This window comes from Lissotriton helveticus, chromosome 11 (genome assembly GCF_964261635.1).
Source record: "Lissotriton helveticus chromosome 11, aLisHel1.1, whole genome shotgun sequence".
Lineage (NCBI taxonomy): Eukaryota > Metazoa > Chordata > Amphibia > Caudata > Salamandridae > Lissotriton > Lissotriton helveticus.
In genome coordinates, this window is record NC_136072.1 from 785277737 (window position 1) to 785566094 (window position 288358).

The following is a 288358-nucleotide window of genomic DNA, read 5'->3' on the forward strand; positions in this document are numbered from 1 at the left end:
TCGGCTGACGCCAGAACTGTTATAAAAGATTTGCAAGTCTTCATCGGCACATACGCAATTGGCATGCTACATTCTAATTAATTTAATTTAATTGCGGGTTTATATAGCGCTAGGAATCGACTCCCGGAGGAGTATCTCCACGCTTCGACCGCTGGGGAACCCGTCCTGGGTCACCCTGAGAGATGGTCCCTGATGGGTATCTCTAAGGTGCGACCAAGCATCCCCGGCGGTCTGGGGGGGCCGTTGTGAAGATGAGGCAAGCTGATGCCCAGAGTTGCCGAGTGTGGTTTCTGACTAGAGTAGGCACCGAGGCGAGAATTATCGAGTCCGCTGACCCTGGTCCACGACCCTGCCGCGTCGGGAATCGAACCCTGGTCCCGGGCCGTTCTCTGCTTACGGGTCTGCCGCCTCTAACCAGTGAGCCACACTTCTGACCAGGGACCTGCTTTTAGCTCCGAGCTTATAAGGAGGCCATGACCAGCATGGGCATTGCATTGCGGTACTCTTGTCCATTTCATCCTGAGGGAAACGGAATCGTAGAAAGAAAAAACCGTGAAATAAAGCAATCTATAACAGCAAAGGTATTAGGTTCGGGAGCTGGGTGGGTCAAACATCTAATAAGTGTCCAACGTAGTCTAAATAACCTGCCAGGAGATTCTCTGAGGGGATTCAGTCCGTACTAACTATTGTTCGGGACTAGAATGATGATCCAAGATCTTGACAGTCAGACTTCAGTGGTTAAAGACAAAAGCTTTGATATCAAAGATCGTTTGGCTATTTTGCAGGACTTAAACGAAACAAGAAAAGACCTGAGCAACATAAAGCTGAAACAGCAGCCAAAGACCACTGAAGAGAAACCACCTGTCCCAGCAAGGCCTGTCTGGATTCCAAAAGTCGGGGATCTAGTCAGAGAGAAGATCGCGGTAAAGAAGGAATTTGGGCCTTCTTATAGAAAAGCAGTTCCTGTCTTGTCTGTCAACGGGACAAGATCAGTAGTACTACCGCCCCTTGCTGGTAAAAAGGAGAACCGAGTTGTATCCATCGACCTGGTAAAACCACAATCATGTGGCCGATAACAAACAGTAGGCCAAGTGGACTCCCAAGAAGTAGTAGAACACCAATGTTTGCTACAAATCCAGAGGTTCAAACTAAGAGGCTAATCACATTCGAAATGCCCACAGAACATCAACAAGGAATATGCAACAAAGCAATGGAACTTGAACCTCTAAAAACCCAAATAAAAACATTTAGTCGAGACACACCAACCTACAATGAAGTAACATATGAGTATGCTGATAAAACAAAGGAAACTTCTAGAACAAAAAGTAATCCAGAAGCAATTGGAACAATTGACAGAACAGCATCCGGCTACTTCATCAACTTCAATGACTCATCTGAAGATCTGAGTGAATCTAAGAAACAGCCATCAACAAAAACTTTTAAAGACAAAGCTAAGGAACCTTTTCAACAGCTGAAAGAAACCTATCTGATTTCTCCATGGATTGAATTTTGGGTGGCCTTAGGTGCATTTATCCTCATACTTTGGCTCATCATGGTACTATGCTTGGGACATTTCATTGAGGGAAAATATGCAACAATGGACACAGCAAGCCAGAAAATCAACTTGGTCCTTAAACCACACACATCTTCACACGTTGAGAAAAGAGAACTTTCTTCAGTGAACTTCACAGCCAATCCTATACCAGGCGGTGTAGCATGGGACAAAACTGATTATGAAATCTATGGTCCGGTTGAAATCCTGAAGTATCTACACCAATTCAAGATCTCATTAAGTGACTTTGTAAAACCAAGCACATTTGCTGATGATTGGGACTTTGAAAGTATTAATGATATGATGTCTGATCTTGTGATGTCTGCTAAATTTACAGAACATGATTATTTGCAGGGTTCGTCTAATTATGATCAAATGTTCTGCTACAACCACTATGGTAACCATTATCTACACAAATCTGCACAACCTAGAAATGTTTTAAATTTTAACCAATGGGAACATTGTGCTACTCCTCCAAAAGGTAGTTCGAAAACATTTTATGATAAATATTCATACTTTTCAGGGTTTAACACAAGTAATGCAGAAACATTTTATTTCAAATTGTCAAATAAGACAGGTATGAAGACCATGCTTACAAACACAAAATTGATATATTCAGATAAATTTTTTGAGCAAATGAATACATTTGGTTTTGATTTCTGGAACAATAATATTGAAGCAAAAACTGTTTGGGGTACAAGAGATTGGCAAGTACAAGGTATAGAATCATTGTTTAGAGCCTGTATGATCCCAGAACAAATTATATTTTTGAATGACACTATTCAACAAACTACCTGTCTTGGCTTAGCCAAAATCAAAGATTTAAACAAACCGTCTATTCCGAAGCCAACAGTGAACAGTAACAGCTCTATAGATGTTGAGATAGACGTAAACCATATACTAAACCAAAACAGAACACATCCTGAATGGAAACAATGGTTGATCTGGCCCACAGATACAAATAACTGTCAAGGCAGATTCCTGAACAAAATACAGGGGTTCACATTGACCAGGCCAGACCCTAGATATTCCCAAAGACAACATCCAGGGATAGTAACCACCTACAGCGTGGGCAAGCTCTGCCTTCAATGGCTACAAACGTCCACACTGGCAGAAATTAAGCAACACCTAACTTTACTTACAGAAGGTGCTGACTTGCGTGATTTCATTATGGGACCACGCAAACAGCGTCAAAAACGTTTCATAGCGGCCTCTATATATGCAGCTTAGAACGAAGCCTGGAAAGAAACTCAAATTGAGACAGCAGAGAAAATACGGGAAATTGACCGTATTAATTTGGAAAAATCACTTTCTGTGGTGGACAATGGGTTAATGACTCTGTCCTCCAGAATATATTCTCTAGACAGCATTGTGTCGTCAGCAATCGATATAATATCGCAAGACTTACTGATGTTACAACACGGTCAGTCCCAATTGCGTTCTATTGTACAGCTTGGCTGGACGTTACAAAATCTGCGTTCAGGCTATGTGCCTTGGCGTTTAATCAACACAACGTCATTATTTCATATCTTTAACCTTACTGATAAACAAGTCAGTATGGCACAGAAGGGTGCTGACTATACAATTCTGAGCATTGAAAAACTTGAGAGATTACCATTGACAATGTCAGAACGACCTGTCATTGAATGGATAATACATGGAATAATAAATATTCCGATAGCTACTTTCCAGTTTCAATACTGCCAAAAATATATACAGGCAGGCCAGTATGAAAGGTTGGGTAAAGGATACATTAAGTCAACATGGAACTTGCCCTATACACACGAATGTGTCAGTAATAAAGGCCAGAAAGTGTTTCTTAGTGGCGATAATTGTGCAAGATCACTAAGCGGTACACTTCTGTGTCAGGGTATTAGCTTGCATGGAGCCTGTGAAGGGACTTCAAATAACCTTTCATGTTACCAGCTAGGCACACCTGCAACACAAATAGAACCATTCTTTAGGAGACTCTCGAACGGGAGTTACATTCTAATAGTAGATCGCAGATTTTGTAGTTTGCTGCCCGGAAAACCTTATCTCATAACCGTGACTAGGAAGGTAATGTGCTGTGAACGGGTATTGTTCCCGAACGATTCCCCAGACAGGGAGGCAAGGTTATGGCCCGATTTGAAAATTGCTTCTATTCGAATTGATACTTTAAGCAGAATGAAGACAGTGCTCCTACAGACGCCGACCAGGCTAACGTCATCAAAAGAAACGTATGATCTCCAAGTTGCAAGGACAACGGCAGAGATTCATTTATTGTTATCAACAAATTCCCCCATACATTTCGCAGAAATACTGAACGAAATCTTAAATATTTCTGATACCAGTGGTGTCTCAAGTGTATTTAAGACAGTGTTTTCTGGAATTTTGACACCATTCAAAGCCATCCTGGGTATTTTTCCAGACTTTGTCCATTCCATCTTTGGCGGACTTCCTCTCCTTTTGGGACTGGTGGCAGGCATCCTATTTTTGATCTTGTTATTTCGCTATGGCAAACCAAGTCACAGACAAAACACCTGCGACAAGGGAAGAAACGATCCTAGCCATTGGCTACCGGGACCGCATAACTAGAGTCCTTGGACTAGCACGGCTACGGGACTTGAACATGATTTGGTTTCTTTCATTTAAACCAATGTGGCAACGTTGTGTTATGCCTGTATTAAGGTGCTTGCTATGCGGCGAAGAATGCGTGTTGGACACCTGTTTGACACTACAATCGGATGTGCCATTGGACGCAGAAACCTTGTTGGGTCCGGTAACGGCTCATGCATTGTGCTGCCCCCAGCGGCTACCTATCCTGATGACGGCATTCGTGGAGACTTCACCACTACGATTGAGGGGTAGTGAAGTACGAGATGAAAGCAGCATCGATCAGGTACGGCCTTCAGTCAGCTATGCTGATCAAAACATCAATGAAGGCAATCATGCTCATGAATGCATGGTAACAACTTTTTCAGACTTAGTGGAACTTTCGCAAGAAGCTGTTGACAGTTTTTTCAACAGTCTAAATGATATGATGTTTTCACCAGAGCAGAAGGAATGACTTTGAGCAAACTAGCACATGGAGTTCCCTGCAGACTTGAATTTGGCCTTCAACTTTAAAAATAGAGCAATGAAATGGAACAATTTTTTCCTCTCACCTCCCTCAAATTCCAAAATATTTACAATTTTTTGGGACACTTATCTTCTGCTTAAAGTAGACATTATTCTTAGAGAACTGAATTTCTATTTTAGGTAGTCAAGAGACATTAGCTACCCTCTAGCATTTTTGTACAAAACTTTATGATTGTGATGGAATGGTCTCGCACTTTTCTTCTGTATAAAAGAGCCATTTCATGTGTAATTTTCGCAATTTATTCATGCTGGGTTGAAATATGCGTTATATATTTAGCATTATTATACTGCTTATGCATACAGTACATGTGATTGTGTTTCGTATATTTCATAATTCCAAATTTTCAGAATGCATATGAATGTATTTTGGGGTGGTACGGTATACACATACGCTACTAGTTTCACTATGCCTAGATTTGTAAATATGGACATAGTCTACGTGGAGTGGGTGTGATGTATTTCTATAGGTACTGTATCGATCCCCCTATTCCTGACCCTGGTTTGGTTAATAATTAACTAGCAGCCATCCAACGGTGCAAAAACCGTTATCTGATTAAGCCACACCACGGCACAGAAGCGCGTTATCTGATTAGGTCATAACGCATGCCATCTATTTAGACAAGCGATATTCCTCCAGCCCCTGATAAGGAATACGGAGTTCTCAAAACAAATCAAACCTACAGCGACCTGGGAAATTCCCGTAGCCATTGTTTTGATTTCACCGAGAACTTCAGTAAAAGAATGTGCGAACGAACCCGTTCGTATGACATCCTTATTGATGTATATATGTCCATCCTTACGTCAATCTCGGCACCTTTAAGGTATAAATATTACCGACATTGCCTTAAGCAAAACACACGCGGTGGTGGCGAGATTGGAGCAGCGAGACTTGCCGAGGAGCCCAGCAGAGAGCGAAGCCCACAGGCGCTGCCCCGCCTTCCTGACACGCTGAGAACGAGACGCTGCCTTTCTCCTGCCGAGAAATCCAGCTCCGGCGCTTCCACGCAGCCCTCGCAGGCAGCTGGAATATCAAGACCTGGGATAAGAGATACCAGCCCTCCACCATTCTAGATCTCAGGTACAGAACTGAATAACCCCTTGCAGAGAATTCTTGAGTCAGACCCTTGGCAAAACAAACTTAACTTAAACTGCTACTTATCTACTCCCGCCCACGTATTAGGCTTAGGTCAGGTACATTGGGGTAGGCGTGGTTAGAAGCACCAGTTGAGTACGATTAGTCAAATGTATATATGTATGTATCTATTTTATCCATTTTAAAGTATCATATGGGTCAGAAACCATATCAATGCTTTTTCAGTATTATTTTATAATTCTGTCTTTACTGTATGCACTTTACTTAACTATAAGTATTGCAATAATAGCGATTCATTATTCTTGTATGAGAAAAGAGACTGATCAATAAATACAATCTTTTATTGAACACGCCCGTCTCTTCCTTTTCTCTACAATCTGGTGAAACTAAGAATGCACTGAACTGACTGAGTAAAATAAGTTGTCTTTTGTTTTCACACGACTCTAGAGATACACTCTTGATTAGGGGAGAGCAAAGTTGTCATGTTCTATGGTTGTCAGAAACTAAATCCCTTCTTGTCTATCCAGGGAGGTTAAAATCCTCCTTGCCTATTCGAGAAAGTTTCTAGTGAACTCTGAGCTAGCTGGCAAACACAAAACTTTAAGTCTAATATCGTCGGTAGAAGACCTAGTTAACCTCCGTCCTAGATCTATACTATTGAAGATATTATTCCAATGCGCAGAGCCTATTGGGATGATAGGAACTACACTACAATATTATGGTTCCATCACGATTTTGGTGATGTTGTACCGTATTTAGCGAGTACGACTAATGTGGAGTGAATTCGTCATGTTAACTAGCGAGTTCATTACGTATTCAGAGACTTTGTTTCGAATATGGGTTCCATTTTGTCTTTACCTCCATTTTGTGTTGCCCTCACGTAGGCCTGTGGAAGTAACCAAACGAACAAAGTTGCATGGGCTTCATTGTTCATACACCTATTAACTAAGCCTTTTCTTGACTCTAAGGTGCATTGTAAGGAATTGACCTCTTTATCTGAAACTGACCCTTTGCTAGGCCAATTTCCTTAGTTGATCCTTGTCTGAGATTGCGAGTCAACGTTCAGGACACCGTTAATTTTTAGCTTTTCTACACATGCTTTATCTTGCTCGTTATTTATCATCGTTTCCTTTTTATGTTCCTTCGTTATATGCATTGTGCTTTCAATTATGGGTTTGTCCGGCTTTTGGTAATTGAATTTGGGACGATCCTAATAATTAACTTGTGGGGTTGGTACAATGTAAAGTGAGCCTTTTGGAATGTGATAATGTATAGAAATGTGTTTCTATTGGTCAGAATTTGCTGCAGTGGGTGTCCATTTGTAATGTGAATATTGTGTATAAATACTGAAGTCTTGCTCTACAAGAATTGAACAGTTTCTTGAGTTGTACACCGTGTTGTATCGCTGGGATTACTGTTACTAGCTGCAGCTAATAAATTTGATCTCTGACGCCACCTAGAAGATTTCCGTGTCTCTGTATACCAAGGCAAGGGAACCCAGAGGACTTCGGGCGTGTCCCTGACGCCGCTGGGTACTTGAAATCCCAGTTCTTCACCGCAACTGACTGGTCTGCTGCTCCTAAGATTTCAGCAACACAGGAGGTGGGTTTCAGAGGGTCTCAGAGGTTGATCTGCCCTCTCACAGAGTTTAAGGCCAGTATCCCTTGTGGGGACTGCATAACCAGAACCCCTGTGCACCGCGTCCAGTTGCATATGCTTGTTGGAAATTCCAGAGCTTGTGCATTGGACTCCTTGGAGTCTGGACCCTAAGCAGTATTTGCACCAAAGAACTCCAGCCTCCTCACACAGAGTGCTCCGTGGGCTGGTACTTGCAATCTTTCTCGAGGTCCCCTCGCAACTTCTGGTCATTCGACCTGTGTGTCCTCTTGAGGGTCATCTTGATTTTTTGTGGGCTTTCCTGGTTTCTCCAGACGTGCCCTGACTCCCATTGCTTGGTGATTCCCCTGGACCTTGCTGGTCCACACTGTAACCTGTTTGACCTTCCTGCGTGGGTTGCTTTTGCCAAGGCTTGTTGGTGCTCCAGCCAGACATGGACCCGTCAGCGCTCAACATCCTTCGTCGGACAGCTCGCATCTGGCTCCTGGTTGTCCTCGACGTCTCCTGGTCTCCGTGGCTGCAGAGTCAAGCATCCCTTCTTCGCACCTGAAGCACCAGATATCGGTGGACCCCGAGCCCCTGGTCACTCTGAAGTGGCCCAGACTCTGTCCCTCTGCTCTCAGGTCCCTTCCTTCCAGAATCCAGGTTTGGATTCCAGTGGACCCTTTCCACCTTCACGGCAGCAGTACTTCTTTGCCGCTCTCCATTGAGAACGACAGCATTTTCAGATGCCACTTCAGACCTATGCACCCGGCTCCTCTGGGAGAGGTAACTAGGGTACCTCAGTATAAATGGGTGGGGTGGCTTTTCAAACTCTTAAATTCAAATGGGTTCACTCAAAGTCCTCCTTGAAGATTCCTTAAACTTTAAAAGTGTAACCGCGACTTCCCCATAGAATTGGACGTAGCCCGCAGTCGTGTTCCTACACTGCACCCAGCCTCCGTGGGGTCCCTGCCTACTCACCTTGGGTGGTTCCTTGGGGTCCCAGCGATTCTAAATGCTCCAGACCTTGTCTTGATCTCAGTCATGACTGTTATACCACTATTTTAATATATGGTTTGGTCTCCCCCCGGAGCCCACTGGGTATTGTGCTACTTACAACTGTTCCATTTATCTTGTATTGTGTGCTTTGTGTTCTATCCTTGTGCAGAGGATAGTAGAGAGTATTATATCAATAAATACATATTTTTATATACCTACTGTGTGGTTCCCCTTCATTTAGTCATTCAGGAGGTGATATTCTTGTAAAACAAGCTGCTTTACATTCCTTCAAGATTAAGCCTGAAGGCTGCTCTCCACAACTACCACTAGGACAGCTTTCTGAAGGTTATCTTTGATCTCATACATCATAAGGGTAATTTGGACTGGTACAAGGTGCCCACTTTAATTAGTGGACAGAATATACCAGGCCAACTTCTCACAGTATTGTACTAAACAACAACAAACAACAGTATGGCATTAAGAAGCAGCAAATAATACAAAACAAGGAATTGTTAACATGTCATCCTGTTTGGCTTTCATTTTGTGTAATGAGTTAACCTGTTTGGTTTACAGAAATGCATTTCTCGTGTGTTTTGATATGTGCTGCAACCTGGTACAGAAGTCTTTATGGATCATCATATCTTGCCCTTAGCCCCGCCCACTTGCCACACCTCTAGCTCATATTAATGAGTACCTGCACTTATTGTTTCCCATTTAAAGCACTGGTAGTGGGACAAAACAAATACAATCTGTTCAATGCCTGGCAACTTGCCTCAGCTGGCACTGGTACATCTCATTCATATCATTGCAGCTGCTGGCACGTTGAGGGCATGCCACTGCAGTCATCTACTCCGTGAGAAATACCTCTTGTGTGCACTGCAGCACGCAGGTCCGCAGGAGGAGCTCTCTGTGTCATCGGAGCGCCATAGATGAAGCACCCGCCTACTGGTTTATTGTTTCCTGCCTGAATTTGTGGCCTGTTTCTTTTCAGTGCTATTGCAATGTGGCTGAAATGTTACAGAATGCTAGCTAAGTCTTGTTTCAAGCAAAGAAAACCCATTCATTTCTAAGTTCTTGTTAATAGTGCGGCACAAAAATGTAAATAAAAGTATAAACCCAATTTACAGCCTAGTGCGCAGGCTTTTATTTTTGATTCATTCGCTGCTTTGTTTTAACGAGGATCAGGCCCTACAACCTTTTCTAAAATGCACTTTTCATCTTTGGAAAGTAGCCATGTCACTTTCGGTTATGATGCCTAAATATAAGATCAGGAACTAGTGATCGTAAAAACTCTGCAATGAGTCCAGTGGCGTCTGGCATGTCCCAAGGGTGATGGGGCAAGGTGTAGGGTATAGGGTGACCAGGCGTCCCCGTTTTGCCAGGACGGTCCCAGTTTTTAACCAGCTGTCCCAGCAAATTTCAAGAAATGTAGCTCTTGTCCCTGTTTTTAAAGAGGGATGACTGAAAACGGTGGGAGGTGTTTTTTATGTTTTACAAAGCATAGTTAGCAGTTGTTTCAAGAAAGCAATTTAATTAACAGGCAATCTACTGGGTTTAAAAATTGCATTTTATGCATGTTCTTACTGCCTGTTCTGTAATTCTCTGCTGAGGAGCTCTCTCATCCCTTGAAGTAAAATTGCAGTCCTTGTATTTTTGTGAAATGTCCCAGTTTTTGGCTTTACAATTCTGGTCACCCTAGGCAGGTGGGACAGTTAAAAAAAAAATTCCATTAAATTAAAACAACTTACCTGAGATCGCGACGTCCTCCTCAATGTTCTTCTCTCCTCGAGGCAGGCAGGCTCCAAACAGCCATACCAATCCTTGTGCTACTCTCACCAGCATGAAAGCAGTGTCAGGATTGGTGGGAGTGGCCTCTATCAGCTCTCAAAAGAGCACTTGAGGCTGTTGCTTTCTTTGGGAAACAGCCTTTACAACAAGATTTTTACCTCGTTGTGCCTTTACCACGCATTTTTCAGCATGCATATTTTTACTGTGAATATGCATTTACAACACATGCCAATACCACACATTTAAGATAAGTTGGGAGGGTCTCTCCCCACAAATACATTGTTTTTAAATCTAAAAATAATGTGTGTTATTGGCATGCGTTTCAAATGCATATCCGCTGTAAAAACATGCGCGCTAAAAAATGTGTGTCAAAGGCATGTGAAGTAATTGCCTGCGTTGCTGTACAACCCTTTCTTTAACCCAGCTGCCTTAGGACAGCTGGGTTAGAGAGGTTTAAAGTGTGGATGTGTGACTGTCCATCGCAAGACAGCCGGGCAAATAGACATGCTCAAAGTACATTGGTGTAACCACCCCTCTGTCTTGCCACTCCCCTAGGAGGGTCCCCCGAATCTGACCAACCCTCTCCCGTGGGTACAAAATGGCTTACCTGGGTGTAAGACTTTAGATTGTATGTGGACAAGATTCTACAAGAAGAAACCACTGACCTTCGACCGTCTGGACACTCTGGACCTTGACTGGGCTCAACGTCATACCCCTTTCTGTCCATAGCTTAGTTTGTGCCTTTGCTACATACAGGCTCTGTTCAGGATCTGTTGTGCACTTAAGACAACTGAAAAATCTCCCTTGGAGTGAAGGAGTCACTCTCCCCTGCATTCGCAGGCACCTAACCGCAACTGACTGGTCTGCTGCTCCTGAGGACTCTGAAGATTTCAGCAACACAGGAGGTGGGTTTCAGAGGGTCTCAGAGGTTGATCTGCCCTGTCACAGAGTTTGAGGCCAGTATCCCTTGTGGGGACTGCATAACCAGAACCCCTGTGCACCGCGTCCAGTTGCGTATGCTTGTTGGCAATTCCAGAGCTTGTGCATTGGACTCCGTGGAGTCAGGACCCTAAGCAGTATTTGCACCAAAGAACTCCAGCCTCCTCACACAGAGTGCTCCGTTGGGCTGGTACTTGCAATCTTTCTCGAGGTCCCCTCGCGACTCCTGGTCATTCGGCCTGTGTGTCCTCTTGAGGGTCATCTTGATTTTTTTGTGGGCTTTCCTGGTTTCTCCAGACGTGCCCTGACTCCCATTGCTTGGTGAGTCCCCTGGACCTTGCTGGTCCACACTGTAACCTGTTTGACTTTCCTGCGTGGGTTGCTTTTGCCAAGGCTTGTTGGTGCTCCAGCCAGACACCGACCCCTCAGCGCTCAACATCCTTCGTCGGACAGCTTGCATCTGGCTCCTGGTTGTCCTCGACGTCTCCTGGTCCCCGTGGCTGCACAGTCAAGCATCCCTTCTTCGCACCTGAAGCACCAGATATCGGTGGACCCCGAGCCCCTGGTCACTCTGAAGTGGCCCAGACTCTATCCCCTCTGCTCTCAGGTCCCTTCCTTCCAGAATACAGGCTTGGATTCCAGTGGACCCTTTCCACCTTCACGGCAGCAGTACTTCTTTGCCGCTCTCCATTGAGAACGACAGCATTTTCAGACGCCACTTCAGACCTATGCACCCGGCTCCTCTGGGATAGGTAACTAGGGTACCTCAGTATAAATGGGTGGGGTGGCTCTTCAAACTCTTAAATTCAAAGGGGTTCACTCAAAGTCCTCCTCGAAGAGTCCTTAAACTTTAAAAGTGTAACCGCGACTTCCCCATAGAATTGGACGTAGCCCGCAGTCGTGTTCCGACACTGCACCCAGCCTCCGTGGGGTCCCTGCCTACTCACCTTGGGTGGTTCCTTGGGGTCCCAGCGATTCTAAATGCTCCAGACCTTGTCTTGATCTCAGTCATGACTGTTATACCACTATTTTAATATATGGTTTGGTCTCCCCCCGGAGCCCACTGGGTATTGTGCTACTTACAACTGTTCTATTTATCTTGTATTGTGTGCTTTGTGTTCTATCCAAGGTTTGGTTTTGGCCCCAAATTTATTTCTTTGATTTCTTTATTGTACTCTAAACCACGAGCGGCAGTTTGCGTCAATGGTCTTGTCTCTTCCTTTTTTGATTTAGGGAGGGGAGTGCGTCAGGGTTGCCCTTTGTCCCCTTTTCTTTTTAATTTGGCTTTAGAACCTTTTTTATTCAAACTCCGTCAAAACCCTAACATTCTCGGCTTTCATGCTTTAGATTCCCAAGTTAAGCTGGCCGCCTATGCGGACGATATTTTACTTTTTATTTCCAACCCCACTGAATCTATTCCTGCCTTCCTTGCCGAAGTCAGAGATTGTTCCCAGATATCTGGTTATAAGCTCAACAATGACAAATGTGAGATTCTGCCCTTGACGAAGTTCACGTTTAAACCTGATTTTCATACTTCCAACTTTACATGGAGTTCCTCACACATTAAATACCTTGGCCTTCATATCACTCCTTCTATTTCGGACACAGTCTCCCTCTGTTTAAATCAATGCATTCAAAAACTAGTGGACTTAACATCTAGATGGCACCCTCTTTACTTATCGTGGTGGGGACGTCTTGATACAATTAAAATGATGTTATCTCCTATAATCCTCTACACTATCTCTACTATTCCTGTCTCCATCCCCTCTAAATTCTTCAGCAAAATCAACTCAATTTTGACATCTTTCCTCGGAAGCAACAAGAAACCTAGAATGTCCCTTGCTAGGCTTATTCGTCCCAAGTCAAAAGGCGGAGTTAATTTCCCAGATTTCCCAGTCTATCATAAGGCGTTTCTGTTGCGACAGGCTTCCCTCTGGTTGCAAGACCTGACTTCCCCTTGCCCCTTATGGGCTAAACTTGAACGTCTCTTTCTTTCCCCTTTCTCCCTTACTGAATATCTCTCTTTCTCACGCAAGCCTTCCTCTATTCCTACTCCTATTCACAAATTCACCGTTAAACTGCTCCTATCCTCTTCTCCTCACCCCCCTATGACAATTGCTGAGTTTCTTGCCTCCACCATTTGGCACAATGCTTCCCTCCTGATACGCGATAAGCCCTTTTACTGGAAGTCGTGGCGGCAGAGAGGACTAATTTGGGTTTCTCAACTATTTTCACATTCTTCTATCATACCCTTCTCTACCCTTCGCACCACCTATAGTCTGCCTGCTTCTTTCACCCAGAGATATATTCTTCTCAAAGAAGCTGTAATGGCAACTTACACTCGTCTCTTGCACGCACCTTCCCCCACTTCTTCTCCGGCCCCTGCCGCATTACTTCACTCCTTTCTCCGCACTACTCCTAGAGCTTCCTCCATTTACAAGCACCTTCATACTAAAGACTCTATCAGACCTAAATCTAGGGTGGAGGAATGCTGGGAACAGGATTTCGACACATCTTGGCCCATCCCTTTATGGGATAAGATCTGGAATAAGATCCGCAAGTCCTCTAGAGCAGCGACCCTGACACAAACCCTGTTCTTCATTTACAATAGACTTTTTATTACGCCATTCGATCTCCACAAACGCTTCCCAACTACTCCACACATTTGCTGGTCCTGTTCTTCCCCGCAAGCGACTTTGTTTCACATGTTATTCCTATGTAAATCTGTTCATGACTTTTGGTTGCAGGTTTGGGCCCAAACTAATGTAATGTTTCAAACTTGCATTCCTTTCTCCTACACTGATGTTTTATTAGGAAGTCTTTCCCCCTGTTGGGAGAATGCTGAACTTAACACTCAGATTATTGACTTATTGTTAGCTGTTGCGTTTCAGCAAACTACAGTCAACTGGAAGAATTTTTCTAACATTTCTTTTAAAGCATGGTGGTATAACATTTGCCACAATCATAGATTGGATACTGCTTTTGTTTTTCCTGCTCACATGGCAGCAAAACGCACAGACTTATGGCTTCCTGTCACGCTTTATCTTGATATGTGTGCTAAACGTTCGTTTCACCCTCAGCCTTCACAGCAAGAAGTTCTCAAGCCTCCTTGATTGCCCTCCACATTCTGTTTCTTTTACAACATCAATTGTATGTACTTTTGTTTTTTTTGTACACTTTTATTTTTACAATTGTGGTTTTCATTCTACTTCAGTTTTGATGCTCAAGATTAGCTTTTATTACGATATATAATTGTATTATGCTTATTGCTTACTGATGTACTTATGCTTTCTATTTTTTCATTGTACTCTGTATTGACACCTTGTTCTTCCCCCCCTCCCTGAAATAAAATTCTTTTTGAACTTAAAAAGGGTAATTTGGACTGGTACAAGGTGCCCACTTTAATTAGTGGACAGCATATACCAGGCCAACTTCTCACAGTATTGTGCTAAACAACAACAAATAACAGTATGGCATTAAGAAGCAGCAAATAATACAAAACAAGGAATCGTTAACATATTATCCTGTTTGGCTTTCATTTTGTGTAATGAGTTAACCTGTTTGGTTTACAGAAATGCGTTTCTCGTGTGTTTTGATATGTGCTGCAACCTGGTACGGAAGTCATTATGGATCATCACATCTTGCCCTTAGCCCCACCCACTTGCCACACCTCTAGCTCATATTAATGAGTACCTGCACTTATTGTTTCCCATTTAAATCACTGGTAGTGGGACAAAACAAATACAATCTGTTCAATGCCTGGCAACTTGCCTCGGCTGGCACTGGTACATCTCATTCATATCATTGCAGCTGCTGGCACGTTGAGGGCATGCCACTGCAGTCATCTACTCCGTGAGAAATACCTCTTGTGCAGGGCTGGACTGGGAATCAAAACCGGCCCTGGCAGAGTGCTCGGGCGGCCCCCCCACCCCCGGGGAGCCGCTGAGCTCTTTGCCAAGGCCGGTTTTCGGCCGATTTTGTTACAGGGGCCGATTTTGCAGCTATGCTGCAAAAACGGCCCTGTAACAAAATCGGCCCCCAGGGGCCCAAAACCGGCCCCACCCATGCGGCGCACCGGGGGATTGCCCGGTGCCCGCTACGGCCAGTCCGGCCCTGCTCTTGTGTGCAGCACGCAGGTCCGCAGGAGGAGCTCTCTGTGTCATCTGAGCGCCATAGATGAAGCACCCGCTTACTGGTTTATTGTTTCCTGCCTGAACTTGTGGCCTTTTTCTTTTCAGTGCTATTGCAATGTGGCTGAAATGTAACAGAATGCTAGCTAAGTCTTGTTTCAAACAAAGAAAACCCATTCATTTCAAAGTTCTTGTTAATAGTGCGGCACAAAAATGTAAATAAAAGTATAAACCCAATTTACAGCCTAGTGCGCAGGCTTTTATTTTTGATTCATTCGCTGCTTTGTTTTAACGAGGATCAGGCCCTACAACCTTTTCTAAAATGCACTTTTCATCTTTGGAAAGTAGCCATGTCACTTTCGGTTATGATGCCTAAATATAAGATCAGGAACTAGTGATCGTAAAAACTCTGCCATGAGTCCAGTGGCGTCTGGCATGTCCCAAGGGTGATGGGGCAAGGTGTAGGGTATAGGGTGACCAGGCGTCCCCGTTTTGCCAGGACGGTCCCAGTTTTTAACCAGCTGTCCCAGCAAATTTCAAGAAATGTAGCTCTTGTCCCTGTTTTTAAAGAGGGATGACTGAAAACGGTGGGAGGTGTTTTTTATGTTTTACAAAGCATAGTTAGCAGTTGTTTCAAGAAAGCAATTTAATTAACAGGCAATCTACTGGGTTTAAAAATTGCATTTTATGTATGTTCTTACTGCCTGTTCTGTAATTCTCTGCTGAGGAGCGGTCTCATCCCTTGAAGTAAAATTGCAGTCCTTGTATTTTTGTGAAATGTCCCAGTTTTTGGCTTTACAATTCTGGTCACCCTAGGCAGGTGGGACAGTTAAAAAAAAATTCCATTAAATTAAAACAACTTACCTGAGATCGCGACGTCCTCCTCAATGTTCTTCTCTCCTCGAGGCAGGCAGGCTCCAAACAGCCATACCAATCCTTGTGCTACTCTCACCAGCATGAAAGCAGTGTCAGGATTGGTGGGAGGGGCCTCTATCAGCTCTCAAAAGAGCACTTGAGGCTGTTGCTTTCTTTGGGAAACAGCCTTTACAACAAGATGTTTACCTCGTTGTGCCTTTACCACGCATTTTTCAGCATGCATATTTTTACTGTGAATATGCATTTACAACACATGCCAATACCACACATTTAAGATAAGTTGGGAGGGTCTCTCCCCACAAATACATTGTTTTTAAATCTAAAAATAATGTGTGTTATTGGCATGCGTTTCAAATGCATATCCGCTGTAAAAACATGCGCGCTAAAAAATGTGTGTCAAAGGCATGTGAAGTAATTGCCTGCGTTGCTGTACAACCCTTTCTTTAACCCAGCTGCCTTAGGACAGCTGGGTTAGAGAGGTTTAAAGTGTGGATGTGTGACTGTCCATCGCAAGACAGCCGGGCAAATAGACATGCTCACTTTAAACTGAAAGTCCCCTGCTCTCACTGCTGCCACCAGTCAGCAGTAGCCCGCCCCCATCCTGATGCTCCATTTGGGACAGGGTGCAAAAAAATAAATGGTAATAAACTCCATTACCATTTTAGTTTTTCCTCTCTGCGGGTAGTGAGGCAACGGTCCTCCGCTCAAATGAGGGAGCTCCCCCTGCAAGGGCCACAGTGGGCAAATTAGAGGTCGCAAGTGTGACCCCTAATTGACGTCCATGGGTGGCGAGCAGAGGTGAAGGGGATGAATGAAGTTTAGAGATAAAGAGAGAGAGGCAATTATATTTATTTTTGCTTTTTTATATAGTGCAAACATTACCCAAAGGAGCCAGAGAGTTTTACAGTAGAGATGTTACAGCGATAGTTACAGAGGGTTAAAGAATTCCCAAATGTTACCAAATATCGTTACATAAGCTCTAGAATTGCAAAATTGTAAATCATTATAGAAAAAAAAGGAAACAAGCTAATCAGAAGGTATATACAGCAATGTAACATTTGTAGCCGCCTCATGAAGTCTATATAGTGTTGTTCTTTGTCAGAGGTGAATGACCATCTTCTCAATGGAGATGATTAGCAGCTAAAGTATTGTCGGATTTCAGTTCCATTAGAGAAAGTGAGTGGACATGCTCTAAACGGAGGAAAATTAGCTGCAATGTCTTCACTAAAGAATCCTAAGGAGGGGGGTTTTCAGAGTTACGGGAGGAAAAAAATAAAGAGCAGAGGGGAAAAGAAATGAGAAGGAAAACGGAGGAAATAGAGAAGTAATTAAAGACAGACAGAAGGAGTAAGGAAAGAAAAATAGATGGTGATAGAAAGAGTCTAAGCGGAAGAAGAAAGACGTGTGATCTAGAGTGGGGCTGAGGGAAGTGGGGAAACCAGGAATGCTGAGGAGTAAGGGGTGAGAAAAAAAGCAGACAGACACGTGATCAGGAGTAATTCAGCAGGCGCGATAAAACAGAGGTCAGTCAACGTCACGTAGTCCAGTTCTTTAGATGTAAACAGAGCTGGCCTTTGCTCAGAGACCGCTCTGGCCCATCACCAAATTTAGTTCACCCTCCCACTGGTCCTTTTTGATTTGTCTGTGCAGTGAAAATTTGGGAGTAGTAGGAGAGGAGCAAGGTTAGGGAGCTGTGAAAATACAAATAAACAAAGAGCACGCAAGGGTCCATCAATCTTCTTAATAAGTGTTTAGAAACCATTCTCTTTGGTCCCAAGTCGTAGGGAGACTACTGCAGGGAGCCCCGGCGCCCCTCTGGAGCTTGCGCCATGGGCCAAAGCCCAACTCCCGCAAGCTAAAGGTTAGGGGGCCTATATGTAAATATTTACCTTCAAGTGCTAAGGATGCTCACCCTCTCAAATTAAATTAGTGCAGTTAGTCAGTACGTAACCATTTACATTACTGTGATGCAGCACAAGGAAGAGAAGGGGGGGGGGAGGAAAAAAGTGCGCGAATGAGGGAGATAGAAGGGCGAGTGAGTAAGTGGTTGGGCGCGGCTCCAGGTGCCGTATCTAATCGGTGCTCCTGCCTGTCACGCAGACAGCCACCCTCGGGCTCGCTCTCCGCCATGCTTGACATCCATACATACTGAGCATGGAGCCTCCACGGCGAGGCCGGGCTCTCCTCATCGTCATGAGCGAGTTCTACACGAGGCCGGCGGCCCGTGGGGACCCGCTGCCCTCGAGTCCAGGGGCCCGGGGGGACCCGCTGCCCCCGAGGAGGGGCGCCAAGAAGGACGCGGACCAGCTCTTTAAGGTGCTCTCCAGACTCAACTATCAGGTGCGGCTGCACTACGACCTCGCGGCTGAGGAGATCTACGCTCTCTACGAGCAAGGTACTGTGGAGGGGGAGGGAGGGGCTTCACTGTTCGAGGCACTAGGGGGGAGGGGGGGGCTTCACTGCTCGAGGCTATCCAGGCACCAGGTACTGCCGAAGGGGAGGGGCTTCACTGCTGGTGGCACTATCGTGGGGTGGGGGGGCTTCACTGCTCGATGCTATCCAGGCACCAGGTACTGCCGAAGGGGAGGGGCTTCACTGTTTGAGGCTATCCCGGCACTACCGAGGGGGAGGAGCTTCACTGTTAGAGGCTATCCAGGCACTACCGAAGGGGGTGGGGGGGTTCACTTTTAAGGCTATCCAGTAGGGTGACCAACTGGCATGGGTGCAAATTCAGGACAGTGAGTGTAAAAATTCAGGACAAAGGGTCAAACTTCAGGACAAAAATTCAGGACAAAAGGTCAAAATTCAGGACAAAAGGTACGTTTTACAGACGCGTCAGAGGAGGACACGCAATAGTATACAAGTAAGTAAATAGACAACCACTTAAGTAAAAGTCAAAATAAGTTTATATTTGGTTGAGAAAATCGTGCACTTCATGTTTTTTCAGTATGGTTGCTGCTTGCAACTTTAGACGATTCAAAACTCGCATCTCGCTTCAGCAGGTACATTATTCACCAGATGATGGTGAACCACAGCTGAATACAAGTGGGGCCGCTTTTATTGTTGATTGAAAACTATTGGATATACAAGGAACTTTGCAGTGCCAGCCCCAAGTAACAAAACCGCTCACCCCCTTTCCAGCCTCCCAGGGAAACGCCTGATGCCCGGTTGGCCAGTCCGGTTTTGCTAGCACTCTCCAATGGTGCCCCTCATCTTCACATAGACCGTCTCGCATGTGTATTGAATTTCTTTTATAGTGCTACTCATCCCAAGTATGTAGGGCAGAGTGTCGGAGTGCGTTACATCACACACACATTATGTAGAGACAATGACTCATATAAACGTGAAAGTCAATGTATATGAAATGTTACTTAAGATAATGGGTGCTACAAGGTGTAATCATTCTTTAATATATCATTCAGTCTTTCACCATTCATTCTGTCCTTCCGCCTATGTGCCCATCTTTATCCAAACATAATCAGCCATTTGCAAACCTATCCACCATGTATCCTTCCATCCATTATTTCACTCATCCATCCCTCCATCCACCCTTTCACTCATCCATCCATTATTTATCCACCCACCCTTTCACCCCATCCATCCGTACCGTCATCCATCCATTCTTCTACCCATCCATCTATTCACTCATCTATCCAGCCATTTACCCGTTGACCCATCCAGCCATCCTTTCACCTACTCATCCATCCACCCAGTCACTTATTCTTCCACCCATTCACCCTTTTAGTCATTCATCCTCCCTTTCTCTCTCCACCCCCCTTTGACTTATACATCCACCCTTCTGCCCACCCACCCATCTACTCATCCATTCATGAATTCATCCATTGGCCCAATTACTCATCCATCCGTTCTCTCATCCATCCCCCATTTCACTTCACTCATCTATCCATCCTTTTGTCCATCTACACCCTTTCACTCACTCATCAATCCTTACATCTATACTTTCACTTATTCATCCATCCATCCACCCACCCTTTCACTTATCAATTCATCAATCCTTTCACTCATCCATCCACCCATTCACTCGCCCATCATCTACCCTTTCACTCATCTATCCATCCATCCTTTCACACACCTGTCCACCCTTTTACCCATCCATCTACCCTTTCACCCATACATCCATATATTTACCCTTTCTCTCATCCATACTTCCACCCATCTATCCATCCTTTCTTTCATTATCTATCCATTCACCCTTTTATTCATCCATTCATCCTTTCTCTAATCCATCCAGCCATTCACACATTCCTTCACGTATTTACTCACCCACTTTTTCACATTATGAGCTGAGCCTTTGTCTGCAGAGTTGCAGTAAGAAGAGGCCCATCAAGAACTTCACATTGCTGTAGTTCCTAAAGAAAGGGGTGGGGGAGGGTTCACTATGCCCCTGCACATAGGCAATCTGAAAACTAGAAGTCATGAGTCATGCATGATGTACAGGGCCAGGATGAGAGGTGACTGTGACATGGTGTTGTTTACAGGGCTTTAAGTGGCGTAAAAAGACTGGGGGGTCTCTTTAAAGGGGGTGATCGATGTAATTAAGGGCCAGGTTTAAAACACCTAGGCTAAAAATCTGTGCTTAGCCTAGTGTTCTGTGCAACTGGTATTGTGTTGTTTCTATCTTTGCATCCAGATATATAATACAGCAAGTATCATTACGCCAGCAACAAGCCAGGACTACTGGCTTTGACAATGGTTATTTGCTTAAAATAAAGAAGCAGTAACCCTGGCTTTGTTGAATATAATATTAAAAATATTTCAGTTCTAAAATGATGAGACAGTGAAAGAACATAACCTGTTCTTTTTTTTTTTTAGTTTAAGGTTTATTGAAAACGAAAAAGCATATCACAGACAGGGCCGGACTGGGAACCAAAACCGGCCCTGGCAAAGTGCTCGGCCGGCCCCCCCGCCCCCGGGCGGGAGGGGGGCGACCGCTTTGCCAGGGCCGCTTATCAGCCGATTTTGTTACAGGGCCGATTTTGCAGCTATGCTGCAAAAACGGCTCTGCAACAAAAACGGCCCCCAGGGCCCAAAACCGGCCCCCACCCTTGCGGCCGACCGGGGGATTGCCCGGTGCCCACAACGGCCAGTCCGGGCCTGATCACAGATAAGAAAATAAATCATATAAGAGAAGTTACAATGAAAAAATAAGCTAATTCATTATACAACATAATATAATCTATGTGTAAAGAAGGAAGAAGAAGGGAAAAGAAGGAGAAAGAGGGAGGGGGAGAAAGGGGGAAATAACATGTATGATAAAGTCAGTGAAAGCAACACCTGAAACTGTTCTGTAAACTACAACAAGAAAACTGCCAAATAACAAGAAAACTATAAAATTTAAACTTTACAATAAAAAATAGCTAATACGGAAGGAAGGGAGCTAAAATGAAAAACATGCATCTGAAATAAAGGATAAAGGCGACAACATTGACATTCATGGGGGTTTCCTAACTTCATCTGGTTGGTTAATTTTGAGAGAGTCAAGTCAAGTCAAGTCAAAAAATTTGTATAGCGCACTACATACCCAGAGGGTTTCAAGGCGCTTAGGAAGGGGAGGAGGATTATTTGTCAAATATCCACGTTTTAAGCTGCTTTCTGAACGCTAGGTGGTTCTGGGTGAGGGTGAGAGAGGAGGCTAAGGCCAAATCTGAAAGATAAGAGGACAGAGGAAGCATAAAAGATCTCTCTAAGGGCCAGATGTAGGTGGCCAATTACCGGTCGGTAACGGCCGAATTCGGCCGTTACCGACCGGTAATTGGATTTTGAGATGTAGGAGCATGCTTTACAGAATCGGTATTTTACCGAATCTGTATTTACAGATTCGGTAAAATTACCGAATCGGTAAATACAGACTCGGTAAAAATACCGAGTCTGTAAAAGCATATGTAGGTAGCTCATGTCAGAGTGCCACAGGGCTTTAAGATTCGGTATTTTACCACCCAATCCAATTGGGTGGTAAAATACCGAATCCAGGTGTGCATGCACATGTGTGCATGCTCACCTGTGCCATGTGACACACAGACATGCCCTTAGGGCATGTCTGTGTGCCACATGGCGCACATGCCTATTTTTGGGGTGCCAGAGGGTGTCAAAGTGACACCCCCTGCACCCTTGCTAAAATCGGTATTTACCGATTCTGTAATTACAGAATCGGTATTGCCCATTGATTCCTATGGGCTGCAAGGCCCATAGGAATCAATGGGCAATACCGAATCGGTATTTACAGAATCGGTAAATACCGAATCTTAACGATTCGGTATTTACCGAATCTGAAATACCTACATCTCCCCCCCCTCTATTTTACCACCTCTTAAATACCGATTCGGTATGAATCGGTATTTAAGAGGTGGTAAATTAAAATTACCTACATCTGGCCCTTAATGCGTAAAGAGAGAGGGGTAACATTGCAAGTGTCCAATCTATGGTGAAAACAAATAGCATTCCACCAGGCCTTGAAAGTAACATTAGCTGCCTGTTTCCCATTAGAAGTAATTAAATGAAGGGCTATCGCTAATAACAAGTCAATTAATGAGGGAGTATGTGTGGGGTGTGGCCAAGAGGATGACAATGATCCCAAAAAGATATGAGAGTTAGAAAAGGGGATGTGTGTATTAAAATTTTTATTAATTTGGGACCAAACCAAGAGCCAAAATCGAGATAGAGAGGGACGATCAAAGAGTATATGTTTTAAATCTGCTGAGGAGCTGTTACAGGACCAACAGGTAGGGGATATGTCTGGGGAAAAAGTGGCTAATTTTATTGGGGTAAAAAGAAGGCTTTTATAAACAAAATACAAGGTCTGGGTCGTATTAGCTGCTCTTGATGTCTTATGAATTTTTAACCATAAAGATTCCAAAAAGGAATAGACCAACATTCCCCAAGGTCCTTTTCCCACGCCAATTCAGATTTCCCTTTAGGTCTATCAGATACAAAAAATAGAGTCTTATATAGAGAAGAGGCCTATGTATGGGTAGATAATAAAGGAAAAAGATTAGAAGATGTAGGAGGGACGTATTGAGATTTACAAGAAGGGGGTAAAGAAAATTGTAATTGGAGGTCTGAAAAAGAGAGGGGGAGGGAATTAAACAACAATTGTGAACTTCAAAGCAGACCTTTAGTCTCCATTGTTTCCAATAGAAGGAACGACCTTTGATACGTAGTAGATGATTATGCCAGATAGAATGCACGATGAAAGGATCCGAAGTCAGGGAATTTGAGGCCTCCAATGGATTTATCAGCTTTAAGAGCAGTAAGAGCTATTCAAGGAGATTTATTCTTCCAGAGGAACTTAGCCAAAATAGAATCCATTTTTTTAAAATAGAAGACAGGAATGTGAACTGGAACCATTGAAAGAAGATAAAGGACTAGCGGAGAGAGCATCATTTTAATTGATTCTAAACGACCCTACCAGGAAAGAAAAAGTGGATGCCACCGATCAATAGATGTAGTGAGAGATTTAGAAAGAGTAGCATCATTTTCTTTCAAAGTTTCTGGAATCGTGGGAGTAAACCATAAACCCAAATATTTGATTTTAGAAGTCTTCCAAGAGAATCCGGAAGTAATAAAGTCTTGTTTTAGACTAAGAAAATTTAAAGGGAGAACCTCACATTTATCTGAATTAAGGCGATATCTGGATAGTTGGGAGAAAGTATCAACGAGAGAGAGAATAGCTGGCATAGAGATAGAAGGATTGGAACAATATAAAAGGATGTCATCAGCATAGACAGATATTTTAACCTGGGAAGAATCAAGTTTAAAGCCGGAAATTCTGTCATCAAGCCTAAGTTTCGTTAAAAAAGGTTCTAAGACAATAATAAATAGTAGAGGAGATAAAGGACAACCCTGACGAACTCCTCTAGAAAGAGAGAAATAATCGGAGGAAATACAATTAACAAAAATAGAGGCTTTGGGGTTAGAATACAATAAAGAGATAAGAGAGATTAATTTAGCAGGAAAACCAATCCATTTAAGTGCTTGGAACATAAAATCCTATCCAATTCTATCAAATGCCTTTTCAGCATCTAACGCTATAGCAGCAAGTAGGTAATCAAGAGAGGAAGCCTTACTTAGAATATTAAAGAAAACCCTAGAGTTATCAGATGATAGACAACCTTTGACAAAGCCAGATTGTTCTGGGCCAATAATGTTTGGGAGAATGGGATCTAAACGGAGAGCAAGGAGTTTTGCGAATATCTTATAATCTAGATTAACTAAGGAGATCCGACGGTAATTCTTACAAAGTACGGGGTCTTTATTTTCCTTGGGAATTAAGCAGATCTTGAAAAGAGCCTGAAGAAGAACTTTTTTTATAAAATGCCGGTAAAGCAATAAAAGATGAGGGAGTAGCAAAGTGGCAAAATGAGTGTAAAATTCAATGGGGAAGCCATCGGGGCCAGGCGCCTTGCCTCTTTTTAGTTTAGAAACAGCCTGAGTAATTTCGGATAGAGTGATATCTGATTCTAATGAAGCGAAGTCTGTGTCATCCGTGGGGGGGGGGAGGATGTAATGAGTGAAAGAAAGAAGAAAGAGCAGCAGAAGACCGGCAGCTTTCCCGCATATATACATTTTTATAAAAGGAAACAAATTCATTTAAAATATCACTATCTTTAAATAAAGAAGTACCCGCACTGTTATGTATGGATTCAATTTTAGTATGTTCATGACAAATTTTAAAATAGCTTGCAAGCAGTTTGCCCATCTTATTCTGTTCTCCATAATATCTGGCACTACTTTTTAAGAGATAGGAAAATGCAGTTTCCGTAGATGATTTATTAAAAGAGATTTTTGCATCAATGAGACGTTTCAAGGAGGATTCGGAATTAGACCGATAGTAGGAGTATTCAAGGTTTTTAATGTCAGTTAACAACCTAGTGTTTTTGGCTTCAAAAAACTTCTTTTTCTAGGATGATAAATCCTCTAGCTGCTGCCTTAAAGGAGTCCCAAATCATAACTGGGGAAGATTCTGGAGTAGAATTAATAGAGAAGAATTCAGATGCAAAGGAAGTGAATTGGCTTGTGAAATTAGGATCCAAGAGCAATGAGTTATTAAAACGCCATTTACCCTTATGGGGAGTGAAAGGTAAAAGATCAAAATCTACAAAAACCGGGGCATGATCTGATATCAGTATGGACCCAATTTCAGCATGTGTAACAAGTTGGGATAAGGGTTTACTAAAGAAAAGGTAGTCTATTCTGGATTGTGAATTGTGAGGATGGGAATGAAAAGTGTACTCCTGCAAATCTGGGTTACAGAGCCTCCAAATATCAGTTAAAGCCTTACGGCGAATAGCAGAGGTGAACTGAGAATGCATTTTAGTGTTTGTAAATCGTACAGAGGAATTTCTATCTAGAATAGGGTCAAATACCTGGTTACAATCACCTCGAAAGATAATGTAATCATCAGCAAACAAGAGGAGTTTGTCAGAAACCTGATTCCAGAACAAATTATCCACATTAACAGGTGCATAAACGTTAAACAACACCAATGGAATTTGATCAATAAGTAATTTAACAATAATCCAGCTACCTTCAAGATCATTTTCTTGATGGACTATTGTAGTTTGATGTTTTTATGGCTCAAAATAGATAGGCAATTTTTCTTTCCAAAGGCAGGGGAGGAGAAAACATGACCCACCCAACCCCTTTTCAATTTGGCCGCTTCAATATCTGAGAGATGGGTTTCTTGGATAAAGGCAATATCTACATTTAATCTATCTAAATGGGTTAAAACTCGTTGTCGCTTAATAGGATTATGAACTCCCTTAACATTCCAAGTTAAGACTCTAAATGAGAATCATAAAAAATGAACTTGCACAGGCAGTATTAAAATTATCAATAATATAACATCTATGAAATAGAGCATAAGAACTAAACACAAGAATGTAAACTGTATAACATACTAGGCTTATATAATGAATCAGAACATGAAAACTTCTCAGAAAAATAAAAGAAGAGAAACTGCCAATCAAGTTCTTGATTACCAAAATGCTAACAGTATAATAGTGCAGAACCATATCATCAAAAGAAGAAAAGGTAAAAAAAGAAGAGAAAGAGATGATGATTCTGAAAGAAATAGAGAAACAAGAAACGATGAAACAATGAGAAAAGAAAAAGAAAAGTGCAGGGAGGAGAAAGATAGAGAAAGAGAAAAGGGAAAGGAAAGAGTGAGAAAAAGAGCCACTGAGAAAGAAGAAAGTAGAGAACAAAAATGGAAAGTAATAAAAACAATTGATGATGAAGAGAAACATGAAAGAGACATACCACACTAAAACAGTGAGACTGGGGGTGGTGGAGCCACATGAGGAGTACAGCACACCGGATCAGGGAGAAAACCACGGGAACGCGCACAGGTAGAAGGACTTCGAGTGGCCATAAAGAGCAAACAATGTAGGGGGTCACAGAGCCGCATCTGGAAGAAGTCAAAAGAAAGGATGTTAACAGAAGTAATATGATATCATGAGTACGAAACAATGCACAAAAGAGAATATAGAAAACAAGGCAAAGATACAAGGTACAAAATACAAAAGGAAGAGGTATACATAAAGGACGTCAAGACGTGTCATCGTTCCAGCATGCGCAGAGCACATACAAAGTATTCATGGTTGAGGGATTTCCATTGAGACAGTTGAACAGGAGTCCAGAAATCGCTAAAGCATAACCGGGTCTTTGTAATTTGTCGTCTTGTTATTATAAGTCACTTTGATGATACATGGATGGAATAATCCGTAACGAGCATTCAAAGATCGAAGAGCAGGCCTCATTTCCAGAAATTTCTTGCGTCGATCTGCAGTGCTTTTGGCATAATCTTGAGCAAAGAAGAGGGTGGAATCCTCCTAAATAACTTTTCCTTTTTGCTTGGCAGCCTGGAGAACTTTGAGTAAGTCAGTATATTCCAAGAAATATAAAATAACACCTCTGGGTTTAACTGTAGAAAACGAAGATGTAGAAATGCGAGAGGGTGGACCTAGGCGATGAGCACGTTGGATGTTTAAAGGTGGAGAACTCGGTAGACCAAGGAGTGGTGGCAAAAATGTCTGAAAAAAGGAGATGGAATTTGACCCTTCAAGTCCCTCTGCCAGGCCATAAATGCATAGGTTATTGCGTCTGTTTTGATTTTCTAAATTTTCTACCTGTTGTCGGAGGCTTTGTATTTCTCTATGAATGCCAGGAATTTGATCCGTGAGAGATTGGACTGAGCAGACAGTCTTTTCAAGGTGATCGACTTTTTGCTCAGTATGCGACCAATTGGCTTCAAGGCTCTGAAGGCGAGCGTTTGTGTCAACAATGTATGGCTTGAGTGAACGAATTTCCTCCATGAAAGGCTGAAGAGAACGGATTTTGTTCAGTTGGAGCTCCATATAGATAGAAGAGGATGAGTTAGTTGAGGAAGGAGGATTTGTTTTAACTCGCTTCCCAGTGTTAGAGATAGACGCAGATGGTAATTTAGAGGAATTCTTTGTATTTGAGCGAGAGGAATGAGGAGAGGATTTTTTCATTGAGGGAAGAGTCAGTGGTTGCGTCATCCATATTCTCCTGTAATACACTAAAGGGATTAATATCCTCTAAAGTATTACTGGTGGCGCTCACTTGTTGAGAGGAGTTTCTGTTGTGTCGTGACATCGCCATCAAATAAATAAAGATGAAAGCCAACCAAGTTCAGGAGACAGAATAAATAATCTGCGCATGCAAAATGAGGACGCCATGAACCGTGTGGAGAAGGAGTCAGTGCTGGAGTTAAACCAACAAAAGTAGCATAGAAGAGTGCAGCAGAACTACGTCGGTAATATCATATTTCCCAAAGCAACCAAACAGGTGAAGGAATATCTGCGTCAGCACAGCGTCAAAAGATGCCTTCAAAATAAGCTTTTCACCTCTGCAATGGTAAAGTACAGGCTATAAATCATCTGCATCATAAATACATGCTTGCATCAGAAACAGAAAAATGTAATGCTGAGGAAAAAGCATTTCAGTTAATGGACAATAAAAATAAAAAATAGGCGATAAATAATGATGAAATCATGTGTCCATACTTTGTTGAAGGCCATATATTCATATGAAAATCCTCATGAATATATGAAGGGCAGTATCGTGAGGAGATAAGAGGCAGCGTTCACAAGCCCGATAAAATCGGCAGAAACCGCAAAATGGCGGTCGCGGTTCCAGTCCGAGTGAGTTATGGCGTAGGAACAAAGAAAAGCCTACCGCCGCTCGTTTCCATCATCGGAAGTGACACCAAAGAGGTCCACGGGTGTTCCTATAATAAATTCTGCGGGTCTGGAGAGCCCGTAGTCGTTGGGAGCACTCGGAAGCATCCCGTCGCGACTACGTCTCCGCGGAGCCTCTCGGATTAGTGGCCATTCCTCTCGGCACCGAGACCACGCCCCCCATAACCTGTTCTTTTTAACTTGTTTCACAGGCTTCTTTGTGTAAACTGTTCTCTAACGCTGCAGCATTGCCGTTCTACCTTTTATCTAACAGAATGCCCTGCTATACGCTGAGGCAGGAGGAGGCAGCCACATGCTGTCACACCCCAGATTGCCCCATTGACATTCTGTATGTGGCAATCAGCCGCATACGGAATGACAATGGGTGGTTGGGGCTGCTCTTGTGCTCCAGGAGGAGTTCGAGGTGGCCCCATCAAGGGGGGGGGGTGAGGCGGTGCTGCTCCCTCTGATGGCCAAAATTAAGGACAAAAGGCGTCCGTAAAAGGGATCCTCACGGACGTGAGGTCCAAATTACGGACTGTCCGTGAAATTTACGTCTGGCTGGTCACCATACTATCCAGGTCCTACCGAGGGGGAGGTGCTGTACTGCCGAGGGGAAGGGGCTTCACTGTTTGAGGCTATCCAGGCCCTAGGTACTGCCGAGGGGCTTCATTGCTTCATTGTTCGAGGCTATCCAGGCACCAGGTACTGCGGAGGAGGAGGGGGTTCACTGTGTTTGAGGCTACCTAGGTACAATCGAGGGGATGGGGCTTACCTGCTGAAGCTATAGGCACCATGATAGTGCTGCATGCTTGTAGCTGCGGTCTTAGAACAAGCTCCAGATGGGCTGAATGACAACCAATACAGAGGACAAGGTGGGTATTTGAAGGCAAAACTTTTACTTTTGTTCCAACCAACATTTGATATTTAGCTTCAACCCTGCATTGATATGCGTTCATTAGATAGTGGGACCATCAAGAACAGTCCTCTAATGTCCTATTTACGAGTATCTCGGTATTTCCCGTGGTAATACCACATTCCGTGTTGAGCACCGGGTGAGGTATTCTCTCCACTTTCACGAGTGGCTGTTTAATTTTATTTTTTTATTAAGAAAAATACTTTATTGCATTAATCATTTGACTACAATAAATAGAAATTAAGCAGGCATAAAAATAGAATAAAACAATCATCTATTTATAATGCATAGTATCTTAAAAAGAAGATATACGTAGGTCGTGATACCGTAGGTCGTGATACCTGTCTTTGCATCTATATACAGTCACAGCCACTTTCTTGAGTGGCTGTTTTTCACCTCAAAATGGTGCATAAAGCGGTAATACAACACGCCATCTCAGGACTATCACAACGCACCGCTATACTGACCAACATTCACAGCTATTTCACTAACGAGATATTAAGAGATTTTACAGAAGCACCCCAGTCCTGATTTGTATAATGCACTCCCGTTGAAGTACTGAGACATCCACATAGCGCTCTGCTGCACACGGCTGCTTAGTGCATCATGAACTCATCTCCAAGATACTAGCTATCCAAGCAGTTCTTACAGAGTAACCCTGTCTTGCCCCGAAGCATTCATTTTGTACGTCAATAATGAGACATCAACAGAGTTTTCAGAGTGCACCCTGATGTCATGTGCCTCACCATCCACAAAGCGCTTCAATGAATCTCCTTCACAAAGCACCTCTATCCTAATATATGGTATGCTGTTATTCCTCTCCTGTCCTATGCACGGACCTCTCACGATGCACCCCTTGACAGATTTACACTAAACTCTGTATAATAAACTAGTAAAACAGGTTTGCCAGTTAATACACCTACAGAAAATACCTTTGTGCACCTGCAAGGTTTTGCTTTCTAGTACCAGTAGTAAATCTATATTGGCCTATGTGCCTGCTGATAAAATTAATTTCTTAAATGCTTGTAGCCAATTCAGTCTCAGTAAAATAGCTCAGAGTTAATTCGCCTGCTGCAAAGTCTGCTTTATCCTGCAGATTATAGATTAGAATCCCGAAGGATAGGGTTTGAGAGTTTAATGTGCCTGTTGAATTGATCAATATGGAACCTGACACTCTCCAGTTCCAATAGGAAATTCATTGGCTTAGCTTGGTGCACGGAAATGAATGTAATCAACCGCCCATCGCTCATTTCTTTAAATTAAACGACGACCAACTGCCTGTCATCTTTTTAAATTTGACACAAAGCATAACACGTGTACATAGCAGATAATAGCAGAACACTTTACTGCGTTACTTGAACAAGGATGAGTTTTAACACTTTCTAGAAAAATACATTTTGTTTTGGACAAAATGTCCTCTTTTTCAATTTTCTCAATTCGAAATTGGGTGTTGGAATCGGGCATTTGCAAATATTCAATGTGCACACGTCCTAGCTACAGAATAGCAACAAGCATTGACATATAGCCTATAGCTCTCACCCTTGGGACCTACTGGCTTCGCCACTGCATCATTTTGTCGGTAAAATAATCCTTCATATTGGCCCCCTGATTTCTGGCCTTCACAGCGTAGCTTAGCCCCCCGTACAATTGACCATTTTGCGCAGCCAGTTTCTCCATTTTGATTATGATCTCTCTTTGTCGGCTCAGAGTAATACGCCTGCCACTCTATACTTTAGACTGTCTTCTTCAGCCAAGTGCACTATTACAGTTCTTTGTACTTCGGATTGCTCTCTTGAATGCTACTCCACTTTGAACACTTTCAACATGCTGCAGTAAACACACATTTTTATTCTGCCATCCCATTCCTAGATTTCTGCCCATTTATACTCCTTGTATTGCCTAGAAGAATTATTTTGAAATCTATGTGGTTTGTGCATCAAACTTTTCAATCTGCAGGTCATCGTGTTGGAGCTAGATAGGTGAATTCCCAGGAATTCAAAGTTGAGTACTCTCTCCAGCTCCACCCCCTCTAGGGTGAACACCCCTCTTATTCCCCTATGTGGATGGATCAACATGAACTTGGTTTTATTTCTATTAATAACCAAGCCGTGATTGGAACAGACTGATTTGAACCTAGGAAGGGATGTCTCTATACCTTTCGGGCTTTATGATTCTAACAGGGTGTCATCTGTGAACAATAAGGCTGGTGTGTTGGTACTCCTAAATTACAGGGGAATCATTGTTGCAGTCCATAAGGTAGTCAACACAACTGTTAATGAACAGAAGGAACAGCGTTGGGACAAGGAGGCAACCTTGTATCACTTCCTTATTTACCCCCAAAGCGGTCTGTAGTTTCCCCATTTGTACCCCAGCGGAGTTGAGCGAAATTATTGCAATGAAGTCGAAATAGGATGTCTAGGAGAGGCCCATGGAGCACAAGGCCCCTAGTGTACACCAAAGTTTTTCTGTGGGGACTATATCAAATGTCGCTTTTAGTTTGACAAAAGCGACTTGGAGACTACCCTTGTTGACGTCTACCTCTTTCCACCTAATCAGATGGAACCTAAAGACCTGATCAACTGCACTAGTATTAGGACAAAATCGTGCCTGAAACTGAGACACGATCACGTTGTCATTGATCCATGTTAGTAAGCGGTCTAAAATCAACGTACAAAATATTTTTTGACTAGAGTCAATGAAGCTTATTGGCCGATAGTTCGCTGTGTCAGATTTAACACCTTTATTAAAAATAGGAATAATCTCTGTTCCTTTATTGGAGGCAGGGATTTCAGCACTCACCATAATGGCATTAACAATACGATTAAAGTGAGGAGCCCATAGGGCAAATTCTGAGATAAACGGATCCACCAGGATTCTGTCTAACCCATGGGCCTTACCACCCTTCTGAGAGCAGATGGCTAGTTTGGATTCTGCAATAGTGAAGAAAACACCAGCATCAGATGGATCAGGGTTTTGAGTGAGCAACCTAGATGTTACAAATGGCACAGTTCCCATCTTGGCTGGATCTGAATGGTGAGAAAGGAATGGAGACATGGAAGAGATTTGAAAAGGTGAACCAGTCATGCAGAAGGATACTAAATTCTGGCCTCATTCTGGTCATCTTAGTGCTATGGGACATAATATGCCAGAAAACTGCCTGGTTGCCAGAGCGCACGGTTGTCAAGTCTGTCAGATGTGAAACGCCACTGACCTGCTTAGTCGTCCAGCGGGGATGATGGAAAGCTGCAAGTTCTATTCCCCTAAATGCTGCCACACAAGCGGAGTTGAGAGGTCAACGCCTTGCGTTGGAGCACCCCGGGGAAAAGGGGAATGGTAGAAAACAACAAAGACTGCGAAGTGTGGAGCTGCACGGATCTGGAAGCCTTCTGGGACAACTTTAATCACCAGGGTGCCTTGAAGAACATTGGTTACAATGGAATAGCTGTGTGCAAGAGATGAGACAAGAGATGAGAAACACATACACACACACACACCCTAACTTGTAACTCACCCCCTCTATTCCTCTATACTCACTTTCCTTTGTAAGTGTTGCACCACAATTCAGCCAACCGGCTTACCACAGAGCCCGAGAGGAAGACGTGCCTCCCACAACAGGTGTTGCAGCGCTTGACTGAAATTACCCACAAAGGTCCAGTAACCACCACTGTCCCCCAGGATAGTTCACTGCAACAGTACAGATACACAGGGCAAAGCAAAAGTCTTAAGAAGTGAAAAACAAGCATTTGCAATGCAATCGGTCTTGCCTTGGGGACATTATTAGTGTTTAGCCAGAGCTATTGGCTCTGTTAATGTGTTTAAGTTATGTTGTAAAAAAAAATACATATTTTAAAAGCTTCTCCGGTCGCCATGCCAACAGTCTTGTTTGAGTAAGAGAATGAAAACAAGCATTTGCAATGCAATAGGACTCGCATTTACGCGAGACCTATTGCATTGGAATCGTGAGTACGGGCGGGCAAGAAGGCACGAATGGGAGTGGGGTTGCGGGGGGGCGAGAAGTCACAGACTGCAGGAGGGGCCGGGGGGAGACAGGGAAGAAAATAGTGTTCGGAGTAAAGGGGCCAGTAGCCATTGAAGGATGCAAATGAGGACATGGCTGTCATGAGGAGGGACTAACAAGCCTAAAACCAATCGGAAGGCAGCATTTTGGACCTAAGCCAATGAAAAAGATGGGCAGCGAGTGGGCAGAGCTTCCACACTATACTGAATACTGCATGCCACACAAAGCGAGCAGCACCTGCGCCGCAACGCTAGGCTCGACCTAATCAGGAGCACTGCACGCAAGAGTAAACAGCTCCCCGTTCCTTCATATGAGCTCACTGATGCTGGTCGATAAGAGGGGATGACCCTCGATACAAGAACGCGTTGTTCCCATACTGCTCCTGTCACCCTTGCAGGCTGGGTACGAGGAGCTGGCCAAGAAGCTGGAGCTGGGTAAATATAACAGACCCACAAGGACCGAAAGATGGGGTGCTCAATGCCAGAACTGGGAAGGTGGAAACGCACCTCAGATAGCTGGTGCAGGTGTGATGCGCAAAAGAAGGCAGAACGGAACACACGTTCTGGGGGTGCGTGCGAAGGGCAAGACGTTTGAAGGAAGATTCTCCAACAATCCTATTGTTAAGCACTGGGTCGGAGGTAAGGAGGGGCTTAAAGCCTGCCCTCCATTAGCAGCTACTCACAGGAGCCTCTTCCTGTAGCAGCCCCTGAGACTGCTGGGAGATGTAGTTCAACATGCACACACATCTTCCAGTCATTCTGCAATAGTGTAAGGGAGGAAGAACTAGGATTATATGTTCCCCTTACATGCATGACCTTCCCGTCTGACACCACCACGTACCCTAACTAGTGGTGTCCCAAGCTATTTTCACGTTCTTTTGGAAAGATTTATAAAGTGCTCTAGCTGACTTGATATTTTGGGGAAAACCACCTTTAAGAACATTAATTAGATGGCTCTTCATTAACCTGCAATCCCCGTTGAACCAAGTAGGATCTGCGGTTAGAGGTGAGCTCCTGTTGGTAGAAGGTTTAGTAAAACAAAATCAGAATTTCATTTCCTTGAGCCATTTAATGTGAACATCCAAAATGTTTTGAGGTGAAAGCTTGTCCTCAGCTAGGGTGAGCAAGATGGGAACCATGGAGAGTTGAGCATACACCCCCTCATTGCTCACCACACTCTCCCACCTGACCTTTCTCCGCTTGTTACTAATAGTCAGGTCTCCGCTGGTTCTTATCTAGATTGGCTGGGCTGCACACATGGTGAGGAATTGGGGAAAATGATCACACTCAAACGGGGCAGAATTTCCATGTCAATAAGATATTCCCAGGACCGGAGATCAAGAATGATACAATCAATGTGACTCCGGTATGAGTTCCTCCTAACAGTGGGGCGCCTTTTTGCATCTGACTTAGTTCTGCCATTTGTGGCTCCTAGATGGCAGCACATGCAGAGGTCTAACAGCTGGAAGGCTACCTTTGAGAGGGTCTTTAGGCACGGACCTGTGGGCATGGTATGCCCCAATATTGATCTTCCTCTCAATCTTCGTTCTAAATTCCCTTTCATTCTTCAGATTCCATGCTTTTAAGAATTCCTCAGATTCCCTGCTCACACATGGGTGGTCGTACCTTTTCTGCTCTGGTAGCCAAATACCGAAACTCTCTGCCCCATAATCTCTGTGCACTGGATCCATTTCAAAAGCCTTAAAAACCTGTTTTTTCAAATGTTCGTCCTAATTTTAAACCTATTCATCAACGTCTCTTGCCCCCATGTTCTCACTTTTCAATGGCAATGCCACAAACAACCCCTTTTTGGGATCTATATATTTGTATATATTAACAAATGTCATTTTGGCTTTATAAAGTTACATTTTAGTTTTATGTTGAGGTGCCAATAAATATTTGAAAGCCAGTTTGGGCCGACAAACACATCACAACCAGCATCACGATCATTGGGGACCTTTATTCTAAACCTGTCAAAGTAGTAAGAGTCACTACTCAAAGTTTTCATCAAAATGTATCAACTTGGCTGGGTGAACATAAGGAGCCTTACTATGAGATGCACTGGAAAAACGAGGGGATATACCAGGGCCTGGGTTAACAATTCTAACTGCTTTCTCTCTCTCACTCACCAGGCATCACAGTTGGAGATAACATGCAGAACACAGGATTTTTGTGCCCTCTTCCCCACATCTTCCATGACCCCAGACCAGTTTCCATGCACATTTGTTTTTACCAGGTGCGCTCCCAGTAAAACCGGTATTCAGGTGTGCAGGATATCCCAGAGAAATACCAATTTTGCCAGACTTGTAGGGGTCATTAGTAAGGGAGGTGGGATTTTTTTTTAAACAAAAAGCACAAATAAAATGAGGTTTGGAGATTTGAAAGAAGGTTGCCTTGTTCCTTCCTACCATAATCTCTCTCACACACTCAAATGGACTATTGGGAAATTGCTGTAAAAGGGCTCGGTGAAACCCACACATCTAATCCCTCACCGAGGGTCCTCCTCTGATTGGTTACTGGCTGCAAAATAAGTCTTTGGTCTGGAGGAAGACAAGGCTTCAAGAAGGGGGACTTCTGCATTGAGACGAAGATAGTAAAGAGAAGGAGATGGTAGAGTGTGCAAGATGAAAGACAAAAAAAGAAGGGAAGTGGTAGTAAGAGTGTTGAAGAAAGAAGGGTAGAGTAAGAGACAGGTAAAGATAGGAAGATTGAGGAACACAGTGAAATAGGATGCTGGATTCAATGAATGAATAGGAGAAGGAGTGATGTTAATGTTAAAAAAGAATGGAGAGCAATAGACAGAGGTTGAGAGGGAGAGTGGGAAAGCAAGAGACAGAATAAGAATTCAGATCCATTTTCATCACAATCATCACAGCGATGACCATCTGAGTGGAAAGGATAGGCTGGTCTACGTTTGTCCATCAGCCTCCAGGTCAAGTTTAATATACTTGTAAGGATGTGTGAAATGCAGGTATGGGCGTGAAATTGGAGAAGCTTGCACAATGGAAAGTGTGAGGAACTTGTGAGTGTGTAGTCCTGAGAGGCAGTGCGATGACCCTCCCCATGTGGGCTGCCTGATGAGCCTGTACTGTTGCTCGGGTCATTGCGGACTGTACTGTTTTGTGCACTTTCCTACTTCTTGTCGAGGTCCCAAAGTGTTTATCAGACTATCATGTAAGTAGTATACTACCGTGTACGTGCACTTCATGCATGTGTTGTAAGCAAAGGATAGTGAGGATCACAAACAACTTATAGACACTGGTCACAGATTGTTGCCTGAGCTTCAGTTTGGCTTGGCTGTCTGTGCTGAGAAAGAGTTTCCACCCGGGTGTGTTTTTGGTAAGGTTGGATTATCTGTAATGGAGCCATCCTATCCTTGAACTGCGGTCTCTCCTTCGGTTGTATAACCTGAGTTTGGATTGTAAGAAGGTTGGCTCCATCTCACAGACAGAATAAGGAGATACCAGTTGTGGGAGATGAGTAGATCTGGTGTTGGTGGCATTGTGAGGAGCTGGAGCTGGTGGGTCTTATGAGGAGTGGATTTAGGTGGACAGTGAATGGAGCTCACACTGGTGGGTCAGACCACAAGCTAGCACTGGTGGGTAGTGCAAGAAGTTAGCATTGGTTGGATGCGTGAATGGATGCCACTGTTGGTCAATGTAAGTAGCTGGCATTGTATCTCGTACTTTCATCACACTGTGGATTAGAAAATACATTAAATGTCCCATTTTTTTTAAAAGTTCAAAATGATGGTATTGAAATTTGATCAGACAAAAGAAATAAACAAGCACATTACAAAAAGAATAAATATTACATGCGTAAAAGAATAATTGCTGAGCATGAAATGTAGTAAGCCAAAAATGAATAGGAAGGGAAGGGGGAGAAAAAGGGAGGGAGGGGCGGGGGAGTGAACCATATCATGTAAACAGAAAATCAAATAATATAGAGTCACAATTAAATTGAATACAAAAAAGATGGTAAATAAGGATAAATGAAGCACTAAGATACCTAAGAAAATACTTAATCATATCATTTCATAACATACAAATCAATAGGAGACCAAAAAGATTGAAATGATTGTGGATTGTGAGTAACTCCTTTAAGAGACAGCTGAGCACCTCTTCTTGTAAAGGTAATCCACGACCACCAAGCATGAACTGAAAGAGAGGAAGCGTCTTTCCAACAAAATGTAATAGACTTTAAAGCAGCTGTAATTAAAAAATTATATAACTTTGCCTCTGATTCACCAAGAGGGTGAGAAAGGGCAACCGATTTGCATATTAACATAGCATAAGAGATATCATCATGTAAAGGTAAAATTTTCAATATAACATTCCAAACATCCAACCAAAATTTCATAATAACTGGGCAATCAAATAAGATATGACGAAGTGACCCAGAACTTGAATTGCAGTGCCAACAAACATCAGATGGTAACAATTTCGCATGACTCAGTCGTAATGGGGTCTATAAAGCGTTAAATAAAATATAAGCATTAGTCTGATAAAGGGACACCGGAAGCCAACCAGAGATACTGTGGAGCCATATTGAGGACCATGAGTCATCTGATAGGGAAATGGAAAGCTCATTATTCCAAAAAGATGAGATTGCACCAACATTGGAGCCTTGGGAGATGGTAAATTTTTTATAAAAAACAGAGACAGCTTTGGAGGATGACGTAACAGCCGTAAGGTAAATTAATAGGTCATTAGTGGTGGAGGAGGGAATACCATTGGGAAAAGAGTCCAAAATTGAATTACATAAAGATTGATATTTTAAGAAATCAGAAGGCGGGATATCAAACTTTAACTGTAGTTGTTCAAAAGGAATAAAGGCATTTCCACAAAATACATCTTTAAGATATAAAATTCCTTTTGAAATCCATGAGGACCAGAAGTTAATGTTTCTGTTTAGTTTAAGTAAAGCACTATGCCATAAAGACAGGTGGACTGTAGAGAGTAAAGGTAAATCAAAATTAGAGTCCAAATCATTAATTATTAATCTAGAGGATTTAATTATGGATGACAGATGAAAAACCTTGGATGCAGAAGACATTGACATCAAGGAGAGCAATGAAAAGGGACGTATAATTGAGGATTCTATATCAAACCAAATTGGAGGTTCGACCATATGTGAATTTGTAAACCATAAGGAGCTTTGTTTTAGGATAAAAGCTTTATGGTAAAGGAAAAAGTCTGGAAGGGCAAAACCCGCCTGGGACTTAGGAAGTTTTAATTTCTTGTAAGCAATACGAGGAACTTTGTTGGACCAAAGCAATTTAGCTAACAGTTTATCAACATCTTTATAGAATTTGAGAGGAAATTGAGTGGGAATCATAGCCAAGGAGTAAAAGATTTTTGGTGCAATATTCATTTTTACAGCTTCCATTCTCCCCCACCAGGTGAGATGAAGGGGAGACCACTTGGATGTTTTGCTTTTAACATAATCAAGTATAAAATCACTATTTAGTTTTAATGTAGCAGGCAACGAGGAGGCAAATAGGATACGCAAGTACTTAAGCTTAATGTGTGGGGCTTGTAAAGCGCACAGCTGCCCGTAAGCGTCCCGGCGCTGAAGACCGCTGGGGAACCCGTCCTGGCTTTCCCTGTGAGATGGTCCCTTCTGGGTATCTCCAAGGTGAAACCAGGCATCCCTGGTAATGTTTTGCCAAAGAATATCTGTGTTTGGTAGCATGTCCGAGGTACAAAAAGCATTTAAAGGAAAAAATTCAGTCTTATTTACATTTAATTTGTAACCTGAAACTATAGAATACTTTGCAATAATATCTAATAGGGAGGGAACAGAGGAATGAGGATTACTAATAAACAATAAAACATCATCTGCAGAAGCTAAAGTTTTAACAGTGACATCATGTATCGCAATACCCTGAATATTGTCACAGCAGCGGATATAATTAAGAAAAGGCTCAATTCCTAATAAAAATAATAATGGGGAAACGGGGCAACCCTGCCTGGTACCTCTAAAGAGAGGAAATTGAGTAGAAATTTGACCATTAATAAACAAACGAGCAGTAGGGGCAAAATATAAAGCAGAAATCATACGAATTAAATGGGCACCAAAATTAAAAGATAATAACGTTTTAAATAAAAATTGCCAATGAATTTTATCAAATGCTTTTTCTGCATCCAATGCCATCACTCCTGCAGGGGAAGTAAGATAAGAGCTCTGTTCAATAACGTGTAAAAGTGTTCTAGTATTATTAGCAGAGTGTCTATTTTTCATAAAACCAGATTGATCTGGATGAATGATGGAATGAAGGACAGGAGCTAATCTAGTGGCAAGGATTTTAGCATAAAGCTTACAGTCCTGGTTTATTAGGGAGATGGGACGATAATTAGAAACCAGCGTAGGATCCTTATCAGGCTTGGGCAGAACAATGATTAGAGCATCTGTAAAAGAGCCCGAAATAGTACCAGAGGAACCAAAATGGGAAAAAGCGCACTTAAATAAGGCAAAAGGTGAGACTGAAACTCTTTATAAAATTCAGCTGGAATCCCATCCGGACCTGGGGATTTATTCTTAGGAAGTGATTTAATAGCAAGTAAAATTTCATCACAAGTAATTGGAGAATCTAAACCTATTCTATCTGCGGGAGAGATGTGAGGCAAATTACACTTATTTAAAAAGGCTTATTTGTCTAGGCTTAGTGTTGCAAAGATTTCTATGTGAGGGAATTCTGTGAGCCTTATCCACTTCAAATTTTTCAGGAAATTTGATATTTAGGAGGCCAGGTAGCAATGACTCTAGATATAAGCGACAATCAGATCCCTCAACCTCTTCAGGCAGATTGAAAATACGGAGATTGTATTGTCTATTACGGTTTTCCAATTCCAGCAATTGAGTATGCATTGGAGCTATTTGATTCACCAACTTATTCTTATTGTCCTGAATTTTGATAGTGTTATCAGACACTTTCATGGACACTGAAGCCATATCTTTGCGAACATTTTTCACTTCAGTCGCAATAGTATCTGTATTTATGCGCAGCGCCTGAATTTCCTCCAAAATTAAAGCAAGTGAAGGTTCAGAAGATTGAACAACCTTAGACGTTGAAGGAGGAGGTGATATCTGCTTTTTCCTTTTATTAGCAGCCACATTTTTATTATCCATTTTGAGGTGAAAAAATAACCTTTTGCGTCATAAAAATGCAAAATATGAAGCAACACCTCAAAATTTAATAAATATGAGGGAAAAAGGACGTAAAATTCCCCAAAAGCTCTTGAAAAGGACTGGTGCAGCAGCTATACTGGGTCGTGGGAGTGGCCAGGCCCAAGCTAGGCCCTCTCTTCGTGAACACTCCGCCCCCTTTGCAGAGCAAGCCGGCAGAAGCTGAGGCAGAGGCAGGGGGGAAGAACCAAGAAGCCAGCAGAAGCACTTCCCCACAGAGAATTCGATTAAAAATGAAGCATAAGGTGGGAAATGAGCAGGAAATGCAAGCGCCGCAAAAATTAGGAGATTCCTGACATAAAATTCGTCGTTAACCGGCTAATTGTGCCGGGACACTTACGGAGCTCCGGAGGTAGCAGCCATCTTGGTAGACGCGCTCGCGCGACTCCCCTAAATGTCCCATTTTAATCTCAACTATTTCCCAACATGGTGCAACTCAACTGTACCGCTATAAACTCATCCCACTCTTGCTGAGCTCAACAGTCCTCATGAAGACTCTGTTGAGTAAATATTAGGGTTTGAAACAGACATCGCCAATGACAGCTGTACGTTCGGTCACTTCTTTAATTACAAGGACTGCTTCCTGTTGAATGTGTAAGCCCTGTTAATTGTGTTGTATCATAATGTTTCGTGTTTTTCAGCGCAGCTCATCTATGTGTTTCATGTGAAAATTGTCTTTGTGCGTTGTATCGAGATTCAATGTCAATGACACTGTTAGAACTATACCCACCCATCAAGCTCTTAATGTGAACACCACTTGTGAACAGTGTGTGGCTTCCTTTCTGTGTGTGTGTGTGTGTGTGTGTGTGTTTGTGGTATGCTTTGTGCTTTTCAGTATCACATCATCTGGACTGCAGTTCAGCTACAGAAGTAGATTTGACCTATAGTTCACTGTGGGTGCCAGTATCTGTCATGTCTAATTATACCTATTTCCAAAACAGTGTGTGTATTGTCTGTGCTCTCACTTTAATAACATGCTGCTCTGATTTGCGGCCACTGTGTGGATTCCTCGCTTTTAAGGAGATATGGTTCTGCACTGCTGTCAGTGTCTGGATCCCTCAGTTTTAATGACATGCTGCTCTGGCCAGCTGCCAGTGTCTGGATCGCTCAGTTTTAATGACATGCTGCTCTGGCCTGCTGCCAGTGTCTGGATCCCTCCGTTTTAATGGCATTCTGTTCTGGCCTGCTGCCATACGCTGCGTCATTCAGTTTTAATGACATATGTCGCTGACCCACTGCCAGTGTCTGGAGCCCTCAGTTTTAATGACATGCTGCTCTGGCCAGCTGCCAGTGTCTGGATCCCTCAGTTTTAATGGCATGTGGCTCTGACCTGCTGCCAGTGTCTGGATCCCTCCGTTTTAATGGCATGTGGCTCTGACCTGCTGCCAGTGTCTGGATCCCTCAGTTTTAAAGACATTCGGTTCTGGCCTGCTGCCATACGCTGCGTCATTCAGTTTTAATGACATATGTCGCTGACCCACTGCCAGTGTCTGGAGCCCTCAGTTTTAATGACATGCTGCTCTGGCCAGCTGCCAGTGTCTGGATCCCTCAGTTTTAATGACATGCTGCTCTGGCCAGCTGCCAGTGTCTGGATCCCTCAATTTTAATGACATGCTGCTCTGGCCAGCTGCCAGTGTCTGGATCCCTTGGTTTTAATGACATTCGGTTCTGGCCTGCTGCCAGACGCTGCGTCCTTCAGTTTTAATGACATATGTCGCTGACCCACTGCCAGTGTCTGGAGCCCTCAGTTTTAATGACATGCTGCTCTGGCCAGCTTCCAGTGTCTGGATCCCTCAGTTTTAATGACATGCTGCTCTGGCTAGCTGCCAGTGTCTGGATCCCTCAGTTTTAATGGCATGTGGCTCTGACCTGCAGTCACTTTCCGGTTCCCTTGGTTTTAATGGGATGTGGTTCTACCCTGCTGCCGGTGTCTGGGTCCCTCAGTTTTAATGGCATTCGGTTCTGGCCAGCTGCCAGTGGCTGCGTCCTTGAGTTTTAATGACATATGTGACTGACCCACTGTCAGTGTCTGGATCCCTCAGTTTTAATGACATGCTGCTCTGGCCAGCTGCCAGTGTCTGGATCCCTCAATTTTAATGACATGCTGCTCTGGCCAGCTGCCAGTGTCTGGATCCCTTGGTTTTAATGACATTCGGTTCTGGCCTGCTGCCAGACGCTGCATCCTTCAGTTTTAATGACATATGTCTCTGACCCACTGCCAGTGTCTGGAGCCCTCAGTTTTAATGACATGCTGCTCTGGCCAGCTGCCAGTGTCTGGATCCCTCCGTTTTAATGGCATGTGGCTCTGACCTGCTGCCAATGTCTGGATCCCTCAGTTTTAAAGACATTCGGTTCTGGCCTGCTGCCATACGCTGCGTCATTCAGTTTTAATGACATATGTCGCTGACCCACTGCCAGTGTCTGGAGCCCTCAGTTTTAATGACATGCTGCTCTGGCCAGCTGCCAGTGTCTGGATCCCTCAGTTTTAATGACATGCTGCTCTGGCCAGCTTCCAGTGTCTGGATCCCTCAATTTTAATGACATGCTGCTCTGGCCAGCTGCCAGTGTCTGGATCCCTTGGTTTTAATGACATTCGGTTCTGGCCTGCTGCCAGACGCTGCGTCCTTCAGTTTTAATGACATATGTCGCTGACCCACTGCCAGTGTCTGGAGCCCTCAGTTTTAATGACATGCTGCTCTGGCCAGCTGCCAGTGTCTGGATCCCTCAGTTTTAATGACATGCTGCTCTGGCCAGCTGCCAGTGTCTGGATCCCTCAATTTTAATGACATGCTGCTCTGGCCAGCTGCCAGTGTCTGGATCCCTCCGTTTTAATGGCATGTGGCTCTGACCTGCTGCCAGTGTCTGGATCCCTCAGTTTTAAAGACATTCGGTTCTGGCCTGCTGCCATACGCTGCGTCATTCAGTTTTAATGACATATGTCGCTGACCCACTGCCAGTGTCTGGAGCCCTCAGTTTTAATGACATGCTGCTCTGGCCAGCTGCCAGTGTCTGGATCCCTCAATTTTAATGACATGCTGCTCTGACCTGCTGCCAGTGTCTGGATCCCTTGGCTTTAATGACATTCGGTTCTGGCCTGCTGCCAGACGCTGCGTCCTTCAGTTTTAATGACATATTTCGCTGACCCTCTGCCAGTGTCTGGAGCCCTCAGTTTTAATGACATGCTGTTCTGGCCAGCTGCCAGTGTCTGGATCCCTCAGTTTTAATGGCATGTGGCTCTGACCTGCAGTCACTTTCTGGATCCCTTGGTTTTAATAGGACGTGGTTCTACCCTGCTGCCGGTGTCTGGGTCCCTCAGTTTTAATGGCATTCGGTTCTGGCCAGCTGCCAGTGGCTGCGTACTTGAGTTTTAATGACATATGTGACTGACCCACTGTCAGTGTCTGGAGACCTCAGTTTAAATAAATACAGTGGGGTTATAACCCACTGATTTTGTCTGGCACCTTCGGTTTTGAAGACCATGGGGCTCTGCCAGCTACCACTGTCTGGGGCACTTGAGATGGGCTAAAGAGTGGGGAGCACTATAGGGCTTGGGTCCCTCTCGAACACCCAGGAAGCAGGGGTGTACGTTACTCTTCTGCCTTGAAGAGAATCAGAGGATATCCTGACAGGCCTGAGTCAATGGAAGGGTGGTGGAATCGTGGCATACTCTAACATGAGACTGAGTCTGCACCAACGTGACGAGTTAGAAGGAATGACTTGTTTCTCATTCTCATGCTTTCCTTGTGGGGCGTTCCATTCGTCTTATGGAACCCCACTAAGAATCGGCCCTGTAGTTACACCAATTAATCAAATGTTGAAGTATGCCTTGTTTTCAATTGTACTATGCAGGGCCGTAGCCACGGGGGGCCTAGCAGGACTAGGCCAGCCTTTATTTTCAGCTGCCCCCCCCCCCCAAAAAAATTTCACGCTCCCAATCCAATTCTTTATTAAAGAAAAAAAAATTCCCTAAACGCAGAAATACACTATATTGCATCGTCTCGCTGCCTGCGCGGGAATTGAACATGGTGTTACAGCCCTCTCTCTGACCTGGTACTAGAAAGTAGAAGTCGACACTCGAATGTCTTTTCCCAGGGTGCATTGCTCAGTGCAGTGGCAGACAGTAGTTGCACAGCTTGGGCTTGCAGATTGTTTCACACACTGTTGTCTGCCTTGTTGAGATGGGTTGCCTGCATGGTCTACCTGCACTCTCACCTTGGTCAAACTTCAGAGTTCCTGCCAGACTTTCAGGGACTTTGCTAATAAGTGTTGATTGCTGTGGCATTTTCGCCCAGGCTGAGGAGACTCCCTACCACCAACACCGATCACTCCTGGGTACATGTGTCCCTGTCAGGACCTGGCTTTAGAGCCCAGCAGGTTTTAACAGTGATGTGATGGCAATGTGGGTTAGAAATAAATAGAGTAAGATAAAAAAAAAAGCATTTACAATCAAATAGGTCTCGCAGTGACATGTTTAAAGCTATTAGCATTGTAATTGACATTGTTTTTTATATTGTTTTTCTTTTCTAAAAAGTATACAGTATATATTATTAACTATGCACCATTAGACTGGAGATGAATTCGTGAGGAAAAAAAAGTTTAAGCAACTGGAAATCTCAACTATATCACACTGAGAAAACAGACTGGATTACATGCATTTGTGATTGTTTCACTTATTTGGGAGGGGTCTGTGTTTTATTGACAAATTACGTTAAAGTGACACTGCGTATAAATCGCTAAATTATTAGGTGTGTTTGCTTAGAATCTTTTAATTAAAACAGCTGGTGTTTCCTCTGCTTAAATTAGTATAGTCGTAGATTGTGAGAAGAAATATCTGGAAAACAGATATTAGCTTTTGTGAATTATGTGGTATTTTATGTGAATTCTATTTTTCCTGCATCGCAAAGAAAGCTTGGTCAAAACATAACATGTCCCTTTAAAGGCAATGGACAGCTTATACATTTGAGAGGTTCATAGTAGGACACAGGTTATTAATTGTCTATGTATGCGATGCCCACATGTGCAGAGGGAATTTGCACATTCAGGAAATGTTTGACTATCAACAATGGTAATGCAAGGGCAAAATGAATACTTGACAGATGATAGTAGTGTCTTTATATAATCATGTCATGAGATAAGAATGATCCTTGATAAAGGAGGCGCCGCGGTGCTCATACTACTCGACCTGTCCGCGGCTTTCGACACGGTCGATCACTCAATTCTGATTGACCGTGTCGGAAAAGCCGGTATCTCATCAAATGCTCTCTCACTCCTGGCTTCCTTCCTGACAAACCGAGAGCAATCAGTCTCCATGGGCACCTTTTCCTCTGACCCCTTCTCATTACCTTGTGGAGTCCCCCAAGGATCCTCGCTAAGCCCAACACTTTTTAACATTTATGTGACGGACTTAGCGAGGATCATTAAAGCTCATCGCCTAGCAGTTACTTCGTACGCAGACGATACACAGCTTGTCTTGGCTATTAACAACAATGGAATGGAGGTTGTCAATAACTTCCAAAAAGGAATGGTTGCCATATGTAATTGGATGAATTCAAACTGTCTGAAACTTAACTCGGATAAAACCGAGGTGATGGTGTTCGGGAAACTCATGCCTGCATGGTCTTCTATTTGGTGGCCGCAAGATCTTGGCCCCCCGCCCAACCCTGTCACCAAGGTTAGAAATCTTGGTGTTATTTTTTATAACAAAATTTCAATGATCAAAAAAATCCAACCTTATCTTCCCTGAAATACCATAAATACTTTGATTTCTACCTTACTAATGTCCAGAGTCGACTACTGTAATGCACTTATGCTTAATGCCCAAGAACAAGTAGTCAACAAACTTCAGCTGGGACAAAACGCAGCTGCACGACTCGTTACAGGTATACCAAAATTTAAACCCATTTCCAGTGCCATCCGTAAACTTCACTGGTTACCAGTCAGACAACGTATCAAATTCAAAGCCCTCTGCATTGCTTTCAAAAGCATTCATGAAAAAGCACCGTCCTTTCTTAAAAATGTCCTTTGTCCCTATCGACCACTACGTAATCTTAGATCTGCTGATGCAAATCTTCTGAAAGTAATTAAAACCAATAAAGCAACTTGGGGAGATAGATCCTTCGCAGTAGCTGCTGCTAGACTTTGGAACATCTTGCCAGGACATTTAAAAAACGCTCCAACATTATTATCATTCAGGAAGCAGTTGAAGACGTGGTTGTTTAATTACTAGATTCTTCTACTCTCGGCCCAACCTTTCAATTTCTGTCTATCAAAGCGCCAAGACACCCTTGGGTAAACGTGCGCTCAACAAATTGAATAAAATAAATAAATAAATGTCCAGCCCCCAGCTCGACCCCCTTGCCCCGCCCTCTAAGTTAATTTGAGTGGTACCTGCACTTATTTTTCTCATATAAGCGCTGCACGCAGGGCTTTAAGTGGGACGAGTCTTGCGGTGCTGACAAAAAACCAGGTGCTGAGACAGGTCGCTATTGGGCTCTCCATTTTTGCCCGCACCGTCCGACGAAAAAAAATAATGTTTAACCCATCAGCATGGAACTACATTAAAATGCTTGTTAATGGAATGTAATATGTGAATGAAAACATATGTGGATAAAATCAAGAAACTGAAAGAATAAAAAAAGATGAATTACACAAAATAATTACCTCACGTAATATTTCTTGCTGAATGGAGTTCAGCCCTAATCTCTGTGCCAAGGGTGAGAGACCTATGGGTCAATAGGTCTGCTACACTTTGAATCATTTGACGACACCCCAGGAGGGGAGTGACACCCGTGAGCACGAGTAATATAAACAATTGAACGCAAGGCGGTGCACATCCCGATACTTGAACCCATCAGCACTGCCACCCTTCACTGCATGTGATGCAACTTCAAAGAGACTCGTTGTAGTTCTGTCACCGTCTCACCATTTCAGAACTGAAGCATTTTCAATGCGCTATGCTACAAAGTCATGGCTGTTGCTTATTTATGTTATGCAACTAACAACCATTGACAATACCAATAGTACCTGAGTGTTGTAAGTGTAATGTTACTTGCTGTATTATATATCTAGATGTAATGACAGAAGTAGCAAAATACCAGTCGGGCGGTACACTATGCTAAGTATAGATTTTCAGTGCTTTTAAGCCACGCCCTTAATTACATATCTCATGTCCCTATGAGAGGTCCTACAGTTTTTTCATCCCACTTAAAGCCCCGACTGCTTGTAACCTCTAATTGCATCTACATTATTAAAGCTCGACTAATGCTTATTTTTCCAGACGTATTCTGTACCGTTGTACCGAAAAATAAGTCAGTTTACAAAAGACATTGCCATTAAAGATGTTATTTTACGAGTAAGGATAATATGTTAGAGCTATCAAAGATGTCACGTGACCTCGTGCTATTCGAAAGAAGAATACAGAATCCCTTTTGCATTCTGGTACTGGTAGTTTTACTTTTCAGGCTTTATAAAACCATTCCCTAATATTGTTATTTGCATTTCTGTACGTTTACAGCCTTCCAACACGCTTGGCAGGCAACAAAAAAAATAATTACACAGTTTTCAAATAATAATGTGGCGCATTTTAAATTAACATAGCGCTATAAAGTTGCCCCTGGGCTGAACATTGGCGCTACGGAAAACTATGCTACGATGTTGCAGAGTCTGGCCTGTCTCATGTCCGAAACGTCTCCAATAACTTAAAACAGAAAAAGTGTCCTGGAAGGGGGCGTGTGGAGGGGGCGGGGGGAATAGTGGGACAGTTACCATATGAAGCACTTTGAACATCGCCTGCACAGTCCGGAGGGAGCCCCGGTCTATGGTCCGGTGTCCTGGGACACCCTCACGGTGCTGGCGCTGGTCCGGACAACGTGCACACTCATGGCTGGTCCTGGGGTGTCCGGTGCTGCAGCAGCCTGCCCTGTCACTACAGCTACCTTCTCTCTCACTACAACTGCTGCCGACCCCTTCGGCACCTTCACCCACACCCTCACTTGAGCATTCACTCAAGCCCTGTGCACCCTCTCTCGACACATAGGCCAGCCCCTTGTGTTCCCGACCCTCTCAACCAGTCCTCTCTTCCTCTGCCTCTCTGCTGGTACCCCACAGCCTACTTCCGCTTTTATTGCTCTCCGTCTCGGCCCTCCACTTTCTTAGCACTCGGCTGGTAGCATCACTCCACCCATTTGCCTAAGCCATGTATCCCCCTTTTCTCAGTGCCGTGCAGCACCCATACTCTTTGACGTGCCTCTGGCGGAATGCACCCATCGGGGTACCTGGGACTTAGATTCTTGCCAATTGGCCGTTCCTCACGGCGGAAGAATTACGGGCTACACACTTCTTTACCCCCCACTGAGCAGTTGCTCATCAGGCAGTACAACAACCTACCCTGGAGACAAACCTCAATCAGTGCTTATATGATGCAGTTCTTGTGCACTTAGTCAGTCCCGGACTCCAGGCCTCAGACCCACGTTACTCTGTTTCCCATAGCACAGATGTTCCTTAGGCCGTGCACGGCTGCAGTTGCCCGCGTCTACCACTACTTATTTACTGTATCTGCACCAGTTCAATGATACTCAACAGGCTGGATCACCGCAGCCCCACGGTGCACAGGACACAGATCAGGGCACAGTTCAGTGCATTCATGCAGGAGCGCAACAAATGATGACCCGGTAACCGGGCACAGCTGCGCTTACATCGTGGGAATTCTCGGGCAACCACACGCTACCACAAACGGATTAAGATCCCCCGGGCAGCTCAGTAGTATAGCGGCATCACTCTTCATGCGTGCGCCGATGCCTCCGCAATGCCGCTGCTCCGGCTCCCACCCGAGGCGCCTTCACTTTTGCTCCACTTTCCCATTCACTGCGGGGGCATGCTGGTTGTGTGCAGGGCCGGAGGGCTCCACGCTCCGAAGTACGTCACTGCAGATTGCGGTAGATAAGTGGCACCGTGGCGAGTCGTGAGCAGTGCATTAAGCAGCACTTAGCTCCAGCAACAGGTGCAAAGTTGGTAGCTGACTTTAAAAGGCTGACGCAGGCAAGAAGTAGAAGTGCGCAAACAGAAACTGCAGCCGAAGGAGTATTTGCTACATTAGAACTGGACGGAAAACAAAGACACCGTGGAGCAGGGGAAAGTGAAAGAGCGCCATGCGCGGGTTGTAGCACGCCATGAGCGTGCACACCAGCGTGGCCTACAGCTCGTGCCCATTAGCGGTGCGTACAACTCGGTGAAGCAGGCACAGGCACTGCTGCAGTTCAGCAGGAGAGAGCGGTTGTCGCAGTCCAAGATGACCAGTGGGCCTTTTCAGGAGTACATGCCGGCCCAGCCGAGGGCCCAGAGGAGCCACAGCACATGCATCTTGGACATCATTCTACCGGTAACAGCGCTGCAGGGCCGGTAGGAGACAAGCCATAGAGAAGGCGGAGGGAGGGAAAGCACGCCATGCTTGTTGTTGAGGGAGACGAGTACGCGTGTAGGGGCGGGGGTGTGTGTGTTTTTGTTATTTTTTGCCGCGTGTGTGTTTTGGTGCAGTTACTGCATGCAGCTGGCTTGGTGGACTGAAGGGGGACAGGAGATGTGCACACCGCCTGGCTGAACGTGCGTGTTCACGCACGCGTTCACATTTCCAGTCCGGCCTGCAGCCTGCGCGTGCCCATCTCTTGTCTCCATTGAGAGCCTAGTCAGCGACAATAGGTCTCGCTGGCGACAGCGCTTCGCGCTGCGTCGCCAGGTGCGAGACCTTAAAAAAGGACAGAAGAGGAAGCGTGGGCTGAGAGTAAAAATGAGTGAGAGAGGAAAGAACAATGAGCAGAGTGAATGAAACGGAGAGACCTTATGAACTGAGAGGGTGGCCATGCTATGGTGAGAGAGAAGGGAACTACCTAAGACAGGGCGAACTTTAAAGCCTTTGAAGCACCTCCTTGTTTCTCAACAAGTGGAGTTAGGAACAGGCAGTCTGAAAGACACTGCCTAGTTTGGATGTAGTGAAGTAGAAGTACAACATACTTTTACAGTAGTGCAAAGCACACCCCGATGGTAAGCTTGATAGAGGAGTGAAAGTACAGCGTGCTCCTGCCTTGTCACAGTTTAGTCCGAGATATGAAATTGCAGCTGGTGGACATATTAGCGAGGCTGAGGCAAAAGTGTCATTGCAGTGTACAGGTGCTGTATTTATCGGTTTGAACAGAACAATTGACTGCAGCACACTGGAGCTAGGGGCCATGACATGGCATGCTCTTGCAGTGCGCATTACTTCAGCTGGAGGCAGCTGATGGGGCCGGGTTCCCTGATTTCAATATACTCTTGAACTGCCAGTCAAGGGACCGTTTGTACCTGCTTAGAAATGTAGAGGGGAGAAATAACTTATCACATCAGGTTCAAAAGCACAATAGTTCATGACTCCGAAGAATCACAGTCTCCAGGTTCTAGGTTAGTTGGTTTTTTACACAGCCAAAAATAACTGGACATACAAGCACCTCAAGATGAAGTTGCAGAAATACATCGGAACTAATACAACGTCAAACCTACGGGCAAAATTCAATCTCTGGAGCATGAAAAGAATGACTAATTCCAAAATCAGAACGCAGGCAATGAGTGCCTCCACATCAAGAATAGTCTTCATTGGAGGTTTATAAGTAAACGCATTAGTCTGCCCCTACACTACCACTAACGTGATATCCCTATTTAGCATGCCCCAGGCAAGTTAGGAAAAGGTGTCAGCGCGTGAAGACTCCCTAAGAAGTGCACTCGCATTGAAAGGGTCGGAAAGCTTAAAGCTACGGAGCTCACTCTAAGATGCTTCTTCTCTCTCCATCGATCTTCTCTCCTCTCCTAACTCAACCCCTGAGTACTTGTCCTAATTCCAACACCTAAATCATAAGTCATGCCCATTACATATCATATGATCGCTTCTTCCAGCTGGACACCTCCTCATAGGTGATTTTCCATCTAGTTTCGATACTCCCAGCCTCTGGCTCGATGGTCTTGATTCCCAGGCCTTCTCCAGTGAGAAAGAACACTGTCTCACATTATCAGCACTCCTTGAACAAATGTATCCTCTCCTCCCTGAGCCTAACTCCTAAAACAAAAGCATTATTCTAACTAACAAAGATGAATTTCTCCACCTGCAACAGAAACGTGAGAAAGAACAAATCTAACATGCACATGGAATTCAACTATTAAATCTAATGCGATAGCTTCCAGGGAAAATGCATTTCAGGCCTACAGAAATTGGGCAACATAAAAGAATAGCACACAGGCCTTATGAAATGACATATAAATGAACACTTTACTGATAATTTCTAAATCAACACGTTACATACGCACATCAAATACATGAATGATTGTAAGCCTCATACACAAATTCTGCAAGTTAATATTTTCAACTAAACACATATGTATTGGAACGTTAATTTCTTCACATTTATAAGGAAAATCTCCCTAACACGTCAACTTTCATATTATTACCATACACACTTTGCTGTCCCATGTCAATACAAAATGCAGGTGCAAACTACTGGTGATTATGATGCACCCCTACAAATGAAAGAGCACAATCGTGCTCTATCACACCAATTTCTTGATATGCAGGAGCAAAGGCATGGCATGCTCCTGCAGTATAAAAACAGTTTGATGCAGTTCATAGTTCTGCAGTACACAGGTTACAAATCAGGCCTTGATGACTGGGCACGCTTCTGCGGTGCCTTCACATTTATATTGATTGTGGTTATGCAGTGCCATCACCTAAAGTACCCACATTGAAATACATTGTAAACTCTTGCTCCATCATGACCAGTCATACATTTTCACGAGATTTCCAGACAGATTTTGGTCTGCAGAAACACAGGTCCCATTGCCTAGTCACAGTTTCTTCAGCAGCACAAGTACCACAGCACCAAGGCAAATCTCCTTTTGTGTTCTGACAATCCACACTCCAATGGTCTCTTTCACAAACAGCATTACTCCTACAAGTTTGCAGGTATCAATGATGCAGCAGGTGTGGTGCCAATGGGGCCCTGAGATGTGAGTGTTCATCTGAACCCCAGTTTGACATTTTTCCTATTCTACAATGATTAAGGAGGTGCTATTTCCATGCTTGCCTTAGAGCACATGTTACACTTGCTACACTGCTGAGCCACTGCACATAGCCTGATGCCAGAAAAGAGTATGCAGGCTCTTGGACATCATTCAGTGATGCACATCTCAATAGACTACAACTGTCACATACATCCTTTAGGTTAGCATGTATCACTCCTTTCACACAAACACCAGAAGTCCAGATCCATTTAAAGTCATGGACCCCTTGCAAAGTGAGCACATCCTTACTAGTCAGATGTCGTGCAAGTCTGCATAGAAAAAGATGATTATTTAAAAAAAGTTTAGTTCAGGGCATGATCAGTCTTAATCTAGTCCATCATGTCTTTCTTATGTCACATAACCACTTCTATCTCATCTCTTTCTCTTTCTCTCACTCTCTACTTAATGCTACATCTTCATTTTGCTGTCTCAGCTGTCACTATCCCACCTGTTTGCCCAATTTTTTTCAAATGACACCTCTCTACCCTACTTTTCTATATATCTTTCACAAACTATCCTCTCTCTCACATCTCTAAATCTCTACCCCATCACAACCTCCGATTTCTCTATACCTCATCCCTCTACCCGAACTTCATCTCTCTATTTCCATCTCACCTCTCTTCAGCTCTACTCTGTCCATGCTGCCTCTCCAAAGCTCATCTCTCGCCTCGGTTCCATGTTTAAATATCGATAACAAAAATATAGTTTACAAAAATATAGATGTAAAAATATCGATTACAAAAATATCGACTCCCTATACTTAAACAGGTAAGTACAATAATATCGACTCAAAAATATAGATGTAAAAAATATAGATGTAAAAAATATCGACTTTAAAAAATATTATAACTTAAATTAAATAATTAAATATTATTAATATTATTAACAAAATAAATTACATTACATTTATATTTTAACTATTTATAACAAATAAACTTAATTTAATCAATATAAACTTAATAAATGTGTACATATACATATATTTTCTTAAATACATTTTATTATTATCTTTATTTAATTTATAAACTTTAATAATTATATAAAAATAAAATAAACACATATATAAAACATTTTGAATAAAATAAAATGTTCTATATTTAATTAACACATAAAAGTATTTAAAAATAATAATACATACATTTAATAACAAAATAAAAACATTAGTAGTTAAAACATTTGATAGCGAAGGAGTAAAAATTACTATTCCCACTCCAGTGAGTGCAACAGTAGGGAAAGCGCTGGATAGCGTAGGGGTAAAAATTACTATTCCCACTCCAGAGGGTGCAACATTAGGGAAAGCGTTGGATAGCCTAGGGGTAAAAATTACTATTCCGACTCCAAAGGGTGCAACAGTAGGGAAAGCGTTGTATAGCGTAGGGGTAAAAATTACTATTCCCACTCCAAAGGGTGCAACAGTAGGGAAAGCGCTGGATAGCATAGGGGTAAAAATTACTATTCCCACACCAGAGGGTGCAACAGTAGGGAAAGCGTTGGATAGCGTAGGGGTACAAATTACTATTCCCACTCCAGAGGGTGCAACAGTAGGGAAAGCGTTGGATAGCGTAGGGGTAAAAATTACTATTCCCACTCCAAAGGGTGCAACAGTAGGGAAAGCGTTGTATAGCGTAGGGGTAAAAATTAATATTCCCACTCCAGAGGGTGCAACAGTAGGGAAAGCGTTGGATAGCGTAGGGGTAAAAATTACTATTCCCACTCCAGAGGGTGCAACAGTAGGGAAAGCGTTGGATAGCGTAGGGGTAAAAATGACTATTCCCACTCCAGAGGCTGCAACAGTAAGGAAAGCATTGGATAGCGTAGGGGTAAAAATTACTATTCCCACTGCAGTGAGTGCAACATTAGGGAAAGCGTTGGATAGCGTAGGGGTAAAAATTACTATTCCCACTCCAAAGGGTGCAACAGTAGGGAAAGCGCTGGATAGCGTAGGGGTAAAAATTACTATTCCCACTCCAGAGGGTGCAACAGTAGGGAAAGCATTGGATAGCGTAGGGGTAAAAATTACTATTCCCACTCCAAAGGGTGCAACTGTAGGGAAAGCGATGGATGGCGTAGGGGTAAAAATTACTATTCCCACACCAGAGGGGGCAACAGTAGGGAAAGCGTTGGATAGCGTAGGGGTAAAAACTACTATTCCCAATCCAGAGGGTGCAACAGTAGGGAAAGCGTTGGATAGCGTAGGGGTAAAAATTACTATTCCCACTCCAGAGAGTGCAACAGTAGGGAATGCGTTGGATAGCGTAGGGGTGAAAATGACTATTCCCACTCCACAGGGTCCAACAGTAGGGAAAGCGCTGGAACCCAAAACAATAAATAAAAATATATGACATTTTTTATTACATTTAATTTCCAATATAAACATAATTAATATATACATTTAAATATATTATTATTAAGAAATATAATTTAAAAAAAAATTAATTACACAATATTTAACACTATAATATCCACCACACACACCTAAAATTAATTACGCAATTACATTTAATATTTACTAATTAATTAATGAAAATTAAAGTATTTTTTTAATTAATTAATTAATTATTTAATTGACAGCTTTCACACCATATACACTTATAAGCACCACAACACAAACCTAAAATTAATTACACATGTACAATTAATAATTAATAATTAATTAATGGTAATTAATTTATAAAGTATTTAATAATTAATCAATAACAATTTAGTTACTTCACACCATTTACACATATAAACTCCACTACACACACCTAAAATTAATTAAACAATTAACATAATTAATTAACATAATTAATTAATTAACATAATTAATTAATAATTGACTAATTGAAATTAATTAACAAATAATTATTAAACAATTATTAATAAATTAACACATTAATTAATCAATTAATGGTATATATTTAAATTACTTCCCACCCTATTCCCCTATAAACCCACAACCCGCTACGGAACTAATAACACAAAATTCAACATAAAATACATTAATAACTAATAAAATTCTACAACATATAATAAAATGACAAACAATTCTCATTAAAAACACTAAAATACATAACATTATTAAAAAAATCGATATTTTTGTAAACTATATTTTTGTAAACGATATTTATTACAACTATATTATTGTTATCGATATTACTTATCTGTCAGTCGATATTCTGGTCAAACTATATTTTTGTTGTCGATATTTCTTCAAATCGATATTTTTGCGGGGATATTTATGCCACACGATATTTCTCCGTCGATATTCCTGCTCTGCACCCTCTCCTCACCTCACCTCAGGCAATAATGGCATCAATGAATCAAGAAAATATAAAGCGGAACATCCGGTTCAGCAAATTAGTTGCCATAGCTGCAAAAATGCTGGGGGAAGAAAAGGCAGCAGTTCTTTCGCCGGTTGGCCCAGCTATCTCTCTGCAACAAAACTCTAGTGGCCGCCGGCCCCCTTCAGCAAGGCCTATATGGACACAGTGTTCAGCATTTTAAAACCAGCTGTCATACTTACTTGTACCCCTTTTTAGACTTTCTTAAAACCACTCAGTGACTGTCATGTTACCTAACGAGCTTGGTCTGTAAAAGACAAATGTATGTACGGACAATTTTTAAATTGTATCCATTTTTATTGCTAGACTACTGCAAAGGCAAGCCCGTCTGCGCCCAGATCGCGCCGAGCGCCATGACACCGGTATCATGTAGGGCAGATGAAACTACGGAATTTAATTACTCCAGGTCAGTACTGTTAAGCCTGAACAAAAAGGCAAAAGGAGTAAAGTGTATCTGTATGGCTTTTAAAGCTACTTCCCAGTTGTTGGAGTGTCCCGGCTGTAAAACATCTCTACCAGAAATTGATTTTTTACAGATAAATGAATTAAGATTGAGTCTAGTTAAAGCTCCTAAAATTAAAAGGGAAGTCGTTAAGTGTGTTTTGTTGAATGCCAGATCCTTGGTTAAACACAGCTTTGAGTGTGCCAGATTTATTAAAGATAACGGTATTCAATTGACATTTATCACCGAGTCCTGGACGGATGAAGCCTCAGGTCCGGACTTGATACAGGCCACCCCATTAGGATTCTCATGTCATACTTTGAATAGGCAGGGGGAAAAAGGGGGTGGCCTGGCAGTAATTTATCCCAGCACTATGAAGACTACCTTTTATGCAGTACATAATGCGGAATGTGAGGCACTATTTTTTAACTTTAGACTCTCACATCACCACTCATTTAAAGGCATTCTTGTCTATAGACCGCCTAACATTAGACGACTCTTTGTTGAGGCTATGGGCAACTTACTTGAAGATGGTATTTGCCTAGAAACATTTACTATCATGGGCAATTTCAACTATCATTTAGAAGCCATTTCCAATCCAGATACAGTTGCCCTCATTGGCATAATGGGTAGTGTGAATCTTGGGCAACGAGTAATGGATCCCACACATATAGCTGGACACACCTTGGATGGTATTTTTTCCAATCATCCAGATCTCCGGTATACAGGCGTAATGCCACTGGTATGGATAGATCATGCAGCAGTCCAGTTTGAAGTAACCCTTTCAAGCCAAAAGACGGTCATAATACCGGACAAAAAACAAATTAATATCCGATCTTGGAATAAACTGGACGGTGAGGAATTGCGGGGACTTCTTAGGGTAACATCAAAACAAACACATTTAGGAGTGGAGGAGGAGACAAGTACTTATACCAATTGGTTGGATAGTGCCTGCAAGTAACTAGCTCCTACTATTAGCATTAGACCTAGAAGGCTAGCTCCGTCTGCCCCCTGGTTTTCAGAGGATCTGAAAAATCAAAAATCCAGGTGTAAACATTTAAAGCGAACCTGGAGAAAGGAATATAAGGAGGCAGATAAGAAGGTTTATCGAATTGAGCTAAATAACTACAAGAAAATGCTGTTCAGCACTAAGCAAACATTTTATGTTAATAAAATTGACTTGGCTAAGAACTCAGCTAAAGATCTTTTTAAAACTGTTGCGGATCTGGCATCTCCGCGTCCAAGTTCTATCCAGCCGAACCAGGACCTTTGTGATAACATCGCCAAATTCTTTTTGGATAAAGTAGAGGCTATCTTTACTTCTCTTAAGGATTCTGTTGAAAGGGAGGTTAAGACCTCCCCTGTAGAACCATTGAGAACTTTGGATAACTTCGAGGCTCTATCTTTGGATAGAACTCAGTCTCTCCTCGAAGCAGCTAAATCAGGGTCCCCATATGACCCCTGTCCAGTGGCTGTTGCCAAACTGGCAATGGAACCCATTACCTGGGCGCTTACATCAATCTTTATTAAAATGATTGAAACTGGCATCTTTCCTAAACTTTGGAAAGTGGCATTTATTCTACCCCTTTTAAAAAAGCCAATGTTGGATCCTAAGGACCCTAACAACTTTCGCCCAATTTCCAGACTTCCTCTGCCAGCAAAACTAATAGAGAGGGAGCTAAATACTCAACTTGGTATTTTTCTTGATCAGACCCAAGCATTGGACGGATCACAATTTGGCTTTAGGAGTGGTCATAGTACCGAATCAGCACTCATAAAGACAACTGATGAGATTAGGAAAGCAGTGGATCAGGGTGGGAACGCCGCCTTGATCCCACTGGACCTATCTGCGGCCTTTGACACGGTCCATCATGATCTGTTGATGGACCGTTTAAGGTCATGTGGACTACGCAATAAGGCGTGGGAGCTTTTACAATCTTTTCTAAATGACAGAGTACAAGTGGTCTCCATGGGTGAATTTCAATCAAAGCCGTTTGTGTTGCCCTGTGGTGTTCCACAGGGATCATCGTTGAGCCCAACATTATTTAATGTGTATGTATCCTCATTGGCGCCGATTATTAACAACTTGGGCTTTGACCTCACGTCTTATGCAGATGACACACAGATTGTAGTGTCCCTCCTGCCAGGACAGGAAGCAGGCATGAACGGGCACTTTCAGAATTGTATGGAAGTTGTCGGGGACTGGATGGCAAAAAATTGCCTGAGGCTGAATTCTAATAAGACTGAGGTTATTCTTCTTGGGAATAACACTAATTTCTGGAGTCCAACTTGGTGGCTGTCAGACGCCTCACATCTCAAGTGTCAGCTATCACGCACAGAGGGTCGAGGTATAGAAGATCAAAACCAAGAAGAGCTTCCTGGTCTGCTTTAACGCGATTTCGGCTCTCCACGATGGCTGCCGAGGTCGTGTGCTGTTCAGCAGTCTAGTCTTTCCATCCGGTGGCCACAGCAGCTCAGGAGAGGCACGCGCTGATTACCAGCTGCGCACTTCACCGAGGAATTCAGCCGGAGCAGTTGCGTGGACCCGAATGTGAAGATACCTGAGGAGAGAAATAGAGTGTAAGTCCCTACTCTTACTAGCATATTTAAGAGTAGAAAATCCCTACCCCTTTCGAAGTTCATCTTGGTAGTTCAGCCGCAGTCGGAAGAAATCCGCATTTGAGGCAGTCGACGTTGAAAAGGAAGACGAGCGCTGTCATCGTTGATACGAGCACCTGAGGAAGAAGAATTCAAAGAAAACTAAGATAAGTGATATAAAAGCTTAAGGACATTGCGAAATATTGACAAAGAGACAATGAACATTTGATGACAATTACGATAAAGAGCTAAACTTACCTGAAGACAATTAGTCATAGAGCCAGACCTAAAGAAAAGAAGAGTGACATTTAATTAGTTCAAGAGTGCAGCGAAAAGATACACAAGTTAAGGACAATATCCTGAGAAGAATATATAAAAATTAGAAGAAGATAACATACCAGTCATAACATGAAATAGTAAGTACATAACTAGTAGACACCAAAGAGTTCAGGGTAAAAGGATGAGCACAGATACTAACTAATGTGTAATTAATTATACAGGTGCAAGCTAACTAAGGAGAGAGAGGCATAGGATAGTTTCCAAGGCCATAAGCAAGCTACGCAGAAGAGAGGCTAATTCTTGGAAGTCTAATGGTAGGTTATTAATAAGAATTAAAAGTAATTAGAAGAGTAGAGAAGGACAAGACAGGAATTAATCATTTTTTTTCCCTTCAGGTTCCAACTCCTAATAAAGGTCTGCAGGTCGGACAGGACGAAAGGAGCCTACCAGGAAATCTCTTCTCATCTCTCTCTGTTTATTATTTTATCCAACATCCCCCTTCCCCCCAGGATAATAATTTAGAGACTCGTGCTATTTGAGCTCTGGGTTGTTGTTCAGGGTGGATTAGGGAATAAGTATCTCTGTTCCTGTGCAGCCAAGCATAACAGAGTTTTCTCAGAACCTGACAGAGTGAAGTGCCCAAGTTGCACTTAGCACCCGAACAGAGATGCATAGGGGATAGATATGCAAAGTTTAGGTGCGATCCTAGATACGATTCAAAAAGAGTTAGGCGCAGTCAGAGAGGAAAATCAAAACCTTAGATCAGAAATAATAAGTTTGAGAAAAGAAACAGCAGAACTGGCACAAAGATTTAGGCAACCTTTTAGTTCAAGGCAAGATGTACCGGGGTACTTATCTGAGAGTTCAAATAGGATGACCACTCAAGTGATACATTCCTTGTCTCCCGTTATTCCTCTAGCCGCCCCAGAAAGATTTAGCGGGGATCCACAAAAGGCGCAAATATTTATTACACAGTGTTCACTGCATTTTCTGTGCCGCCCTTCGATTTTCCCAGACGCACAATCAAGAGTCGCCTTCGTATTGTCATATTTGAGCGGTGACGCAGCATCATGGTTTTTGCCCTTAATCACCAAGAAGGACCCAATTCTACGGAACTATGAAGAATTTAAACAGGAGTTTCTTCGAATCTTCGACAGAAGAAGAATATCACAAGCTGTAGACAACGAGTTACTCGATTTTAAAACAAGGGAATCGGGACTTAGTGCCCTATCTGGCTCAGTTTAACAAACTTGTTGTGGAGAAAGATTGGCCGGAGAGCAAGAGAGCGGCAGTATTCTATCGGGGTTTGAAGGACGAGCTAAAAGATGTGCTGGCGGCAATACCAAACAGACCGACAGAGATTTCGGCGCTAGTGGACCTGGTGCTAGAAATAGACTTTCGACAAGGAGAAAGAAAGGGTGAGAAAAGAAAGGACTTTAGGCCAGTGGTTCCCAGGTTTGATAGAGTTAGTTCAGAGAATAATCAAAGTCATGATGGAGAACTAGGGGCGGAACCTATGCAGATAGGAACTATACGTGGTCCCTTGTCGAAAGAAGAGAAAGAGAAAAGAAGAACGAATAATCTCTGCATGTATTGTGGAGCTGGTGGCCATTTTGTTAGATACTGTCCGAAGAAACCCAAAACAACCTTCAAGCCGAAGGAAAACTAGTGGCACCACCCGTTGGAGAAGTTGAACAGGTGGATGCGTTACAAAAGAAAACTCCGGAGGAACATAGAGTGGCTAATATCTTGCAGTCTGCGGCACCTCATTTAATTCTGTCAATGGAAATAAGATTTAGAAACATAGCTTTGACAAAGGTTTCTGTGATGATTGATTCGGGGGCCACAGGAAAGTTTTGCGTCTTGAAGTACGCGAATAAAGTAGGAATACAAGCGATCAAAAAATCCAAGAGTGAACCAGTCAGAGCTGTCGATGGAACCAACTTAACTTCTGGTCCCATTGTGAGTCATACAGAAGTGGTTCATCTTATTTCTAATGATGGGCATCAAGAAAAGATCCAATTCAATTTGATTGACGCTCCTCAGTTCGAATTGATATTGGGTCTTCCTTGGCTCACTGAACATAACCCGACGATTAATTGGAGCACAAGAACGATAAGAATGAATTCAAATTACTGTCTGGAAAATTGCCTTGGAAGTCACAAAGGAGTTCAAGAATTAAACCCAGCCTATTCTTTATGCCAAACTGGAGAGTCCATCTGTGTCATCAATGTTCAAGAAATACCGGAAGAATATAAGGATTTTGAAGAAGTGTTTAATGAGGTGGAAGCAGAACAACTCCCTCCCCATCGAGTTTATGACTGCAAGATCGAGATAGAACCTGGTTCAAATCTATCCTGCAGTAGGGTGTACGCTCTAACGGAAAAGGAACACCAACACCTGAAGGAGTATCTGGACAAGTACTTGGCCAATGGAATTATTCGACCCTCGCAATCCCCTGTGTCGTTGTTTTTCGTGCCGAAGAAGGAAGGGGATTTGAGGACGTGCATCGACTACCGTGCCAACAATAAGATCACTAAGAAGAACCGGTATCCATTGCCCCTTATTTCGTCCTTGCTAGATCAGGTTAAAGGAGCTCAGATATTCACCAAAATCGATCTGAGAGGAGCCTATCATCTGGTTAGAATGCGAGAGAGCGACGAATGGAAGACAGCCTTTCGGACGAGGTTTGGATTATTCGAATACCACGTCATGCCCTATGGGCTGTTTAAAGCCCCGGCAGCCTTTCAACATTTTATAAACCACATCCTGAAGGAGTACATCCATCAATGTGGTATAGTATACATTGACGATATTCTTATTTATTCCTCAGATACAGAAAAACATCAAGACCAAGTCAAAGGAATTCTGCAGAAATTAAAAGACAATCAACTGTTTGTGAAATTAGAAAAATGTGCATTCAGCATGACCCAAGTAGAGTTCCTGGGTTTCGTTATATCTCCAAACGGAATTCTTATGGACAAAAGGAAGATTGAAGCAGTAATCAACTGGAAGTCCCCAATGAGTGTCAAGGAGGTACAGAGCTTCATTGGGTTTGCGAACGTCTATCGACGCTTCATCAGTGAATTCTCAAGAAAGATTTTACCGCTCACCAAACTACTGAAGAAAGGGATTCAATTTGAATGGTCGACAGAAGCTGAAGAAGCCTTTGATGCTTTGAAGCGGGATTTCACATCAGCCCCAACTCTGCAACATCCGGATCCCACTGAACCTTTCTATGTGGAGACTGATGCCTCGGATCAAGCGGTTGGGGGAGTCCTGTCCCAGCGGAATAAGGTAACCGGGCAACTACATCCAGTTGCCTATCGATCAAGAAAATTGACTCCTGCTGAAATAAACGATACCATCACTGAGAAGGAACTATTGGCAATTAAGGATGCCTTTAAGGAATGGCGCCACTATCTCATGGGGGCACAGCATCAAGTGACGATGTTCACGGACCATCGTAATCTGAAATTTTTGAAGACCGCTAGAACTCTTACAACAAGGCAGTTGAGATGGTCATTGTATTTTGCGGATTACGACTTTGTGATCACCTACAGACCTGGCGCTCAAAACGGAAAGGCAGACGCTTTATCCAGGATAGATACAGAGAATCAAAAGACCCCCTTAAAGATCAATCAATCATTCCAAATGACAAGATAATTGGAGCCATTACTTCAGTCCATCTTCAAAAAATTATCCCGGAAGTGATGGATTCAGAAGCCATACAGAATTGGGTGAAGGAAGGAGATGGTAGAAGAATCATTCGTAAACTGCCGTACTTTCAGGATGCCTTATATCTACCCACCAAAGAGTTGCAGCAGCAAGTTATGCAAGAGTGTCATGATGCTAAATTAGCAGGACACAAGGGAGAAGTGAAGACAAAGTAGTTAATCAAAAGACATTATTGGTGGCCGGAAATGTCTAAGGATATTGAGGAGTATGTTAAGACATGTGAGATTTGTGCTCTGGGAAAGTCTGAACGGCAGGCCCGAAGGGACTACTTCAACCCCTGCCCACTCCACCTTACCCCTGGCATACAGTCACATTAGATCTTATTACAGATTTACCACTTAGTCAAGGTTACAACACTATATTAGTAGTAGTTGATTCATTCACCAAGATGACTCATTTCACCGCTTTAAAGGAGGTTCCAAGTGCCAAACAGTTAGCAACCCACTTCAGTACTCAAATTGTAAAGATACATGGAATTCCTAAAATCATAATCTCAGATAGGGGGGCCCAATTCATTTCCCATTTCTGGAAATGTTTTATGGAGGGCATGGGAACTGAAGTGAGATATTCCACGAGCTACCACCCAGAGACTGATGGCCAAACCGAGAGGGTGAACCAAGAACTAGAACAATACTTGAGACTGTTTCTTTTGAAGCAAGAAGGGAAATGGCCAGATTATCTGTGGGCAGCAGAGTTTGCCCATAATAATGCAAAGAATGTGTCCACCGGTTACTCACCATTCTATATGAATTATGGCAGACACCCAAATTCCACCATCAGACAAACTGAAATATCAGTCCCAGCAGTTGCAGAGATCGTGTCTCATTTAGAACAGGTTCACCAAAGTGCAAAAGAAAACCTGAACTCGGCTAAGGAAAAGTATAAGATTTATGCAGATAGGAAAAGACGAGAAGGTCCTCCGATTGAGATAGGGGATCGGGTTTGGCTTAACCCTAAGAATATGAGGTTAAAAGGAAACCGGAAATTCCAGCCGAGATTCATAGGCCCCTATCCAGTGGAAGAAAGAATAAATCAAGTAACTTATCAAATCACACTGCCATCCAAACTAAAGATCCATCCAGTTTTCCATGTTTCCTTATTGAAAAAAGCTCCAGCTAATCTGCGGAAGACACTGCCTCCTAAACCCGTGCAGATGGAAACTGGACTGGAGTTTGTGGTAAAAGAAATTTTGGATTCTAAATGGTCCGAAGATCAATTGTATTACTTGGTAGATTGGAAGGGATATGGGCCAGAGGAACGATCCTGGGAAAGAGATGAAGATGTCCATGCCCCCACGTTAATAAAATTGTTTCATCAACGATTCCCTACCAAGCCAAGACGGAAGGAACCTGCCTTGTTGGGGGGTACTGTCAGACCCCTCACATCTCAAGTGTCAGCTATCACGCACAGAGGGTCGAGGTATAGAAGATCAAAACCAAGAAGAGCTTCCTGGTCTGCTTTAACGCGATTTCGGCTCTCCAAGATGGCTGCCGAGGTCGTGTGCTGTTCAGCAGTCTAGTGTTTCCATCCGGTGGCCACAGCAGCTCAGGAGAGGCATGCGCCTATTACAAGCTGCGCACTTCACCGAGGAATTCAGCCGGAGCAGTTGCGTGGACCCAAATGTGAAGATACCTGAGGAGAGAAATAGAGTTTAAGTCCCTACTCTTACTAGCATATTTAAGAGTAGAAAATCCCTACCCCTTTCGAAGTTCATCTTGGCGGTTCAGCCGCGGTCGGAAGAAATCCGCATTTGAGGCAGTCGACGTTGAAAAGGAAGACGAGCGCTGTCATCGTTGATATGAGCACCTGAGGAAGAAGAATTCAAAGAAAACTAAGATAAGTGATGTAAAAGCTTAAGGACATTGCGAAATATTGACAAAGAGACAATGAACATTTGATGACAATTACGATAAAGAGCTAAACTTACCTGAAGACAAATAGTCATAGAGCCAGACCTAAAGAAAAGAAGAGTGACATTTAATTAGTTCAAGAGGGCAGCGAAAAGATACACAAGTTAAGGACAATAGCCTGAGAAGAATATCTAAAAATTAGAAGAAGATAAAATTCCAGTCATAAAACTAAATAGTAAGTACATAACTAGTAGACACCAAAGAGTTCAGGGTAAAAGGATGAGCACAGATACTAACTAATGTGTAATTAATTATACAGGTGCTAGCTAACTAAGGAGAGAGAGGCATAGGATAGTTTCCAAGGCCATAAGCAAGCTACGCAGAAGAGAGACTAATTCTTGGAAGTCTAATGGTAGGTTATTAATAAGAATTAAAAGTAATTAGAAGAGTAGAGAAGGACTAGACCGGAATTAATAAAAAAAATTCCCTTCAGGTTCCAACTCCTAATAAAGGGCTGCAGGTCGGACAGGACGAAAGGAGCCTACCAGGAAATCTCTTCTCATCTCTCTCTGTTTATTATTTTATCCAACATCCCCCTTCCCCCCAGGATAATAATTTAGAGACTCGTGCTATTTGAGCTCTGGGTTGTTGTTCAGGGTGGATTAGGGAATAAGCATCTCTGTTCCTGTGCAGCCAAGCATAACAGAGTTTTCTCAGAACCTGACAGTGGCCGCCAAAATTGGGGACCCTTCCCATACCAGTGGAAAAAGTAAGGAATTTTGGCGTCCTATTAGATGACAAACTAAATATGAGTGCTCAAGTTAACGCCGTATCATCCTCTATGGCATTTGTTTTAAAAACATTAAAAAAAATATTTCCATACTTACCATCTGGAAGTAGGAAACCAGTGGTTACTGCACTTGCAATGTCAAAGATTGACTATTGTAATGGATTGTACCTGAATATGCAGGAAAGATGTATAAATAAATTGCAAAGATTGCAAAATGCTGCCGCCCGACTTCTTACGGGGGTGCCTAAATTTACGTCAGTCATAAATGAAATAAAAAAACTACACTGGCTCCCTGTAAAGAAGCGCGTTCTGTTCAAAGCCCTATGTATAGTGCATAAGACACTGCAATGTAAAGGTCCTGATTTCTTTCAAAAACTTTTTTTGTGGTACTTACCCAGTAGAAAACTACGTTCATCGGGTGCCAAATTGGTTGTTGTCCCATCCACAAAAAAAGTCTCCTGGGGTGGACGGAGATTTATTTATGGAGCAGCCAAGGCCTGGAATAATCTCCCTCTATATCTTAGAGGGACCACTGATCTGTTGGCATTCAGAAAGGCCTTGAAAACATGGCTGTTCTCCAACTAATTTGCTGACTCAGGCTTTTGTTGTAAGGAGTAATAACGAGCGCCAGGACATCTTAGGGTAACCGTTTGCGCTTTATAAATGATTTAACATAACATAACCTACACTGAGAGTCCTAACATTTACAGCCAAGCACTGAAATGACAACTTGATTTTTTCACTTTGCCTGAAGGAGTGGCTCTCATACAATATGTCTATAGCATCTTGTTGTCAGGCGATACGCCTGAACAGTGTGAAAAATGTACTTTGTCTTTACTTTCCTTTCTTGCTTCACACCACCACAAAGTGTCACGGAAGAAATTGCAATATTGTAGACCGAAGGTTACCTACCTAGGTCACTTTTTGTCTAAGGAGGGACGTGCACTTACACCAGATTGCATTCAAGCAATTTTAGACACACCTGTGCCTTCTACTCAGAAAGATGTCCGTGCATTCATTGGTCTTACTTCTTTTTGTAGGCAATGGCTATTAGGTTTTTCACACATTGTTAAACCCTTGTTGGCACTTTTGACTAAAGACACTCCAATGACCCTTCCATGGACAACTGAAGGCCAGAATGCTTTTCGTCAGTTACGACAAGCTCTTTGTTCTGCACCAGTGTTAGGCACTCCAGATTACACGAAGGCTTTTACACTCTATGTACACGAGAAAGATGGATGTGCAGAGTCTGTTTTAGTACAAAAATACGGTGACAAGCAGCGTCCCTGTGCATACTTTTCAGCGGTTCTTGGTCCTGTTGCTCGTGCATTGCCTAGGTGCTTCTGTTCAGTTGCAGCAACAGCTGTGTCCATACGTCAGAGTGAATGGATAGTTTTGTCACATAAATTGTTGGTGCTAGTACCCCATGAGGTTGATGCCCTTTTGAATCAGACTAAGACACAACATTTGACTAGTGCTTGTTTGAAAGGATATGAATTGACACTGTTGGCCCCTCACATTACCCTGAAGAGGTGTGCGACTCTAAACCCAGCTGCTTTGTTGCCATATCCAGCGACTCAGCCTCAGTCACAGGAGTGTCACAATTGTATATTCCTTACGGAGGAACAGACAAAGGGTCGCGTCGATTTGCAAGATACCCCCTTTCAGATGTAGATGGGGAACTGTGGGTTGATGGGTCTTGTTTGAAGTTAACATCAAATAGTGATTCCAACACATATTGGAAGCATCCCCTGGCGCTCCACTCTGAAGTAATTTAAATTCATTTGTAGAAATGAAAGTTCATAAAAGATTTTGAATGAAAGAAGTCTTATTTTATGTTCATAAGTTCAAGTTAGAAGCAATTGTTCATTCATTTACATAGTTCATTGGGTTCAATCAAAACAACACGTTTTCAAGTCCGATGCATTTCGGGCTAACTCGCCCTTCATCTGGGACAACAGCTAGAAGCAAGACAGAAAATTCTATTCAAATGTCTGTAAATCATATGGCATACTTAATAATATACATGCATTTCATGTTATGTGTCAAATAAAAAGTTTGTGACAAGAAACGTTGTGCTTTCCCCTAGTGTGCGTGCATGCAAAACTCAGTGAAAGTCGTCTTCACTCACGTGCTGTTCTTTTCTAGTCAGCTCGCGTGATCGTTGGTTAAAACACTGGAAGGGAGTCATTGATTTAGTTTAGTGTCCAAGTTATGACGGACTACTAACAGGAAAAACTAACCATGGCTTGTTGTAAACTTACTTCGTAGACGATGAGCGTCTCTTGTAATTTCAATCGTCCAAAGATGAGTCCACGTCTGGCGCGAAGCAGCCTGGAAACGGCGGCTACTCACGACAGATGTAAGATGCATACGAGGTCTTTGCTTTATGTGTGAAACAACGTGATTGGTTAGAGTTCCGATCATGTGATCGGGAGTCGGCCAATCACCGATGGATATTGCGGTTCATTGAGGAGGATTAATTGTATCAATAAAGTTACACAATTCACGAACATTTCGATAGTGAGAGAAAAAAAAAGGTAAATTACAATACCATTATAGCAATTACATTATGAGAATTGTGAAAGTTGAAAGGGGTAACATAAAAATACAAAGCTCATGAAAACAGCGAGATTCATTGTATAGATCGGCCACCAGTAAGTTCCAACTGGAAACAGGGTCATGAAAGCTTCTAGAGTTCAGATCAGTTTATAAATAGCATGAGAATTCAGTTCGGTCATTAAGACCATTCGGTTTGCTGGAGTTCAGTAGATAAATCCAATGATTCTCTTTTTGTAGTAAGAAACGGTTATTGTCTCTGCCTTCTAGTTTTTCAATTGTTTCTAGTACCACGTACTGCAATTGAGAAATATTATGATGAGCTTCAACAAAATGTGTAGCTACTGATGATTTTGCATTCCTAGTTCTGATGTTTGACTTGTGCTCATTTAGTCTAGTTTTTATTTTGCGTTCAGTCTTTCCGACGTATACCTTGCCACACGGGCATTTTAGCATGTAGATCAGGTTAGAGGTATCGCAGGTCGCATTGACTTTTAATTTGATTTTATGACCCTTCATTGGATGATCTATTTGATTGCCTCTTATTATGTTATTGCAGTTACCGCATTGCAAACAGGGACGAGTTCCGCGGTATTTCTTTAAATCCTCAGTGGTGTTTTTAAGCAGTTCCCCAAAGTTTTTATTTCTCGTGAAAGCAAAAATGGGTGGATCATCGAAGGCCTGTTTGAAGTCTGGTTCTGCCTTTAAAATGTTCCAATGACTCCTGATTATTTTCTTAAAGCTAAAACTCGCAGTAGAGTATTTAGACACAACTGTCATTCTGTCTTGCTGTGGTTTGTGTCTGGTTGTTAGTAAATCTGTTCTTTGCAAGTTATGTACTTTGTTTTCTGCATCTTTAATTAGAGTCTCTGGATAGCCTCTCTCACGAAATCTTTCTCCCATTTCTCTGATGTTTGTTTGAACTTTTGCTGGATTTGATGTGATTCGTTTGACCCGCATCATTTGTGATAGTGGTAAATGCCTTTTCAAAGGTTCCTGGTGAAAACTTTGATAATGAAGGGTATTCTTCCTATCGGTGTTTTTGCGATACATTTTGGTTTAAATTTTACCATGTAGTAAGTTCACACGTACGTCTAGGAAAGTGATGGACTTTGTCGAGATTTCCCAAGTAAATTGGATCCTGTCATCTTTCGTGTTTAATTCCATTAATGCCTGTTCTAGTGAATCACTCGAATTTCTCCATAAGATGAAGATGTCGTCAATGTAGCGTACAAACATCTTGAGATTGTCTGTCCAACGTCGATCTGTCAAAATATGTTGTGTTTCATAAGATTTCATAAATAGATTAGCATACACCGGTGCTGCGCAATTGCCCATGCTAGTTCCAATGAGTTGCTGGTACCAGGTGTTGTCATACTTAAAGTAGCAATGGTACAGAGAGAAAAGTTTGTAATTGTTGGTCATAATCGGTTGTGAGTATGGCTTCTTCCATGGCTTCAATGCCCAACCCATGCGGGATCGACGTGTATAGTGATTTTACGTCGGCTGTGCAGAGTATCAATTGTTCTTGTTCATTAAATTCCAGGGAATTCAACTTTGATAAAAAATCTGTGGTGTCGCGAATATATGTTACCGTACTTTGTACTGTGGGTTGCAGCAGTCGGTCAATGAACTGGCCAATTGGTTCGTGCAAACTGTTCTTTGTTGAAACGATTGGATGTAGTGGTGGATCAAACACATTTTTGTGTACTTTTGGCATCATGTAAAATGAAGGACTTTTCGGTATGTTGTAATCAAAAATGTACTAGTTCTGTCATTGATTGTGCCCTCATGTTTAGCTTTGTTAATAAGTTCAGTAAGTTTTGCAAGATATTCATTAGTTGGATTATACTGAAGAGGCGCATAGGTGTCGTTGTCACTGATGTGTTCTTGAATTTTTCGTTTGTACATGGTGGCGTTCATGATGACAAGACCACTCCGCCTTTGTCGGCTTTGATGCAAACGATATTCATTATCAAAGTTTTCAACAGGAACCTTTGAAAAGGCATTTACCGCTATCACAAATGATGCGGGTCAAACGAATCACATCAAATCCAGCAAAAGCTCAAACAAACATCAGAGAAATGGGATAAAAATTTCGTGAGAGAAGCTATCCAGAGACACTAATTAAAGATGCAGAAAACAAAGTACATAACTTGCAAAGAACAGATTTACTAACAACCAGACACAAACCACAGCAAGACAGAATGACAGTTGTGTCTAAATACTCTACTGCGAGTTTTAGCTTTAAGAAAATAATCAGGAGTCATCTGAACATTTTAAAGGCAGAACCAGACTTCAAACAGGCCTTCGATGATCCACCCATTTTTGCTTTCATGAGAAATAAAAACTTTGGGGAACTGCTTAAAAATACCACTGAGGATTTAAAGAAATACCGCGGAACTCGTCCCTGTTTGCAATGCGGTAACTGCAATAACATAATAAGAGGCAATCAAATAGATCATCCAATGAAGGGTCATAAAATCAAATTAAAAGTCAATGCGACCTGCGATACCTCTAACCTGATCTACATGCTAAAATGCCCGTGTGGCAAGGTATACGTCGGAAAGACTGAACGCAAAATAAAAACTAGACTAAATGAGCACAAGTCAAACATCAGAACTAGGAATGCAAAATCATCAGTAGCTACACATTTTGTTGAAGCTCATCATAATATTTCTCAATTGCAGTACGTGGTACTAGAAACAATTGAAAAACTAGAAGGCAGAGACAATAACCGTTTCTTACTACAAAGAGAGAATCATTGGATTTATCTACTGAACTCCAGCAAACCGAATGGTCTTAATGACCGAACTGAATTCTCATGCTATTTATAAACTGATCTGAACTCTAGAAGCTTTCATGACCCTGTTTCCAGTTGGAACTTAATGGTGGCCGATCTATACAATGAATCTCGCTGTTTTCATGAGCTTTGTATTTTTATGTTACCCCTTTCAACTTTCACAATTCTCATAATGTAATTGCTATAATGGTATTGTAATTTACCTTTTTTTTTCTCTCACTATCGAAATGTTCGTGAATTGTGTAACTTTATTGATACAATTAATCCTCCTCAATGAACCGCAATATCCATCGGTGATTGGCCGACTCCCGATCACATGATCGGAACTCTAACCAATCACGTTGTTTCACACATAAAGCAAAGACCTCGTATGCATCTTACATCTGTCGTGAGTAGCCGCCGTTTACAGGCTGCTTCGCGCCAGACGTGGACTCATCTTTGGGCGATTGAAATTACAAGAGACGCTCAGCGTCTACGAAGTAAGTTTACAACAAGCCATGGTTAGTTTTTCCTGTTAGTAGTCTGTCATAACTTGGACACTAAACTAAATCAATGACTCCCTTCCAGTGTTTTAACCAACGATCACGCGAGCTGACTAGAAAAGAACAGCACGTGAGTGAAGACGACTTTCACTGAGTTTTGCATGCACGCACACTAGGGGAAAGCACAACGTTTCTTGTCACAAACTTTTTATTTGACACATAACATGAAATGCATGTATATTATTAAGTATGCCATATGATTTACAGACATTTGAATAGAATTTTCTGTCTTGCTTCTAGCTGTTGTCCCAGATGAAGGGCGAGTTAGCCTGAAATGCATCGGACTTAAAAACGTGTTGTTTTGATTGAACCCAATGAACTATGTAAATGAATGAACAATGGCTTCTAACTTGAACTTATGAACATAAAATAAGACTTCTTTCATACAAAATCTTTTATGAACTTTCATTTCTACGAATGAATTTAAATTACTTCAGAGTGGAGCGCCAGGGGATGCTTCCAATATGTGTTGGAATCACTATTTGATGTTAATTTGACGTCCATGACAGGAGACGCCTCCAGGTCAGCAAACCTCATAAATTGATGAAATTTGGAAACTTGTATATAAAATTTTCTAGCAAAACAGAGCTGTGCAACTATCCATTATTTTTGTTCTTGTTTGAAGTTACCAGATGACACGACTTCAGCTGCATATACATATACGATACTTCAGACAGTAGTGGAGACAGCTCGTATACCACAGAAGTCAGCTCAAGCAGCTGAGCTAATAGCTCTGACATTAGCGTGTGAACTTAGCACTGGTTTGTGTGTGAACATCTATGCAGATAGCCGCTATGCTTTTAGAGTGGCCCATGATTTTGGCCTACTTTGGAAGGAAAGAGGCTTTCTTACATCCCACGGGATACAGATAACGCACGGAGAACTAGTGCATAATCTTTTGACTGCACTGACATATCCGAAGAAAATAGCAATTGTTAAGTGTAGTGCACACAAGAACGTAATTGCTAAGACAGGACAAGGTAATGCTTTTGCAGATCGCGTAGCTTGTGAGACTGCGATGCAACGAAGTACTACATCTATGTACGCAGTGAAGTCATAAGCTGAACCTTGGCATGATGCTAGACAAGAAGTGCTAGACATACAGAGATCTGCCTCCGTGGAAGAACTTGAGCAATGGTCTAAGGAGGGAATGTTGGATGATTAGGGCTGTTGGTGCAATAAAGAGATGGATAAGTGGAAACTGCCTATAGCCTATTTACAGCCCATGGTTCAGATGGCACATGGGCCGGCACATGTTGGAGCTTTAGCGATAACGAAATTGCATACGCAAGTTTGGGAGCATCCAGAAATTGTGGGTACAGCTAAAAGGATAGTACAATCTTGTTTGATTTGTTGGCAGTACAATCCTGGAAAAGGGACACAAACTCCTACAGGAGGGTTTGCTACACCAACTGCACCTTTTGAAGTTTCGCAAATGGATTACACCCAACTTGAAGGTTGCAATAACTTGAAGTATGTTCTAGTGGTGGTATGTGCCTTTAGCAAATGGATAGAGGCATACCGCACTAAAGATAATACGGCTCTCACCACAGCAAAGGTGCTCTTAAAGGAATTCCTCCCTAGATATGGTTTTTGTAAACTTTTGTGGAGTGACAACGGAGCTCGATTTATTGGGCAAGTTGTTGAGCATGTCCTGAAAGGATTAGGGATCAAACAGAATTTCCATCAGTCTTCCACCCACAATCAGTAGGATTAGTGGAAAGATATAGCGCTACTTTGAAATTGAAATTAGCTAAAATACTGGCTTCCACATCCTTGAAATGGCTTGATGCATTACCTTTGGCATTGTTGTCCATAAGATCGGTGTCACATTCACGATCTGGGCTTACATCATATGAAGTGGTATTTGGGAGACCGATGAACATTTAGGGAGTTCCTAAGCCACGCCCCATACATAATGTACCATGTGTTCTGATGAATGACTATTTAGCACAATTGTATGTAGAAACAACAGGAGAGGAAGGGTTCAGGGACACTCCTATACCCCAGTCAAAATATCAGTTAAACAACAAAGGAGTGACTCAAACTTAACAGGATGAGACGTAGAAAAAGCACGTGGGTGTGTAAAAGGAAAGAAAAAGAATCACAGTGATTTTTTATAAAACCCTCACTCACCCAACTATTGGGTGACATGCTTCATCATCGGGTTGTTCACCGGGTATGCCAAGTGCACGCCCGGTGTGCTGCTACACCTGCGACTGCAGTGGAGCTGGTGACTAGAATAAAAGCAGTGCAAAAAGTGATAGTGAGTTTAAAGTGTCAGAATAAAAAGGTGCGTGTTTCAACCTATACTCAGTTTTAATAGAGGTTGAAGCATGCACGATGTTAAAAGGTTTGGCGGACAGGCTTGACAATGAATTTGAGTCAAACGGTCCTGTTTTTTAGTTCATATGGTCGACATGTTTCTGCTCGTAGCGGCCTCTTTAGCCGAGCTTTCTTCAGGACCAAACTATAACACTGGGCGGTATACGCACACTAAGGCGTACCCTAACCTCAGTGTACTGGAAAAAGAAAAGACTCACGGTTGTAATCTGTGGAATAAAGACAGAGAAACAGGGCCAAACATATAATCATGGACATGAAAAAATGCATGGGTTCCTTTATCCACCACAGATTATTTTGTCACACACCACCAAATTATGTGCTCTTCAAGAGTTTCATTCTCTTTTTTTATGAAATTATTTCAAATAGGGTTAATTTGTATATTTTGGTCGGGTTACAGAAGGGATTTCCCTCTTCACTCTCACAAACAAACCACTTTAAAGGGCGTCAAAAAGACGCGTCTACAACTGTGTTTATATAACTATTTCAACACAGTGTAATTTAATGAAATATCACGATCACCACACTCGGTTTTTCAAGGAATTGTACAATTCTAAGAACAAACATCAAATTAAAACCACACTACTCGCACAAAGGACCTGGGGGAATATCGCGGAGGAAGGAAAACAAAAAGCTGTTTGTAATTACGTGAAAGTGCAATTGACTTCACTTCATAGGTCGGTGGGGCGGGTTTTCTTCACACCGGAAAAATCTGGTGAAGAGAAAAGAACGGCGGTGTCACAAGCCGTCTAGGTCTAAAGAGTGGGTGAGAATTAACTACGACAGTATCTGTTCGTTGCTCACCTGCATTCCGGAGACTCCCCGTATTTCAACCTTTTCAAGGCTCTACCACCGCCTGAATAGTAGGGGAAGCGAAGTTCTGACCGGAGGATATCGTGGTGCCTGGCACACGTGACAATTCCACCGAATCGGCAGCAACGTCCTAGATGACGTCAGGCGTGCTGGTTTGTTTACCAAGGAAATTAAAGGGGAAGTAGTCAACTGTTCCCGATCATGAAAACTTTATCAGTCATTAATGACTGGACAGACTTTCGTATTAACAGTTGGTTACTATGCTAGTTGGTTACTATGATAGTTGGTTAATGTACTCGACTACATAGTCTACAGTATCAGAACAGAAACTAACACTGCATTCTGAATTGCAACGAAAAACGGGGCACTCGCTAATTTTTGAAGCTCATTTATTTTACAGAAAAAAGGATGCTGCTTTGTATATATGATAACCTAGTTACCTCAGGCAATCTCAAATGAAAGGGGTTAACAATGCCTTACACTACCCCAAGGGATATTATCATTAAGACCCTGTAGGTGTGTCGAGAGGCGATACACCCATCGTTGCTCCTTCTCAAACAGGGATTCCTGTGTCATTGTGGCAGTCATTACCTGTTCCACTACAGTCCATCTGATGTCATTAGGGCTATGATTCTTTTCTTTGTAGTGTGTTGTAAGTTTTGTCATATCTTTAAGACACCTGACATTACTACGATGTTCAGTGATCCTGAGTTTTATACGTCTTGTAGTCATTCCTACATAACGTAGTCCACAGGGGCAAGTTATGAGGTAGACTACGTTTTGGGAATTACAATTAGTGTGTTGTCTTAAATGCCATGTTTTGTTTGGTTCTAGGGCCAAGGTTTTTGTGGCAGATGTCAGGTGACATACACTGCACCCGCCACAAGGGTAGTGGCCTAGAACTGGTGGGAGCCCCCACGCATTGAGTACTGTATTTGCAGGTTGCAACATTTGTTTAGTCGGCCGTGTGTGGACTAAAGAGTCCCTCAGACTTCTTGCTCTCCGGTAGGAGAAGAGGGGTTTATCCCACTTGTGGTTGTTGCTCGTAAGGATCGACCAGTGTCTGTTTATGCATCTACTAACAGTGTTGGAAAGGCAGTTATAAGTCGTGACGCATGTCAGAGGGATTTCATTGTTTTCAGGCTTCGAATAGTCCTCAAGTAGGGCCTCACGTTGCTGATTTTTAGCCCGTTTACAGCTTTTCGTCAGGATTTTTTGAGGATAACCACGTGCCCGGAGTTTCTCTGATAGTTGTCCCGCCTGGTTACTGAAATCTTCAGTCTCACTACAATTGCGCCTTAGGCGTAAAAATTGCCCATATGGGAGATTTTCCCTAAGGGGTCGGGGGTGGAAACTGTTGAAATGTAGGAGATTGTTTTTGGATGTGGGTTTTTGATAATTTTCGGTTTTGAGATAATTACCTACTCTGGTGATAGTCACATCTAAGAAGACCATGGTGTTGGGATGGTAATTATTTGTGAATTTAAGGTGGGTATTGCACGTGTTGATCCAACAAAGGAACTCCAAGAGAGTGGCTTCAGTGCCATTCCAAATCACCAACACGTCGTCGATATAACGACGCCAGAAGGTGATGTGACTCAGAAATGGATTAGAAGCATGGAGGATATGTCTGTTCTCAAAATTATGAACATACAGCCCGGCCACGCTTGGGGCACAGGTACTGCCCATCGAGGTCCCCGTTATTTGGAGGAACAGATCATTTTGATACTGGAAGAAATTTCTTTTCAGAACAAGAACTGCACAATCCACCACAAAAGAGGGTGGAGTTTTATAACTCCATTCTGAGTCATTCAACGCATCTGTAAGGACCGTCAGTGTGTCATCCTGTGGGATGCAGGTGTAAAGACTCTCTATGTCTAAAGAGACTAAGAAAATGGGACCCTCTGGTAAGATGATTTCCTTGAGCATGGCTAAGAGACTTTTCGTGTCTTTTAGATAAGTAGCCGTTTGTTGTATTATTGGTTTTAGAAAGAAATCACAGTATTGGGATAAAGGCTCCAGCAGCGAGCCAATCCCAGACACAATGGGTCTTCCAGGAGGAGGGACCCTATTTTTGTGTGTCTTGGGTAGGATGTAGAAATATGGCGTTTTGCCATCGGATTTTGTCAGAAAATTCGCCTCATTTTGCGAGATCCAATCCCTGTGTTCTGCTTCCGACACTAGTTCGATAATTTCATCCCTCAGAGCATATGTAGGGTCTGTATCTAAAGGTAGATAGTTAGTTCTGTTGTCCAAAAGCCGTTTGCATTCTGTATCATAGGCCACTGCGTCAAGTATTACTATACCTCCCCCCTTGTCCGCAGGTTTGATTACAATATTGGTATTAGATTGTAAAGATTGTATGGCCTGGTGCTCAGTAGCTTTCATATTTTTAAAGGGTGCTGGTTCTTGTAACTGGTCAACCTCGTTAAATACTGCCTGCTCGAAGGCAATTATTTCTGGTGGAGTCATGTGGGAAGGAGGAACAAAATTCGATTTAACTCGTGTCATCCTGTACACGTTGTGAGTCTCCATCGTTATGTTTTTCCCAAAAGTTTTTTAGACGTAATTTGCGGAAGAACTCAGACAATTCACAGTGTAGTTTAAAGCGATCTAATCTCACTGTTGGGACAAATCCTAACCCTTTTTCCAATACAGCTATTTCATCCGGTTTCAGGAGTACTGTCGATAGATTGGTAATCAAGCTCTCAGGTTGCTTGGACCCGCCCGTGGTTCTGTTGTCTTGCTGCGGGTGTTGTCCCCCACTGTCTCGTTCTGGACCCAGTGGACCTGGTTGGCCCCTCTTCTCCTGCCCCTGTTCCCGCGACCTTGCCCTAAAAAAGGCTGTTGGTGCATATTTTGTGGGTATTGAGGGAAACCCATATTTGGTGGGTTCCAGCCCATCATTGGTGGAAAAGGTGGTTGGAAAGGCATGGGGTACGCTCCATGCTGTGGGAAAGGGTACCAAGGTTGTTGTATATGGGCCCTTCTGGCTCTACCTCGGCCCCTTTGTCTAGTGTTTTGACTTCCGTTGCTAGACCCACTACTATTGGAGTCGTTATCTCCAGATGTATCAGGGTCTTCATTCTTACGGCTAGGTGGTACATATTCCGCACCTTTTTATTCTGACACTTTAAACTCACTATCACTTTTTGCACTGCTTTTATTCTAGTCACCAGCTCCACTGCAGTCGCAGGTGTAGCAGCACACCGGGCGTGCACTTGGCATACCCGGTGAACAACCCGATGATGAAGCATGTCACCCAATAGTTGGGTGAGTGAGGGTTTTATAAAAAATCACTGTGATTCTTTTTCTTTCCTTTTACACACCCACATGCTTTTTCTACGTCTCATCCTGTTAAGTTTGAGTCACTATTAAGCACAATTGACTGATAGTTTGATCTCTATTCATCACCAGGTTCGAGAAGCTCTTTCTGACAGATCTAAAGGTGAGGCCCATGAACTCTGGCCCGGCGACCACGTAATGGACAAGGTATTCGAGAGGTCAAACAGCTTGGAGCCCAGGTGGAGAGGACCGGAGCAGGTGCTCCTAGCGACAAGGACAGCGGTTCGAGTGACGAACAGAAAAAACTGTGTCCATAGCACTCACTGCAAGTGAGAGTCGCCTACCTTGGTGGAACCTGCTGTGCTGACTGACCATCAAGAGGTTCTGGAAACGGAGAAAGGCCACGCTATTTCACCTGACGAATCTGAGGGAGTCTTCCCGGACCACATGATCCCTGGAGTATCCCAATACCAACTGAGACCGAGGAAAGAGTCTGCATAGTTGATAAAGACTGGTTGGTTGAGCAACCGTTCTGGGTTGGTAAAACGGCGCTGATGTGGCAAGGGGGGTGGGATCAGTCCTACATAGTGACACCCGTCTTGACCCCCGGTTAAGAAATCAACGGCTGCCCAGGACTTTAGAGCTCCAACGATTGTTTTCAACGACAAAGTGATCATGTCTGCAGGGAGATCAACTCTTGCTAAGATCTGTAATAAAAAGATAATTTGTGCTGTAGGGTTTGTTGTTGCTATGGTGGCTATAGCAGTGATAATGTGGTTTTATGAGAAAGTGGCTCCTGCTCGGCAACTGCTGATCGCCACTACTCCAGTACCAGTGGAGCATCATTACTTTACGCTTCCCTACCATAAGCAGAAACATCGACAATCCTACCTGAACAACACATTTATTCAGATGTTGCATCACACTCACAATGCTACAAACACTACTGACTGTTGGGTGTGTGGGATGATACCTGCTCACCAGAAGAAAGAAGGAACACCTTTTATTCCTCTTCCTTTCTCGCATAATGGGTCTTGCCAATCCTGGTTTGCGCTTTTGTTTGCTTCTGCAAAAGCAAACATTTAGAGGATGACAGTAGAAAGGACAGTAGAAAGGATTAATTATCATCTCAATAAAGTGTGTTATCCGGATGAAGATGGTTATCCGCGAGCTGAAGGGACTAAATGGGAATATGAGAACTATTAAGAACAATGGACCATTTGTAATTTCTGTTACCAGAGCTAAAGCAGACTTATGTATAGGAAGTGTTGGGAGAATTCCAGTGGGGAGAAGTGAGTTTACTGTGGTTTTGACTATTGAAGGTGCCAATAACAGTAGTTTCATATCCTCACATAATACCTACTTTGCGGTAATAAGGGATATTACCAACTACCTGTTGGATGGTCTGGAATATGCTATGTGTCCTTTTTGTTGCCCCCCATATTTCTGGCACCTGCATCGTATCACAGAGACTTTAAGTTGTACAATGATATCTCTAAGAACAGATATAAGAGGACAACAAGTACTGATAAAGTGGACCAGACTGTCACCACTTAGCAACAATACGTTGATTTCAATTTGGGCTTGTTTTTCTGTGTGTGCTGCATTAAACAGCAGAAAGATAAGACGATTGGCTCGTGTTGTGGAAGCTGTTACCAATCAGACAGCTATGGCACTTGGGAACCTTGCAGAAGAGCTGCAAGTTGCGAGGATTGTAGCACTCCAAAATCGTATGGTTCTTGATGTGGTTCTGGCTGATCGAGGTGGTGCATGTTGCATCATCAACAGTAGCTGCTGTGTCTACATTCCGAACAACTCCCCTTCAGTGTTTGATGCAATCTCAAAACTGCATAAGATTTCTGCTGAAATTCACTCAGAAACTGGCACCCGGACTTTTGCCAGTTGGGTTTGGACATTCTTTGTCATTTGGGGCTGGAAGCTACTGACCATCCTATGTATAATACTAGTGATACTATTTACATGCTGTGTATGTATACAATGTGGTCCAATGCTTTGCTCTGTCTGCATTTCTGCCTGTACACCTGCCAAGCTAAATGTAGCAGAAATAAAAGTCCAACGTTTGCTGAATAAAGAGGTCACTCAAATGATGAATATTAATATACAAGATATGAATATAGATGATCCCAAATGAATGAATGTCTTCAGCTAATGCTAAAAGGGTTGTCTGTTGTAATTTGGCAATGATCGGGGTTAGCATTTAGCTGGAGCCATCTTGTATTCGGCAGCCATCTTGTCTGTCGCGTGCTCACCATGTGCTCTGTCCTTCCTTTCTGTCGTTTGGTCTTGTACTCTGATTAGAGACAGACTATATTTAAGCTCTGCTACTCTGCACATGCTCAGAGGAGATTATAACTGTTCACACATGTTCTAAGTTGTAACTGGCAGGGTATTTTTACTGTAATTAGTATACTGCTAAGCTCCACCTTATTGTTGACTGTGCATTTCCGTATGACCTTTTATGTATGTAAACCTTCTGTTCTGTACTGGTACAGCCTTCTTTTGAGCCCCTGTGTGGGTATAAAAGGAGCATATTCCTTCTGTTCAGTGTGCTACTTCATACATTACCGAACGGTGTTGTGTGAATGTAGTTTCACCTCTTGAGGTTAATAAAGAGCTCTGTTTTGTATTGCAGTTTCCGTGTCAACTTCTTTCCTATTGGTCTGAGGACTTTGTGCAGAGAAGGGTGAACCCCTAGCACTAGTAGGCCTAGCTGAGGCTCAAAACGACACAGAGGCGGAAAGGTACTCAGGGGTACCCTCTTCAGGAGAACAAAGGGTGCTGAGGCCTAATTTCCCCAGGAAGTCTTCGCGGTGGACCCTGAGGTGCGACGGCGCCCGTCTGTCCTACGGGCGGTTGGAAACCTGTACAACGGGGGGCGCTTGAACGCTCCGCACCTCGTGGGGGGGCATGAGTAATGTGGTGGACTGACTGTTCACCGGAGGTAGGAGGGGCTATCCCCTCACCATAACCACTAAGCACCGATTGGCTAAGGCCACGATGCAAGTTGGCCCATCAGGTGGTAGGCCGAGAGGAGCGGCTTGCCTTTGGATCGCCTGTAAGATAACCCACCATGTTGGCATAGTTGGTATGCTAATAAACCTGCAGCAATTTTCTCCATGAAAAAGGTGTCCTGTCTGTTTATTTATTTGGTATGATGCTGCATGAGGGGTGGTGAGTGTTGGCCATATTGGCACTATGCAAGTGAACCCACTTCAGTGCTTTTGTGTCTTGCACTGTTTTGCATTACGTTTTTTCTGCTCTTCGCCAGAATCCAATTAACTTAATCCAGCCTGTGACTGTTTGCAGAGCTATCAATTTCCTCAGTTCAGTTCATCAGTATCTCACATAGTCTATGTTTTTGCTTTACATTCTGGGAACTGGAGTCCTTAACACCTTGCCTGCGGCAGGAATTCCAGTCCGGTGCTGGATATTCCAATCGTGGGCGCGGTCGTGCCGGAACCCAGCCATCATGCGAACAGGCTCATGACGGCTGGGTTCCGTCACGAGGAAAATTTACATTGCGATAAACAGAACTGCACATCTCAGAATGCTAACAAAACACTTTGACTGGGTGAGGTACTCACACAGAGCCCTGGGAAGCTTGTGAGCTGTGTGCTTATGTGAGAAACTAAGTGCATGCCCTCCGCTCCGCTGCTGACCCAGTTAGTGCCAGAGGCAGGACAAAGGGGGGGGTGATTTGGACTCTCGCACAAGAATGTAGCACCCAATTCTAACACGGCTCTCCTGTTTAAGCTAACTGTACCCTCCTTCCTAGGACTTGTAGTTGAACATCTACCTTTAGAAGTACAGGGCTATAAATGCCAGGATGGAGCTCTCTTTTAGCTAACAGTACTGGATGAAGGAGACAAATGTGAAGTTGACACCTTTGTGACACACCAGGTTCCAATCCCTCATTACTTTAACAGTTCAGGGAATTCTGGGAATTGTAGTCTTACTGTTCTTCAAATGACTCAACCCAATTGAAATCACCTGGTAGTGTCTGCTAACAATGACCTGTAAAAGGAGTAAGGACTGCGTACATGGTGTCCTGCTAGCAGAGTCGTCTGACGGCTGTATACACCTGTGTACACTTGGTACCTGTGCCCATCCACCCAAGCTCTATACTTAAAGCACACACAAACTGAGTCTTTTCACCCACCAGCATACACATGCCTCCCACCTGAAGCAGTAAGAGTAGAGAAGAGTGAGAAGGCTCCTGCTGCTAGGCATAGCATCACGTCTGCCTCTTATCCCTATTGACACCCTACACACCAACCATGTGCTCAAGGGGTCCGCCCTAGGCACATTCCAGCATGTGTATCCTGCCCTAGGTGGGAGACCATAGACTGGCAAAAACCAGAGTCTGGTTACAATCCACTTAAGCAGCGATTACCTCAGTAAAACTGAGACTTTCGGAAACATATCCCACCCTGTCACAGATTTTAGTACAACACCTCCCATGTCAATTAGTAATGCACCCACAGGCAGTGGGACGTCCCTTGCACATATAATGACCCCAGGGCTTTAGGTGGAATGAAAAAACTGGGGGGGTTTCTCATAGGGCAATGGCGTGGCTTAAACCACTTAAGCTAAAAATCTGTGCTTAGCATAGTGTGCTGCTCAACTGGTATTTTGCTGCTTCTGCCCATTCATCCACATATATAACACAACAAGGAACATTACACCTACAATAAGCCAGGATTATTGTCCTTGCCAATGGTTGTAAGTTGCAAAAGATAAATAAGCAACAACTATCACTTCCTTGAATTTAATATTGAAAATGCTACTCGCTCTTGTGGGCAAGGTTGTGGCATAAGGCTACAGCAGCGGACCTTCGAGCCTGACATCCCGTGCTTCAAAAAATGAATATACCTGTGTTTAATGTAACCAGTGCTGATGTAAAGCGCTCCAAGTTTCAGTGGCGTAGCTAGACCATTGGTCACATGGTGCGGCTTTTGACATGTAAGAGTGGGGGGCGGTACTGGCTCAGGGGCGCCGTCGCTCCTTCAGGGTGCCACGCGAGGACCTCCCTGTGGATATTTGGCCTTTGCACCCTTGTTGTGCTCCTGCAGAGGGTACCCCTCTGTACCTTACAGCTTCTGGATCACCCTGTAACTCCACCTGCAACACAAAATAACAAGGTAGAACACTTCTCCCACCCCTCCCTTGCACTTATCTGGGTAAGCGGTAGGGAGAGAAACAGCATTGAGGACAGCGGCAAAGAGCCCGCCAGGTGGGTGGGGAGAGTCCCTTATACGTCATCCCCGCCCACCCCATACTGGAAGTGACGCTGCGCACGGACCCTTCAAGGGGGGGCCCAACACACTAGCCTGTTTCGTGTGCCCTCATGTGGCACTAAGGCGGCCACCCTCTTAGGAGGGTCCCCTTCATGGACAACGGGTAGCCCACAAGGGGTGCTGGGGCAATTCCCGTGCGGCTCCTGCCCCGCAACTGCCACTGGTACGAGCGAGGAGGTGGGGAGAGACCATCGCCCCCAAAATTCTTGTGGTCTGGGGCGATCCACCCCCCCCTCCCCCCCTTGCTACCCCCGTTGCTACACCACTGCCAAGTTTGCACAATAAGAAACTGAAAAAAGAGTCTCTTTGAAGTTATATCAAAGTAGTGACGGATTGTACTATTGCAGAGTTAAGGTTTGGTGGTTTTGTTCATCCTAAGGGTAAATATGGAAAGCCCAATAGGGACCCGCCTCTGCACCTGTTTTTAAAAACTGCTGCTGCTGAGCACCGGCCGACCCCTGCCCACTTAAAGCCCTGATTGACCCCCACAATGTGCAAGGACACTTTTACTCTCAGATCAGTACTCCTCCTGTCCTGCAAGTGACAACAACTCAGGACACTTCGAAACTCCAGTCGAATCTGTACTTGTACATTTACAATGCAATAGGTCTTGCATTACTGAACATTTGAGCTGTTGGTGTTGCATTATTATTAGCAATGCCAATAGCTCAAACTTTCAGTAATGTGCAACCTGTTGCATTGTAAATGCTTGTTTCTACTTGTATTCTTTTGTGTTGCCTGAGTTGTTGTGTGTTTAATTGTGATTGTGTACGTGGGCAAACGCAAGAGTGAGTCTTGATGAAAGGATGCTTGATTGCAGAGATGAGTGACAGAATGCATGTTTGTACGGTGACTTGTTAAGTGGCTAAACATATCACTGGCTGAAGCAAAACCTATTGGCTTTGCTAGTGCGTGGTAAAATATAAAGCTAATTTGTGGAGAAATACTAGAATATAAAAGAAAAAAATAATCAATCTTTAACTTCTTAACCATATTGCAGACATTTTTCCAAAGATTTTCTACCCTTAAGCATCCCTCACATGCTATGACTTCTGGGGGCCTGCCCCCCCCCCCCCCAAATATATCACCCTGGCTATGGGCCTGGTACTATGTAATGCAATGGCTCTCCTTTGTCAGACATATTTGCTATCAGACTGGAAGCACGCAGGCAGCAGGCCCCCCAGCCAGCTCAGGTTCCAATACTAGTTCAATGACCTAACTTCCGTGGGCAGCCCAGCAGCATTCTTGTGCATCCAGTGATGGCCAAAGGGTGATAAAGTCTCAAGGAGAGCAAGGCCATCCAGCTGGAAAGCAATTCGAAAAGCAGCTGCTGCCTGATTTCGTTAGTGCTCAAGCATCAGTAAACTAATCTTTAATGAGCAGGTGCCATATAAGGTAAACTCTCGGCTCATCTCACCTGAAGGAGCTGCGCAGGTGAGATAAGCTTGTGCTTGCACACAACAGCAGAGAAGAGCACACAGGAAAGCCCGAGGGGGGAAGCCAGGTCTTCCCTGGACCAGAAACAAGCATCCTGGGACCGGTTTCTGGCTAATCAGCCATCATCAGCCAGGCTAGCTTGAATCCAGTGGCAAAGTGAGCAAGGGACCCACGTCTGGGGATACCCTGCTAACTTAGGGTGAACAAAGCAAAACCAAAGGGGATGATGGACGGAGTGTTGAACATTGCAAGCACTCACCCCTAGTCAACTGATCTGGGTTTAATCCATCATCATTCTTTAGCTCACTCCGCCACCCCAGTTCAGACATGGCCATATGCAAATCAGTCTGACCCTGTACCTCATGGGAACAGTCCTGCTGAACTGCCAAGCCATGTCTTCCATATATACTATAGCGCCTGAATAGAGACTCACCAGTTTTTTTGCTGTGCTTGATGAAGCGATTCTTTAGCACCTGCAGAAATGTTGCAAGTCGCCGTTTCGACTGCGATATTGTGACTCATTTAATACTAACTGTACAGAGTTCCTACTGTGAATCTCAAATGCAGAAAATGGAGGCCTGCAACCGACAGCAGCCCTCGACGGTGCAGACCTCTTCTCGTGTTTCCAATGCCACTTAACCTGGCACCTCGCAAAAGGACACCAGCTGGCATGTAGTGCCCGAATTCAGAGCTCCTCGATGCCGGCAGCCTCCTTTCACAAAGGGGAATCTATTCCTCACTGCTTCCACTTTGCAGATGGTTATTGTTATTTAGTATAATTTTTATTGCAGTGCTTTTCGACACTCTTGGGAGGTTTTCATCCCAGAAAGAAATTTGGTTTGTGGGGATGTGCAGCTAGTCAAGTAGTGACTGAGAATGGGATTGTCTCTGTGACTCCCCCTATACACTGTGATTTGCAAAGGCAAATAATGTTTTCCTTGCCAGGCGCAATGACAGTTGCACCACCAGTGCAGTTTGGTGCATTGCAGTTTTGTTTCTTTCCACAGCAGAAGATTTGGCGTGGTCGACCCCTTCAGGCATTGAATGCAGCAAACTTCCATGCAGGGATCTAAGTGGGATGAAAAAACCTAAGGGGTCTTCCAAAGGGGCGTGGCCAATGTAATTTAGGGTTTGTCTTAAAACACGTAAACTAAAAATCTGTGCTTAGCATAGTGTACTGCCCGACTTGTATTTTGCTGTTTCCTTCATTGCATCCAGATATGATACAAGTAGCATCATACCTACAAGTCGTGACTATTGGCTTGTCAATGGTTGTTAGTTGCGTAAGATAAATAAGCAGCAACTATGGCTTGTAAATAATATTGAAAAAGCCCCCCCCCCACCACCTTGAGGTCAGTGCCCTCCTCCAGGGCCGCGCCCAGTGTGGCCGCACCAGTTGCACCACCCTAAAGCCAGCCCTGCTGGTATGAGTGACCCTATATAACTAATTAAATGCATCTCGAACAGAGTGGTTATAGAGCCTTGAGGGGCACTGTTAAAAGGTGGTGGTGAGGAAATTCGTGGTGGAGGTGGTTGTCATGGTTGAACGGGAGCTAGAGTGCATGCCGCCTTAAAGAAGGAGGTGGAGTCGGAGTCTCTGCCTGTAAAAATCGCGATGCGTCACTCACACAGACGATTCGCGTTTTAATTGTTGCCTCGTGTCGTCATTTCGGGCTTTGTCCTTCTCTTCTGGGTCCTGAATTACAGCGTACTAGCGTTTAGGGTGACCAACCGTCCGTAAATTTCACGGACAGTCCGTAATTTCGACCGTCTGTCCGTTGTCCGTGAAGGATTCTTTAACGGACGCCATTTGTCCGTCATTTTAACAGGGCACCGGTCGCCCCACCCTAAAGCCGGCACAGCTTGCACCCACCTCCCTTCTTCACTCCGATGCTGCACCAAAGCTCCTCAGATACTCAGCAGCATTGGAGAGGCACAGCGGGATGGCAACCCCCACACCTCGGGCCCTAGATGACCTGTTAAGAGGTGCTTCGAAGGTGACTGAGAGGGAGGGGCTGCAGGTTCAGGAGCAGCGACATCTATTCACATGCAAACAGCCCTGAATGCATCATGTCTCTGCTATTTAGAGAGGGGCTCACACATTCCATTTCTACCCAGTGCCCCAAACATCCTAGAACCTGCCCTGATTACACCGAGGCAGCACGTGGTTCTGAGCGTAATTACTGTCACTAAATTGTAAGCAAACCTCGGTTCTTCAAACATGCAGTCTATAATGTAATACAATAAAGAAATGTCACAATCGCACCCACACTGATTAACAAAGTATGAAGGACAACCAGTTCAATCAGTTCTCTTAGAGTATCTCCTGTAAGTACTGTACATCCCAGTGGGGGATGGCATTTTGGACAGAGAGCCTAGCCTGTCTTCTCGTTGTCTTGTGCAGGAGGGGGCGAGGAGCCCAAGATGATACTAGAATACTGCATGCCCACCCCTGTGCCCACCCTGGTGGATCCTGTTCCCTCTCCTGTGGTGGCTCCTGCCCTCCCCTCAGTGATGGCTCCAGTCCACCCCCCGCCTGTGATGGCTCCTGTCCCCCCATGTTGTGGCTCCAGTCCACCCCCGCCTGTGATGGCTCTTGTCCCTCCCTGTGGTGGATCTTGTCTCCGCCCTGGGTGGCTTCTGTCCCAGTCCTGGAACGGCCCCTGCAGCGAGGGTGAAGTTCTTGATGGGCCTCTTCTCAAAAGGGCTGAGCTCAAAATTAATATGGAAAGGTGGGCGAGTAAGTAAGTGAAGGGATGGGTGAATGGGTGGATGAATTAGTGAAAGGGTGAATGGATGAATGAAAGATTGAATACATTGATAATGAGAGAGGATGGATGGATTGATGAGTGAGGGGATGGATGGAGAGAAAATGTAAATAGCTGGATGTATGGGTGGAAGGGTAGCTGGATGATGGATGAGGGAAAGATGGATGGGGGAAGGATGATGGATGAGGAGAAGGATGGATGGATGAGGGGAAGGATAAATGGATGGGATGGATGGATGGGTGAGGGGAAGGATGGATGATGGATGAAAGGAAGGATGGATGAGGGGATGGATGGATGAGGGGAAGGATGGATGGATGAGGGGATGGATGGATGAGGGGAAGGAAGGATGGATGGATGAGGGGAAGGATGGATGGATGAGGGGATGGATGGATGGATGAGGGGATGGATGAGGTGATGGATGGATGGATGAGGGGATGGATGAGGGGATGGATGGAGGGGAAGGATGGATGGGTGGGTGAAAGGATGGATGGATGGATGATGAGGGGAAGGATGGATGATGAGGGGAAGGATGGATGATGAGGGGAAGGATGTATGGATGGATGATGAGGGGAAGTATGGATGGATGGATGATGAGGGGGTGGGTGAAAGGATGGATGATGAGGGGAAGGGTGGATGGATGGATGATGAGGGGTGGGTGAAAGGATGGATGGATGATGAGGGATTGGATGGATGATGAGGGGGTGGGTGAAAGGATGGATGGATGATGAGGGGAAGGATGGATGGATGATGAGGGGAAGGATGGATGGATGATGAGTGGGTGGGTAGAAGGATGGATGGATGATGAGGGAAAAGGATGGATGGATGATGAGGAGAAGGATGGATGGATGGATGATGGGTGGGTGAAAGGATGGATGGATGGAGAGTGGGTGGGTGAAAGGATGGATGGATGGATGATGAGTGGGTGGGTGAAAGGATGGATGGATGATGAGTGGGTGGGTGAAAGGATGGATGGATGGATGAGTGGGTGGGTGGATGGATGGTGGGTGAAAGGATGGATCAGTGGATTGGATGGTGGGTGGGTGAAAGGATGGATGAGTGGGTGGGTGGATGGTGGGTGGGTGGATGGTTGGGTGGATGATGGGTGGGTAGGTGGATGAGTGAAATGATGGATGGATTGATGGATTGATAAGTGCAAGGGTGAATGACTGGACATATGAGTGAAAGGGTAGATGTAAGGATGGATGAGTGAGTGAAAGGGAGGGTAGATGGACAAAAGGATGAATAGATGTGTGAAGGAGTGAAATGATAGATGGATGAATGATAGGGTCAATGGATGGATTCATGAGTGGATGAGTAGATGGATGGATGGGTGGGTGGATGGATGGATGGAAGGAAGGATGGCTAAGTCAAAGGCTCAATGGAGAGAGAAAGGGAGGATGGATGGATGACTAAAAGAGTGGATGGGTAGAAGGATTAGTAAGTGAAAGGATGGCTGGATTGGTGAAAGGGTAAATGGCTGAATGGATGAGTGAATGGATGGATGGGATGAAGAGTGGATGGATAAGTGTACAGATGGATAGGGTGAAAGGGTGGATGGATGTATGGATAATGGAGGATGAGTGAAAGGATGGATGAGGGGATGGATGAAGGGATGGATGAGTGAAATGATAGATGGAAGGATACATGATGGATAGGTTTGCAAATGGTTGAATATGTTTGGAAATGGCTGGGCTTACTTATATACTATTGCGCGACCTCTGATGTGTCTGTAAAACGTACCTATTGTCCTGAAGTTTTGTCCTGAAATTTGACGTCCTGTCCTGAATTTGTGTCCTGAATTTTGCCCCTTTGTCCTGAACTTTTACACTCACCGTCCTGAATTTGCACCAATGCCAGTTGGTCACCCTACTAGCGTTTCGCCTGGTTCCTGTTTTCCCCGTCGGAGTGGTGGTGTGCTGATCTTCTGTTTCTCGATCACTGAAATCACTGAAGACGGCTCAGGACTTCCCTAACGTTCCTCCCTTCGCTTGTTACCTTCGTGATGAGTTTCTCAATTTGGCGGTAACGGCTAGCGCTTGTCAGGTGGTCCGCTCTCCATAAGGCTCCCTTGGCTTGCTGTACTGGGGATCTTTTCAGCGGCGTTCTGGCATCTGCATTCCCCTTATTGTTATTTCGTGCTCAGTACCCTCTGACCTTATTTGGCATATTAGATGTGGTGTTCATTATGCAACAAACAACCAGTTACCTCGGCTTCTGTAGTTAAGGAGCTCATGGCTGGACTTTGAAGGAGCTCTCGGTCTTGGGAGTTGGCAGTTGTTTTTAACTTTCTCTTTGAGCTCTATACTATTTAGTTTGCTTAATTGTTAGATGGCTACTCATTACAATTGCGTTGGTCATTAAGAAAGGTTGTGCTGTTAACAACCCAAATATATTTATTTTCGTTCTTAAGCCATCATGCATTACATGTTCCTCATACATTCCAGGGGGTAAGAATTGAAATTACTATACTTCATATTATCCTACTGTGTCTTAGTGTTTAGGCGCTTACATTATCTTTATTTGTATTTAGGAACATTGCACCAGTTGCCCTATTCTTTTAATTTTATTGTGGACACAAGCGGAAGAGGGGAGACTTCCAGGTAGAAATATTAACAGATTGTTAGTTTTGTATGTTGACCCTAGCCTATTCAAACTGCTAATGTGACCTTCTGTTTGCAGGTATTCTTCCGGATCCTAGCGAAACTTTTTGTGGTGTTAGACGTGTGCCGAACCTGCCCTGTCTCTCCTTCCCTTGTCTCCCCTCTTCCCCCTATTCACTGGCATTGCTTGGACCTCGTTGGGCGGGCAAGTGGTAGAGGGAAGTTGGGATCTATTCATCTGGCTCCTGCTTCCTGCCCCTGCGGAGAACTCAGGTGATCCCAACAGTGGTCACCTCCTCCACCATGGATGGTGCGGGTGGCAGCAAACATTGTCGCACCAGGAGCCACCACCGCTAAAGCTGGCCCTGATTCCATCTAGTAGTCAGCACTACATCTGCCAGATCACCTACCGTCCTGAATGTATTCAGTACAGCCAGTGCTTGCTTTTTTGTAAATAAATAAATAAAATAAAAACTGCACAGTTTTTTATGAGCTCACAGTAGGTGCTGCTGAATGCCAGAGTTGCTGGATTCCAAGGCTGCCTCATCGTGATTCCTTTCCATGCCCATTTCTTCCACCACACTATATTTCCCATTTTTTGTCTCACTCTTGATGGTTCTTTTTCATCTCTGTATTTTCCCTCTGCCATTGTTTTCTATTTTTGACTTCCTCCTTTCTCCCTTTTATGCCTTTCTCACACGGTCACTGCTTCTAAACAGGGTAGTGAACTTGAAACGGTATTGTCCGTAGTGAATCATTGTTTTATGGTTTCAATAAGGCCACCACAAGCGAAGTTTACTGATTGTCAATTTTGGAATGGGAACTGTGCTTAGGGTATCTTTGATTTTACTGATCCAAGGTGTCACACATTGCTTCTAAAGGTGGCTGCTATATTTGAACGTTAAAAAACAATATAATATATACAATACCATTGCAACATGGCTGTCCACTACCATGTCTAATTTTATTCTTTATTGTGGAACATGTGCCCGCATGTCAACATCATCTTTTCTTTTTTCTTTTATTTTTTTTGCATATATCTGTTGGATTTATGTGTGTGTTTTATTGTGATGGAATGCCAGTGGGTGAATGCAAGAATGAGTCAACGGATGACTGGGTGGATGTATGACTGCAGGGAAAATCGACACAGTGCATCTATAATGACTTTGAGTGCCTATATTCACCTCTGACAGAAGAGACGAGTCACTTTCGTTTTTATAGCCCAGACGTATTAGCAAGGGAAATGCTTGTTTCAATGTGAAGATGTTAATTACATTCTACCTGTTAGAAATGTTAAAATAGCTACTGCAATTCTTTTCAACTACTTGGTTCTGGTTAAATTAAACTTTGAAATAAAATTCATTAAAACAGAATTAAATAAAAGGCGTTTTATCTGAATGTTTGGTATAATGCTGTATATTTCACCACAATTGTTTTTGTATTTCAACTTCCTATAGAGCTGTGATGCATTCTGGGAAGAATATATATTTTAGTTTAGAATGTTTAGAACTATATCCAAATGTGCATAGACTTTATTGTAGTGACTTTATTTATCAGCAGCTACCCTGTGTAAAAATTAGGCAACTGTGCAGGGTCGGATTGGTAAGGCGGGCACTCGGGCAATGGCTGAGGGGCTGTTATATGAGTTCCAGCTGTGGTATTTTTTTGGGCAGCTTGGGGCCCGATTTGGGCTTTTTCTGGTGTGTTCAGATGCTGCCATCGGCCAAGTGGGTGCCTGAGTGGCCTTTCTCGAGGCAGATGAGCGTCCATTACCTTCCTTTTATCAATGGGCAGAGGTTTATCTTGCTGGGCCGGCCAATTTATGTATGCATATTCAGGGGGAGGGGGGGGGTGGCAGCGGTTGCCTGAGCAGAAGTAGCCTCACTTGTTTTCAGGTGTGTTTTTTTATGTAAGTAAACTTAAGAAAACATGGCTCTGTCAGAGACTCCCACCCCCCACCCCCTTCTTTTTTTTTTATAAAACTTCGCCAAAGCAGTGTTTTGTGAACAGGCAATATGCAAATATGGGCCACTTTTTTTTTTAACATGCCCTGGCCGGTTTTTAATGCCAATCCAACCCTGCTACTGTGGTCGGCACTCAGTACAGAATATTGCGTGTAATCCACATATTACAGGATCAAATGCCAGAAGATAGGATGGTGGGTAAAGTATCTACTGCAGAAAACAGCGGGACGTATCCTAATCATAACTTCCATAACTCAGTGGACAGGTGTTCTGTCTATAGCGGGTTCTGTGCATCCTGCAGGGCAGTGGGTCGAATTCTGGCATGATCCATTTTTTTTCCATCCTACTAATATTCATAAAGTAAGACACATTTAATGGAGTAACAACATAACCTCATGTCAGCACTTTGGTGTGTAATCAATTAATATCACATAATGTATCCTTATCATCTTTTCAGAAAGTAGTGAGAAGCAGGGTGAATTCTTCCTGAGCGTTCTTTCCAGCCATGGTGAGGAAGGTGCTATTTATGACCTCTACGGTACACCAGTCAAGTTGGACAACATCTTTAAACTATTATCACCAGAGAGGTGCCCGGCACTGGCAGCTGTCCCAAAAATCTTCTTTGTACAGGTGAGCATTACTGGTCATTGAAAAGAATAAATAACTGAGGAAAGGGATTTGAGGTGGAGATTATAGGCATCCTCCAAAAAAGTTTACTGTCATTGTTTACGAAGCAGTTCAAATGTAATTTTGTTAGGAGTGTCATGATTTTTGTACCTCACAATGTCCAGAAAAATAAATATCCCTAACTTTTTTATGATGTTGACCAATATTAAAGGAAATACACACTGAACATCGAATGGTCTTCTACTGCTTAATTACTAGCTGTTATTATCAGTGCTTCTAGTTTATTTGACCTTCGAAGAATGAAAGATTGTAACTCACAGCGTTTTGTAAACACTCTTTGAACTAGCTCGCCTAATAGTTTTGATTGTGCTTAAGAGTCCTATCTTAAATGCAAGTGATACATTTGCATCAGGACATGCTAGACTGGTGTTCAGTTCTAATAATGTAAATTTTGTAGACGCATCGTCTGTGAAAAGACTAGGGGCCAGATGTAGGTAGGATTCATTTACCGATTCTTAATTACCGAATTTTACCGATTCGGTAATTAAGAATCGGTAAATATGAAGGGGGGACATGTAGAACCATCCAGATGTTTTTTTACCGAATCGGTAAAAATCTGTATTTACCGATTCGGTAAATATCGACCGGTAATGCCCATTCATTCCTATGGGCTTTGAAGCCCATAGGAATGAATGGGCATTACCGATTCGGTATTTACCGAATCGGTAAATACCGATTTCCACAAGGGTGCAGGGGGTGTCACTTTGACACCCACTAGCACCCCCAAAACAGGTTCGGGTGCCATGTGGCAGGCATACCTGCCCTAAGGGCAGGTCTGCCTGTCATATGGCACAGGTGTGCATGCACACATGTGCATGCCCACCGGAATCGGTATTTTACCATCAAATTGATTTGGTGGTAAAATACCGATTCGGTAAGGCTTGTGGGACTCTGAAGAGTCCCACCTACATTTCAAATTTACCGAATCAGTAAAAATACCGATTCGGTATTTTACAGAATCGGTAAATTTACCGATCAGTAAATGTACCAACTGTAAAATGACTGTCCCTACATACCATTTCTCTGATACCGATCGGTAACGGCCGAAAATACCGATTTTCGGCCGTTACCGACCGACCTACATCTGGCCCTAGGAGAGTCTATTCCGAATTAGAAACGCATATATTTGTGTCTAAAAATGTACAAGTAGAAATTTTAGCAAGTTAAACGTCTGTTTTCATTTGAGAACTTGTCACATTTCTAGAAACATTCCATTTTTTTTTAATTGACAAAAAATGCAAAGTTGATTTTAAGTAAGCATGGGCGGATTTTGCGGATTCGCAATCCGCGAATTTGCGGATTTGCGTATTCGCGGATTGCGAAAATACGTGAAATCCGCGAATTCTCGCGGATTAGCGGATTTTTTGGGGGTGTGTGTGTTCGCACGGGTTTCTGCAAGTTCGCGAGGGTTTTGTACTATTTCGCAAATTGCGAACTTACTTGTCGGGTCGCCAGTTTAGCGAACTTGTTGTTTCTACGTGCCCAGCCTGTTTGCTAAGCTTTCTTCATCACTGCCACCCTCTGTCACCACTGGCACTCTCTTTGGTCACCCATGCCACCCTCTGGCTCACCCATGTCACCCTCTGTGTCATCACATCACCCTCTAGTTCACCAGTGTACATTATTGGGGCAAAGCAAAGCACTGCCATCCTCTGTCAACACTGGCACTCTGGTTCACCCATGCCACCCTATGGCTGGCACACCCATGCCACCCTCAGTGTCATCACAACACCCTCTGATTGACCACTGAGTGAACAAACACCTGCTAAGTGCTTTAAGTTTTGCAAACAACAACACCTGCCCTGCCCCAACTGACATTAATGAAGGCTGGCACCTGCTTGTCTGCTCCCTTTCCTTTTTGTTGCAAATGCAATGTAAATAATTTTTTTTAACAGGATGCAATGGCATACTTGTAACTATTCTGTGACTGTCAGAGCAGGGTCACACAATAGTTGCAAGTAGGCAACTGGATTCTGGAGGGCCCCTTCAGGAAGCACTACAGGTAAATGGTTACAAATGATGAGCTCGAACTTTTGCACCTGCTCGTTCGTTTTGCTTTTGCAAAACTCGTTTTTCGGTAATTTCGCCCTATTCGCGGGGCGCGTCGTAGTGCGAACTGGCCCGTGGAGGCCGCGAACTCGTGCGAGTTACCTCAAGGTTGAGTATGGGCGCCGCCATTTTGTTTGCGTGACGTATTTCCGTTTCCGCCCGCTAAGTGTAATCTCGCCCGACTCGCGCCTTGCGAATACAAGTTCGCACGAGTTCGCGAGAGAAATCGCGTGCGAACTTACTTACGCGCACGTGATCGGGCCGCCATCTTGTTTTTCATTCATTCCTATGTGTCTGGGTATGGTGTTTCTATCCTCTCTATATCTCTGCCATCCTTTGCTTGTTTTAATATTTTTTTGATCTATTTAACTTATTTTCTATCCCTGTATTTTTCTAGATCTATATTTTTGTGTTTTAGGCTATTTTTGTTTACTTTTGAACTACTTTTTTAAACTTTTACTTTCCTTCTTCCCTACTCTTATTCTTTTTCATTTTGTCTCTTCTTTACTGCTCACACCTGCCCAGAACATGGTCAAGACAGCTGTGAAGCTGCCCAAGACGGGCACCGCAGCCCGTGCCCGGCTCCCGTGTGGTCGATTGAGGGCGGAAATGGTGGTGCCCCGGGAGATTTTCAGCCCTGAGGAGGTGGGCGCACTTGTTTTTTACGTGCAGCGCCGTCTCCCCAGGACCATCGCGGCAGGCGGCAGGATTGCTGCTGGTTACACCAACAGCCAGGAGCGACGGAAGCGGTGGGGGCAGGTGTGCCGGGCCCTTTTTAAGATCACGGGGGTCCAGCGCACCTACAATCAGGTCACCCACCGCTGGACCGACATCCTTGACCGAGAGCGTGACCTGCTAGACGTGCTGGGAGTGGAGGTCCCCGGTCTTGGTGAGTAGTAGTAGCAATTTTTTCATTAATATTTCAAAATCTTCTGTGCATTTCAGGTGCACTGTTCTCCTTCTCTGTGCCGGTGCCACTGCTTATTTGTTATCTATTTTGTGTTCATTTAATTGGGCTGAGTATGAGTGTATTTTACAGAACTGCGTAATGCTAGACACAAAGGGGCAGATTTACAAGCCCCTTGTTCCACGTTTACACTGCCTTACCTGACGCACAGCGACGTAAACGTGGCGCATCCCTGCGAGTCATGTACAACGTGATGCATCTAAGGAGATGCGCCACGTGAATGCCTGGGCCTGCGCCTCAATGGGTGCGTTCCCACGCAGGGGGGGAGTGGGGGGTGGGTGGTGCCGGTCAGGCAGATGTGTGCCTCGCAAAAGTGCCTGCGTGAAATCTACAAGATTTAACGCAGGCACTTCCGCGACGCTGCTATGTCAATTCTTTATGCCTGCTTGCTTGAAGCAGGCGTAAGGACTGATGCGGTATGTAGAGTATTGGGCAGCCCTGAGCACTGCTATAGTTGCATTGCGCCCGCGACGCGACTCTAGAGATGCGCCCCTATTTCGTCACGAGATGCGTCACGCATCTGCCTACCCTTGCGCCAGGGTTTGCCGCATTGTAATAGCGGCGCATCTGCCGTGACGCAAGGTTAGTTTTGCGTTACGTATTTGTTCTGGTGCACATCTGGAGGTGTCCAGCTCAGAACTCGTAAGTATGCCCGTAAGTGTCAGATTAGCAATTACCTGCGCATCCCTGCAAAGTGTGTGGCACGGCAGCACCACCCATGGTGCGCCGTATTTACAATGCGGCACACCATGGTCCCAAAACGTCACCGAAGCGTTACGCATCGGTGCCGTAAAGGCGGCTCTTTGATGGAGTTGCGTTGCAACGATGGCGCAGCTCCAGCAATGCTGCGTCAAGCCGTAAGTCTGCTTCATGCAGGCGCAGGGTTTCAGTGACGCATCATTGTCCTAAATGACTGATTGAAATTTTATATATTCCCCATAGCCACTTTTAGCATGCGTTCCTGCGCAGGAACGCCCTCCCTTGCGATGGAATGCTCCCTAATGGCGCAGGGTTTTAGAATGGGATGCATCTCCCATATGCGTCACGTTGTTAATATACGCCACACCATGGCGCCTCTCTTGTGGCGCTGCGTCACAAAATTGACGCAAGAATGGAGCAAAAGAGCTGCAAGGGGCTTGTAAATCTGCCCCTAGAGTAGAGGCTCAGGTGCAGTCCTTCCTTTGTAGCCCTCTTTTTGGATGAAATAGTAGGTTCTTGTTCTTTCTAAATGTTTGATTTGGTTGACAAGGACATCGGCAAGCAGCAATCATCAATGTTTTCTGTTATTTCTTTCATGTTGTACGTCAGGTCCGCCCAGGGGCAAGCGGACCGAAAAATCTGATGCAGCAGTGGCTCCAAAGGAGGAGGATGCAGGCCAGGGCGGCGAGTGCTCCTTTGCTGGCCCCAGTAAGTTTTCATTTAAATATAGAGGACCTATTGTTGTCCAAGCATTCCTAATTTAATTGTTTCGAAATAGTGTTTAGATAGGAGCAAAATCAATAATCCTACTGTTGCAGGGACAATTCTCCACAAACCGAACTATGGACACCAAAGACCAGAGTAATAATATTTCAGAGTGGCGTGTTTGGCACACTGTATAAATAAACCTGGTAGTGTCAGCAGCACAGATTCCTCCTTCCAAAAATTGCAAAACTTTCCGCTCAGTCACTCTAGTCTGGACTCTCTGGAGGAAAAACTACAGAGTCAATTCAAGTTTAAAAGCTTTATTAAAAGTTTAAGTAAACACATATATTAAAATAAAGTTAGTTGGAAATGGAAAAGTGCTTGGTGCTGAGTTGATGAGTACTGGATTGGTACACATTTCTTGTGGTCGAGCCGAGCTTTCACCTGGTTTCAAGTTGATGTTCCTCTTGTCCTTAGAAGTCCAGTTTCTGTCTGTTCAGAGAAAAATAATGTGTGTTAAAATTAAGCAAGCATTCAACAATTGTGACAAAAAAATTAAGCAAGACAACAGCTTTCCCTGGAAGGAGGGACATTTACTTTAGACTAGAGTAGACAGTCAATTACTTTTTCAGTTGTTTTCACATTTTTTCATTCATAGACCAAATACTAGTGGAGTGGTGTAATCTAACATTCTTAAATCTACTTTGTAGGTGGAACATCTGGTGGCGGGGCCAGCTCGGATGTGGTCATCATTGACTCGGAGTCCGAGGGTCAATCTGGGGAGGAGGCGGCGCTAGAAGAGTCGGACCAAGAAGAAGTACAGACTGTGAGGAAGGAGACAGTGGCGGTGGCGAGTACAGGTAAGCTGGATCATGGTACTATCTGACTCTTAGATAGGATATGATGTGTATCCAGTGGTGGCCCAGTGACAAATTACAATATGGTAATTACAGCAGGCTGGGACCGAAAGACAGATAGAGGCAGAGACAGAGAGAGAGGAAGACAGACGGAGAGAGAGAGATGGAGGGAGCCAGAGGGAGGGTGAGGGAGGGAGACAGAGAGAGAGAGACAGCGAGGTAGAGGGAGACACAGGGAGACAGAAAGAGGGAGACAGAGAGAGAGAGAGAGAGAGAGAGAGAGAGAGAGAGAGGGAGGGAAACAGACATATCGCCTGGGCCTGGTGCAGATGATACGGTTGCTGGTGTGGTTAACGGCTCAGAGGAAAAATCACTCACTTCTGCCAGATCTCTTTCATATGAAAGAGCACCAAACCAAGGATACAAGTGAGTTGTGGGAAGGGAAATGGTGATTCAAGCGCCCCTCCCTGCGGACGCCCATGATACTGGCCTGAATAGTTTTGTACTGCCCTGGCTAGTTGCTAGTTGTACTGTGACACAACTTCCTGCTGAATCATTTTGTGTTAATCATATTCCTAAAGAGCATTGCTTACAGATTATGTCTTTCTTTCTTCATATAGTTGGCAATACTAAAACCTCCAAACCAACGAGGAGTATGCTGGCTGTACTGGCCCGGCAACGGAGGCTGGAAGCAACTGTTGCCGAATATCGGCGACTGGTGGAACTCGAGGGGGATGACACGCACTCCAGTGCATCAAACTTAACATCGTCTACATCCTCCTCTGTTACCCCACGTTCTGCCGGTAAGCACAGTGCTCCAGCGAACCGGAGCCGTGCCGGAAGACGCCACCGCCGAGCAGCAAAAGTTGCACCTCGCAGCACTGTTAAAGGTCGATTGCGCCGTGCACTCCGCAGAGTGTCAGACCTAGAGGCGGAGGTCCAGAAATGGCACAAATTTCAAAATGTGGTGGAGGGCCTCCGCCTAGATCAAGCCATCCTCCAAGAAAAATATGATGCCCTGGCCCTAAAGCATGATGCCCTGGAGGCCAAACTTACCAGCTTGCATCCCTAGAGTGTCACTTGCCCCTTTTTTTGAGACTTTTGGGGGGTGGGAATTGGGAGTTGGGTTTTTTGGGGACTTTTGAGGACTATTTATTTGTTGGGGTTAGGGAGGGTCTTGCGGGAGATTATTTTGTTAGGGATATAAATATACTTTTTCAAACTTTATCTGAGCATACCTGTTTTTTTACTACTTTTGAGCTGGGTGGGTGGTGGTTTTGCAGTAATTTCATTTAACTGAACACTGTCATCGTGTTGGTTGACGTGCAATAGGCCAAATGTTTTCCTAAGTAAATGCCTGTCACAGAGTTTGTTAATTCAAGAGCCCTAGGACTTTGCTGCTAGTACCACTGTCACTCTCTCGCCTCTCCGAATACTCCATTATACTACCTCCCATCCAAAAGCTTATCTTACCTGTAATTTGTGTTTGAGGGCTGGCTCCACCTGGAATTCACAGAGTCCTAACGCGTTCTGCAGCAGGGCCACAACTGGAGTTTCCCGGCGTGGATTTTCTGCAAATCAAAAGCAATCAACATTAGAAATGTGGTAGCGGTGCTGACACAACCCTAAAACCTAGAAGCCCCAGAGACAGCACCCCTGAGACAGGCAAGCGAGCAATATAACGCCTACACGTTCACGTGCAATAGGCCAAATGTTTTCCTAAGTAAATGCCTGTCACAGAGTTTGTTAATTCAAGAGCCCTAGGACTTTGCTGCTAGTACCACTGTCACTCTCTCGCCTCTCCGAATACTCCATTATACTACCTCCCATCCAAAAACTTATCTTACCTGTAATTTGTGTTTGAGGGCTGGCTCCACCTGGAATTCACAGAGTCCTAACGCGTTCTGCAGCAGGGCCACAACTGGAGTTTCCCGGCGTGGATTTTCTGCAAATCAAAAGCAATCAACATTAGAAATGTGGTAGCGGTGCTGACACAACCCTAAAACCTAGAAGCCCCAGAGACAGCACCCCTGAGACAGGCAAGCGAGCAATATAACGCCTACACGTTCACGTGCAATAGGCCAAATGTTTTCCTAAGTAAATGCCTGTCACAGAGTTTGTTAATTCAAGAGCCCTAGGACTTTGCTGCTAGTACCACTGTCACTCTCTCGCCTCTCCGAATACTCCATTATACTACCTCCCATCCAAAAGCTTATCTTACCTGTAATTTGTGTTTGAGGGCTGGCTCCTTCATTTCTTCATTTCTTCATTGTGCAGAATCCAGGAATCAGCATTATGGGTAATGGATAGGGTGAGTCTGGAGGAGGAGGACTCAGGATAGACGACCAGGACTGAGTTCTTGTCAACTAACTGTTGTGAACCTGAGGAATGCTGCGGCATCAAAATCAAGACAGTTCTGCTGATGGGCTTGTTGTTTGATTGGGTGATTACAGTTTTGTTGGGAATGTGATGAAGCACTTGCTAAAGAAAGACAGACACACAGGAATAAAAGTGAATAAGGAGGACTATTTACAATTAATGAATGAATGATTGAGTCATTTTCAGAACTCGCTGTCAGGGAAGCAGAACTCGTCCTCATACTCTGCTAAATCATCAGTCGGGGTTACTTCTGGTAACTGAGGAGAACTTTCCTCGGGTAGGGCGGTGTCCTCTTCTTCCTGCGTGCATTCTCGTACTCTGTAATCTGGTGGTATGAAGTGCTGGTTCATCTTTATCAAGGTGAGCCGCTCCACATTTGCGGGCAAGAGGCGGGACCTTTTGGAAGTCACAATGCCACCAGCAGAACTAAAAACACGTTCTGAAGACACGCTTGCGAGTGGGCAAGACAAGTAATTGATAGCCAGGTTGGTGAGCTCTCGCCATATTTTTCTTTTCCCATGCCAATACGCCAATGGGTCCTCAGTAATATTGACCTCTGTTGAGTCATCCAGATAGGCCTGCACCATTGAAAGAATGTCCTCCCGGATTCCTGTACTTTGCACTTCTGTGTCCTTTCTAGGACCAGGAAACCCTAGCTGAGTTAGCCAACTCGCTTCAGACATATCGCATGCGCCTGGTGCAGATGATACGGTTGCTGGTGTGGTTAACGGCTCAGAGGGAAAGTCACTCACTTCTGCCACAGGCACAGATGCAGACGGGCTTTTTTGGGACGCCTGATCGCCTGCTGATTCACTAGTAGTACTGTCTTCTCCTACAGTTTCCTTCCGTTCTATTTCAAAACGAATGGCTGACTGAGCTAGCCAACCTTTGTACTCTGTAACATCCGATGTTTCAAAAGGAATTATTACTTTGCCAAACAATGGCTTTTTGTAACGTGGATCCAGAATAGTAGCACAAATGTAGTGCTGTTGTTTCTTGATATTTACAAGCCGTTCATTGCTAACTAGGCGTTGTAATAATCTCTGCGCCAACTCATGTGCTTCGTTCTTTCCAACGTCCTTTAATTGTGAAGACACCACCTTGACTTGGTGCTCGAGCTTCAGCAACAGTGGGATAGCTTTGCTCAAAGAACAGTCCTCCCTGCTCACGTCACGCGTGAAGACCTCAAAAGGCCGAAGCATGTCTGTCAGGCTTTTAACTAGCTGCCATTGCTCCACCGCTAGCATCATTCCTGTCGTATCACCACCCAGGTTGTAGAAATACTCATTGACTACTGGAAACAGCTCATGCAGACGCTCAAGCATGTAGAAGGTTGAGTTCCAACGTGTTGCCACCTCCTGGATAAGTGCTTTCACTGGCATTCTACGTTCATTTTGCTTGCGCCTCAGCTCCTTCCGGGCCTTAAAAGAATGGTTGAAATGTGTGCATATTCTTCTGCAGATGGTCAGTGTTTTGTCGACTGCAAGTTCTTTTTTCAAAAAATTTTGCACAACAAGGTTGATACAGTGCGCCAAACACGGCACTCTGAAATAGAAACCGTCCTCCATGGCCCTAACTACATTCCTGCCATTATCTGTAGAAACATAACCAACCTTGCAATTTCTTGGGCGCAGCCATTTCAAGACCTTTTTGTTAAAGTCAGCCAAAATGTTGACTGCAGTATGACTTTTCTCCATGCCAAACATGGCTAATGTTGCATGTTTACGAGCACCCTTAAAAATCTCGACCAAGTCACCACCTGCATTTATCTGTTTAATAACCCCTGAAAAAGAGACCCAGTGTGCAGTGATGCACATGTAATCAGTGGCTGCGCAACTGGTCCACATGTCTGTTGTCAGGTGTATAGTGTGAACAGCACTCTTCTGCAAAGCTGCCCCCACCAACTCAAGCACCTCTTTGTGTAGTGCTGGAACAGCAACCCTGGCAAAATAGTACCGGCTAGGAACCTTCCATTTAGGGGCCAATGTTGCCACGAGTTCAAGGAAACCCACACCTTCGACAAACGAAAAAGGGAGAAGGTCCACCGCTAGCATTTTTGCCAGCTTAGTGTTATAGAGGCGTACAGTTGGGTGGTTGCGTTGAAATTGCGCATCTGAGGAGAACATGGCTGAAATGGTGCGCTGGACAAATTTACGGGATGATGCTGATGCCTTCTTCGACCCACTTCTGATCAGTGTTGACATTTTCCGCATTGGTGTGTCTCCCAGACTCTCAGTGTGCCTGCTATGTGTTACGGAGGGTGTGGTGCTGCAAGGGGTACTGGGTGCAACCGGACACATGTCTGACGCTTCTTCTACCTCCCCATCATCTTCAGATGAAACACCTACTATGGGTATATTTTGGCCACTTGCCCTTTGGGATCGCTTTCCCTTGACGTTTGCTAGGTGCGGAAACCATTCGACAGCGTGCTTTCTTTCAAGATGACCTATCTGGCCTCCGGTTCCATAGTTGGTACCAGTCTTACCACGGCTAACGCTAGTCTTACAAATGCAACAAACGGCTATGTTATCATATTTTTCATGGACACTAAAAAAGTTCCAAACTGGGGACTGGAAACTTCTGGTTTTGCCGCACGAGGTGATACTGCTGCCAATGCCAGATGAAGCAGTGGTGGATGAGCCTTGCAGACATCTACTGGGTTGTGCAATTATTGCAGCAACCTTACTTGAGGGAGTCGAGCTGGATGGAGTCCCCCTCCGGGGAGAAAATATGGGAGCTGTAGGTTTTGTTGAACTTGTGGTACTACTTGACTGCGTTGGTGGTGCTACCAGTGGCACGTCGCCAGGGTCACGCTCAGCATGACGTCGGGATAGGGTGTAAATGTCTGTCTGCTGCATGGCCGGTGTGGCTGGACTGACATGTGTGATGACTAGGTCATTGCTGTCATCCTCTTCAACAACATCAGAATGCACCACTTCATCAAGTCCGACGTTCGGATCCATAAGTATGAGCTTTCCGGGGCCCTTCCTTTTAACATTTGATACCTTTCGCAGCTCATGGTGTGCCTCCCTCTCAGACGTCGGAGATGGTTGCCAATCCAGATCCAGATCATCATCTGATGGAGCGGGGCTTGAAGAGGAACTTCTACACACCCTCCTTGATCTTTTCCTTGCTGGGGAGCTGGGAGAAAATGAATCATCAGGAGGAGTGGCTTCGTCTTCCTGACATGATACCCCGGCTCCAAAGTCAATTTCCTCCTGTGCCCCTACTTCTGGAAGAACAACCATTGTGGGCACTTGCACCGCTCCATGGCCATCTTCACTGACCTCTACTTGCAAGTCTCCATGGACCTCTCCTTCTCGGCCTTCTCCTTCTCGGCCTTCTCCTTCTCGGCCTTCTCCTTCTCGGCCTTCTCCTTCTCGGACAGCTCCTTCTCGGCCTTCTCCTTCTCGGACAGCTCCTTCTCGGCCTTCTCCTTCTCGGCCTTCTCCTTCTCGGCCTTCTCCTTCTCGGCCTTCTCCTTCTCGGACAGCTCCTTCTCGGCCTTCTCCTTCTCGGACAGCTCCTTCTCGGCCTTCTCCTTCTCGGACAGCTCCTTCTCGGCCTTCTCCTTCTCGGACAGCTCCTTCTCGGACAGCTCCTTCTCGGACAGCTCCTTCTCGGACAGCTCCTTCTCGGACAGCTCCTTCTTGGACAGCTCCTTGCGCATGTACTTCTGCTTGTACTAGTAGCCCATGCAGTTGTTGTTGCGGCTTTGGTTGTTGAATAGTACTTGTGAGATGAGTTAAAACCTGTGTTGATGGCGTGCTGCTACTTTCTTGCGATGATCCAACATCACTGGTCGTTGGTGATTCAACAACTAAACAGGCTACCTGTGCAGCACTCATGGTGGGTGTTAGACGGACCGGGAGGGTCGGCCGAGGATAAGGGGAGAGGTCTCCGGGGAGAGCCGTCTCCAGTGAATCGTACAGACAAGTAACTTCCCCCCCACAGACGGACACCACACAATGATAAAGTTCAACGATACTTTATAGGTAATTCTCAAGTACGGTAGAATGGTACAAGGAGGTCTGGACTCAGGGGTCCCCTCTATTCTGGTCTCTGTTTGGGAAAAGGGTAGCGGGACAGTCTTGTTACCAAAGAGATGGAAATAGCTCTCAATCCTCGAGCTCGGTGGTGTAGATGAACGGGCCGCGGCGGAGCCAGCAGGGCCCGAGATGGATGAAGGAAGACGACGGTCCGCGGCAGAGCCAGCAGGTCCCGATGAAGGTGGTGGTTACAAACGGTCCGCGGCCACGCCAGCAGGTCCCGACGAAGATGAAGGATAGGGTGGTTCCCAAAGCCGCGGCAGCGCCAGCAGGCAAGACGAAGGTGCACAAGACAGAGCTACGGCAGCGCCAGTAGTCCGTCAAGGATGAGTTCTTCTTTGCGTCTCTCGACTCCAAGATACAACTCCCGTCCGGCTCTGGAGCTGCCCCAGTTATAGGGCTGGTGTGCTTTGATGTCCGGACCCTCGCACTTGGAGGTCGGGAGGTCCGGGATGAGGGGGTTCAGACACCCAGCAGGGGGGTGGAGCCAGCGCCCGGGGAGGCGATGGGCGAGCGGTACTTGGCGGGGGGGAGCCATCGACACCTCTTGCTCCCATTGACTGACCAAGTAGCCCGCTCACCTCCTGGGTGGATGTTGGTGCCGGAATGTCTGAGGCCTGGCCGGGCCCAGGGTTGAGGTCGATCGGGGGCCAGGCGGCCTCGTGGTGGAGTGTCCAAGATGGCGCCCAGGATGGGCGCGCAGACCGGTAGTGGGTCGGCCTATGCGGTCAACAGGTTCGAGTGAAGGGGTCCCTGCGGGGACGGTGGACGTGTAATGGTGGTGTGTGGTACTTGCGTGGCTGGTTCGGGCCTGGTTGGGCCGGGGGAGAGCGGCCCTTCATGTGGCCTGTCCAACATGCGTCCCCCCCAGCTGAAGGCGGGGAGAGTTACCCATTCTCTTGGGGACTCTTTTCGTCGAGGCGGAAGAACCGGGACAGGCCATCTGCGTTGGCGTGATCTGGCCCAGGCCGATGTTCAACTGTGAAGTCCATCCCTTGTAGGGAGATGGACCAGCGTAGTAACTTCGGGTTTTCCCCCCGCATCTGCATCAGCCACTGCAGGGGTCGGTGGTCGGTCTGTACCCGAAAGGGCGTGCCAAAAAGGTAGGGCCGGAGCTTCTTGAGGGCCCATACCACTGCAAAGGCCTCCCTCTCTATGGTGCTCCAGCGTTGTTCCCGTGGTAGGAGTCGCCGGCTGATGAAGGCCACCGGCTGATCACGGCCTTCGGTGTTCACTTGAGACAGGACTGCCCCAATGCCATGGTCGGAGGCATCCGTCTGGACGATGAACTCCCGGCTGTAGTCGGGGGCTTGGAGCACAGGGGCGGAGCACATGGCGGCTTTCAATTGTTCAAATGCAGCTTGACACTCTGGGGTCCAGTTGACTTTCTGGGGCTGATTTTTTGACGTGAGCTCTGTGAGGGGCCTCACGATAGTACCATAGTCTTTCACGAACCTTCGGTAATAGCCCGTGAGGCCCAGGAAGGCCCGTACCTCGGTCTGGGTAATGGGGGGCTGCCAGGACTGGATGGCGGCAATTTTTAGCTGCAGAGGGGCCACCAGGCCGCTTCCCACCTGGTGCCCGAGGTAGGTTACAGACCCTTGCCCAATTTGACATTTGCTGGCCTTGATCGTGAGGCCAGCTTGCTGAAGGGCGTGCAGCACTGCTCGGAGGTGGCGGAGGTGCTCGGACCACTGGTTGCTGTATACAGCGATGTCGTCTAGGTAGGCGGCGCTGAATCCTTCGAGCCCCGCCAGGACCTGATTGACGAGTCGTTGGAATGTTGCTGGGGCATTCTTCATGCCGAAGGGCATGACTGTGAAATGGAAATGGCCATCGGGAGTGGAGAAGGCAGAACGTTCTTGTGCCCGGGGTGTGAGGCCGATTTGCCAGTAGCCCGCCGTTAGGTCGAAGATACTGAGGTAGCGGGCAGCTCCCATGCGGTCGATTAGTTCATCTGCCCGGGGGATGGGATGTGCGTCTGTCCTGGTGACCGCATTCAAGCCCCGGTAGTCGACGCAGAACCGGAGTTCTGGTGTGGTGCCGGGGGCAGCTGCTTTGGGGACCAGTACTACAGGGCTGGCCCAGGGGCTGTCTGAGGGCTCGATGACCCCGAGCGTGAGCATTTTGGCTACTTCCTCCTGGATGCAGGCCCGTACCCGATCTGGCACGCGGTAGGCCCGGTGGCGGATAGGGGGGCTGTCCCCCGTGTCCACATCGTGCGTACACCAGGAAGTGACACCTGGGGTGAGGGAGAACAGGCTGGCGAATTGTGACAGGAGAACCTGGCACTCCTGGCGTTGCTCTCGGGTGAGGGCCTCTGAGAGTCGGACCCCCTCTACGGAACCATCTTTCTCCCGCGTTCGTAGGAGGTCCGGGAGGGGCTCGGAGTCCTCTTCAGCCCCATTGTCTGTGGCCATCAGGAGGCTGAGTTCCGTCCGTACAAAGTGCGGTTTCAGTCTGTTAGCGTGGAGGACCCGGAGGGGGTTCCGGGAAGATTCCAAGTCGATGAGATAGGTAGCCGGACCCTTGCGCTCGACCACTTTGAAGGGCCCGGTCCACTTGTCTTGTAGGGCGCAGGGTTCGGTGGGGGACATCACCCATACCTGTTGCCCAGGTTCAAATTCGATGGAGGAGGCATTCCGGTCATACCACCTTTTCATGTCCTCTTGACTGGCCTCTAGGTTGGCTTTTGCTAGTTCTCGGAATCGCCGGGTCTGGTTGCGGAGTGTTAGGAGGTAGCGGAAAACATCTGGTGGGTTCTTTAGAGGGGGCATCTCCCAGCCTTCCTTAACTAGGCTGAGCGGCCCGCGCACGGGGTGTCCATATAGCAGTTCAAATGGGCTGAAGCCCAGGGACTTCTGGGGAACCTCTCGATATGCGAAGAGGAGGCACGGCAGCAGCACATCCCACTGGCGACGGAGGGGCTCTTCCAACCCCCCGATCATCCCTTTGAGCGTGCGGTTGAACCGCTCAACGAGGCCGTTTCCTTGAGGGTGATAGGGGGTCGTGAACCGGTAGGTAACCCCGCACTGTTGCCAGAGAGATTTCATATATTTCGAAATAAAGTTCGTGCCCCTGTCACTGACGACCTCCCGGGGGAAGCCCACCCGGGAGAAGATCCCCATCAGAGCCCGGCCGACTACCGGGGCTGTCACAGTCCGCAGGGGAACAGCCTCCGGGTAGCGGGTGGCGTGGTCCACTAGCACCAGGATGAATCGATGGCCTTGTTTTGTGCGCGGGTCCAGGGGCCCTACGATATCGATTCCGACCCTCTCGAACGGGGTGGTGACCACGGGAAACGGTTGCAGGGGGGCTTTCAGTTTGCGGCCGCTCTTCCCACTGGCTTGGCACGTGGGGCAAGATCGGCAATGCTGGTGTACATTGTCCCTCATTTTGGGCCAGAAGAAGTGGGTCACCAGGCGGCTATATGTTTTGTCTTGACCCAAGTGTCCTGCCAGGGGGACATCGTGGGCCAGGTTTAGCAGAAAGTCTCTAAAACGGAGGGGTACCACTAGGACTCGGCTGGCCCCCAGCTCCGCGATTCTTTGCTCACTGTACAGCAGATCATTGTCCCAGTAGACCCAGTGAGTTCCGGAGGTATCCCCTGCGCTTTGGGCTAGCGCTTGCTGGCGGAGTCCCTCGAGGGAGGGACAGGTCTTTTGTTCTTGGCGAAATTGTTCTTGCGTGGGCCCCCCCTCTTGAGGCCACTGGTCGAGGTTAGCGAGGTCTGGAGGTTGAGCTGGTTCGGGGGGGACGTCACGGTCGGTGGTTTCGGCGGGGGCGACCGGAGGCGGTGGCGCCGGCCATTCGAGTTCCTCTGGGCGGGTGTTGGCACGGGCGGTCATGGACCGGGTGGTGACGCACGCCCAGCATCCCCAGGTGCTCTTTTCGTTCGACTGCTGCCCATGGAGAGCTTTCCAGGTCATTACCCAGGAGGCAGTCTACGGGGGCATCATCTCGGACCGTCACCTTCAACATGCCGGAGACCCCTCCCCATTCGAAGGGGACGCAGGCCATCCGACACAGGCTTTCTGAGTTATCGGCTGAACGTACAGGGCAGAGAATGTTTGGTAAGTATTGTTCGGGGGTCACCAGGTGACAGCGGACGGCTGTTACACTGGCCCCAGTGTCACGAAGGGCTTCAGCCCGGCGTCCATTGATGCCCACCCATTGGCTGTACTTCTGGGTATTAGCGGGTAGGGGGACCCGCGGGACCATGTCTCTCCCCCCTAGGCAGGCGAGAGCCATGGCGGCTGGCTCCCATTCTTGGTGGTCCTGTTCATATTCTTCTTGTTCCTCTGAGATCTGTTCCTCCCCCAGAGCAGCAGCGGCTACTTGGCGGGGTCTTGGGCTCTGGTACTGGGGGCAGTTTGGGTCGTTTGCATAGTGTCCGACTCGTTGGCATCGATGGCAGGTAACATTGGCTCGATGTCCCGGTCGCGCTGGGGTGCTGCCCCGGTTGGCCGGGGGGGTGGGGCTGGTAGTGAGGGTGACCGGAGCGTTGCTTCTTCCGCGTCCTTGGCCTCCACCTCCTCGGGGACGGTGCTGACCATTGTTGTTCCGGTTCTGTTCGGAGGACCCATTTCGACTCACTCTGGTGATCTCCCACCGGTCTGCTTCAGCTGCGAGCTGCCGGGGATCCGTTAACTTGCTGTCGAGGAGGTGCTGACGAAGTTCAATGAAGCAATTGTTCGACAGATGCTCCCATACCATAAGATTGAACAGTTGTTCGTAGGTTGTGACCCTGCTTCCTTTGATCCAGCCCTCGAAGGCTCGGCTAAAGTAATTGACATAGTCCACCCAAGTCGTACCTGGGATGCGGGTGCAGTCTCGGAACCTCTGACGGTACATCTCGGGTGTGAGGCCATAGCGGGTGAGGAGTGCAGCTTTCATATGGTCATAGGAGGTCATCTGGTGGTCCGGGAGTTGCAGCAGGGCGTCGCGGCCCTCATTGAGGAATCTCCCCCACAGACCGGCCCCCCAATCGCTTTTATCGATCCGGTGTGCAGTCATAGCGATTTCATAGGCCTTAAACCATTGCTGGATGTCGTCCTCTCGGAAGTATTCTCGAACGACATCCTTGGGGATGTGTACCTTCTTCTCTGTTGCCCCTGGGGTGTGGGGTTGCTCGGGCACCCCTGCTTCTTTATTCTGTTTGCGTAGGTCGATTTCAGCTAATTTCCGCTCATGTTCATATGCCAGTTTCTTTTCCTCGAGCTCCCTTTGTCTCTGTTTCTCCTCTCTTTCTTCTCGGAGACGCAGGTGCTCTAAGTTGATTTTCTGTTCGGCCAACTTTAGTTCAACGTCCATTTTGAGCCGGGCCATTTCCAGCTCGTGTAGTCGGGTTCTTTCTCGTTCCTGGATCTCGTCTGGCGAGAGACCCGTTCTTCGTTCTTCAGGGGCCATGGGGGTTTGTGCTGCGATGTCTTGATCGGGGGTTCCGGCAGCCCCGGTTTCTGCCCAAGATTCCAGGGCCTGCTTAAAGTCATCTTTGGTATTTAGTCCGGTGGTAGCGATACCTAATTCGATACAGAACTGTTTAAGTTCACGATGGTTGTACTCGTCCAATTTCTCCATCTGGAATTTCTCCGTTGATCCGCTGTCTTTAGTTGACATCGTGATTCGCCGTGGGGTGAGCTACTCTCTGTACGGTTTATGCGGTGATTCGGATCCCGTCGCTGGCCACCAATGTTAGACGGACCGGGAGGGTCGGCCGAGGATAAGGGGAGAGGTCTCCGGGGAGAGCCGTCTCCAGTGAATCGTACAGACAAGTAACTTCCCCCCCACAGACGGACACCACACAATGATAAAGTTCAACGATACTTTATAGGTAATTCTCAAGTACGGTAGAATGGTACAAGGAGGTCTGGACTCAGGGGTCCCCTCTATTCTGGTCTCTGTTTGGGAAAAGGGTAGCGGGACAGTCTTGTTACCAAAGAGATGGAAATAGCTCTCAATCCTCGAGCTCGGTGGTGTAGATGAACGGGCCGCGGCGGAGCCAGCAGGGCCCGAGATGGATGAAGGAAGACGACGGTCCGCGGCAGAGCCAGCAGGTCCCGATGAAGGTGGTGGTTACAAACGGTCCGCGGCCACGCCAGCAGGTCCCGACGAAGATGAAGGATAGGGTGGTTCCCAAAGCCGCGGCAGCGCCAGCAGGCAAGACGAAGGTGCACAAGACAGAGCTACGGCAGCGCCAGTAGTCCGTCAAGGATGAGTTCTTCTTTGCGTCTCTCGACTCCAAGATACAACTCCCGTCCGGCTCTGGAGCTGCCCCAGTTATAGGGCTGGTGTGCTTTGATGTCCGGACCCTCGCACTTGGAGGTCGGGAGGTCCGGGATGAGGGGGTTCAGACACCCAGCAGGGGGGTGGAGCCAGCGCCCGGGGAGGCGATGGGCGAGCGGTACTTGGCAGGGGGGAGCCATCGACACCTCTTGCTCCCATTGACTGACCAAGTAGCCCGCTCACCTCCTGGGTGGATGTTGGTGCCGGAATGTCTGAGGCCTGGCCGGGCCCAGGGTTGAGGTCGATCGGGGGCCAGGCGGCCTCGTGGTGGAGTGTCCAAGATGGCGCCCAGGATGGGCGCGCAGACCGGTAGTGGGTCGGCCTATGCGGTCAACAGGTTCGAGTGTAGGGGTCCCTGCGGGGACGGTGGACGTGTAATGGTGGTGTGTGGTACTTGCGTGGCTGGTTCGGGCCTGGTTGGGCCGGGGGAGAGCGGCCCTTCATGTGGCCTGTCCAACAGTGGGCCTTTGTTTTTTTTGTTGTTGTTGCCCAAAAAATGTCTTGGTTGAGCAACCAGTCGCCTTGGTAAGTGGTGCCACTTGCTTCTTCTTCTCCTTAGTAGAGACATCTTTCTTGGAAGAGGACCTACGGGCACCTCTTTTTGGAGCCATCTTCTTCAGATGTCGGAACAACAGGCCGCAGCAGCACTTCTTCCTGGCACTGATGCTCAACGATGATGCGTAGTTTTGTGCACCTAAACGCAAACGAAGACAGAGGAACATCAGTAAATATAAATGTTGCATATGTAGCGCTTGAATAAACAGTTAGCAAGTAGGCATTTATGAATACACACGTGCACACCACACAATATGGAATTTTCAAAATTAGGATTTGCTAAATTTTTGGGAAACAGGAATTTAACATTGATCCAAGAGAGCACACACACAGAGGGTTGTGCTTTCATGTACCCCTGACTCCGCCTGGGCACAATGGGTGTAGGCCTATGTCTCAAAGCTCACTGCCTGCCTTCAAAATGGCCGCTTGACCCCCCCATCCACATGGCCAGGACCATGCCTCAAAATGGCCACCACCAACATAGCCAGCACCCAACCCCTACTCCAAAAAGTGAAAACACACAACACAAATCAAATCACCACAATCCAATGCCATCCATCCATTTTCAGAAGGCTTATGCTGCCTGCTGGTGGTTTTCCGGTGCAAAATTGCATTTTTTACAATTTCGCGAGTGCGAGATTGTTGCTTCACAGCGCGAACGTGGCAAAAACCCGCAAAATCCGCGAACAGACCGATTCTGGGCCCCCCTGGGCATAATGGATGACATCAGAGCACAGTGGGTGCAGGCCTATGGCACAAAGCACACAACTTACAAATGGCCCCTAGACCCCCACCCACACGGGACCAGACAATAAAATGGCCCCCACCCCCATAGCAAGCCCCCAACACCACCCCAAAAAGTCCTAAAACACACAAAAATCAGCACAATCCAATGTCATCCATGCCCTGGCCAGAATCATGTTAACAAAAATAATTTCAACAAAACAGTTGTATCATCCATGCACCCATAAATAAGCCTGGTGGTTTTCAATTCATGTGCAGCAGAATTGTAATTTTTACAATTTCGCGAGTGCGAGATTGTTGCTGCGCGGGACACGAGCAGTGCGAACACAAGCAAAAACATCCTCAGCTCGCGAACTTGCAGATTTTCCCCCCAAAAAAGTCGAAAAAAAACAACACACACAAAAATCACCACAAACAAACAACATCAACTTACTTCTTTGTGAAATCAAAATTCGAATCCAAAAGTAATCCAAAAGGCCTCAAATCCAAATATCCAGCAGCAACCACAAAAAGTAATCCTTCCCAGTCAAGAATGATCGAAAAGTGGCCAGGAAATGGAGGAGCTTGCTGGACAGGAACAGGAAGTTGGAGACTGGGGCACTTCCTTCACCCCACCCCTATGGGAGGAGCTTGCTGGACAGGAACAGGAAGTTGGAGACTGGGCCACTTCCTTTACTAAGTAATTTTTGTACTTTCGCTAGTGCGAGATTGTTCCTGCCCGCGCCGCGGACCGCGAGCAGCGCGAGCAGTGCGAACACAAACAAAAAATCCGCTTCGCGCGGATTTTGCGTATTCTCGCCGCATCCGCGAGAGTTCGTGGATTGCGGATTCTCCGAAAATACGAAAAATCCGCGAGCGTAACGGATTTTACGCCCATGCTTAATTTTAAGGATTTTATACGTTTAACCACTTTGTTAAATGTGTACATATTTCTTTGAATATTTAAACCATTTGAAATTACCAGTTTAATATTAATAACATGTAGAACTGTAGAAATCCCTTTTAAGTAATCAAACTTGAAATAATTGTCAATTGCAACCTAAAATTGCTACAACTTTGCAAAGTAAATGATGCGTTTAAAAAAATGACATTTTATGAAATAAACTTGCTTTTCTTTCAAATAGAAACAAACATAACCAACAAAAAATAATTTCATTTGAACGCATGCAAAGACTGCTAAGGAGATAAATAGAAGCTATTTGTGGAACAACAAGATGCATATATACAATGTATTCAAGGGAGCACTGTGATGGAATGCTTTTGAATGAATTTGCTGAATGTTTTTTGGACGATATGTTGCTTTTTTAGGCATAGAATCATAAACTGGTTTATTGTGTGGGGAAATCTAGGTAATGTTTTTTGAATATTGTGTTTAATTTGTGGGCAATGAAATTATCCAAGTAAGAGACAATCTGATGCAAACATCTTGTCCGCTCTTAGGAGCAATTTATGTTTATCCTGGGAGCCATTGTGAACATTTTAGATGAATGTGATGCTTAGGGGCTCATTATGATGGCGGACTGACTTCCGTCCGTCCACCATCGTTTCGGATTTGGGACCAGCCGCCCATGAGGCGGCCTCCCCACAATCCAAATTGCGATGCAACCGCCACCATGGCGGTCGCATCACCTATATTTTGAATTGTGGCGGGGATGTGTTTAACAGCCCCCACCGCAATGCAAAAATAAAGGCACTTGCATATCCCTGCATGTTAGAAATGGGGGTCTCTAGTTGGCAAGGGCTTGCACCTTTGTCCAAAATAGGGACCGTTCTTCCTAGTCAGGATAAGGAAGTTACACTCCTAAAATAACCTCTGCTCACCCCCTTGGTACCTTGGCACAAGCAGTGAGGCTTATCTTAGAGGCAGTGTGTAAAGCATTTGCACATAACCAACAGTAATACAATGTACGCACTACAAAAGGACACCACACCAGTTTAGAAAAATATCCAATATTATATATATTTAAGACAAGACCAAAACGATAAAAATCCACAGTACAGTATTTAAAAATCTTCAGTTATCAAAATATGCTTGAAAAATAGTTCCTAAATGTCGATAGCTCCGTCGGGGCTATCACGGCAACCTGAATAAACAAATCCAAACAGTTCTGGCTGACCTCTGCGTCGCGGGCCAGCTACGGTGTCGGGAAGACCCGCAAACAGTACCTTTTAGAAATGCAGGGCGGAGGCGACCTCTCGTTGAGCTCCCGAAAGCACGGAGTCCGCAGGAGTCGGTTCCAGAGGTCGGCGCAGGAGTCGTCGGGGCCCTCGAAGTTGCACGCCTTGCAGATCAAACTCCTCTCTGTTGAAGTCAGGAGCGCTGGAGTTGGCAGGCATCGGGTGCAGCGTTGCAAAGTGCAGTGGTGCGGCGTGCGGTGCTCTTAGGTTGCGGTGGGGGAAGCGGCTTGGTGGTGGCATCAAGTGATGCCGTCGGTGAGACCAGGGTTGCGGTGCAAAGTGAATGCGGTGCTTGTCGCGGTGCTGGCCTGTCGCGGTGCAAGCAGCAGTGTCGTTGCTGAAGTGCTGTTGTCGGCTGACGAACTGGAGTCGATTGTGCCGGCATCAGTAGGCCCAGGCTGCGGTACGGGATGAGGGTGGTGCATCATGTAACTTTGCGATCGGTGCCCTCAAAGCACGGTGCAAGCAGCTGCATAGATTTCGGTATGGAGCTGTGCCATCAGGGATACCAAGGCGTAGTCATGAAGTGAGGCGGTGCGGAGTGCGGTGCCCACAGGTCCCAGTGCGAGCAGCGGCTCAGTGGCGGCACCCGCAGGCGACGTCGGTGAGACCAGGGTCGCAGTGTGGCGGTGCTCTCTACGGTGCCTTCAGGACAGTGCTTTTTCTTCTGTTGCAGCACAAAACACACAGTCCCCAGTGCTGAGGGGCAGAAGAGCTTGAAGTCTTTGCTGTTCCTGAGACTTCTTGAACAGGGGGCAAGCTCTACCTCAAGCCCTTGGAGAAACCCACAAAAGTAGATTTCAGAAAGTTCAGTCCAGTCCTTTCACTGCCCAAGACGGAAGCAGCCACTGCAGGCCAACACAGCAAAGCACACAGCAATGTGGTAGTTCCTCCTCACAGCTTCTTGGTCCAAAAGAGTTGTAAAGCTCAGAGGTCTGGCCCCCAATATTTATATCCCCAAACCCTTTGATCTCTTAGGCAGAGAGTGGCTGTGCCCAGCCAGAACCAGTTCTGTCTTCTCTGGTGTGATTTCCTGGCAGGAGGTGGAGACGGCATTGTCAGAGATAGACCAGGCCCTTTGAGGTGCAAGGAAATCTCCTCCTCCTTCCCCCATCGCAGCCCAGGTCTATTCAGCCCTTTCCTGACCCACCTAGACTATCTGGGGCCACTCCTGCTCCCAGCCTTCTGTCATCCAAAACCCAGACAGGCAATCCACATTCTAGCAGAGGCACAGGGGATGACTGAGCAAGAAAATACCTACTTTCTAAAAGTGGTATTTTCAAACACAGAATGTAAAAATCACCTTCACTAAAAGATACATATTTAGAGTCTGAGTTCAGGCATACTAAACTTTATTTTCCTACCTAATTCCCTGAGCCAGCTTTGTGTATAAGATGTTAGAAACAAACTCCCCATTCTGTCCTAAGGGGAACAGGTAACCTTGCGATAGTGAAAAACGAAATTGGTTGTATTTCACTACCAGGACATGCCACACACACCAGCGCATGTCCTGCCTTTCATATCCACTGCACCCTGCCCACAAGGGTACTTTGGGCCTACCTTAGGGGTGCCTGACATGTAAGGAAAAGAGAAGGTTAGGGACTGGCAAGTGTGTGCACTGGCCAAATCCACATGGCAGTTACAAACTGCGCACAGACTCCGCATTGGCAGGTCTGAGTTACCTTTTCAGGGCTACTCACGTGGGTGGCACAATCCGTGCTGCAGGCCCACGAGTAGCATTTGATTCACAGGCCCTGGCACACTCTGTGCACTTTACCAAGGACTGACAAGTAAATCAAATATCCAATCATGGAAATCCCAATCTATAACGCAATTTACCACTGGAGCACTTGCACTTTACCACTGATCAGCAGTGCGAAAAGTGCGCAGAAACGCTATGTCAGCAAAAACCGGGAAGTCAGAAAGCAAAAACTCAGTGGAAACACGGCAAGAGATGCCAAGTCTAACACTGCACTGCACATTCCTTTTGCTGCGGTTTGTCCACCGTAAAACAAATGGAGGAAAGGGATATCATAATCCCGCAATGTTGGACTATGTTTCTGTTCCGACAGGCGGTCGGAAAAGGACCGCCTGTCAGACCCATGGCAGACGGTCTTTACGACCGCCACGCATGCCCAATAATTCCCCCTGCCATCATAATATGGTGGGGGAAAACAGCAGTACGATGGCGGAAGGCCCACCACCGACTGGCTGTGGGTGGCGGGCCTTCCGCCAGCATAAGGAGCCCCTTATTTCTTGACAATTTGTGGCTTTTTTTTAATTTCAGTAAATATTTGGAGGCAACTCTATACTTATTATGAGGGGTAAGTAGACAAAATATCGAGTTTTAAATATCGTTGGGCAATAATATAGGGTTTTAAATGTCGAAAGTAAAAAATACCCTTATACATAATATCGATGTCAAGAACATCAATTTGTTGTGTTGTATAAAACACTGTTGTTAAAAATATTGATTTTCTAAAATATCGTTATAAAAAAATACTGATTTTGTAAATGTGATTTTTTAAATATATTGTATGATTTTAAATGTATTAACATTTTTTTTTATAATTTGTATATGTTTTATAACAATGTTTTAGGAGCGGTATGTTGGGTTTATAGGGGATAAGGGTGAGGAATGTTTAAATTTTTTTTTTTAAATGTTAACAATTGAAAAAATATTAATGTATTTTTTAAATTGTGCTTTAGGAGCAGTATGTTGGGTTTGTAGGGGATAAGGGTGGAGAGTGTTTTTATTATTTACATTTTAAATTATGTTTTAGAAGTGGGATGTTGGGTTTATAGGGGAGAAGAGTGGAGAGTGTTTTATATCTATTTTTTAATATTTAAATATTTGCAAAAATATTAGTGGCATTTTCAATTATGTTTTAGGAGCGGGATGTTGAGTTTATGGGGGATAAGGGTGGGGAGTGTTGTAAAAAATATTGTTTTAAACATTTTAATACTTTCTAAAATAGTAATTCAATTGTAAATTGTGTTTTAGAAGCGGGATGTTGGGTTTATTGGGATAAGGGTGGGGACTGTTTTAAAAAAAATATATATATTTAAATTTTTTTTAAATATTCATAAATGTAAAAATTGTGTTTTAGCAGTGGGATGTAGTTTATAGGGGATAAGGGTGGGTTATGACTTAATAACTTTTTTAACAATATCTTTTAGATCATTTTAAAATAAAAAGAAATTACAAAATGTTATACATGCCTGTAGTGCAGTGAAATGTAGGGGGTACCATGGGTACCCCCACACTGCACCACCCCCAACACAATGCATTCTCCGCCAGCTTTTCAATGAAAGGCTGGCTGTGTCCATCATCGTAATCTGGCGGACGGTGCCCACCATTTTACACTATCTTGATGGTTTGCCAGGCATTAGGAACGATTGCCTGTTTAGGAATGATTGCCTGTGGCGGATCCGTGGCAGGCGGTCTTTTGCCCACAACGGTCATGGTATGATTCCCCCCCCATCCTAATTTGGCAGGCAGAGAATAGTCATCCGATGGCGGAGCGCCCGCTACCGCACAGCTGGTGGTGGCAGACCCTCCACCCAGTGGCGGTGCGTCCATTAGGGGCGTTGGGGCGTTGCCCCACTTAGCCATGGACAACACGCTGCAATTAGGAAGTAAAATAGCTTCAAAAATAAATTATCCTGAACGCACTCGCAGTTTGCGGCAGAGAGAGCCAGCTGTACCGGGACAAGCCCGACAGCATCAAAATCGCGGAAGGTGTGGGGGCGGGGCTGCGGCAATGAGTGACAGTGAGTCATCTGAGTAGAAATAGGTAGCGCAGCAGGCACTTGTGTGTGCGCATTTTGGACTAGTCATTTTTACGACTGGCCCACGCATGCGCACACCCAGTAGTACCTTTCCTCCTCCTTCTCCCCTCACTTAAACAGGCAGGGACCCGGGTCCCCCGGGTCTCACAATGGGCAGTATTAAGACTGGTCTTTAGCCAATCCTGGCGCACTGGTGCTGGTAGCGCTGCGCCAGGATTGGCTGAGACACCGCGGAGACTTCAGCACTGGTGTCGCGCTTGGGTGGTGGATGTGTGCTAAGTGTGGCCAATCACATGTGGCTTATGTTAAGCCATTGAGTGGTGATTTGGCCATTTCCCCATGCTGTATGCACGTCACCGCGCCTGACGTGCCCTAATAACAACAGTCAGAGAGAGTCAGGAGAGTGTGTAGTAGAACCTCGTGACTCGTGCGTGCCTGCTGCAGTCAGTGAGTGTCTCAGTCTCTTCATCTTGTCTACAGTCAGTGAGTCGAGTGAGTCACACAATTCCTCATAAAACGTAAGTTTTTTGTGTACAACAATCACTATTCACTACCGAAGTGCTTCGGTGTGCGTGGTGTCTCTCTACATATGCGTGTGATTGCAATGCATGACCTGAGCACTAGTACAGTAGCACATTTCCTTGCTGTCAGAACTTGCACTAATGCAAATGCACTTTTTCTTAAACGTGAGGCTGCTGCGGGGAGTACTTGTGCAAGGGAACATATGCTTCGTTATAATTAAAACTGTCTTTCTTGTGGTATGTACTTAGAGCTGGCCTCTGTCACTGGTGCAGAGGCACCGCACGGCACATTTCTGGTTTGGGGTGGCACTGGAAGAACTAGCACAGTCAGAAGTACACACCGTTGTGTTTAGAATCTGATTCTAGGAGCACAGGGCGGGTGCGCACTTTCATGTGCGCAAATAACGACCGGGTACACTTACACAGATGCTCAAATCCCTGCGGTCAGGACTGGCACTGAAAGAACGAGTTCACAAGCATGGTGTCATGTGCACTAGTGCCCACTCTCTTCCATGTGCTTGTACCTACCGCAGGAAGATCGGGGGCGGGGGTACCCTTTCATTCACCTATGTGTATGTTGGTGAGATGGTGACTGCTTGAACCCGTGTGCGTGTGCCATGATCGTAGAGGGTATTGAATTATATGCAAACCGTGCTTGCCGTAGGCCTCTGAAGTGGTATCAGTGCTCGGATCATAGGTGTCAAGAGCATGCTTATGAACCCGGTGTACCTCGAGCAGGCACAGACAAAGGCAACAGGGACCCTGGAAGGAAAGCAGCCTCGAAAAACAAGTGTTTATTTTACAATGCAGTTCTGCATGAGTTTGGGGCCCATCGGGAGACGGGGAGGGGAAAAAACCGACCGGACACAGAAATTAAGGTGTGTTAAAGGCCGCTTTTATTGGGAAACAGGTGCATCCTGACACATAACCCCAACCTTGGCCTTTGCCGCACAAAACTAGGCCTAACTAATTAAACATCTACCTGTCCAAACCTCCACCCCCGCCCCTAAACATTCTCCCACCAACAGCATAAACCTCATTATCATTTTCCAAACGCCTGCCTCACTGTTTTTACATCTGCGTTATGTGCATTCCCTCCCCTTCAACCAGACAAAACCTCCTTCCTCCTATCCTACCCCCCCATTTTAACTAGGAAGAGCGCCACTCCAACAACCTTCCAGCACCTGTCCCCAGCGACAACTTTCCAACCTACCACAGAAAGCACCTGCCAACCAACAAAAACCCCTTGTCCCAACCCCAGAAACCAGGAAAAAACACACCCGAAAGTATGGCACCTTACTCTCCAGACACCACCACCCCCACTTTCTTTGTCAAGGGAGGGAGGGTGGGAAAAAACGCTCGCCTACACCTCCCGGCTGCTGGGTCACTGTCCCACTAAATGGTGCCCAGTGACCCAAAATGACCGCTTTTATCTAAAAAAGCCCAAAAGGAGCCCAAAGTCCACTAGCCAGCCCAACCAGCCCAAAAAGCCCTTCCTGGTGTCCCGTCTAAGGTCTTCCCCCCTCCCCTTCCTCCCGGGGCCCCAAACTCCCCGGGGGGGCGAACCTCCCTCCGGTCGGCCACCCCCCCAAAGCCCCATTGGGGCCCATCGGGAGACGGGGAGGGGAAAAAACCGACCGGACACAGAAATTAAGGTGTGTTAAAGGCCGCTTTTATTGGGAAACAGGTGCATCCTGACACATAACCCCAACCTTGGCCTTTGCCGCACAAAACTAGGCCTAACTAATTAAACATCTACCTGTCCAAACCCCCACCCCCGCCCCTAAACATTCTCCCACCAACAGCATAAACCTCATTATCATTTTCCAAACGCCTGCCTCACTGTTTTTACATCTGCGTTATGTACATTCCCTCCCCTTCAACCAGTCATAACCTCCTTCCTCCTATCCTACCCCCCCATTTTAACTAGGAAGAGCGCCACTCGAAAGCCCCTTACCGCTTTCGACCCCCCCCCCTAGCACCCCTTCACCTTCGGATACCTTTTTACCCCTATCGCCAGATCCAACGCCTCCTTTAACTGTACAATGTAAAGCTCCATGCCATATCTCGACAAATGTACTCCATCTTCCAAGAAAAAGTAAACTGCCTCATACCTCAGATCCGGGTGTACCATTCTCCCCATCCCCTCCTTCTCACAAAAAGTCCTCATCTCTCTGTTGATCTTCCTCCTTGTCCTGTCAATTGCCCCTGGCCTCTCCGCCCCCCTCCAACATCTCCGAGGTATAAACTCTGACCAGATGACGTGACACCCCGCCCACTGTCTCTTGATCTCTAGCAGATCCCTCCTCATCTGCTTCACCAACGCCAAACCTTTGCACTGAACCAGGTCGTTCTCCCCCAAATGAACCACCAAAACATCCGGGCACACCCCTCCCCGCACAATGTTATTCAACGCCGGCACCAACTCGTGCCAACGCATGCCCCCTTTCCCCCGCCAGTGACACCTAAACAATTGTTCGTCCAATTCCAAGTTAAGATTCCTGCATTTCTCCCACTCAGCCTTCTCCGCTCTCCTGACAAAAGAATGGCCCATCACATATATAGATATTGCTGCCGCTGTAGGCCCCGCCACCGCACCTGAAAAGAAACAAATGTGAGCAGCTTGTCCAACCATCCTAATTACCAACTACCCCTCGCAACCTGACATACGTCTTATAACAGTCCGACTTCCATCGCCCCAACTGTTTAATTTCTTCCTTCCCCCAACCTCTCCGCGCCGCCTCCGTCGCCGCCCCGGTGCGGAACGAATGTGTCCCGAAGGCTTTTGGATCCTCACCCATTAACCGCAGGGCGTGCCGCAGGACCCATAGCAACTGAGCCGCCGTTACTCGTCCCGCCTCCCTCCTGCCAAACACCTCCTCCTCAACCTGTACCCCTCCGCTCGCTAGCCGTCTCCCCCACGCCACCGGACACACCGCCTCTGTTCCCCCAGGACCCAGCAAAACCCAGGTACCCCTCCCTCGCTGATCCGTCTTGGAACGTTGAAGCCGCACCGCGACTTCCTTGCCTCGGAACTCCACCTCCCTCCACGTCAGCCCCGCACGCCCCTTCAAACCCACCAACTCCGACACCCGGAAAGCCCCGAAGTACATCCACGACATCAGTGTGGAAAACCTCACCGTCTCCTCCTGATCCCTGCACACCGCTGATAGGCACCCCACCAGGCCCGTCAACATCGCCTCCGTAATCGGCCGTCTCTCTCGCACCCGGGCCCCTCTCTCTCTCTCCCAACCCTCCAAAAGACGCCCTCCCAGCTCACCCGCCGAAGGGGCATAACCCCACCACAGTTTGCCCATGAACGCCACACCTGCCAGCTTACCCGCAATTGTCACCCTCGCCAGACCTTTGTCCATTAACCCCAGCATGAATTGCACCACCTGCTCCTCCCGACGCCACTTGTCCCGCTGCCTTACCGCTCCAGATCGCAGAAACTCCAGCCAGGCTTGTTCATAACACTTCCATGTAGACGCTGCCATCGACGACCTCACCAATTGAACGACCCGCGCTCTCCTACCAACCACATCTCCTCCGGCACCGCTGTCTTGACCGCCGCCGCCTCCGTGGCTAGCCCATGGAACCTCTGCCACTGTGAACGAGACAAAGCATCCGCAATGTCATTGTCCACTCCCGGCACATGCTGAGCCCGAAACAAAATATTGTGTTCCAAACACCTCAACACGAAAACGCGCATCAGCTTCAGCACCTGCGGCACCCGTGCCGATTGCCGATTCACCACCTGTACCACCGACATATTGTCCACCTTGAACAACACTCGCTTGTGCGCCAATTCAGTCGCCCACACCGTCACAGCCACCACCAACGGGAACAATTCCAAGAAAGCAATGCTCCTACCTCCCGCCTGCCATTCCTCCGGCCACTGCTCCGCGCACCACCGTCCCGCCCAGTAGAGTCCGAAACCTCCGACTCCCGCCGCATCCGAGGACATAGTCACATCCCACTCCTCCGGCGGCGCCATGGGAACACCGTTGAAACGCTCCAAAAATGCCAACCACATGTTCAGATCCTCCTTCACACCCGTCGATAACCGTACGTGATGATGTGGCCGCGACAAACCAGCCAAGGCCAGTCCCAACCGCCGACAAAAGGTCCGTCCCGCCAACACCACGCGGCACGCGAAGTTCAAATGCCCCAGCAACACCTGTACCTCTCTCACCAACACCTTCTGTTTCGACAACATGCTCTTCACCAACTCTACCATCCCCACCCGCTTGTCCTCCGGCAGGCGTGCTTCCATGGCCGCTGAGTCGAGCTCAATCCCGAGGAACGACAGCACCGTGCTGGGCCCCTGCGTCTTCTCTGGCGCCAACGGAACCCCCAGGTAACCCATCAGGTCCGTAAAACTGCTCAACCGCTGTTGGCAATCCGCCGAACCAGGTCGGCCCACCAGGAAGAAATCGTCCAGGTAGTGCGTAATCGCCTCAGAGCCTGTGCGCCAGGAAAAAGCCCACTGCAAAAAGGAACTGAAACGCTCGAACAGGGCGCACGACACCGAGCACCCCATAGGGAGCGCCCTATCAACAAAGATGAGCCCATCCAGCTGTATTCCCAGCAAATGATGATCCTCCGGGTGAACCGGCAGCAACCGAAAAGCCGATTTGACATCGCATTTTGCCATGAGCGCCCCCCGACCCGCCGTCATCACCAACTTCCTCGCGACGTCCACGGACGAGTATGACACCGACGCCAAATCCGCCGAGATATAATCGTTCACCGACGTTCCCTCCGGCCACGACAAATGTTGAATTAGGCGGAACTGCCCCTTTTCTTTCTTCGGGACCACTCCTATGGGTGAAATGATCAAATCTTCCAACGGCGCTACTTCGAAAGGCCCCGCCATCCTCCCTTCTTTCACCTCCTTGAATAGCTTCTCCCGGACGATGCCCTTGTGCGCGTTCACGGACTTCAGGTTCTCCGCCCACCGAGCAATCCGCGGACCCTCGTACCCCAGCCGGAAACCCTCCCTGAAGCCCCGACGCAGCACCGCCGCATCATCCGCCCGCGGATACGCCTCCAAGAACGGTTCTAGGCGATCTATCCTAACCGGCGTATGAGCCTTTGCCCATGTTACTCGCTCCCCCCCTACCGCCACCCCTCCCCCTGCCAGGCACGGGAGCCGGGTATTGACCTTGTGTGGGGCCTCCCCAGAGCCCCCAGCATCGTGCCTCTGGGTGGCGTTTTCCACACGAGGAGCACTCGTGCCGAAATTTGCACGTCTGCCGGAGACAGGAACCCCTGTTAAAATCCCAGCATGCTCCTCCGCTCTGAGAGCTCCCGGGTCCCCCCGTCCCCACCCCCCCACGGGTGGGGCGGGCCGAAAAGGGGGTGGGCGCCAGCGGCAAACCACTGGCCGTGTAAAGAGTGCGGCCGAATTTCGCCCCACTCATCGTCTGTTGATAGAGATCCGCATCCAACTCCCCCCACTTAGCCTCCGGGTCCGACGCCATGCGCGCCCGGAATTCTTCGTCATAATGTGACCAAGCGTTGCCCCCGTAGGTCACTTGTGCCCGCCTCACCACGTCCATGTACTTAAACAGCGCGACCGCCCTGTCTGGGTACTTCTCGCAGTATACGCTCGCGTATATCAAGAATGCCGCCGACCAATTCTCTATGGTCAACGGCACCTTCGGCCGCCTCGCTAATTCCTGTTCTTCCTCCTTCGATCCTTCCTTAGCCATCAACGCCCGGTGTAGCAACCTCAAAATCTCAACATACTCCCCCTTCCAGATCTTTTCCTTTGTCGCCAAAGCCAAATGTGCCCCCAGTGGCTTCGCTACCCCCATATATGGCAGCTTCTTGACCGGCACGTCACAGCTCTCCTTCGCCCCACCGCTCCCCGCAGTCGACCCGCCGGACGCCACGCCCGTCCCCGTACTCCCCGACGCCACGCTCTCCGCCTCAGTACCCACCCCGGCATCCAACACATACCTACCCTTCACCAGTCGCACCTCATCCCCACCCCCAGCATCCGTCCCCACTGACACTTGGCCACTGCCATCCGCCACCCCACCCGCCTTGCCTCCGTGAGGCTCGCCCAAGCCACTCCCCGACCCCGTACTGGTCTTACCTGGCGTCAAGGCTGGCGTCCTCACCGGATCCCGCCGCCTAACCAGATCTGCAGGGGGGGCCATCACTCGCGGCACCACTTGCCGGGGGCACACCTGTAAAACACTGGTAACAACATTACTAGGTTCCCCCCCGCCCTCACGCAGCTCTCCTTCCTCTTCCGACTCCATCTCCCCGCTGCCACCTTCCGTCGACCAAGATCCTTCCTGGAGACACCCTGCTCAAACCTGCCTGATCTCTACACGCCGCCATCAAAGCCCTAGGTCCACACTCACTCTCCTCCTACCCTCCGGTTGGTAATCATAGTAACCTTCCACCTGGGTGCTCCATCCCCGTCCCCCGGCGGCCGAATCGGCCCTTCGGGAGGGGGGCGCTAGAGACCTATGTCCTCTCCATCTGTCATCCGTATGCACGTGGTCCCACGTTGGAGCGCGACCGCCCGTACTAGGCAGAGCCGGCCCATCCTCTCGGCGGGGTGGAGCCGCATGCTGCTCACCCGAGCCCCTGCCCCACTGCTCCTGCCAAGAGAAAAACGGGGAAGTCCAGCAAGCCGAGGCAAAACCGTCTCCGTCGCCACCCCAGCCGCCTCTCCCCCACGCCGCGGAATGCCCACCCCTCCGTGCTGGCCGCCCCCCCACCCCACCTTCCCCCCACCCCCACGCCCCCGCCTCGTCCCCTCTGGCCCCTACCCCCTCCCATGAACCCCCACACTCCACACACCCCACAAGCCCCACACCGCTACCCCTGGCAAACCCCCCTACCCCTCGACCCCCCCAACTAAGTTCCCTCCGGCCCCCTCCCCACCCTGGAACCGCCCCCGCCCCCTTGGCCACCTCGTCCCTTCCACCCGTCCCCCTCCGCCCCCCCTCGCACCCCCTCCCTGCGCAAGGCCTCTCCACCTGCCCCGGGGCGAACCCCTCACACTCGGCGGCACTACGTCCTCATCTGCCGATGACCCCCCCTCCAAACCGCTAGCCCCCCCATCCCCCTCCCCCTCCTCCGACTCTTCGATCAAAAACGGGGACTCCCCCCCCCCTGCCCCACCCGACCCCCCCTCCGCCAATGCCCCACCCTCCATTCTCCCCCGCCCCCCCCGGCCCCCCCCTCTTGCCGTGCTCCGGACCCCCCCGCCCCCTCAGCAAACCCGGGCTCCCCGCTTCCGCCCCCCCCCCATCGCCTGGCCACCTCCACCCCCCGCCGCCCCCCCCAAAACGGCCTCCTGGCTCACACTTGGGACGCCCCCCCCACTCCCCTCCCCTCCATGAGAGCCGAGCGCTTCCACATCCATGTACGTTTCCCCCCGCCCCACCCCCTCGCCGCCTCCCGCTCCCCCCAGGCCCCCCACCTCATCCACGAACTGCAGCGGAGCCTTCTTACGGCTTCCGCGCTTCCCCCCTGCCCTGCCAACCTTCTTGGGAGCCCCAGCCGCCCGCCGACCGCCACCTCGCGCCGCGCCTCTCGCGGCTCCCGCCCCCTCCCCCTGACGGGCCCGCGAACGCGGAGGCTCGCACGCTGCCACGGCCGCCGCGGCGCCATCAGCAGCGCGCCGCGGCGGACGCACCCTCACCTCATCGCGCAGGAGATCAGTCCTGCCCGCCTCTCCTAGCAGGCGCAACGCTTCGCGAACCCTGGGGTCTGCCATCGCCTCGGCCGCCATTACGCCAGGTACCTCAGTCGCCGACCCGCCGCTCAACTGCAACCGCTTCCCGCCGCACTCAGCCCTTCACCGACCGCTCAAGGCAATTCCACTGTTCCCCCCACTCGCCTAACCCACCTAAATACCACGTCACTCGCCTACACCAATTTTAACAAAAAACGCTCGCCTACACCTCCCGGCTGCTGGGTCACTGTCCCACTAAATGGTGCCCAGTGACCCAAAATGGCCGCTTTTATCTAAAAAAAGCCCAAAAGGAGCCCAAAGTCCACTAGCCAGCCCAACCAGCCCAAAAAGCCCTTCCTGGTGTCCCGTCTAAGGTCTTCCCCCCTCCCCTTCCTCCCGGGGCCCCAAACACCCCGGGGGGGCGAACCTCCCTCCGGTCGGCCACCCCCCCAAAGCCCCATTGTTTGAATTTTTGCCTTGACTGCAGGTGGAGGAGGAAACTAACTGTATATTTATCATGGCTTAGCACGGGATCCAAGCAGAGAATCAGAATGATTTCTGTCATTCGCGCCCAGATCCAGTAGGTCTTTGTATGTGTGCGACTGCATGCGCCTATGCTGTGCTCTCTGACACCAATCGTAGCTGTGCTTTACTGTTTAATTGGTGACACGAGGTCTCATTTTTTGCTAGTTTCCACTGGGACCCATGGCACACTTGGTACGCAAGGATTTACCGACTCCTGCCTCGCTATCATTCGCAAAAAGAGGCCTTGCGTTCTTTCATTGTCAGCCTTAATTTTGTGCTGTCGGGTCCCCATAAAGGGGCAGCTGGTATAGTTATTAGGAGAGTTAACTAGTAGCTTTTCTTTATTAAAGTAAGTGCCTTCGTTGCATTTATAGCAAACAGGTGGCGTTTTATTGTCATTGCGCTGTGCTTCACAAACACAGCTCCCAACATTAGCAGGGCCAGATCAGCTCAGCCTTCCATTTTCCCTGCCTCACGAATGTGTTTTAACAGTACACTCTCGTAGAAGGCTGCCCAGGCAGGTGCCGGTTTCATGCAGAGGAGCCGGAAAGAAAGCCACATGGCCCCTGATTATTCAGGTCCGGAAAAATGTCCAAACACCTCATCTAAAATAACAAAGAAAACAGTAAAATATTTTAAAGGGCCCACGGGCCATGTTTAGTAGTGGTCTCAGAAGTGTCCTATTAATCCTGAAATTGTTGCAGTTCTCTCTATGATAACATCGTCTCAGAGTGCCCTGAAGCTGGTGCAAGTAAATATGTTGACACTATAAGAGTGATTTGGATTTATATTTATTGACATCTTCTTTTTTGTTTAAAAAAAGGATTAGAAATAGAAAAAGCACAGTTTTTATTTGTACTTTTTCTTTTCCTTCGTGACTTTTGTACCCTCGATCCCAGAAGCTCTAATTTTTCGAATCCAGCTCTTTTTAATCATGTTTTTTATGTGACATGGTCTCTTCTTGTGCAGTTCACATGTCCACAGACCCAAACCTGGCAAGTTTAGCCAAGAGATTCCCTGCTCCATCGCGTGTCCCTCTGTCTACGACCTCTCGAGGCCCCCAATAAATCAGAAGCGCTGAGCTTTAGTAGGAGCCCCGTGGAGAAAAAGTGTCAGAAGTAATAATAGGAGCTGGGGGAGTGTTTGAGGGGGTGAGCCCTGGTTTACAGTTACCCACACCCTGTTTGGGCACGAAAGTGCCTGCAACATTGTTGGCATTTCACAAATGAGTCTGTTTTGGTGCGCAGAGGCCGAGTGGAGGAAGGGGGCAGATATTCCTATTTTTGGACTCAGATTTTGGTACTTTTTGATTTCTTTTTTTCTGGATGCATAGCTGAATCTGCCTTAAGGAGTCAGAGATTGCAGTGATCCAGGAGGATGGCTGCAGAGAGGGCGATATATTGGGTCTGTGTGCACTGCTGTTCCTGCAAACAGACATGGTGGGGGCCCCTCTGGGTACCACAGAAGTGCACAGGGCTTCGTTGATAGTTTAGGTGGAACTTGCGACCGCTTGAGTGGTTACTACGCTTATATTGAGCACTGTGTGGGTTTACATCACTAGGTGTGACATATGATCATTCTTCTACTAAGAACTGCCAGTATTTTGATTTTGTTTAATTCGTGTCAACGTATTGCACAGCAATGTAGATGAAACAACTTCAATGTTCATTTTTCTCAATGCACATCAGCTGGATATTTAATGTAATCATGGCATTTTACATCTTCATGCTTCCTCAACCAGCCCTTTAATTCACAGATGAATCCAGTTATCTTTTTCATCCCTCGATACATTTGTCTCTGCAGTCATGCTTCCGAATAACATTCAAAAACCCCTGCAGCGTTTCTCTAATCCACGGCTTGTTCAAAGCCATTACGCAATTTACATTTTGCTGCCTCCTCCCGCACCGGCCATGCACGCGCCATGCCAAACGTCATTATTTCAATGAAGCCCTAGTAGCTGTTGCAGATATTCACTTAGTTGCCATGATGAAGAACAAATGACGACTAATCACTGAAAGCTGCCCACCTCAAACCATGCACGGCCTTTCGTTTCGTTTCCACCATGCCTCCCTCCATATACAAAAGAAACACACTCACACTTCTGTGTGTGCAGGGCTTTAAGTTGGATGACAAAACTGGGGGGTGGGGGGGGGGGGGTTGCTCGTAGGGGCAGCCAATGTAATTATGTGCATGGCTTAAAACTGTCAAGCTAAAAATCTGTACTTAGCATAGTTTGCGCCTCACTGGTATTGTGCTTCTTCTGTCATTGCCTCCAGATATATAATACAAGTGACATTAAGCCCACAAGCAGCCAGGGCTGCAGGCTTTGTCAATGGTTGTAAGTTGCATAAGATAAATAAGAATAAACTGCAGCATTTTCATTATTATATACAATGAAAACAGGTGGTTCAGAGATGTGTTACAGGTGGGAAACACTTAGAGGGCCTGTTTCCGTTGGTTGTATGTGCCTGGCTTGGAGGTCCTTTTGCAAGCAGACCAGTTTGAGGATTGGGCACATTTCTGATTTGATTATAATGTTTTCTTCACACTTGTGCTTCAAAATGCTATGTTGGATCCCCCTTTTCTCAACAATTTGCAGTAAATATGTGGTGTAAACCCACCATTTCAATCCATTTTCTCAATTTTCTTGTGGGGTGAATCCCACGCACCCTGCTTTTGCAGTTCAGGCTCGCTCACTTATTACATTAGGATAAAACATTTTTCGCCTCACCACTTTCAAAATCCACCAGCCGCCACTGCCTCCACCGTAGTAATCACCCCCATATTTTTTAGGAAATGTTATTAAAAATGGGAGTATGTAAATATAGGTAATATGTGTATTAATTTATATGTTTCTATGTATTTTTTGGCAATATTATATTTAAAAGTTATATTTTTGAATACTTTTATTAAGTTAATATAGTTTGGTGTGGGAATAGTAATTTATATATGTTTATTGTCCAGCAACTTCCCTGACTTAGGGCCTGATTATGATAGCAGTGAATCTGCCACCGGCAGCCTAGCAGGAAAACGAAACTGGGTCTAGACTCCTAACCAGCAAGGCGGAGTCAAATCTGAACTGAACTAACAATACAAGTGCCAGTACTGGGCTAACTTCTTATCTAATAGCCAAAAGAGCTGTTATGAATTAAACATAGCAGTCTATAATCACATTTGTTTCAAATTTATTTGAATACTTTTTCAGAAATTTTTCATATTTTCAAACAAAAACTTTTTTTGTGCATATCATGGATATATACAAAATATACAAATACATACAAACTTTTTACAAATATTTACAACACAAAAATTATTGTAACACAGCCGCACTGAAAACTTTCACTCCCCACACATTCCATTTGTAATCAAAAAGCATCCTAAGAACATTTATATACAAAAACAGCAAATACCACTGAGGTATGGGTCCGTGTCAGAATTGCGTTAAATTATATGCTACACCAGCCCTATATTATTGTAAACATAAATCACAGCAGTAACTTAGTCAAGACTGATCATAATATTTTTTCTTATTTTAAATCTCTTATATGACAACGGACCATCAAGGTCACCGGCAGCCTAGCAGGCACCGTCCGGGATATTAGGATGCTTCATCCCCACCATTCACACGCTTGCGGGGATTGCATTTGGGGGCCCACTGTGGGCCCCCCTTGTGTTGGGGGGAGGTGGATGTGTAATGGGGGTACCTATGGTAACCCCTACATTTCCCTGCATCAGGTGGCAGGCACCGAATGGTGCCTGCCAGTAGTGCAGAGAAATGCTAACAGTGCATTTTGGACATTGAGGTGGGTGCTGCAGCCAGCAGCACCCGCCGCAGTGTTAGAGATACACAATACGACTGCCACGGTGGCAGTCGCATCGTAATCTCATGTGTGAGACGGCCATTTTACAGGCGGCCAGTCCCAAGCCCTGCGACAATGGCGGTCAGACGATCGGCATGCACTGCCTGCTACGGGCCGCCAAATCCCTTTCCTCCTGTCTTTTCGTGGTGGGATGACAGCAGCAAAGCGACAGGCGGAAAGGAATATCGTAATAACTATGGCAGTGCCCAATGCTACCCTATCTTTTGGTTCTGCAAGGCGGGCGGAACCGCGGCAGATGGTCTTTGCGTCCGCAACACTTCCCTGACGGTTCCCCCGCCTGGTGGGGAGAAACTGCTGACAGATGGTGGAAGGATCGCCACCTCCGGTCCTGCGGTGGTGGTCCTTCCACCATCCTATTCGGCCCCTTCGATTTTGTTCATTTGTTTGGTAGTAGGGGTTTTCTATTAAGAGATTGTAGTGTTCTGCTACATCAGTGTTTGGGACGTATGCTAGTGGAATTCATTTATTTATTTCATATGCAAAACTGCTATTAGTTGCATATTTTACACTGAGCGTAGATTTTTGAAGGTGTCTCCAAATGCATTGGTTAAAGTGGTAATAGCAACCTACAATTGCTCTGTGAGGGTAGTTTTTCAGGATGGCTTGTATCATTGACTGTTCAAAGTCTATGATTATTTTTTGAGGATAGTAATTATTAGTTTCTTGCTTTACTTTTTTTAAGAGTTTGACATAGGTAGTGGTTTGTTTGTTTGTTAACAGGGCATATATAAAGGGGATGTTGGTATATTGATACAGTCAATGGATTGTACATAATTGGGAAAATGGTTTGGGACATATTTTAAATGTTCCGTCTATCATCCATGTCTCACAATTCTGTAGTTTAAGTAAGTTTGAGGGAGTTGAATATATAATTCTTTTGTCATTAGATTTATTGTCATAAGTAGAAATTGCTATTCATTATGACTTACAGTGAGTTCAGGTGGTATTTGCATTTCACTGAAAGTTTCGGGGGTAGGTGGCGTGGTAGCAGTTGCTTTTTTTGTTCTAGCTCTTAGCCTTTTCAATGTTGGGACGTTGTGTAATTGGCCAGTTACATGGTGAGGAAATCTTTTAATATTTCAGTAGTAGGTCTTTGAGAGCTAGTGCTAGCTTCTTTCAGAGTGTCTAAAACGCCTCTCACTTCTATTTAAGCTATGCTAGGGGGTGGCTATGTTCCTTAACGTGTAACACAGTGTTTTCCTTAGTTGTAGCCCTCCCATAATATGCATTTGAATAATATTTGCTACATTTTGAACTAACTTTGTTCCCTGTCTGTTTCTCCTGGGTGTAGACCTATCCCATATAACATAATAAAAATGTTCCTTTCTGAGAAGATATGAATTTGGCACTTTTAGTCATTCTGATGTTTCAAATTCTATGAGAAATGTATATAAAATATTCAATGTATTGTAAATGTTTTAATTTTAATAAAGGTTTTTATATACAACATTATCCTTACATGTTTGAATATGTTGACCTTTTTTGACGCTGAGGTGTTTCTGTTGGTGCTTGCCTTTAGTCTTTATTTTGATTTCCTGCAGAAGAAAAATTTAAATGTTAATAAATCTGTTTAACAGCATTTATTTCATTTTGGGGTTTTTGTGGTTAGTGGGCGTTTTGGGTTGGGAATTTTACTTGTTTTAATAGTTTGAGGTTTATACTTACTTTTTTGGCAAGGTGGTTTTTGGATGATGTTTGAATGTAGTTGAGTATATGTTGAAGTTTCTGTAGAGAGGATATAATTAAGAAATATATAAATTAATTATTTATTGTTTATAAGAAGTTCTTTACAATTATTTTATGCAGTTGTGACATAAAATAGATATTTTACTTACTTTTTGAAGTTGTTTTCAGAGCTTCCAATGATGAAGTCCAGTGTTGCAGCAGCAATCCGGCAGAGATTGCCCTTATTAGGTCTCGGCTAGCCGCGCGGAAGCGCGTCTCCGCTGAGAACCTATTGCTGCCGTGTCTGCTTCCCAGGAGACAATCCTGGCCACGCGCATGGCGATTTGAAACTGCCACGCGCACGCGAACGCACGCTGTGGCCAGGCGCTGTCTCCTGGGAAGCTCGAAACACCACACACGCATGCGCATACACACAGACACACACACAAGCGCCCATGCACGCACGCACATACATACAGAGACACCCCCCCCACATACACCCACACACACAAGTGCACCAAGGCCCCCCCTCCCTCCTCCCCGCCACCGTCACCGTCACCGTCGCACACATACATACACACATGAGCATACACACACACACACACACACACACACACACAAGTGCACCAAGCCCCCCCAGCCTTTTTGAACTTACCTGGCCAATCTCGGGGGACTCTGCTCTCAGCACGCTGCGCGCAACCTCCTGCTGGCGCGGCCCCAGGGCTCTCCACCGCTCACAGGAGCCCCGGGGCGCGAAACGCATTGACTCCGCCTGCCTCCTCTTCCGGTCCGGACGCGGCCCCGCCCCCGTCACAGGCGACCTAGCCTGACTTCCGGTGCGGCCGCGGCGGGATTCCGGGGGCATTTTCTGTTGCTCCCCCTCCCCCTTTTGCTCCTGCTGCTTGTTATTAATGTGAGCGCTTCTCTTATGATGGGGGTGGAAGTGTCCTTGGCAAGCGCCAGAGTTATTAGCTCACTAAAAACAGACTGGCTGATGTGCATTTCTGCTCACTAATTACAGGGTCTGGGGGACAGGAGGGCTGTACTGCTCAGTGGCTATCACTGGTTAGTGGCCCAGCAGTGGGCATTGCTCATCACACTCATTGCATGTTACCAGTACTAATTACAGGCTGTGGGCTAGTCACTTCTTTTTATTCATTCAAAGCCGATGGGAGTGCAGTGCTTCTCAGTGACTGGACATCTCCGCTCGTTGGTTAAAGACTCCAGGACGGGCATATGCATAGTTCTTGTGTGCAGTCCTATGTCATTGTAGAATAGAATGATGCTACTAATAGGAATTTTAGGAATTAGTATGATTGATACTGAGTAACCAGCTGCTGTTTCCTTTAATGAAGTTTGATGACGAAAGAAACCAGAAGAGCTATTTTTAGACTGAGCCGCCACCACCTGGGTGAGCAGGCCATGGGTGGTGTTGCGGCATGCTCACAGTAACATACAGTGACGAGTGGAGCCGACAGTGGCGAAATCATTGGTTTTTGCTGTTGTGCATTGCCTTTCGGTCACCAAGTATTCCCTACGCTGATGGCATTCTTCCATGTCAGACTCTCCTTTCTACCGGATATGAAGGCTTCTAAAGAGGGACTCGGAGTTCTGGAATTACCATGAAAGTCATTATACCTGAAGGACAAGGCACGTAGTTGGTTTTAGTTATCGCCCTTGATGATCTGCGTCTTTTGCTAGAACAATGGCTCTGCTGTTTTCATTCTGTTGGGTTTATTAGCGACTATTGAAGCTTTGTCACCTCCCCGTTCTCATACAGAGTATTTGGAGAGTGGGAATGAGCATTGGTGTAAACACTTGGATTTTTCATTTCTGGTGCACAAAGAGAGAAAGCAGTTCATCTTCCTCCATTCTGCACCACTTCCCACCCCTTAGCAAGAGGTGTTGCTTAGGGCCCGGCCCATAGTTCCATGCTCTTTAATCTCTAGATGGCCCGGCTTCTTGTTTAAGGAGCATGGATTTACTTTTTCACTTACCAGGCAATTAAAAATTGATGGTAACTATACATTCACAGTCTGGCATGACTCCTATCAAAAAGCTTTACATTAGTAAGATGTTTATTCTTGGATGTAATCCAGTCATTCAAAGTTGAACGCTGAGAAGACTGAGATACATTTTTTTTGCAGTCACAATCCCAAATCTCTTTGGTTGAACTGTTGGTGGCTATCCTTATTGGGAACTCCACTTCCTCCAATGAACAAGCACACAACTTAGATCTAACATTTGATAAGTCATCTTTCTCATCCCAGTAAATTAAACTTTCTGTATTATGCTTTTTGACACGCAAAAGACGTTGCAAAATTCACCACTTCTCCCAATCCGTTATTGCAAAATCACTGTTCAAGCACTTCTGTAGTCCAAACTGAACTATGGAAATGCAGTCTGCCTAACTAACTATATGTGGAAATGCTTTAGTTGCTTTACCTAAATTTAGGTCTCCCTAGGCATGATCACTTCTGATCTTCTAGTTTCCTGGCAATGCCTCCCACCTCAAGGGCATGTTCTTTTAGAATCAATGCACTTATGTCACAAGGCCCTGGCAATGATCACCTGGCGATATTAGTAGGTATGTTCCAGCGCGATCATTAGGCTCTGCGTCCTCTAATCTTCTGTTGCTCCCCCCTAATCGGTGGCATCATCTTTCTCTTTCCTGTCAGCAAAAGCATGGAACAATTTACTGCCCATAACTGCCCAAATACTATGATTGATTGATTGATAATTGGATCCAAGTTCAAGCAACTCACTTTTCATAGCGCTCTTTAAACCTGGCTCTCTGGATTACAGATCTGTGAGCTGATATGGCCCTTCCATGTTCTCTGTAGCACCAGGATACCTAGCAGTGTTCATTCAGTGTTTCTGGTTTACAAATCCATTCCATTTGTTTACATTGTTTCAGATGAATACGATGGACATCGGTGCCCTAGCATCTTTACCTAAGTATGTTATGTTCGTTGGCAGGCTCTGTATCCAAACCTTCTACCTTCAAAGTACTGACAAATTTGGCTACAGAAAATGAAGCACTGGTTGTGCAGGGGAGATGAAATAAAATCCAAATCAAGGGCAAGGGGTGGTGTAGTAGGTTTTGAAAGGCAATGAGCAGTATTGGTGGAAGGTGCATGCGGTGTACCTGAGGTACGGAGAAAGAGTGGAGAAGTACATAGTCTGCTTTGTTGCTGTGGAGCCAATGTTCGGCGTTTTCTGTGCCTTGCCATGAGGTGTGTCTATGCTTCACACCTAAAAGTCTGATTGGCCATGTTCTACTCAAAAATTCATCAACACGTAATTTACCTTGACAAAAGACCATAAGGTGATGCCTTACAGGAGAGCGTAGAATCGTATTGTACAAGGCACTGAGTGTTTTCGGAGTTAAGACCCCAATCTGTGTCCACATGGGATTGTAATCTTCAGAGGGTAAGAACTGCTGACAGCAGAAAACAAGAAGTGAGATAAAAACTGATGCATCAAGACAGCAGCAAACCAGTATGTTTGAGGGGTTAGCTGAAGTCACACTGGTTAGTGCACACGGCGTCCGCAGTATAATGTGAAAATATACAATCTCATGAGTACAACCGAGCCAGCGAGAGACCATTCCCTCTCATCAGTTTTTAAGTCTCGGCTAGAAGTACGCGAAGCGCGTTCTCGCCAGAGAACTATAGTCGTCGGCTCAGCCGACAAAGCCGACAACGAGTGGAGACAAGAGCTGGCCGCGCGCACCATTAAGAAGCATGGCAGAGTTGGATTCCGACGCGCGCCTTGGGATTGGGTCGCGCGTGTCAGAATCCGACTCTGCCATGCTCTGTATGTTTCAGTTTCGTTTTGACTTGTTTCCTGCTGCAGTTGTACGCGCCAAGCCAGGAACCGCGACGCTTCCACCGTAGCCTCTTCGTATTCTGCTGCCGCGATCCAGCATGCCACCTGGCCGGGAAGTCGCCGCCCTTCCATGGTGAGGAGGAGTTCATGGGAGGTCCCCTGCCCTCCAGCTGCCTAATAACAGAGCTGCCTGCAGGCCGGCGGGGAACAAATGGGACCTGTCCCGCCGAGCTCGGCACCAACAGCTCCCTTAATCAGCAAGCCGCTCTTTAGTGGGCAGAAATATTGCATGCCCCACCTGTGTAAACTATACACCCCTGTTTTCAAGTGGAGGCTGGAGGGCATCTTACTCATCCTAGAGACTAAATACTACTCTGATCTCTAGCGGTGAGCCACCAGTGTACTCCGCTCTCTCTGGTTAACCATTCATTCTTTTGCTACCCACTGGCGAAGCTTGAGACGGGGCCCCTCAAACCTTAAAGGTGCCCCTAGTAAGCCCAAGGAATATCCGTAAGATATGGGAGAGACGTGGTGGTGCTGGGGCTCATCACATTTTTGTAGAAGGAGGCATCGTTTTATTTTACTCCACTGGCTTGGGGGCTACCTGGCGTATCCAACGCTTGTTCTGGAGCTGCTGGTGCCCTGTCTGAGAAGTACCACATAAGCCACAATTGTTCACCCGTGCATAAAAGGAGACACCTCACGGATTCACGGGTGCAATGAACACGTCATACAGTTCCCCGCGCTTTTCATCATCGGAGTGTTCCTCTGTGTGAGGGTAAGCAGGCGAAAGGGGCAGGATATGTGCTAGTTAGGGAATGTTGTATATGAAGGAGTGTGAGTAAGTTGCTGTCTCCTAGTTTGTCAACTGTTGCATCAGTCAGTTTGCTGGATCTCACTACCTAAGATGGGATAAGGCTGCCCCTTTCGCTTGAGTACAGAAGGTAGGGCACCACACCCACTATAATGAAATGAGCGGTGCATAAATGGGGCTAGTATTTATATACACTATGCGAGTGGAGGGTGCCCCGTTTATTTCTATCCTTAGATTCCTCTTTTTAATGCACACATGAATTCCATCCCCCCACTCCATCCATTCCCCCATCCATCCATCCATCCATTCATCCCCCCCACTCCATCCATTCATCCCCTCCACTCCATCCATCCATCCCCCACTCCATCCATCCATCCCCTCCACTCCATCCATCCATCCCCCACTCCATCGCTATAATCTTGCAAATCATCTTTACACCAATACAGACTTTGCTAAAAATTTAATGCAACACATTGTCATATACAATGCCAATAACTCAAACTTTAATGCTGCGAGACCTATTGCATTGCAAATGCTTGTTTTTGGTTTTGTTGTTGGAGTATAAAATAATGTTAAATTTTCTTTTAATTATATAGTGATTGTTTAATTAAGCTTTCAATCTTAATGGCTTATTTTAGTTGTATGTATTTTTAATTGGATGGTACTAATGTTTTCAATTAATTTTCCATTTATGGGAAATGCTAATTAATGTTCGGTTGAACTTTTTTGTGTATAGTACATTATTTGTATTTTATTTTGCATTGCATGTATATTAAAAAAATATTTCATATTCAGTGTGTGTAAGTATAATATATTTGTTGAGTTTTTTTTTTGTTTTTTTTTTAAAACCTTTATTGTGCATTACGTGAATACAGATATGAGCCTACAACCATGTGGCCAGCCTCAAAAGCAATTCGTAGCAAGTTCGTCAATCAGAAAGCATCTCAGTGGTATAACATTCCAACAACTGTAAACAGTACAAAAGGCAATTCGAAGAGACGCGACCACTAAGTGAAGGAGCAAGTGAGGTTCATTTTAAATTATATGATAGTAAGGATCAGATGGCAGACAATCAACCTAAGGGCATAGGGTGGGTAATGCACACATCAGGATGTCCACATAGCTAAAAATCAGTATCAAGGCGTTGGCGCTACAGTATACACCTCAGGACAAGGGAAATTCCAATCACTGTACGCACCAGTCATCGCCCACCCCATGAACGCCAGACCACCTTAATTAAGTTAGCAATATCTCAAAGTACAGGTATGACAAGGGGCGCGATACCTAACCTCCATACTGACCCAAAAAAGGGAGAGAAAGAAACTAAAGGAAACGAAGGAGAAAGGAGAGGAAAAAAGGAAACATCGGCACTAAGGAAGTACAAGAAAACAAAAAAGGGAAGGACCCCTCCCCCTACCCCCCACCCTACACCCCTGCAGAGGCTATGGCTTAGCCCCCCTAGCAGCATGTCTGTCGCCCGTAAAAGAGTACCCGAAATATAGTTATAGAAAAGAAAGAAAGAGTCAAGTCATTAATATAACTAAAGGAGGGCCGTCCATACTTGCTCCCGGCTACCCCCTCCCGCAACATACCCAAATCACTCCCCAAAGTACAAAACAAAATTAAGGTCAGTCAATACCGGAAGGATTGGGGAGTATCTTTAACGTATCACGCAAATAAGTATGACCAACGATCTCGCAACCCTCATCCCCGCCAGCCATATCAGTGTCTACATTTGGGGAAGCATATTATCCCTGGCCCGACCTAGCGAGTCCACCCAGGCACGTTCGTCGATTTATTCCCTCAGCCTCCAAAGTAGTTGCGCAACGTGTCCAAGCAATACTGGAGATCAGAAAACAAAGACAAAATGGACGCCGCCGGCCACCAACAGAGTCCTCACCACTTGCGCTCATCTCTCCAAAGACAGTCCCGATATTAATACTCCAGATTAGAGAGGCCAAAACGAGAAAGGGGATGGCCAGTATCATAGTCAGCCGTTGGTTAAACATTGCCTTAGGTACCATTGACGGTGCGACAAACCAGGCCGCCGGCAGTTGCCGAGAAAGGGACCCATCAGAGTAGTCCAAACACACGGAGGTCTGTCCACGGCAGGATCCGGGATCATCAATTCCCCTTCGTACACAGTAGCGGCCACAACACCACCCGCGAAGATAGCATGGGGCAGGTTCGCGTGCACCCCGGATCCATCCGATCGTGATGTCTCCGGCTTAAGCACCATCTCCTCAATCTTACGCCCCAGAACTAGGTAGCCTGTCCGACAGACAGACCAAAAGTCACCAAGAGCGGCCATAATATCGCCATGCGATAGTGCAGTCCCCTTCTCCTGTGCCACCATTCCGCCTGGTATCGCACACTCCCCACCTCGCTTTGTCTTGATAGTCAGGACGGCACAATCCGCCCTCTCAAGGCGGCAGTCGGGCAGCCCCGCAGTGAGGGGAGATTGGGAGTCAGCCATGGATGGTTGTAATCCGGTCAGGCCACCATCAGACGCACTGTGACAGTGGGAGCCGTCGCTCAAAGGGTGATCTCTAGTTTCGGCCAGCTTCGCTCCGGCTGAGCGTCAACGGGAAATTCGGGAGCGGCCCGCGAACTCCGGGCAGAATCGCAATCCGAGCCAGAGGAGCACCCCCTCGATATGCCGACTGTTTTCAAGCTTTCCCTCGGGCCGGCACAACAGGGACGCACTCCAACCGCATTCGTCATCAAGGAAAGCGTGTGCCGCTAGTCCGGTCGTCAGCCAATGCACTTCGGCAGGCCCATTCCACCCAGGCATAAAAGGCCGCTGTTGTTGGGGTAGCGTCCGGTCCCGCAGCGCTCTGGAGGTCCCGGTTCCAGGGTCACTAGGGCCGCAACTTTCTGTCGCACGTATCTCCGGCTGTGAGGCCGGCAGAGACCTCGGGATCGCACAATCGATGTCGGGTCACATTCATAAGCACAAAACTGTAGCGCAATGCCAGGATTGTAAACAGGATATCCGTGCGGGGTTCGGAGGTTTGTAGAGCCGGGAGCCTACACTTCCATCCCGATCGCCATCTTGGCTCCTCCTCTAATTGTTGAGTTTAAATAGTTTTTTTAATAAAATGTTTTTAGGGGCCGATTGCGATGGCGGATGGACTTATGTCCATCCGCCATCGTGCCGGGGCTTGGGACCGTCCGCCTGTAATGTGGCAGTCCCGCCATTGAGATTATGATGCGACTGCCACTTGGCGGTCGCATCATGTATCTCTGACATTGCGGCCGGTGCTGCTGGCTGCAGCACCTGCCACAATGTCTGAAATGCACTGTTTGCATTTCCCTGCACTATGTGCCAGGCACCACACGGTGTCTGCCACTGGGTGCAGGGAAATGTAGGGGGTACCCCTCCAGTGCACATCCACCTCCCCCAACAAAAGGGGGGCTCGCTATGGGCCCCCAAATGCAATCCCCACATGCCTGTGAATGGCAGTTACACCATCATATATTGGCTGGTGTGGAGGCAGCATCATAAAATGGCGGATGGCGCCTGCTAGGCACCGCCACCATATTGTTGATGCAGGGTGGGTCCGTCAGGCAACCGTAACGATTGCCTGTGGCGGACCCATGGCAGACGGACTTTGCGTCCACCAGCACACCACCCTCAATTGTAATCTAGTGGGCGGAGAAGTGCCGCAAGATGGCGGTGAAACCGCCACCGGCAAGCAGCCCGTGGTGGTTTCACCGCCATCGTAATGAGCCCCTTAATGTTAAATGTATTTATTTCATAAGTTGTGTGTGTTTGTGATATTGTTTATATTATTTTTGTTATATTTGATATCATAAAAAATATTTTATGGTGTCGATATTTTTGGGGGGCGATATTAGTGTGATCTATATTTTTGGTTTTGATATTTGTGTCATTTTATATGTTTATTTAATGATTTTGATATTGGTTAGTGTGATATTTTTTTTATCGATAGTTATATTGATGTTAATGTTTGTCGATTCATTTTGTGTCGATATTTGTGTATTTTTTCAAATAAGTTTAGTATATTCATATTTATGTAATCGATATTTATGTCGATAATTTTGTAGGTCGATATTTTGAGTGTTGATGTTATGTCAGTGATCCATTATGAGGACAAGCTTGTGCACAATTTGAAAGCAATCTAAGGCATACTATGCGTATTTAAGTGACATCTATGTACCTAATCTGGTGAAAAATATATTGGACTACTATCAATTTTAGCGTTTGTGCGAAATGGGATCTATACATTAGTAACAATTATTTTTTATTAGTATCAATAGGGTTCCTAAAAAAAAGTAATCTGATGGCTAATTCAGAGAAAATTAGAAAATTATTTTCTGGGAAAGTAGATAACATTAGATTTATGTTTTTAAGATAAAAATACCTATTTTTTAGGGTCATACAAAAGTTAACTTAAAAAAACAACTGTATTACCATATCACAACTGGGGGACTCATATTTAGTCACAATCCAGGCACATTTCTAAGTCTGATGCATATTTTGGGCATGATCTGATCCCTTTCTCAGACAGTCAAATCCATATTGTTATTTTGAAACCACCCAATACTGGTATTGATGAAAGTCTTGTTTTTAAAGTTAATCTGATCTACATTTTTAGGACAACCTGATGTAAATCTAAGCCCTAATGATGTACAGTCTCAAAATAGCCTACACATATTTAATGATACTTTTCAATGTAGTGTGGGAATATTTTCAGACAGTTTGAATCTTAATATGTAAATACAATAATGGAAGTTATAAAAGAAATGTGCTGTTTATTTTGCATAAAATGTAATACATACTGGGGGACTATGTCAATCTTACACATTGTGGGTACACATTGGTTTAATCCCCTCCGATCAGTTAGGTTTACACGCAGGGGGCATAGTGGATACCTTTAAAACTCACTTGGGGCAGGTCTATTGAGACACAACCCCGTCTGCACAGGGGTTCATCTGTGCCTTTCTGGCCTCTCTACCGCTTTCACGACTGGGAGAAATCATTACCCGCAATTTCGATGCTGACCTCACTTTGGAGAAAATTTCTTTGTTTGAGACCGCTTAACTCATGATGACCAATGTGGTTTCATACCTGACCATAGTACTTCCATGAATATGCTGAGCCTTATGCATTTCCCAAATGAGGTTGAAGGTCGAGGGGAGGAATTGCCAGTACTATCCATTGACACATCGCCTAAGTTTTTGACACAGTAAATTGGAACTAGCGTATGCAGGTGTTGGAGGCAATGGGGTTTGGTGCACACTTTTGCTTTTGGGTATGCCTCCTGTATACGGTACCCACAGCCAGAGTACGAGTGAGTAGACTATGCTCTGAAACATGGGAGGTGGGCAGGGGCACATGCCAGAGATGTTCTTTGTCACCCCTCCTCTTTGCGATCAAATTGGAGCCTCTTGCAGTTCAGATCTAACAGAATATGTCAGAAAGGGTGATTTGGGTAGGAGACTTTACTCACTTGGTCTCCCTACACCCTGACCATGCTCCTTTTTTATCTCTCAACTCCTCTGCAATCTCTTCCTGTACTGCTGCCATACTTGGCCTCCTTCAGGGAACTGTCTGCTCTTAAACTTAATTATAGGAAGTCGCTAGTATTTCCTCTGGTGGCTCTTTACCCCGGCGACTTGCCGCCTGTGCTCCTTTGCTGGGAGATGAATACATTCTAGTACCTGGGAAGGATAGTGGCCCACTTGCCACAGAAGATTATGCAATGTAACATAGGAAGGGTCACTGCGGGCCTTCGATCCTCGGTACAGTTTTGGAACTCCCTTCCTGTCTCTCAAGTGTCGTGTGGATGTCACAAAGATGGTGTTTTCACCTCTGTGCCTATACATTATCCAACACTCGTTCAACATTCTACCTTGCGCTGTGTTCCGAAGGTTGCATTCTCTTCTAACTTTGCTGATTTGGGCCAGGGGACAGAGCAGGGTAGCCAGGACCCATATGTTTCAACCATTGGCAGAGGGGGAGACTTGTGGTACCCAACTTAGAGCAAAATAACTTGGCCTACCAAATCCAATATTCAGTTGAGGAAGGTATGTGGGAAATAATTATCTTATTGGTCATGGAAGAGTGCACGTCCATTCACACCTAGGGAACGGGGAGCATTGCTGGAAAGTCCCAGACAGATCCCTAGGAATGCAAGATTTTGGCTAATCCAGTTCTATAGAGTACATAGGGCCTACATATCCCCAGATAAAATTAATATGTTTTTCAATAAGAGAGAGGCCGGTTTGCCGCGATGCCAATTGGTGAACGCTGATTTATTGCATGTGATATGGTCCTGCTCTGAATTGCAGACTTATTGGCTCGGAGTAATTAGATTATTATCCACCAGCACTGATAGAGTTCTGACGAACACTTGGGGAGCTTGCATCACGGGCATATTTCCCAGAGATAGACAACACAGGGCCTCCTCTCATTTTCTTGATCTGGGGCTGGCACTGGCAAGCCGCTGGTCACCAGTCTCTGGAAGTCAATTGATCCCCTCCACTCACAGCCTGGGCTCACTCGATGTTATATTGGGCCAAGGCAGAGGCGACCTTATTGTGAAGAGAGGATATCCTGGGACTCCGCAAGGTTTGCCATTGTGCAACATTCCGTCCATCATCTTGTGTGTTTTACCGTTCACCCTATGTGGGAAGGGTATGCCCAGACGTGGGTCCCGTGCTCACTAGGCCACTGGAGTCAAGCTATCCTGGCTGAAGACGGCTGATAGCCAGAAACCGGTCCTAGGATGCTTGATTCCGGTCCAGGAAAGACATGGCTTGGCAGTTTGGGCTGGACTGTTCCCATGAGGCACAGGATCAAGACTGATTTGCATATGGCCATGTCTGAACTGGGGTGGCTTGGTGAGCAAAATAACGATGGATTAAACCCAGATCTGTGACTGGGGGTGAATGTTTTGCCATTGTGCAACATTCCGTCCATCATCTTGTGTGTTTTGCCGTTCACCTTATGTGGGAAGGGTATGCCCAGATGTGGGTCACATGCTCACTAAGCCACTGGAGTCAAGCTATCCTGGCTGAAGATGGCTGATAGCCAGAAACCGGTCCTAGGATGCTTGATTCCGGTCCAGGAAAGACATGGTTTGGCAGTTCGGGCTGGACTGTTCCCATGAGGCACAGGGTCAAGACTGATTTGCATGTGGCCGTGTCTGAACTGAGGTGGCTTGGAGAGCAAAGTAACGATGGATTAAACCCAGATCTGTGACTGGGGGTGAGTGTTTTTCCATTGTGCAACATTCCGTCCATCATCTTGTGTGTTTTGGGTGACATCTGTAGGCAGAAACATCAGAAAATGGCCTCTAAATTCCTGCACCTGATTTTACTACTGGCCAAGCTGTGTGTGGCAATCTAATGGATAGGTCAATGTGGTCTGAGCGTGGAGCGTTGGGTGGCAAATGTTGTGGAATGTGCCATAGCTGAGGAAGTTCAATTGAGGTGGTGCAGGTGTGATGATAAGGTGGAGGAAGATCCTAAGGTGTGGAAGGGAATCCTGGCTAGATTTATGGTCCCAGACAGTACTGGATCACCTCATCCACGTATAGCGACTGGTTTGCTTGTTACAGATGAGGACTGACTTGGTCTGCTGGTATGACTGTGTGGAAGCTTGAGGGGGGATAAGCAGGTATTAGTTAGGACAGTTATGTAAATGTGTATGTAGGGCATTTCATTATTGCAATGAAGTAGAGATCCTTTCTGTTTTACCTTACCTTACCGGTGGTGTGGTGAATGATGGCAATCGGTTACATTGAAAACAATAAAATGTGTCTTAAAAAGAAGAAAGAGAAGAAACGAAAGGAATGCATACAAGAAAACCCTACAAAGAGATTTATCAACCAGGCTACATATCAAGTGGGTGCTGCAATATTCTTCGTACCCAAATTGAATAGAGAATAACCTGTATGCATCCATTATCTTGAAATAAACACTATTACAATCAAAAATCGAGTTCCCTTCCCACTCACCTCAGTCCTTCTTGAATGAATATGCTCAGCCTCTGTCTTTACAAAATGATATCTAAGAGGGGCCTATACGCTTGAGAATATTAAGGAAGGGGTGAATTAAACAATAGTCAATGCTAAGTTTGGCCATTTTGAATACATAGTAAGGCCATTTGGCCTGCGGAGTGCCCCTGTGGCTTTCCACCATCTTTGCCACTAACTCCACAGCTACCTGTTACACCTTTTTGCAAAAAGAACAAACTACTAACTCATTGTATGCAGTTGCTTTCTACTCCCTAAAGCTCACATAACTGAATACCAGTATTCAACTTATCAAGAATTTATAGCCATCAAAGTCTCTCTTTGGATACACTAATTGGAAGGTCCCATTAAGTTTCTGTTTGGACAGACCATAAGTATTTTGGCTTCTTAAAGACCAACTCAGTACATTGTGCAAACCATCGTCATGCACACTGTATGCTCATTATCTCCATGTTTCCCTTCACATTGGCTATCGGCCCACTTATAAAAGAAGGCGCTTTATGCCGGCTGGGGAATAACAATAAACAAACCACTGTTCCACCATGCATTTTGATACTGAATTCCAAGAAGATGGTGGGCCATCAAGAAATTATACAACCTTAACAAACCATTGTTAAAGAAGCTATGATTGCCCAAGATCCTGAAACTTGCCAGCAAAAAGATGGACTATTATATTGAAAAGTTCAAATTTTTTTATCTATATTTCTCTTACGTAAATTACATTATACTGGTGTCAAAACACTCTGCTAAATGAACAGCGCCAGGACACCTTAGGGTAACAGTCGCACTCTATAAATACCAATAACATTAACATTAACACCAAGGAGCTCGATGAACTCCAGGTCTCATAACATGTATATTCTGGTGGACTAAGATAGAACAAGGAGTAAAGCAATACTTCGAATCTTATACCATGTGCATTCTAGCTAAAACAAATCACCCTAAACCTGTGGGGCTACTAATGGCTTTTCCAACTCATGGGAGACCTTGGTCCAGAATATCTATGAACTTCATAGGTACAACTCCCTCCATCAGTCTCTTTCACAGTACTTTGGGTAGTGGTGGTTTACTTCACAAAATGTCACTCTACATCCCTCTTCAGACTCTACTGTCTGCAGGATTTAAAAAAAAACTCTAGACTAAGGGGGTCATTAGGATGGCAACGGGAAACGGGACTGCCCGCCATCAGAATTTTTTTAAAAACCTCTAGACTAAGGGGGTCGTTAGGATGGAGGGCGGACTTTGTCCGCCCGCCACCCTATCGGGAAACGGGACCGCCCACCATCAGGGCGGGGGTCCCGTGGGGACAATTAGGATGCGCCCGCCACCATAGGTACCCCTCTTGTGCATCCCCCACCCCCCAGAGTCCCTGGGGGCCCGCAATGGGCCCCCAATGTCTAAGACCACATGCCTTTCCGTGCATGTCCCCGCCTGCATGGTAATATGGATAACGGTGTCTAACAGACACCGCCACCATATTAAAGCCTTTTCCGCCCGGTCAACTCGTTGACCGGGCAGAAAAGCCTCGGACGGTCTTTCCTTCCGCAGCGGTCCCCCGCCATAGTAATATGGCAGGGGGGAATTGGGTAGCGGGCGGGGTAGGATCACGTTAAACCTGTGGGGCTACTAATGGCTTTTCCAACTCATGGGAGACCTTGGTCCAGAATATCTATGAACTTCATAGGTACAATTCCCTCCATCAGTCTCTTTCACAGTTCTTTTGGTAGTGGTGGTTTACTTCACAAAATGTCACACTGCATCCCTCTTCAGACTCTACTGTCTGCAGGATTTTTAAAAAAAACTCTAGACTAAGGGGATCATTAGGATGGCAGCGGGAAACGGGACTGCCCGCCATCAGGGCGGGGGTCCCGTGGGGGCAATTAGGATGCGCCCGCCACCATAGGTACCCCTCATGTGCATTCCCCACCCCCCAGAGTCCCTGGGGGCCTGCAACGGGCCCCCAATGTCTAAGACCACATGCCTTACCGCCACGGAATGGCATGTCCCCGCCTGCATAGTAATATGGATGGCGGTGTCTAACAGACACCGCCACCATATTAAAGCCTTTTCCGCCCGGTCAACAAGTTGTTGACCGGGCGGAAAAGCTGCGGACGGTCTTTCCGTCCGCAGCGGTCCCCCCCGCCATAGTAATATGGCGGGGGGAATTGGGTGGCTGGCAGGGTAGGATCACGGGCGGATCGCCACCGCCATGCTGGCGTTGGCGATCCGCCCGAGATCCTAATGGGCCCCAAAGTGTAGACAAACACCTATGAAAATCCTAGATTGACATGCATGCTCCCCTTTTCCTGTAGTTACTCCTCTGAATTTTCTGCATAGTAGTATATGTACATGATTAGGCAATGTGCAACATATCTACTTCGAGTAAGAGTAATCTGGTGATCAGCTTGGAACACACTGCAAGGGTCCATTGTTTAAAATCTGAGGCACATTTTGTGGTTAATCGCAAGACTGTTGTGAAAGAAATTTGCCACTTATTTTGGATGGATGTAATACATGTTGTAATGTTGTAAATGCAATGGAAAATGTGTTTTACTGTGCAGCACCACCTCACCCCAGATTGCGATCTAAAGTAGTGGACACGCTAAAGTAGCAATTTACAGACATAACTATAGGAAACTGGGTGGCACACAAGAGAGGGCTTTGAACACTCTTTGAGTACATGTTATAATAACCGACTACCCAATTGAGAAAATGGTGAATGTTGTTAGAATTCATTATTTAAATTATTCACTGCTTCCACTTACTCCCAAAATAACTAAATAAAAGAGCGAAGTTCCACAGTCATTCACTCATCAATCCATGAAGACAACTCTCACACTGTGTCTATTTGGTGAAGGCATGGGCATTCTATAACTTTATATAGAATAACTTTCACATTCTTTCAATAAATTTTGTTAAAACATCTGTGCATCTCTCTAACTATATTCCACCTACGTTAAATGACATTATGGACATACATTCCTCTGAAAGTGACCATTCTGCACACGAGGGATATTAGCGGTGCTAGAATAAAGAAAGTAATCTTAACATGACACTTTCTTTGTATGCCTTTGACAGATACATGATGTACCCTTCAGCTCAGTGATTCTTTATCCGACGGCTTTTACAGTTGAGACATCTGCCTCTTATACTTGCCTTGAGTGCAGTAGTTTCTTTTGACTCGCAACCCTTGCTACATAAGAACAGTTTATGCAATGTATTTTTTTTACAAGTTCCTTAATCACAAATATATTAGACATTTCACAAAGACTTCCAACATACTAGTCACAAAGAAATTTTGTTTTTAGGGAATAATCTTACATTCTATCCTTATGCTGTTGTAGATATCGGTATAATCTGAATCTTCTTTTAATGAGGGAAAATACTTTGCAAAATGCACTTCCCTGACAAAAGCGGTCCTCTAACTCTGCCGACCCAATCTCACCACATTGTTAATTTTCACGGACCTGCTCACAACTCATCAGAGATTTATACCTGAACAGGTCAAATAGCGATCCTGTTCTCTTCTGTGTACCTAATCCAGTACACATATTTCATCAAATGTACATCTGTTCTCTCCTGTCCTGATGATGACCCACAGATTTATCTCTCAAAGCTGAAACTTTTATGCCCAATCAAGTGGGCGCATGTGTTGCAGAATAACATTAAGTGGCTTTCTGCTTGATCGCATTTTTAGAAGATCTATATATAAATTATTTTTTGCATCTTTTATATAAAATATTATGCTATTTCTACTCATTTCAGGCCTCATATAATAAAAATGCATCCTGTAAAAGTGGCTGAAATTTGCACACCAACTTTTACCTAATACATTTGTATTTTTGTGTACCAACCTATGTAGCAATGGATCGGTTTACAAAATCCAGAATCGTAGTTGGTCACAATTCAACTTACCTCATAAATATAAATGAGATAGGTTGTAAATTACAACCACAATGATTTCCTATGAGCAAAGGCATAGTGGCCTGCTAGGGTCAGCTGACCACTATATCTGCGTTTGCTTTTTAAAAACAACCTTTGTTTTGTAAATGCAGCCCATTTTTCTAAATGGAAAAGGGGATGTGCTTAAAAAGAAAAATGAAATGTTGTACAATCATGTTCATTAATAAGCAGTGGTCCCATTGACAACTGCCTACTCTGAAAATTATTTTTTCAAACCTTCACAAAGGAGAAAGATGTTCTACAAAACATTAACACTTGCCATAAGGAATCTGTATTTGGAGCCTTTAGCAACTACCGATCCGTAATGCTTTCCTACACCCTTTTAACAATCCGGAAAACCTTTTTCAAATCATTAAATGGGCTTTGTATATTTTTAAAAAGGGTTTTAAAATTCACAAACCCTTTGATTCAGTAAATAAGAGGGTTTCTGAATGCTAAAACTGTTGGTACAAAAGACACTATATTTCTTTACCTGAGTACATTTTATGAACACTAAGCAGCAAACACACAAGAAACTTTTATGTGTACTTAAGTATGTAATACAATTGTGGATATTCTAATCTGTCTAGAATACTTTGTAATTGTCACAACAGAGTGAAGCGTTGTAATGGATTTCTAAAGATCCAGATTTAAATGAGAGGTTTTCCTTGTACTTGATTGGGAAGAAGCCACATCCAAGATGTCTACAATTAATTTGAATTAGATACAGAAAATTCACCTGCTATTTTAGACACTTTGACTACTACAGTCAGAATTATTTTTGGATCATCCTCGGTTTTTGTGACATAAAAAAATAAAGAGCTGGTGATCCAGTCAAGGTAATATGTACTGAAAGTCGCACTAATGACCTGAATGAGGTGTTTCACCTTAGTTGTGAGGCATTAACTTTTACTTCAAACTTCCTGAATCCTCCTGATCAGAATGGTTCCATAAAATATTCTATGAAGTGGGGTTACCCACTTTTCCGGTCACACTGGCCTTAGCAGATTTAATTCTGGCAGCTTGTCAGTGTCACAAATGTATGTAACGAATCTTGGAGTTTATCCATACACAAACAGACTATTGTTCCGGCTGCAGTATTTTGTGTTAGTGGAGTTTCAGTATTAGTTTGTGGTAATCGAAGGATACAAATAAAGCGTCCAAACACAAGGCTACCAGCACCAAGATGACGAGTGGATAACTCTCTGCTTACAAATCAAGATTTCTGGGCATTGTTTGGGGTAAGGATAGTGGACTGTTTTAATAAAAACACCGAAACTGTTTAAATATTGACAGCACAGTTCTATGTTAAGACTGAAGCGGAGCTACATCATAGCACATGAAGTTTAAAAGAAGAAAGAAGAACATCACATTTTCAATGGCTTTTTCACACAATTAGCATCTCTGGAAGTGAACAGAGTTGCCATGGGGATAATAAGGAAGACCATCCACTCTTTTATTTTGTTAAAAATAGAGCAACTGCCTATGAGATCTATCAGTAGAGGGAGTATGAACGGTGTGAAAAGTGTGGATACTTCTCTCGCATGGTAAACAAGGCAAAAGGAGTTAGAAATAATGCAGCTTATGTTTACAGGCCAATGTACCAGCCCAAAACTGAATGTAGGGCATAGATTGCTGCATTGTTTAATGAAATGTACAAGGCTCTACATAGACAAGATTCTTGACTACCTTGATGCTTATGCTCTTGTTTCTTGGAAAGATATCACAGCTTGAAACTGAGGAGTGCTCAACCTTGGCTACATTATACAAGGAGGTAGAATTTAGGAGGCTACCATGTCACTGCTGAGGCGGAACTGACCTGTTTCTGTACAGATCTATCTGAATGGCAAGTAATCCCCCTAATCCCTTCCACCAAATGACTTGGTTGGTTTTCCCCTGGCCAAACAAAGACTACAACCCTTGTTATTATGATCATCCAGGTACACAGCTAAATTCTAACTTTAAAGTAATTCTGAGTCCCGGGGACAACGAGCAACAAATTGTGATCGCACGGCAGCCTGCCTCTGCTCCCGCACGGCTAGGCCCCGGTCAATAGCTGCAGAGAAGTGGCCATTTGGGATTGCGGCCCCCCCACTCCCCCCAGGGGAAACACTCTGCATGAGCTGGGGCCGTTGGAGTGTGCGAGTCCTGGGGACAACGAGCAACAAGCATTTGCAATGCAATGGTCTCGGCATTAATAAATCATAAATAAAAGGCATAGTCATTTACATTGTCAATAGCTTAATCATTAAATAAATGGCATTGTCATTTACAATGCCAATAGCTTAATCGCTCGTAAATGCATGACCTATTGCATTTACACCCACACAGAACCACACACACAAAGCCACCCACACACACATACAGAGCCACCCACACAGAGCCACAGACACACACATAGAGTCACACACACACAGATCCACACACACAGAGCCACACACACACAGCTACACACAAAGAGCCACACACACAGAGCCCCACACAGAGCCCCCCACACACAGAGCCCCACACACACACACACACAGAGCCACACACACACACACAGACACAGAGCCACACACACACACCCAGAGCCACACACACACACCCAGAGCCACACACACACACCCAGAGCCACATATACACACAAAGAAGAGCAAGCACAGCGAGGGGGCAGGAAATCAAGCACAGCGAGGAGGCAGGGGAGCAAGCACAGCCAGGGGGCAGGGGAGCAAGCACAGCCAGCGGGCAGGGGAGCAAGCACTGCGAGGGTGCAGGGAAGCAAGCACAGCCAGGTGGGCAGGGAAGCAAGCACAGCCAGGGGGCAGGGAAGAAAGCACAGCCAGGGGGGCAGGGGAACCAGGGGGCAAGGGAGCAAGCACAGCCAGGGGGCAGGGGAGCAAGCACAGCCAGGGGGCAGGGGAGCAAGCACAGCCAGGTGGCAGGGGAGCAAGCACAGCCAGGAGGCAGGGAAGCAAGCACAGCCAGGGGGCAGGGAAGCAAGCACAGCCAGGGGGCAGGAAAGCAAGCACAGCCAGGGGGCAGGGAAGCAAGCACAGCCAGGGAGCAGGGAAGCAAGCACAGCCAGGGGACAGGGAAGCAAGCACAGCCAGGGTGCAGGGAAGCAAGCACAGCCAGGGGGCAGGGGAAACAGGGGGCAGGGGAGCAAGGGGAACCAGGGGGCAGGGGAGCAAGCACAGCCAGGGGGCAGGGGAACAAGCACAGCCAGGGGGCAGGGGAGCAAGCACAGTGAGGGGGCAGGAGAAGCAAGCACAGCGAGGGGGCAGGGGAAGCTACCACAGCCAGGGGGCAGGGGAAGCAAGCACAGCCAGGGGGCAGGGAAGCAAGCACAGCCAGGGGGCAGGGAAGCAAGCACAGCCAGGGGGCAGGGAAGCAAGCACAGCAAGGGGGCAGGGGAGCAAGCACAGCCAGGGGGCAGGGGAGCAAGCACAGCCAGGGGGCAGGGGAGCAAGCACAGCCAGGGGGCAGGGGAACCAGGGGGCAAAGGAGCAAGCACAGTCAGGGGGCAGGGGAGCAAGCACAGCCAGGGGGCAGGGGAGCAAGCACAGCCAGGAGGCAGGGAAGCAAGCACAGCCAGGGGGCAGGGAAGCAAGCACAGCCAGGGGCAGGAAAGCAAGCACAGCCAGGGGGCAGGGAAGCAAGCACAGCCAGGGAGCAGGGAAGCAAGCACAGCCAGGGGACAGGGAAGCAAGCACAGCCAGGGTGCAGGGAAGCAAGCACAGCCAGGGGGCAGGGGAAACAGGGGGCAGGGGAGCAAGGGGAACCAGGGGGCAGGGGAGCAAGCACAGCCAGGGGGCAGGGGAACAAGCACAGCCAGGGGGCAGGGGAGCAAGCACAGTGAGGGGGGCAGGAGAAGCAAGCACAGCGAGGGGGCAGGGGAAGCTACCACAGCCAGGGGGCAGGGGAAGCAAGCACAGCCAGGGGGCAGGGAAGCAAGCACAGCCAGGGGGCAGGGAAGCAAGCACAGCCAGGGGGCAGGGAAGCAAGCACAGCAAGGGGGCAGGGGAGCAAGCACAGCCAGGGGGCAGGGGAGCAAGCACAGCCAGGGGGCAGGGGAGCAAGCACAGCCAGGGGGCAGGGGAACCAGGGGGCAAAGGAGCAAGCACAGCCAGGGGGCAGGGGAGCAAGCACAGCCAGGGGGCAGGGGAGCAAGCACAGCCAGGGGGCAGGGGAGCAAGCACAGCCAGGAGGCAGGGAAGCAAGCACAGCCAGGGGGCAGGGAAGCAAGCACAGCCAGGGGGCAGAAAAGCAAGCACAGCCAGGGGGCAGGGAAGCAAGCACAGCCAGGGAGCAGGGAAGCAAGCACAGCCAGGGGATAGGGAAGCAAGCACAGCCAGGGTGCAGGGAAGCAAGCACAGCCAGGGGGCAGGGGAAACAGGGGGCAGGGGAGCAAGGGGAACCAGGGGGCAGGGGAGCAAGCACAGCCAGGGGGCAGGGGAACAAGCACAGCCAGGGGGCAGGGGAGCAAGCACAGTGAGGGGGGCAGGAGAAGCAAGCACAGCGAGGGGGCAGGGGAAGCTACCACAGCCAGGGGGCAGGGGAAGCAAGCACAGCCAGGGGGCAGGGAAGCAAGCACAGCCAGGGGGCAGGGAAGCAAGCACAGCAAGGGGGCAGGGGAGCAAGCACAGCCAGGGGGCAGGGGAGCAAGCACAGCCAGGGGGCAGGGGAGCAGGCACAGCTGCACTGGTACTGGAGGGGCTCCGTGTCAGTGCTGGAGTACAACCTTTGTTGCCTGCACTGGTGCTGGAGAGGCTCCATGTAAGAGCTGGAGTACAACCTCTGAGGCCTGCACTGGTGCAGGAGCCGCTTCATGTCAGAGCTGGAGTACAACCGCTGAGGCCTGCGCTGGTACTGGAGGGGCTCCATGTCAGAGCTGGAGTACAACCTCTGAGGCCAGCACTGGTGCTGGAGGGGCTCCGTGTCAGAGCTGGAGTACAACCTTTGAGGCCTGCACTGGTGCTGGAGGGGCTCCATGTCAGAGTTGGAGTACAACCTCTGAGGCCTGCACTGGTGCAGGAGCCACTTCGTGTCAGGGGGGGAGTACAACCGCTGAGGCCTGCACTAGTACTGGAGGGACTCTGTGTCAGAGTTGGAGTACAACCTCTGAGCCCTGCACTGGTGCTGGGGGAGGGGCTGGTGTCATAGTTGTTGTATAACCTCCCTGAATCCCGAGATATAGCCATATGTGGTTAATCCGCAGGTTTCTTTTTGTAGCACCCCTGCTATGCCCACAGTATTTTGCAAGGGGGGCCTGGACTACCACAGATCACTAAAGCCTGCTTACAGTCCCGGTGTGCTGCCCTCTGCCCGCTGAACTACGGGCCGAGAACAGGCCTCACTGCCACTCAAGCGCAGTAGGCCATGGGCACCAGGCCTCAGCAGACGCTCTGTACAAGTACCGCCAAGGGCATCCCCACGCCCGCCACTGCTGCGGTGAAAGCGCTAGGCTCACATGCCCCCACTGCAACCAGGGCCAGAGGCTGAGCTCTATTCTGCAGTTTCCGTTCCCGCCTCACGCTTCCAGCCGCAGCAGGCACCTGTACGCTAGGTCCAAAAGGGGGGTGAGACTCGCAGGAGCAGACAGTCCCCACCTCCCTCCCGCAAGCAGAGTCACGCCGTCCGCCGATACGTGGACCGAGACAACCACGGCCAGCAGCGCACGGCCCGCTACTCCTCACCTCTACCACTCCAGGGAGGCGGCACCTTCACCGGGCGGGGCGCCACAGGACTTCTCTAGCTGCCAGGCCGATCCAGATGGCCCCGTGCTTCCACCACCACAACGTTTTGTCTTGATGCCCATCGCCCTCTGGTGACAGAAGCACCGCAGTTCACTCGGCCGCTCTCGGCCGTGCAGAGAGACGCCGTCTTGCCACTCTCGGGGGACACAAAATGGCAGGCACTCTGTGGCCTTCCCAACCTCCTCAACCGGTACCTGCCATCAACTACTGTGGGCCAGAGCTCCGATCGCAGGGCAGCACACCAGCGATGACTCAGCTACAACACTCTCCCGTAGGCGCCTCAAAGTTACAGCAGCTCCGCAAGCTCACCACCGCAGGGAGCCCTCTCAAGGTCCGCCGAGCCGCAGCAAGGCCGGGGCCGGGCAGACCGAATCACGGAAAAAGCCACCAGGAAAGCAAACAAGAAAAACGCAAAATGGCGGCCGCAACTCCGAAAATTTTGGATTCGGGGCTTGTTTTGGGTTGTGAGTGACGGATGACGTCACAGTCGCAAAAACACCAAAAAACACGCCCCCGAATCTGAAAGAGACGGGGCTTTAACGGAGTGAGGCCTCTCTCCTCCAATGGCTGGCTTCCGTTTAGGAAGCCAGCCAATGGAGGAGAGAGGCGGGTTCAAGCCCCCTTACAGAAAATACTTCAAATCATTAAATCTCCCCCGGAGACTGCGCAAGCGCAGCCTTCGGTCCTCAACCTAAAAAGTGGTGATCGCAAGGAAGCGCAACCCCTGACGGTGCTGACGAGGGACTGTGCAGCGAGGAGGAGTGGCGCACTGGGGATCCAGATGACTCTAGGTCAGTGGACCTAGCAGACGTGCCCAAGCCGAAGTGTGGCCGCGACTGAGAAGCAACGGCTTGCTAAACTACACCACTGGGAAATGAGGAGATGCCCCAGGCAGCCCCTGAATGGGCGTACATATTGGCAGGGCTGCGGGCCTAACAACCTGAGGCCCATAGCAGCAGATAGCCATGTGGGAGACAAAAGGCCACCAGACCATCCTCAGACTGGGTGCGGGCCTGAGGCCCCCATCGGAGGCTGGTGGAGCCGGTGTCAGCAGCTCATCATACCAAACGCCAACAGGGAGAGTGCCCCTTCGTCAGCGTGCAGTGACCAACAGCAGTGAAGGGACCCCCTAGCTGTGATTTGCCCCAGAAGAGGTGGCGGAGCCATGGTGGCCCCAGTTTGGAGCCCAGCAACCCGGAGGGCTGACGTGCTGTCCCCGGAGCACAAGGAGGAGCAGGCAATGCGCAGTCATGGAGGTGACGAGTGGTGGTGGTGAGGAGGCCGCGGCTAAGCATGTAGTATGGGGCACAGCCTGTAGAGTTGGAAATAACCACAGAGGCCTCCTGTCCCACCCTCCCCCGTCTAAGAAACCCTCCTATGCCCCTGACAAATGCAGGTGGAGAAACGCTCTAGTGCACCTACAAACAACCCCCAAAGTGAAGATTCACCAGGAATGAACTGCAGGGCCTTCACGATCTCAGCTTGGCTCCAGATACACATTGGGAGATCTGTCGAGACACCTCCGGCACAGGGAAAGGGAAGGGCTGCACCTCCAGCCTGAAATAAGTGGGAGTACAGGTGGAAGCCCCGATCAACAGAAGAGCACTCAAAGAAGCCCCCCTCCCCCCCCCAGTAAACCCGGAATTCCTTCACCTTCATTGCCCTGCTTTAAGTGATTACAGCACGCAGCCTTGGCCTACAAGGACCAGCACTCCACAATGGCCTCTGGCAAGAGAAGAAAGGACTGGTCAGTGAAAGAGATGCTGCTTAAACCGTCTAACCTGCAGTCTGAAGGCCTGTTTCCCTGAATCCCTCGATGGCCCCAGATGACACAGGGGGAGCGGATAGCAGCTAGGCCCCTGTCAGCCGCACATTCCTCTAATTACTCTTCTATCTGAGAAGACCTATCAGCCATGAAGTGTGGTCTGTCAGCCGATTTGTTGGAGGTCTGCCGAGACACGGATTCCCTGGGGGAGCGGCTCAGCATCTTAGAAGATCACGAAACTAGCCTGCATGAAAAGCTAGAGAACCTCCAGCAAGAGGACATCAGGCTACAAGAGCAAAACCTTGACCTCCAGGCCCACACTCAAGACTTATAACATAAGTCCCAGCACAATAACATTCGCTTCGGAGTTATTACACATGGTACGGAGGACACAAACTTTTAGGCTCTGGTGACCAATCTCTTCCGTTCACTCTAGGGTAGGCACAGGACTTCCCTATCGAACGCGAACGCACACATAGAGTGATGCCCTGGAGAGCTGCCCGGCACCGACGTCTGACATCCTGACCTGTGTGCATGCTTTCAGCTTAAGGAGCGCATACTCCGTGCAGCCAGGGATGACCCCACTTTTCAGCACTAAGGCCAGAAGCACACACTGCATCAAGATCTAGTTGCATCAACACCAGTGAAGCGCAAAGCATTTAGGCCTATTACTGCGCACCTACAAGCAGCTGGCATCTCATACACATGGAGACACCCTTACTGGCTGATTTTCACCTTCAAGGGGGAACTTCTACAACTACGCTTAGGGGTCCATTACGATGTCGGGCAGATTGCCTCCGCCAGGCTGGCGGTGGTCACCGCCGGCCTGGCGGAGGCAATCCACCCGACATCGCAAGACCAAATCCCCCCGCCATATTAGGATGGCGGGGGGGATGGCGGCGGTGAAAAACACCGCCCGCCTGTTTTCCGCCCCGGTCGCCTTGCGGCCGGGGCGGAAAACGAGTAATATGGTGGCGGTGTCTGTTAGACACTACCCACCATATTACTATGTGCATTTTTCTATGCCTTTGCCGCCACGGAAAGGCATGCGGTGTTCACTCTGGGGGCCCCCTGTGGGCCCCCAGAGTGATGGCCAAAGGGGGGTTGCACACGGGGGGTACCTGTGGTACTCCTATGCATTTACATGATCGAAGTGGCAGGCACCGTGCGGTGCCTGCCGCTTCGATCATTTAAATGCGTGCATTTTTTTTTAACATTGTGGGGGGCGGTGCAGTGAGCACCGCCCGCCACAATGTTAAATTGAGGAATGCGCCCGCCACTGTGGTGGGCGCATCCTAATTCCAATGTCGGGACCCCCGCCCTTTAGGCGGGCGGTCCTGATAGCCGATAGGGTGCCCGCCCGCCATCCTAATAGCCCCCTTAGTGTCTGTGGCTTATAAACTACTGGGCATTGACGCACCCACAGCAGGGACAACCATCAAGCCCCCAACTCATGTGCTGCGTCCTGACCTGGACACCATGGCCAAGGAAAAGGCAGGCGGTTCTGGCAACCCTGACTGGGGACCCTCCTGAGAAGCCACCTCATGATGCCTGGGAGAAGACAGCGGCCATCGTACCGGGATCCCCTTTCCCGCTTCCTGAGATGCTGTAATAAATGCAAGTGATTTGTTCGGGAGGGAGGGGAGAGATACAAGCCACTGGTACCCCTTCATTGGTTTCGCCGGACCCGGATGCTTCGGATATTCGTCAGTTACATGATGACTTTCTTTAAATGTACAATTTTTCTTGTTGGGGTTATTTTTTTTCTTTTGACCATCCCCCTGTGCCCCATGCATGCGTGGCTTCACGCTCAGACAGCTGATCCCCCATTGGCTCACCCCCTTGGCACATTGGGGACAACGGAAGGTGGAGACCCCCAATATACACTGGCCCACCTCTCAGCTCGCAATCCTGGTCTTGGCCCATATGCTAGCAAACATTTAAATCATTATGTTCAATCTGAAGGGGTTAAACAACCTGATTGAAAGACAAGCTATAATTTCCTACCTTGAGCACTTTGGAGCACATGTATGCTTGCTGCAGGTGATACACCTCCTTTCCAGAGACATGCACAAGCTCCGATCAAAGGCCTTCCATCACTAATACTTCTCCTCACACCCAACCAAAATGGTTGGAGTCGCCATCTACATCTCTCATGCTTTTGGATAGAAGAAACTGAAATCAGGGGGCGGCTTTTGGCCTTCTCCATGTCCATTAATGCATACATCCCTCACCCGAGCTTCCATATACGCACCCAATGAAGGTCAAGAGGCATTCCTCAGCAAAGCGGCAATAGGCTTGGTGACCTCTCCAGATAGGCAGAATTTATTGGAAGGAGACATAAACATGGTGTTCAATACCAGCTGGACCGCGCAGCCCAACAACAGGGACACACCGGGACCCTCTCAAGGAGTGGTAGGGAGTGGTTGCAGGATTTAGGATTGGTAGACATCTGGCATTGTCTACACCCATACAACACAGATTATACATTCTATTTACATGCGCACAAAACTTATGGCAAAACCTATGGCATAATCTACTATTTCATTGGATCACAATCTCTGCTCCCTTTGGCACTTGCTTCAGACATTGAATTCCAAACACTCTCAGACCATGCTGCGCTGACTCTGACACTAGTATTACCTCCCGCAGAGCGGCCACCATACTCTTGGCGGCAGCATGACATACTCCTACACCTCCCGAAAGTAGTACAACATTTAACCAAGACACTGGAGGAGTTCTTGCTTTCAATGACACTCTGGGCACATCAATCACTTCCCTATGAGAATCTCTTAAGCTGGTTGCTTGCTATGTCCTTGGTGGAGAATAATATTCGTAGGAACAAAAGAGAAGGCCTTACTAAACAAATGCAGGAGTTAGAGCATATTCATAAGTGGACCGGGGCTCCCCGGGAGTGGCAGCAACTAGAGGCAGTGCGATCACAGCTGGCTGGCCTTGACCTGGGCAGGGCAGAGTAGCTGCCCTCAAACTGGGGCACTCATTTTAGACGGAGGGACAGGTGCAGGCACCTGTTTGCCCATGAATTGCGTGCCTAGTGCCAATTTCCCACCATTCATTTGGTCCAAGACACGATTGGCTATGAGTGCACCAAAGATGCTGACATCTCTTGTGCGTTTTCCGACATCTACGCTAAACTGTACACAGCCCCACACCTTTCAGGACAAGCCACTCTGAACTATCTCCATGTATCAACTCTCTCCCAACTGACCCCAGACCTGGCTTCGAGTCTAGATAGACCAATCCGAATTGAGGAGGTGAGCTCTGCCATTACTCGGCTCAAACTCCTCAAATCCCTGGGCCCGACGGGTTCACTGCTACTTTTTAACAAATCTTTTGTACTACCATAGCACCCATCCTTACCAGACTCTTCAACGCTATAGGGGACACCTCTGACATTCCCCCGACAACGCTCCTAGCGTTGGTTGTCGTGCTCCTCAAACCAGGTAAGGATGGCCGGCAGTTTGCCTCATACAGACCAATATCCCTCTTAATCATTGACTTTATTTATTTATTTATAAAGTTTTACAGCTGCTACAGCCGTCCCACAACTACGGAACGAGTGAACAAGTACACCTCGGATCCCTTCCTGATTACACGATGCACACAACAGGGATGCCCGCTCTCTCCACTGCTATTCGCTTTGTATATGGAGCCTGTGGCCCAGAGAGTGTGGGAGAACCCTCTGATCTCTGGGGTTCACTTTTGGGGGGGACTCCACACCATAAGCCTATACGCGGATGATGTAATCTCTACACTTGAAGACCCCCGACCTCCATCCTGGCGCTCATTGCAGAGCAAGAGAACTTTGCAGAAGCTTCTGGCTTCCGGGTTAATGTTTCCAAATCACAAGCCCTGGGATCACAGCTAAACCCAAGCCACAGCCACTCTAAACTATAATCACCTCCTGCCTCAGACCCGACAAGACCTACGCCGTTGACGACCATTCTGCCTCTCCTGGCTGGGTCGCGTCGCAGCACTTAAAATGAATATGCACCCGAAAGTACTATACCTGTTTCAGACGCTCCCTGTGTAGCTCCCCTTTGGAGTTCTGAACTTGCTTCAACAGGAATCCCTCTCCCTCGTCTGGGCAGACAAAAAAACCTAGGATGGATAGAGAATTAAGCTATAGATCACCGAGGGAGGGCTATTTTGGGATCCCTAACATAAACCGTTATTACCGGGCTACCCAGATGTGGGTTCTGCTGGAGTGGTCCTGCAGCAAATCCAAAAAGAACTGGCTTTTCATGGAAGGAGCCATAGCTGGCTAATCCCTGTGGAGAATTCCCTTCCTCCCATAAACTCAGTGCCCTGTAGGTCAATACAAGTCACTGATCATGTGCGCAACACTGAAGGCTTGGACTTATCCCCCATACGGTGTGGTGTTAAGTCCTTCCCATCACCCCTTGTACCTATAGCTAAAAATCCAGATTTCGCACCAGGTCTTGACCTGGTAGCCTTCAAACATTGGGATATAGTGGGGTGCAGATCGGTTGGCCATCTCTTTGACATTGAGGGCCCTCTGACCTTTGATGACTGCCACACCAACTTTGCGCTGCCCGAGACCGAGAGCTATCACTTTCAGCAGATACGCCACTGGGTCATACCCCCCTCGGTATGCATAGGTGCGCAAAGACCCCTCACTCCATATGAGAAATGGCTACACACCAAATCAACAAGCAAGTGCCTTGTCACGGAACTCTACCACCTCCTGTGGCCCCCAGAGAGGTTGGTTAAATATGCAAGGCAGAGACGCTGGGAGACAGAACTGGGGCGCCCATTGTGACAGAAGGAAAGGTGTGACATATTTTATCGGGTACAGCACAAAACGTCTCCACCATAGAAACTACGACCAAGAAAGCATCGTACTGGTATCTCACTCCCCCTAGATTACATAAAAGCAATCACAGTCACGCATCAGGCTGCTGGAGAAACTGTGGGACAGCAGGCACTCTGACACATTTGCTTTGGGAATGCCCCGTGCTTACCCAAAACTGTGAACATATCTTCCATGAAATAGATAAGCACTTTAATACACAGACACCGCGTTTTCCAGCATATGTAGTCCTGTGCTTGCCCAATGTGCTTACATTCCCTCTCAGGTCACACAGAGGCAGACAGATGGGGTAGCTTAAGGGGTAGCCTTACGAAATATACTGTCTCACTGGAGCACAGATCGGATCCCTACATTTCAAGGGTGGCTACACAGGCTAAGCATGTACTGGGACCTGGGGCCGACCCGGGCTAGAGTGTGGGCGCTAGAGTGTGGGCGCTAGAGTGTGGGCACTAGAGTGGTGGATAGGGTGGTGGTGGATAGGGTGGTGGCGGATAGGGTGGTGGCGCATAGAGTGTTGGCGCATAGAGTGGTAGAGTGTTGATGGAGAGAGTGGTAGAGTGGTGGCGGTAGAAGGCTGTACTGTGTGTGAGAGAGAGTGTGTGTGAGATAGAGTGTGTGTGTGTATGAGAGAGAGTGTGTGTGTGTGAGAGAGAGTGTGTGTGTGTGTGTGAGAGAGAGAGTGTGTGTGAGAGAGAGTGTGTGTGAGAGAGCGAGTGTGTGTGAGAGAGAGTGTGTGTGTGAGAGAGAGTGTGTGTGTGTGAGAGAGAGAGTGTGTGTGTGAGAGAGAGAGTGTGTGTGTGAGAGAGAGAGAGTGTGTGTGAGAGAGAGAGTGTGTGTGAGAGAGAGAGTGTGTGTGTGTGTGTGTGAGAGAGAGAGAGAGAGAGAGTGAGGGAGTGAATAACAAGAAGCCAGGCAGTCCGGAAGGCGTCTCAACATCCTGTCCGAGTACAAGCAGAACGGGGACACCAGCCTTCACTTTCGTAAATCCAAAGTAGTCTACTTCTTGATAATAACTCAAGGGAGGCAGGAAGAGGTGAAATACCTTCCAGTTTGAAGCACCATCAAAGGGCTGTTAAAATCGGATGCGGAGAATACCCTTATTTGTGAATTTCAAAAGCTCTGGCATCGTCAATAAAGCATTCTCAAATTGAATTGCATGGGAGAAAAAAATGGAAAGCAAGCGACAGAAATCATAGCCAAGTGGAAAGAGTCCCTGTCTAATCTGTAGTAGATTCTGCTCTCTTGCATAAAATCGTAGGATGTCTTACGCCAGAGCCGCGGATTTTGAAACTGAGCAGCAAGCACCCTGTGATTCTGGGCAAATCACTTAATTTTTCCGTGTCTAAAAAACAAACACAAACAAGACCGAAAGAAACCGGAGGAAATTACACAAAGGGAAGGGGAAGGAAAGAGAGACGAGGGAAAGATAACGAGACAGAGAATGAAAGATGAGATGAAGGACAAAAAGAAAGGTGGTGAAGGGCGTAGCGACTAGCGAGGGAGAGAAAACATAGAAGGGGAGAAGAAAATGTGAGAAGAGAAAAGGAGGGTAGAAAGAAAGAAAACATCAGCATGTTTTATTAACAAGACAGAGACAGCAGAAGATTAATGAGAGAGAGGGCTGTGAAGAGGGAGAGAGAGAGAAAGGGCGAGTGAGAGAACAAGCACATAAAAAGCGGGATAATGGCAAAATACAAGATACTACAATGTGATGTAATATTGTGAGGTGCACAGACATAAATATACTTTCTTTTTTAAAGCGTTAGACAACTTATAAACCATTTACACTGTGCAAGTTGTACATTGCTATACGCATGCCAAGAAGCAACTTAGGCCTGTTTAACCGCTGCAACCCGTACGCGTACAGTGAAACTGCATCGTCATTACGTGTAATGTCTAATGTGAGGAGTCTTAAAGGGGCCAGAGTATAATCCTATCAATGTAATGAGGACACATTAAAGGCAAACGGAGAATGTTAGTGATTAAAGTTAAAATCGCTAAACTAAAAATAACAAGTGGGGGTTTAAAAAAGTAACAAAAGCATCTTACCGCAAGTGTAAAAGTAGCGGCCAACATTGTGAAGGAAAGCGTCTGGGCTGTGTAGACGCCGGAAGCTCGGGCGACGTTAAGTGCGTGCTGGTAATAACAATAGAAAGAGGACAGGCGCGTAAGCTCTCGGCATTGCTGTGGCGGGTCTGATGCAATGATGCGAGGCAGGCGGCTTGGGGAGCAAATGGCAAGCGTGTGCACGGGCACATGCACTCGGCGCAATCCGCCTGGTTTAGCTTTCCTGGATTCAACTCTATAATCTCGACATCTGCAATGCGCAAGTGCATTGGCAGAGGTCGAGACCTAAAAACTACCATTAGTTAAGCAGCCAAAGGGTAACTCAGGGAAGGAGTCAGACTTTGAATTTAGTAAGGTCTGAAAAAGATGGATAATCCCTTGGACAAGGAGATGTGCAACAAGCTGAGGGTGGAGTTCCCCAGACAAGATATAGGTGGTAATGTGATCATAAAGCCAGAAGCCAGCCTAAAGCCTCCTGACTTTGATCTTGAATTATTCTGAGGACCCACAGAAAGCAAACAACTGCGCATAGCATACCTGTTAGAAAAAACTACGAGATGAGGCAAATCTGCTCACCCAAATCTTGGGCTTGGCTAAAAAGGTGAAAGAGTAGATAACTTTTCAAAACGAAGATCTTCGTAAAGGGGGGGGCAGACTCCGAGGAGCATGGCACCATCTTCATACAGCTCCTGGCTTGTTGTGCCTTGGCCAAGGAAAAACAGCCTGACCGCAGGCACAACAAGAAGCACTTCCCATGTAGTCTGGGTATGAAGCCAGATGAGCACTGGAGACCACCTAAACAGAGAGAGAGGAACCTCTGGGACTCCGGATGCTGAGAAGCAGAAAGAGCTAGCAGCAGTGCCAGCTGCTTTGCCCCTGCCCGCTCGGCGCACACCGCTGAATCAGCCTGCCGGCATCACACCAATGTAAGGGGTAGCTTCCAGCAATCACCCCATAGCCGCCTCCACCCCCAGTAAGTAAGTAAGTCAAAAGAGCCTCCCACACACCCCGCCACCCATCTAGACGATAGGACGCACGGAGTGGCCATCTGGATACATAAGGCCCTGGCGTCACGTAAGCTACGGACTTGGAAAGTAGGTTTTCACAAAATTCAAGATCTGGGGTGAGTCACTGATTGTTGGCTCCATATATGCGCCTGTGGAAGATAAACGGATCTCTTCACATTATTATCCAAACAACTCCACTACTGTAAAACAGCTAAACTTGCGATGGGGAGGGGGAGGGGAGGGTGGGGGGACTGTAACGTGACATTGGTCCCGTTACCATATCTTGGAAAGTCTGGGAACCATACTGCCAAACAGCCCCGGGACAAGTTCATCTTATCCGACATCATTAGTCCTAATGCTTTGCTAGAACCCAGCAGAACAGGAACGGGTGGCAGCAGCACTGGCCCCTAAACTGCTGGAGTCTTTAATTCTCGCAAACAGCACCTCTAATCATGACTTAATCACTGCAGACTTAGACCTTAATCTCTTGCAACCTCCACTGGGCCAAGAGCCCATTAACACAATAGTTTACAGGGACTATAATGACAAATGCTGCTTAGGTCAGTATTTGTGTCAATATTTAGAGAACAACACACACAGTTTCCTCTATGCAAATGCTATCGGCGGCCAAGAAGGCCTGCCTCAGGGGAAACATGATAAAGGACTGCGCAGACTTTAAAAAGAGCTGTGTGACTGCAACACAGGTTACGTTACGTTAAAATTATTTATACCGCGCACTTTCACCAATGGTTTCATGGCGCTCTTGACAAGTACAGTAATCCAGGGTGGGAGGGGTTATTCATAGACAGACTGGAAGAGCCGGGTTTTTAGTAAACTGCGAAAGCAGTCATAGCTGGGACAGAGACGAAGTGTAGGTGGCAGGGAATTCCAAGTGAAGGGGGCCAAAACAGAAAAACTCAATCCACCGTGTTTTTTGCGTTTGAATTTGGGGACCACCAGGAGGTTGAGAGATGCAGAGCGAAGAGCTCTGAGAGGAGTGTGGCGAGTCAAGGCGGATGAAGTGAAAGCTGGGGCTGCCTCGGAGAGAGCCTTAAAGACTGAACATGCCAGCTTAAAGGTGCAGCGCTTGGAGACCGGGAGCCAGTGAAGACTACGAAGGAGAGGAGTGACATGCTGGTATTTAGGCTGGCGGAAAATTAGGCGGGCAGCCTGATTCTGCACCAGCTGCAGCCGATGGAGGTGGCATGCGGGGATGCCCGCATACAGCGTGTTAGCGTAGTCGAGCCTGGAGGTGATAAGAGCAATGACGACCTGGATCAAGGCCTCCCTGGTAAGAAACCAGCTGATTTTGCGTATCCGCCTAAGATGGAAAAAACAGGATGAAGTGACCGAGTTGATTTGGGGTCTCATTGAGAGGTCTTCAGATATGATCACCCCCAGGCTTTTCACTGTTCTCACGGGGGTAGGTGCCGACCCCAAGGAGGTAGGCCAAAAAGTGGAGTTCCAGGGGTTAGTGGGACCCCCCACAAGTACAAGTTCTGTTTTTGCGGGGTTCAATTTTAATTGGCTGTGATACATCCACTCAGCAATAGTCAGCATAGTGGACTGAAAATTAAGACAGGTGGAAGGGAAAGAATCAATGGGGAAAATTAACTGAAGATCATCCACATAATTAAAGATTGTGATGGGGGAATTGCGGAGGGATATTAGTAAAGGTTGCAAATATAAGTTAAATAAAAGAGGGGATAGTGCTGAGCCTTGGGGGACACCGCAGGAGAGGGCTGTGAGAGGTGCAGAGAAAGTAGACAAATGAACCGCTTGGGAGTGCTGGTCAAGAAATGATCTGAGCCAGTTGAGGGCGACCCCCTGAATGCCAGCATTGTGGACACGGTCGATCAAGATGGCGTGATCGACCGTGTCGAATGCAGCCGAGAGATCTAAAAGGTCAAGGGCCTGGGAGATGTTTTTATCGGCCCCTTTCCTGAGGGTGTCCATAACTGCTACAATGACCGCCTCAGTGGAATGGAGGGGTCTGAAACCAGCTTGTTGGGAGTCGAGGAAGGAAGATTTCTCTATGAAAGAACTAAGTAGGGCAAGAGGGAAATGGGACGGTAGTAACTTAAAATTGTGGGGTCCGCATTTGATTTTTTTAGAATAGGTAGAACAGCTGCTTGTTTGAATGAGCAGGGGACCTCCCCATTAGCAAGGGAATTATTAAGTAGTGCCAGTGGGGGGCCCGGGCAGGCAAGGAAAGCTTCTCTCAGAATCAAAGGGGGACAGCAATCGTTAGGGGAACCTGAGCTGACTTTGAAAAGAAGAGAGGAAAATTCCTCAAGGGAAATAGGAGGAAACTCCGACAGGGTATTCGGGTTCCTGGGGGGGAGGGAAGGGGGAAGGGGGGATGCAGGAGTCGGAATATTATTTTTTATAGCTGTAATCTTATCAATAAAGTATGAGTTTAGTGAGTCGCAGAGGGTTTGAGTGGGTTGGGGTTGAAGGGTAACCCTATCCGGGAGGGAAAGCTCATTAACAATAGCAAAAATATCCTTGGTTTTACTATGAGAGTCCATTATTTTTTGAGAAAAGTAGGCCGTTTTGGCTGTCAAGATCGATTTTTTATACGTTTTTAGACAGTTGACATAGAGGAGTTTGAGCTGTGGGTCATAGTTACGTCGCCAGCGCCGTTCCGCTTGCCGCAGAGCAAGTTTGTCGGTTTTGAGTTGGTCCGTGAACCACCGTTGAGCGTCATGAAGGCGCTTAGCTTTAATATTTTTATAAGGGGCCACTTTGTTGCTGGCAAGACGGAGCCATTCGTCCAAATGATCGGCTTGATCATTTGGTGAGTTCGATGGCAAGGGTGCAGTGGCAGCCAAAGTGGCATGAAAGTCGGGTAGATTTGCTCTTTTCCAATTGCGGGCAAGATGATTCTTGGCACGGGGAGGAGGGCGTGAAATATGAAGATGCAAATGAAATGAAATAAGGCTGTGGTTGGACCAAGAACAGGGTAGAACATCAGGAGGGGAGATGGCAAGGTTGGACGTCCAAACTTGGTCGAGGATATGACCTTTATTGTGAGTAGGGGAATGGACATGCTGGGAGAAATTCATGCTAGTTAGTAAGTCAGAAAATTCTGAGGAAGATTGGCTTTCGTGAACTGCAGACGGCCAATAATTAAAGTCACCAATGACCAAGATATTGGCATGATTAATCGCGAGTTGGGCTATAGAGTCGCTGAAAAGCTGGGGGAAAAGAGGCATGTGTTCAGGGGGCCTATAAACAATAACACAAATAAAAGACGACTTATCTGAAGAGAGTTTAAGAGCTAAGCATTCCGTTTTAGGAATGGCAGTCACGGTGATCTCAGAGAATTTCTGTTGTGAGCTAATAATAGCTGCTACCCCGCCGCCCGTTTTACCACCGGGGCGGTTGGCTTGCATGATATAATATCCCGTAGGGATTGCAGCAAGGACGTCTGGACCTGAGTCCTCTGTGATCCAGGTTTCGGTGAGAAGAAGGATATCGATGCTGCTCAGATGCAACAGTTGAAAAATCTCAAGCTGGTGGCGAATGAGGGAGCGGGTATTGAGATAGTAAATAAGTAATGAGGCAGGGATCGGGGGTAGTGCTGAGGAAGGGGCCTGAGGAGGAGCGTGCAACGGATCTAACGCAGGGACATCAGAGGGAACAAAAATGCCACATTCCTGAGCCGCCTTAACGGTACGGGCAGGGATAGGCCCGGTTGTCTTTAGTCTCAACAGGTCGGTGGAGGAATAGGAGAAGCATTGGGCATTACGACAAGGCCCTAGGCCCGGTCGGCCGCGGACGGGCGCAGACGGGCTTGACTTGTGCGCGACTTCGGCGCGAAGTCGGCGCTCCCGCTGCGCTCGTCCGCTGCGCTTCCTCCATGCCGCCATTAAGTACTAAAGGGGGAGGGAGCACTAGACCGCTCACCTGCAAAGACTCAGCGCAGGGCGGAAGTGGTGTCAGCCAGCAGGAAGTGCGCTCCTCGAGCTGGCCCTCCGCAACAAACGGCACAAGCCGGGGCGGAACGAGGCCACGAGGGCAGAAAAGTGCAGGTAAAGCAGCTTCAAGTAGTTTCACAGTAAAAAGTGCAAAAATACAATTTAAAAGTTTACAGCACTTATGCACAACGGCATAATATTTTACGCGGATGCCCACTCTCCTCACAGACTTACTAAAGGCCAAATATAACCTGAATTCTCATTACACACGCAGAATTGCCACTCTTTAGACTGAAACAGAGGCACTATGAGAAGGGTAACAAGCAGCCCGTCCATGTTACGCCACTGCTGAAGAAGAAGTGTTGCCGGCGGGGGCGAAAACAGGAAGTCAGGCATCCTTGCCCGTGACATGGGTGGGGCCTGTGACGCGGCCGGAAGAGGCCGGTGTTGCTCGTTGATGCGGGGCTCCCATCATGGAGGGAGAGCCCGCGGTAGCGTGAAAATCAAGAGAAGTGCCCCGCGTGTGGAGATGCGCCGGAGAAAAGGAGCGCAGCGAGGCGACGCCACAAAAGAGCACGGTGAGTGAAGGGAGGGGGGGGATATGTGTGTTTGTGTGCATCTGTGTGTGCGCGTGTGAGCCCGTGAGTGGTGGTGGTGGTGCTGGTGGTGGGGGAGGGGGGTGCGTGCGTGTGTTCGTGTGTGTGTGTGTGTGTGCGCGCGTGCCTGCCTGCCTGCCTGCCTGCCTGCCTGTGTGTGTGTGTGTGTGAGAGTGTGGCTGTGTGCGCGCGCGACTCCATGGCGGCATGGCCGACTTCCTGGGAATCTGAGATAGGATATGTGCCGGCCGTGCGTGCCCACGAGGTGCAATCGGCGCGTGTCCGAATCCTGTCTCAGATTCCCAGGAAACTGAACACAATAGTTGGCGAGCTAGACCGCATGCTACGCATGCGCAACTCTAGCTCGCCCTAAAAAGGCTTACACCACCCTGTGATTGGCGTTCCCATTCAAAAAGAGCCTGGTTGGCAGTTCAAGCTAGACTGTTGCTATTGGAGCAGGACTATCTAATTTACACGGCAGGTCTCAGTTCAGAGTAATATAGTGGGGCAAAAAAATGATGAATTGAAATTAAGCCCTCGTAATTACCATTTCACTAATATCTTAACAAAAAATCTTAAATATTCTGTAAGCTGTTCTTGAAAAAAACAAAAGTGAAATGCTTCTGCATGTTAAATAAATGCACTTTTTTGAAACTTTAAAGAGACTTTGTCATATTTTACATGTTGTTTGTTGCATGGTTTACGTGTCAAATATTTTTAATGCTCGGTTCGTGCATGGGCTCTTAGTGCCAAGCCTGACCTTTGGTTTATCTTGGCATTCCCAGCTGATTTGTTGGCTCCCCCACCCCAACTCTGGAATGATCGGGGTAGACAGCCCCCAGCAGCAGCTGTTTCACCGCTGGGATGGCATCCTAGACAGGGAACAGGACCTTCTCGACCTACTAGATATTGAGGTTATGGGGCTTGATGAGTAATATTTTTGCTTTCTGAAAGTCCAAATAATTTTTGTCAAGCAGCATGATCGTCGGTGAGTTAAGTTTAGGTGACGGATGCCGTGAGGAGCAATAAATGCAAGCCAGGTGGCAGGCTTTCAGCCGAGTGCCCTTCCAAGCTCAGGGCGATTGGTTAACTAAATTACCCGCGGCGGCCCCATCGTAGAGGATGGAGCACCACCTCTTTGGAATAGAGGGGTTGTGGCAATGAACTTCCTTGCTTTGAAGGGCTGGAAGTCTAAAAACTTAGCTCTTCACGAAGGACTAAAACCAACTAAGGACACATGCTGGTAAAATAAGTGAAAAGTACGGGGCCCTACTAAGGAAACCATGAGGCTCATAACAGGGATTATATATATCCCATCATGCCACTAAATGCACTTGGCTGAAATAATTCTATGCATGAAACTAAAAATAAAAGATCACTTCTTGTCACGTATCTTTGAGCATGCCTATGATGAAAATGCTGCCCTGCATCAAAACGCGTCAGGCGCAGTAAAGTAAATTTGGGATGCTGTGAGGAGCAATAAATGCAAGCCTGGTGGCAGGCTTCCAGCTGAGTGCCCTCCTAAGCTGAGAGTGATTGGATATGTTTACAGAACATCACTACTAATATCACCTATAATGATTCAGAGAGGTTAGGTAACCTGTCTGAAATGAATGACACAGTAAGATTGATAACCACTTATAGTAGCCAGGGAAAACAAGTGAGGAAAATTATACTCAAAAACTGGCCTATAGTATTGACTGATTTGACATTGTCACAAATTTTGCCAGAACAACCTTCTTTGACGTTCAGACGTGCTCCCTCGATGAGGGATGCACTTGTCAAAACCAGTCCAGAAGTTTCAGTCTCTAGCAATTGGTTATCAAATACGACAGGTTTATTCAAAAGCGGCTCATGCCGAGCGTGTAAGTTCGGAAAAAACATTACAGAATACTCTACAGCATTTGAACCTAGACCTATTAAGATCAAAGGGATGTTCACATTCAAAACATTTGCAGTATACGTATTGTAATGTTCATGCCACTTAAAATATGTGGGCAGTACCAAATTACAAGTATTCAATCATATACTGCAACATCTTCGAGGTGTAGTCATCACTGATTTAAGTTATCCAATCGCTTGCTATTTTAAACTTGTACATCAGAAAAATCTTAACAACTTGAGTTACTTTGTAATTGACTCAATGCCCAAGTCAATTAGAGGCGGGAATAGAGAAAAGAAAACTCAGCAGTTGGAATCTCAGTATATTCTAACATTCGATACCAGAATGCCGAACGGCCTCAACACAGGGGTAGACTTCCTTTAGACTGATGTTCTTAAATATTAATGATGCTCTGTATTCCTCATAGAATATTTTAAGATTATGGTTTTTTTAGAGCCCGGTTTTTAGCGTGTTTTTAACCTAGTTTTACATGGTTTTACCTGGTTTTCACTAGGTTTTTCTTGGTTTTACATGGTTTTGGCTGGTGTTAACGGGGTTTTATCGAACTGTATCTTTAATCTTCTGACTAATCTTTACTGTATGCACCCTGCACTTTCTCCAGTTAGTGCTCTACATTACTTGACATCTACTTATGTGCACTAGTGGCAATGTTATTAATATTGCACTTCAATATATATGTATAGAGTTTACCACTAGGCATATGGGATTTCTTTTATATATGTATATGAGAAGGTATATATATTTACTATTACCATATCATTTGCACTTTCCTCAAATGTTTACAGTGCACTTGCACTTTATTCATGTACATGTAAAAGGCACATCTATGGCTCCCTTTAATACTCAATCTTTGTTGTTAGCTATGTAGGATAATAGCTTACTACATGTGATGAAATGATCATTGATTAATTTTTTGACCTAGCACTTTATTTGAATGACCTTCCCTTTATTTTAAGAGCTAACTATGTGGATACAGAAAAGGGGGTGGTGATGGACAGAGTATCTGATTTAAGCAGAACACTCCTACCCAGTCAACAGATCAGGGCTTGATCCATCACCGTTTTTTAGCTCACTGCACCATCCCAGTTCAGAACCTGGCTATATGCAAATTAGTCTGTCCCTGGCCCAGTGCATCATGGGAACAGGGCAGACCAAACTACCAAGCCAATTCTTTACTGGAAAGGAAACAAGCTTCCGGGGACCGGTTTCTGGCATTTCAGCCGTCGTCGGCCCGGTCCCCGGTAGCTTGTCTCCTTTCTGGTGAAGAATTGGCTTGGTAGTTTGGTCTGGCCTGTTCCCATGATGCACTGGGCCAGGGACAGACTAATTTGCATATAGCCAGGTTCTGAGCTGGGATGGGGCAGTGAGCTAAATAACGGTGATGGATCAAGCCCTGATCTTTGGACTGGGTAAGAGTGGTCTGCTTAATTCAGACACTCTGTTCATCACCACCCCCTTTTCTGAATCGTTTTTGGCCACTATAGGTGTGGCAGGGTATACTCAGACATGAGTCCCTTGCTCACTGCTCCATCAGGATTCAAGCAAGCCGGGCCGACGAGGCTGAAATGCCAGAAACCGGTCCCCGGTAGCTTGTCTCCTTTCTGGTGAAGAATTGGCTTGGTAGTTTGGTCTGCCCTGTTCCCATGATGCACTGGGCCAGGGACAGACTAATTTGCATATAGCCAGGTTCTGAGCTGGGATGGGGCAGTGAGCTAAATAACGGTGATGGATCAAGCCCTGATCTTTGGACTGGGTAAGAGTGGTCTGCTTAATTCAGACACTCTGTTCATCACCACCCCCTTTTCTGAATCGTTTTTGGCCACTATAGGTGTGGCAGGGTATACTCAGACATGAGTCCCTTGCTCACTGCTCCATCAGGATTCAAGCAAGCCGGGCCGACGAGGCTGAAATGCCAGAAACCGGTCCCCGGTAGCTTGTCTCCTTTCTGGTGAAGAATTGGCTTGGTAGTTTGGTCTGCCATGTTCCCATGATGCACTGGGCCAGGGACAGACTAATTTGCATATAGCCAGGTTCTGAGCTGGGATGGGGCAGTGAGCTAAATAACGGTGATGGATCAAGCCCTGATCTTTGGACTGGGTAAGAGTGGTCTGCTTAATTCAGACACTCTGTTCATCACCACCCCCTTTTCTGAATCGTTTTTGGCCACTATAGGTGTGGCAGGGTATACTCAGACATGAGTCCCTTGCTCACTGCTCCATCAGGATTCAAGCAAGCCGGGCCGACGAGGCTGAAATGCCAGAAACCGGTCCCCGGTAGCTTGTCTCCTTTCTGGTGAAGAATTGGCTTGGTAGTTTGGTCTGCCCTGTTCCCATGATGCACTGGGCCAGGGACAGACTAATTTGCATATAGCCAGGTTCTGAGCTGGGATGGGGCAGTGAGCTAAATAACGGTGATGGATCAAGCCCTGATCTTTGGACTGGGTAAGAGTGGTCTGCTTAATTCAGACACTCTGTTCATCACCACCCCCTTTTCTGAATCGTAACTATGTGGATAGCCAGTATTGAATCGTAGACTGTAATTTAGATGTTCATTTTAATTGATTCTGTGTTTTATGAGACACATCAAGGAAAACCGCCACTTTGTAAAAAGATGTACACATTAATTATTCATTCAATTTAATGTTATTAATCAGTAGGGTTTTTTTCCTGTGTTGTGACCTATTATAGGGTTTCAATGACATCATGTATGATATATTACTATCTAGTATAACCAATATTTATAAGGTCTGAGATTTTGGTTTACATAAGTGAACTATGTTTTTTAGCTCTATCTGATAAGAGGAGTGACCTATGGTAATCTCACCCAATCACTATTTATTGTTTCAAAATGCCCAGGCTTGTCACGTGATCAAGACTGTGGTAACGCAGTCAAAACACGTAATGCTGGGCACTCGCCATATGATTTTTATTTAATTTGACTTTTTGCCATTGAAGATGCAATAAAGCACTTGTCACTTTTTCAACTGCACATCTGAGGTTACGTACCTGTTCTTTCGCCGAGGATTTGGTGTTACAGGATTGTGGTATTCAAACACCAAATGGTCCGTAGTAGTGTGCTCTTTTCACGGTGGGTGCCAGGTCGAGGGTGGACCATCCCTCGTTTTTATAAGAAACCAAAAGATCACAACACCCCACTCCAGGAGATCCAGTTGCCTCAATTACGATTTTATTTGCATTTGTGCAAATTCCACCACAACCACCACCATCGTGTTTCAACTCCAACAGGTCTTGCTTGATGGTATTTTGAGCCCATCATCTCTGCTACAGCTTCCCCAAAAACATGCTCAGGGTAAGGAGAACCACCACATGGCTCCGTTAATGTTGCATAGTCAAGTATATATAGGCCTTACTCATTAATGGCAGCTAATTCATTTATTAATACACATAGCTTGTCTTTTCAGTTTCACTATGACATCCTTCAAGTTAAAATCACTTTTTGATTATGTTGGTGTTCTGGCTTAATTGATTCCTTGCAGTCAGTGCTATTGGATTATGTAATGATTGGGTGGAATAAAATTGGCTCAGGCTGTGACTAATCAACACATCCAAAATAAATTCCAATGGCCCTAAGAAACCAGCAATGTTTTTCTACTGTGCCTCTATAGACAACTATGAAGAAGTGTTTGCGCTGAGCATCATCACTCATGTTTTTGTTTTTACTTTTTTGATATAGCTACTCCTGCTGCTTGAGTTGTCCAGAAACTACCAGCTCGGTAGGAGATAGCTGCCCAGCTGTGGCACAAAAAGTGGGAGGCCCTGGCAGTGGAAAAATCGCAGGTTGATGGTCTTGGAGGAGAAAGAGGCGGCGGCACAGGCCTTCAGCTCCTTGGGCTGCCAGCCAGGGCGGCTTCCAAACCAGCCTCGACAACGCCTACGACGCCACCACCTGCAGCCAGGGTCCACGTCCGGCCAGAACACCATCAGCCTCCATCCTCCTCATCATCTGACAGCCCCCTCCACCGCGCCTCCGCAAGCTTGCCCTTCTCAAGCATAAGATGACGCTACTCAGGCGTGGGCCCCAGAACCTCACCTGGGAGGTGGCTGATGTTAAAACTGAGTTGGGGGCCCACAAAGCCCTTTTTATTGAACATTTGCTTTGGTGGGAAGGTCTGTTGTGGGTGGAGAGGGTGGGAAGGAAGTTAGGGTGAATGGTATATATTGGATTTTTTGGCTTGGGGAGGGGGTGGGCCTGTCGTGGGTGAAGAGAGGGAGATTCACATGTAAAAAATAAATAAATGGGCTTTGTTTTTTTCTTTATTACTGTATTTCCATTGCTAGTTAGCAAAGCACAGCATTGTGTTTTTTGTGATGAGAATGAGACAAGAAGCTGTTTTCTATAATGTTCAAACATTATACTGTACATCCACTTTTCTTCCCCCTAGACTTTCCCTACCTAAAGTCTCTTGCCAACAATCTATTCTTCAGTAGGTTACTTACTTCCTCCTGCAGTCTAGTAATTGTATCACACCACTACTGTGGCACTGGGAACAGAAAACTGGTTAATTGAATTCTGTATCACTTTGTTGCTTGAAGAGGTTTTGCAGGACCCAGTCACCCAATAATACGGTATACTAGTTTAGTTACTGCCCTTGTGCTAGCCTCTGTAACTATTGACCACTAATGGGGTCTGCCAAAAACATATACAAAAATACCAATTTTATTTATTAAACACACAAATACCAATCTTATTTATTAAACGCAAAAATACCAATCTTATTTATCTCTCCTTCATAAGAACACATTTGGTACTAAGTTATTAACTAGTTCCTCTTACCTGACTAGATTAAGCAATGTCTGCTATTTCTCTCAATCTTCCCAAACCTTATTGCAGGGTTTCTAAAAAAGCTTTTCTTAACGCTGCTGGTAGTAGTGGGCTAGCGCCAACAGGGAAGACATCACAGTGCGAGCTCCCACTCCAAACTATTCCGAAGGAGTCGAACTCCAACTGTAGGATTATTCCCAAGGATAATCCAAAGCAGGCAACAAGACAGGAAGAAAACAGAGTTAGTGGGTAAACAAAGACCGAGGTCCAAACACCATGACAAATAAGTCATATTGCAAACAATAACTAACAATAGTAACTTCTAAGCAAGTTCGGGACATAGTAATATAGCCTTATAGCCCGCCAAAGCAGCTATACCGGCTATTAAAGGCCCGAGCCGAAGGCGATGGACTTTAAGAAGGCAGCGGGACTTTGACAGCATGTATAGCCCTGCTACGAAGGGCTATAAGGCTATTAGAATATTCTGCCACTAGAGGGCAGAATATTCTAATAAATTGAACAAAGGTTTCAGGGCCGGCGAGGGGATTGAAATCCCCTCAGGCTCCCTGAAGCCTTTGTTCACAGCCATAAAGAAGCATTGGAATGTTGGAGCTCCGGGCTTATACCAGCCATTATAAGCCCGGAGCTACTCAATTGTTTTCAATAGAGCTTCCAACGTTCCAATGTTCTAATAAATATTAAATTTATTTAAAAAATGTAAACTAAGCTTACTAAAATCTCGAGTCAGGACTCAGGAGAAGGTTAGGTTACCTGAACCAAAAAAGCATCCCACCTGATATGGAGACGGCGGGGCACTATTCTCAGCTAGTGGGGCACCATCCGCTCAGACACAGGGAAGGAAGCAATTCCTTTTTGTTAAATAAACCTCACACACTCTAGTAGTGTTATGCTTCATCATCGGGTTCACACTGACTCTTCAAGGTCAGGGTGGGCTCATCCATATTCCAGGGAGCACTTAGGAGAGATAGGCCAGGGGGTTTAAAGTTTACAAACCCCCCCTCTGACACCAGGTATCCCTTTATTTGCAGAGTTGTAGGGATATTAAAAGTGAAAATAAGGAGGTAATGGTCCTATGACCCTGCTGCCAACATGTTTCAGCCTTTTTGATAGGCCCGCCTGGGTTCTGGGCTTTCTTCAGGGCAATTGGATTTTCCTCCTTGGTTATGTGAATAGGAATTTCCTATATTTTAATATAAAGTCCAGAAACCTGCAGTTATTGGGACCGGTAAGTGGTATACTTATCTATTAACCAGTAAAATGGGATATGCTGTCCGCCTGTAAAAGAAACATTGATTGGTGTTACCACATATCTCCAACTCGAGCTGCGCCTATATCACCCAGAAGCTTAATTCAGAATCGGCGCTACAGTGTGCGTTCATCCAACATGCATTGTATGTTCGTGAATTCGACATGCATCCTGGGTGTAGCGATATCCCAGGTAGCTTCTGTTTCTGAGTGGTAACGCAATTTACATCTCACCACCCAAACAGTGGAAAAGAGGTAAATATTGCTGTAGTGTTTCTGCACCCATTCATAATCATCCTGCACCTTTACACACATACTTTCGGGTGTAGATATTACCTGTATCTTGTCACCTTACTGTCCATCTTACTTACTGCATCACATGATCTTACCCTATTGCGAAGTTTAAAGAATATCTCTGGGACTGCGGATCAAGGGGTAGCCCTGTAGTCAGTCTCTGCAAGAGTGTTAGCCAGAGGTCATCAGGCCGTATGTAAGAGACACCAAACATTTGCTAAATATCTTAGCAGATTTTGAATACAATCCCATACAAGAAACTATGATATGTCTGAATGTGGAGGTCCTATATACCAGTATTCCACAAAAGAAATGTCAGCGTGTAATTGAAAACATACTGCGCTCGCAAGACTGGCCCTGGGAAACACCGGTGGATTATTTCATGACACTCATGTGTATGGCTCTCACTGTGAAGTTTTTCAGGTACGAAGTTCAGCTTTTCCTACAGTTCCATGGGACTTCTATGGGCAGTACTTTTGCCCCTAGTATTGCATGCCTGTACATGAGCCAACTGAAAGAAGAACATATCTGGAAGAATAATCCATACTTGTAGGCTTTTTGTAATCTCACCCACTTTAGAATCTAGTGAGGTACTAGGGTGCGTTTGGCAGGTCTTGAGGAAAAGGGCAAGGGGACACAAGTGTGAGGTGAGGGTGGGGCCGGGGTGCAGAAGTGTTTGGGAGAAGGAATGAGAAAGGGTAGATTGTGGGTTGAGTTACCGCCTGAATTTTAATGGGGAGAGCTTGGGAGATGGGTGCTGGGGAATGCTAACGGTATGCCATTGGGTGTTATAAGTGGACTTGCCTTCGGAGGAGACAGAGGTTCCTTGGGAGGTAGGGAGGTAGAGATGGGGATGGAAGTATAATTGTGTAAATCAGGGATGGTTACTCTTGATGTGGGAAAGAGTCCGTGATCTTGTGTGGTGGCCAGTGGTTACCACGCTCATGGTGGAAGTGGGGAAGTTGGGGATATCAAATAAGGTAGCTCCGGGTGGGGTAACGGAGGAGTAAGAGGTTGATACTGCTTTCTTGATGAGTGGAAAGAATTCTTCGAATAGTTTAATGTAGCCATCTGATGCCTGAATGACTATGATGCCATTGTTGTAGATGGTGACTGCTGCTTTGCATGTCGAAGATGGGGTTACCCATAGTTTGAGACCATGTGGGTTTTTTCTAGTTGTAGCACCTGCGTGCCTGTTGGAGTGGAAAATGAGGTTGGTAATTATTGTTCTCTTGTTGGTGCAAAAGTAGGGGTCATAAGACCATTGTTTCTGGATGGGATTTGAGGAGTTTGTGTTTTAGGGTTTTCGAGGCTTTTTTGATAGATTCTGGGGGTAAATGATTTTATGAGCAAAAAGGCCAGAGGGTTCCATGATGATTTTAGTAGCACTTTGTAGGTCCATGCCAGAGAATGGAGGTAACTGGGAGGTCCTGAGTAGGGGAAGAGTGGGATGGAATGGGGTTCGCAGGTTGGAATTCTTTTGAGGGAAGGAGCAAATGTAAGAGCTCTGACTTAGGTGAGTTGACAGTGAGGAGCTTAAAGAGGAAGATCCTCAGTGCTAAATTTGGCCACTAGATGGATCTCTAGGTTGAGAATGACTCAAGGACTTTTTATTGTTTCTCTGCGTGGGATCAGGACTAGTCAGTGATCAAAGTCGTGTGGTGATGACAGGTAGACCGTGCCAAAAGATACGGCGCATAAAGGTGAGACACTCCTATCATACAGGTGACCGGCATTAGGGTTTGTAAAACTTTTGATGTTGTTAGGCGTTAACAATGCAAGTAAGGATAGTGTTACCATATTTTAACCCCAAACTCCCAAGATATCTAATTGTTCTGTTACCTAGGTTACAAAAAAATACTAAATAGGGGGAACTCACACAGTTATACAAATTGTTAAGGAAAAACAATGAAACTGTATAAATGACAAAATAGATGGTGCATCGGTATTCTTCTTCTCGGAATAACCTTCTTGTGTGCAGGCAGTGGCATAGCTAGGGGAGAGGCATGGGCGGTCTGCTCTGGGCAGCACTGTTTTTGGGGATGGCGGAGATGAGCAAGTAATGTCTGTGGACTACCACCATCCCCCTCCCCCAAGAACAAGTCATCCATTGGTCGCCAGTCCTCCCCTACCCTGGAACAAGTTATTTGTTGGCACCCCCACCACGCCGGAACAGGTTGTCTCTCTGCAACCTCTTCCAGCCTCTACCCCCTCCGTAACAAGTCGTCTTTCGGCACCCCCGCTCCAGAACAAGTCGTCCATCTGCTGCCACCCACTCTAACAAGTCGTCTGTCGACCACCACCCCCCATATCTGTATCTGGTAGCAAACTAAGGGGCCGCCCCAGGTGGCAGTAGGTCCAGCTACGCCACTGGGTGAAGGGCTGAACTGGTCCTGTAAGCAGGAGTATTATGGAGCTTTTGCTTTTGTTTTATGTAGAAGCAGAAAAGGCCTGTGAAATGCAAAAAAGTAACTATTAATATAGTAGAGTAAAGGAGAAGGTAAGCTTCATGGTGGTTGAGGACCAAGAGTGTAGAGCATAGGCTGGTGCAGTCATATGCGATTAACTGAACAATGAGAACAATATTTTGCCACCAATACCAGACAAGTAGCTACATGTCTCTGAATGAGCAATCTCCCAAATTTCAGTTGTCATAACTTTTAGCTGAGTGTGTTCATCATGTGAGGTGTGTCCAGTGACAGTCCCCCCAGACCAAAACCAGACCACAACCGCTTTAGTAGAGGAGTTTGACAATTGAGCCGTCACACTACTTGGAATTTCCCAAATCAACGCACCTCTATTCCATCCATAGGATAGAGTAGGTCTTTTTGAGTTGAATTTCACATTGAAGTAGATAGGCATTACCTTCCTACTTCTGGCTGTTGGGGTAGTCCCATCCTGACTCTGAATCCCAACCCAAATGTGATAAATAGAGATAGGACTATAGTGTTGATGGATGAGAAGAGCAATACCCTCTTTGCCACCACACAAATCATCATTTACCCTATATACAGCTGATTTGTGCAATATTAGTTACCTTTTCTAAGCATGGTTCACATTTGTCTATTGCATCTTCTCTTCACCCATGGAAGCAACAAACGATAGCAGCCTTGTTTAATTATTGCTCTTTACTGGCAGCCCAGCTAGCAAATGAAAAAAAGAAGGATAGGGCTTTAGATGAATGAGGAGGCTACGTCTGTGCACACTGGTCCAACTCCACTCCATACATGTGAATAATTTATATTTTTAATTTTCTTTGGAAAGCATTTTAAAGGTAATGTATGAAAGGTCTGGTATGGCCTATTTAGTCAAACTCAAGGGGTTCCCCCATAAGTTGTTCAGCCAACACACTTGAGTCTGACCAATCACCCTCATCCTCCTCCTGTGCTGTTTCAGCAAAAGTGTAATCTTGTTGTTTGAAGTGCTAGTTCATTTTAATCATGGTCAATCTCTCCACATTTTGAGGTGAGAGACTGGTCCTTCTGACTGTGACAACTGGACCAGCTGCACTGAGCACACGTTCAGAAGACACACTGGCTAGCAAACAACCCAGATACTTTGTTGCCAGCCTGCTGAGCTCTGACAATTGTCCCATATTTCCATACCAATAGGCCAATTGGTTTTGATCTAGGTAGACCTCTTTTGGTCATTCAGATAGTGTTGGACCAACCTCTGAATGGTCATTAGTGCTGCCACTTGCTTGCGTTCTGTTGATTGTCCATCTGCACGTGACTTAAGCCCTGCCACTAGAAACCAAGCTATTGCAGAGGTTGAGTCTGATTTTTCTGTTGTTGGTGTAGATGGTGATTACCGTGAGACAATAGTACTTCACTTTCTGGAGGTTGATGGCTCTAACTTCCAGCCATTCTTCTTCCAGGTCTCTCAATTGATCAAGAATCCAAGTCTTGTAAAGTGAAACATCCCCTTCTACAAAATAAATTAAAGTGGCCAGCATTTTTTGTAGCATGGATCAAGTATTGTGACACATATGTGCTTCTGGAGGACACGATCTCTCCTTGCAGCCTTGTATTAACAGCTAAGTGAAGGACTGAGCTCAGAACCAACCCATTTGCTTCTTTATTCACACCGGAAATACTTTTTGAAAGCTTTTTCACATTTTTCAACTGATCCTGTCGTGGATGCAACAACGGGATTGCTTGACTCATCGAACTGTCCTCCTTGCTGACTTCCCATGTGAGAACCTCAAAAGCAGGTAGCATTTATGTCTGGATATAGACTAGCCTCATTTGTCCATCTCTATGGTCATGCTTTTCCAAGTTGCATCCCCTCCTCTTTGAAAAGAAACAGTCAGTGATTGGTCTGTAGTTATCAAAATAATGTTGCAACATGTAGTAGGTTGTTATCCTCCTGTATGATATTAGGTAGGGTATGTGCGATGACGACCTTTCTTTCAGACCCCATATCATTGGGTTGTCCGGGAAATGCTTCGGCATCCTGAAGATGCTCAGAAAATTCCTTCCACTGCTTTCCTTGCAGTACAAAAAAATTACTGTTCAGGCGTTAATTGGGTCGCGACTCGACTACGCCAATGCCCTATATTCAGGATTGCCTAAATATTTGTTGGCCAGGCTGCAAATAGTGCAGAATTCAGCGGCAAGAGCTATCTTTGGCCTTCCACGGAGAGCAAGAGCCTCGGATCTGCTTAAAAGGTTGCATTGGCTGCCCATCTCAAAGAATCGTATTTAAGATTCTTACTTTGGCGTTTAAGGCCCTTCATTCAGTTGGCCCGAACTACATCAGGAAGCGCATGGCTTTCTATGCGCCGCGGAGGATGTTGCGGTCGGCTGGGTTGGCTAAAGCCGATGTACCGTCTATTAGACGTGCCCGGATGGGAGGACGGTCCTTCCGGTACTTGGCGGCATGCTGCTGGAATGAGCTCCCTATTACCCTTCGTAAAGCCAACAGTCTCCTTTCTTTTAGAAGGGAGCTGAAGACTTGGCTCTTTTCTTCATAATTCCTGTGACCACTGTGAGCTGCCGTGTTATGTTTTTCGGTTTCAGGTCTCTTTGCCAAAGCGCCGGGACACCCTTCGGGATAGACGTGCGCTATAGAAGAGATAGTACATAACATAACATGATGATATGTACTGGTACTCTAGTAGAACGCTGAATGATCCTCTCCCGCTTATGGGCTTTAAAGGAATTACAGAAATGAGTCCAGATTTGTTGGCAGGCAGCCAGTATGTTGCTGACTACATCCTCTTTTTTGAGAAAGTCCTACACAATAAGGTTGTTCCAATAAGCCAAACACAGGATCCTGAAATATCCTTCATCCATTGCTTTGTGGCTTTGACTATATTAATAATTAAGGGTGGGGAGATGCACTCCGTTTTTCTCTCATTACTTGTCCTTGTTTAATCTGATTCTCACTTTGCTAGCGTGCAAACTTGTTCTGCACTTCACCTCCTGCACTGCAGTCAAAACAATTCTTGGGGAAACTTTTTCACAGGCTCCACCAAGTTGCACAGCCATGAACTCAGTATGAATCCAATGACTTAAATTCAACCGTGTTTATCTTCCTTTTATCCATTTTTATTTTTTATCCATTTTAATCTTCATCCTTTATTTTACTGTTACTTCAGTTCATTTTGTCCATACACTTTCTGCTACAAAGATATTCGAACAAAACTTCAAGGCACAGGTAGGTTCCACATATCATGATGTATATTTAAAAAGAACTCATTGCCTTTCGGGCTAAAAAATCTCTTTGTCAGGGGCATCTAAAAACATAATGCAAACAAAGTAATTATATTTAACCCAACATCATCTATACTGTGCATATAAATAATCACCATAGATATATTGTTACTCCAGAATATTCAAGAGGATAACTAGTACATACCACATCTTATACTCCTTAATTTAATTTGACAAAAATACACTTAATGCCAATTGGGCTCCCATGTCTAGAACTGTGACGTTATGAGATATGCTATGTAACATCGTCCTTTTAATATTAGGCAATATTCCCTTAACTAACACCCAACAGTTTTGATGACATTTACGCTTACCATGACATGCGTTTTTCATCCATCAGTCCATGTCGCAAATACCAATTGTGTGAACGAGCTTCTCCACCAGTTATGACATGCTCCTTTTCAAGTGTGCCACAGCACAAATATTGAATTTAAATGTGCGCTTCATCTATCAGTGAAAACCTATTTTACCAAGCTCCCCGCCCTTCCTAATTACCATCAGGTGTTGAACTCTTGTTCGCCTCAACCCAACCAACGGTTAAATTCTTATGCTGCTTCCATAATCCTACTCCTGAAGTGGACAGAAGCATAATGAGACATGTAACAAGGTCAGTCACCATGGGAGGGAACAACTAACCAAAAATAGGGACAAATGGCCTTGATTTACCACTCAATAGTAAGGAATTTAAGAAGGCACATGAAAGAACCAATTAAATGCGATGGGCGTGCTAAAAGCCCATAAAGTAGATATAGCATGTCTTGAAGAGACAATGCATACACTGCATTAGCGAGACATAAAAATGGACACATGGCCAGCAAAGAAAGGAGGAATGCTAAAACAAAGGAAACCCTACCAATAATTCAGCAATGCAAAAAACAAAAAATGTTATGTTAAACTTAAAAAATTCACCCTGCACAAACCTCTCAAGGCATATAAAATTACCTCTCTAAAATACTTTAACACTTTGCAGAAGAAAATAAAATGCAAACAAATCCCATTTCGCATTTAGTCCAATCCCTAAATCAATAGATTCTTCAGTAAAAAACATATAACACATAAACAACAGATGTTTCCATATCTATCTATCTATCTATCTATCTATCTATCTATCTATCTATCTATCTATCTATCTATCTATCTATCTATCTATCTATCTATCTATCTATCTATCTATCTATCTATCCAATGCCTAGTAATAATAGCTGGTTGGCTGTAGCCTGTAGCCTGAGGCCCCACGGTAAGATTAGCAAAATTCTCAAACAACACAGAAGAAAATGAAGTAAAAGTATTAAAACCAGCCCCCCCTACACTACCAAACCAGTGCACAGTTTTTCCCTTACAAAAAACTAAAAAGGTCAGTGCAAAATAGTCCCCTACAGCAACTTCAAGCCAATGTGGGCATTCTTTTTGACCTTCTAGTGACTTTTCAAGTCCAAGCTGTACAAAATTGTTGAAACTCCTTTGTCTGTGGACTATATACAACTTAATCCATGGTCTACCCGTGTCCACTGTATAATTTTATTACATTTTTACCAGGTGGGACTAAGCAGATATCTTTTTACCATGTCTTTTGACATGTTATATATCTCCAACCTCCCATTTCATACATTTTACTCCTTGACTCTTATTATATCTGGGTACACATTGACCTTGGTACTTTATCCACTTTCTGCACCTCGGCTGATATGCACAATTTGATTTTGGAATAACCATTATGGCATAATTTTCATACCAGGACATATTCCTTTTAAAGATGTGAAAGGTGAACTCCAGTAATTAAATGTAATGATGTTCTATATGCCCTAACCAGTCTGATAACACCTTTCCACCTTAGATATCATTAACCCTGACAAATTGTAAACAATATTGTATTCATCTGTTGATTCTCCCTACAAGCTGATTAGCTCTGAGACAATATAATGCTGTCTTATACGGAATAATGGCAACTTTTGGATGACATTTTTTCATATTGCTTGATGTAAATTCTACCCTTTTGTTTGTAACTAGGATTTCAAGAACCAATAAATATATCAGACAAGTAACCTATCAACATTTGTGTAGAGGTCAATAAACATTGTGTGTAATAACCCAACATGCATAGTAATCAATTAGAACAAAAATAAGCCTACCATCTACTATACCCAGACCTTCAATTGATTCTACAATGTCTAAGTGAACCTTGTACCAAGGTTCATCAGTAACTGACACCGCAGAAATGGGAACTTTTCCTGTTACTTTACAGTCATTACTAATAGCCCAATCCCTGCTGTTCCTTACTTTTGACTCTACAACAGTATCCTGACCTGCCTATTAATGGTGTTCTCTAAATCAACTTTTAATCATGCTTCTGCCAAGATGACCTTCATGGGCTAGATCAACTATTCTGTTCCAGATGCCAGCGGGTACTAAAACCTTAGATCCTTTAAGTAAATTTTTGTTAAGTGAACTCTATGCATTCCTCCACTCCAAATATGTTGCAAGTTCTTCACCTTAAAGTGTATATTTTTGCTGTACATTTACTATGAATTATTTGACCATCTTCAGATTATTGTCTTCACTTGAACATTCCATCCATCCTTCCTGACTTATACCTACAGACGGAATAGAAAGGACTATATTTATCTGTTTGTTAATCTAGTATATCATTACTTTACATGGGCAACCTGGAGAGAAAATCAGCTACAATGTTGCTGATTCTGCAGAAATACTCAATTTTAAAGTTGAAACTCTCCATCCCCAAAGACCACTTAGAAATGCGTATGTGGTGCATTCAACTCCTTTGGTGGAGAATTGTGAATTAAGGGTTTATAGTCAGTCCTTATTTCAAATGATATACCCCAGGAAAATAATCTGAATTGTATTATTACCTGGTGGCAATAGTAGAACGAATCTTTCTTCAACAGAGTAATTGATTTATGCGTCTGAATGATCTGACTACAAAATCAATTACCTTCTCCTTCCCATCCACTTATTGGCTTAAAGTGCTCCCCAAACCTTTAGCCCTGTTATCAGTGGTTAAAATGGTACATTTAGTCACTTCAGAACTTTCTAATGTTGGTGCTTTATGTAGCTCCATTCTAAAGTTGAAACTCTCCAACCCCAAAGACCACATAGAAATGCGTGTGTGGTGCAGTAAACCTCTTTGGTGGTGAATCTGTGAATTAGGGCTTTATAGTCAGTCCTTACTTCAAATGATATACCTCAGAAAAATAATTCTAGGTGGATTATTGCCTGGTAGTAATAGTAGAACTTCTCTACACCAGAGTAATTGATTTCTGCACCTTTGAGTGATCTCAACACAAATGCAGTTACCTTTTCTTTAGATCCACTTATTAGCTAAAAGTGCTTCCCAAACCTTTAGGCCTGGTATCAATGGTCAATATGGTATATTTAGTCTCCTCAGAACTTTCTAATGTTGGTGCTTTACATCTCTCAGATTTAACATGATTCAATGTCAAATGGAAACTTTAGCTCCTTTCAAAGTAGGCTCTGTTCTTTAAGATTTTTCTAAGAGGATAAAAAATGGAGGCAAACCTTTTTTTTATAAATTTACCGTAATATTCTGCAATGCCTTGGAAAGATTGCTTTTATAACTGCTACAACTAAGTCAAATTTAGGTTTGATGCAATCTTTGGAAATGGTGTGCCCTGTAACAGACAGATGTTACATAAATTTGGCAGTCATCTTCACAGTCAATCTTGCTTCCCTTAATCTTTGAAGAACAGTCCTCTGAATAAAGGCGTTTTTTTCAACATCATTACCATAGATCGGTAGGTCTTCTTAGAAGAAAGATGCTCTATTCTGTCCCTTGAGAATTTTCTGTGTCATGGACTAATAATCAGCAGCTGCCAAAGCCAGGGCAAACAGCTCAGTAGAATATCCTTACTATCTAAGAATAGTGATAAAGAAAGCCAGGTGACATGAATCAGGATGCAACTCAAACTGGTGGTAGGAAGCTGAGAGATTAATAACAACAACATAACCAGCATCATCTATTACTAAAAAAAAAAGAATTATTGGCATTTTCTATGAAGCAGTTTCGTATATAACATACAAATATACTCTTTGTTCCAATTACATTTATGATCATTGTGCATGGCTACAGCAAATTATACTACTTAAGGTTCACACAGTATTTGTCCAACTTCTTGATAATACATTCATTTACCCCATGATATTTCGTATTAATATGGCCTAGTCCCAGACAAATCTATACCTTTTCCATTAAGTAATTCTTATTCTATTCAGCCGCTGTTAAGTGGGTAACGACTCGCCACTCTGCAAAGTCATGATATTGTTTTGCATGCTTACATGAGAAAGTAACAATAACTGTTAACATTAACTGAAACTTATGCAGAAGGGTTTAACACGTATGTAAATGCATGTGTTTTGCTTGGAGTACTCAAATTACAGAGCCACAATGTGGGCACCCGAGTGAACTGGAAAGGTTACTCAGGTTGCCCAGATATCCTTCACTCTTCAGTCTTCTTCTGGTGAACTAAGAGTAATTTTACAGTCCAAAACATGGGCTAACCTACTAACTCACTGTTGGGATGTGAATACTACAACTCCTTGCATCCTGTAAGTCCTACTCACTTTCGCGCCCTTCCTCATCTCCACTTGTTTGTGCAGGTGTCTCCCACATTGCCAATGCTTCCTTCCATAACTCCGCTACAGGGTGTTGCCGCACTCCCCAGACTTCCTCCCACTGTCGCGCTCTCCGCTCAGCTCCAGCCCAACTAATCACGTCTACGTTCCATCCTGCCACTTGAGGTCCGATAGCTGACTTCCATTCTAGTGCAATTCTCCGCTTGACCAACCCCATAGTCAATCTATCAGTCAATTCCCGACCTTGCGTTTATGCGGTCGGAGGAAAAGTCCCAACAAGCAGACCCGCACCGTGCGGGCCAACTCCCTTCCCAAGGCGCTTGATCTTTGATAAGACTGCTTCCCAAATTGTACGCATGAACGGACAGTCCCATGTCATATTAATGGAACCAGCATCTAGTTGGGCACACCGTGGGCATTTATGCACTAGTCCTCCAGAGGGATGTTGAGGCTTTGGGGTGTCATATAGGTCATGTGTGTAAAATTGAATTACCTATATTTCAAGCGAGTGTTACGGGAGATCTTCTTAGGGTATTGCAGGATTTTCCCCCACTCTACGTCCGATAGTTCCCGGTCACCAGCCCTCTCCCATCTCTCCTGCAATCTAGTCAGAGGATCAAGCAATGCAGAGAACAGTGTAGTGTAGAACCACTTTACCTGGTGTCCCAGGGATCCCAGATCAATCAATGCATGCAGCATTGGGTGGGTTTCAGGTTCTTTCTTTCCCCTTCCCCATAGCCACCCAAAGGTGCGGATCAAGGCCTCATGAGACCACTATCCTCCATTAGGTCCCCAAAAGGGATCATCACATTATCAAAAAAACAGTCACTCACGATCTCCAAACCCATTGCCGTCCAGGGTGCCAACTGTTCGAGTGAAAATATAATTCGAGGTTCCAGTGTGGGAGGCCAATCAGCGCCAGTACAGGGGATCCCCACACTTTAGTCAGACATCTTTTCCACGCCTTTAAGGCTGTAGCTTTCAGCATCGAGCAGTACAGGACAGTAATGGACGGGTCCAGTAATTTAATCAGTAATAAGCTAGGGCCTGTGCCAGGCTCTGATAGGCAGACATCGTCCTTGTTCGCTCCCTCCAACCACTGTGCTAACCATTGCATTTGAGCAGCTAACATTTAAAGCTCAGAATGTGGGACCCCTAACCTGCCTTTTGTCATAGGACGTTGTAGAGTCTTCAGGGACACTCTCCTTTGCCCATCTCCCCACACCAAGTCGCGTAATAGGAAATTCAGCAAACAAAACGACCCTGGGGGCATCAGGTCTGGGAGATTAACAAAAAATAGAGAAGTCGGGTAACATAACCATTTTAGACCGGGAGATCCTAGCTATTATGGGCAGTTGCAAAGTGCACCAAAACAGACACAGCATCTAAGAGATCGCAGGGCTTTGTCCAAGTTTCTTTCTCTGGGTGACCAATTAATGCCAGCAATCAAGGTCTCAGGTTTAGGCCTGGGACCCGCCACTTGGAACAAAAACGTCTTTGCTCTATTGACCTGGAGGCCTGATATGCATGCAAATCCCTCCAAGAGCTGAGTGGCTGAGGCAGTGCCCATCACTGCCTCCACCAGGTAGATCAGCAGATCATCGGCATAAAGAGAAATAGTGTGGACCTGCCCACCCACCTAAAGGCCCATTCCCACACCTCCCTAGCAAACTCTCTCAGCCAACGGTTCAATTGCTAATGCAAACAGGAGAGGGAAGTGGGGGCAGCCTTGTGGGGGTCTAGTATTGCCTGGGAATAATTTTACCCATTTTCACCAGCGCTGTAGCCGCCTCATAGAGGAGTTGTACCCGCTTCACCCAACTGCTCCTAAGGCCCATGCGCAACATGTTTTCAAACAAGTATTTCCAGCAGACTGTGTCAAATGCTTTTTCCAGGTCAATTGAAAGTACTGCCGCCCGTCACCAGGATGTCGTATCTGAGTGAAAGAGGATGGAGTAAAGCCTACGAAGATTGTAGGAGGTACTACGGAAGGGAATGAAACCATTTTGGTTGTGGCGGATAAGGGATTTCATGTGGGGAACCAACCTGCCCGCCAAAGACCTTACTAAGAATTTTAAAATCTAGGTTGAGCATGGAGAGAGGCCTAAAATCCATCACCCGGGCACCCATCTCCTTAGTTTTGGGGAGGGGAATGACTATGGTGCTCTGGGTAGTATCGGGAAGTTTGCCAAGTCCAAGAGAGCCTGCATAGAGTGTCACTAGACGCAGCGCTAGGTGGGCAACATATCTCTTATAAAATTCTACCGGGAGGCCGTCGGATCCTGGCGTTTTACCAAGCACCATGCCCACGATGGCAACATGTATTTCCTGCAGAGTCACTGGGCCCCCCAATTCTTCCTGCACCTGCCTGTCCACAGTCCAAAGCTGTAGGGGATCTTAAACGTCCCTAATAAGTGTTTGGGAGACCACTAATGGGGCAGTGTACTGTCTCTCATAGTATTCCTGGAAAACGGTGTAAATTTCCTCAGGTTTACACACTAGATCCCCTGACTCCGCCCGAAGCTGGGTAATTGGTGACCCGCGGGTCTCTGCCATAATCAACCAGGCCAAGAGACCACCAGCTTTCCCCTCTTTCTGTGCCCTATCCAAGTGTTTGTTATAAGCATGCCATCTCAACCTTTCCAATACTGCGTTGTGGCTCGCATTTGTTTCCTGCAGTTTTATCAATGAGGTAGGGTCAAGGCCCTGGACTATGCCTAATTGGCATAACTGTCCCTCTAAGACTAATAATTCTTGACGGATTTCTCTCTGTATCCCAATGGCCTGGCCCATGCAGTGTCCCCTCAACACCACTATAAATACCTCCCATTCAACTAGTGCTGATTAAGCCGTGTGTGCGTTGGTGTGAAAGAAGTATTCAATAAGTGTGCCCAGTGAGGCCCTAAACGGGGCATCCTCCAATGTCAACGGGTTGAGCTCCAGGAAGGGATCGGGGGGCCTCTCTAGAGGCCGATGTATCATCAGTAGCGAGCTATAATCGGAAATAGTGCGCCTCAAGTATTCAGTATCAACAATGGAACCACTAATGGCAGAAGATCACAAGAAGGTGTCAATTCTAGTATCAACCTGGTGTATCGGGGAGAAGAATGAATGGTCTCTGTCTGCTGGATGCTGTACCCTCCAGATATCCTCCAATTTTTTTGTCCGAGTCGTTAATTTTACTTTTTCACCATAGCACTGCACACACACCCTAAGCACCACCCTATGAGCAACAGTTTGGCTAGAGTGTACATTTTACATCCTTTTCCGCACCATCAGCCGATGGTTTGGGCGGTTGTTTGGATGTTCTAACAAATATCCCATATGATGAGACTCCGCCAATATTGGGTGGTCTGATGGGAATATCTCAGCTACTGTTACTCTATCATCTGCTTTAGCCTGCTCTCACAGTTATCCGTGCAGCCACACATCTTAGACTGATCATTCTCTTTTTGTGATATGGTATGTTGCTTTGGGAGATGAGATGACAGGTCTTTAAACATATCTCCCTTGACCCTTTTCACATTTCTTATTTTAGTGGTTAACGAACAAACATGACATCAGCTACACAATTAAAATCTCCAACCAATATCACTGGGCCCCCCATCTGCTCTAACATCTTGACTGAGAGGGAGATAAGGAAAGCAACTGGTCTATGTTAGGGGCATAAATGTTGCCCAACATTATCTCCTGACCTCCTAATCTCCCCAAAAGGAGGATATACCTGCCTTAGCTATCTAACAAGGCAGTCGTGGGATCAAAGGGTACTCCTGCTCTTATCCAAATCACATCTTGAGCATTAGCCAAGAAGGTGGTTGCAAAAATCTGCCCCATCCACCTTTTGCACAAACATGAAACATCCTCCTTAATTAAGTGAGTCTCCTGGAGAAAGACTATGTGCACACCCCTTCGCCTAAGGTAAGAGCATATATGATGTCACTTTGTCATAGACCCCATCCCTCTTATATTTAATGATATGAACCTCGGATATTAATTGCGGAAGACATATTTGTGATGTGTCCCTCAAAGTCTGCTCCACGCCCCCCCCCCAGTTGTCTAATCTCCTTAACAACCACCACCCAAATCTGCAAACAATATAACGTAAATTAGTATCTGAACCCCCATGTTGAACAACTCCCAGATCCTAGAACAGTCTAGCGACAGCCAACTACCCAAACTTTACATACAACATTAAGCACTAAATGAGACCAAAACTTCCCAGGGTAAGGATCCTAGAGGGGATGTGGCAGTTCCGAAAGTATGACCAAAAGGATATGAGGTGCATATTGTGCACAGGGCGTAGACCATCCGAGCCAGTCCAGACCCTGAGTGGACCTCCGTGAGCCCCTTCTCCCAGGGAGTCACGATGGCAAGAGCCTCATTCTACCATCAAATAATCTCATCCGATGTCTTCAGGGTCACCACTGGTGGCGGAGCCCCGACACTGTGGTAAGAGTCTGGATCACTCTCCTCAGTCTCCCTCGAGGAGTGGGTCTGAGCCTTTGAGGAGCTCTTCTTTCCTGGCATGATTGTCGCCATAGCCTGTAGCGCCTTGGCTCTTGGTTTCTTCAGGACACTGCGTCCCAACCAGTTTCTGGGTCATTTCCTAGAGTCTTGGCCCCTTAACTTTAGTTCAATGTTTCGTGCACCCAGAGGGCCTTTGGATTAGTCTCAATTCCTTTGCAAGCAGATTTGGGATCATCACAGAAGTATGCTTTTCTATCCAGAATTATATGCAGTCAAGAGGGGAATATCAAGGAGTACTAGAGGCCTTCTTCTCTCAATTTCTTCTTGACCTCAAGAAAGGCGACACTTTGCTTTTGAACCTCTAGAGTGTAGTCCGGGAAGATAGAAACTCTGCTGTTGTCTACATTGCATGGGCCCTTCGTCCGAGCTCTTTGCAGGAACAGATCCCTATCTTTGAAATGGAGGATTCTGACCGGAACATGATGCACCCTCTCTAGAGTATAGAAAACGGACAGACCCTCGGGTGCAACCGTCGTCTGTAACCCCTGTTCCAGATAGGAAACCATATCCCTTTCTTCTACTCCTTCTGGAAGTCCCAGGGTAGGGGAGGCTGTTTGTCTTGCCCTGGGTTTACCCAAAGTGTTTAGACAGTTCCCATCACTATTGTCCATTGAGGGAATGCAGCCGGGAAGGATTCAAACCACATGTCCAGCCCTTCACAGCATGGATGTTGTTGTCTACAACCAGTCACTCGATGACCGGTATATTTCCGCTGCAGCATTCCCAGAGGGATGTACAACTCCTGCACTTGGGGATACCCTCTCAGGGACCCCCTGGATTTACTCCAATACGGCATTCCTGCACCCAGCCCTGACCAGGTGACCTTCGCAGCAGTTAGGATGCCGGTGCCCTTCTCCTCGTTGGCTGCTCTGCCCGTAATGCAGCCCTGCTCAGATTACTGCATGTAGAATTGGGCCAGAACCTCTCGAGCGCCAGCTCCATGCACTGATTAGGTACTCAGGCTCAGTTTGGGTAGAACCCAGTGTATCCAGCCCCAGCTAGTCACTGTTCTGCGGTCCCCATATCCCTGTCATGTAAAATTCCAGGCCGCATTCAGTCCGATTCAGCCTCAGTTCACTTCTACTACCGCCGCACCCACTCCTCAGGAGGCAGCTCCAGTGCGGGGGCCTCCCTGATTCGCCGTACTCCCCCTACGGGTTCCAGGTCATGGTCTCCTTGCTCCACTCAGCTTCTTGGGGGCGAACTTGCCCTTCCTCATCGGTCCCCCTTCTCCCTCAGTGCACCCCTCAGCCCCAAACCATGTCCTATGGGGACACCGCGCCCTCTTACTGTTGTTTCCCTTTCCTCACGGCAGTTCGGGCGTCACACAGCCTGCTTCTTCCAGGCCGTGATTGGGGATATCCGCATGCACTTCCTCACAGCCTGTAGAGGGGTCAGTATCGGCTTTCCCCGGTCACACTAATCTGGGTCCTCCGACCTCTGTTACCTTCCCCCAGGTCTGGCTGCGATGCTTCACAGGGATCTACGATGCCATCTTGGCTGAAATTAGTCCGTAATGTTCTTTTCGAACTCAGTCGCCCGCACTCCTCCAGGCAGCAGCTGATCGCAGGTCTGCTGCGGGGAACTTCTTGGCTCCCAGGGCAGGGGCGGCTGGTGACATTTGAAAGTGTTGGGGCGTAAATACTGCACTGTGGCGAGCGCGCACAGTGAGCGAGGCCCAACCACCTATGGGGGATTCGGGGGTTCTACCAGGAGAACATTTTGAAAAAAGAGTGGGCAAATGGTGCATTCGTAAGCACCCTGGACTCATACAGGCACACTGCTCACCCTGCGCTTACACAGACATCACCAACCCTGCACTGTCACAGACATCACTCACCCTGGACTCACACAGGCACACTGCTCACCCTGCGCTCACACAGACATCACCGACCCTGCACTGTCACAGACATCACTCACACAGGCACACTGCTGACCCTGCGCTCACACAGACATCACTCACCCAGGACTCACACAGGCACAATGCTCACCCTATACTCACACAGACATCACTCACCCAGGACTCACACAGGCACACTGCTCACCCTATACTCACACAGACATCACTCACCCAGGACTCAATTTTGTTCACTCTCCCTTGCTCTTTAAAATGGTGGTGCCTGTGCATACATTAGTGCAGACGCAGTGTGTCAAGTTTGGCCACCCTAACTACGCAGCCTCCTTTCAGCTGCTTGGCGAGCTTGGGAGCGGCCTGACGCAACAGAAGGCCTGTTTACGCCAGCCACCAATGGCCCTCGGCACCGTACAGAGGGAGTGGGGGCTGCGATGCGACATGCGGCACAGAACAGGGGGTGGGCAGAACGCCGCAAATTCTCTCACAGTTTTTATGCAACTTCAAAGAATTCCATGGAGTACAACTCCTCGAGTTCTGCTCATCACCTAATTGTGATATCATTGGGGCCAGATTATGGCAGATTTCTAATTGATGTCACAGTAAGCACGAACAAATATGCAATAGAGTCAGACTATGATATCATTAGAGCCAGACAATGGCAGGTCCCATCGTGATAGCACATCATTGATATCTACTGGATGTACAGTCAGATTGTGATATGATTGTAGTCATATTACGGCAGATTCCAGAGTGATGTAACAGCATGCGCACACACTTGAAATAGAGTCAGACAATGATATCACTAGAGCCTGACAATGGCAGGTCCCACAGTGATATCACAGTATCGATAAATGCTGGATATAGAGTCAGATTGTGATATTCTAGCCTGAGTGATATCACAGTATGCCTATTCACTGGCGAGTCAGACTATGATATCACCAAATCCATACAATGCTCATCCTTTAGAGATGCCACAGTCTGCTCAACATCTCGGCATTTTGCTCAAGTTGCCACTCCACACTGTTTGTGAGGCCTGTCTGCATGAAACGCTGGAGCCAGTAGGTTTCCATATTGAAAACATAATGTAATGCCCCATAGAAGCGACAGTAGCAAAACTCTACTAAAGCACTGCCACATGACAAAATGAACAATGCACACATTCTGAACTGAAAACTGGCTAGCCCATCAATATACATACAACTGTGATGAGCAAAAAACACGGAGCATGTATATGTTTCACTTTTTAACAATCATTGTTGCTTAGATTTAGGTGACCGTTTTGACCAATAATTGGTAATTGTCTGTCCACGGTTACACAACGTTGTGTTTCATCTATCCCTTAAAGAGAATAATATTCATAATGTGTATAGAACCGTTCACAAAGCGACTCGTCAAATGGATGGTGATGTTTACGTCAGAGTGGATGACGTAGGACTGCTAGGGTTAGAACCTGGGATTGCTTCAGCAATGGCTTAACCCATGGAACTATCCTACCAGTTGGAAGTAATCTAGAATAGACACTCTCGCTCTGTTCTGCTACTGATGACAATTGTTTGACATGCATCAACTTCAAGGTCGGAAACAGAGCAATGATGTTATAGCTATACATTATCTATGTGAAGAGGTCAAGAGATGAACGTATGAACACTTTAACAAACTGACAAATCAATGCAGTACTTGCGAGGGGGGGTGGCGGGGAGTTGCGGGGGGAGGGGGTCGCGGTGGGGGGTGCGCCAAGGGAGATAACATTAAGAAAACTTACCTGACCGCCTCTGCTCCTGGTCCGCGTTGGCACCTCATCTCCAAACAGGAACAGCAGCACCGAGTGGCAACCTCTAAGCCAATCTGCAGCACCAGGGCACAGTTAATCCTCACCCGCAGCACGGCCATTAGGAGACCTAATGGGCATTCGCTAACAAGTTAAAACACAAGTGCGCATGCGTGGGCACGGTGCGAAAATTCGCCCTCCGTCCCCACTCATGCCCACTTGTGTTGTGCTGCTGCCCCAATGTCTGACAATGCATGTCAGTCAACATGACGCGCGGCCTGACGTCATGCGGGCTGGCATGCATTCAGTTTACTTAAATTCAGAAACGTCGGAGCTGCGGGCGGCTGCGGGCAGGGGGGCTACGCCCCCACGCCCTAATGGACGCACCGCGCCTGTCCCAGGGTAGTCTCCCCCAGGCATCTGGGTCCCGGTGTCCTCCGGTGATCAGGATAATTTGCTGGCTGGCAGGGAGCAATGGGCTCACGCGACCACCATCTTCGACTGCCAAGCCACGCCCCTACTAGCATCATCTATTGTGCTCAATAACTCGTGAAACTTTGGCAATTGATGTCTATCAACACATGTCTTGTAATTAAGATTCCTCAAGACAACACAGAGGCGCAATCCTTCAACATTTGGTTCTTTAACTGGACTATAGGAAAAAGCTGTTCCAATGATTCTATCAGTTCTAATATTCACATGGATTGCAATTTTTCATGGTCTGTCCTGATTGCCTCTCTCATTAAATGTGGAATTGAATGCACCTTATGTACAAGAGGCTTAGTGTTGTTAATTTTGTGTTGCAAGTTTTTCAAATAACCAAACTTTTGAAAAAAAAAGAGGTAACTCCTTATAAATATTTACGTTGATGAAGATACTTTATATAAGTTAGACAGGATCTGATCTTTTGGGATATAGTTTTATCCCAAGTTCCTTTTGAGAAACCATCCTAATATGCTTGAGTCCAGTTTTCCTACATAAACTTTCCCTGTAATTGATCTGTCTTCAAAAGAATTATGCATGTGGACCATACCCACAAACGAAATAAGGTGCTTGTTTATATCCACCCGGATGTAGCTCTGGTTCCAATAGTATATATTTATTCTTATCAAAACTATAACAAAACATTGTCTTGTATATTGTGCATGAATATGCAAACATATTACATTTATTATTATGCAGAGATATTTCACAACCCAGCAAGTTTATCAGTGTCAGTACTTTCTCCTTCTATTTAATTTATTTGGAAAGTAAATGTGTTTACTTTTTCAACAATGTTATCTGTGTAATGAACTTGTTTAAATTATTCGTTCTTGCAAGCTCCTGCAAAATTCCCATGCTTATTACATTTTTGACATAGGGATTTTTTCAGCTGGATATGCAGTAGCATTACCTAAATTATCAGAGCCTCTGAATTGAAAGCATGTAAACTTGACATTGTCATTTACACTTCTAACACTGTTTTTGTTAATGCCTCATTATCAAGTCTTTTGTAGTTTTTAATCTTATAAACATGCTGTTCATAATGCACTTTAATCTCCTACACACATTTATTGGTGTGTTCTTTGCCCTTTGAATAAATTATATACTTTTGAGGTCCTTTTGCTTCATAACTCTATTTGCCCTAAACATATCCCTGAACAAGGTTCAAATCTCCCACTTCAGCAAATACTTAACTTATTTAACAATATAGACATAACGGGCTTTCTTAATTGTGAGGTGAAGTTCTCACAAATAGTAAAATACGATCACGTTTTCAGACATTCCTTCCTTCTCAATCCACAGCATTTGAGGTGTCTGCTTGATGACCGGACACTCTGATAAACACCAAAGGTATTGTCGTCTATGGTTAAAAATATCAACCGCTGGTAACCATGGGCTATCCATGAACATATAGAAACAATGTCTAGCAACCGAAGCACAGACTAGGTATCCAGTGATGACTAGTAGGTTAAAGTCAGAGCAGTGCTAAATGTTTGGTCTACATAACATTTTAGGGATGATCATTAGGCTACATGGAAACCTAGATTGGAACAGAGATATAATAAGTAAAAAACAAATTAAAAACATCCTCCTTTTTGAGCTCGACAATCCATAAGCTGGTAAATCAGGTGGGGAATTTGATAGTAGTGTTGGTGAACTTTGCAGAATAGCTCTGGAGAGGAAGATCTTATTTAGTAATAGTGAGTGATGGCAGCATATTATTTTCCTCTTCTAATGTTCCAGACTCATTTTAGCATTTGATCTGCTATGACGAAGAACATAGAATACTACAAATGACAATGAGATCACTGAGGATAGGGGAAAATCATGAGATTATCAAAAATCGTTATTTTTCTCTTGAGGTTCATATTAGTTTGATTACAAAGCCCAAAGATTGCTAGGGTTTGTCAAAAGATTCATCAACAGCCTGGTGCTCAAAGTAGGACCAAGTGTTCAAGGCACCGGCAGAAATGTGAGGATATACATGTGTATATGTAGTGAATAAAAGTTGTACTCATTTACAAAGTGGTGAGCCTGAAAATGTGACACATATCCTGCCCTATTGAATGTATATTTAATGCCGTTCCAGTGTGCATAGACAAAGGGAAAGGTCAGAGTTTCAAATATTTCAAGGGACTGATCCATGAACCTGACATCTTGGCAGGTAGAAAAATCACAAGGACTTCCTGATGACCTGATAGAAAAGAGGGTAATTCCAAAAATCACAACCTTCTCTGCTTTTGGCCTAACCCTTTATTTGGGGTCAAATTAATTGTATCTGCTGTTACCATCAGGCATTAACTAGAAAATATAGCATGAAGGAAAATAGATCATTTGTTAGGAAGAACTTTTGAGTCACTCTGACCTTAGCTTAACAGGAATAGCCAGGCGACATTCACTAATGTTGCCAAGTGATTTATTTTTTCTCTCTGCATCCTAGATTACATGGGTTGTTACCTACTCTTTATTCAGGGACAGAAAAACAAAAATGTACTATTCATCTAGTGTTACACTTTTCTCTACCAACCTCTAATCTCTTCTTGTTCACTATCACTATCACTTTGCTACTTCAATATCTGTATTTCCTTCCACCACCACTTTCTTAGGGGAGGATTTACCATCCCTTACCACTTTCTCTACACCAAATATAACATGGTCCTTGACACTTAACACCATATTATTCCCAGTACCTATCAAGGGCTCTATCCACGCCACTTCTAACTCTACACTTCCACCTCTAGCAACTGCTATTGTCACCTAAGTCCTAACACTTCCACACACATTTTTGTTTTCACCCCCACAATGAATCCTTTCTGTCCTTATTGCAGGCCTGCAGAGGGGATCTGCTTGATGCAGGCGTGGAGCTGGAGACAGACAGCATTAAGCCTCCAGAGGACAGCTTCTCCCTCTACCTTTCCATCCCCAGTGACACCACTGTCATGTTTGCTAGTAGTGCAGGTAAGAAGGGATGTGGGTCCCAGCCGATGAACTATAGTACATAACCAAAAGAGAGAGAACCCTTTTTTACAACTTTATTTTTCAATTTTCAAATGTACATTTAAGGATAGGATTCTAAAGTAGGAAAACATATACACAAACTGAATTCTTATTTCATAGGTTAAAATCATTTTCAAAAAGACCACATATAACTTTATTTCCCATCACTAATTGTAGCTCTTGAACTGACTACTTGTGCTGAATTGGTTTGTCAAATAATATTGGAGTGTGTGGGTGCCGAAGTGAATGATCCTTGCTAGTTAAATATTTTCGGAGTGAATCCCAAATATCTTTTGGTCTAGAAACAACAGGTTGCAAGTTGGCATACAATTCACTATTTTTGTTGCAATATAGCGGGGTGGGCCCTCTACCCTATCTAAGTGCCAGCCTCCATTTGGCTAATAAAAAGGCTATGGCAGTAAATGTGCAGATGGGTTTACATACTTAATGCACACAACTCAACATTCCCATCCGCAAGTTTGTTTAGTTGCCTGTAGCTATCATGTTTGAGAAGTCACAGAGAACATGTCCAGTATATTGTCTGTCAGTCATAATCACTTTATTCGGTTAATAATAACCATAAAAGTGCACTACAAAAAATCTTGTAAGAACAACATTAAAACATATGCATAAAAATTCAACATGAAAAAAACATCCTCTTGATGTTATAAATGAAGCATATGCAAAATTTTTAAAAAAGTAATCTTATGCACAATTTATTGCAATTATAGAATAGCTTAAATATTTTATAACATAGAGGCCCTTCTTTTCCTTTCCCTAACTGCCACAACTAGAAAACTAGCAATATTAAAACGTTCCCATGTATTTTTCAGCATCTGTAAATATACCAACGCAGGCCTTACTTGTATAAAACTTTTTATCCTTTAAAATAGGTACTAAAAAACATTTGTGAATGTGATGATAATGGTCGCAAACATGGTAAAGTGCAAAGTGTCTTGGTTAGAGAAATTATCACAAGCGCAAGGGCCCAAATCTTTCACCTTTATCCATCCCTGAGGATCAGCCAATAAGAAGTGCAGGAGGTTGAATCTAAATCTGGTTAAAAGAAAGCAGTGCTAAGGCTTTGTTATATAATTTAAATAGGTTTATATCGTTGGAGCTGGTTTCAATAATAGATAGGCTCGTACCGTGGGTTTCATTAACAATCTGGCCTCTCTTTTGGTTTTTATCATGTCCAGAAAATGTTTTTTAACCCACAGTAAATCCTCTCTCATAAGTTTGTTTGAAAAATCAAAAAGTTTGGGGCGCCCTAATTTCTTAGTTAAATTCTTAACATAACCTATCTAGGAGATGCAACTTGCTCTATTCAGGGATAAGCAATCCAGGGTGATCCCACGATTCACCACCAATTCTGGGTTAGTCCCGATCGTTATCCAGGTCAGGAGTGGGGCCAATCCAATCAAGTCTGAAACAAAGCGTATACTTAATTCTTGATGGATAATATAAGACGGTATAGATTGCAGGACTGAGAGCAGATTTCTGGGAAACTTGTTTTCCACTATTTGCAATTCCATCAGCCTCCTTATATCTCCAGATTCCAGACCTATATTTAGAGATGGCAATACATTTAGCTCTTTATATGTTGAGCATGGCTTGGATCGGCTTGGCCCCTACCCTACTCGCAAAATCAAGGACCTCTACTGTTGATCTTACCATAGCGTTTCTTGTTGCTTTCTTTTGCGGTACCCATGAGGCCCTATCGTCAAACAACAGCCCTAAATACGAGAATGTTGTCACCTTTGACATTTCAGGTCCTTCGCAGAGGTAAGTTTCTAACTTTTTTTGTCTAAGACCCACGGTCATAGTTAGAGATTAGGAGAAGTTAAAACTTAGATTCAGAGATCTTATATAATCCGCAAAGGAATTTAGGAGACTCTGGAGCCGCTGTACGCGTTAATAAGACCGCATTGTCTGCGTATAAAAGCACAGGGATGACCAGTCCCCTGCTCGAGGGATATCTCTACAGGCTGTGTACTAAGAGAATATATATATATATATATATATATATATATATGTCACGCTCAAAAACTCCTCCACATCAGGAAAAGAAAGAGCAGCACTCCGGCGGTTACTGATACAGCGTGTATAATTTATTTAGCAAACAAACGTTTCGGCAGAAGCCTTCGTCAGTGTTACAACCAGTCACTCAAAGTTCTCATTTAAATAAAGTCATGTGTGTAGTGATGAACATCGATAAGGGACCAGCCCTTCCAGCACTACAATACGCACCATCTTGGAATAGGTTTTTTAACCTCAAAACCAATGCATAATTAAACCATGAATTGGTAAACATACATTGAAAAGGGGCAAAAGAACACAATCAATTATAATTATAAAGGCTGTGTACTAAGAGAATATATATATATATATATATATATATATATATATATATATATATATATATATATATAACAGTGGAGGAGCCATAATACAACCTTGTTTGACTCCTCTTGTGATACGGATGTGCTGGTGAATGGTTACCCTGTTGGTCGTATCTCACCGTGGCAAAATTTACTATGCACCAGTCCATTCTCATTTCAATTAATAAAACCCAATATTCAGATCTGTTTACTCAGTCAAAGTCTGAGGACAGGTCCATAAAGGCCAGGTGTAGTGTCCTCTTCTTAACATCTTAACAGCAGTGTATTTCCCAACTAGCAGCTGTAGATTTAAGCACTGATCCATGATACTCCTATCCTTCCTAAAACTACTGCAGATTTGAAAGGAAACTACAGTCTTGCAGCCAATCTGTTAATTTTCTAAGGATAAATCTCCCCAATGCTTTGACTGCTGAATCAATCAGCGATATGGGCCTTGTAACATCGTGGATTTCCTCTCTGCCTCTTCTTACAAACAGGTATAACAGTCACTTGAGACCAAGACCTCGGCAAACCGTGCAAACAAGGCACGTTAGGCATGTGACTTAATATTTTAGACTAAAGTACCTCATCTGGCTTATAAAGGTCAGCTGGGACGCCGTCCGGACCGGGAGCTTTATTACTAGACATATACATTATTGCCTCCCCTACTTCCTCTTCGTTAAAGACCAGGCTGTATGTACCCACATCCGATGAAGGTTCCCTCATTGTCCTAATCACCATATATATGTTTAAAATGAGTGAATCATTGATCCTCTGGTATATTACATTCAAGCGGGCAGTTACTAACCCCAGAGAAAAGAGGTTTATTAATAGTCTCCTAGAACCTAGCACTGTTCTTGAGTACATCCACAGAGAGTAAATCATTCCAGGCTTCATGTTTGATTTCAATTTTGCGATTTTCTACAGCTAATGTATATGTTTTTCTTAAAACAGCTATTAGGGCTTTAGCTGGAGGTGCTTGCTTTAAAGCATGAAAAAGCTTATGGTGGGCTTCAGTGCATTTATGATCGAACCACCTTGCCCTATCTTCCTTAAATTCCCTCATTGGCTGTGTGAGAGCTCTAGCCACCTGTTGATAGATCCTTTCCAAGGCTGTAGGGATTTCTACCCCCTTCTTCGTTCTACCTAGGCAAAGACCAATATAAACCCTTGAGGCTTTGCATAGATCATTGAGAAAATGATCTGGGACTACCTTGCTCCATTTCAGCCTGCGGCCCTGATTCTTTAGCTTAACTGTTTTACCAGTAATGTCCTCCCCAGATTTTGTGACTACTCCAGTACCCCCGCCGGATTGTGATCACTAAAATGTGACCATTGTGCAGCAAAGGATTCAACCTGGGGTAACATGCCTGAGGTAATAAAAATATAATTGATTGTGGAGTTCAAGCCTCTCACCTTAAAAATGGGGTACCTGATCGCCCCTTTGTTAACCCTAAGATGAGATAGAGCAAACTCAGCCAAAATATCCTCAAGAAGCCCTCCTTGCTGCGTATGCTCAAAGTGTAAACTAGAGCAGTTATTAGGGCCCAGAATATCCGTAACATGGCAGTTTATTGTGCACAAGTGTATATTAAAATCACCTGAGATTATTACAGAATAAAAAGTGGATTGATCCTCCCTATAAGATACTAAAAAACATTTAAAATTATATAAATGTTCATTCATAGAATTCCCAAAGGAGTTATAAACATTAACAATAAGTATTTTCAATGTGTTAAAAGGCGTTATTTGGACCACTAAACAATTACAGGAGCCAGAATCCAGTATGCAATGGTTGCCTAAAAGGTTAAAGGAAATTAAGTTTATTAAGCCCCCCATTGCTCTACCCATTAGGTTGTATAACCATCCACACAAAGGGTATTTTACCGTTTCCCATGTCTCTTGTAGGCCAACCACAGCATACTCTCTTACAATGTCAGACCAGCTAGGATAATTTCTTTTGTTTCTCACACCCGCTATATTCCAGCTAAGGACCCTAGGATGTTCGTTTACGCTCTCCATGTTCCTTTTAGTAGGGGGGGACAGTTTTAGATTAACCATGCTCTGGCTCAGGTGGAGGGGGTATATTGCAAGTCAATCATTTGCATTCAACTGGCTCAGAGGAAGGAATCTTTGATTTCAAGTCTATTTTGAACTGCCCCCTGCCCCATTTGCCTTTGCTGGTTTTGGGAGCGGTGTTAGGAGAGTAGGGGAATTAGCCAAAAGAGGGAGCCCATCCCTATTTCTTAATCTGTTAACTGATCGCCCCCTTGTTGATTCAGGAACTAATCTCCATAAATTACTAGAACCTTTGGCCTGGGTACCTTCTTTCGGGGGATAAACAAAACCAAGAGGTAATGCTTTATTACTCCCTGGGCCCTGATGTAAACCTCCATGGAACAACTTCCCTGCCATATCAATCTGATCCAAATTAATTATAATGCAGTCACCCTCTTCTAATTTATCCCTCTTTCCTACCCAACCCCCCTGTCTTGCCATTATGATGTGGGAGGATGCTTGAGCCCATAATGTGTCAGTTTGCACCAGAATTTCGTTTTACAAATGCGCTCAGTGCTAGATTCAGTAGTTTGATCTTAGAGCTGGGGTACTTCTAATAATACTGCTACCAAAGGAGTGGCTTCAGGGGTTAGATGTAGCCTACACCTATTGGCGATCCTGTGTGTGGGTGTTTTTCCATGCCCAGCATGGAGTTAGTTTCCTGAAGGAAGATGCGCTCCCACATAAATAGGTTTAGTATCTACCGCCCTAACAGCTCGATCTTTTCTAGCGTAAACCTTATCATGGTTGGCTATGCAAGGGTGTAGAGTGTTGTGTTGTTCCTGACTCGCAGACACCTCCCCTTTTCTAATATGGGTGGTGATCAACAGATTGTGTGCATCGTACATATTTTTAACCACACCCCTAGTGTTCAATTCTGCCAATTTAGTGTTTATTCGTAACATTTTCCCAGCTAGCCCTTCTACCGTAGTCTTAACAAGTTTGGTTATATCCTCCAGGAGTGTTGCAAAAAAAGGTTCCAGGCACGACTGAAAAAGATCACCTACGATTGATTTCGTAGCAGGATTGTGATTGATCGCAGTCCAGAATCCCTCCCCGAACCTGACGTGACGAAGTTTCAGTGTGGCTGTGCCAGTTTTTCTGCTGCTTTTCTTCCCTTTTTTTGCGGGAGACATTTATAGGTGAAGAGATGAAACACCAACCAGATTTACTCCCTTTGCTGACAATGTCCCCTGTAATGGACCCTGGGATCCTAATGTGGTGAAACTCTGCGATACCTGTACGGGAACTCCCTTCCCAGTGTCTGCAACAGCTGCCTCACCTGGGATTATGTTCAATATAGCATCAGCTGGTAACATGCTCGAGACTCCCAGCTCCGCCCCATACCCAACTGTTCCTCAGCGTTTTGAATCTCCTCTGTCAGTACACCCACAGCTGTTGTTAAGTACGAAATAACAGAGGTGCAGTTCTGTGGTACTTTAGCTTTTGCTTTAACCAGGTCAGAGCAGCATAGTTGTTTACGCTTATCCATATTAGCTTCAAGATGGTGAATAAAAGAGGTGTGGCCAAGCCCAGCCTCTGTCAGGCACTGACGGGTGCAGATGGGCCTGCTCTTGGCCCAGGCTTTTCCAGGTGCCCCCACATGCGTCCCGCGCTGCGGGAGCCCAGAAAACGCTTAATACGCCTCCTGGTGCCTCACGTTGGTACCGTGATGCCGTGGTGGTGCTTGGGGGCTGTGGTCCTGCTTTTAGGTGTCAGCAACAACAAACCCAGGCTCCCGCACTGTGGGAGCCCTGCAGACGCTAAATGCGCCTCCTGGCACATCACGTTGGCAGCGTGATGCCATGGTGGTGCTTGAGGGATGTGGTCCTGCTCCCCGTGGCGGCAACAACAAACACGGACTCCCCATATATTGTCATTGTTTGGCAGGTCCACGCCTACAGGATGAAGTCGGCCTCTGGGAGTTACAGCTTGTGCCCATGGCTTTAGAATATAGTACCTGCTTTTTAAGGCACAAGGGTGTATGGTCTACTCTAGGAATTTATAGTATATGGTCTTGTGTTCACCATTTAATAAGTTATCCATAGCCTGCATGGAATACCTTTCCCATTGCTTATCAGAATGTACCACCCTTATTTCAACCTCCCACTTTTTGCTTTGGAGTGGAGGAGGGTGGTCGGTCCAATGTTCATCATCATATAATTTATTTTGATCATTTGCTTGGGACTTGATACTGTTAAATCTGATAATTGTGTCAGTTCTTTGGCCCTTGTGCATAGGATTCCAATTTGAATTTAGCTGCCATTTCTATTCTAGAAGCTATGAAAACTGTTGTCTACATATTAATAGGCAAACATTGGACATTGTGGACACCCCCCTGACCTTTCCTTTAACTTCTAGGGGGAGAGAAGTACCTGCGGACCCACTGGGGAGATCCAGGAGGTGTTGCTGCAAAGGCTTCCCTGAATGGGGGGATCTGATAGTGTCTCCATTTGTAAGGTTCAGGTTCAGATCTTAGGGCATGGTCTCTCCCAGGTTAGGGTCAATGGTAGAGGACAGTGAGCCAACAGAGTGTGTGCTAAGTACTCCACATGGATGATCTGCATGCCCAGATGAACCGTGCGCACAGAAAGATACAACCGAGTGTGCTTATGGGCTGGGGAGTAAAAAGAAATTGTGCTGTCACTTAGGTGGACTAATTGCCATGCATCATGGAGACTCCTATGTACCATCCAATCCCGAAAATGTTGTGCACCCAGATACACGGAGCACTGTGAGAGGATGTGCAGAGCAGTTGCTGGTTATGTCAGGAACGTGATTAAAATTGCCACCCTATATACTCTGGGCGTGCGGGTATCGAAAGCGTGTGGGGGTAAGAGTATTGAAAATACAGATTTGGTTAGGATGGGGCACATATATTCTTACAATTGTAAGCTGGGACCTATCGAGATGTCCCTCTACTATCATGTATCACCCCCCTGCGTCATCACTATGTGTGTCCACCACAAATGAGACCCCTGGGACAAACCATATCCGGAGTCTGTGCTCATAAGCTCCATTTCGCTCGCACCCTGTGAACTTCCTGGAGCGTCAAGTGCATCTCCTGAGGTAGAGCAATATGGATGCAGCAGCACTTATGGTATGCATTTATACATAATGTTTTGCAGGGGTGGCCGTGCCCCTCACATTCCACGGCACAAAGTTCTATCGCGGGTGGGACTAGATTTGGGGGTGCCCATAGATAATACCGGGAGTGAGTGTGGTGTAGCAGGCCGCTACCCACTTCTCATGTAAATCTACCACACGAGGCCACGTGTGCATCCCAAGTAAGTCATCCACAGCACACAAGCGTGGACTGTAGAGCTCTAACAAACCTGAAGACTCTCCTCCTCGGCTAGATAGAATTCATGTCCCCAGCCAACAACACCCAACAAATACCAAAAATAGAACTCAAGTGAAGATGAAACATGTTCAGTTCAGAACCCTCATGGGGCGTGGGTCACTAGTAGTTTGTGTGCCCCAGGAAGCATGCCCCCTGCAGATGTCAGCACATCTTGCTCAAACGCGCAGGAGAAACTGGTAGATCAAAACAAACACGAACCATCAAAGGCACAGTGGGGAAAACAAGGGTTACAATGACAGTAGCAGCTCAAAGTAGGTCATCAGCCATCATCCATGGTGTGATTGCAGGGACAAGGATTGTATCCGTTGTTGAGGTCCCAGATTCGCCAGTGCCCCAACTAGCTTCCAAAGTGCAGTGCTAGCTGAGGGCCTCTAAGGAATTTGCACTGTGGTGCAATGCCTCTGTTATCGCCCATACCAATTCCTTGGCCACTTGGTCCTGAAGAGGGTGATTCCTGACACCCCTGCATCTTCTATTTCGGGGTTGGAGCACCAGCCATTCCTCATCCCATTGGTCATCCACGGATGTGGCCACCATACTTTTAGCATGGAGCCAGGTCCACACATCTTTAGGGGGATAAGAACAAGTGTGAGGTCTCGCTCTCCATCACTTTAAGCTTTGCAGGGTATAAGAGGGCATACTTGAATTGCAGCTCCCTGAGGCATTGTTTGACCTTCACATAGGAGTTATGGAGGCTTTGCACCTCTGATGTAAAGTCGGTATGCCGTGATACTCCCATCTCAAGGCGCCAAGTGCCCTTCATCTGGAACAGCTGCAGGATCAAGTATCTCTGTAATTTAGGAAGCTAGCAATGAGAGGACGTGGCGGTGCCCCCAGAGGTGGTTGTCTACCAGGTATGAAGTGTGCACATTCCACAGAGAACAGCTTAGGGACCCTGTTCTCCACCACTGTATACATCAACGAGGTTTCAAGGAAGAGTTCCACACTCAAATCAAATCAGGAACATTTATTTAGCACACATATCACCCAGAAGTGTCATGGCGCTTTACGGAATACTCAGGAGTTGGTTTGGATAGAAGCCAGTTAGGAGTCGAACAGCCATGTTTTAGCTCCCTGCAAAAACAATTATGATCTGAGATAACGCGTACGTGTAAAGGCAGTTTATTCCAGCGAGCGGGTGCGAGGAAAGAAAAGCCCTTGCCCCTTTCTGGATAGCCCAGAAAGCGAACATTGCGTCTCACGCACCCTTCAGCATCTTCCAACATGCAGTGTATAAAGGCCACCTCATCCTTCATGGCCAACAGCTGGATCTGGAGATCTTGTAGCATTGGTCACATAGCAGTGAAGGTGGATTCAGCATGATCCACTCAGTCTGTCAGCTTACAGTGATCTTCTCTGAGGATATTCATGTCCAGGTACACCACGTCGATCTTGCCTTCCAGTGAGGTTTTTGTGTCTAGGATAGCATGGAGTACATTATCAAATTGTTCAGAATGCCCTTTGAGGGTGGCCTCCAATGGCTCAAAGCCCCCAGAGTCTGATCAGGTGGGGCAGGAGGAGCTACTCCCCATTAGGGTTACTGACATTCTTGGGCTTCATCATCATGACCTCACGATTGCGCACCTGAACCAGGTATCCCAGGAGGATAATACGATGGTCTTGAACCCGTTGTTACTGTTGGGAGAGAGTAGTCTGGCTGATGAGCACACACTCTCCCTCTACAGGATGATGTTTGCAGAATTATCACAAGGTAGGCCTAGCCGGCAGGAATTGTATGTGGAGAGGTGGGGCGCCCGCCAAGCACGTCTCCGAGTTATGCTCTTGTGGGTCCCTGTCCTAAGAGCACACTTCCTAGCTCCTCAAAGGAGATTCAAGTGATAGTCCAGGGAGGGGTGCACAAGAGTGTCAAAGTAAAGGGCGGAGTGATTGGAGAAATACAGAGATCTGATTACTGTGGGCCCATGGGTAAAAGCGGGCCATTTTCTTGGTGTAGATCGCTATAGTAATGCTGTAGAGATAGGGCCCAGCTCCCAAGAAAGAGTGCAGACAAACTGAGGTCCCAGGAATCCACTTTGTACATCCACCTCACAAGGCATGCCTCCCTGCACTGCCAAATGCCAGGTCTGCATCAAAACCCAATGCCATTCCCTCCAGGCACCACAATCTTCCCCAGCAGAGACCCGCAGACCCTTCACACATGGGGGCCCCCAGTAGGCAGATCACAGCAGGGAAAATCATGCTGAAGAAGAAATTAGAAGATCTGAACAGGAGTGGAGAGTCTCCTCTTGTAGCCAGTCTGTGGAGTTCCCTCCATGGCAGCCATCCCCTCCAAAGAGCTTCAGACACAATTGACAATTAAACACAAATGTTATTAGTCTGTACAAATTGAGACGCTCTTGTTGGAAAATAAGCAGGCCTGTTTTCTAGGCCTTATATTTCCATGACACAGTTCAATGCATGTACATATAAACATACAGCAAGGCCTATGTTGTATGTAACTTTACAAAAACACATAAAAGCCATGTTGCACGTCTAAGCTTTGGTTACAACATAGGCAGACACCCTTCTTCAGACAGTTTTCATACATACATTTATAGCAAACCTTGCCTTTATAAAGAAAATAATTAATTTCACATTGTGAACAAATTATACTTACCAGTCTGTGAAACGGAAATCTGGCCGTAACAAATCCCCTTAATAATAATGGAAATGTGTTCATTTATTAGTGCAACCCTGAACAACTACTCAGAGCAGGTACCTCTGAGATGGATAGGAGAAGTTTTACTGTTGTGCACACTTGGATTTCTTATAACGTGATGTAACCTGGGCCGGGAAGGCAAAGCCGGACCCAATGGGGGCCTGGGACAAACGCCGTCTGGGGGTGGGAAACCCCTCCCCACCCATTTGCATAGCCCACTAGAGGGGGGGGGGGCGACCAGGATTGGTCACCCCAGGACAAGCTCTGGACCCCTCAATCCGAGGGGCAACACAAAAGGGGCTACAAGCGAGGGTAAAGGGGGCCCCAGCCAGGCGCAGCAGAGCGAGAAGGTAGGATCCGAGGTGACCACACAGGAGGGTACAGTGGCCCCTGGCTTGCTAATATGAGTACGAGCGGGGCAGGGGAGGGCCAGGATTCTAACGGGAAACCAGCCAGTGAGTATTTGCGCCCCTCCCCGAGCGACCCCCCCCCCACAATCACAAAGCTCTTAGGGCTGGCCAATCTCATCCCACTGGAAGTTAAGGAGAGGATATGGAGAAAGACATTTTCTCACTGCTGGAAGTGCGCCAGGCAGGTTTAGACCTAGAAACACAAAAGACAAAAAGGAGGGAACACCGTAAGCCCAGAGTAGAAAGATCAGTAAAAATTGGCTGAAAGCTTTCAGAACATTGGCATGCGCTTTCATTGAGAAATTCCCTCAGAGCACAGCAGTACTGATTTTGTACGAGCAAACGGTACACGAGGCGCAGCAGCAATATCAGGGTGATGCATGGCTGAAATATGATGAGGGTTTCAGAGAGAAGATACAAGAATGGCAGATAATGGGGTGGGACTGTCTGGACATAGAAGGGTTCACGACCTACATGGTGGCAGCCAGGGAAGGTGTCAGCACAAAAGAGAGCAATTTTCGTCCATACAGGAGTAAGGGTAAATATGATGGGCAAGGATAAGGGTTCAAAGGGAAAAACCAGGGCAATAACATATCAGGCAAACCATGCTTGAAGTTCGACAAAGACGATTGTAGATGGGGGCTGCATGCAGGTTTAAACACGCCTGCGGGTCATGCAGCGCAAGCCACCCTGCCATACGCTGTAAGCGGGCCGCGGGGCACAGACCCACAAAGAAGTCAGGAACAGGCCCCCCAGGTGGGTGGAGCGAGGGCTGGGGCAGGGGGCAGCCGCTAACAACCCCTATAAAGGCAGGCAGGCTGTTGAATTTGTTGAAACTCTATCACAAGGCAACAGACAGACAGCTGATAGCAGAGGGCTTCACACAAGTTTTCCCAATCCCTTACAAAGGACCCAGGGGCACCCGGGAGAGCCTTAACCTGAAATCAGTGAGGGACAACCCGGGAGTGGCAAGACAAAAAGTAGAGAAAGAAGTGAAACTGGGGCGGGTGGCTGGCCCTTTTGCCTCCCCGCCACTGAAGGACCTGGTGCGATCACCGCCAGGTGTGGTGCCCAAAAAGGGGGCAGGCAAATTCAGACTTATACGTTATTTATCCCACCCGGAGGGGAAATCTATAAACGACTGGTTGTAACAGGAAGCATGCACAGTGGCCTATGAATCAGTGGACGATGCAGTGGACCTGATAAGGCAGGACGGGAGGGGTGTCCTGCAGGCAAAAACAGACATAGAATCAGCGCTCCGATTATTGCCGGTGCACCCAGACAGCTAACACCTGCTAGGTTTCAAATTAGATGGTCATTACTTCTCATAATAACTTTATTGCGACTATTGCAGTCATAAAAGCACAGAAATTAATAAAAATCGACTAAACATTTTCATAAAAGCTAAAAGCTAAAAACCAATTGCAACATAAACCATGGTTTGGCACACAGACTACCAGTGGTTTTCAAATGGTGGGACAGTTTTAGATTTGTGTCCAATTTTTAAAAATATAAATTAAGATAAAAATATTAAAAACATTATTAACATTGTAGACAATGGTTGAGAAGCACTCCATGTGTTGACGGATAAATAATACGAACAGAGCTCACTAAATATCAATTTCCATAAGGTGCCTTCTTTTCAGCCACATTGCCTGTAAAAATGTAGAAATTGCAACCACATACACCGGGTCCATATCAGATTTTAGAATTCTAAAAAAGACATGATAATCTCTAATGCCCAAGTTCCTACACAATTGTATTGCCCATTTAGACCTAGCCTGCTTATATGCCGGGCAGAAAAAAAAACCATGAATTTCTGTTTCTTCTGCCACTCGACATCCGGGTCAAAGGTAACGGGCCTCATCTGACCACTTATTAATTGTTGCAAATAGTGGCAGGGTCCCGTATCTAAATTGAAGGAATAACCTCATGGACAAAGGGTTTATAGAGTCTAAAACCTATTCAAATTGATATTGAGTTTTAAAATTCAAGAACCCATGGGTCAAACTCGAACCACTGGTTGCTCAGATTAGGCTATCCAGATTGTGGTATCTGTTTTCTTTGGATAACATTTTTTTTGAAGTGGCTCGACATGACTCCTCTGGACAATCCCAGAGGTCCTCTCTGCCAATGGCACAAAGCGAGTCCTTCACAAAAGACAACCAAGGAATACTACCCACTGCCCCATATAAGACTAATATAGCTTTGAGTTCCTCCCGGTAGTGGCTCAACTCAGCTGTACTCCATAGCCGACGCCAGTATAACAGGGGACGGCTCGAGATTAAGTCCACTACCGGTAGGATGCCCAGGTCCATCCTAAGGGGGACCAGTGGGGTATTTGTTGGAAGGGCGGTAATTCTTCCAAGAAATTTGTTTTCAATGAGGGTCAATTTGGTTGATTTGCTATGTCCCTAAAGTTCTGCGCCATACATAGAGGCCGAGCGTGCTTGAACGTTATAAATTTCCGGGGGGGGCTGATTGCTTTTAAAAAACAGCCTTTCCGGACTTTCCATAGTCCCACTATTGTCTGCGTAAGCTTCAGATTCGCCCTATCGATTTGTGGGGCCCAGGCCATTTTATCATTCAATGTTATGCCAAGATATTCAAAAATGTGGACTCTCTCTAACGGAACACCGTCCATTAGAGGATGCGGATAAGTGGTTGGTTTGGCATTGAAAACCATTACTACTATGACAAATGCTTACCAATGGGTTGCTCAATATCATGCGCACACTTAGAGGCATTCAGCGGTTTCCTGGAGTGGGAGCTAGGGCCACGCGCTCCAATAGGGGGACGGGTCCACTATTTAGATGACTTCCTTTTTATTGGCAGGGTCGGCACGGGGGATTGCACCAACCTCCTGCAAATCTTCATGGCCCTGGCTCAAGAGTTGGGTATCCCATTAGCACAGTACAAGACAGAGGGCCCACCCACAAAACTATCCTTCCTCGGGATAGAGCTGGCCTCAGTGGCCGGGACATGCAGATTGCCGCCCGATAAGGTGATCGAGCTAAAGGGAATCATTGGGAGACTAAGGCAACAAAAGAAGGTGACACAGGATAGAGTAGATGCTCAAGCAAGGTCCTTGTGATGCAACATGGCAGGGACCCCTGGGAGCAGGGGGTGGGCCCATGAAAGGGTCCAGGGCAAGCGGGACGGCACTTGCAGCCCTGGCAGGTCCTGACGGACACCCTCCAAGTCGGTAGCAAATTGATACCTAGACGCGTGAATCAGATGCCCAGACAAGGGGCCCCTCCCTTCCCTGGAAACTGAGGAGGCTGGGTCCATACAGAAACCAAAATGATTGCAAAGACAATGAAATGAGTTAACATGGACATTAAGAGAGCAATTGGTATGACCATGAATTTTGCAAAATGTATAAATATGTTATGTTGAATAAACTGTGACCTTTTAAGGCACCAAAGCACGTTGTCAGTGGTGTGATTTGAGGGTTAATATGGATGCAGTTTTTTTGGAAGCAGGGGAGAGGGGGGTGGCAACTTGCCTCCTGAATGGAGTTGTGTATGCTCAACCATTTGTAATTGCTACTACTGAACATGTACTCTCTGCATATCAGCCAGCCTCACTCATGATGCCTCTGTCTCCCCAGGTTATGCTGCCTTCCTGAACCCTAGCGGCTCTGTGTTTCTCCAGACGCTCTGTGATTTGCTCAGGGGTGAAGAGAGGCATCTGGAGCTGCTGCAATTGATGACGCGACTCAGCCACACGGTGGCCCACCACTTTCAGGCACGTGGCATGTACCAGGGACACAAAGCCATGCCTTGTCTCGTCAGCAATATGACGCAAGAGGCCTACCCTTTCTGTACGCTCACCAAGGAGGAGCGGGAGCAAAGGCGAGTATCCGCTGGAGAGCCATGACCAGTTGATGACGTCATAGGAAGCACTGGCTGGACCAATGGCTTCTGGCTAAGGTGTAATGGATGCACCCTCAGGAAAACTTCATGACTCATTAGTTCTGGTGCAGTAGTGTGCTCTACTCTGATACTTTGATGTTTCAACAGAACAGCCATCTAAAGTGTGCAGTTTTTATTTTGGGCAAAGCACAAGCTCGTACAGTGCAGCATTCAAGTAAACTGAACTCTAAACCTTAGGCGTGATAATCAAAAACAAGTGGAGCACATTGGAATAGATTTGCCTGGTTTGCACTCAGTTTACCTTGATGAGATGTTCAGAGCATTTTCCAGGGCCCTAGCGTAGAATTATAGACCCACTGTAGTAGGGCAAAAGGTGTACCTCCACTACACTGGATTCGGATACACAACATCGGAACACTTCAAACACTACATCGAATGTCATTACTATACGTAAAAAATATAGTAACAAAGCAAGGCTTACGTTCAAAACTATTCTAAAAAAAGTATTGTATTTATTAGAAACAATACACTGAAAAAACGTTTAGGTATACCGAAATATTTTAAAACAATCTGAAAGAGGGCAAAAAGGTAAAGACGCTGATGCGCTTATCCGGGATTCCAATTTAATTAATTCAGCAACTGGTTTCGGTCGCATCGACCTTTCTCAAAGGGAAGCCATTGGCATCTTTTGACCACACACCTACAAGTCGATTGCTTCATTTAATTAATTTTTGCCCCCTGATTGGCCGTTTACTAGAGCATGCTGGTACTTGTGGTGAGTAACACCACATATGTGTGCTGCAATGACACTTGCAAATAAATCGTTCTGTCGATGTAGTGCCAGTGATGTAGTGGCTTTCGATATTGTGACTCTTGATTTAGTGAAATGTACGCTTGTAGGAGGACCATTTACAATCCAGAGGCTTCATCATTTTACATTACACCACTGCCATGACCTTCAAAACACTACAGTACCACCTTCACGCCTACATCAACGTTACAACACAGAGCCTGTGAGAGCTCCCCTAAACACAAACACAGTTTTAGTATGAGGGGTGGTCTTAGCGACGTGTCTGTGGGTCTACACAGAGGTAGACTGACCTGTAGGAAAATTGAAGCTTCTGCTATGAAAGGCCAATAAGGCAGAGGAAAAATCTTTCACATGTCTCTCTTTCACGTCTTCCTATGAGCAATATTAAATGTAGATTGGAGAGGAGGACAAGAACAGATTAGACAAATTACTAAGTAATTAGCTACATAGCTAACCTGTTGTCTGAAAAGTACATGAAGGTAGGCTCGCATAGCTGGATAGGGACCAGCATGTTGGGAATTCTGTCAGCCAGTAGGCAATTTTCCAGGAAACTAGAAGCAAAAATGTCCTCATCGAACACCTGAGGAAATGTAGAGAATTTGAACGGTCCATTTCCTGACCGTATTGTAGTGTCGTGCACGCAATAATGACAGACACTTACTTATTAATTATGGAGCTTTATTGAAGCACTCCTTACTCGTCCCTGTCCCTACTCTAACTAACTCTTTCCTGCCCTTGCTCCTCCTCTTCCTCCAGCCCCGTAACTCCACCCACACCCAACTACTAGACTGCTCACATCATTACATCTCCCCCTTTGTTAACAAATGAACGAACACTGACTTGATTAGAGTTCTTCAATGAGTCTCTTGGGCTTTTGAATATTCCTTCGAGGTCGGAGACTCACACCTGCATCTTCCTTCGCAGCTTCTATCTGAGTGTCAGGTCTCTGTACTGCACCCAGTTGATTAAATCCCACTGCATCTCGTTGATCTATTGTTCTATCAAGAGCCTCTTTCATGACAGGGGTACACTTTTGAAAATGTGAAACATTTCGGGTAATCCGTCTGTTCTCAAACTCCGTAGTGATCATTGTACCCTTCTGCTGGGTGATTACCAAAGGTTCATCTTTGAATTTACAGTCCGTTTTCTTTAGCTGTTCTTGTTTAACCACCACACAATCCCCTGCGTGCAAAGATGGAGACTTTGCTCTCCTTCGAGTGTCTGCATAGGATTTCATTTTGCTCTTGCCGGCTCGATCCGCCAGCACCAGTTCTTGATGGACACATGCCGGAGACACTGTTCGCAAAGCTCCTTCCCATGTCGGAATCCGTGTTCTAATGGGTCGCCCCAACATGAGAGTGGCAGGACACTTTCCTGTGGTGGAAACAGAAAAAGTTGGCTGGACAGGAAGAATTCTCAAAGAAATTCTACAGCCACGCAGTCACACTGTACCACGTGACCACTGGATTATTATTCCAAACACATTTATTTTATCGTTTTTTAAAGGTTTCTTACAATTCCAAACGAAAGCACAAACAAAATGACTATCAGAACAGTGGGTTCATGTACACAGTATCTACAAAAATTCAAATATACAGTATTTACAACAGTCGAATCAAACGACACAAATAGTGACACACCAAAATAGATAAACATATACTGATTCAATTAAATTGCAGTTATATACAGTGCAGTAATAAAGCATGAAACAAAAAGAGGAACCAGTCCTTAGAGTAATGAGACTAAGGGACAGGCGGGATTCAGATGGAAATAGGTGCCTGCCTGTCTACCAAAGCCTGTGGTCAAGTCTTTCTTGGGGGTTGCACTGCTAGGATCCGGAACACTCAAAATAGTTGTATCCTAGCGGCACCCTTTAGGATTACCACAGGGTGGAAGTGTCGACGCGTTTCGAACCTAGATGTTGTAGGTTCTCTTCAGGACAGGGACTGGGGATAATGAATCTGCACAAGGCCACAAAAGTTGGCGTAGTGTGGGTAGGTCGCAGAAAATATTCAAGGCTGTTATTTGCACACTGATAAGCCGAAAACGTGATGTCCGCGGCGCGGGACGCACTCAGGGTCGGTGGACCGCTCACATTTTGCAGCGCAGAAAATGGTAGCTGAACTCCGAGCGGACATAGATTGAACTCCATGAGGAAATGAAAGATTGATTCTTCCTGAACGACGAGACTCGGTGAAATTGACACCGCTGGCTGGCCTGAATTAGGCTTCGCTTCACTCGCTGTCCGCTCGGAGTTCAGTGTGCAAATAACAGCCTTGAATATTTTCTGCGACCTACCCACACTACGGCAACTTTTGTGGCCTTGTGCAGATTCATTATCCCCAGTCCCTGTCCTGAAGAGAACCTACAACATCTAGGTTCGAAACGCGTCGACACTTCCACCCTGTGGTAATACTAAAGGGTGCCGCTAGGATACAACTATTTTGAGTGTTCCGGACCCTAGCAGTGCAACCCCCAAGAAAGACTTGACCACAGGCTTTGGTAGACAGGCAGGCACCTATTTCCATCTGAATCCCGCCTGTCCCTTGGTCTCATTACTCTAAGGACTGGTTCCTCTTTTTGTTTCATGCTTTATTACTGCACTGTATATAACTGCAATTTAATTGAATCAGTATATGTTTATCTGTTTTGGTGTGTCACTATTTGTGTCGTTTGATTCGACTGTTGTAAATACTGTATATTTGAATTTTTGTAGATACTGTGTACATGAACCCACTGTTCTGATAGTCATTTTGTTTGTGCTTTCGTTTGGAATTGTAAGAAACCTTTAAAAACGATAAAATAAATGTGTTTGGAATAATAATCCAGTGGTCACGTGGTACAGTGTGACTGAGTGGCTGTAGAATTTCTTTGAGAATTTTTCCTGTCCAGCCAACTTTTTCTGTTTTCCCTACGGTTGAGATCCGGGCTGGGTAGATGTAGGATCCAAAACCTTCATTGTTTCATTACTTTCCTGTGATAGCATGTGGTGTCGTTCGATATGCTAGCAGGACCTCATTGAGAGTCACTTGCAAATCCCGTTTGTCCAAGGTGGCTTGTTGAAATGTCTTTTTTAAGGTTGCCATGAATCTTTCAATAGTGCCATTGGCTTGTGGCCACAGAGGCGTGACCTTGCGATGCCGGAAGTTGAGGTGTTTCGCGAACTGACTAAATTCATGTCCATTAAAAGGAGGACCATTGTCTGTCTTGAGTTCCTTGGGGACGCCCCAGGCAGCGAACACTTCATCTAGCACAGCAATCATGCTAGAGGCATTGGTGGAGGATACAAACTGTGCTATTGGAAACCTCAAGTATTCATCCATAATTGCCAGGACGTATTTGCCTGACTGGAGTGGTCCATAAAAGTCCATGGCAAGTTCTTACCATACCCCACTGGGTAGCTTGGTCATTTGAAGAGGAGCTGGGGAATCTCCGTGACTGACCAATTGACACTGGGGACAGTCCTTTAAGGTGAGCTCCACCATTTGATCAAGCAGTGAAAACCATACTCGCTCTCGGAGAGCTCTTTTCGTTGCGACCACTCCACGGTGACCCTCGTGGGCGAGGTTAATAACACCTTGACGTAAATGCCTCGGGATGACAATCCGATGATCTCTCAGTTGGAGCCCCTCTGGGGTGGCAGATAATTCTTCACTGATATGCCTGAAAGCTTGCATCTCTTGGCGGACTTGAGGATCATTCTTTTCTTCCTCACTGTCATGTCTCCAGCGATGTGTTCGCAGTCGGCGCACCACTTTTTGAAGGATGTTGTCTTGTGCAGTGGCTTCCTGTATTGCTTCCAAAGGGACCGCTGGTGGCCGGGCTAGACCCACTACAAAATGTATGTATTCTTCAGCTATTGAAGGAGGTGAGACCTGGGATGCTTGAGGGCGTCGGGACATATAATCCGCAGGATTCGCTGCCTTTCCCGGTTTGTGTATTATTGTGTAGGTGTATTCCTGTAGGCACAAACCCCACCATTCAATTCGAGGAGGCATCTTGGCTCTGGGGTTTCCAAAGATGGTGACGAGCGCCTGGTGGTCAGTCACCATGGTGAAATGCTTTCCATAGATGAATACATGAAAATGCTCGCAGGCCCATACGACCGCAAGATTCTCCTTCTCTGGTTGGGAATAAGCCTTCTCGGTGTCTGAGAGGCTGCGGCTGGCGTAAGCCACGATGTGTCGTTGGTCAGTGTCATTGTCATACTGAGCCAGGATTGCACCCAGCCCCACTGGGCTAGCATCTACCGTTATCTCCGTCTTCCTCTTGGGGTTAAAGTATGCCACATTGTCAGCTGATTCCACAGCCTGTTTAATTTCTTGAAAGGTCCGCTCACACTGGGAGTTCCAGACGAACGGTTGTCCTTGCTTGGTGAGGGCTCGTAGTGGGTGACTGATGGTGGCGTAATCTTTTATGTATCTTGCACAATAGGTCGCCATGCCCAGAAAAGATCGGATGTCACTCACATCTTGAGGGCTCTTGGTGGCATTGAGCGCTGTCACTTTCTCAGGGTCTGGCTTCATCCCAGCTCCCGAGAACACATGTCCGAAGAATTTAAGAGTGGATTGATGGAACTCACACTTGTCCTTATTGAGGGTAAGGTTGGCTTCGAGGAGAGCATGGCATACTCCATCTAATGCTTTGTCATGTTCCTGTGTGTTCGACCCATACACCAAGATGTCATCACTGTAATTCAGCGAATTTGGTATGTGTCTGATGGTCTGACGAATGACTTCTTGAAATATTTCCACCGCAAAGGAGATACCAAAACTCAGCCGTTTGTATCGAAACAAACCCAGATGAGTGGCGAATGTTGTTATGTATCGCGACTTCTCATGTAGTTCCAACTGGTGGTACCCCTTGTGTAGATCAAGTTTGGAGAAAACTCCTGCTCCATTTAATGCTGATATCATGTCACTCAAGTGCGGCCCTGGGTGATGCTCTCTTTCTATGGCCGTGTTGGGAAGCCTCATGTCCACACATAGACGCACCTTTTCGGGAGTGCCTTTCTTTGGGACGATAACGACCGGTGACACCCAGGGTGTTGGACCGTCAGTTCTTTCAATAATGTCTGCTTTTAACAACTCCTGAATCTCATCTTCCACCGCTTGCTGGAGATGAAAAGGTACACGCCTGGGGTGCTGGGCCACAGGACGCACTTGTTCGTTAATGTGTAGTCGAATAAGACCTTTGTTCATTTTTCAGAGCCCAGTGAATAACTTGGGGAATTTACGGATAATGTCCGGATCATCACTGACTCAGTATAAGATCTCAACCAGACAGAGGCGCTCCGCAGTAGGCAGCCTGAGGAGACAATCAGCCTCCGGACCCTCAATGACATGAATATATGCTGGCACAGAGGTGGATTCGTGTTTGAGTGTCGTTGCAAATTTGCCCAGGCATGGAAGTGTTTTTTTCGCCATCTAAGTGAACACTCTGACATGTGCCGGACTCAGGAGGGGTGGTGGCTTCATTTTGTTGTATTCGGTTACGGGCATGTAGTTCAGTGACGCCCCGCTGTCTAAAACAAACTTGGTCGCATGTGTCCCCACTCTTATATCTAATGAAGGGTATTTCTTTAGCTGATCCGGGTCCGCTACCATGCAGATATATTCATCCGTATATTCTGATTCCAGGGATGTGGATCTAGATCCTCTCAATGGCGACCTTTTCGGCGACCTTCTCATCCATTGGGACTTGCGAGACTCCCTGTTGAAGTGAGAAGAGCCAGAGGATGACATTGCTCGATCCTTTACTGCTTTCGCATGATGACGCCTTGGCTCCGGGCGAGACGACCTTGTGGCTTCACTTCTTCTTTCTTTGCTATATACTCCACACATCACCTCAAAGTGATTCTTCCATCCACACTTTCGGCATTGTTGTCCCATTGCTGGACACGCATCTATGTGTGGGAAGTCGTACCCACATCGATAACATTTTCTTGAACGATCAGGTTTCTTGTCTTTCCGGCCAGATTCATGGCATCTGTGTCCTGTGTATTGATGACGGGATGCCGGTCGGGACCTTCTCTGTCGATCTCTTGATAATCTTCTGCGAGTGCTGTTGGCTTGCATCCGATGTGCTTGTTCTTTCCTCTCACTATGCCCTGTCTCCATTCTTTTGGCATGTTCCTCCGCTTGATCATGCACTCTGGTCATCTCCTCTATCTCCTCGAGATCATGGCTTTTCCTTAGCAGCCGCCTTCGAAGTGTCTCTGAGTGACAACCTTCAATGACTCGCAGTCGGATAACATCTTCCGTCGAGAACGCGTCAAAGTTGCAATACTGAGACAGTCGGTGTAACCTAGATATGAATGTGCTCATCATTTCCTCCTTGTCTTGACGGGCTTGGTGGAATACGTATCTCTCATAATCCACGTTTCGTTTGTGTACGAACTTTTTGTTCAACGCATCTCGCACTTTGTCATATGTTCCTTTATCATCCGTCGGCAACTCTTTGATCAATTTGCAAACTTCTTTTCCCACCAGATTGCGGAATGCATTTAGTTTATCTCTGTCTCCCGTGACTTTTGATCCTTCAATATAATCTTCAAAGTCCTCGAGCCACTCCTGCCATCTGGGGCCCATGCTTCCGCCACCTACCAGAGTCAGTGGTTCCGGGGGGGAGGCGCAGATGTGAAACTCCAGTCGCAACAGGGGCGGCTGCTGCTGCACCGCCACCATTACGGTTTGGTGAATTCGACATTTCTGTACTGGTGTCTCGACGATGCTTTTCCACTTACTTGAGCTCGTTGTTCTTTGCCAGTGCTTGTTTGACTCTTGCCAATGCTCGTTTTGCATCAACCAGTGCTTGTTTGCTTGCTTCTTGTCTTCGCCAGTGCTTGTTTTGCATTTACCAATGCTTGTTTGCTTGCTTATTTTCTTTGCCAATGCTTGTTTTGCATTTACCAACACTTGTTTGCTCGGTTCTTGTCTTCAGCAATGCTTGTTTTGCATTTACCAATGCTTGTTTGCTTGCTTCTTGTCTTCGCCAATGCTTGTTTTGCATTTGCCAATGCTTGTTTGCATGCTTCTTGTCTTCACCAAAGCTTGTTTTGCATTTACCACTGCTTGTTTGCTTGTTTCTTGTCTTCGCCAATGCCTGTTTGGTCGTTGTCAATGCTTGTTTGCTTTCTTCCTGCTTTGCCAATGCTTGTTTTTGCATTCACCAATGCTTGTTCTTGCATTCACCAATGCTTGTTCTGCATTTACCAGTGTTTATTTTGTGATGTCTTGTACTGCCTGACCTCAAAATGGCCGCTTGCAATCTGCACAGAGCGGATGTCCTAAGGGCTGCCTGATCCCAAAATGGCCGCCGCTAATGAAATCTCATTTCCCACGAGACTTCAGCTTCATTCATTCCTTTCAGGCTGACTCAGTCACCGGGACTCACCGACCGCCGGTCCTGCAGGCAGCAGCACGGTGTCGACGCTCCACACACCCCCAAATCACTGGAACATCCAGGTAGGATCGGGGTGGGCTCCCGACTCTACTTATTCAGTCTCGGGCCGTTTCCGCAACCGGGCCAAGTCGCACACATCTGGGGTGAGCTCCCGATTTTGGCGCGAAGCAGCGCTCGGCTCCGGTTCTTCCCAGCGCTCGATCACGCTGGTCAGGCAGGGCTCCACACGATCCACGAATCGCGGAGCTGAGGCGCTTACCGCTGGCCTTTGGCTTCAGGCGGCGGTTTCTCTGGGGGCACACGTGTCGCGACGGCGACCACGTTTCTGGTGCTGCCCGGGACAGGACGTTCCGCTTCATGCAGTCAGGGATGGCAGGTTCTAGCATCCCACCCTCGTCGCCAGCTGTAGTGTCGTGCACGCAATAATGACAGACACTTACTTATTAATTATGGAGCTTTATTGACGCACTCCTTACTCTTCCCTGGCCCTACTCTTTCCTGCCCTTGCTCCTCCTCTTCCTCCAGCCCCGTAACTCCACCCACACCCAACTACTAGACTGCTTACATCATTACACGTATTACTACTCGTAAGGAACTGTACCTCTTCATGGGAAGTCCTCAATAAAATAATGGTATCACCCACTCTCTGCTTTTGATGTGCTTCCCAGAAATATAACGTCATTTAGATAGGGAAAAGTAGTACCATTTGCACACTTTGAATTAGTCAACAAGCATTGTACAATTAATAATTATGCAAAGGAGAGAATTAACATATTTATTCCTTAAACATTTTAAAGTTTTATTAAAACGATGTGCACTTTTCTTGTTTTGTTTCATTGATAATAACCTTATTTCATGCTGACTTTGATAGGAAAACTATCTGAAAAAAGCTGTGTGAAGTATCATGTCTTGGTATGCTGCATTCAGAATGTGTGATGTCACTAGTGACATGTCCTCTTAGCGCTAATGGCTGTACTTACTGCTAGGTATAGGTTTTTCCACAATTGGAATGCTGTAAGAAGTTTGTGTTCTGTAAAGTTCCCCAACACAGAGATTGTCCGGAAAGTGAGTTGGGTGCCCTAATATGGAGTCCACATAATTGACATAATGAAGATTTGGGGGGATCTGGGTAAGACAACTTTTGTCCCCCCCTACTTTCCGAATGACTTTGAATTTATTAAAATCTTTCACTTAACACAAGCGCTCGTGATGGAAAACAGTACTATAAACTTTATGTTGTACTTACAGAAATGTGGCGGCCAAAAACAGCTGAGAACAAAACTAAGCTGACAAGCAAGCATGCCCTGTTTTCAAATTAATTAAGAATCCTTGATTTTTCACATCTATTACAGCTGCAGTGGTGTCTTTCCCAGTCACTCTTCAAGGCACCATTTGAAGATGGTGGCCCTGCCCAATTGCCGCTTTGGACATGCCTTAAACTTGCTCAGGCCAACACAGGGGTTTGGGGTTTGCTACTTGCCACCTCTAGCCAGAGAGTCAAGCAGTCTGTCATTGAGGTTTCTCTAAGGTGGTACCTCGAACAATTGAATCTAGCGTGATTCCCCAACACCGTGCTGTGTAAAGGACTGGCCATGTGGACTGCGGTTATGGCACTCCATAGGTAAGGTCCCTGTGTAGTGTGGTGTGAACCTTTCCTTGGTTGATGTTTTTGTAGTGAATCATGTGCAAACAGTGGATTATCGGCTGGGTTTGATGGTTTCTGTAAGGTAAAGACGCAAGTGAGAGGGCCCAGTAGCATCCCCAAACAGTGTGCGTGTCTGGAGGGTAGTATGCACAGTTTAGATGAAAGAGCAGTCAGCTTTTTCGCAGCCAGAAGCATTATTATTAACTTCTGGCCTAATAACGTGGCAGCTAGTTTACTGGGCACTATAGTTGGCAGTAGAAGAAATGTAGAGCCCTTAGGGAGTAGGGAAACCTTGCCACACACCGGTGTGTCTATGTGGACAGTCATTCATGAGTTGTGAAGCGCCATGGATGTCTGGTTTTGTATGCCTACTTGCAACATGAGTTTGAATGGTGGGTCACGTGTTATTTACATGTTGATTTCCTTAAATTAGAACCATGCGAGGGCAAGCTTGATATAGGGTTGGCCCATAGAGCAAGTCCCTTAGTAAAGTTGGTTCTTGCAATCTTCCCCAAAAGTAATGTGTTAATAGCCGCATGGTAGCTATGGAATTACACGCATCATAGTAAGGGGGAGAGGGTCTGCCCTTTCCCATCATCGTCATGTCAACGTAGCAGCCATTGCAGTCTTGTGCTCTGTGTCCACAGTGTTACCCTTTATCCATGCTTTCCTGTGCCCACCCACGCCTCCCTACATATTATTGTTCTCGTCTTCGAATCAGTCTTCTCCCCTGTTGGAATCTCCCGGTTTCACCACCCATGGTTCCCTGACCATGCTCTATGTTCTACCAGATCCTGGCGGATGTGAGCACGTGACCTGCAGCACGTCCACCAAAATGAGCCTTTCACATGGAGGAGCCCTCTACTTTTGCAGAGTGGAGCACAAGTAAGATCTGATATTGTGTGAGGGGAGCGAAAACTAAGTGGAAGACGGGATGTGGCTTAGCGGCCGGAGCTTCCGACTTTGGAACTGGGGAACCAAGATCGAGCCTCGGTGTCGGCTCAACATCCTGTAATTCTGGGAAAAATCATGCAAACTATCCGTGCCTACCAAAAATGAATGTGTCCTTGTGTAATGTAACTGGTGCTCATGTAAAGTACTCCAATATCTTCGGATCGAGTTTGTGCTATATAAAACAGCAAAAAGAAGAAGAGATCAACTCTTATTCACAAAGGTAAAGTAAGTTTACGATTTTTTGCAATTCACAAAACAATTTTAGTCTCTGACACGAGCGTGGACACTCCGCAGTCATAAATATAGTACTCATAACATTTCTTTGTGAATTGCAAAAAATGTGTGCTTCCACAAAAGTGTAAGTTTATCTTTGTGAATTAGGCCCCGAGTGTGTGTGCAATAGAGACGGGAAGATTAAGAAGAAGACCTGATGTTAACGTGGGTGGGAAACAGAGAGTGAGGGCCAGATTATAGTTCTGCTTGCTAGGGAGAGGCAGAAAAGGAGTGGGAGGGTTCCTGGGTTATAAAATATCCACAGTTGGTCATGTGAGGCAGGTTCTGTATGTTTTCCTCTTGAAAATGTTTTTCAGACTCCTGTACAAAGGACACTTTCTCCGCTATCTTTAATCTTGTGATTGCTTACTCATACTGCTGTTATCGGCCGCGGTCACATCGCTCACGCCTGCAGGTCGTGCTTGGCACGCTAGCTGCCAGCATTCTGTTTACCTCCTTAGAGATATCATCCCAGTTCTGAAACTAAAGCGTTGTCATTGCCCCTGCCTACCTTTCCCTCATTCGGAGCAATTGGCCTGGTCACACCAGAACCTCTGAGGTCAAGGCTTCCTGCACCCAACGCACAACAGATATTCTACCATAATGGTGCTATCCAACACCACAACTCTATCCCATGGTCCATTCTCACCAACCCTTTTCTTCTACTAACTCGCCCCAATGAGATGTGGCTACCAGCAGGGTCAGAAACACATCAGGAATAGCCAGCTATACAGTCTAAGGTGGTCCCACAGTCAATGACTGTGAAGTCACTTATACCAAAGGTATGTAAAGCTCTTGCGAAAGTCCAAACGCATCATGGTGGATCTGAGCTGAGGTGCTGGTCTCAAACCAAGACTGGGCAAAGCACATAGAAGGGGCTTCAGAAGCGCGTGAGATGTGAAAGGAGAGTGGAGTACACAGGCAGTCTATGGCGCAGTCATGCTATGTTAATTATTTTGTAAATTGTTTGACGTCACCTTAAGATTACCTCAGAGCACTAACGGGGTCACTTAGACCAATGAGATAATAAGAGATGAAAAACTAACCCACTGTAAATAACAGTGACTTTGCTGACTACGTTTGTTTTGCATGTGATTATGCCCTCAATGGTGAATATTTGGTTGATATCATGAGCATATGTTTTTGAAGCCTTTTCCCTTAAACTAAGAACAATAAAACATGGTGTGTCTGTGTGTGTAGAGTAGTGCTAGATGTGAGATAAGTAATGTAGTTTTATAATTCATTATCAGTTTTCATATTTGTAATTGTGTGCATCTAAATTTACATTTTTAAAATGTGATTTGTCTGGGTGTCTGCATTGTTTAGAGTAATATGACCATTTTTTAAATTAATTTTATTTCTTCTGTTATTTAGTATCTTTTTGCATTTTTACTATGTGAGTTGCATGAGCGTCTACCATCTCTAAAGTTGTATGTGTTTTCTTTAATTTATCTTTACTTTGTAGATACAGGTAGCTGCGTCCGGTGCAGGTAAGAGCCGTGGGGCGGGGGGATTTCGACTGAAGACGACGAAGTAAATATAATAAAGAATTAATTTTTCCTTGTTGTCATCAGTCGAAATCCCCCTTCCCCGTCCCAAATTACTAACCTCACCACTCTTACCTGCACGGGCCACGGCTGGATGCAGGACTTTTTGGCTAAAGCGTTACTTCCTGCCTCAATCGATTTAAGAGTGACTCTTCCACATTAGCTATTAGTGGGAAAATGGGGTAGGTGACTTGAAGTCACACACCCTTGGCTGGAGTAGAGTTGAGCTGGTTTGGGCTATAGTAATAATGGAGTTGAGGTGGATGTAACCCCTGGTCCTCTGTTCACTGGCCCCTTTCCTTTGGTCCTCCCCCCTCCCCAGTTTCTTCTGTCCGGACCTTGGGCATCAAGATCAGTAATGATCTTTCTATGCATGCGCACATCAGTTCCGTTGTCTCCTCCTGTTTTCTTTCCCTCCGCCTCATTCGAAAAATTTCCCGTTTTTTTTCTGTTGATGCCCTCAAAGCCATCATTTCTGCCCTTATTACATCCCGCCTGGATTATGGAAACGGCCTGTACGTAGGCATTCCGGCCTACGAAACTCGCCGGCTCCAGGCCATCCAGAACCAGGCGGCCCGTCTTGTTTTTCGTCTCCCTAAGTTCTCCCACATCACTCCTGCCCTTAAATCTCTTCACTGGCTCCCCGTTCATTTCAGATCCCAATTTAAACTTGCCTGTTTGGCTTTTCGGGCGCATGCCCGCTCTGCTCCTCTCTTTATCAATTCCTTAATCTCTTCTCACGCTCCTTGCCGTTCTCTTCGTTCGTCCTCTCTCTCTCTTCTTCACGTTCCCCGCTTCCGCAAATCCCGCACCGGAGGCACCCGCTTCTCGGTGCGGGCTCCCCAGATCTGGAATACTCTCCCTCTCTCTATTCGTTCCATTCCTATTTTCTCACACTTCCGTAAAGCTCTCAAAACTTTCCTTTTTCTTCAGGCTTTCCCTGGTTAATTCCCCTGGACCCCTGGCAGTTAGGGTTGTGTTCCTCAGCGCCAGGAAGCCGCTTGGCCGCAGTGCGCTCTAGAAATTTCTTTTTCATTTCATTTCATAACAAGTGATTTGCCACTGACTTAATCTTTAGTAAGTGTGTTTTTGTAGTTGCATGTCCTAGCCGCACTCAAATATTTAATTTCATCTTATCACTTTGTAGTATATATTTGCCATTTTGCAGCCACTTCCTCTTGTGAAGTTATATATACTACATGGGACCTGGGTAGGGACAGATCGATACCAGTACCTTTGAGAGTTGCATTTATGAGTATGTGAAATAATACTAAAGCAATACTACTACGCATGCTCGTACATGTTTTTCTGAATTGCCCCCTTTAATATATTAATGCAGTTTTTAACATAGAATGTCCAAAATGCAGTGCCTGGTGGAAGCTGAGCGCAAAATACAAGGGTGAGCAGTATTCACGATGATCTTGTAATGAGTGCAAGTCAAAAACAGGCACAAGAACTGAGTATGCTTGATTTTGGACATATACCCTCCTCAGAAGGACGCTGTAAATGTTATAAATCAGTGGTGCTTAACATGTGGCTCGAAGACCCCTAGGGGGCACGAGGCCCATTTAATAATATTAAAAGTAATACATTAAAACGAATAAAGTATATACAATTATAGAAGCAAAATTGAAAACGTGAACACTTTTTCTGTGTTTGTGAATTAAAATATTTAAATATTTGAGCAATTGTTTAGGCCGGGCTCCCAGGCTTGTAATAGTAACTCAGTGGGGGGGTCCCCAGATTCCAGTAATGACATAGTGGGGGTCCCCGGATTCCAGTAATGACTCAGTGGGGGTCCATGTTGTAGATCATCAAGAATACAGTGGAAGTTCGAAATGTGGGCAATGCCTCCTCTATAATAAATTAAGGATGCACGGAAGTCTGCAGTTTTTAGATTAAGGGGCGGTGAGCTTTTTCACAGTCAGATGCAATTACTTTCGGCCTAATAACGTGCCATTAGATGTTAAAATAGTTAAGGGTCTATTAGAAGAGCGGGAAAGTCACCGCCCGCCTACCATTTCCCCGCCGGAAATGGCAGGGGGGATCATGGCGGACGGAAAGACCGTCCGTCCGTTTTCCACGCATCGACGAGTTGACCGAGAGGAAAAAGGGCTCAATATGGTGGCGGTGTCTGCAAGACACTGCCATCCATATTAAAATGCAGGCAGAGATGTGTCTTTCCATGGTGCCGTTGCCGCCATGGAATGGCAAGTGGTGTCTGCATGTGGGGGCCCGTTGCAGGACCCCGGAGGGTTGGGGGGTGGAGGGTGCACATGGGGGGGGGGTAGAAATGGTGCCCCCCCCCCCTTAATTGGCATGGACAAGATGGCAGGCACCGCGCGGTGCTGGTCACCTTGTGCATCCACAGCATTATGGCGGGCGGTGCTGTGAGCACCGCCCGCCACAATGTTGTGGATGGGGGATGCCACTGCAACCATGTAGGTGGCATCCTAATTGCCAGTGCGGGACTGCCGCACCACTGGCGGCCGGTCCCGGCACAACTAGGGTGGCGGGCGGACTAAAGTTTGCCCGCCATCCTAATAGATCCCTTAGTTAGGTACTGGAGTAACCAGTAAAAACCGTTTTATTTGCTTTGCATCATACTGCCTGAGCTTCATGATACAGCTGGTAGCATCCCCTCTGCGTTGCCTTCACTTGCCTTCCCAGCACCACTCTCCGGCGAGCATCCCTATCACAGAGGCTGCCAGCCTCCAAGCACCAAAGGCGTGGGTGGTTAAATGTCTAACACCCATCCTAAGTCATTACTCACGCTGTGATCCTCTTGTCACCTTCCCCAATCTTCTTCTGTCCAAAACCATACACTCTCCCATTCCATGCTCTCTTTTTTGTCCTACTCTGCACTCTGATGTTTCTCGTCCTGTGCACTCCTCATCCCGGGCATTCCTATCCTATGATCTGTTGCTACACACTGGCTCCCATCCCATACTTACCTCCATCTTGCTCTCAAGTGTTCTCCTGCTGTGCACACGATTGATCATGAACTCTCCACCTTGTGCACTTCCTATGCTCTACGGCAAGGCCGGCTTTAGCACTTGTGGTGTCCAGTGCAATAAATCTTGTACCCCCCCATGACATCCTTCTCCATTGGTTCCATCACTCCCACCCTCAAACAGAGCCCCTCATCTCTGTGTAGCCCCTCTCTCAGAACTGAGCCTTTTTAGCAACATTAGAATAATGAAAGACGGGGTAAACATCATTCCAACCTATCCCATGCAGTTTGCCTGCAGCATTTTGATGACAGCTCACTGTGCTATATTAGGATTGTAACTTATGAGCTGCAAGTAAGATATTTTCAAATAGTTTCCCTTCCCCACCTGTCAAGCTCAGAGCCAGGTGCGACTGCACTGGTCACATTGCCCTATAGTCGTCCCTGCTCTCCAGCTTTGTACTCAACACCCCTGTGCTTCTCTCAGCTATGCACGTTTTCATCCAGCCTTCTACATTAGGCTCCCCCTCTGATTTCTATTCCACACTGTCCCAGTGTGTGCTCTTTTCCACTCTGAGCTCTCCTATTATGTTCTCCCCATATGTCCCTGAGCCTTGACCCTATGCTGCTGGCCCTCATCTCAACCATCATTCATTGGAGTTGATTAATGTACCTCTGTTAGGGGATTTTGTCAGCACTGAGTTATAATGGGTGAGAATGGTGTGCTATGCCACTCACTATTTTTTTTCAGTACTCATGCCCATTGCCATGTAGCTGGAGGAGTGAGGGTGGCATCTATTGGAATGCAGTACTGTTGGGTGCATTAAAGATAGTTGATTGCATAGTTGTCTTTATTGGAAGCGTGCTCAAATTTTTGTTCAGATATATTCTGATGTAGGGTGGATGGAGGATAGTGTGTAGTTTGTCAGACATTGTTGTGGTGAGAAAGGTGATGCCGGACTGCTTGTCATATAAATGACTAAATGAAAGGGCACTTTTATAGCACACTGCTACTCCAAGGAGTGTCCTGGCGACTTGCACCTCTACTGTCAGTTGCCCAAGATGGTCCAAACGGTTATACCTGATTAAAAAGCCATGTTTTCAGTTTCTTTCTAAACTGGGAAGTGGGTGTGTGGCGGGGTAGGAGAAAGGGACCGGAGACTGGGTCGTGGTATATATGGCTTTATTTTCATGAAGGACTTCTTTTTCTTTGCCTACAGTCTATCCCGTGAAAAGCTAGCTGGATCCGTTGTTGCAGCTGCGCCCAGGGGGAGGTCTTCTCCTGATGTCCGCTTCCTTCGGAGGTCGCACTCTGAGCTCCTGCTCCATAGTACATGCAGGAGAGAAAAGATAGGGCGGCCGTCAGGCAACAGTCCTCTAATTACTCTACCCAAGGGGAATCCTGGGAGTGAGGGATCACTGCTGTTTGGGTGTTTATACAAGGTCTATTTACAAAACGAACGCTGGTGAAAGACAGTGTGGGAGGTGTGATATAGGAACAGGGAGGGGGGTAAGGATTCAGAGGAAGTGCTGCGACGTATATATAACAAGTGACCCACAGGCTTCGGTTCTATATACACAAACAAGCCCTACCGCTTAGCGGTGTCTCCCCGCCTCCCCACCCAGCTAGATACCCGCTGCCGTACCTGAGTGAGCCACACCCCTCCAGGAGTGTGGCTGGGCGAATCGTGGGGACGTTGGCCTCCTGGTGTTTCAGCTTCTCCCGTTCATCGGGCTCCACAGTCTGGATCTCGTTCCGCTCTTCTCCTCACTCATTCTCCGTACTCCACACGACCTTCCTCCTCGGTGTTGTCACACGTCGAGTCTTGTTCTTCCTCCTTTTTGTCCAACCCGGTGGGACCTGCTTCATCCAGGGGCAAGGCTTCTGACTCTGTGTATGCCCAATTAAAGGAGCCTTTCTCTTCCGCGTCGCTTTGGTTTTTCATAAGCGGTTCCTTGTCTGTGTTCCACTCGCTCTGAGGTACGTGGAGTGAGGGGAGATTTGCAGTGTCAGCAACCCACCGTTCAGATGTTGGGGAGTTATTTTCTACGAGTCGGGTCCCCCCGGTTACAGGGTGTAATTATCAATAGTTCAAAAGGCTGTTTGTTCCATGGAAGTGGCCCTAACAAAAAAAAAGGACCAGCCTCCGACTCTAGACAGCCTGATCCTAGGAGGTTTGGCTAAGATGATATTGGCTGATTGAAGGCACCAAAAAGGAAGATAGAAACCAATCCTTGTCTTGAGGTACCCTGCACCGGTCTGATGGAGGGCCCTCTGCACCAGGATAAGGGTCTTAAAGAGAATCCTCTTTTTAACAGGGAGCCGGTGCTGTGCCCGCAGATGAGAAGTCCTGTTCACAGAAGCAAACCCAGCAGAGTACAGCTGCTGCATTTTTGACCACCTGCAATTTATTAATCCGATAATCAGGGTGACCCAGATACAAAGGCTTTACCAAAGTCTAGCCATAATGTTATTAGAGCCTGAATGACCGTTTCCTGGCTGTGAAAGAGAGAAAGTGAATAAGCTTTCTTAAAACCTGCAACAGTCCAAAGCAGGTCCACACCACCATGTTCACTTGAGGCATGAATGAGAGCCCGTCATCAAATTTGATGCCTCGATTCTTTACCTATTTAGCCTGACTCCCAGTAGGAGGGGCATCACAGGCCAAAAGGACTGTCAAGAGACAGGGCCCTGTATGTTAGGGAAAAGTGCATGAAGGTGTATTGTCCTGTTTAAAATGTCCTGCTGAGATCACCTCAAACAAAAAAACTTTACATTGCTTCAATGAGAGAACATTCAATTTAGTTACAAGACAAACAGAAGATTGCTCACATACAACTAGTCCTTTAGCATGAGGAAAGGCCAGATGGTGCTGATGCCCACTCACAGACCACTTGTGCCACTGCGTGGGAGGTTAACATTTACAGTAGCATATTATGTTGATCAAATGGTGTTTGGAGCCTCAAGTGTAAATTCAAACATCATTGACGTCAGTGTGAGACTGGAGAATTCCAAGGATGGCCAAGAGAGTCAGTGGAGAGACAGGAGAACTATGCAGCCTTACCTGTCCGTTCACTGAAGAAAGGACAAGTAAGGGGAGGTACAGGCTGTTCCACATCAGTCAGGTCCTCGGCTACTGGGAATCTGACAGCACAATGCTGAGATGTGTTTCTGATGTGTCAGGTCATGCAGGCAGACAGGGTGGTTGGCCTTAATGTCTCCTACTACAAGGGAGCAAGGAGATATGTTGGAAGAAGTGAATCCTTAGGAGGTGATGCATGAGGAGATCTTCAAATGATAAGGGAAGCTGTCAAAATGGCAGGAAACAGTGTTGATGTTCATGGTCACCAAATAATCTATTTTATTAGACCTTTCTCCAAGGCTCCTCCAGAGATGTGGGTTTTGTGTCAACACTTAATGGAGGGTGGCAGTGGCATAACCCTATCTCTGGTACCTACCCCTCTGTAAACCGGTGTTGGTTAATATCGTGGGTCAGGAATATCGACAGCAAGAATATCGTGGTCAAGAATATCGACTTAAGGTGAGAAATATTGTTTTTAAAAAATAGCGAAGTGTTTAATATCGTTTGCAAAAATGTGGTTGTTAAAAATATTGTTTTTTATTATTATGTATTTTAGTACATATTTCAAATGTATGTGCTTTATGTTTTTTGTAAAAGATGTGTTTGTATTTTTAATATATGTGTTAAATGTTTAGTAGTTATACATTTTATTGTATTTGAATTTTGAGTTTTTAGTTCCGTAGTGGGTGGTAGGTTTATAGGGGAATGGGGTAGAAAGTACTTTAAATATATTAAATGTATTAATTTTTTTAGATTCTATTCTTGCATTGTTTAGTTCCGTAGCGGGTTGTGGGTTTTTAGGGGAATAGGGTGGGAAGTAATATAATATTTAATTTAATGATTGATTTTTATTTAATAATATTTGTTTAATTGAGATGGTATAGTGTTAAATGTGTAAATTAATTTATTATTAATTAATAAATGGTTGATAATTAACTTTAATTAATTGGTAATTAATTATGGTAATTGTGTATTTATATTTTTGTGTGGTAGTTTGTATAGGTGTAGAGGGTGGGAAGAGTGGGAAGTAAAATACTTTTAATTGATGAATTATTAATTAGTTAATTATTTTGAAATAACTAATTGGTAATTAATCAAGGTAATTGTGTAATTAATTTGGTGTATGTGCTGTGGTGTTTATAGGAGTAAAGGGTGGGAAGTAATTTGTGTTTAATTAATATATAGTTATTAATTAATGTTAATTATTTGATTTATTTTGTAGTAAATGTTTATTTTTTGTGTTTTGGTTTTACTTTTAAATGGGTATAGGTTGGGTATTAGATAAAATGTTATGTAATTATTATTTGTTAATAGTAATAGTTTTTCTTTAAAAAATAATATATAATTGTGTTTTATTATTTTATAGTTTAATTTGTAGAGTGTTAAAGCTTGTGTACTCAATGTTTATTTTCATTGTTATTAATACGATTTTTTATCGATTATTAATTATGTTAATTATGGAAATACATTAAAAATGTTGGTGTTTTGTTATTGGTGTGTTATAGGGTATGAAATAAAATAAATACATTCATGTTTTACATAATTTTGTTGTTTGATATTTGCTACTTTTAAATATTTGTTTATAAATGTATGTAATAATTTATTTAATATATTGTACATTTTGTTACATGTAATTAATATTGCAATGTGTTCGTTGTATATGTTTATTATATTTAATTGTAAACTTTTAATATTGTTTTTTAATTTTTATGATTTTTTACATTTTTTACTATTTTTGTTTTTTTTCAACTGTTTGTGTTATTAGTTAAATTTTACCCCTCTGCTATCCAATACTTATCCTACTGTTGCATTCAGTGGAATGGGAATAGTAATTTTTACCCCTCCGCTATCCAACACTTTCTCTACTGTTGCATTCTTTGCAATGGGAATAGTAATTTTTAACCCTCCACTATCCAATACTTTCCCTACTATTGCACTCACTGGAGTCGGAATAGTAATTCTTACCCCTCCGCTATCCAACATTTTCCCTGCAGTTGCACTCAATGAAGATGGAATAGTAAATTTAATTCCTCCGCTATCCAACGCTTAATCTACTTTTGTACTCACTGGAGTGGGAATAGTAATTTTTACCCCTCCACTATCCAGCACTTTCCCTACTGTTGCACTCTTTGGAGTGGGAATAGTAATTTTTTCCCCTCTGCTATCCAACACTTTCTCTACTGTTGCTATAACTGAAGTGGGAATAGTAATTTTTACCCCTCTGCTATCCAACATTTTCCCTACTGTTGCACTCACTGGAGTTGAAATAGTAAATGTAATTCCTCTGCTATCCAACACTTACCATACGTTTGCACTCACTGGAATGGGAATAGTATTTTACCCCTCCGCTATCCAACACTTTACCTACTGTTGCACTCTTTGGAGTGGGAATAGTAATTTTTACCCCTCCGCTATCCAACATTTTACCTACTGTTGCTATCATTGAAGTGGCAATAGTAATTTTTACCCCTCCGCTATCCAACACTTTCCCTACTGTTGCACTCACTTGAGTTGGAATATTAAATGTAATTATTCCGCTATCCAACACTTTCCCTACTGTTGCACTTATTGTATTGGAAAATGTTAGTTGATTTTTTTAAAATAGTTTAATGTTTTAATTCATTATAGAACTTTTTTTATTTTAAATTATTGTTATATATATACAAAAACACATTTCCCACTGAAGCTGCTAACTATATATATTTTTATATAATTTTAAAGTTTAAAAATTAAATAAAGATAATAGTAAATTATGTTTAAGTAAATATATGTAACAATAAAGTTATTTGTGCCGGACCTACCTGGTGTGCCGTCTTTTTCCTGTGAAACCAAACACGGATGTGAACGGGAAGTTGGGAGTAAATATATGTATATGTATAAATTATTAAGGGTGGGAGTAGCGCTCCGCTCCGTCCACGGAGTGTGCGTAATGTTGCCTACTTCGCGATTCGCAAAGTAGGCATAGTAGGCAACACTACGCACACGCCATGGCGGAGCGAAGTTGCCTGCCACCAGCCTCCCTCCCGTCCTCTTCTAAATGCCCAACATCATTTAAGACATTGTAAAACTAATTAAAATGACTTACCTGAGATGCAGCATCCCGTGGCTCCCTCTTCCTGGTTTCTCGCCGACTTCTTCCTGATTTCTTGCGAGAAATGCTCATGCGCAGGCACCCGCGCATGCGCATTTGTCAGGAAGAAGTCGTCGAGAAACTAGGAAGAGTGAGCCCCAGGACGCCGCATCTCAGGTAATCATTTTAATTAGTTTTACAATGTTTTAAATAATATTGGGCATTTAGAAGAGGGCAGGAGGGAGGTGGGCGGTGCGTAAGGGGGCTACGCGAAGTGTGTGGGTGGGCGTAGATTTCCCCCCACTTCGTGGTGCTTCGCGTAGCCCCACTACGCCCAGGGTTATAAATTATTGTGTTTGTGTGTTTATATTATTATTACTTTTATTTGTTATATTTAGTTAAAATCTATATTAAATGTAATTATTTTTGTTAAAAATAATATTAGTATTATATATTAGTAATATATTCAATATATAACATTTTATTTTATATATATTTTTAAATCAATATTTTTTACATCTATATTTTTGACCTCGATATTTTGGAGTCAATATTTTTGTACTTACCAGTTAAGGTATGGGAGTCAATATTTTTGCAGTCGATATTTTTTTCTCGATATTTAGAACATCAATGTTTGTGACATCGATATTCTATCAGTGAACCCACAGAGCCTATTGGGCTGTAGACTATGGAAAAGTTAATGTCTCGAGTGGGTGATAGCCACATCTGTCCGAATTTGGGGCACTGCCATGTAGGTAATGCCAACCATGTTCACGCTTTCTTTAAAAATGTTAAAAATCACCTATTGGAATGGAGTGCATTTCTTAGGCTCTTGCCGTGCTTTTGGGCAGGCATCCAGAGAAAGTGCTATTTCTTTGTAGATTGGGCCTAGACATCCCCATTCAAGGTCCTTTGGTTGCTAGACAAAGTGTGTTCACCCATAAATTTGTCCTCGGGATCCCTGAAGGCTGTTAATATAATATATGACCTTACGAAGGACGTATCAGGTGATTCCCTCAAAGTTCCTATCCTACCTCATAGGTTTTAATAAGACTATTCAATGCAGGCCAGGAAGTTCAGATTATTAAAGCTGTTATTTGTCCTCCATGCACGATTATACAGACAAAGGAGATTACCATACTGTTGCATTATCAGCTCTATTAGTTATGATGGCTTAAGTCAAATTCAAAATTCCTATCCTCCGTAGAGAAATGGAATTTTACTTGTAGCTCACCCTTTCAATCAGGACCATGATACATTTTTCTTCCATACAGATGTTCTTTAGTTTCCTGGATCATCACAGCAACAATTCAACTCGTAAAGTGACGACCTAATGATCCAGAAATCTTGGTATCATATACAGAGGAGTTGGTGCAGAAGTATACATAGTGAAATGGAATAATTGTGGATGTTGAAGACTACATTTGTGGATGTGAAATCTATTTGAACACGAGTAAAGCAAATCAGAAGCCAAGGCAGGATGATTTCTGCCACTTCCCGGACCAGCCAGTAAATAATTTGCCTCAATTTCAAGGATCCCCTCTGATCTAGGTAAGAGTTGATTTGCTGAAGTTGGTGCCCGATTTCCCATTCCAAACACTGCCTAGACAACCCTTGTTCGAACGGCTTGTGAGTATCATAGACATTAAACTTCTGTTATCAACTCAGAGAATGGATCACAGCTTCAGTCATGTTTTGGAAGGTGTTCCAGACTATTTCAAATGTAGCATTTCATTGTTGCTGACTTACTATCCTCAAAGTGATGTTGAAAAAGAGCGTAGTAATCACTGTATTGAGCAATACGTTTGATTTGGGTATTTGTCTTATTAAAACAATAGTTCTGTTACTCCACTTTTATCTGCCAGTTTGCCACACAGACTGTCATCTATGGATTGTTTGCCACTGTAATGGCACCTTTGCTTATCATTCTGTGGCCTTGTGGAAACATCCTTACTTATACAGACTCTCTTGCCATTTATGCTCTATTCAGCGCAAACTAAAAAAAAACATAAATATAGAAGAATCTCACTTCCAGTGGTGAGGGCCCATATTGGTGGGTATACATCTAAACAATATCATTTCTATAGGGTCACAAGGAAGAGCTTCAATTATAAATAACATTTCCTGCTAAACCCATCAACATTGATAAATGAAATTAATCTAACATAGTCACTGAGCCCAAAAAAACTTCTTCAAATATTTATTTTGTTATTCATACATTACTTTCATTTACATGTCTTTAATTTTTTATATGCACTTTTTCTTACTTTCATTTACACATCTGTCATTTTTTGTACACCATTTTTTCTTCATATTTTTCTTACAAACTCCAAAGCCATACTCATTTATCCCGCCAAAAGTACAACATCTAAATAACAACAATGACTAAATCGATAAAATATATCTCACAAACCAAACCACTTGGAGTTTACTGTCTCTCATTCATGCCTAAACACACTCATACACACTCTATACACACATTTCCCGTGACCCCCAATAGTCCTTCAAAAACTCAACTAAGAGACCACTCCTTTTTCATTCTTCTATTGCTGCGTCTTGGCCTAACATTTACAAAACAATATTGGTCAGCATACATTACTGAGGATATTGAGTTCTCCTAAACACATTTCTTAAAAACCTATGTTTATTACTTTTTTCTTCTTTCACTAGGCAATTATCCAGTGCAATATTTTCTATAAAAATAAGAAACATCTGCATATAAGGGTCAGGCAAACTTAATTAAATGAGAAGTACCTTCATAAGTACTTAATTACCAAAATAACTCCATTATAGGCTCCACTGCATCACCAATCACCACAACCACCAAACTGTGTCAAAACACTAGGATTTTTCCAAAAGTAAAAATAGAACACCACCACCACTAAGAGCCCCTTAGTCCATCAAGAAGTCATCAAAAAAATACCTAGCTGTTCGAGGGCGAATCCACTAAAACCTTTGACCAATGCTGACAAGAGTTCCGCCTGCCTGAAATCAGTAGGCTACAGTATTTTTTAATTGTGTCATTGGGCTCTTTACCCACCTAATGGCCAGGGAGCGACACACCACTTATTGCTTTCGAGACCTTGGTTCGGTATTTTAATGGGTCTGGGGGGCTTATCTCTCTACACCATCCCACCCACACACCTACCAGACACAATGCCATGTGGATATTAGAGAAGACATACATAGGAAGCACTGGGAACATCACAAAAGCATAGCATAACGTGAGACAGTGTATAAAGTAATGACATGCTGGTACCTAACATCAACACGGTTACACACTATCTTCCCCGCTTGTTATGTTATGTTATATATGGGTCTTGTATAGCGCAACGGCTACTCCAAAGGAGTGTCCCGGCGCTTTTATGCTCCAGACCCAGAAAAGAAAAACTAAGAAACACAACAACAGATGAGTTAAAACAAAGAATGGAGACAGTAGAGCTCTAATTGGAGAATAACCAAGTCTTGAGACCCTTCCTAAAGGCCAGCAGATTGGATGTAGACCGCAACGACAAGGGTAGGGAATTCCACAGCTGAGGGGCCAAGAATCTAAAAGACCGCCCTCCCAGGCGTGCCCTCTTTATGCGTGGAACCGCAGCCAAAGCCAAAGACTCCGATCTTAAGGATCGCGTCGGCCGGTAAAAGGCCAGCCTTTTCTGTAGGTATTTAGCACCCGTGGCATGCAGTGCCTTGTGAGCTAATGTCAGAGCCTTGAACATTATCCTCTTCCGTATGGGAAGCCAATGGAGGGATTGCAGCAGATTTGAGGCACTGGCTCGACGATGCAAGCCGAAAATAGCTCGTGCTGCCGCGTTCTGGGTCACCTGCAAACGCTGTAAAAGGTATTCTGGGAGACCCAGATACAGAACATTAGCGTAATCCAATCTGGATCCGATGAGGGCCTGAACAATTATTCTCCGGTGTTCCTGGGACAAAAGAGGAAAAAACTTTCGGAGCATCCGGAGGATGCCGAAACAGGTTCCTGTAAGAGTGGCCACCTGGGAATTAAGCGTAAGTCCATTGTCGATTTTAATTCCCAGGTTCTTAGCCCAAATGGAAGCCTGAGCCGGAGGGAACATGTCAACAGGCCACCAGTCATGCCAGTCCGGTTCCAAGGGACATCCAAAGAAAAGTATCTCAGATTTATCCGAGTTACACTTGAGGCTGTTCAGATGGAACCAGTTAAAAACAGCCCCAAGGCACTCACGGATACTTTCCCCATCAAATTCTTCGCTCTTACGGCAGGTGAAGAGAAGCTGGGTGTCGTCAGCATATGAGACGATCTGGGCCCCGAAGGACTCCACCAAAGTCGCCAGAGGGGTCATGAGGATGTTAAATAAGGTTAGGCTCAGTACTGAGCCCTGAGGAACTCCAACTCCCAATGGCGGCATTTCGGCAGATCCAGGAGGGGCCCAGACCGTTTGCCGGCGGTTGGCTAAGAAGTAACAAAACCAGTTAAGCACCGTCCCCCCAAGACCGATGTCATGGAGTCTTAGGAGGAGATCCTCATGGGGGACGGTGTCAAAAGCCGCCGACAAGTCTAACATGACTAACATCACCCTGCCTCCATCATCCAGCACCTCCTTTACAATCTCTGAGACTTCCAGAAGCGCCGTCTCGGTACTTAAGTTGGATCGAAAGCCCGATTGAGACGCGTGGAGAAGCTCATTAGACTCCAGGAAATTGGAGAGCACGCTATGAACGTGCTTCTCCAGGATTTTAGTCAGTGCTGGAAGGAGCGAAATTGGCCGATAGTTGGACGGGACTTCTGGGGCAAGATTGGGCTTTTTAAGGAGAGGAATCACCATAGCCTGTTTCCAGGAAGGTGGCAGAACTCCCTGACTCAATGAGAGGTTCAGAATAGGATTAGCCAATGGGTTGACAACATCTGCCATTCTGGCTAAAAATTTTGCCGGGCAAGGATCACACGGTCAGCCAGATTTCAGGTTCCTCATCAAAGCTAAAGATGAAGCAATTGTGAGAGGCGGGAAGTCCAAAAGAGCCGGACCAGAGATAGGCTGGTGTGCTATCTCATTAGACAGGATCGAATGGTCCGCTGTCAATCTCGGAGAGAAGGACTCCTGAATCTGTCTAATTTTGGTCGTAAAAAAATTAGCAATGGTATCCGCCCAGTTCTCATCTGGAGCCTCCTGATCTGAGATCGAACGTGAGGTAGTAAATTCTCGTTCGATCAGAAAAATTTCGCTTCTTCGCCACTCTGTAGACGTTGCACCTCTGCGCCAGGAGATGTCCTACACATATGGTGGTCCTGTTCAGTCATTACAACCTTCTGGAAAGACATTCTTAGCCAAATCAGAGGGACTGTGGGCTCTCCGCTCTTGGAGTCCTATTCAACGGTAATCCTTGGTGTCCGGCCCCCTCAAAGGCAAGCCATGACAAATGCTGAATGGCATTTAATTAGCTATACATTGGGTGCTGCCAAGCAATTAATAGCTTTACATTGGGAAAAGCCCAATACCCCTCCAATAGCTCAGTGGTTTACATGCAAGTGGCACTTCCTAGCTATGGAACTTCTCTCTCATAAAATAACTTGCACTGTGGATAAATTTGCTCACATCTGGCAACCTCCCCTTACCCCGCCCCCCTGGGCTAACTATATGGGATACATGCTTCCCTTCAACTTAGATCGATAAGCTTTTAATGTATGTTACTGTTTTATTTAATTTCGTTGCCTTGAATGTTGTTGTTTTTTAATAAGCTGCACTGGTATTTCCTGGCTTATTCTACGCCCTTTGGCGCCTCTACTACCACAAATGATGTGTCAAACAGCTTTACTGAAGTACAATGTGATAGAGGGATGGCCAACACAGACTGTGGGAGGAGGGCGGGAAAGAGCAAGCAACACAATGGACCTCAGAAGAAGGGCGGGAGGGGGGCAAGCAAAACGACAGACTGCCGGAGGAGGGTGTGAGAGGGCCAGCAACACTAAGGACAGCAAGAGGAGGACGAAAGAAGATAAGTAATGTAACGGACAGCGAACTCATGCACTCTAATGAAGTGCTTCCACATGAAGAAAAAAAGTTGCTCCAAAAGCATGAGTGGTGGAAGGACACTGAGCAAAAAAGCAATACTTGGGTCATTCTTCAGTGGATAGCCAATCACAAGAAACAGAAGTAAATACAGCACAAGCTAACCAAAGAGGAGCAAGCTAATGAGAGTGATAACGAAGCCAACCAATGGTAAGCAATGGGCGGTGTCTGCATCTGGCCCCCGTTGACCCAGATCCGAAGAACAACAAAGAGACTCTGCCTCACTGGCCCACACCTTTATTGTCTTTCCAGCCCCCAGGATCTCTATGTGAAATACGGTATGCTGATGAGGATCCTGACGAGCAACAGTGTGGGCCCTTTATTTCCGCTATCCTGGAAGGCAAGTCTGATTTAGCGTTTTTGTTGCGTCCGACGTCACGGTGGGGGTGTGCTTCAGACGTCCGGGGGCTGTCTGATCTGCGCACACATCAGATTCAGCTGCACCCCGGCAGAATGTCTGCTGCGGCGAAGCGGTTAAGCCATACCCCTGGAGCTGGGAGCACGACACGCCAGAGGATAAAGAACACGCCGAAGAAGGAGACAGGAGAGCCGTGAGTCGAACGGAGGGAATCGCCAAGCCGGAAGCGAGAGAGGGCGTTCACCACCTTCATGGACAGACGAAGAGTGAAGGTGACTTCCTACACAGGGACTTTGGCGGTGCACACCACAGAGAAGAGCCAGGAGGCCAATGACCTCGCGAATCACCCAGCCACGTTCCCAGAGGAACGTGGCTTGCCTAGGTATCTCCCCCATTCCTGGGAAGCGGGATGTGGCCGGGAGTAATGCCCCGGGGTCTAGAGGCCGTAACTCCTTGAAGTAACAGAGCGGGTGGATTCTCTATACTTACGGTGGTGGTCTCTTGCCTATCAACCAATATCAAAGGGTGTGTTGTCTCCCTCACTTCCTCTCTGCCATTTCAGAAAGTGCACTTAGCGCCGACATTTTTTTTCTCCTATTTCATTTTGGTGCCGTTCCTCCTAACTGGGCCAACTAGGAACCGGTGGAGATAAAGTCGAAGCCGCAGGGAGAAGCCAAAGAATTCCCCAAAAAGGACGCTGGACATTGATCTCATATCCTTTCATTATTTCCTACCCGTTTTTTAGCACTAATAAATTCATGTGCCTGACATAAGTTGTCACGTGATTCCTTCAGATGCCAACAGGTGGGCTCTAAGCCTCTGTAGGCTAACAAAATGCCTTGCACGCAACCGTATATCCGGTGTCTCAGGCGAGACCTCAGAGCTGACCTCCAAAGTACCCAGCCTCCCAGGAAAATGCCTGATGGGAAAAACGCCAGTCCGGAACTGTCTGACTGAGATGTTTATGTTGTCTGACTAAATACAATAAAACGATTTTTGAAAAAAAAATAGAAGACCCCCTTCTCCCACCTTCTCACATGTACACCCAACACAATTGCCTCATTGGTCCTTTTTATTGCTGTTCAGTTTGTTCATCAATGACAATGTGAAAGGTCACTCTGCTTGTTATAGTGAAAAGTTCAGCTTTCTCAAAAGCATACTTGCCTTGCAATTAGGCCTACTACACTCCACATGTATAGCAAAGATGCACTTGAAGTACAACAAGGGTTTGATTCTTTTTGCAAAGGCTGATGACATTTTTAGTACCTTAAGACACCTGGGGCCATTAGACGACACATTTTAGCGGTTGCAAATGGAGAATCGGGCCGTTTGCGACCGCTGATGAGTTGTTTTACAAGTACTAACTCTATTTTGCGAGTCGGTAACATATTACCGACTAGCAAAATAGGGTTTGCGAGTTGGTGTTAGGAAGGGGCATTTCAAGGGAGTCCCTTCCTATTGGCGAGTCTCCTGGGCATGTGTAAATGTTTAGCAACTAGTCGTAAAACATTCATATTTTACAGACTCCACGAAGGAGCTGGTAACCCATTAGCAAACGGGAAGGGGTCCCCTTTCCGTTTGTGAATGCGGGGGACCAACAATGTTTAATAGAAAAGGGAGTGGTCCCTGCTCTTAAAAAATGGAAAGGTAGCTATTCATTTCTATGTTTCAAATGCATCCCTTTTACCTTTAAGGACAATGGACTGCATTTCAATAAAAACAATCTTTATTTAAAAAGCAATCACAGACATTGTGGTCTGCAGACCGCAGCAAGCTACCATTCCTGTGTTTACAGGCCATTCCCAATGGGTTGCAAATTGCGACCTGCCTCATGAATATTGAGGAGGCAGGTTATTTGCGACCCTATTGGGAATCTCAAACAGTGTCTAAGACACTGCTGTACATCTCATATTGTGAGTTCCTAAATGTGAGTCGCAAACGTCACACTTAGGAACTCACAAAATATTTTCTTTGTACATGCCACCCCTAGTTCATGCTTTGATATTTTACTCATGATTCCAGTGTAGATGCCAGGTTGGAGTGGCTCAAGTTTCACTTCACTGAGGGCTTAATTGCTGTTTATATTTCATCTGTCTACAGTAGGGTGTGCTACTTGTGGCTAGTGTAGTCATTTCGTCCATTTCCTTCCTTGCAATCAGATTTTACGGAAGAGGTGTAGTTCTTCATGTGATTTCAGGGAAGCCTGCATCAGTCTGACCTCAATAGGTGAACCACCCTTGTCAAACAAGCATTGTAAAGTCCAGTACTTCCTGGGTAGTTTCTTTTATTTTAAATGTTTACACGTTCAATGGAGGTTTATCACTGGTGTGTATGCATGTCAGTGCACTTAGGAATAAAGCAGCTTCAGAGGGCTCTCAGCACCATGACGAGCTTCCGTTAACGTGTTGACAGACATTTTTTCAAGTGTAGCTATAGTACCAACAAAAAATCTCTACAAATGTGAGCCTTGAAGTTAAAAACATGTATAGATTGTTTTATTGTGTTCAGATTTTTACTTCTGCATTTGGGGAGTTGGAAATATTCCTACTTTGCAAGCCTCCTGTTTTTGTTAATTTAAAGTTTCCATGGGATCTCTGAGTCCAAATTGGGACCTTTATCAGTCCCATTGGATGATTTGCCTTTCATTTTCTTCCCTAATGGAAACCAAGAGGAATGGGTCTGCCATACTATTTAATTATCGACTTTTATTTTTGTTTTAAGTTATTTTGTAAATGAATGTTAAGAATGGAAGATCTGAATGTGGAGAGCGAGAGAAACCCCTGGTCAGACATCATGGAAACGAGACATGGATTGGTGTATATTTTGAGAACAAACGGTGTATGTGTCTCGTGGGTGTCCGAAAAAGAGGTCCCAAATATGGTCCAAATGGAATGCCTATCGTGGAGATATATGTGCTCCTCCTTCTCATCCCCCCTCCTCCCAGATGACCCTGTAATTGTAAATCACAGTGACAATAATCAGTAATAACTGTATTACTTAAACACACCATTCAAGCATTATTTATATAACCTCTGCTTAACCTCTCTGCCAACGGACTGTGTCTGTATAATGGATATGATGTTTTCAATAAAAAGAGTTATAAAAAAAGAAGGGAAGATCTTCGATTTTCAAAAGATCGAATGACTTCGAAAATTTGGGGCATTGAACTTAATGACCTACTTTCCATAAAAGGTAATAATAATAATAATAATACTGATGCTTATAAAGCGCGAACAGCTACCTCACAAGGAGGTGTCCCGGCGCTAAGAGAGTGCTTTCAGCTGAGCAAGAAGCTTGGTGAATTGTTTAGGTTTTTTGCATAAAAAGCCAGGTCTTTAGGAGCTTCTTAAAACTTGCTTCTGTCGGGGTAGATTGAATGGCCAGAGGCAGGGCGTTCCAGAGTTTCGCCGTGCCAGCAGAGAAGGATCTGCCCCCAAGTCTGGCCTTCCTCACTCGTGGAATGGTTAGCTGAAGCAGAGAATTGGAGCGTAGATGTCTCTCCTGATGGTAGCGGGGGAGTCTGAGTTTTAAATAGGTAGGGCAAGTACCTTTTAATGCTCTAAACGCCAGGGTGAGAACTTTGAATTTAATTCTGCTCGCTACTGGGAGCCAGTGCAGTTCGCGCAGATGCGGAGAGACATGATGTCTGAAAGGAATTGGTTTTATTAGTCTCGCAGCCGCATTCTGCACGATCTGTAGGCGCTGCACCAGATATTTGGGCAGGCCAAGGTAGAGGCCGTTCGAGTAGTCCAGTCTGGATGTGACTGTCGCATGGACTACCATTTTGCGGCACTCAACCGGTAGAAGAGACAGAAATTTGCGAAGGTTCCTAAGTTTGTGAAGACATCCAGTGGTAACCTGCTGCACGTGCGCGGAGAAAGAGAGATTCATGTCCCATCTTACTCCCAGGTTCTTCGCATTGGTTCCAGGGACTGGTGCAGGACCCATTTCGGGGGGCCACCATAGGTCTGGTGGAGGATGCGTATTTTTTCCAAAGAATAATACCTCAGTTTTGGATGCATTCAACTTGAGTTTGTTAGTATTCATCCAGTTGGCTACATCTTGAAGGCAGCCCCTTATTTTGCTAAAAGCTGCCTCTGATACTTCAACATAGGGGAAGACTAGTTGTGTATCGTCTGCATATGAAATTGCCTTGACCCCCCATTTGGCGATCAAGGTGAAGAGTGGGGCTAGATAGACATTAAAAAGTAGCGGGCTGAGTGCAGACCCCTGGGGGACACCACACCTCAGACGTTTTAGTTTGGAGGAGAAGGTGCCCAATGCGACTTTCTGAGAGTGATCCGTTAAATAGGATTGAAGCCAGTTCAGTGCTTTGTCCTCCAGACCTGTGTCCCTCAGCCTTAACATCAATCTTCCGTGATCCACCGTATCAAATGCGGCCGATAGATCCAGGAGCACCAGCATAGCTGATGCTCCTGAGTCTAAGGACCATCTGATTGACTCAGCAACCTCAATGAGGGCCGTCTCTGTGCTGAAGCCGGTCTGAAACCTGACTGTGTTTCATGTAGGATTCCATTTTTCTCGATAAAACTGTTCAGTTTTTCGAGCATTTTTCCTGGGGCTGCTAGCAGAGAGATGGGGCGGAGGTTGCTCAAGTCGTCGGAGGCACCACTAGGCTTTTTTTTTAAAGGGAGAAGTGTGGCATGTTTCCAGCAGTCAGGGAACGTGCCAGTTTCAATGGATGTGTTCCATATATGAAGGAGAGGAGCTACAATCGCGTCCGACATAGTTTTCCAGAGTTTAGGTGGGCAGGGGTTGTCGGGGCCTCCAGATTTGCATTTATTTAATTCACTCAGAGCTTCATCACGAGAGATATGATGGAATTGGGTTAGGGGGGGAGGGGTGAATCTTTTATTTCTGTGTCCCCCATTGCTGTGGGCACAGGGTTTGAGAAGGTCTCATAGACCTGAGTGATTTTTTTATCAAAAAAATCCGAGATGTCTTCGCAGAGTCTCTCTGACGGGGTAATCTCAGCCTCGATGGCCCTAGGTTTGAAGAAGGATTGAACAATCTTAAAGATTTCTTTGCTAGATTGCTCCGCTTGTTGAATGGAGGTCGCAAAGAATGATTTTTTGGCTTTTTTTATGGATTGATGTAGACCTCGAAGGGCTTTTTTGTAGCAGATTTTTGCTGCTTCACAATAGTTTGCCCGCCAAAGGCGCTCCAGCTTTTTGCAATTGCTTTTTTTTCCCATCAGCTCTGCGGAGAACCAGGGGGCGGTAGGGGATTCTCTCCGAGACGTGGCAATTTTGGCAGGAGCAATGGATTCCACTGTGTTACCTATCCAGCGATTTAACATCACTGCATCAGAGTTCGCATCTGAAGTCAGCGGAGGGGGGGCAGCTGCAAGGGCCGGGCATAGGGTATCAGCTGATATTTTATCCCATTTTCTACACATGTAGGAGCGTTTGCCTGCTTTCTGAGAATGGGGTGGGAGGGAGATAGAGAAAGGGATTAAAAAATGATCCGTCCATACTAATGGTAACGGAGGGAGGGTTGTAGAGTCCCGTATGTTGGAGAAGATTAGGTCCAGCATATGGCCAGCCCAGTGCGTCGGTCCTGAGGTAATTTGGGTTAAATTGGCGGCTTGCAGCGTTGTAATAAGTTGAGTGGGCTGTGGGCAGTCAGGCCTATCAGCGTGGACATTGAAGTCACCCACTACAATGAAGTGAGGGTGGGCTAGGGAGCTTAGGATTATCAAATCCAGAAGTTCGCCGGTGCGTGTCGAGGGACAGTCCGGGGGTCTATAAATAATCAGGCCGGCTAGGGATAGTTGGGGGTTAATTTGAAGACAGAAGTGTAACCCCTCTATACCAGGGATAATGGTAGGTGCAGAGGACGTCAATGTGAATTTGTCCTTGAAGATAATTGCCACTCCGCCGCCTCTTCTGTCTTCCTCTATATTTGAGAAGCTTAGTTTGAAACCCGGTGGTATCGCCAGAGGAATAGAGGCCATATTACCTATGTTAAGCCAAGTTTCTGTAAGAAACAAGGCATCCCACTCAGAGTCCGTTATTAATATGCTAATATCGTCAGCATGCTTAGGGAGAGATCTACAGTTCAGTAATGCTGCCCTGAACAGGATGGGAGGGGGGTTGGTAGCTGTCGGGTGGTTAGATGTTTTAGAATGTATGTTTATTTGAGGTGGAACGTTGGCCAGCGAATCGCCGCACATCCGGCAAGAGGATGGTAGGTCTGACTGAGCCAAGTCGAGCCTGGGCGCCTGACAGGGTTTGGCTGTATTTAGTGCCAATAATTCCGCACTGGTCCTGACTATCTTTTTTGTGTGTGGCGACTTACTGGCAGCATAGCTGGCGCTGGGCGCAGTCTGGTCGCGGACGGGCGCAGGCGGGCTTGCCTTAGGCGCGCCTTCGGCGCGCAAACGGCGTGCCCGCTGCGCTTCCGGGGGATGCACATTTTTATAATGTGAGGGGGCGTGGCCTAAGGGTGGTGGGCGTGGCCGCAGTGATTCCACTCGAAAGGCGGCAACCGTGGAAAAGTGTCCCCTGTCAGCGCTAGTGTCTGCTGCGCGGGGAGTACACTGGGCGAGTGGCAGGTAGGATCCTTTTTTTAAAAAAAGCAAAGTATCACACAAATTGTTAAAAGTTTTAAAAGCACAACAACCTTAGCAAAATCTCCCAGCTTTCCGCCTCAGGAGCTTAGCAGTACTCTGGTCGCGCTAGTAGATCAGCGCGCCTAAATACTGAATGGAGGGGGCGTGGCCTAAGGGTGGTGGGCGTGGCCGCAGTGATTCCATTCGAATGGCGGCAACCGTGGAAAAGTTTCCCCTGTCAGCGCTAGTGTCTGCTGCGCGGGGAGTACACTGGGCGAGTGGCAGGTAGGATCCTTTTTTTATAAAAAAGCAAAGTATCACACAAATTGTTAAAAGTTTTAAAAGCACAACAACCTTAGCAAAAATCTCCCGGCTTTCCCCCTCAGGAGCTTAGCAGTACTCTGGTTGCGCTAGTAGATCAGCGCGCCTAAATACTGAATGGAGGGGCGTGGCCTAAGGGTGGTGGGCGTGGCCGCAGTGATTCCACTCGAATGGCGGCAACCGTGGAAAAGTTTCCTCTGTCAGCGCTAGTGTCTGCTGCGCGGGGAGTACACTGGGCGAGTGGCAGGTAGGATCCTTTTTTTTAAAAAAAAGCAAAGTATCACACAAATTGTTAAAAGTTTTAAAAGCACAACAACCTTAGCAAAATCTCCCGGCTTTCCGCCTCAGGAGCTTAGCAGTACTCTGGTCGTGTAACAATCTCGAATGGCATTTTCCCTCATACATCATTTTGAAAATCAATTTAGGCTAGTCTTTGTATCTTATACAAACAGTGTAAGATGTGGGTAAGCTCAATATCACATGCCTAGGATAGCCAAGCCTTCCCTAAAGTAAATTCCAGTTCCAAGTGTTCTTGTTTGAATCCAGTTTTGGAGTTATAGGTTTTTGGAAAACTAACAACCTATTATAATCAAATTACCAATTGTTTTGAGCTGCAGAGCTGCATGTGGAAGCTCTTTACTTGCTTTGTGGAAACTGGATTATTATTTGGGGTGTGTGACCACCCACCCCAAAGAATAAATCACAATCATGTCAGGGTGAACCCTCAGTCACTAAGATAACTTGAGCTCAAGGCCCTGATAGCAATGGCACATTGCAGGCAAGCTTAACTTAGAACAACATCTGCATGATCCTTGACAGAGGAGACACAGTAGTGATCCTTCTCCTGGAACTCTCTGCAGCATTTGAGACTGTCTTACACCCATCCTCATAAGGTGCATGCATGATATTAGCATCCAAAGGATCAGCTCTCTGCTGAATCTGTTCCTTCCTAACGGAGAGAATACTAGCTGTCAGGCTGGTACCTTACTCCTCGGAAATGCACTGACTCATCTGTGGAGTGCTTCAAGTTTCATCGCTCAGCCCTATTCTCTTCAAAGTGTTCATGGATCCCCCTCGCCAACTTCATCTGCGCACACAACATGTTCTCCTACACCAATGACACACAACCAATGGTTAATTTGAGCCGGTGCTTTCTGGTGCTCAGCACCGATACTTAATTGGTTTCTGGTGCTTGGCACCCGCACCTAACTGCTCTAAGTATCATGTTGACAGTCTACCACATGGTGGCGCTGATCATCTACTTTAGAGATGAGCAGAACAACGTTGTTTAGGAATACAAACTACATTGAAATAGTGCTAATACGTGCCTCCCCAGCCATTCCTTTAGCTTTTGAGACCTGGAATAATCTGAACTGTCGCATTTACATGCGAGAGAGATGGTCAGTAGTTGTTTTGCCAGCGATGACAAGGGAGATGTGTGGTTAAAGCCTCAGTGGCCTCCTGGTCAGTGCCCTGACACTTACTTAATATTTTACAAATTAAGCACTGCGCGCGACTCATATTCTCCCTCTCGAACAAGACCCCCAGCACAAGAAACAAGTTTACCACCTGCATGACCAAAGTCACTAACTGGGTGAAAGCCTCAACACCAACAGGACAAAAGTCGTATTATTTGGCAAGAACACCTCACCATGGGACTCCAACTGGAGGACAGCTAAATTCAGATCCACACCCAGAACCTGTGCCAGGAACCTCAGGATAATCAGTGACAACAAACTGGACATGACCTCATAAGTCACTGCTGTCACTGCATCCTCCTTCCACAACCTGAATATACTCAGGAAGATCTTCAAGTGGCTCCCAAGCAACACCACAAAAAACCGTCACTCATGCCCTAATCACAAGCAAGTTGGACTATGGGAATACACTCTACACTGGATCACCAAGCAACTCACTAGAAGACTACAAACCATCCAGAACTCACTCAGCAGCCAGACTCATCCTCAACCTCCCACAGAACTCACTCTCACACCACAACTCAGGGAACTCCACTGGCTCCTGATGCATAAATGTGCTCACTTAAAACCCCTTACACATTCAAGGCACTACACAACTCAGGCCCCACCTCCCAGAACATTTGCATCTCCTTCCATCAACCACCCAGACACCTCTGCTCCTTAAACGCGGCGTAAATTCCGCCACAGTGCGGGTGTTTTATTGCACGGGCGGGGCCGCGTCAGCCAACGGACATGCGCAGCACTACCGAGGCAGTGCTCCGATGGCCGTTGGCTGACGCGCGCACACGAGGGGATAAGACTCCTACTCACACACACTGCATGCATACACAGAACCGGATCAGATAGGAATTCTCTTACATCACATTTAAAGCATGGACTGGCCCCCATCCATATTAAAGTCTCATTCTCTCTTTTTGAATCCTGGAAGGAGCTGGAGACCTTGCTTTTCAATCAAGCAACCTACTATAGGCAGGTCTGGGCACACACACCAGCTCAGTGCCAAGATACTCTCACAGGTGATAGTGCACTTATTTATTTTATTTATTATACCATTTATTAAGCGCGCTGTTACCGGGCGGTGTCCTGGCGCTGAAATAGTGTGAGTATCTCCCCAAAGATGTCCATAGATTTCTAGAGGCTAAAAAGCCAGGTTTTGATGTTTTTCCTAAAGGCTATCAAAGTAGTACTTTGTTTCAAGGCAAGGGATAGTTTGTTCCGGATGGTTGAGGCTCCAGAGATGAAACTACGGCCTCCCCATCGTGCTTTCCTGATCCTACAGGTCTTAACTAGCACTTTATTTGCCGACCTTAGCTGTCTACTAGGTGTGTATCGTTGAAAGTGTTGTTGGAGAAAGGATGGACCTAAACCATTCACTGCCCTATACACCATACACAACGATTTAAACATAATCCGCTTGCGTACCGGTAGCCAGTGCAATTTTCTCAGTTCCTGTGCAACCGGTGCAAACTTGGGCAAGCCAGAGATTAATCGAACAGCTGCATTTTGCAGCGTCTGAAGTTTATTAAGAAGACCTTGCTGGGCTTGCAAAAACAGACTGTTGCAATAATCAAGGCGGGACAGCACAAGTGCTGTCACCACCGTTTTCCTGCTACTGTCTGATAAAAAAGGGAGAACTTTCCTGATGGTTTTCATAATCCAATGGATGGAAGATGTTAAAGCAGTGACCTGTGGTTTAAAAGAAAGCTGGCTGTCCATAAGAACTCCAAGGTTCTTTACTTTCGTTGCCAGAATGGGTGGGGTGCCCATATCAGGGGGCCACCAGTTGGGACTCCAAAAGCTAACATCGGCACCGAAAAGAAGAACCTCAGTTTTAGAGGAGTTCAATTTAAGACAGCTACCAGCCATCCAAGAGCTCACTGCAGACATACAGTCCTGGAACCTAGCAGCTATTCCTTCTTCTCTCCCCGGGAGCAGAGATGCCACAATTTGTGTATCATCTGCGTAAGATGTTAATTCAAATCCAAATGACCGAATCACCGGGGCAAGGGAAGAAACGTAAATATTAAATAAGGTGGGGCTGAGGGAGGAGCCCTGAGGGACCCCCCCGGGAGTTTGAAGGATCTAGATTCAAAATCTCCCAAAGCTACCTATCGGCTAGGAAGGACTTCAGTAAGCTTAAGGCAGTCCCCTGAATTCCGCAGCCTTCTAAACGATCCACCAAAATGCTATGATGGACCGTATCGAAGGGCGCGGAGAGATCGAGGAGAGCCAGAGCTGCCGGTCCTCCTGCATCCAGCGCCTTCCTGATCTCTTCCGTGGACTTGATCAGGGCAGTCTTGGTACTATGGCCTTCCCTAAACCTGTGTTGGGCTATATCCAAACACTGGGCCGATCTGAGAAAGTCACATAGCTGTGCATTCATGACTTTCTCAATGAGTTTGGCTGGAAGTGGTAACCTGGCTATGGGCCGAAAGCTATTAGGATCTGAGATATCAAGTCCTGGTTTTTTAAGTAGTGGGACAATCGAGACTCGTTTCCAGCAAGTAGGATATTCACCGATAGCAAACATCTGATTGAATACCTCAGCCAGAATACGTGAAATGGGGATAGCTGCCAGTTTTGCCACTGAAGCTGGGCATGGATCTTGAGGCGAACCTGATTTCGATGCCTGAAGCCAATTTTTTATCTCGTCAGAATTCACAGCGCTAAAAGCGGTGAATTTCGCCGTGTGTAATTTTTCCAAAGTGGTCCTGAGAGACCCCTCAAGGAGTGACAGTCCCACTTGATGTTCCAGTGCTGAAAAAATCAGTTCCACTTTGTTTGAGAAGAACTTGGCAAGGGTTTCACAAAGTTCAAAACTAGAGGGAATAGTAACTTATTTGGGGGTAACCAGACTGGCAACTGTGTCAAAAAGTCACTTTACAAACATAACACAACAATGTGTAAAGTATGCATTAGAAAAACAGTAATGAAGTCAAAATGCAACACAATAAAAGTCCCAAACATAATTAGCAACATAAAATACAATTTAATAAACAAAATGATATTAACAAAATAACACTAAAATGGCAAAAATCCAATATAGGGAACTGGATATATGAATATTTAAAGGTTCAAGTAGGATTAGTGCGAAAAAGCACAAGTGCCAATGATAGTCAACGGTTGTTGTAGACTGGGTCCTAGGTGAAATTTGAATCTGAAGGTGATGGTACGCAGGTTGAATGCACAAATCAGGTTTGTCCTGCGCAAATGTGTTACCTTCTAACTTAGGGACTGATTTACAAGTTCAGCTGGAGGGTTACTCCTTCACAAACATGATGGATATGCTGTCCACTGTATTACAATTACACTGGCTATAACACACTTGCAATATGATAGACGGGATATCCGTCACATTTGTGATAGTGTAACCCGCCCACCGAACTCTAAATCACATCCTTAGTCTTTGAAGTCCAATTCACCACAGATGTACACTTCTCCAGGATCTCAGCAGTGGCACTTAGAGACTCACAGGGTGTAAGGTAGAGTCCAACAGCAGGGTCTAGTCTAATTGCCCCAGGTCAGCTACGTACCTTCAGAAAAATGTGTCTCATAGCTTCATGCATCCCTGTAGATTAAATTAGTCAGCCTTATGACCCTTAGAGTCCACCTCTTCGTCCTGGGTACATGAGGGAGCAGATCCAGTCCTTCAGGGATCCTCTCAGGTCACAGACGGAAGACCCAATCCTCTTCTGATTTTCCATAGGCACAGGAGTGTTCTGACATGAGTGCCTGCAGATGCAACACATATTCCTGGCACAAGCTAGTGTATCGGAATGACTCATGGACACGCCCTAACCAATCGGGTAAAGGTTTCCGGGCCAACCCGACACAATTTTGGCATTTTTGAGATTTAGAAAGTCTTTGCCCCACACTTAACTTGGCCTCTGAGGGCTAAGTGTATGTGTGTGGGGAGAGTGTAGTGGTAATCATAGTGCCCTCCCATATCTAGCACTAAACTCTAGATTAGGGCAGCCCCTGTACCCACAACAAACACAGAGATAGAAGTCTTGTTGGTCAAAAGTATGATTTTTCCGCAACCAGACAGTGGGTACACAAATATTGTCTCAGCATTCTCCTTTATCCTTTTCAATGCACCCCAAAGTGTTCCCTTCCTTTCAAGTCAGCCTAAACGATATACATAAAACACAGAGTCAGAAGTATGGTAGGACAAATGCAGGGCCCTTCAGCAGTGAGACAGTGGATACACAAGATTTGTCTTGACATTCTCTTCTTTACCTTTCAAGTGCACCCCAAGTGTTATATGTTAATCCATCAGAACTGTCAAGCAGGATTTTGAGGTTAAGAGGAGTCATCTCTGCCCATTCCGGTCAGTCTATTGTTTGCTCCTGGCAGGCATTTCACACCTAATCACACCTATCAAAGGCTAATCACTGGCTGGGACATTGCAGACAATTATGTTAATTAGCCTTCTGACAGTTCAGGCATGTAAACTGTAACTTTCTAACAGTTACTTTTCCTTAATATTTATTTTAAAAAAACAACTCCACCATTGTATTGACTTTTTAATAACTATTAAATAATGTTGTTTATTTATGTTTCTAGCGAGTCCCATTCCGAAGATACAGTATTAGGATGTTAATCTGTACTCTGGTTTACATAGAACAGCTAAGCGCCTTCATAGGGTGACTTATTAAAGGGGTGGGGTGTTGACCTTTCAAAGGGGTTTATTTTGACAAGTTGAATTTAGGTGTTTACCCCGCTACAGTTAGACTACAATGGCAGGCTTGAAGCTGTGCCTGCACTGCCACTGTAGTAGATGGCACAATAAATGCTGCAGTCCACTAGTGGCGTTTGATTTCCAGGCCCTGGGTACATTTTGTACCATATGGTAGGGATCTACAGGCAAGTAAAATATACCAATAAGTAATATGCCAATTTTTAAATGAGGTAGCACAGGCACTTTACCTGGTTAGCAGGGTTTAAGGTCACAGAGTTCTAAAACCACTAAAAATATAGGGTTCGACAAAAGATGAAAAATCCGAGGTGACTGTGAGAAACTGGCCTGGCATATGCTGTCCACTATTCTAGTGGTCACCTTGCACAAGTCCAAACGACCCCTTATTGATGGTAGGTAAAAGACAACCTTTATAAAAAGCTATCCTAGTGGTAGCTGTGGAGAGCAGCCTTCAGGCTAAGTCTTGAAGGAACATAAAGCAGCTTGTTTTACCAGTCTATAATCTCGTGAATGACCAAATGAAAGGAGAACCACACCAGGTATATATATAAAATATATGTATTTATTATAAACACATCCCTCTAGTCTCTTTATGAGGCTAGAGGCAAAAGTACACAAGGAAAACTTAATAGCACACAGTAAATTACCACAATATACGTTGAGCCCTAGGGGTGTACCAAACCATATATCAATAAAGTGGTATAAGAACCATGACTTGCATAGATACAAGGTCTAGACCCTTTACAACTGCTGGGGCCACCAGGAACTACCCAAGGTAGTGACACAGGGGACCCACGGGGGACGCGTGGAGTGTGTGAACACAGCCGCGAATCACCATTAACTTCCATGGGGAAAGATGCGGTTGGAATTTTAGAGATAAAGAACACTTAGAAGAGGACTTGGAACAAACCCCTTTAGAACTAGGAGGTTCTAGAATCAACATCTACGGGAGCGCCAGAGTACTCGAGTTACCTCACCCAGGGAAGCCGGGTTCATGGGTGTCTTTTCGTGTTGGTTTTCGTCATTGTTTTCAATGATGATCTGCTGCAAAGTGCTGCTGGCGTCCAAGTGGAAAGTGTCCGGAGTGATCCAAGCCTGGATCGGAGATGTGAAGAACCTGAAAGCAGAGGGGACAGAGTCTGGGTCAACAGCCAGTGACCAGGAGCACGATAGGCGGATGCCCACCGATGTTGGGTGATTTCAGGTGTAGAAGGTGAAGCTTGACTCTTCAGCCACAAGGACCAGGAGGTGTCAAGGATGGCCAGGTTCCGAATTTGAGCTTTCCCACTAAGGATGTCAAGTGCTGCAGTGGCAGTTTCCGAATTGGACCCAACAAGCCTTGGCAATAGCAACCCATGCAGAAAGCAGAGAGAGGCTTCGGTGCAGACCAGCAAGGTCTGAGGGACTCACCATGTGGTGGAGAGTCAGGGCATGTGTGGAGCAACCAGTGAAGCCCAAGGAAAACCAAAATGGCCTTCGTGGGGACCCACCAGTCAACAGACCAGGGATCGCGATGGAGCCTCAAGCAGAAATGCAAGAAGCGGGCCCACGGAACACTCAAACAATCTTTGGTGCAGATGATGCTCATGGCTTGGGCTACAAATAACCCAAAGCACAACTTCAGGAAAGATCGGGAAGTCAATGCACTTAGCAAATGTGCATGGGTCTAGGGTTCTGGTTTCTTATCACTTGTGAGGGCTGCAGGTCTCAACTTTGCTGGGGACTTGGGTCGGCCTTCGAGAAGTCTTGAAATCTTCTTCCTGGGCTGCAGGTCTTTCGGAGTCCGGCAGGAGATTTGAAGATGCAGACCAGCAAATGCTTTGTTGGTGCATGTTTGAACAGGAGAGTCACTCCTTGACCCCAAGGGAGATGCTTCCATCCTCTAATCGTTAGTAGGGCGTTGAAGTTCCAGGATTCAGTTTCAGAGTTTCGTCCAGGTGTAATCTAAAGTCCTGTTGCCAAGGGTCCCTTACTTATACTAAGAAAAGGGGTTGGACATACTCTGGGGACCCACCTATGGGAGGGTTTGGAAAGCGGGGTGGTTACACCCATTTCCTTTATCCAGTTACACACCAGAGCAGGGGCTGAGTGTCCCTGCTACTGTTTTGAACTGGACTATGCACAGGGACACCAAATGTGCCCCCAGTGCAGACTTTCTGCCACTCGCAAAGTGGACCCACCCAGCCCCAAAACACTAAAGCCTGTCTGGGAGGTGACAGGAAACCTATTGTCCAGGTCTCCCCTGCCAGAGTTTCATCCAGCAGCAGGAGGTCAGACATGTGTCTTGGCTGCAGCATCCATTTTGTGATGCTGGGGCTCAGTTAAACTATTACTGGGCAGACCAGTGTGTACATGTCTCTCCCTCTAAAAGGGTGGACTACTACCACCCCCACTGCCTGGACTGGGGGGGGTAGGATTCCAAAGTGTTTGACACCAAACACGACATGTTTCCATGCATCCATTCCAAAGTTAGCATTTACCACAAGGTTGTAATGCACTTAAGAGTATATGGTCTGGCTGCATCACAGAACAGCCTCAGAGAATAGATTCCGACAGCTGTAGAGGGGTCCTGCTCATGCATGGGCACCCTCTCACACAAAACCAAGCACTCTGCCTTCAGGATTGATAAGGCCTGCCATAGGAGTGACTGATAGGTTTATGTGTCAGTGATTAAAGGTAGATATAGGTAACCTATATCTTAGCAAGGGGTGCATGCACCACCTTACCCAGGCTGTAGTAGCAGTCCTGTTGTGTCATTTCGGAAGGCTTTCCAGGGGTGGTATAATACATGCTGCAGCCCCTGGTAGGCCTCTGGGGTACCTATGCCCTTGGTACCTAAGGTACCATATACTAGGGACTCACAAGGGTACCCCAGTAACCAAACTGGAGTGTACCTAATGTACAGCCAATCATTTTAGAGAGGAAGCAGCTAGGCTGGGGTCTTGGATAGCAGGGCCCCAGTCAGACTAAAGTTGAAAAACAGTAAACACCAGCAAAACGTGGGGGTAACCATAGCAAGCAGTTCCTACTCTCCTACAGTGACCATGATAAAAGTGTGAATTTCCTACATGCAATTAACGTGGCATATTTCTTTCAATTGATATTTTTATTTTTCCCGTATTCTGAAACTGATTATATTAGAAACGCCGATTTTCTGGCCTACCAGTCAGAGGCATGACTTTGCGACGCTCATATTTTAGTAGTTTCACTTTCAGGTTGGTTGCAAAACAGACATGTGACGGGTCTTACTGTAATTCTGGCGCACATCATATGAGCCCACAAGTTGTAGATAACAAGCCTATGGTTTCAAAAGCCACCTGGCTGCTTGTCACAAGACCAGCCTATCCCAGTGTACACAGTGCGATAAGCCACACGAATGGAGCTAGGGTTAAAACATACAGAATGCTAGCGGGGCAAAGGTCAAAGCTTTGTGTTGACACACTGGCTGTTACGTTAGCCATATCCGTGAGGGAAATGCCGCGGTTTGGTACAAGCTAAAGTTCATTCTTTCTTAATGTGTGGGGAGTTTCACCAGACAGACTGGTATTGGGCAGCAAGACTCTGGAAAAAAGATCTGTATGTAGACTATGCTTTGGAGAATGAGTAATCTACAGAAACACCATATATTTTTCACCGTAAGTGGGGCTCCTTTGGAGACTCTGATGACAGATAAATTACCTTGCAGTGGCACTGGAATTCCTTGACAGAGGATCCAAGAATGGTTCTTTTGCTGCTTAGACCAAAAGGCAGTAGGGCAAAATGGCTGCCCCTTAAGGGGGCTTATTTATGAGCCCTTTGCTCTGCTGTTGCGTCTCTTTTTGTGGCACTGCAACAGCGTAAAAAAGGCACCAAATTGCGCCATATTTACAAAGTGACACATCTGAGCAAATGTGTGACTTCATAAAGCACTGTGCTACATTATACATGCATCAGGTATAATGTAAGCAGGGTGGGCATTCCCCCGCAAGAAAGGCTGGTAGAAATGTCGCAGTGAAATCTATGAGATTTCACTGCAACCCTTCTAGGATGCCACTCCATCAAATCCTTATGCCTGCCTCACAGCAGGCGTAAGACTGACGCAGGCCCTATGTGAAAGGATACATTGCAGGAGTTGCGTCTGTTTTCAGACACACTCCAGCAATGCGTTATTTTTGTGCCAACAGATATTTCAGGATTCCTTATGTATCTGTCAATCCTTGCGACATGGAGCGCTGTACAGTAAATACCGAGAATCCGTTGTGTCGCAAGGAGGGCGCACTGAAAAGTGTTGCATTTCTGACCACAGCAATGATGCAACACTTTTCATAAATGAGGCACTAAGTATTCTCAGTTCCACACAGCGCCAAACTTACAGAGGGCTAGTTGTGCTTTTATCAGGTTGTTTCTCAGATACTACTTTTGCGCAGCATCTGCAATGCAACCCGGGGCATTTTTGCTCTGTGATGCACCAATCCATCCCAAAACAAGAATCCTCCCCACTAACATTAACTCCCTCTGCGAATCCTTCCAAATACCTGTAAGACTGTAAGGGATAACAGACCTCCATTCTTATTTTCGCTTTTGCAAAATGCTGACATAGCAGCTTCTGTCCCTTGAGAGAATGGAGGCTGCAATAGAGAAAACAATTTGCATGATGTGATGGTACTTCCGGTTAACCTGCAAGGGGCTTCTGGACTGCTGTCTGCTCCCCTGATGCGAGCATTGCAGCCCACACTTACAACGTTGTGGCTGTTCCTCAAAACAGATTCCTATTTGCAAATGGATGCCATCCACCTTTGGATGTCAGTATCCAATCAGATGTGTGCAAATATGACTACAGGAAGAAACCATTGGTACTTATCCTAGTGAGTTGAGAGGAATCGAAAACAACTCTTTCATCTTTGTGAATCACAGTGTTGTCTATGATTTCACCTTCTGTTTGCAGTGGAGTGCTCTTGCAATGAGCTTGAGGTCCTCAAATATGGTGACTCCTTGTTTTTTTTAAATCAGTTTGAATATTGGACCAAATGGAAAAATCTATTTCACTTGTACAGAGATGTGGTTGATGATCATAACAGTGTTAATCACCTCTTTTTCTAGAGTGACCTGGTGTATAATCTTGTCACCTTGACATTCTTTTTTCCTCCTGGCCACCTTGGTGTATCTTCGTGACTTAAAGGGAATGACATTTAACAAGACATCTTTTGGAAGCTCTGCCTCTTTTGCCAACTTGTATACTGTCTCTGACAATTTATCCAGCTCTTCTAGGATTCATGAAAACTGTTCCTAAAGGTATACTTCCTAGACCTGAGTTGTGTCCTCTCTTGATATTTTTCAACTTGTATAGCCTGAGCACGTGCTGCTGTCAAGATATTCATATGTTTCTTCTGTCATCTAGGTAAGTTATTCCAAAGCCTTAAACCTGGCATTCCGAGCAGTTATTCTCTGAATAATGTCCTTTATGTGTTCCTGTCCATCCCAGTTCTTGTTTGCCAATGTTGTCTTCATGGGGCCAGCCTGGAAACCTTAATCAGTCCTGGCGCAAATATATTCAATTCAAATAATAGAATGCCCCACCAGAGTTGCACCTATCATGACTTAAACAAAGGAAATAACAATGGTGTTGTCTCTTTATCCTCCTAGTGTTACTTTCCACTACTATGCTTCGTCATGGTGCCCCTTCAATACTTAAAAAACTGTCATCACAGGTCTAAACTAACTCGGGAAGAAACGTAGTGTGTAAAGAGAGAGTACCTCACGGTAGCAACACCCGAGGGGGTTACTGACCAATAATTGCCAGTCTACCCACTTCTCATCATTGGCCACTATCTCTTTGTTGTGCGGGGCCTTCTATTGTTTGAATCGTATTGAGTGGGGGGTGGCCTCCCCTGTTTTTCTTCCCCCTATGACTCCCTTTTGTTTGTTGGCAAATATATTCAAACCAGACCCACACAGTAGGAGGCCATGATTAGAAGGGGTTTTTCAGGTTTTCATGAGGGGTCATGGCAGCCCGTATAGCTCAATAGCAGCCCCCAGTAAGAAAATTCCAGAATGGTAGAGTGGCTAGTCTGGTCCTTCCTGTTGGATCATGTTTGTCTCCTATAGCATGACACCCTTTCCCATGCTCCGCATCATGTTATTAGATTTCTCTTCTACATTTCTTTACATGACACAAAGTCCACCTCACTGAGGGGGCTGTGGTCCTCCTTGGTAGATGCAGTTGCCGAACTGAGCATCCTACATTTTTTATCCATCAGTAACGCTAGGGCCCGTAGAATGAGAAGCGGGAGGTGAGATGCAGCACAGAAAAACATTACAATTCCAATAAATTCCAGCAAAAGAAGACCACTGTCCTAAAACTATGAAATTATATAGAAAAATCGAAAACAAATTGTAAAACAAAAATCACACAACACAATAAATGCAAAACATTAACAATGAACACCTTAGTTACCCTAGGACGTACCTGTATCGCGATATCTGTGCCGTACGTAATCTAAAATTCATAAAATATTTGCTGAGGAAGTTCGAGGCCCTCCACCACCCGCAGGCTACCTGCGCCTCATCCCTGGTGGCCAGTGGTAGGCCGTAGGTAGGTTTGTTCATCCTCTGCTTTATGGCTTTTATTGTATTGCCTATATTTTCATTGTTGTGTCTGTGACTGCTGTTGTCTGTCTTCCCCCGCTGCCTGTACGTGGTCCGTGCCCCTTTTTCTTCCCTCTGTTCCCCTCGCTGTCCCCGTGCTCTCTCTGCCCGGTCTTTCCTTCTGTACCCCTAGCTGCCCCGTGTCCCTGCCTGGTTTTCCCTTCTGTTCCCCTCGCTGCCCCCGTGCCTCTCTGCCTGTTCTGCCTTCTGTTCTTAGCTGCCCCTGTATTTCTGTATTCTGTATTTTGCCTTCTGTGCCACTCGTTTTTCCCTCGTTTTTGTGCCCCTTTTGCCTTCTGTTCCACTAATTTTTTGTGCCAGTCTGCCTTCTGTGCCACTCGTTTTTTCCTTGTTTTTGTGCCTCTTTTGACTTCTGTTCCACTCGTTTTTTGTGCCCTTCTGCCCTTCTGCCCTCTGTTCCACTTGTTTTTGTGCCCTTCTGCCCTCTGTGCCACTTGTTTTTCGTGATCTTCTGCCCTCTGTTCCACTCGTTTTTTATGTCCTTCTGCCCTCTGTGCCATTTGTTTTTCCCTCGTTTTTGTGCCCCTTTTGCCTTCTGTTCCACTCGTTTTTTGTGCCCCTCTGCGCCACTCGTTTTTCCCTAGTTTCTGTGCCCTTTTTTCCTCCTGTTACCTTTGTTGTCCCTCACCGCCCTCGTCGCTGCATCCCCAGCGGCCCCGCCCCCTGACTGCCCACTGCCCATTCGCTGCTCCCGCCTCCCGCCTGCTCCTCCCTCCCACCTCGCCATATATGCCGGCCGCTGCGCAGCCGCTGTGCAGCCGCTGTGCAGCGGCTGCGCGGCCGCGCGCAGTAGGCAAGGCAAGCCCATCTGAGCCCGTCCGTGCCCAGGGCCAGAACCCAGGGCCCCCGCACCCGCCACGACGACCGTCGCCACTACGACGCCAGCACTCTGCACGCTCTCAACTCCGGACGGAGCCACACCTGCTTCAAGGCCGCCCCAAAACGCACACAAGGCCCCTTCACCTGCCGGAACTGCAGCTACACCAGCCTCAGAGCCGATGAACCACCCACCAAGAAAGACCCCAACCACCTCCGATCCATACTACTGAACACTCACTCCGCACGCAAGCATGCCGTCGAGCTCTCGGACCTGCTCGACACAATATCCCCGGACGTCGCCTTCCTGACAGAGACCTGGTTTAACGATTTCTCTGCACCCGACATTGCCATAGCCATCCCAGACGACTACAAGATCACCCGTAGAGACCGCACCAACGGAGTCGGAGGAGGAATTGCCATCGTCCACAAGAACAGCATCAGGGACTGGACTAGCACCGACGACGCGATCAGCACCGCCGAACACATGTATTTCCAGATCCACACAGACCCTAACTCCATCCTCAGAGGCACCCTCGTCTACCGACCCCCCCGGACCCTGCATCCAGTTCAGCGACTCCATCGCCGACTTGATCAGCATGCATGCCCTGACCTCCACCGACTACATCCTTCTCAGAGACCTGAACTTTCACCTTGAGAACAACAAAAACAACAACTCCACAACCCTGATCAACAACCTCGGATTGAAGCAACTCGTCAAAATGCCCACCCACTCCGCCGGCCACACGCTCGACCCCATCTTCTCTTCAAGCCTGCACGTCTCCGTCAGCCACACCACCGAACTCCTCTGGACCGACCACTGCTGCATCCACTTTGCCTTCCAGAAACCCACCGCAAACCATCGCACCCAACAGATCCCCCGCCGCTGCTGGAGCAAAATCACCGAAGACCAACTACACGCAAACCTCGCTCTCAGCCCACCCACCGAACCCTTCAACACAGACAACGCTGCCCACAGCCTCAGACGCTGGATCGAGGACTGCGCCAACACCCTCGCCCCGCTGAAGAAACTCCCCCACAGAAACACCAGTAAGATGGCCAGCTGGTATACCCCAGAACTCCTAGCCTCCAAGCAAGCCTGCCGGAATCTAGAGAAGAAGTGGCACAGTGAACAAACTCGGGACAGCCACGCAGCACACAAGGACACCATCCACAACCATCACCACCCCAAGAGGGCCTCCTTTAAAGACCGCCTCGACAACAACACACACAACAGCAAGGAGCTCTTCAACATCGTGAAGGAACTCTCCAACCCCAACGACATCCCGGCGTCGCAAGCCCTGTGCGACTCCCCTGCCACCTTCTTCCACCGCAAGATAGCAGACATCCACAACAGCTTCAACACCCAGACAGCCCCAACAGAAAGCAACACAACAGACGCTCCACACACGTCCGACCACACCCCCCTGCTAGCCTGGGCCAGCGTGAGCATCGAGGACACCTTCAAGAGTATGCGCACAATCCACTCCGGCTCACCGTCAGACCCATTCCCACACCACGTCTTCAACAGAGCAAGCAGCTCCATCGCACCCCACCTGCGCAATGCCCTCAATCTCTCACTCGAGACCGCGACCTTCCCAGAGATCTGGAAACACGCCAAGATCAACGCCCTACTCAAAAAACTTAAAGCAAACCCAAGAGACCTCAAGAAATTCCAGCCCATCTCTTTGCTCCCCTTCCCGGCCAAGGTCATCGAGAAAACCGTCAACAGACAGCTAACCCGATACCTCGAAGAAAACAGAATCCTGGACCCTTCGCAGTCAGGGTTCCGCAGCAACCACAGCACCGAGACTACCCTAATCGCCGCCACGGACGACATCAGGACCCTGCTGGACAACGGCGAGACTTCAGCACTCATCCTCCTAGACTTCTATGCCACCTTCAACACCGTCTGCCACCGCACACTACGCACACACCTCCACACCACAGGGATCCGAGACAAAGCTCTGGATTGGACCACCTCCTTCCTCTCCGGCAGAACCCAGAGCATCCACCTCCCCCCATTCCATTCCAAAGCCTCCAAGATCATCTATGGCGTACCCCAGGGATCTTCCCTCAGCCCGACGCTGTTCAACATTTACATGGCTCCACTCGCACACGTAGCCCGACAGCACAACCTCAAAATAATCTCCTACGCTGACAACACTCAGCTGATCCTCTCCCTCACCAAGGACCCCATCACCGCCAAAGCCAACCTCCATGAAGGAATGAAGGCCATCGCTGACTGGATGAAGACCAGCTGTCTGAAGCTGAACTCGGACAAGACGGAGGTCCTCATCCTCGGCTCCAACCCTTCAGCCTGGGACGACTCCTGGTGGCCGACGGCACTGGGGGCAGCCCGACACCCACCGACCACGCACGCAACCTGGGAATCATCCTCGACTCAATGCTCTCAATGACCAAGCAAGTCAACGCCATCTCCTCCTCCTGCTTCAACACCCCCCCATGGTCCGCAAGATCTACAGATGGATCCCGACAGATACAAGAAAGACAGACACCCAGGCCCTCGTCAGCAGCAGACTCGACTATGGAAACGCCCTCCACGTTATAACCCCGACCAAGCTCATCAAACGACTACAACGCATCCAAAACGCCTCGGCACGACTGATCCTCGATGTACCACGCCACGGCCACATCACCCCCCACCTGAGAAACCTGCACTGGCTCCCCGTCAACAAGAAGATATCCTTCAAGCTCCTCACCCACGCACACAAGGCACTCCACAAGACTGGCCCTCAACAGACGGCTCTCCTTCTACATCCCCAACCATCAGCTACGCTCCCCTGACCTCTCACTCCCCACCGTCCCGCTCATCCGAAGAATAACAACCGGTAGTGGATCCTTCTCCCACCTCGCCGCCAAGACATGGAACACCCCCCCACTGAGCCTACAACAGACCCAAGACCTGCTGACCTTCAGGAGGATACTCAAGACCTGGCTGTTCGATCAGTAGCGCCCCCCCCCCAGCGCCTTGAGACCCTCGCGTGTATGTAGTGCGCTTTACAAATGATTGATTGATTGATTGACATCTCTTATGAAACAATGACCAATGACCTTCTGTGGGAGGGTTCTGGCTGCTTGTACATTCAGAAAAACTAGGAATGCTCACTGTGCTGTTTGCTATCTTCTGCTGACCACAAAGCACTATCCAAAGTATAAATAAGAAGCCTCTCTCCTAGGAAAGAATGGTCTAACGTTATCCCTTGAGAGAAGATCTAAATACCAAACCCTCTACTAAAACTGATGGTGCTCACTGTACTCTTCGTGGTCACAAACTAATTATGATCACCATTAAATACCCAACCACTCCATTAGGGCAACTTCCTTAAACCCTTTACAAAACCTTTTATATTTCAAGTTCTCATATCTGTTTTTCAGATTTAATAGCATTTTATTAAGATGGTCCTGATCTGTCTTCCTGTGTAGCGTTTTGGTCTCTGAAATATTAAGACGTTTATATATGTTATGAATCTAGGTGTTAGCAACACCAGGCCTATGGCTCTGTGTACCAGAGGGGCACACTTTGATAATGGATGGGCTTTGACTATTGGATGCAAATGGACTTTGACCACATATGGAACAAGCATTTGCAATGCAATAGGTCTCGCATTTGCAAGAGTTTGAGCTATTGGCATTATAAATTATAATGCCTTTTATTTATATGTTTTAAAGCAAAAACATAAATAAAAGGCATTGTCATTTACTATGCCAATAGCTCAATGTATGTGTTATAGGCATTCTGGTATTTGTAGTCCTATTAAAAAAAGCAGGTGCACATCAGAATTCAAACTAAATAATAAAATGGTATTGATAGAGGGGAGTAAACATGGACTTGGAAAACTTGAGAGTCGTTTCTGGTCCGGCAGAAATGATGATGTTGTGTCTCAATGCTCTGATGCAAAGGCGAACAGAGGCCTTACAAGTTGTTGTTACACTTTGCTAAGAGCTCCTAGGTACTGGTGGATGAACATTGGGCAGTCTTATAAAGGCAGTGAAAGTACCTGTACCAAGACTTCAGCCGTCCTGGAGATGACTCGTAGCCAACGCCTGGTCATTCAGCTAACAACATGAAGCATGCATAAAGAACATGGAAAGACAGCGAAATATAGGGCGCATAAAATACAAACAAGGTATGGTTACAAGACAAAATATTTACAATGTGCAAGAATTATTTCAATTTCTTTATATGCAACCATCAGAGCATCATAAAATTGTGCTGAATGGTCAAGGGCGTTTCGACCTTTAAACACTTTAGGTCGTCATCAGGACCGAGTTACAATTCATTTCCGAAGTGCTGCAAAAGAATTGACAAAGAATATAATAAGAAGGGGAGGAAAGGGTGAAGTCACAATGAATGGTAATTAACGACATGGGAAATACCTGTGGTCGATGAGTTATCCGCAAGGTATTTGATTGGAATCTTAATTCGGGAAGAAATTTGTTGGGGTCATGCAGCACCTGTGCGTTCAAGTGTGGCAAACGAGTGGCCTGGATGGAAGGACAATGCGTGGGGAAAATAAGGAGATCGATTAGGGGTCAGGTTGTATCCTGTGTATCGCCTAAAAGGACGACAAGCAATCAAACATGGTCTTGGAGGACCGAAGTGACCACCTACCGTTATAAAAAAAAATCACAGTGTAGGGATATCGATTTTAAGTGGACTTCCAGTGAGTAAGGTGAGATGTCCCTCGGGGGCGGGGGGGGGGGGGATGATCCCGTCTGTGGAATGAAGGTCCTCCGAAGTCTGGAGGTCCAAGAGGATATTGGAAAGCTGGATGAGGAGGGAGGGTCGAACGTTACAAGGCAATTCAATTAAAGCAATTAGGGCAAACACCTGTAACATACATTTATATATATATCATAAATTAAAATATGTATTATTATTTAAAACTACATTTTACACTACATTGAGTACAACAGTAGGGAAAGTGTTGGATACCGGAGGTGAATACATTACGATTCCCACTCCAGCAAGTGCAACAGTAGGGAAAGTGTTGGATAGTCCCAAAAGAAGCAGCTTGCCAACCCACAGCACCAAATCTGGTACTATCTGTTCAAAGAGCTCTGTCCCACACCAACCCTTGCAACCATCCGTAAAGAAGCTAGAATGTTTTCTTACTACAGCCTACAAGTAATGAAGCCTTCACAGCAGAGGGCATCCTACCATCCAATCTACCAAATCAACATATCTCATGGAATATAAATGGCCCGTCATACTACCCACAGCCACATTACACATGCCCATGTGCATGTGAAGGGATTCACCCTGCCTTTTACCTATGTGTAAGTGTTTCTCATGGTATCTCCAATAGATGGGACCAAGAATCTCCCCGCTTGCCATACCCTGAGACTAATGAATGTGTCCAAAAACTCTGTTAAAAAGTGTTTAAAAGTGAGATTTTATAATACGGTATGTTGCTTTATTAGTCCAACTGTTTCTTAAGTATTTTTAACCGTGTTTGGCATATGCTAATGTATTTTAATGTATTTTCTTGCTAGATTTTGCTGTTTAAGTGTTTTATGGCTATTTACAGTTGAATAAAGATCTTATAAAGAAAAACAAAGTGTCCTAATATATGTAAAACATGCACCCTGTTATGTTTAAACACTTGTGAATGTGTGTGTTGTTTATATGAAAGTGTTCTAAAGCTGTGAGTTTGTGGCCTATTCAGCACAACACAAAACCCTCAGCCAATACCTTTTGGCTTTTCTAAAATATACAATTATATATAATATTCTTATAGAGGCTTTCACCCAGCCCTCTTCATCCATTGCACTGTTGTTGTGTCATTCACATGTTATTTCTACCCACTAAGTACACCACATGAGAATATGGGTAGGACAGTTTGTCATTGGCCATCTTCAGTGTGAGTTACAGCATTCTACCCTTTTACAAGTAGCTCCACCGCACGCAGAGTATTTCCCTTTACAATCAGGGGCTGCAATAGCAGTGTATGCTTTAAAAGACCAAAACTGAATATTTTACAAGCATCTTTTTTTAACGGTGAGGGCCCACCTGCTCCCCCATCAATACCTTTTTGCATACAATGCTTAAAATTCAAGCAGTGACAGAATAGAAAGGTGACAGTCAAAGCCAGCCTTTCTGGTTTTGCCAATGCTTGTTTTTGTTAAGGGCTCTATTTTCGTGTCAAGGCATGGTACATCAGTGAGACGAACATTGAAAATCGAATGCCTGGGACTCAAAATTATATCCTACCAAGATAAAGATCAATAAAAATAGTATTATTGAGTTGAGCAACAACTAAAATGTACTTGTTTTCATACTAATGATTCCAAGCAGGGCACAAGTCCTAAACAAACATTTACAAAGCAATAGATCTCGCATTTTTTAAGAGTTTAAGCTATAGGCATTGTAAATGTCAATGCCTTTTATTTGTTTGTTTTGAAAACCAACCATAAATAAAAGGCATTGTCATTTATAATGCCAATAGCTTAAACTCTTGCAAATGCGAGACCTATTGCATTGCAAATGCTTGTATAGTGTACCCTTTGAAACGTTTGTTTGTTGTCATCCGAAGAACAGGTCTGCTTGACTTTGAAAGAATGTGACCTATAAAATTTTAGCACACAACTTTTGCTCAGTCAAATTAAACGTGTCAACTCCTGCAATTTTTGCATTTTCGGACAAAAGCATGGTAACAATCAGCGTTCTCGAAATAAAAGTGAAAGTAAACCTTGGCTGTCGTTGAAGCCTTATCTGGCGGGAAAGAGCTTGTACTTTGGTAAGTGCGTGAGATGAAGCATTGTATAACATCAACCTTATTTTTAAATACATTGTTTAATATCTGGTTCACCAAGGGAATGTATGCTAAAATAATTCCTACACTGAGAATTAATAACTATGAAAATACAGGCAAATAGGTGGCAAATAGTCGTCATGATACATCTTATATGACAAACGTTTTACTTAAAGGAATTATTGATTCTTTATGTCACTGAGTGCACATAAAAGCAAGGATCATTAATTTGACTAAAAAGCTAATAAGGCCACTTTAAAATATTCATAACACACGATGATGTAAGTCACCAGTGATGTCCCCGATCAATCATTTTCTGTGACCTGTCTCAGTCAGAATCATGACAAAAACTGCAATGAGAGCGCTTTCACCAAACCTCCACAACGACGAACCACAGCAGTGCTATAAATGATAACTTATAATTGTTAATTGTTTTTGTATTTCCTATGTTGAACAATTTCATCAGTTTGTGTTGTCCTTAATGTTTGACATGAATTGAAAGTTGTTGCATTTACGGAATTGAAATAAATCACAAGAACCTATGATTTTATTCCATTGGCTCTTTTCTTGACTAAACTTTAAATAGTAGTTACTGGATACTTTCAAGTATATAATTATTAGTGGTCTATTCCAGTTAGTTGAGGACCCAAGCCTTCCTTAGGTTACTTTTTGGAAAGTAGGCATTTTGTTGCTTAACCATCCTGTGTGCCTCTGCTGAGTTGTGGATTGACTGTCTGGCTTTGGAGTGACAGGGGCTGGGGATGTGCACTCACTGTAGACAGCCACTAAGGGGGTTGAGGTTTGTCCTGCCTTTCCTGGATGAGTCATGGATGGCCTGAATAGACCAGGCTGCATTTAGAGTAGTGGGAGGAGATTTCCGTGCACCTGATTAGACCCTGCCTGCCTTACACAATGCTGTCTCCACCTCCTGAAGGGAAGCTGGACCAGAGAGGACAGGACTTGTTTGGACTGAGCTAAGAGACTCTCTGCCACGAGAGAACAAAGGAAAATGTTGTATAAATATTGGGGCCCAGACCCAAGAACTTTAGATAACTTTTGGACTCAAGAGGAACCTCTGCCAAGAGAAAATGTGGGAAAACTGAAGGAGAATTACTGCCTGTGTGCTGTGTGGGGGTTGGCTAGCAGTAGCTGTTTCTGCCAAGGAGAGGACAAAGACTAAACTGTGCTGTGTATCCTGCTTGAAGAAGATCTCCAAGGGCTTGGTGTAGAGCTTGCCTCCTGTTCTGAAGTCTCAGGGACCCAAAGACCTAGTTTACTCTGTCCTCCTGCACCTGGGACTGCCGTTTCAGCTGCCCAGAGGAAAATGGCAACACCGACGCTGGCGAGTGAAGCCGCGACCTGCAACGAAGCAGTGGGCACCATCGTGAAGTGCACAACGCCCTGCCCCGACTTGCGCTGCAGCCCTGACACCTGCCGATGCCGCACAGTACCCACTCTGACGCCATCACCAAGACCGCTGCCTGCACCAGAGCTGAGGGCACCACTTGTGATGCTCAAGATGCACCGTCCCTTCTCGCAGTGCAGCTCTGACCTCACAGACGCCAGTGCTTTATCATCGCGGACTTATACCTGATGTAGGCGACCTCCTGAATCCATCGACCCTGCATCAGCCCAAGAAACTGACGCCTCAATGCCACTGTGACGTTTCCTCCCTGCCAACAGTAAAGAACTGACGCCTCACCTCCCCTGCATCACAGTAAGGAACAGATGCCTCACCTCCTCTGTGGTCGTAAGGAACCAGGGCCCGACTGGGAACTGAAAGCAGCCCTGGCAAACTTTGCCAGACCAGCCCTCGTCCGGCACGAAGCGAGCGAGCCTGACCGCTACTAGGGGTGTTTCGGGGGGGTTCGCCCCCCAAGAAAATTTTGGAAAACATCAGATCAAAAATGGTGAATTTTAAAGCACATTTTTCATTACATATTACATATTCAATGGTCTCAACTTTAAAAGCACAGTAAATAGTAGATGATGACCTTAAAGAGCACCAGGTTACCCATTGTGGTCCCCAGACCCACGAAAACTTCTGGCATGCCTGAGAATCTGTGCATTTTTGAAGGCCTCAACATGTTGGTGCATGCAGATAGAAACAATGCAGAGCTGCTGTGCAGTTGCCGTTGACATGCATGATTTGCTAATATTTAAATACAAATATTACGAGGACTGCATGTCAGAGATTGCGAAATACCTTGCTGTGCGTGCCAGAAGTTGTGCTCAAGATGTAACTACGATGCACACATTCCAAAAATTTCAATTGGAAACAACAGCAAATAAAAATGTGAAAGTATATGTATAAAAAAGCGACCACAGCAGAGAAAACACCAATGCCACATGCTTTTGGGTTGTATATTGCTTTCAGTGGCATCAGTGAACACAAAAACAAAACCTTTAGATGAATTGTTCAGACAGTCCCTTTATAGCAGGCCCCAGGAGCCCTGGGTTCATTAGCTCTCAATACTTCTTCACTCTCTGACCACACTTCCAGCCAGGAGGAATCGCGTTAGCACTCAGAGGCTGCAGGACATTGAAAAAGGAGGACTGTCTCCCAAATGAGGGAAGCTTATGTCTGGAGAAACTTTAAAGGGTGGTTCATCATTCTCTTTCCTTGGAGAGATACTATGAAACACAGTAGCATCAAATTTCTCATAAGAGGAATTATTTATTTTCTCTGGGATTAGATGCGAAGGTGGTATGTGTAGAACCACAGTACCCCCCTTTAGAAAGGTTTTCACCTTTTTAAAATATTTTTTGCCTGAAGGGAATATGTTCTGATGTCAATCGAGAAGACAATTGGATTTCAAAGATTTCCTCTTTAATTTCATCAGGGGTGTGGCGGAGTAGTTCCATGTGTCCTGCGGTAGCAAAGCACCTCTGCTGCGTACCACAATACTGATTGCCTAATACTGTAAACAAGGGCACAAGCTTGCACACCATTGTACAGTATTTACCAAAGACTTGGGCTCTAGGTGCAGGATCATTTTCAGGACAGTTGGAGCACAGTTTTGAGGAAGAAGCAATCGCCTATAGTATTGCTCAGGTTCAGTTAAACATGAATAGGCCATCTGATAACATTAAACCAGAACTTGGTAGAAATTATGGTGGGGGGGTTGTACGATATTTACTAACAAGAGGATGCTCCCAGTGGTTTCGCTCCGAATCATGAAGTAGAAAGCCCTGGAACATGTGGAAGCTACCTTCTTAAAGGGCCTGGTGTGTTTACGGCTATGTGGCTGTCCCTAGTATAGAGTCTTCTTACATTGCAAGTTCTTGGAAAATGCAATCAACAACAGAAATGCCATTTTAAGAGTACTCTTTTGAAGCCTGAAGAATAACAAAAGAATAAATTAGTTCCACTCAAAGCTAGGGATCACTATGTACTGATCGATCAATGGAGAAAGTGGTGAAGTGTGGCAGGTGACACATGACTAGGACGCAAAGCTCAATTGTCAAAGGGGACTTGCACTTTGAGGGCACATTTGTTTTCAAATTAACAGTGTTCATCATGGGGACTCTTTTTTCAAGCCCAGTCTGTTATTGCTGGTTATGACCACACAACTTTGAGCTTCACTGTTATTGTTTTGTCTACATATGACTCTGAGTGAATCACTAGTCCAGTTCTTTACATAACTCTTCTAATTAAAGCACAACTCAGCCCTTTTACAATGTTACTATCATCCACACTGTGCACATGCACATATATATGTATACAGACCAATTTCAAATCACAGAATGTTCCATATACGCTTAAAAGTGGAAGCACAAGCCGTTTGTCTGTGATCCATGGAGATTCTGTTATTAGCACATCTCTCTTTTTCCACAAGAGCAGTTCAAACATGAATGGGAAAAATATCCTAGTTTGCAAACGTTTTCTATATAATTATGACTCTGCCATATTTGCAACATAATACAACATCTGCTACATTATCTGACAATTTTAACTAATAAATTGTATTTAGCTCAAACGGATCAAAAGTTACTAAAAAATGTGACTTGTGCTGCTGCGGAGTGGACGGCCCTTTGCAAAGGTTGACTGTTCACCTTTCTCACTGCTGTATTTGTATGTTACACTGGTCCTAATAAGGCAAAATCTTTCCAGAGATTGTTAGCGTGTGTAAAAATGTCAAAATAAAAAAGTGTCAGAAAATATATTGCATTAAGTTGCAGCCTTTATTTGCTGTATAATTTAGTCAACACTGCAGTGGAATTTTATCTTCATTTGCTGCATAATTCCAGTGGCCCAAAAGCAGGCAGCACATCTTAAAAGTGCTTGTGTATGAAGTAGAGAGAATGTGAAGTTTGTGAACTTAGTTTAGTGTGAGTGCAAATCCTGTATTGCCCATCACTGGTGAGTTCCAGCTACAACTGCTGAAACAAGGCCAATAGTGATACCAATGGGTGAGGCAGACTGGCCTTAAGGGCAGGGCCAGCTTTAGCACTGGTGGTGCCCTGTACAACAGTGTTTGTTGGTGCCCCCCAATGACCACCTCCACCACAGAGTCCCTCAATTCCACCCTTTAACGGTGCCCCTCAAGTCTCTATAAGCACACTCTCTCTCAGATGCATTTAATTAGATTTACAGCGCCACTCAATCCAGTGTAGGGTTTCAGAGCACTTTACATCACACAGACTACACAGAGACAATCAATTATACATGTGTAAATCACTGTATAGAAAAATGGTACATAAGACAAAGGACTAAAAGGTGTAGAAGTCACATTCCAACCATACTAGTGGGCAGTATAGTTTCATATTGATTGGTCTGGACAAACACAAACTCAGAATTTAAAACGTAAACCATTGTTGGGTTTTCTCTTTAATAATCAGAATTGATTTCTATCCAAATGAACACTTTTTGCAACATTAGCATAATCAAAGACTGGGGGGGAGATAATGCTCTAATTTGTACCTTGCAGTTTGCATGCAGCTCTTAGATGACAATAGATCACTGTTCTATATTAGGATTTTAACTTCTAAACTACAAGCAACCAAAGATATGTCTTTCAAAATCAGTAACCCACTGACCTATTTACATTATTTGCACTTTGTGATCTGTATAGTACATGTTCTTTGCAGTAGGCACATTAACTTTCTGCGCAACCTTTCCATGAATCAAAACTTCCACTAGACAAAACTCTGATCTCTCTCTAGGAAGAACATTAATCAACATAGTTATAATAATATTTCTATTGTTGCCGAAAATTGCTGGAGGCCAGGAGGGAGGCAGCAAGCACTTTTAAAACCATAATATACTTGCCACCCAAAGTCGGCACCCGGTGCAAACACACTGGTTGCACCGCCCTAGAACTGGCACTTCTCAAGGGTCCTGTGACCTTAGTGACAGAGTCACTGTTGCTCTAGGGTGTGCTGCTTCATAAGCCTGCCCACAAGACTAGAGGTGAACTTCAGTATGGATTGTGGTGGAAAGGCCACCAAGGTTAATCCACACTTGCCCCCGCTAGTGTAAACCTGCTGGTGCTAAGACACCGGGGCTTCTATGGCCTTGCGGGGCCTTCTTAGGCCTAGCATGGGAATGTGCTCCCTCAGGAGAGTGGTCGGGGAGACTGGTCATGTAGGCTGAACCTGTTTCCTCAGTTCCAAATCCACAAGCTCTGACCATAGTGCCACATCCTCTCCCCCACTGAACACCATACTGCCCCACTGAGAGAAACTCGCACTGCCTTAAGCTACAACCTAATTGTGCCTCACTATAAATACTTGGATGTGACTCCATTCAAATTACGCACTAGACAAGAGCAATATATGCTGCCTAAAAAAACGTAACAACATCCGGAAAAAAGCAAACACCCGTAGGGAATGCAAGATTAAGTAAAGCATGTTGTAAAATGTAAGCAGGAACAACATGAATAACTTAAGCATTTACACTCACTATTCAGAAATCAGGGTGTGCTTGTGCCTGAAAAGTTAAGGACATGACTACAGCACCTGGTAGGGACCTGCTTCAATGTCCACTACGTATAGGCTTACAAAACGCAAGCAGTATGGTTTAAAAAGACAACATCCATGACCACCGAGCCACGGTACGCATTTTGTTTTCCAATCCACCCATCAATCTGGCATTACAGTATCTCAAGGAGTCTTGCACTTCCTCATTGAAGGAATACAATGCTGTTCAAAGAAAAGATAAAACAAAAGTAGCACTTCACTGGCAAACTCTGTATAGTGGCGCTAATGTGCTTGGGTGTGAATAAAATCAACCTGGCCCCTTTGTGAATACTGTCTTGCTTTATTTAGGTATTTATGTCTTTTTCATAGTTGAACCTTTTATTTCTCTAACTCCTGAGGCTGTACTTTGGAATAAAATAAAGTCAGAAAAAGACATTTGCAGCAAAAGTATTTTTCGTTTTGGATCCATTTCACAGTGAAACAAATAAACGAAAGGAGGAAAGAGAGAGTGAGAAGTAGGCCAGCCCAGCCCAGCCCAGCCACCACCTCGCTCCCTGCTGCTACAAGTGACACAACAACAAACTTAAGTCACTGCTCTGCTGAACAGGGCCGGGGCCTAGGCCCTCCATGCCCCTTCCTTAGGCCCCGGCCCTTTTGCTTTTGATTCGGGACACGGCCCAGTTGCGACTCCCACCGGCCCCAGATAGCGCCACCACTGCCAGCAGTGACCCATACAACATATCTGGCCACGAACAAATAGCACTCACCTGCAGACAGGGGAAATTAAATCAAGGGGTGCCATTCTCTTTCCCTGTTCCTGACTGTCTCCCTCTGGCCTCTGAATGCCTGCCTTGACCTCGCCCCAGAGTCACGTCGCGTCACCCGACCATGATGATGTTGAAGACGTGCACAGCGTGACAGGTCAGGTGGTGAAGGGGGGCGGGGTTAATAAATTATAATGAGTAGGGGGGCGGCTGATCATAATAGCCTAGTAGCCTGCCTGTACTTGTATCGCACCGTAGCAGAGAATCCTTGTCCTGCTCACACCAGGCCGCAGTCAGACAGGCATAAGCACTGTGTTCTGTTGTTGGGGCCGATTTGGACCGACCGTAACTGACTCACGAGTCACAGTTGGTCCAAATCGGCCCCAACAACAGAACCGGCCCCCTGTTACAAAATCGGCCCCCACCCCATCCAGCCTACCGGGGGATTGCCCGGTGCCCGGAATGACCAGTCCGGGCCTGTAAGTAACCGATGCCGCCTGCGCCAACGACGAATCACCTCCCTAACACCATGCACTGTCTTCGTTTTCATCATTTGCCAAGGTACTCTTTTTTGGGGTCAGTGTGACTCCGGGCCCAACGCTGCGCACCTCGCAGTCGGCGCTGTACTTTGGGATTTTCATGTGACGACATCGTAATAGCCCCAGGTGGGACTATTAATTTTTACATGCTTTATTTTTGTGAATAACATATTTTGGGTGATATCTTGATGGACTTTTATTGTTTGGTCTTGTTTTGGTTTAGGTAAATATTTCCTATTTTTCTAAATTGGTGTGGTGCCATTAGTAGTCTTTTTACAGTGCTACTAAATGTGTGCTCAAATGCTGTACACACTGCCTCTGAGATAAGCCTGCCTGCTCGTGCCAAGCTACCAAGTGGGTGAGCATGGGTTTATCTAAGGGAGTAACTCCCTTTCCCTGACTAGAAGCAAGCGTCCCTACTTGGATAAATGTGCAAACCATTGCCAACTAGAGACCCCATGTCTAACAATATGTCTCCTGCAAAGCATGTTATGTAACATGCAGGTGCTAGAATTTTATTTTATGCAAATGTATAAGTCGGTTCCTGCCTTTTAACACAGAGATCATTTTGTTACTTGCAGCTCATCAATTGTAATCCTACCAATATATCACCGTGAGCTATGAAGGACATGTGGCTCCTACGCCTAGTAACCTTCACTGTCTTATGTAACACATCCTGTACATTTATATATGCACATATGATTTATTGTCAGTATATAATGTGTATTTGTGATGTGCACTGGGAAGAGTAGCACTATTGCACTATAAAATAAATAAAACAAAATAGTGGTATTTAAATTGCGATTTGTGTAAATACTGGGACAGACCAGCATATCTCTAATATGCAAGGACTGAACAAAGTAAAAAGTATGCCTCTCTTAAGAACCTGTGAAGTGATAAGCTGTGTGTGCCTTTGTTTCCCCTCCATTGCATTTAGTTGTGAAGCTCCTCATAGCTCCCAGCCAGGATACTCCAACAAACTTGATGGCCCCTTAACGTATGGGCACAGCTGGAACCTGATAAGCCCCTTCTCAATCTGCACATTGCTGCTCCAAACGAAAGCAGACAGCGTGCAGGTGCTGCTGAATGTATCCCGGTGTCTTAAAATTACACTGGCACACGTTCAGCATATATCTGTGGGTCCCAACCTCTTGACAGGGAAGACAGAGTCCACCCTGTGAAAAGAGTGGGTAGGTGTGTACCCTCGACTTGAGCCCTAATTCTAGAACCAAGAAAACATACAGCTTTAGAAGTGAACTGTTAAATGGCCGATATTATAATGTTCCTCCCTTTGGATACGTCAGCACCTGCTTACCTACGGAGGAATTGAGGGCTACGAAAAGAGTGGTGCCTGGTGCTGCCGAAAGACGCTTAAAACGACGCTTACAATTTAAAGCACTATATACTGAATTCCAATTTTAAGTAATCAAGCCCGGTATTTGGGAGTGAGGGTGGAAGAGCCCCAACAGAAATAAGAACCACTCTTTTGGGTCAAACATATTCCTATTTAAAACCTCAAGGTCTTGGGGCCACCGCACTGTCGTACATGTTAGTATGTTCTCTATGTTTATTGTGCAGCGTCACCCCTCATCACCATGGTAACACAATCTGTATATAGGTGACGTCACTGGTGCCCAGTGACAGATGACAGCTGTTTCTTGTTAATGCTGGTTGTTATCCCGCTACCGCGGGTCCTTGTTGATAATAAACTTAATCTTAAACATACACCGTTCTCCATACCTTATTGGTGTATGCTACAATTGGCGACGAGGGTTCTTCCAACAAGGGCCGGCGGAAATACTGAGGTCGGCGATGATTGATGATCGTGACCACATTGATAAGGAAATGCGGGAGAAAAGTTAAGGAATAACGGAGTGAGTACGATATGGATGCAAGCGTTACTGACTAAAAGTATACTACTACAGAGCGATGTGTGAAAATCGGATTTAATCTGCTTTTGCTTGGCACCGCGTGAATTTTGAAAAAGCTGAGTTTATCTTCACAACTGAAGCGGTGTGCGGCGTAAAGCAAGTGCGAGCATCTGAACTGTATTTGTCAGGCGGCTGCATTGAAGTTTAGCGGATGGAAGCATTTTGAAACCGGCGCTTCGTGACATCCAGCTGAGGCGTCTGTCAATTACCTCAGCTGAGTCGCGTGAAGCATGCCGGTAGTGCCTTGTGATTGGCTGCACGTCATCGACGTAAACAACGTGCGGCCATCTTTGAAAATTTCCTGTCAGGGAAGCGAGTGAAGCAAAAACGAGCGCACTCTGAGGGAAATATTGCGCTCAGGTGGAATTGATCGAAAGGAAACGAGCAGCTTAACAAGTAAGCTACAGAGTTATATCGGAGCAATAAATAAGCTATATTCTGCTGGTGCATTGGAAATAAAATTGTCAGAAAGGCAAAATAAAGCGAATTAATAAGCATGGCAGAGTGCAACAACATATGTGCTCCTCCTAGATTCCTGGATGAACCAGGGAAACCCACTATGAAGTGGAAAAAGTGGGTAAGGGCATTCGAAAATTACATCGTTTCTATTGATGGGAAAGCTTTTGACGCCGAAAGAAAATGTTCCTTGTTGTTTGGACTATTAGGTAAAGCAGGGCAAGACATCTTTGACAGTTTACCTGAGTATGAGAGCCCAGCAGGATCATTCATACCATTGAATGAGTATCAGGAAGCGTTAAAAAGATTGGAAAAACAATTTGATGAAGAAAATAATATAATGGTTGCCAGACATAAGTTTGCCCAAAGGAAGCAACAGGAAGGGGAGTCTATTGAGGACTATGTTGCTTGCTTGAGAGTTTTAGCTGTAGAGTGCGAATATGAGGAAATGACTGACATATACATAAGGGATCAAATAGTGTTTTATTGCTACACGAGGAAGGTGCAGGAGAGATTATTGGCTTGCAAAAGACCGAGTTTGCAAGAGGTCATTGATATCGCTAGAGGTATCGAAAGGTCTTTGACATCCACAAAGGAATTGTCATCTACTGTGAATAATGCTAATGTTTTTTACTTGCAGGAGAAAAGAAAAGGGGATGGTAAGCCTAACGAAAGGAATATGAGTGAAAGAAAGGTGGGAGGTAAGCAGTTATGCTGTTTTAGATGTGGTTCTAGTGAACACTTGGCTGACTTCAAAAACTGTCCTGCTGTAGGTAAAAAATGTATAAAGTGCAAGAGGTATGGGCATTATTCTACTCTGTGTAAAACAAAAAGGTTAAGCAATAGTACTAGTATAAACACAGTTGGAAATTTTGACGAAGAAATGTGCGCTAATATTATGTTGTACATAGAAATGGAGGATGGAAAAATAAAAGGGCCCATTAGTGATGTAAAGATTGGGAAGGTCGAGTTAAAGTTCACCGCCGATTCAGGTGCCCCTATAACTACAATTTCTGACACCCTTTTTGAAGAGAGATGGAAAGGTGTGCAGTTGACTGAATCTGATATGAATCCAAAAGCCTTTGGAGAGAAGGATATAAATATGTTGGGATATTTCATTGACACGGTAACATTTAAAGGGAGAGTGATTGAGACAAAGGTCTACGTAGCAGAGAAGGGGAGAATACTGGTAGGATGGAGAGATTTGGCCCAGCTGGGGGTGGTATTAGTTCCGGGAGCTAAAGACCCCGTGATTTTAAGAGAAGAATGGATGAACAGCATTTGTGTAGGGAGAGAAGAAAGTACATTGAGTGAAATATTGGAAAAACATAAAGATGTATTCAAAAATGTTATTGGATGTGTAAAAGGATTCTGTCATGACATCAAGCTCAAAGAAGGGGCTATTCCGTGTAAGCACAAGGTAAGATCTGTGCCTTTGTCAGTGAAAAACGAATTAAGAGAAGTGCTGGAGAAATTAAAGAGGGAAGGTGTGATTGAAGAGGCGGAAGAATCTGAGTGGATTTCTGCCATAGTTGTATCAAAGAAGAAGGTGACAGGGGAAATTAGGCTGTGTGTCGACCTGAGGTCGCTTAATAGAAATATTGTAATTAATTGTCATCCCTTGCCAAAAATTAAGGACATACTTCAGTCAACATCGGGATCAAAGTATTTTTCTCTTATAGACTTAAGGTCAGCGTACCATCAGGTGTCCTTGTCTGAAGAGTCCAAAAAACTAACATCTTTCATTACTCCATTTGGAGCATTTAGGTATGTGAGACTTCCTTTTGGTCTAGCATCATCTTCAGGAGTTTTCCAGAAACTCATGGATGTATTGTTTGGAAAAATGAAAGGAGTAGAAGCCTTTCAGGATGACATTTTGCTGCACTCCAACACTGAAAGCGAACACATACAGTTAATTGATACAGTTCTGAGCGTGTTGGAAAGTAGAGGCATGACAGTTGCTAAGGACAAATGCAAATTCATGGCAAAAGAAATTGAATATTTAGGACATGTCCTGTCTGCAGAGGGTATTTTGCCAAAAGAAGATTTGGTCTTTGCAATAAGGGAGGCCCCTGAACCAAAAAATAAAGACACTCTAAAGTCATTCCTTGGCCTAAGTGAGTATTACGCAAAATTTATCAGTAGATATGCAGAAAAAGTAGAACCACTTAGGAGACTGTTAAAGAAAAATGTGAAGTATGAATGGGGAATGGAACAAGATGATGCATTCAAAACTGTCAAAATGGAAATTGCTAAGGCGCCAGCATTAAAGCCATATGATCCGCAGCTAGAAAACATCGTGACTGTGGATGCTAGCAATGAGGGAATAGGTGCTGTGTTTTGCCAAAGGAATGGTAAGGAAGAAAACACAATCGCATTTATTTCTAGGAAATTAAATGACACTGAGGTTCATTACAGTACAATTGAACGTGAGACACTGGCATGTGTGTGGGCTGTACACAAACTCAAAGATTATTTGTGGGGCAAGAGTTTCACGCTTGTAACGGACCACAAACCCCTTGTGTACATGATGGACAGCAAGGGGCGTGGAAATGGCAATGCCAGTTCAAGGCTGATCAGACTCATGTCGAAGCTTCAGGAATATAACTTCAGAATAGAACACATAAAAGGAGGAAAGAACAGTAGGGCGGATTGTCTATCCCGGTTACCAGTAAAGGTAAACAATGATGAGGTACTGGAAGATAACGAATGTGTGGTGGCACACATTGATGCGACTATGATGTGTGAAGGGTCAATAAAAGAGGAGGAATGGGAAGAGTGTACAATGAAAGACAGTGTCCTGGCCAAAGTAAGGGAGTATGTACAGTCCAAGTGGCCACATGTGAGGAATTTACCCAAGGAGCTAAAGAGTTATCAACAAGTGAGTGATGAATTGACTCTGGAAAATGGTTTCTTGAAAAGAGGTGAGGTGTTCGTGCCGCCACAAGGTCTCAGGCAAAAGATAATCCAGATGGCTCATATAGGGCATCCTGGCACCACTGCCACTAGAAATGTTCTGAGAATGTACTATTGGTGGCCAGGTGTGGACAATGAAATTAGAAATACCATAGATAACTGTGAGCAGTGTTTGAAGTCAGACAAACATTGGAGAGTGGAGAAAAATGATCTGCAAATTGTGCAAATCCCTGATGGACCTTGGGCCAAGGTTGCAATAGATTTTGCCGGACCTTTCAATTTGCTACAAGAAGAATGTAAATACCTAATAGTTTTGACAGACTACTACACTAAGTGGGTGTGTTACAAGTTTGTGAGGATCATTACTACCGAAGTAGTAATAAAATTCCTGGAGAAAATCTTTGAGAGAGAAGGGCAACCAAAAATCATAATGTCTGATAATGGATCACAACTGGTATCGCGTTTAATGGTGGATTTCTTGGAAAAGCGTGGTATTGTGCAGGAGAAAACACCCCTGTACAGTCCTAAGAGCAATGGTCAAGTTGAGAGGATCAACAGGTTTTTTAAAGAAGGAATCCAGATGGCTATTGCGAATGACATGGATGTGAAGGAGTTTATCAAAGTAAAAATAAATGCATACAATAATACTCCTAAGGATGCAACTGGGTTTACACCTTTTTTCCTGATGAGAGGTAGAGTATACAACGGCGTCATGACGCCGAAAATAGGTGAATGGAAAGCAGCAGCAGTAGAAGCAAGACAAGTCTGTGATAAAGAACTCAAGGTGAGGGAGAGCATACTGAATAAACAATTGAAGAATAAAGCTTATTCTGACAAAATCAATCGTACTAAAGATAAAGTCATAGTACCTGGGGATTGGGTGCTAGTGAGGAAGCCTGGAATGGTTGCTAAAGGTGAGTCTAAGCTTAGCAGGCCATTGAGAGTTGACAAAGCAACCGGAGGTGCTGTGTTAGTTGAAGGTGAAGGATGGCGCAGTAAAGATGATGTGGTAAAACTGAAGCAAGGTCAAGAAGAGATCATAATGAGTAAAGCAGAAATGGAGGAAGGAGGCCTAAATGACAGTGTTCTAGAATGGGATGACAGGTGCAGTAACCTAGATGGGTCACACACCAGAGTCAGTCGTGGAAGGTCTGATGTTTCAGACGCAAGTTTTGGTGGTTTATCTTCCAGTCCCATGGACACTACTTCTGTGCGAAATGGAACTGGGGAAGACAACTGTGAGGAAGGCAATGAGTGTAATGCAACAAGCAGGAGTGATATGGAGGGCAATGTAACTGGAAGACATCCTTCTAGAACGGGCAGAGTGGTCAAATTGCCCGCCAAGTTTAAAGACTATATTATGGAATAGTTCTGTTTTGTTTATGAAGGAAGGGAGATGTCGTACATGTTAGTATGTTCTCTATGTTTATTGTGCAGCGTCACCCCTCATCACCATGGTAACACAATCTGTATATAGGTGACGTCACTGGTGCCCAGTGACAGATGACAGCTGTTTCTTGTTAATGCTGGTTGTTATCCCGCTACCGCGGGTCCTTGTTGATAATAAACTTAATCTTAAACATACACCGTTCTCCATACCTTATTGGTGTATGCTACACGCACTGGGCTGCATTCATCTCACGATAGCGCCCAATCATTGCTCTGTTGGTAGCGTGAGTGGCTGGGGTCCTGACTGGCCACAGGAGGACTGGGGACTTAGAAAGTGAGGAGGGACAAACAACGCCTGGGTCCGGCCTCCGGTGCTCTCTGGGGCGCGTGCCAACCCTGGCACCAGCTCTGAGGCGGCTGATAGCCTGCCTGAATCGCAGACGCGCCAGGCATGCTAGTTTATAGAAGGCACGAGTTCTACTAGGGTGTGGAATCGCAAACAATTTAAAGGAAATTGTAACAAGGAGACCGGTCAATAATCGGAGCAATAAAGCAGGTGCAGGATGTTTTACAGCTGTCGGTGCCGTGGACGCCACAGACGCTTGGTGTGGGGTTATCCGGATCCGGGGTTTCAGTCACAGTTTGCAGACCATATGCTATTATTTCCGATCAAGCAGTATTACTGAACCTCTCAACAGACTATGGGCGCACCCAAATCGACTTATACGAGAGTTTATGAATATGCGTGAGAAGGGTTTGCTTAAGCTGTGAGATTGATTCAACAAAATGCGGGGATAGCACAAAAAACATTGTACTCCTTTGGACCCCAATCATATAGTAGGGTGGACCCGCTGATGAGGGTAAGGCAACGAAGGGACGCTACAGAATTTAACAGGGCTATTAGATCCTGTTTGCTTTCTTTTTCTGCCATTATCTTTCGACCTCCGAGACAAGGGGTAGAAAATGGCAGCAGCTGCCCCTGGCTCCCTTTAACTGACATCCAGGACAAACGCTGGAACTTGTAGGGATAGCAGAAAAAACATTATTTCACTAAATGTGTATGAGATTGAAGCTAGGAAGTCATCTTTGAAGTGCTGGCTAAGTGATGGCTTGAATTAATCTCAACCATTGGTAAATATTTGGGGCTGCATGGCAGTCCATCACCCTGTTCCAATTGGAACAGTCCTACACAAACTGCCAAGCAACCCAAGATCGATTCAACCTGATTGGGGCTCATCAACCAAGTGCAACTTAATTTCAGTGGTCAGTGATCATGGGGCCCATGTCAGGGCATACCCATTGCACTTAGGGCCTCACACTAAAATATTTTAAAAAGTGATGAATAGAATGTTTGAGTTAATCTCAGCCACTGGTAATTACTCGGGGACACATACCAGTTCATTATTATTTTGCACACCTTGCTACCTTAGTTTGGACCCAGTCATATGCAAATTACTCTCGACTCTGCTCCAATAGGAACAATTTAGCCTGAACTGCTAGGCCAGGGGCACCCTCAACAGGTACAAAAGCAACCCAAGACTGGTTTTACTGGGACTCGTCAATCATGTGAGTTTGGTTCAATAGCACAGTGAGCAAAAAGCTGATTGAAAACTTCAAAAACCCATCATCTTAATAAAAGACCTGCAGAGCTAACTATGGGAGTCCAGCTATGTACAAACACAGTTTGCGTGTCTGTCTCTCAAGGTTCCTTATTCATCACACCTCTGAGCACTGCGTCCCAAAACACTCAACTATGACACCAAAATGCTTCCCACGATAAGATCTGAATTCTCACACTGAGACAACATTCTACCAGCCATGCACACCCTTATGGTGTAGTGTGCTTACTCATTCAAAAGTTCACTTTGTCACTTCATACTGAGGTATAAAGCGGTCTGCAAACGCGACAGTACAATGCATCATGTAGTATTGTAGAAGATATGCAGTGTATTCGTCTGCCATCTAGTGTTCAGTTCAGGATAGTACTAGCTGTTTTTCCTTCAGAGAAAACTGTTAATTCGAGCGTGCAAGGGATGACTCGTGACTCGTTCTAGGGGCAGCAAAACAGTCCTTAAATACCCATTACCAAGGAACATCTCAAAAACCGATCCTGCAAGAGCAAACCTCTCACCTATCCAAAGTCAACAATGAGGAATCAAAAAACATAAACGAAGCTCAAATAAACCTAGAATTTGAGATTAACCAAAGCCAACGCGATGATCAAACAGCGGCATCACAACCAATAACAAAGGCGGGAGGCAAAATCACAAAACGGGAAAGAAAGCGCGCGAGGAAGGCCAGGCTAAAATATAACAAACAACCAAGCCTTGCCCCGGTTAAATTATTCCCACTTTTTACAGTAAAACCAAACACGGAAATGAAAGCAACATTACGCTCCTTAACAGAGGCAGGAAGCGACGAAAGAAATCAAGCACACTGCTCACAGACCTTTGCAAACAGTCAAGGTCTTAGGCACACGGCAAAATCTTATTCTGAGCCTCAAAACAAGCAAGGAGTTATAAGCCCAGTCCGCGAGAACAAAGCAATCGGTAAAGAATCCCGGGCTGTGCAGCAACCGAAAAATTCAAAATTAGTCGACAGCGAACATGGCGAAGTAGCACATAGGAAAAAGCAGCAATTGGCGGTACACAGTAGCCCGAGGGGCGGCAAAGTACAAAACAGCCAACAACTTGCATGGCAACAAGCAGAGACACATGAGGGGCCCAACTTAGCAGAGCCTAAGCAGCACCCAGATAATAGGTCGGGGGTCACACTGTCAACCAGCCCACAAATCCCCCGCAAAACAATTGCTGTAATAACAAGGGGAAAGGACCGCTACTGCAAGCTTTCAGTCCAGGAGCAAGCGGACCCACAAATAAGGAGGTCGGCCCGAAAAAATGTATGCCCTCCAATTGCCAGGCAAGAGGTATTAATCAAAAATGCAGCAGAACATGAACAAGGAAGCAGTCAAAAACCCCCCGCTAAACCCCGCAGGATCAGGGGGAAGAAATGAAAGCGCACCTTTGTCATCCGTAAAACAAGTCGAAACTGACTCATGTGAATTGAAGCTGTCTTTTATCCCGGAATACTCATCAAAAGGCACCCAGGATACGCTCAACAGGGGAAACCTCTTGAGACTCTTCCATGAAATCCCCGAACTACAAGGAATCCGTTCGTGTGACCTAATCTCATTGGAATTCAAGGAAACTCCCGGAAGGGGGGTAGAGGAGTCACTGACAACTTGGTCATCCAAGGACCTGGTGGACAACATTGCAGCTATGAAAGGAAGATTTGAGGCATGGGGAATCAGGCTAACGGCAGTGCAACGCCCAAGGTACCCGTATCCCTTTCTAAATAATCCAAATGAAGAGAAAATCGCACGAAAACACCAGCAAACATGTTTACGCTGAGCACGTTCCAACTCACCGGTTATGTACTTGCAAAACAATAGGCACCCCAAAAGCGAAAGCCCGGGCTCCATCGGGGGAAGCCTGCAGGAAATCAAGGACTGGGCCTGGATCTCAAAAACGCTGAATGATAAGCATTCCTAACCATGGAATAAAAGCACCGGGACCAGCAAGAGAAAACAACGAATTAATTAACATCTCGCTCTGTTCATGGAATGTGCATGGCTTCAGGGACATGGGCCAAGATCAAGATACCACAAACTTTTTAAAGCAACAACAAATAATCTTGATTCAGGAAACATGGAACATGGGGACAACCTCAATACCTGGCTTCATTGAACATCATTGCCTGGCAGAAAGACATTCAAATTATGGTCATGCGAGAGGGGGCTTATCAACTTTTTTAAGCCAAAAATTGCATTGGAAAACAGAAGAAATATTCACAGGGGCAAACTGGATACAAGTGATCAAGGTAACTGGTAAGGAACAAACCATACAACTCCTCCTAATAAATGTCTATATTCATCCAGATAGAAAGAAGCAGAACAGTAAATATACAACTCTTATAAAATTACTAAAAGCATTGCAGAAAATTCACATAAATACTCATATGGTGATCGCCGGCGACTTTAATACCAATCTTTTAGCGACAAAACGGGGAAGAAACAGTAAAGTTCCTCACGGCGCATCTGACTTTGTCTGCAAATTAGCAGCACTCGACCTAATAATTATGAATGGTAAATCCCCGTGGGACTCGCCCCCCGTGGCAACATATCTGAGTGGAAAGGTCGCCTCGACAATAGATTTTATTATTACTAGCACAAATCTGTCCTCAAAGATAAATAGTTTTAGTATAATTTCACGAGCAGAAAGCGACCACCTGCCATTAACCTTGAATCTGAAGAACAGAACTAAAATTGCTCAGAACCGAAACGCCATTATGCTGCATTCAGAAACGTTCAATTTGCGCAAAGTAAAATGGCGAGGAGTGGCCCTGCAATCCATGGAGGAGAAAGTAAAGGCCTTTAATGAAATCAGAGGCCCTGTACAAGAACGGGCTCATGTAAATCATTGGGAGCAACTGGCCGAGTTCTTGCTTCAAACCTTCCCGGTTTCCAAGCCAGAGAGGTCTACAAAAAAAGTCAGAAGGGACCATGGTTCAATCATGATCTCAAAATGCGCAAAAGAGAGATTGCGAGAGAAGTGCGTCTCCTATCCAGAGAGGGAGAAAAGGGCCTAAAACAAGAAAAAACAAAGCTGCAGGCACTAAGGAGTGCCTATAGAAAGAACTCGGGGAAAGCAAAATCAGTGTATAAAGAATCAATTTGGCAGCAACTATTAACAGCTAGCAAAAAATCCAACAGCAGCGATTTCTGGGGGATTATTAATACATTATCAGCTGGCCCAACACTTCAGCAAGAGGCAGGAATTGGAGCAGAAATTTGGATAGATCATGTAAACACCCTGTTCAATAAACCAACGAGGGATCTAGAACAACCATTCAAGGGGCCATACCATGACCAAAAGGAGGCTCAAGCCGGACCTAGTCATGTTACATCAATAGACAATTCAGCCCACTCGAACTCCTTTTCCAATGAGCAAATTTCTCTGACAAATGCGAAATAACTTATCAGACTTATAAAGAAACTAAAGTCCGAGGGAGCGGCCGGGCCAAACGGCATATCAAACGCAATTTTCAGGAACAATCCAGAGTTATGGTCGGAAACCCTTACCCCAGTCTTCAATGAGATTTATGCACATTCTAATATCCCAGTTTCCTGGAGGGGGTCTGTCATTCACCCCATATATAAAAAGGGAGATCACGGCAAACCAGGGAACTATAGACTAATCTCATTGATTGACGTGGAAGCAAAA

At 45.6% G+C, this 288358-nt stretch overlaps 1 protein-coding gene across 1 annotated transcript; it reads left to right on the forward strand.

Moving 5' to 3' along the window:
• The first annotated feature begins 18164 nt into the window (after positions 1–18164).
• Positions 18165–222739, forward strand: LOC144791923 (caspase-7-like). Its single transcript, XM_078666734.1, has 5 exons — positions 18165–18491; positions 92423–92595; positions 198784–198913; positions 213438–215892; positions 217497–222739. The coding sequence occupies exons 1-4, from the start codon at positions 18251–18253 to the stop codon at positions 213704–213706; spliced, it is 813 nt and encodes a 270-aa protein (XP_078522860.1). The 5' UTR covers positions 18165–18250; the 3' UTR covers positions 213707–215892; positions 217497–222739.
• The last annotated feature ends 65619 nt before the right edge of the window (positions 222740–288358 follow it).

Excerpts from the sequence above, each read along its gene's own strand:
- LOC144791923 (XM_078666734.1), top strand. The coding sequence starts at position 18,251 with ATGGAGCCTCCACGGCGAGGCCGGGCTCTCCTCATCGTCATGAGCGAG. Across the intron at positions 92,596-198,783 it reads CAAAAATCTTCTTTGTACAG|GCCTGCAGAGGGGATCTGCT; the intron begins GTGAGCATTACT and ends TCCTTATTGCAG. Across the intron at positions 198,914-213,437 it reads CATGTTTGCTAGTAGTGCAG|GTTATGCTGCCTTCCTGAAC; the intron begins GTAAGAAGGGAT and ends CTGTCTCCCCAG.